Source organism: Spermophilus citellus, assembly GCF_964194105.1.
Source record: "Spermophilus citellus genome assembly, chromosome: 6".
Classification (NCBI taxonomy): Eukaryota; Metazoa; Chordata; class Mammalia; order Rodentia; family Sciuridae; genus Spermophilus; species Spermophilus citellus.
In genome coordinates this window covers 150,280,223-150,568,580 of record NC_138187.1, presented here as the reverse complement: position 1 = coordinate 150,568,580, position 288,358 = coordinate 150,280,223, and the positions used below count along the sequence as shown (strand labels likewise).

Sequence of the window (288,358 nt, the reverse complement as noted above, 5' to 3'; positions counted from 1 at the left end):
TTTAAGTAAAAACAATGACATAGGGCTGGGATTGTGGCTCAGTGGTAGAGTGCTTGCCTAGCATGTGTGAGGCACTGGGTTCAATTCTTAACACCACATAAAAATAAATATGGATTCACCAACAACTAATAATTTGTTTAAAAACAACTACATATACTTTCATTTCTAGCCATGAGGGAGAGTGGGATCCCCACTTAACATCCCACCGAAACTAACAAACCAAACAAACAATCCTTAGAAATAATAAAATAAAATATATGTTTTCAGGCATCAGACAGCAACTAATGTAAGACTTTCATTCCTGAGAAGTGAAACAAGCGATAAGAACCAAACCAGTGATCATCCTGGTCCTTTTTTATTCTCTAAGTAATTTTTAGATGATGGTGCAGGGAGTGGGAACTAAATAGAAAGCTGTGTTGTACTGAGTTGTGAAGACAGAGGTTAGAATTCAGGTGAGCTGTGGCAGCTAGAATTTGGGAGGCAGAGTGGAAGGAGGGTGTTCTTCTAAGAAAGAGCTCCAGGATGGGTCACCATGAGTCTTGGCCAAGTAGAAATCTGCAAAAGTGCAGGGTGAAATTCTTGGTAAAGAAAAGTTATTAGGTATCTGCAAGCTGAACAATTCTCAGAAATCACACAGGGCCAGAAATAATTTGAGTTTTTACCAGCCAGAGAAGAGAGACCTCATTCCACACATGGAACACTCATTAGAAACCTTATAAGACTCAACTGTTAGTGGTGCGGCTAAAATAGCCCTAAGTAAAGGATAATCCAGACATACACTAAAAAGCTTTAAAATAAGCATCAAAAGAATCAAAGTAATCCACAAGAGACTTAATTACCTGTCAGAACAATGGCCAGCATTTTTAAAAGGAATTAAACAAAATCTACCACTTACTGCCAAATTCAAAATGTTTGGTATCTGATAAAAAATTACCAGACATGTAAAAGTCAGGAATATGTGACCCATAGGCAAAAAAAACTCAGTCATTGGCACAAACTCCAAGATGACAGAGGTAATGGGATTAGTAAAGGCATGAAAATAGGTATTATGTATACACTTAATGTGATCAGTTATTGAAAGGAAAATATGAATGTAATGAGAGAAAGGAAAATATAAAGAGAAACTAAAGACCACTTTTATCTGAACTGAAAATTCCTTTGATAAAGAGATTAAATACACAATAGACATGATATAAAAAGATAAATAAACTTGAACAATTAGCAATAGAGCCTATCTAAAATGAAGCTTATGCACAGATATATAAAAGGCTAAATAAATAAAGGTATCTGTGGGACACTAACAAGCTGACTAACATTTGTAAATTTGAGTCTTTAGAGAAAAAAGAAAAAAGAAAACAGAAATGATGTTTGTTTGTAGCAACAAGGAGGAAACTGGAGGTCATTATATTAAGGGAAATAAGCCAGACAAAGAAAGATAAATACCACATGTTCTCATTTATTCGTGGAAACCAATAAGTCACCTTGTAGAAGAATAGAATGGAATGATGGTCACTAGAGACTGGGATGGGCAGTGGGGAGGGAGACAGAAAGAAGTTCATAAGGGACACCAAAACATAGAGTGGAGGAATCACTTTATTACCTCTAGTAAGTCCTTCCTTCCTTCCTTCCTTCCTTCCTTCCTTCCTTCCTTCCTTCCTTCCTTCCTTCCTTCCTTCCTTCCTTCCTTCCTTCCTTCCTTTGTTATTGGAGATAAAATCTGGGGCCTTCTGCATGCTAGGCCAATGCTCTGCCACTGAGCTACATCCCTAGCCCTCTACTTCTTCTTTTATAGCACAGTTGGTTAACTATGGATTAAAACAGCCTATGATGTATTTCAAAATGTGTAGAAAAGAGTATGATGAAATGCCTAACACACATTCTCTCTCTCCCCCCACTTTCTTTCTCTCTCTCACTCACACCCCAAAATATTTTCCTTTTCTTTCTATAAAGTATTTTGTAAGCCCAAGTATGTATTTTTGTAAGACCAAGAATATATAAAGAACTCTTAGATCTGACTCATAGAATGAATTAAAAGGTCAATAAAAGTGAACACATTGAATCTATTCTTTATCAAAGAAGATACACCGATAGACATAATATCCATGAAAAGATGTTCAGTATCATTGTTATGGTTTGGATCTGGAATGTCCCCCAAAGATCATGTTTTGGAGGCTTGGTCCCCACTGCAGAAGTGTTCAGAGGTGGGGGGTTCAGGAAGGTGATTGGATCATAAGGGTTCAGGTCTTATCAGTGGATTACTCTGCTGATGATGAATTTACAATTTGATGGCTTTATTGGAGGAGATGGAAACTGTAGGACGTGGGGCCTAGTTGGAGGAAGTAGGACATTGAGGACATGACCTGGAAGGTAATATCTTGTCCTGGCCTCCTCTTCTCTGTTTTTGCTTCCTGGGTGCCATAAATGAGCAGCTTTGCTTTACCATGCCCTTCCACCATGATGTTTCTGCCTCACCACAGGCCCAAAACAATGGAGTCAGCTGACCATTGACTGAAACCTTTGAAACTATAAGCCCAGACAAATCTCTTCTCCTCTAATTTGATTTTCTCAGGTATTTTGTCATGGCAACAAAAAACTGACTAACATAATCTTCATCATTAGAGGAATGAAAATTAAACCAGTATGATACCCCTATACATTTATTAAAACATTAGAGTGGGTAAATTTAAAAGACTGAAAATACCAACTGTTGATGAAGTTGGGAAGCAACTGAAACTCTATATACTGCTGATAGAGATATAAGATTGTACCATCACTTTAGAAGATAATTGTGGCAGATTCTTATAAAGTCAAATATGTACTTATCACATGATCCAACAATTTCACTCTTAGGTATTTATCCAAGAGAAATGAAAGCATATGTTTACATAGAGTTGTACATAAATGTTCCTTTCACTTTATTTAAAGCAAGCAAAACTGGAAACAGCATAAATGTCTATCAACAGGTAAATGAATAAATAAAATATTTAACAATGGAATATTACTCAAACATTTAACAATGGAATATTAATCCACAATAAAAAGAAACAAACCACTCAATTATGTAACAACATGGATGAATTTCAAAATAAATATTGTAAATGAAAGAAGTCAGACAAAAAAGAGTAGATGTTGTGTGGTGCTTAATAACATGAAACTCTAGGAAAGAAAAACATATTTATAGAAAGGAAGACCGTGATTGCCTGGGGCTAGTGATAGGGTGAGAGTAACTGGGAAGGGCTTAAGGGAATGACCTTTTGAGGTGATGGAAATGTTCTGCATCTATCTTGATTTTAGTGATGGTAACAGGGGAGTTAACATGAAATATGTAACTTAAAATTGGACTTATTTATGGAAGTTCCTCTGTTTTTGTGTGGCAAAGCCTTGGAGTCAGTGATGAGAAACTCTAAAGATGTTGGCAATTTTTCCATTGTGTAAAACCTGTTATATGTTGAACACTGTCAGGAATTCCTATGACTTCAGCATTTATATTTAAGTTGTGATGGAGCATAGTGGGTTGAGGAAACAAAGTAAACAAGGAAGAAGAACAAAATATTTGGGAATCAATTTATTCAAGAATTATTTGTTGAGCACTTTCCATGTGACTAGGTACCCAATATGCAAAGGTGAATATAAATGATCCTTGACCTCTGAGGGCTCATAATCCACTAGGGTGTAAACCAAAGTACAATGTTATAAATGTTGTGATTTAAATTTAAAGAACTGAATGCTTCTCTCAGTACAAAATTTTTTGAGTGTCTTTCAATATGTTCATTTATATTTTATGTACATGAAATATTAGCCTAATATTTATATGCATTATAAAACATATAAAATAGAAAACAACAGATGAGATAAATATATAAATCAGAGTTCTGTATATATGTATACATAAAAATGTATATATATAAAATATTTTTTTCCTTCCCACAAACCACCAATCCATAGTTTCGGGCACCATGTAGGATGTCTGCAACCCACTTCAGACTCACTGGGGTCTGAGAGAATGCTCAGGCCTCCTGCAGCGTTGTGGAGTGGGGAGGTTGGTGGTGACCTTCACCTTGGCAAAAACCCATTGACCCTTCCTTTCTTCCCCCCAGAACTGTTCTTTGTGTATCCCTCTGCCCTGAAATAGGTATCATTTGTGAGACTTTCTTAACTTCTGTGCTTCATTGCCCTAGAAGGTCACTGTAATTCAAAAGAAGCAAGGTTTAACTATTTTGGCACAAACTTTGGCTGGACTACAGAGCATCTTCCCCCTCAAAAACTCACTAAAGCCAAGAGATGGGGTATTCTGAGGGAAGTTCCCACCAAACTAGACCCAGAGGAAGTGCTTACATGGTCTGGTCAGCCCCAGAGGAGTTGATCAAGACCTCTCTTCCCTATAAGGGGAAAGTGAGTGTGTTAGATGCATGGGGGATTCTCAACATTTGAGGTAGATGTCACTGCTAATGTCCTGCCTGACTCTCTTCAAGGACTGCCTTTCTATTTCAATTTCCTTTGAGGCTATGTGAGACCAGCTCTGACAGTCTGTCATACGCAAAAGGCGAGTGTTGCCAGATTTTAATTTGAAGAGTACAGAATATAATTTTGACTAATTGGTCCAGTAGGAACTGGAGTGGAATCTAAACAACTCTGGAGGTCTGTGGCAAGGAAACAGGGACGGGGGAGAGATTTAATCAGCTTTCTCTCAGGCCTCCTATTGGCAGATTTCTAGGCTGACCTCATCAATGCACTTATTTCTCAGGTAAGCTTTCAAAACTATTTGGGCCTGATTCCACTATTCTTCCCCCTGCCCATGATGTTATACTTACAAAATAATGAGCCTGGAATTCCTTTAAGGACACACAAAGGAGTCAAACATAAGCCCCCACACATTTTTGTCCAGGCCAAAGTGGGGAAAGGCAGTGAGTGTGTGGCAGTTGTGACTGGGCCCCTTAAGCTTCATTGCTGTGAGTCGTTTTTCAGTCCACAATGAAGCTATCAATTTAAATCTCTCAAGTATCCAGAATCAATGTCAACCACGGTTGAAACAATGAACTTGAGAAATGAATTCACTTGAGCTGTGAATCATAAGCCTATCACCCTCCAGAGCAGAAGCAAAAGTGAAGAAGTCATTGAATTCCATAATAAGTTCCATATGTTGTTTTAAAGAAAGGCTTAAGAAATGATTAGACTTCAGCTCACCATACTTCTGTAACAGGAATTTACATATGTGAATGCGAAGTGAAAGAACTGACTGTCAAATTTTGCTTCTGTCTTCTTTTTGACAGTGGAACAGTTGTTTATTTAGCTCTGGAAGGGCGGGCAGGGGAGAGGTTGATAGGCACCAGAGAACTTGGAGGAGCTGGTAGAGGAGAAGATGAAGGGAGGTAGAGGCAGCCGGGTCTCGGCGTTGGTAGATAAGGAACCACAAATTTGAGATAACCCTTTTGACCTTTCTCCTGCCACCTTATTGAAGAGAGTTGGAGTCTTTCTTTCTTTCTTTCTTTCTTTCTTTCTTTCTTTCTTTCTTTCTTTCTTTCTCTCTTTCTCTCTTTCTCTCTTTCTCTCTTTCTCTCTTTCTTTCTTTCTCTTTCTAAATACAAAGCCCAAAATTAACATGGCCACAGTTCTGTGGAATTTTTGAAAGGCCATGACAGGAAGATCTGTTTTCAAATTTAGACTCTGCTCTCTGACCCTGGGAAAATCACTTCACTTCTCTAGGCTTCAGCTTCATCTCTGCCTCACTGAGCTCTCAGTGTCATATGCTTGTGTATAACCCTCTTTTGGCACCTATCCTGTCACTTTGAAATGTATCTCTTTTTGAGTGATATGGATTGTGTACTTCTCAGGGATTTAGAGCAGTTAGCAATGCTTTAGACCAGTTAGGGGAGAGCACTCACTTATTTATCTCTGTTTTACTGTGCCCCCTACAAACCTGGCACAATGATTAGGCAACAATTAGGTAAAAAGTCTGTGCCTCTGCTTTGTCCCTGTGCACCACATGGTGCTGGTGAGGTGGAGGCAACCATGTGTCATGTTGCCATCTTGTTGAGTCAGATTGGCCCTGTGACTCCCAGCTAGGGAGTTGGGATGCTAAATCTTTTATTTGCACAATTGCTATTGTGCTAAGAAGTCAGAAGCCAGAACACAGTCTAATTCAGTGTCTCCTTTGGTTTATTGGAACTGGCAAGGTCAATCTGTGGCAATGAAAAAAAGTGGGGAAAAGTGGAAAGTTGTAAAAGTTTTAGGAGAGAAAAATTTAAAAAAAAAATGAAAAGAAACTGTAACCCAGTTGGACTGAAATGGTGACACAAAATGAAATGATCTTCTTTCTCTCAGACACATGCTGGAGTGCATTTCATAGAGACTTAAAAATAAAGCCAATGTACAACCAAGTGCCCAGACCCCACATTCCATTCAGCTCTGATTTGTTGGTATTGAAATGGAGGCATTTAACAAATTTGGCTATTAAAGACTGTGTGTGTATGGAAAAAGGGCAGATAAAATGGGCCAATTAGACCTCAGCACATCTGTCAAAACTCTGACCTTTAACCTTAGTGAAAACATAATCTAGGATCAAACACAGACACCCTACAGATGTATACAAGTCATTTAATGCAGCCTTTGAAAAGACTGTGATGGATAGCTGGTGTTATTCTGAAAATCTGATGAGAAATCCAGGCTTGGCCCTGCTAGGAATATTTGTAATTTTTTTAAAAAAAGTAGGTCCAAATTCAGTAAGTATTTTATATATCCCAGCAAGGTCCTCCCCATAGGCTGAGTGGAAAACACTTCTGACTGTTGCTACGTACAGCAGTTTCCAAGCTTGTTTTGAAAACCTGTTTGAAATTTGAGAACAGAATTTGGTTTTCAGTTACCTTATTTAGCCTTAAAGATTTTTTGGTTTACTCCACAATAATGTGAGGGTTTCATCCTTAATGGACTATAGGTTAAATTTAACAACTGTCCCTCAATATGCATGTGAATGCTGGGTGCATTTATGTGGTGTACACCCTCACAGAGCTTGATGTCTGAGGGAAGAATGTGGAAGAATAAAACATTACAATGTTTTCACAGGGTTCACTGAAGCACAAATGGGGTTCTCATTATAAACAGGGATTGCAACTTCTCCAGTATTCATGGAACATGACCAACGTAGCATTTACTGATGAAAATGTCACCATCCTGTGGCAAGCTCAAGCTTTAGGGAGGGTGTTTTTAGAGATCTTAAGCCAGGGCTTAGTCTTGTGTTTGCACAGGGTGCCCAGGCAACAGGCGATAAGCCTAGTAGACAGACCTGTGCAAGAGGAGTCAGGAAGCAGTGTTGGTAGTGCTTTTCCCTTCTCGGTTTCACTGTCTCTCAGTGTTCCTACATTCATCTGGTCATTGAATTTTTTTTATATATATTTTAGTTTTAGGTGGACACAATATCTTTATTTTACATTTATGTGTGCTGAGGATCGAACCCAGTGCCTCGTGCATGCTAGGCGAGCGCTCTACCACTGAGCCACAACCGCAGCCTTGGTCATTGAATTTTTGATCTCACATGGGATAGGCTTGCCATGTTATATATGCCAGGTTTGTCACTCAGCTCAGCAACTTTCTGCACCCCCCCCCCAGAAAAAAAAAAAACATGAGTTAATCAATTTAAAAGGAGGAAAAGTTTATTTTGTCTCATAGTTGCAGATAATTCAGTCCATTTTTGATTGGCTGGTTTTTTTTTGGGGGGGGGGTATCTGTGGTGAGGCAGAACATCATGGTGGGTAGCACCTCATAATAGCCAGGAAGCAAAAAGGAGACAGGAAGGACCAAGGGGCCCAATCCCCTTTAAGAGCATACTCCCAGTGACCTAGCTTATTTCCAGTAGGCCCCGTGTCCTAAAGGCCCTTCCACCTCCCAGAAGTGCAAGAGCCTTTTGCACTTGGACCTTGGGGGAGGAGGGCACTTAAGATTCAAACCATAGCACCAGGTGCTGATCCAAAAGACTGAAAAGAAAATTAAAATGTGAGTTAGTAGTAGCACTCACTCCAACACAGGGTCACAAATCCCCTACCCTGCTGGAGGACGACTGGCCCTACTCCCTTGGCCTTGACACCACTTACAGAGATCTATTCTTACTCCAGAACTGAAGATCAGGGAAAGGACAACATATTTAGATGGAAATAAGTCTGCCTCTCCGAATAAAAGCTCCTCCCACCTAGTTAGTCTATGAAACAGGTATCTGGGTGTTTAGTAACACTGACTAGATCATTACTATGTGAAACTAATTAAAGAGCCCTCTGTGTGGGGCAAGGCATTATCTGACCAAATGTAAGGGGAATGATATTTGGCAGAATACAATATATGTGAAAATTATGGTGTCCTTAAGAGACTGTGACAGGCTACAGATGGGCCTAGAGCCAGCCTGCTCTACTTGCCTCTCCCAGAAGTGTTTTCTTGAAAGACATTTCCCTGAATGTAGACTTGCCATTTTCCTATGGCCTAGTAAAGTGACTGTAATTAAATAGATTACACTTCTCTTTAGGGTAAATAGAAGAGTGAGAAAAGACCATTCTTTAACCTGAAATGTGGGAAGGCCAGTCTATTCAGAAGTTAGTTAAAATGATATGATTTTTGTGCATTAACTGGTCCATTCAACTCCCTGAGTCTAGCATTTGTAGATTTTTGCATTCCTCCCATGAGAAGCCCACCTCTGAATCCTTTCAAAAGCCCAGATTCCTGGAACATATAATGGTACTATTTTATAAGTGGAACGTTAACACTTGAAGGCTTGCAGTAGATTGGAGTGGTGAGGGAGCTCTGGGGTCAGGCCACTTGAGAGACACCTTGGGGCTTATTCCTTAATCTCTCTTGATCTGAGCTCCTCCTGGGGCTGTTATGTGGGTGGACTGCAGCTTGTGAAATACCAGCCCTGTACCTGGCAAGGCAAATGGTGAATGCACATGGTGGGGGTCACATGTCACTGTTTCTGTTATTGTTGAGACCTAAAGGATGACACAAGGCTGAATCAGCTTAAGTTCCTTCAACTTGAAGATAAAAATTAGCCTGTGCCTGTTGAACTGGACGATGCTCCCCTGATGTTTTTTACTTTTTGCCCTCATTCAGCCAGTTCAAACTGGAGTTTACAGAATTGTGAAACATTTGAGCCTGGGATAGTCATGTGATTTACAGTCATTTTAAGCTTTCAAGCAAATATAATCACTGAGCTTTTGATCATAATAAAAACTCAGGCCAAAAAATTGGGTCCCGTAGAATTCCCCATATCTCTCCTAGAACCCTGAAGGATTCTTAGGCTCTCAGCCTCTGTTTTGTTTAGGTGTCCTCTCCCTCCCCCACATCTGTCTTTGCCGAGTTTTCACCAGACTGCTCACTAGGAAGGAGCCCAGCTGTTTTCCTGGGCTTGGCTCTCTGTGCTGAGCAGGAATTGCTGAGCAAAGAGCAGAATTTCTCCAGGGAGGTTCGCAAGGGTAGCACAGATTCAGTCTGGATTTTTCTTTATTATTAAGACCTTCTGCCAAATACTATCAGGGACAGGGGGAAAGCACACAAAGCCTGAAGCCCAACTGGGCCAGCTTTTAAAAACATACCAACTTGAATAAATCAGGAATGTCTTATACTTCTTTAATTTTCTGCGTTTATCAAGAGACAGTTGCTCTCAGAGTCAGTTTTATTTTTAAAAGAGAGAGTGAGAGAGGAGAGAGAGAGAGAGAGAGAGAGAGAGAGAGAGAGAGAGAGAAAGAAAGAATTTTTAATATTTATTTTTTAGTTCTCGGCGGACACAACATTTTTGTTGGTATGTGGTGCTGAGGATCGAACCCGGGCCGCACGCATGCCAGGCCAGCGCGCTACCACTTGAGCCACATCCCCAGCCCTCAGAGTCAGTTTTAACTCCACAGACTCTGATTTGCAACCTTGCTTGGCATTAAGTGAGACCTTTCAGAATTAACATTCCTTTGACATGGTTGCTCAGTGATTGACATTTATTCCAAAATACATCATGGTGGGAAATGCTTAATCCCTTATTCTAGTGAAGTGTTTTTTAATGAAAAAAAAAGATTGTTTTAAAAGGGTGATAGAGATTTTTTTAAAAATTGAAGTAGAATAACAAATTTATGGGCAGTCTTAAAAAGAGACAGCAGTTTAGCAAGGGAGGTAAGAGTAAGTTTCAGGAAGCAGAGAAAGCATATGAAGAATTAAGTTGCCTTATATATACTAGAAATGCAGTTGAGACTCCAAAGAGGAAGAGAATATGATCTGTTGCTGTCTTACTTTCTGGTAAGTTGACGTATATTGTCACTGCAAACACAACCAACACTTAGTAACGCTATGAAATGATGTTCTTCCTTCCCTGGGACAGGCGCTGCCCAGTTAGGAGTCTCCGGTGCCATGGTTTCCTGGGGTCCTTCCCCTCTGATGTCTGTTGGTGTTCCAGTCTCTATTTTTGTTCAGGAATCTTTGATTCCAGACAGGTGGTTCTTTTTCTGTTTTCAGAGGTGATGAGACTGCTATATTGTATCCCCTACAACCAGAAAACTGTACCTTAAGACCTTCTAGAGTTCTCCAATTTGTAGATGTCCTAATAACAATCACAATTAGAAACTCTAGCACTGAGCCAGGACTTGGAAGCTAAGGATTGGTGAGCATGTCTAAATACAAGCTTCACAACTCATAATTGTTTACAGCATAAACACTTTGCTTCTGTCTGAAGGAATGTTTTTAATATTTCATCATAATTGACTACATATCAGAGAGTTTTGGGATGTCCTTGAATAGTTAAAACTCAGATATTATATTCTTGGATGCCAAGGGGTTATTAAAATACCATACTGCTTGTTTGATTGTTGAATAGTAAATTCATAATATGGGAATAAGTACAGCATATGTTTTATGTACCAAAAAGCATACCCTTTTACTGTTTTGTTTGGTAGTTTAAATCTTTCAGGTCCACTTGAAAAATAATTCAATGCATGTTAATTTTGTTTTTACATTTGGGGGAGGTGAGTGTTGTATTTTTTAACTGTGGGGCATCTCAGTGGCTTGGTAGTTTGTCTATTCAGATTAAAGATGAGAAAACTGAGGCCAAGAAAGGTGAAATGGCTTCTCAGGGGTTACATAGAGAATGAGCTCTAGGCTCATGATTTGAACTCAGGTTTTCTGATTCGAATTCAGTACTTTGTGCACTGATTCTGAACCTTTGAATAAAACTAAAATGCAAAGACTGTTCTTGATAGGAAGAGTTAAAGACAGGAGAGGATAAAGATAAACAACCTGTCTTTCTGGACAGGACCTCAGCTCATTAGGAAGAAGAATGAGTAGGAGAGAAGGTAGGAGGAAAGAAATGGCAGAAAGACAAATAGTCATGGGAAGGAATAGGAACAGAGCAGATGCCAGAAATTTTAATGATTGGAAGAAATCTGAGTTGAGTTTGAAAATTAAAAATATCTTTTCAGGTATAAGCAAAGAGTTTATGTGCATATAGGGCCCCAAAATAGAAATACTGTATTATTAATACATACAGTGGACTCAGCAGGGGCAGAAAGAAGCATGGCTTAAATAAAGACAAGACACACCAAGCATCCCCGTAAGGCTCTGAATATTAAACACCTTTTTCTTCCAAAAATATTTAAAGAGGAGAGAGAGAGTAAAAAAAAGATAATAATTTATGAGGGATGTCTCATGTACTATTTATTATCATAGGAAGGAAAGTCAAACTCAATAAAGTACAGATTGATTGATCAAACAAAGCCCAGCCTGGAATTAATAAAATACAGATTTGAGTGAAGTTGTGCCCTAGCACATATTTTAAAGCCATAATTCAAGAATGTTATCCGTGGGGGGTATGGATAATTTTTATCAAATGGCAAGAACAGACACTAATAATGGCAAATTTGTGTGTTCTTAGATTGCCACTTAACTACTTATGTTTTCAAGATTAGCCTCTGAGAAGCTGCTCATTCACTTTTGGTGCATAGTGACCATTTAGGGGATGAAATCATCAACGGGGTCCTTGTTATGGCCATGGAAAATGTTATGGTCGCCAGTCAATGATTATTTTGAAGGAATGGAAGAAAAGGTTATTAAGACTGTATATTATAGGGAATGTATCATATCATACACCATGAGTATTTAGTAAATATGTTAAAGAGAGTATGCACAAATAAAAAGTACACAAATTTCAAATAAATACCTTTATTTAAGGAAATATGCTTTCTCCTGGTAATATCATATTATAATACTAATTATTTTCACCAATATATAAATTTTGATTAGACTGGTCTTTGGATTTAACTTTAAACAATCTTAATAGAAGCCCCTTAGCATTGGTAGAGATGTTAAGGATCTGGAACTTGAAAGCAAAGTGACCTTTGTGGCTTTTCTAATCTGCAAATCATCTCTCTGTGTCAGATGAACACACCTTTCCTCCATTCTGTCATCTTGTCTTTCCTGTGTTCATTTTACTCCTTTGCTTCATGTAGTAGGGATGGTTTACAATCACAACAGTTTGTTTTTTGGTTTTTTTTGGTACCAGGGATTGAAACCAGGGGCGCTTAACCACTGAGCCATATCCCCAGACCTTTTTAATTAAAAAAAAATAATAACATTTTTAAAATTTTGAGACAGGGTCTCACTAAGTTGCTTAAAATCTTGCTAAACTTGCAGAGGGTGGCTTTGAACTCGCAGTGCTCCTTCCTCAGCCTTCCAAGCTGCTGGGGTGACCAGTGTAGGCCACAGGTGTAGCACCTAACTACACCACTTTTATATATATAAAAAGAGTTCTCAAGAAATTTTGTCTTGAATTTTTGAGAGAAATTTTGCTTCTAGGTACTATAATCAGATATTTGTGTTTACATTTATTCAGCTTCCTTCCCACTCCCACTTGAGGCTGATTTGATCATCCAGTGGTTTTAAAAAACTTCTTTTTTGGTTATCAGGTGTTTTGGATGAAAATCCTTCAAAACTGATTTTCAAAGGATCTTGTAAGACTAATGATATTTTAGAATCATTCTTTAATTAGAGGAGGATTCTGCCTTCTACTTTTACAGTGATTTCATCTTGTCTGATGTACGGTTGCGTGTATTCATATTAGTGGTATTTGCATGGAGGTTGGCTTGTAAGCCTTGAACAAGTGTTTAGGAAAGAAAGTGGAACTCTTAAGATGCGTAGCATGTCAGAGGTTGAAGAAGATTCACATATGCCTTCTATTTTAATTCTAACAAAACCCAGCTTCCCTATATAGGCTTCTAGCTATTTTTAGGAGAATCAGTAGGAGATCTATAATGTAAGAGTTGTTGAAAGAAAGTATGAAATGGAACTTTAGACTTGGAGGGGAAAAGACGGACTGGCTATATAATTTGTGGGACTTAGTGCAAAATGAAAACACAGGGACTCTTGTTAAATAATGAAGAATTTCAGGGCAGGGAAGGGAGAGCTTTCAAGCAAGCATGAGGCTCTTGTGAGCATAGGGCCCTGTCTGACCATACCGGTTGCATACCCATGAAACCTGCCCTGGTCAAAAGTTGAGAGGGTAATAAAAAGGAAAAATCTATTTTCCCTTGATGTTTCCTTCCTTGTATCCCACCCTTACAAACGTACTTATCAGGTGATCATCTCTCAAGAGGGCACTGTTGTGGCAGTTAGCAGAGTTATCTCTAATGCCTGGGGAAGGACACCAAAGGAAGGTTGTATCCCACCTAGCATGGGAGGGTGGATGGAGCCAGGAGCCCTCAGAACTGACCTAAGAGAGAGAGCATGAACTTGGGAACTCTACTTTCTAGCAGTGTAGTACAATTATTTAACTTGTCTGAGTCTCATTTTTCATGGTTGTAAAATGGTGATAGCTACCTTGAAGGGTTATTAGATAGATCAAAGATAATGCAAAAAAAATCTAGTGCAGGGACTGGTATGCAGTGGAAACTCAATATATATGGCACATGGATCATTTTTTGTGAGGACAAATATTGGGGATGAGTGAGAAAGGTTCCAAGTCTCAGGGGTGGAGGATATCCAAATACTCGAAGGGCTGGTTGCGTCTGTGTTCCTCCTCAGTTACTGAGTGCTCTGGAATGGACTACAACTTGGAATTACATCTTCTCCCAAGCAGGGCAAGGAGCAATCTGTGGGAAGTCAGTACACAGAAGAGTTCAGACTCCAGCACTGAAAATTTGCCAACTTTCACCCACATTGCGGAGATGAGAGAGCAGCTGTGGGCAGACAGTAGAGTAAGGGCTGTGGGGTCACTGGGCTGCGTTGTACTTACAGATGTTCCATTGTTTGTTCTGAGATTTTGTCATTTGTCTATTTTATCCACTTATATTTCCATGATATATGATTGATACAGTCAAAACCATTTTATGCAGTTTTCCTACTTTGTTTTGATTTATTATTTGTTGTTTACAGTTTTATCTCCAATAACAACAATGGAATTTCCTTCCCTACTAATCTGGCCTGTTTCCATTTTTGCCTGTTTATTTTAATTTCCTTTTGCTTTTGGCCTGAAACCTCTACATGACTCTGCTTTGTTTATTTCCTTGCACGGATGTGTCAGCATCATTTATTAGCGTGTCCACTCGGAAGAACTTCTAATGGGAGTGTAGTAAGTGCTGTGTCTCTTAAGTACTTCAGGATGGCTTTGGGTACCAGTTTCCTCATCACTGCCCAGATGTGCTGGCCTCCATGACTTGCAGATGGAGCACATGAGGCCCCAGGGCACAGAAGTAACTTCTCTGCAGAAGACTCTTGTCTTAAATCCTTTGCCCTAAAGTCCTGTCCCTCTTATTGATTTTACTTTCCAATTATTTTTATTTAGGGAGTGGGTTATAGGAGCATAAGACCTGCTTTTTGCAAATATATTCAATCCCCTAAGACATTTTCATGAGAACCATTCTGTTGTTGGCTAATAAGCAATTCCATCTTGCAGTATTAGCTGTTTGTGTGTGTGTCGGGGGGAGTACATGATGCGTGTTATTAGACTTGTCTCCTTACGAAGAATTTAGTCCACTAAGTCAATAAAGTTAAGAGGAAGTGATAACTTGACTTTTATACTTGTTATTTGAATATGATAGGTCTGTTATTTCATTTTGCTGGATTCTCATGACTGAGAAAATCATCACATTTTTGTTTGTTTATTTGTGGTTTTGGAAGTTGAGCCCTGGGCTTCACACTTGCTAGACAAGCGTTCTGCCACTGAGCTATAATTGCTAGCCCAATTCATCATATATCTTAGTATTTACTCTGTATATGACACCATCTTTAGTTTGAAGATACTTATAAGACTTAAAGGTAGAAGCAGTTGAAAGTTAATAAATATAAGCAAGTGTTATGGGTGACACAATAGAAGCCCATCCAGAGTCTATGAGCAACAAAGAAAGAGAGACCTTTATTACTTTGGGGTGGGAATTGGAGAGGATGTGTCACAAACAAAAATGGAAGGTTCTAGATGTATTTAGAATGCATAAATACTTTCAAATGGTTGAGGCAGCAGCAATACATGCACAAGGTAGGAGAAGGGAGGCATGAAGGGCCTTAGATGCCATATGTTTGAGTTTCAGATCCTCTTCTCTAGAAAGTTTTAGGTGGGCAGAACATCATTAGCAGATTTGCTTTTTTTAAAAAAATTACCATGAGAAGAATCAATTCATGGAGACTCAAATGGAGGCAAGGGCTCCTTATGACAGTGTGATGCTGAGCCAGCCAAGATATAATGAGATTCTGAGCAAACCAGTGGTCCATGGAAAGATGTCAAAAAAGTTAACTTTGTAAAATTGGTATTGATTTTTAAATATTGTCTTACAGTAATTTCCAATAAGACCAAGAAAGTAACACAGACCATAAATGTCAAAAAGTCAAAGGGAATCTTATTCTGTGCTTTCATTGCAGAGTTGGTTTTCATTGTTGTTTTTGGTGCGGGGTTGAACCCAGGGCCTTGTGCATGCTAGGCAATTGCTGTACCATAGAACCGTCCCCAGCCCTTCATTGCAGTTTGGAAACATGATTACTGTGGCACTTCACATACTGTATTTTAGCATGCCACATTGTCAATTCTTGATCACAGCTTTTCTGTCCTGGGCTCTAAGCTTCTTATGTTTAAGAACCAAAATACTGAATTATTTGTGTGTGCCTAGCATGGAGCCTTGTATAGACAAGGAGATGTTTGAAAAGCAAAACTTCCTACACCACAGCCAGTACTTCTTCCACACGTGCCACATGGCATTTCGGAAGTATGCAAAGATCACTTAGACTTGCTTGCCATCCAATCTTTTCCATTGGCTCCTCGTGAGTGGCCAGATCAAAATGGCAATCAGATGTAATAGGCAGAAGATGCTTTTTATTTGCTTTAAAGTTTGTGTCAATTTGCCCATCATCAAGATGTGTCCCTATACCTCTACAAGTCTATATTAAAATACCAATAATGAAAATTTAGAATATAAGAAGTGTCCATAAGAATTGATGCCTATTGTAAGACTGTCTTTGGTAGTCTCATTATCCACAAGATGATTATTTGCTTCCTGTTTGCATTATTTAAGGTTTTAACTTGGATCACACTTTATTCTTCCACACAGATCCGTAATGCCTCCTGCCTGCCTCTTTCAAGATGGAGGAGAAATCTGTGATAGAGCCTACTCAAGTGGTATCTAAACTCAAACTTTCCACCAAGGTAGAAGGCACAGGACACTGGCTGGTGGAAGATCATGCTCGAATATGGGAAGTTTTAAAGACAGAGGAGGTAAGCCAACTCTAACTGATGCAATTGGTGCAATGATGGATTTGCTCATATCCAGAATTGTAATTCTTAGCACAGCCAGCACCACGGGCCTGCTGGGGCCTCCTCAGGGGCTGCAGGCACAGCCATGACTGGAGAACAAGAGTCTGGGTGTGTCCCATGGGTATTAATGACTACACAGTGATTCAGGCAAAGGAGGTGACACTTCAAGTAGGCTTTAAAAAGAATGATCTGAGTCTTATATTCTTGTAGTCTGCACTTTGGCCTCAGATATACCATGGCATAGCTGGAGGCCACCCTCTTCCTGTCTTCTCTCAAGGCTGCCCTTCTGTTACCCTTTTTCCTCTCTCGAGCCTATTATACCAAAGTTTCATTTTGGCATATCCAATACTGTGTGTGTGTGTGTGTGTGTGTGTGTGTGTGTGTGAGAGAGAGAGAGAGAGAGAGAGAGAGAGAGAGAGAGAGAGCGAGCGAGCGCACATTCAAGGTGGGTGAAGATAATCTTCTTATTCTTTCAGTGGCAATTATAAATTATAACTGTCATCTTATTAGGTGTTTGAGGTAAAATCATAAATACTAGGCATCAAAGAACTTCTTCACTATATACATATTTGAATGAAGGGTTGAAAAAGGTAGATTGGAAAAGAGAATGGGGATGTTCACCTACACATGGGAAAGTTCTAACTTCACTGAGCTTAGGATTTGTCTTATGTGCACTAAAGCTGAAATGAAAGTTATTGGTTTTAATACATAGGAAAGAACACTATAGAGAGAAGTACAAAAACGAGCTTCAAAATAATGACTGTGATGTAGAAATGCAAAAGGCAAAACATAGAATGCTTAGTACATGGTACCAGAAAGAACAACATCTATTTTCTGAGGGGACCTAGGTGGTATTCATTATCTTGGGTGGTTGTCTAGGATCTGGTCTACATATTGCAAACATAGAAAATTGTTTTCTCATATATCTAATAGCAGAATGTTTTTAACACAATCATTATCATCATCATCATCATCAATATCATCAATATCATCATCATCATCATCCTAAGATTAGGAGGAAACTTTGGAAAGTTATGCTGTTAAGAACATACTTAGGGGCTGGGGATGTGGCTCAAGCAGTAGCGCACTCGCCTGGCATGTGTGTGGACCGGGTTCGATCCTCAGCACCACATACAGACAAAGATGTTGTGTCCGCCAAGAACTAAAAAAATAAATAAATAAATATTAAAAAATTCTCTCTCTCTCTCTCTCTCTCTCTCTCTCTCTTTAAAAAAAGGACATACTTACACATGATTGTATGTAAAATTTTTTTCTTGATTGATATTTATTAGGTGGATTTTTTTAGTTAGATACATGAAAATTTTGTTTTCCAAGTTATTGTCAAATAGTTTTCCAAAGTTGTGCCAATGTATGTGCATAAAATTTTCCCTTGTTTCACGCTCTTGGCAACTCTCAAAATTGTCAGATTTCTTAATTTTTCTATCTAGTTGGTCTGAGATAAAATCTCATTCTTTGTCAGTTTTTTTTAAATCTCATATCCACATGAGACCACTTTTCTTTTTTTTTCCTTTAATATTTAATTGTCTAAGGGTCTAACAATAATAAAACTCACCCCCTCTTCACCCCATCTTAAGATGTCTTTATTTTGAGTGTACTCTTAGGAATATAGTTTAGATGGGTATGGAGTTATAGGCTATTTTCATTCAGTACATTGGAAATATTCCACTGTCCTTTGCTTTTCCATTGCTCTGGAGGAGGAGCTAGTTTAATTTTGATTCTTTTGAATATAATATCTTTACCCTTTAATACTTAAACCTTCTTTACATTTTTGCAATTATACAAAACATTAATTCATTCTTCTGTTTTTGGTGTGGATTTCTATTAATTTAATGTTTTGGAATTCATGATGGGTTTCACAAATAATTTCTAGTCTGGAAACATATTTATGATTTTCTCTTCAGATTTGCCTCATTCTTTTGTAACTCCAGTAAGGTTTTATTTTTGCTTTTCTCACTCTTTGTTCATGTCCCTAACCTCTTTCAGGGTTACTATGTTTTTATTCCTCTTGTGTTGCATTCTGGTTTATTTTATATTTATCTTACAATTCACTAATTCTCCCCTCAACAGTATCTAATCTGCTTCTTAACTCAACCATTAATTTTTAAATTTCAATTCTATTTTTGTACTTCTAAAAGTTCATTTTCTTTTAAACCTTATAAGTTTTTCTTTTAGCCTCTTGCTTGCTTTTTGTTCTTATTCATATTTCCTAAGACATGTTTGTCAAGAACTGTGAAGGGTCTGAGGTTTTACTTCACATGCCAATTAACTTGGTACAATTTTGTGGATGCTGAACGATGACATGAGACTCTTGGCTCAGAGCAAAAGACTTTAGTATTCACAATAAAAGCAGTAGTCAGAGTATCATGTGTGTTTTGGTTTCCTATGTCCTGATTCGTATAGGAGTGACATAGGTGAACCTAGATAGATGTCTGCACCAGAGAGGAACACTGAGCTTGAGAATCTTTATAGTAGGCAGTAAGCAGTCTTGCATTTTGATCTACTGGTAGACATTAGCACATCCCTCAAAATTGCCTGTTACATGGTCAGCCTGAAAAATGATGTAGGTAAAAATTAGTTGGGGACTTGAATTTGTGGCATATATAAGAAAACATGCAGGAACAAGAGAGGCCCATGGAGGATTGTTTCCTAACAATTGTAAATCTAATGGTTTTATATTCAGAGTCTAGAGATTCCCAAAACTATGGGTCTTATTCTACTATCTGTTTTTCTTGTTGGACCTTTTATATGATTTTTTTGTTTATTTGTGATTTTTGACTGTGAGTTCATTTGTATTGTAATAAAAAGAATTCTCTTCATGGAGAATTTGCACTTGTTTCTGGAATCAACTGGAAACCACTTCAAAGTAAATTCTTAGCTTGATTTTTTTTAAAAAAACTGTTCAATATGAATACAGAGTAGAAACCTATGCAAGGACATTCTTGTAGTGGTGAATTCTAAGGGGTGTGGATAACTCCCTCTTGCTATCCCTACTCAGCACAATATTTCAAGATAATCAACTTTCCTTATATTGTTATGGAGAAATATTACTAGTTCACTCCAATGCTGAGGGAATAGCATTTTGGGGTCTCAGATTTATGTAGTGGGGTTTCCTATAGATTCTTTCCATTGAACCAGTCCTAGGCTTTATATTATTCTTTTTTTAAATTATTTTATTGTTGGTTGTTCAAAACATTACATAGTTCTTAATATACCATATTTCACAGATTGATTCAAGTGGGTTATGAACTCCCATTTTTACCCCGTATACAGATTGCTGTGTCACATCAGTTACATTTCCATTGATTTACAAATTGCCTTTCTAGATATTATTCTTTCTTGTGTGTTTTTAGGTAATAAAGCCTATGTTAACTAGAATAACATAGAGCTGTAACTAAATACTATCCAAAATTTAAGTAGCTTAACCCAATAAAAGTTTATTTCTCAACCACATACTAATCCAGTTTAGGTGTTTCTAGTGAGGGTGCTTGCTTTTCTCTGTGTGGTAATTCAAGGACCCAGATACTTCCTTCTTGGATCTCTAAAACTCTGTGGCCAGGCAATCTTCTATATCAGCTAGCAATTAAAAAGGTTGACCTAAAACAAAAATCAGAAATACTTTGGAATTAATCTAACCAAGGAGGTGAAAGATCTCTGCTATGAAAACTATAAAACACTGAAGAAAGAAATTGAAGAGGCTCAGAAGATCAAAAGAACTTCCATATTCTTGAATACACAGAATTAATACTGTCAAAATGGTCATACTACCAAAAAATAACATACACATTCCATGCAATCCCCATCAAAATACCAATGACGTTCTTCACAGAACTAGGAAAAAACAGTCCTAAAATTCATTTGGAAGAATAAGAGACCCAGAATAGCCAAGGCAATTCTGACAAGAAAAGTGATTCAGGACACATCACAATACCCATTCTCAAATTATACTGCAGAGCTATAGTGATAAAAACAGTGTGGTATTGGCATTCATAATAGACATGAAGACCAATGGATGAGAACAGAAGCTATAGAAACAAACTCAAATTTTTACAAGCATCTGACACTTGACAAACTGCAAAAAAAATATACATTGTAGGAAAAGCAACTTTTTAAATAAATGATGCTGGAAAAACTAGATATTCATATGTAGAAGAATGAATTTAGGTCCCTATCTTTCACCCTGCAAAAAAGTCAAATCAGAATGTATCTAAGATTTTGGAATTAGACCAGAAACCTTACAACTGTTAGAAGAAAACACAGCATTAATACTCCATTTATATAGGTTGGGTACCAACTTCCTCAACAAGATATCTAAAGGTCAAGAAATAAAATCAAGAATCAATAATAGGATGCCATCAAATTGAAAAGATCCTACAGAGCAAAGGAAATGATAAGAAAGTAAAGAGAGAGCCTATATAATGGGAGAAAATCTTTGCTATCTATTCTTCCGACAGGGGATTAATATTCAGAATATATAAAGAACTCAAAAAACCTCAATGCCAAAAAAGGAAATAGCCCAATCAATAAAGAGGCAAAAGAACTAAACAGGAACTTCTCAAAAGGAAGAAACACAAATGGCCACGATATATATGAAAAGATGTTCACCATCTCTAGTAATTAGGGAAATGCAAATCAAAGTTACACTAAGATTTTTTCTGACTCCAGTCAGAATGGCAGTTGTCAAGAACATCAATAATAATAAATGCTGGTGAGGAGGTGGGAGAAAAGGTATACTCTTATATTGTTGGTGGGACTGCAATTAATGCAGCCAATCTGTAAAAATGTGTGGTGATTCCTTAAAAACTAGGAGTGATTCCACCATATGACCCAGCTATCTTCTTGCTATTTATCCAAAAGATAAATCAGCATATTATAGTGATACAGCCATTTTATAGCAGCAGAATTCACATTAGCCAAACTATGGAATCAACTCAAATGCTAGTCAGTAGATGAATGGATTAAAAATGTGGCATATATTCACAATGGAGTTTCACTGAGTCATAAAGAAGAATGAAATAATGGCATTTTCTGGTGAATGGATGGAAATGGAGAAAATTATGCAAAGTGAAATAAGCCAGACTCAGAAAATCAATGTTTTTTCTCACATGTGGAAACTAGAGCAAAATAAGGGAAAGAAGGCAGTTGGGGAGGATAGGATGTCTTAAAAATCCAGGGAAGATCAGTGGAGTAGAAGAAGGGGAACCAGAGTGAGGGAGGAAGGAAGGGAAAGGGGAAGATAAATGGATGAATCAATAAAATCATGTTAACTTCAGATATAAAGGTACCAAAAGGAATTTCACCTTTATATATGTGTAGAAGAGAGGACGTTTAGTAGAGAGGAGAGAGAATAGGGAGGAAGGAGGGGAAGAAAAGTGGGGAGAGAATGGGGATTGAAATCAAATTCCTTGCATATATGATTCTGTCAAAATTAATCCAAGGACCATGTATAATTATAATACACGAATTTACAAAAAGAGGTTGAAGAAGATACACTCAATTCTTAACCCTCTTGGACTAGAAGTGACATGCATTATATCAGCTCCTACGCTGTGACTGAGATCTAGTCCCACTACCCCACAGAGATGTGAGGGAGGGAGGTTGGAGAAATGTAATGCCCAGTTGGGCAAGTACTTACAGTGCTGGCCCAGTACATGGAAAGGCAAGGCAAGTACAAATTGAATTTTGGTGTACAGTTAATAAATATTACCAAAAAAGAAACAAACAAACAAACAAAAAAAGGCTAAAATGTACCTGGTTTGGCCAGTGATCTCTAAATGAAGCTATCTTTTTTGTTTGTGTGTGTGTGGTTCCCAGGGATTGAACCCAGGAGCACTGAACTACTGAGCCACATCATCCCCAGTCCTTTTATTTTTTATTTTGAGATGGAGTCTGCTAGTTTGCTTAGGTTCTTGCTAAATTGCTGAGGCTGGCTTTGAACTTGGGATCATCCTACCCCAACCTCCTGAGGAGTAGCTGGGATTAAAGCATGTGCCACCTTCCCTGTCTAGAAACTAATGCTCTTCTTTGTGGGTTCTACTTTCTTTTAGGTTTTGATTTTTAGAATTAATTTCTTTCCAGCTTACCAATGTACTGTAAAAGGTATTTTAGTTCTATTTTATGAAGCATTTTTAGTGGGAGAGTCAGTTAGGGTAATTAGTCCACCATACTGCTAGAAATGTGAGTTATCTAAAACTTTAAAATCTAGATTTTAAGAACATGCATCTTTAAAAAAATTATTTCACTGGGTTAGAATCATCTTAGGTAGTACTGAATTTGCATTATTTTTTGGTCATATTTAGTTAAATACTTGTTTACTACTGACTTCTAATCAATTAAAAGTTTTATGTAGGTACAAGTTATTATCAAGTATATTGAAAGTTAAAGTATTATTTTCATTTTCAATGTAGTTATTAATTGTAACTATTCCAAATATGCTCTCTAGATATAAATATTTAATTTTAAGTTATAAATAAAACCTGTATGTAGTAGAAAATATTGAATTGTTAAGGGGGGTCAAATACAAAAACCAAATATCCCAATAAAATATAAGCATTTTTTATTTTTAAAAGTGGGCAAGAGTAGAGGGAGGATAGGACATGTTTTGTGGTGATGAAAATGTTGCTTTTTGATCACTTTAGTAGCTTATGTGGGGGCACATATTTGTCAAAACTCATTGAGCTATATATACACTTAAAATCGACATGTTTCATTACATGTAATGGTACCTCAATAAAGTTGATCTCAAAAAAAGGGCAATGGATGATACATCAGAATTGTATCACTCAATAACAACAGCACAGTGGTGCATGTTAAATGGTGCTATGGATGGTAGATGTGTCTGCAGGTGTTTTGAGAGCCTGGCGGGTATGGTCCAGCCTGGGTCTGAGTGTGCTCATGTACCTGTGGGTTCAGGGAAGGCGAGCTCCCCAGCAAGCTAGTACCTGAGATCACTCTTAAGGGAAAAGGAGGAATCAGACCCGCAAATAGAATTTTAGAAGGGCAATCAGATAAAATATTCATTGAAGAAGGAAATCTGTGTTAAGGGAAGTATCAGAGAGATTGTCCTAGAGTTTGGAGTATCTTAAGCATTCCTCTTATCTTAAATGTAATGATAAGAGATGACACCGAGAGGGACCAAATAATGAAAAGTCTTGCTTCTCACTTAGATTGAAAACTATCCTGTGAGTAGGGGGTCAATGAAGAGTTTTAGGAAGGGGTAGTGACCAGGTCAGATTTATTTTTCAAAAATGCAACTGCCAGTCTTGTGTGGGATGCCCTACAATGCTGCAAAGCCACTCAAGCTCACACTGGTCTCTCTCTTTGTTCACATTGGGTTGGTCAGAGCTAACCTGGGGATTATTTGGGTTGTTCTTTTTTTCTCTCCAGCCAGACTGTCTGTCTTTAAAACCATACCCATTAGTCTTAATTCTGCTTCACTTAAAATCCCAAAGCACTGACACACTATTGGATCCAGATTGAAATAAATGCTTGGTGATTGATTGGTGAGTCATTTTCACTATTTAATGATAATGTCTTATTTCTCTAAATCATGGCATAAACCAAAATGTTGTCCTTTCTGATCTCTGAGTGTAAAAGAGATCCACTCATTTGATGCACTATTGGATAGCATTAAGTCATGGTGATTTTTGTGTATTTATTTTTGGTATTGCTGATTGAATTTGCTTTGGGTCATCCACTAAGCATGGGGCTTATCTGTGTTCATTATTTTACATTCGTAAGAATGCCACCCAAATAAGTGATACTCTCTGTGGTCATGGAACAGAGATGTTCTGTGTGAAGTTAATCCAGTGGATGCCTGTACAGAGACTGGATAGATGACCTCTTCCTCTCTCCAGATCAGGAATGGGGCCCCACATTGAAACATCACATTCTTGGAGGAGGAAATAGTAATGTGATCATCAAGCATGCTTTGGAGATTAAATCATACTCATCTGAGCCACAAGAAGAGGGAGAACTTAAAAAAAGCTGGATGACAATTTGGACAAGCAGTGGGTGTGCTTTGTATTAAATTCTAAAGAGCCAGCTCTTGCTGAACTTGAAGGCTCTGCTTTGAAGATAGAGCTAGGGTTTTCCTTTAGGATTCTAAATTAATTCCTTTTTCTTTCTGTCAAAATTTTCATATGAGGCAAAGGCATAGAAATTTACTTCCTAGGAAGTTATTAATATATAAAAATGCTTTGAAGCATGGGTCTCTAAGATGAGTAAAGTAGACATATCATTAGTAATGAGAAATAAAATAGATTGAATAATATTCAATTGAAGTCTGTAAGGGAGGGAAAATACCATTATGGGTACCTACTTCAGATTAATAACTGTGCTTGGCAATTTCATATTCATCAACACATTTAAGGGTCATAGCCATGGGAATATTTTTCATTTAACTCATAAGAATGGTTTATGTTTATTTTTTATGCATGTTAACCCCTCTGCAAAGGCTGTCCCTGCTGCAAAGGACCAGCTAGCATCACTGCTTTGAGAGCTGTAGAGATATTTAAAAATTATAATTAGTAGTGCCTGTTAATTATTCAGAATAATGGGGTTCTGTGTGAAATTTTTGCACATGCTTTCATATACTCCAACTGTATCCCTTCCCTTTCCTCCTCTCCCTGGCTCCTTTCTCTTCCCTAATATCTCCTCCCTCTGGATTCCATATATGAGATATTGTCTCTCTGATTCTTATTTATTTTACTTAACATGATAACCTCCAGTTTCATTCATTTTCCTGCAAATGACGTGATTTCATTCTTCTTTATGGCCTCATAATACTCTACCGTGTGTGTGTGTGTGTGTGTGTGTGTGTGTGTGTGTCTCACATATTTTTGTCCATTAATTTGCTGATGGGTATCTAGGCTGGTTCCATAACTTGGCTATTGTGAATAGTGCTACAATAAACATAGACATACAGGTGTCTTAATCATATGACTTTGATTCTTCTAGGTATAAACCCAGGATTGGTTTAGCTGGATTATATGATAGTTCTGTTTTTAGATTTTTGAAGAATTTACCTACTGGTTTCCATAGTGGCTCTACTAGTTAGTTTACATTTCAATAGGGTAAAAGAGTTCCTTTTTCCCACATCCTCTCCAGATTTTTTTTTTTTTAAATAATAGCTCTTCTGACTAGGGTGACATGGATTCTCACTGTATTTTTGACTTTCATTTCTCTGATGGCTAAATAATTTGAGCCTTTTCCTTTTATATATTGGCCATGTGTGTTTCTTTTGGAAAATATCTGTTTAGCTCATTTGCCCAGTTACTTGTAAGAATTTTGAAGATTAGAGGTTAAGGTTCATCGCAAAAGATACATAACTGGTACATTGCAGAGTAAGGTTTAAATTCCACTTTGTCGTTCTTCAGTGCTATTGTTTTATTTCCTCATGAGGCCACCACAATTGTTTAAATCAATCTGACTCTACATTTGGTTTCCCTGCTCAGCCCTAACTAGTCTTGGCCCAGGCAATAAACTCAGCTCAATACTTGGTCCTAGTCTTGCTTGCAGAGTGTGGCTTTATAATGTCCAGTGTGATCAAACACCCTGTTGAGTCCTAACCTTTTTCCTTCCTCGCATTGGTGGCTTAGTTTTTGTGACCGAGCCTCCACTTAATTTCCCCTCTCCAGTATCTTTCCTAGCCAGCCTAGGCTGCAATAACAAAGTGCCATGGACTGGGTGAATCATCTCTCACAGTTCTGGAGGCTGGAAGCCCAGGGTGTGAGCATGGTCAGGTTCCAGGGAGGGGTCTCTTCCAGGTGATAGACACCTGTCTTCTTTGTATGTCCTCACATGGCAGAAAAAGCTAGAGTTCCTCTTTTATAACAGCTGTAATTCCATTCATGAGGACTCCCCCGTTGTGACCCAGATATCTTCCCAAAGGCCCCACCTCTTAATACCATCACATCAGAGGTCAGGATTTCAATGTACAGATTTAGGGGAACACAATCACTCGGTCCATGTCAGTATCCCAGTATTCCATGGAGACTGCACCCCTGCCTTTAACTCCATCCTACTTAAATGGATTCTCCCAAAGTCTGCTTAGCTCTTTATAGCTTTGTCTTGTGCATACCGAACTGTGCTCCCCATTCCCTAAGCTATTGATTTAGGTCCTGGATATTTTCACCCATGTCATCCTGAACTCCTGTTGCTTCCTTGGGCATTAATGCTGGCCCACATCAGAGTTTTCCTATGCCCTGCTATTTTTTTTAAATGAGATAGTCATGTGCTGTCACAAGGTGGGATGTAAGGAGGCTGAGGGAAAAGCAGAGTTTGTCATCCTCACAGTTTCTAGAGACAGGTAGCAGGGCATGCCACACAGAGCCACACAGGACAGAAACAACCGTGGTCAGGAGGCAGGGGACAGGAGTGAGGGAAGGGTTAGGGCATCCCTCATTGGCGAGGCAAGGCAGGGGGATCCACCTAGGATTGGCTAGTTTGAATAATTGCAGTGGGCACTAGGCTATGGTGGTCTCTAGTTTTAACCCAGGATGATCAGGCAGAGAAATATTGTCTCCTGAGGTGTACAGGGCATCTCTGGGCCCTTTGTTATTGTTAGGAGTTAGCACTGAGAGTGCGGTCCTCTACAGCAAGAAAGTTTTTGTTGTTGTTGTTGTTGTCGTTTGTTTAAAGATTTTGAAGCATAATAGAGAGAGAGAGAGAGAGAGAGAGAGAGAGAGAGAGAGAGAGAAATTCAATATCTATAATGTGACCCTGAGACACAGCTATCACCATGAGACACAGCCTGGAGTCAGGGAAATCTCTCTAGTTCTAGAGCATCGACTCTGTCTTTTATTCCCCTTCATGGCCCTTGCTGCCCCAGTTTTGCTGTGGTTAAAACTACTTGGGGTTATGTCAGTAAGTTTCATAGTCTAAACTAGAGGGGGATTGTTTAGTCAGCTTCTGTGTCACTGTGACCAAAATACTCAACAAGTACAACTTAGAGGAGGAAAGTCTTATTTTGGGCTCCTGGTTTCAGAGGTCTCAATCCATGGACAGACAACTCCATTGCTCTGGGCCCAAGGTGAGACATCATAAAGGAGCAGAAGGGCCCAGCGGAGGGAAGCTGCTCAGCTCCTGGAGGGGTCAGGAAGCAGAGAGCAAGAAAGACAATGAGAGAGGGCTGGGGTTGTGGCTCAGCGGTGGAGCATTCGCCGAGCACACGTGGGGCCCTGGGTTCAATCCTTCAGCACCACATAAAAATAAATAAATAAATAAATAAATAAATAAACAAACAAATAAATAAATAAATAGAGGTATTGTGTCCAACTACAACTAAAAAATAAATTTTTTTTTTTAAAAAGAACGATAATGAGAGAGGGGCCACAGAGAAGCTGTACCCTTCTATAGCATGTCCCCAGTGACCCATCTCTTCCAGCCATGTCCACCTGCCTACATTTACCACCTAGTCAGTCCATTCACACTAAAATGAACTAATTAAGTTACAGTTCTCATAATCCAATGATTTTTACCTCTGAATATTTTTGCATTAACACAAAAGCTTTTGGGGGATACCTCATATTCAAACCATAACAGGGGATTCAGAATATCTGAGTTTCATAAGGCTAAGTTTCATTGCTAGTGTGAGAAGATACTTGATTATCATCTCTTCACAGGATCCCTCTGAAGAGATTATCATCTCTTCACTTGACCCTTCTGGTCAGGTTAATGACCCCCCTGCATCGTCCCATGACACTTTTGTATCACTATCTAAAGACTCACTACATGTAACAGTACTGGTATGTTTATATATTGCTATTTCCCAAACTAGAATAGGTACTCCTCAGCACCGGTCCTCTGTCATGTTCACCTGTATGTGTCAGACATTAGTCAGTGTCTAACACATAGTAGGTACCTAATAAATACCTACTGAATACAGAAAATGTATAGTATACAAAGAACATGGACTCTGATCTCAACAAATTTATTAATCTGTGCTTCAGTTTCCTCATCTGTGAAGTGGGTATGCAAATAGAGTTTTATGAGAGTTGAGTTATAATATGTAAATTTCTTAGGACAGAGCCTCATCATATAATAAGCAATAGACGCAGACATTTATTATCGAATCAATGGGGGAAGAGTACTGTCTTAGTCCATTTTCTGTTGCTAATAACAAAATATGATAGACTGAGAACAGATTTATTTTGGCTCACAGTTCTGATCCAGGGTTGAGGGGCTGCACCTGGTGATGGCTTTTTGATGGCAGAGTCCCCAGGAGGCGCAGGGCAACACATGGTGAAAGACAGGGAGTGTGGGCACGTGTGTGTCCTCTGCCTCCTCTCTTCTTATAATGCCACTGTTTTCAATCAGGGGGCTCCACCCGATGATCTTATCTAACCCTAGTCACCACCCCAGGGCCCCGCCTCTAAACACCACAGATGGGTTCCATGTCCACCCTCTCAGTACCTCATAGTGGTGATCAGAAGCTGGCAGACTCTGCGGGTTGCTTCCTGGGTCTAGTCATTTCTTCCCTCCCTCTCTTCCCTCCTCCCATTTTTCCTGTTTTTCCCACCCTCCTTTCTTCATGTACATTTATCGCTTGTTTTATATTCTTTTTCAGTACACCATGAGCTCCTAACAAAGAACTTGGTCTGTTTTACTCAAACTTACATCATTACAGTGTTGAGATATTTGTTGAATGAGTGAACAAATGAACTAACTCACGAAGGAATGGCCAGGTAAACAACTCTGTAGGCATGGTTACCCTGAGAAGAGCTTCCAAGTGATAGAATTTCTGAGGATTAAGGGTGCTTCCTCTGATGTCATATGAGAACAGACCCAAGGCTCAGAACCACAGGTTTCACTGTGTGTGGCTTGTACTTGTCAATCATAGGAAACATTACAATTTTACTAGATTTTGGAGATCAGCAACATATGTACATAGTGAAAACAGTAACAACAAAAGCAAATAGCTGGTGAAGAGAGTCCTCAGTAAGCCAAGGAGTCCTCCCACTCTTGTTTACCCTTATGGTGGGCCATGCTTACAAACTAACTCATTGTTGCCACAAAACATTCATCTTAAGTAGGATGAATGCAGTGCAAGAACAAATGTGAATTGTTTCAAAGTAAAAATGTTGACCAAGAAAACTAAAAAGACAAACACAAAGACTTGAAACATTGTGAAGGAAGAGTTCTGCTCCCTCAAGGTGGGAGGAGGAGCTATGTTAAAGGAATAATTGAGGGTGATAGAGTTTGGGGAACACAAGAAGAGCCAGGATTTCCAAAGGGTGTCCAGAAATAGTTTTAATTTTCTACAAGAAGTTCAGGCTGCTGATGATACTGTCATGAAAGGTGATTCCCTAACTCTCAGGACTTACTGGAAGAAGTGTCACTCAGACCCCAAGTACCCCTGAAAGGACAGTTATCCACTTTTGGCAGGGAGCTCAGTATCATGTTGTTTCTGAAGCCAGGCAACACAAGAAAGGAGGTGCAGGGGCTGAATTGTCCCAGGCCTGACTCAGAGCCACACAAGGGTGGGCAGGGAGCAGCAGAAAGAACTTGAACTGAGAAAAGAGCTAAATTATTCAGCCTTACATTCCATACTGTTTATTTTTTGTTTATTGTGAAAACAAAATGTGGGGCACTATAGAAATCATAAAGGATGGCCTACTTTTAAAGTCTAGTATCTGTATAAAGTCTTTTCACAGCACAATCGCAAGATCATAGTCATTGTAGGACCAGGAGAAAAATTTCAGGGGCCATCTAGTCTGAATGCAGCTTGTCATTTGTCATCCTTAACCAATGGGGGTGAGTCAGCCTTTTAATGCTGCTTTTCTCAATTTGCCTTGATGGTCGTGTTTCTTTTGCATTGGAGAAACTTCCATGGCATTTTGTCACCCCTTAATTTCTCATTCTTCAGCTAAATGAACCACAGTGCTTGTGAATGCGTGTCCTGGTTAACTTAATTTTCTGCACATTTATGAGAAAGAGCAACACACAACCCAGAGCAGATACTTAATCAATGTTTGTTAAATGAATGGATGAATAACATATGTGAAAACACATTCTCTGGCTCACAAAGTTCAAGTTCCTTCCAAACATGAATAGAGTTTGAGGATGTGAACAATAAAGAGCAAAGTACTATATATTTCAGACTTGAATAGAATTGGTTTGAAGATGGTTTGATATTAACTGGCTATATTAATTTGGGGTTAATTAGTTAATCCTTTGAGTCCCAGTTTTTTAAAACATCTATAAATTGTATATAATAATATCCTTAGAGAAAGTTGAATATTCAATGTATATTAACCATCCAGCACAACGATTGACACATAACAAGGGCTTAATAATATTGAGTCCCATTTTAACTCTGGTTTCAGATTGACCCCAAAACTATTTGAGTTTTGGGTCTTTGAAAATTGTGTTTAGTAGACTGGAAGTCATATGAAAAACTAACATTTGTCAATTCCAAGTAGTGGTAACATGAATATGATTATATTTATGCTTTTCTGGGTCTTTTATACTTCTAGAAATTAAACTCATAAAAAAGTGTGATAAATAAGATGAAAGTTAATAGAGGAAAACCTCTAAAAGAAATTAATCACTACCTTAGTAAATAAAGAATAGTGAATCAGGTTATTCACTTGAATTCCATTAAGTTACATTTGTTGAGTAACTTCTATGAACTGGACTGATACATCCTCTCCCTTGTGGAACTTAAAGTTCAGTGGGAAATGAAGATTTTTAAAATAAAAGCTTCAGGCATGTTAATGGAGCAAGTAAAAGGGAATATATAAGGTTGTAAAGGAGCACATATGGAGCACATTTTACCTGAATTTGGGAGGTTAGGAAAAATTAGAAGTGATCAATGATGTTTAGAAGTAAGTGATGTATGGGCTGCACTGGAGAATGGACAGGGCAGAGGGGAGTGGTCTATGGCACAGAGACAGGAGGGAGTGGAGAACAGAGGGTAGTTCAACACAACAGAGACTGGTTCGTTGGAAGGAGGTAAAGGAGGATGGGGAGTGAGGTCATGAAAGGACCTGTAAGCTTTGTACTTCCTTAATGTCACCCAAAACATCAAGGCCCCTTTGGCCGCTGTCGGTGAGATCTACCTTTGTCCTGTGTTGTCCTGTGTTGCTGGTGCTCAGGAACCTATTGTTGTCTAGTGTCTGATGGAAGGCTGTGTTTTGTGGGGAGCCTGGAATCGCATTGCTGCTATTTTTAGTGAACAGAAACTAACTTTCACAACTTCAAGTGAAGGAAATTTGCATAGAAGTTCTGTTTTCTACACATTTCCAGTCTATGAACTTTTCCAAGGATCTATTCTGAGCCAAAGCGCATCGGGTTGGACTTCATCAACAACAGATATAAGTAGAGGCTTGTTTAGTGTGTTTCCTGGATTTTCAAAGAAACAGACTGGAAGACAGCTTTTGGGAACTTAACTTGTATATAGACAAGCTTTGTAATAAAAAGTTCACTTTATCATATTTTTCTTAGACTGCTGATGTCCTCTTACATCAGTTGGATCATGTTTGTGCCTTGACTTTGAGGTTAGCCAGAGTTTTTGAAACTATAAGTAACTTTACAATCCAGAAGATTTTTCTTTCAACACAACCAATGGCATTTCTCCATTTTCTGTGGAGTTCGGATGATTTGAGTTTGGTTTGGAGAATCTGGAACACGGTTGCTCTGTAACAGAGACAAAGGATGATTACATTGTAATGACAGTCATGTGCTCTATTTGATCATGTTTAAACACAGGGCCATTACACATGGCTTCATAATGGAAAATAAACGAGTCAGACAATTCAGTATATACAAACCATCTGGTGACCTGGTCTGTGACTCCTCAAGAGAGGGAGTTGATAGAAAAACTGATGATCAGAGATTGTGATTTGCCCAAAGTTGCAGAATAACGTCATTATACTCTAACTCCCAACTGTTGCTCCATATACTTGGTTTTTTTACAAAATTCTCAAAGACATTAGATTTTGTGACCTTTAGTTATATGACAAAGTTTTTGGTCATTCTCTTAATTTGGAAGCATACCTCTGGTTGTCATTTAACTTATTGCTTATGATAGTCTTCCCTTCTTCTACTCTCTGTTCTGGTCTGCCCCTTTCTCTGTCCCCACCAATATAAGAACGTTCATATTTCATTGGTAGTGGGATATTTAAAAGGGCAGGTCATCTTTATAGTAATTTACATTTTGCTTTACACATACATGAAAATCTTTGAGTTACAACTCTGGGTAGGAGTTTTCTTTCCTCTAGTTGTATCCCCCTCGCCCCTTATTTAATGTGCTCAGTAGTTCAGAACAGGATCTGCTTATTTTTTGGGCTCAATTTCCACCCCCCTGGTTGTGACTTTTGAGATGTATATATGTAATCCTGTTCTCCAAGGAAGATCTAAGGAGACCCGGTTCTGAGGCTGGGTTAACCACCATGAGGCACAGCTGGTGCAAATCAGCATGATGCATCAATAGCTCAGGGTTATTGGCAGAGCTTGTGTTTAGAATTATATAGGAAAGAAGAAAAGGGGCTCTGTATTACAGCACAGAGAAGGGAGGAGCTGGGGAGGGAGAAGAGGGGATATCAAAGATCAACAGAAGGGGAAGACATGAACAGAGTAGGGATTTTCCTAGTGACCTCGTAAATAAGTAATAAGGGGAAACTATATACTGTGTAAAGTTTTATTAAGTTAAATAAAATATAATGTTTATATATAATTTTTGATGGTTTGAAAGATTGGAGGCACCTTGTTTTACATAATATGTTCCTGTCCCTTATGGAGGTAAACAAAACTGTGGGGTAGCTTGAGAGCCCCTGGGGAACTGGGAGGTTCTTGAAAGAAATTAAGAAGAATGGAAAATCTAGGATGAAAAATGGGCATGAATTCCATATTCCATATTATCTGTCCTCAGCCTGATTTGATATATGTCATCATGGTTCAATTACATGTCTCAGGTTTTGGTTCAAGATGTATATGGTTAGCATAAGTCTCTCTTAGTAGGGGAACAGACTTTCCCAGATCATTACCAAAATGAGCCCAGGGTTCAGAGGATTAGCTAAATTTCCCGAGGCCTGGATTCATTGCTACTTTTTAGGCAAATGAGCAGTGATAGGTGGAACAATTTCTAAAAGAAACGATTCTATTCTAGTCTTCTGGTAGATTGGTTCACTTGGAAACACTGTTGGGCCCAGGAACTCCCCGAGACTCTTCTCTCAATCCTTCAAGGGACACCCGTGACTGGGAGGAGCAAAGAAGGCAAGCCTCCCTCTTCTCCCAAAGCACAGACCCACATCATAGGGGAGCAGGGGAGCTGCCTGTATTTTTATGACGAGGGATTAAAAATGTTGACTCTTATTTGTAAATTTTTTTTTCTTGTGAGTAAAGAGTTTAGAGATGCAGATGTGCTCAGATTTCAAGGCATATGAGAGGATCCTCAGCCCTAACTCCAGAACATCATGTGAGTTAGCTCCCAAGGTTAATTCCAGGTGAAGACCAACGTGTGAGCTAACCCCTAAGGTTAATGCCAGGCCTCTAGATGCACTTCAGATATTGGTACATGTAGTATTTCAGATATTATTTTTTTTTGTGGGTTGTGTTGGAAACTTTAAATAAGGAGATAGGCACAAATGTGAAGAAAGATGATTTGTATCTTTTATGAATGATAGGAAAACATCTGTGTTGGGGTCTGTAATCTAAATGAAAAAATAAGGTATTTTATGCCTGGTGTGTGGGTGAAGAACATACTCGTGAAGGAAGAACTGGGTTGTATTGAAGAACTGTCCATTTATAAGAGAGAAAATTAGTATCTAATCAGCATGAAAAAATGCACAGATCAAACAGACTAAAAGGTTAATTCAGTTTTTATATGAAGTATTTTATATTTAAAGTTAGGTATCATGGAATCTCATAGAGCTCATTTTGAACCTGTAAAAATGTAGAACATTCTTTTATAAAAAATTTTTTACTGATGCTTTATAATTATACATAATAGTGGTATACATTGTGATATATTTGAACCTGCATATAACATAATTTGGTCAGTTTCATTCCCCACTTCCTCCCCTTTCCCTCAAAGAGAATATTCTTTTTTTTTTTTTTTTTTTTTTAATTCACCTGTGCATGTCTCTGGTGTACTTCAAAGAATACATTAGTTTAAATCAGAAAGTGTCCGTGGATGCCTGTCCTAGAAGTTTCACATGCAGGACCTCTTTGTCTGTGGGAGAGAATGGATGTCTGAAATGGGAACCAATCTTAGAAATAAAGGCATTTGAAGCTGGGCATGGTGGTGCATGCCTGTTATCCCAGTAATTTAGGAGGCTGAGGCAGGAGGATCAAAAGTTCAAGCCAACCTGGGTAACTTGGTGAGACCCTTTAATATATGACAGCGGAATGCATTACAATACATATTACACATACAGAGCACAATTTTTCATATCTCTGGTTGTATACAGAGTATATTCATACCAATTCATGTCTTCATACATGTACTTTGGATAATGATGTCCATCACATTCCACCATCATTTCTAATCCCCTGCCCCCTTCCTTTCCCTCCCACCTCTCTGCCCTATCTAGAGTTTATCTATTCTTCCTTTGCTCCCCCTCCCTACCCCACTATGAATCAGCCTCCTTATATCAGAGAAAACATTCGACATTTGTTTTGGGGGGATTGGCTAACTTCACTTAGCATTATCTTCTCCAACTCCATCCATTTACCTGCAATGGAATATTTGTTAGTTTTTACTCCCAAAGAGAATATTCTTAATGTTCTAAATGGAGTACTTTTCTTCAAGGAATTATTTTACTGGGAAAATGGGCCATAGTGTGACAGCCTTCTTAAACAGAAATGGGTTGTCTCTGAATACGTAACTATCTTCTATCTGGCAACCAGTCTAGTTGTACAGATGTTTGAGATCTGCTTGGTGGTGTTATTCCTCATCCATTTGGAACAAATACCAGGTGGTGTGATTTTAATGTTACTAATATGCTTTGTGTCATTTTCCAAGAGTAGGATAGATTTAAACTAATACATCTATTCTACTTTGGACCAGTTCCTCTTGTCATCAAAGGTATCCATTTTTTAAACAGCTGTTTGGGTTTAGGGATACAGGAAATGGCCCCCAAACAGATCAAAGCTAATTGGCCCCAGAGTAGGCACATTCACGCCCTTGGTGTCATTAGCCCTGTGCTGTGCTGTAACTAGCTGAAGTAGCCTGCCCTGGGGGAAGGTCCACTTCCCTGAAGAAGCTGCAGCATTTAGGAATGATCTAACAAGGTTTATGAGTTTGCTGAGCTACCCTGCTTTTACCTCAGTGATGAATGCTTAAATGATGAGTGAGAAGAAGGGAAGATTCTGTGCTAATCCTGGGATTAGTCGTTCTGGGGCCACTGTCAGGTAAAAAAAAAAAGTTAGAGTTATGCCTGTTTTATAGGATTTACATCCAAGCCAATGCCAGTCGATTTTTTTACTCAGATAAATGTGGATAACTTTGTTCCACCATGAAAGCCATTGAGGTATATTTTGGCCAATAGGAAGCCTCCATATATACCACATATAAAAGTTGTATGATAGGTGACACTTTGAACACAGTGGACCCTTTGAGTCTCAGTTTTGCCTTTCCTCTTCATACTATCTGGATCATTAATTGCATATGACACACAACTAACTCTGACCCTGAAATGGATTCTCGAAGCTGTAGTTCAAGACTGTACACAAGAGCGAAGGCTTCTTTTTCTTTCCCAGGCCCAAGAAAACAAAGGAGTCGTGCTGTTCAGTAGAATGGGAGCCACCAGCAGCTCTGGGAGGCTGTTCTCTGCTGCTGGTTTACATTCCCCACACTTCAGGCCCTTGCTGAGTGGGTTTGTCAACATTCCCTCCCAGCCCCTCTTTCCTGGCCTCCTCACTGCCCATGGGAAGGGGAGGGGAGAAGAGTGTTCCTTCTGATTCTATCTAGATAACTGGGACATTTTGATTCTTCAAATTTTCAGGAAAGGACTAAGTGATTCTTATCAGTCTCTTTTTCCAAAGTAAAATAAGTGGAAAAAGATTAAGTTCAAGTATAACCCAGATTAGGCAATTATTGCTCTTCTTCTTTCTACTTTCTTACTTCCTCCTCCTTCACTCTAACACAGTATACCCCCCACCCCACCCTGACAACTTCTTCCTCTTCGTAGATGGGAAGACTTCCTCTTTAGCTTAGGAGTATTATAGATCTTTTCTGCTGAGAATCTCTTTTTTTTATTCCCTCTTTGGCCACATACCCAATCACTATTGAAGGGACTAACTTAGGAATCCATTAAATAATAATGGAATATTTGTTAGAATTTTTAGTTGCTGGAGAATATAAATAAGAAATGTTGGGGGCTGGAGGTGTGGCTCAAGCAGTAGCGCGCTCGCCTGGCATGCGTGCGGCCCGGGTTCGATCCTCAGCACCACATACCAACAAAGATGTTGTGTCCGCCAAGAACTAAAAAATAAATATTAAAAATTAAAAAAAAAAAGAAATGTAAACTGGGTCCTGATCTCTCTCCAAAATGCCACCTACCCTGTTACGCTGTTCCTCTACCCCATCTCAAGTCCTTTGGAGTTAACTGCTGTTCACCATTTCTTGATATTTATTCTGGAAGAAAAAATCATGCCTATGTTTGAATGTACATATGTACCCACCCCACATATATGTGTGTATATTTTAATATGCAAGGGGCCAATCTCTACATTCTGTTCTGTATTCAGCCTTTTTCCTATAATGATGTGTTTTAGAAAGTTTCATCTGGGCACATACAAATTTATCTCATTTTTTAAACCATTGGATAGTAATCCATTATGTGGATGTGCCATTTATATTTTAACCAGTCCTTGTGCTGAGTTAATTTTTGATGTATTTTAAAAACCATGACAAATAATGCTTCAGTGATCATTCTTACACATATATCTTATTGAAATGTTCTATGAATATCCATAGGGCAAATTCCTGCAATGTAAGTGTGTGTTTTAGATATTGATAGATATTGCCAAATTTCACACTCAAAAGTTTATGGCCATTTTTACTCTCAAGAACATAAATATTCATTTTGAATAGGTAGAGAAATACTGCTTTCCCATATTCATTTAGCTGATTTCTATTTTCATTCTTAAATTGTTGTGTGTGTTAGCCTCTAGCTATTTGATACATAAATAAGTGCTTCTCAAATCATCCCTCTACCTGCTCTTTCCTGAGAATCCATCCATCACTGAAGTCAGTCAGAGTGGCTCCTGTATATACCTTAAAAGTTAAATGTTCAAGGGCTGGGGCTGTAGCTCAGTGACAGAGCACCTGCCTAGCATGCATGAGGCACTGGGTTCCATCCTCAGCACCACATAAAAATAAACAAATAAAACAAAGGCATCTATCCATCTACAACTACAAAAAAAAAAAAAAAGTGTTCAAACTGTGCCAGGCCAGAAAAGAATGTGAGTTCTTATTGTGGGTTTGGTCCACTGATGGCACTTGGTCCCCGGATACCTACCACCAGGACACCAGGGCTCTAATTCCAGGAGACAGAAATAGACCATTCCATTTGAACCCAGACACATAGGTTTTCACTAGTTCTGCTGCCCTTGCCTAGCCTCTTCAAGTCTGTGAGACATGAGAGCATCGTCTTTGATATGTCTGAAGGAAACTCAGCACCTATGGCTTCATCCAAGAAGCTAGGCAATAATGACTAACTGATTGAAAGCACTTTGGAGTATGTTCAATCATAGTTGAATACTTCTTTATAAAGTCTGGCTTTTGATGTCTGTTTGGCATCATGGGCCTTCAGACCTCATGGCCACAGAGTTGGCACTATATGTTTGCTTTTTATAGTTGATCAAGAGTATTACACATGAAAGCAGTTCAGGTGTTTAGGTTACAAAATAATGCAGGTAGAATATTGTGGTGGTGGATTATAATTATTTTATTTTTGCTAATGTGATCCAGCTACCACATAGGGATTTGGGGAAGTTGTAGTCATGTTTTCTAAAGTAACTGGAACTTCTAAGAGAAAAGGTAGAAAATGAGTGCAAAATAATGACACACAATTTGCTTAACTCTGTCCTGTCACACAGTGGCATAGACATGGGCAAAGTAAGAGGGCAGGCAGTGGATATCCTGCCTTGGTCTCATTGCCATATGGGGAACAGGAAGCTGAGCCTTGTACTAGATGCCAGAATCCACTTTGTGCACTTTAATCACAATCAGAAGCGTCAGTCTGGCTTTCCCACCTGTGCCTTTTTGAGCCATTGAATTTCTAAAAGATAGCCAGGGGATGGTAGAGCCGCATCCCCTCTCCTCTTCAGGAATTGTTGATTGAGGGTGCTAAGCAGGCACTTGACAGCACAAGCTTGTTCACTTACAATCCTTGATGGACCAGTACTTAGTTTGGGAAGCTAAGCTGTCTTTTCCTCCCTCCCTCTCTCCCTTTCTTCCTCTTTCCTCCTCTCCCAGATATTTTGTCTTGCTAAGTAAGTCATATCTTGGTATTATTCCCAAGATATTTTTATCCTTGGGGAGATAAGACATGTAAAATAAGAAAGAATGCAATAAAGCCCATAATAGAATCCCAGATAATGAACGATAGAATTCAGAAGGAGATGTAGTTTCCAGTTGTGTGTGTGTGTGTGTGTGGGTGGGGGTGATTATGGACTGTCATCTTTTTTAGATTCATATTTATTATGGGAAGGAATGGGAGGAAGCCCTTTCTAGATTGTGGGGTTGGCAGGACTAACTGAGGTAGGTCTGTGGGCATGGCGGATGATGATGAGATTATTTTGACTGCAATGGAGGGTACACAGGAGTAATGAGGAGGAAGCTTCAGTGGTATAGGGGGGCTCTCATCTTCAGGGCCTCAGATATCTTTTACCATAGCTTAAAATGTCCTTAGAAATGGCCTGGTGCACCGCAAGTTGGAAGGGGCCAGATCTGCCCACAAGGACGGGCGGGAACTGCAACGAAGCCTAGGCTGGCAGACAGGGCATTGGCAAGGATCGCAGAAGAACACGGCAACAGATGACAGGCGGTCACCCAGGCAGACAGAGTTGGCACTGGGAGGTGGGCGACAAGTCTCAGGGAGGGAGGTGCTGGTACTGGGAAGTGGAGGAACAGGTGGCGCTTAGAAACGTAATCTGAAATAAGGGAATAAAAATGTCTGACAGCCATTAGCAGGCTCCAGCCACTTTGCTCAGGTTTGCGGGCAGACCTCCAAGCTCTGGGAGGAAAGAGCAGGATGGAAAGCAAGAAGCTGGGCCCCAGCCCCAGAGGGACCAGGCAGGTTTCCAAGCCAGGAGTCAGACCTGGAGCATGGGCCTGAATAGCAGAAGGATGGTTTGACGCTCCATTCCAGAGCACCGAGCCAAAGTCTTTCCATTCCTTCTGCATAAGGTTTCGCCTGGTCTCAGACTCTGGGTTTACAGGTGGGAACAAAGAGGCCCAGCTGTGCAGACGGAGCACACGCTGCAGAAGCCTCTGCTGGCTGAAGAGTTGGGGGTTGTTTGGTAGGCAAGAGGGCAAAAATGGGAAAACTAGAACAGGAAAGTATCTCAGTTGGAGCTGTATTTTAGGAAGAGGAGTTTGAGAATCGGGTGTAAAGTGAGCTAGAGTTGAGTCCTCATCTGTAACACATTTTTGCCACTTCTCTTCCTAAATACTTCTCCAATATGTTCACTTCCCTCCGTGCCTCCTTAAATACTGTGAGGTAAGTAAGCCACATGGTTGAAATTAACAAAAACTAATAAAATATTAATTCTACCTTAAAAAGAAAAACCTCTTTTAATGGGGTTCTAGAAAAGCTAGAGCGTGGCTCACATTGGACTTCCCTGGGGCAGTGCTGCTCTAATCCTTTCTCCATACTGCAGTCGGATCTTTTTAGCAAGTCTTCTCAGATAACTCTATGGCATAATGATGGTCTCTGCTGCCCCAGGACAGTGTCCGCATTCCTCAGCATGGCTTCCAGCTCGTCATAATCTTGCTGTCACACACATCTCTCATCAAGCCCGTCTGTTCCTTAAGGCACATCAAAACTATTTTCACTTCCAGTGGGAAGCTGTTTGCTCTCTTGGGCACCCATCTTTCACTGATTGCTATTCTTTCACCTGAAGGCTTCCTCTCTTTTTCACCTCCTAATCTCCTGCTTCCTATTAGGGCTCAGCTTTGGACATCCCTGCCTCCTTGATGCCAGGGCCCCAGGCTGTGCCTGCTCCACTACAGCATTTCCCACCCTGTTGCTAAGGGCCTATTGACTTGTCTTGCTCCTCCTCTATCTGGAACATAAGTTCTTTGAAAGCCAGGACTCTGACTAGGTCCCCACAGTGTGTTCAGCACCTAGCTCCGTACCTGGAGCATGATGGCTGCCCACTCGATTGTGTGCATGAAGAGACGGGTAGTGTGCCATGTGGTACAGACTTGAACTGGGATGTCAGCCCTGGGCATAAAAAGGTCAAGGCTCTCAGGAAAGAGTCACTAAGGACATAATTCTTGAGTGCTGGCCACTGTGTGAATGCACCTCCAGTGCCTAAAGGGTATGGAAAATTAATGTACTTCATGAGATGCTGTAAATTCTAAATAATATAAGCAAAAATGCTATTGTTAAAATGTCCTAAGGGGGAAATCATTCTCTGAAAGTAGTGTGATATTTGATGTCAAAAAACTGGGTTTGAGATCTCTGTCTAGCATGTGGGGTGTCTTTATTCTTGACACTTCAGTGTTTTAGGTCATAAATATAGATAAAAATACTTTAACTTTGGGTGGTGGGTCATTGGGACGATTAAGGAAATATATGTAGAAGAACTTTGTAAACTGCAAAGTGACAGAAAAATATTATGGATCACCAATACAAAAGTAATGATACCTGCAAGTAGGTGATGATCATATTGACTAAATTGTAGGGGATTCTGAACCACCCAAATGATATAAATCTCCAATAAACTGTCCTAGCACAGGGAGCATGAGCAGCCTCCCCTGGGAGAAGTGCTGTGTTTATCAGTTTCCACTCTTGTGAATCCTGGATGCCCTGATGGAAGTGCCAGTGGGGGGTGCAATGGTGGCTGTGCGGGAGGCCTCGCTCCCCTTGCCGGATCTGGGATGAGCTTTCTTTGGCTTTCTTCTTCCATCCCACCCTGCTCGCCTAAGCCCCTCACTGCCACCTTGAAACTCCTCAGATGCCTTAATGGGGTGTGATTTCTTCTTTCTCAAAAGGTTCCCAGCACTCAGGCCTTTTAAAGTTGTCTTCTTTCCTCCTTCAAGAGATGCCAATATCTGATTTTCCCTCCCATTGCTGGTAAGGGACAGCACGAACACCTAAGCATTTCCAAGGCAAGAACTGAAAGAGGCCCTTTCTGCATCTGTGTTCTTGTCACCAGATATGTGCTAGACTCTCACCTGGGATGTGCCAGAATGATTGTTCTAAGGGGAACAAACTGCAATATAACATCTAATTTGGAATTTAGAGTCAGAATTCCCTAGGAGCACACATCACCCTCTTCCCTCTTAACTTCTTACACTGTTCATTCTTGTTTGCCTCCTATATCAATCAGGATTCTCCAGAGAAGCACAACCAATATGATAGGGTATATGCAGAATTATGAGAAGTCGGCTCATACAGAGATGGAGGCTGAGAGGTCACATGATCTGTGACTTCAGTGGCTGGGGAGACCCAGGAAAATTGTGATGTAGTTCAGTCTGAGTACAAAGGGCAGGGAGGCCAGGGGAGCCTGTGGTGTCAATTCCAGTGTGAGAGCAGGAGGTGAGGCAAGATGTCTCTTGCAGTTCAAGGAGTGAGGCAGGAGGAAAAGGGCAGATTCTCCTTCCTCTGCATTTTGTTCCCTTCAGGTCCCCAGTGGCCCTGATGATATCCTTCAGCATTGGAGAGGGTAAGTCCACCATTTCAAATGCTCAGTTCTTCCACATGCCCAGCACCCTTACAGACACCCTGATTAATCTGAGTACTCCTTGGCCCAATCAAGTTGACACATAAAATTAACCATCACACCCCTTTACTTAGATCCAGGATCAGCGAGCAAAATTCAGTGTTTACACAGTATGTGCTCTGTTGAGGACATTCAGATGGTTATTTACTTACCTGATCCTTGACAGAGGATTATGGGATTACATGGAATAAAACAAAAGGCATACTTCATGTTTCCAAGGGACATATATTCAGTTAGTGTATTGTACCACGCAATTCCTCCTATCCATGGTTTCACTTTCTGTGGTTTCTGTAACCTGTGGCCAACGGTGGACCGAGAATGTTAATATTTGTCATGACTCTTTTGAGAAAGACCATATTCACATAATGTTTTTATTATAGTATGTTATTATAATTATTCTGTTTTATTATTATTAATTTCGTACTGTGCCTTATTTATAAATTAAACTTTAACATAGGCATATATAGGGAAAAAAACACAGTATCTATAGGGTTGGGTGCATATGGGCTTATAGACCAAATCAAATTAAAGAATTTATCATTGCTTGTCCAATCCCCACTTGACCCATAAAGCTTCTCAGCCTGGGTTGGTCATATACACCAAGAATGCCAGCTGGTGCTCATGATAAGGTCATGAGCCTTTGACCAGGGTGGCATAGTTTCCTGAGCCTCAGGGCAAACTAACCTAACAGAAGAGCATTTGGGCAAGTTATAAAAGAGAAAGTCCTTGGAACAACGTTAAATATGACCTACTTGACTGTAAGAAAAAGCATATTACTTATTTGGCTATAGGTGGCCACAAGATGTACCATTATATTGTCATTTCTTTAGTGTCTTTCTGTTGATAAATCATAATTTTTTTATGACCAAGGTTTGAGATGAGACCCAGTCTACTCTGTCAGTTCTTCCTGCCCACTACACACACAAACACACACACACACACACACACACACACACACACACACACAATCCCTGAAGGAAAGGAGAGAGGAGAGAAGAGGGTAGAAAAGAAGAACCAGGGTAGTACTGAGAGTCACATGCAGCTTTGTGGACCAGAAGCTCTTTGCCCCTCTAGAAGAAGCAGGATCAGCCTTGGTACCTAGTCCTCCTGGCCCCAAAACAAAACACATTTTCATTCTCTAGGCCTCAGATTCAACAAGATCAGCATGGGTCACGATGAGCTGATCTTGCCAGTCTAAAAGGAAAGTAACAAGAGTCAAATATCTGGCTAAATTTGTTCTGGCAAAGGCCATTTAAAAAAGACATTATCTGATTGATGCACAATTCAGTCTACTTTCCAAAGTGATAAAATTATAAAATTCACTTTCTTTTTGCTTTTGTGTATCTCTGTGTGAGTAATGAGTATATTTGTAACATTTGGTTTCCTTTTTGTTAAAGCTGTATTTCCATTCTATATGTTTTTCTTTTTCTTTCCACCTTCTCAAAAGTTCTCCTTTAAGGCAGAAACTTTCCATTCTTGGTTTTATCCAAAAGACAAATATTTCTGGGAAAACACTGTGTTTAAGCTATTCAGCAATTCTGGTGTTATGTAACTGACCACACTAAGACTTTCAATTAACTTTGGTTACATTTTATTGAAGAGTGTCATAGAATAGAATAACTGGTGATAATTTTTCAAAACTTTTATGTTTTTAAACAGAGGAAACATTCTTAAAATACACACAGTATCTCGTACTAATGATAGAATGTAAAGCTCTGTTTGAAATCCTATAAAGTGCATCGACTCTATTCCAAGGCTGATTTTACTGTGTTTGACTTTGAGAATTTTTTAAGTGCAGTGAGTTTTCCTTTTGGCATTAATTTCCATAACTCTGTCTCTCCTTGGTCTTCTTTCCCTCTTGTTCTCTTCTCTGGTCATTTTTGACTTTTCTTTGATGAGTGCATCGTAAAGCTGTTCAGACTTGGCTTCTCTTCCACTAAAGGAGGCAGCGTGTGAATTCATGGTTTCTAGAAACCTTTTTGATGTGTCGTAACTTACTGCTACCCTTCTTCATTTCTAGTCTTCCCCTTTCCTTCCTATGACTTTTCAAATTCTCTATTTTCTTTCTCCCCAGAGATAATATTTTCCCCAAAGCAGAAGCCCTCCCATTTTCTCTATTTTGGGGTTCCTACCATAATCCCAGTGTCCCTTTGCAATGGTCTTTTTTGCATTTTGTTCCCCCTCATTTATTTGTAGCATGCTGACGATCACTGGGTGGGAATGTTTGGTTTTCCCCAAATATCACTCAGATTCATGTCTGTATTCAAAACCCTTATATTGTCTCTCTTAGTGTAGGTGTTAATTATCAGGCACATACCTTTTTTTTTTAAAGTAAATTTTTTAGTTGTAGATAGACACAATATTTATTTATTTTTATGTGGTGCTGAGGATCAAACCCCTTGCCTCACAAGTGCTAGGCAAGTTCTCTATGACTGAACTACAACCCCAGCCCAGACACATACCTTTAGTAGCCTTCCCTTTGTACTTTCTCCACTCAAAGCTAACTTGAGAACAAGTATTAGCATTGTCTCTTGATTCCCTCTTTTATTGTTTTGATTATTTTTAAGAAAAAATAAAAAATCTCCACCAACTGGCTGCTTTCCCTGCTTCTGCTTGTCTGGACTATATGGGCCACTTCTCTAACCCACACAGCATCTCTCTTTCTCTCTTTTTGGTACTCAGGGGCACTTGACCACTAAGCCACATCCCTAGTCCTATTTTGTATTTTATTTGGAGACAATGTCTCACCAAATTGCTTAGTGCCTCACTTTTGCTGAGGCTGGCTTTGAACTCAGAATCCTCCTGTCTCAGCCTCCTGAGCCTCTGCATTACAGGCATGTGCCTTGAGCCCAGAATATGGAATCTCTTTCCATCTCCTTTGAACATGCACCCTCTGTTCTGAAGATCCCTTTCCCTTCCTCCCAGAACTTCTCTTTCTTCAGAGGTAGCATTAACACAGCCTAATAAACTGTGCTTGTCTGATGGTCCTTTAAGAGTGAGCACCAGCTGACTAATTTTCTGTGCCTTTCAGTGCCACATTGCTCCGTTGGCCCTGATCTCTTAATCTGCACTTGCTGATCTTGGCTCTATAAAATCATTTTTTCAGGCATTTCCTTTATGTCCCTTTTCTGCTTTCAAGGCACAAACAACTTTATAGAGACAATATCTAAAGATTTATGTATATCACACAACAATAACTAAGCACCTATTGGTTTTATAGAATGACCTTGCTCTACCTAGTAATTCATTGAGTGTCTACTATGTGCTAGGCACTGTCTGAGGTGCTACAATACAATGGTGAGAAGAAAGTGATATTAGCCCTGCTTTCACAGTTTACAAACATTTATCCAAAAACCACACAGTTATACAACAGTATTCAAGCTAGAAAGCAAGAGGATCATGCCATGAGAGCAGAGACTTGGTGTATTTAACTCAAAACAAGAGAGGAGAAAAGGGAAGGGAGCCTCAGACAGGGAGAACTGTATGTACACAGGCTCTGTGACAGGAGGCAACAAGACATACTCAAGACACTGAAAAAAGACTGGAGCAGCTGGAATGCAGAGAGCATGGTCAGAGTGAGGGGAAGTAGGCTGGAGAGGTGGGTAGGGCCATCCCGGGCAGTGCCCTGTGGGTTGTGGAAGGGACTGAGGCTGTTATCCTCAGCAGTGGGGGCCCCTGGGGGATTAGGAACAGAAGATGCTACTGGCATTTGCAAAGATCACTCGGATAGCTACATGGAAAGTGGAGTAAACTGGAAAAGAAAACCAAGCACACTATTTTTCTGTGCCATGTAGTAATTCAGAAAATGTTGCTCATTGACTGAATAGTTTGTGGGGTTTATGATCCCTGCTGTGATCTCTGCATCATGAAATTCTAGTCTTAAGCTGAAAAAAAAAAAAACCCAAACTTTCTTTTTTCTTGGTTGGTGCCTACTGGGGATTGAACCCAGGGGCACTTTACCACTGAGTTACCTTCCCAGTCCTTTTATTTTTATTTTGAGACAGGTCTCACTAAGTTGTAGCTGGCCTTGAATTTGTGATCTTCCTGCCTCCGCCTCCTGAGTTGTTGGGATTATAGGTGTAAACCACCACACCTGGCTAAACTGGAAAACTTTAAGCTATTAAAGATACGGGTCTGATTTTTAATATTGTCCGTCTCCTGTAGCTTTTGCAATTCTTTGACTTGACTTATAACAACAATTATATCAACAGACAGCATTGCACATTAGCCATGGTGCTGATGCTGTGCTAAAGGCTTGATGTGGATCATCTCTAATAACTACTTACTCTGAGACAGTGAGGATGGTGTTTGCATTCTTATTTTGTGGGGGCTTAGAGGTGTTAAAGACCTTCAGAAAGTGATGGATCTAGTCAGGGTGCCTCTGACTGAGGAACCATCACTCCTAACCACTCTGCTGGAACCACTCTGAATTTTCAATACCATTTCAATACCATTATTATGGAAAAGGGAGGTTCCTTTAGCCTTGAAAACATATATGCCTTGGCTAATTGCCTGGCTGCTCCTTCCAGAATCTTGGTCACAGCCCGCCATGGCCTCAGGTCACTTGCTGGTCTTCCACTTGGCTCTGTTTTATTGTACATCGAAGCAGCCTGGCATTGTGTCTGAGCTGATTGTTGGGTTTTGACCTTTTTGACCACATGAACAATTTTCTGGCTGTGTGTCCTTTCTTCTTTTACAGACATCTATAATTATGTGAGGTAATAATGCTCATTAGCCCAAGTTCCAAATAGCATTCCAGCTCTCAACTTCCCCCTCAAGAGAGCATCACCAACAAGAAAGAATGGGCGCCCATAGTTGGTAAACTATTAGCTGAAAAATGTTTGCCATCATGACCAGAGGAGCCCTGAGCTTCTGACCTGCTTGTTTATATTTACTCTGCCTTCATTTTCTATTCCTCTTCTTTAGTAGGTCTGCTGAAAATTGGGTGTAATGTGCTTGCCTAAGTAGTAGAACCTAATGATCACTGAGAGTTTTAACTCATGCTTTAGACTATCTGTGTGAAGATTAATAAAATCAGTCTGGTCTTTCAGAAAAATGGAAGCAACTGTCTACTTAAGAAATGTTCAAAGGACTATTCATCTTAACCAAGCATGACTGGCTCCTTTCCCTTTGCAAAGCAAGGGTGGGAGGTCAAGTAAAAAGTGGATGGATAGGGCAACCTCAGGTTGTTTTGTTTTGGTTTTGGTGCTGGTGCTTGAACCCAGGACATTGCACATGCTAAAGCACACACTCTATCACTGAGCTTCACCTCCAGCCCAACCTCAGTTTTTGTAGCTCGAAAATAACCATAACAAGATGCCTAAATGACAGTGGGAAGCCGAGCACGGGAAGTTAACTGATGAGCAATACAGGCTGCAAACCTGAAGAACAGGGAGAAGATTTCATTGGGCTGTTCAAAGGATTAAGTAGCTTGTATTTTGACAAGACTTTGGTATTGTTGGAGGAAGGAGTTAAGACATAACACCCATTTGCTTATGTCCGCCTCCAGAAGTTTTAAAGAGGTCTATAGATAGATGAAGATATAGTTTATGAATAAAATATTGCAGAATAATTATTATCAATGTCATTAAAAAATCTGCTACCAGTGCGTGGGAAGGTTTTCAAATTACTCTGTTTAGATAGCAGTTGCAGGCAGGCAGAGCCAGTTTGTACTCAGCAGTCTCAAGGTACAGAAGGAGAATCCTGACCATTCACTTGCTTACCTTTCTTTATGGGTTATTACTATTTCCTCTTAGGACTATTTTCCTCTAAATTTTTGACTGGGTAGAGTTATGTGTAGTGTAGCAATGATTTGGAGGATGACCAAGCCAAGGTCTTCCTATTTCTTGCTGGCTTACATTGATATATTCAAGACAAGATTTTTTTCAGATGGGTTTATTGAGGTACGAGTGACATGGAAAATGTGGAACATGGTATATCCCCATGCAGGACATGTCACCAGACATGTCCATCACCTCTCAGTTTCCTCCTGTCCCTATTACTATCATTATTGTTGTTTGCGGTGTTAAAAATAAAAGAAGAACTTAAATTATCACTATTTGCGGATGACATGATTCTATACCTAGAAGACCCAAAAGGGTCTACAAAAAAACTACTAGAACTAATAAACGAATTCAGCAAAGTGGCAGGATATAAAATCAACACACATAAATCAAAGGCATTTCTGTATATCAGCGACAAAACTTCTGAAACGGAAATGAGGAAACACACTCCATTCACAATATCCTCAAAAAAAATAAAATACTTGGGAATCAACCTAACAAAAGAGGTGAAAGACCTATACAATGAAAACTACAGAACCCTAAAGAGAGAAATAGAAGAGGATCTTAGAAGATCGAAAAATATACCTTGTTCATGGATAGGCAGAACTAACATCATCAAAATGGAGATATTACCAAAAGTTCTATATAGGTTTAATGCAATGCCAATCAAAATCCCAATGGCATTTCTTGTAGAAATAGATAAAGCAATCGTGAAATTCATATGGAAAAATAAAAGACCCAGAATAGCAAAAACAATTCTAAGCAGGAAGTGTGAATCAGGTGGTATAGCGATACCAGATTTCAAACTATATTACAGAGCAATAGTAATAAAAACAGCATGGTACTGGTACCAGAACAGGCTGCTGGACCAATGGTACAGAATAGAGGACACAGAGACTAATCCACAAAGCTACAACTATCTTATATTTGATAAAGGAGCTAAAAACATGCAATGGAGAAAGGATAGCATCTTCAACAAATGGTGTTGGGAAAACTGGAAATCCATATGCAACAAAATGAAACTGAATCCCCTCCTCTTGCCATGCACAAAAGTCAACTCAAAGTGGATCAAGGAGCTAGATATCAAATCAGAGACTCTCCATCTGATAGAAGAAAAAGTTGGCTCCGATCTACATATTGTGGGGTCGGGCTCCAAATTCCTTAATAGGACACCCATAGCACAAGAGTTAATAACAAGAATCAACAAATGGGACTTTCTTAAACTGAAAAGTTTTTTCTCAGCAAGAGAAACAATAAGAGAGGTAAATAGGGAGCCTACATCCTGGGAACAAATTTTTACTCCTCACACTTCAGATAGAGCCCTAATATCCAGAGTATACAAAGAACTCAAAAAATTAGACAAAAAGAAAACAAATAACCCAATCAACAAATGGGCCAAGGACATGAACAAACACTTCACAGAGGAGGATATACAATCAATCAACAAGTACATGAAAAAATGCTCACCATCTCTAGCAGTCAAGGAAATGCAAATCAAAACCACCCTAAGATACCACCTCACCCCAGTAAGATTGGCAGCCATGATGAAGTCAAACAACAACAAGTGCTGGCGAGGATGTGGGGAAAAGGGTACTCTTGTACACTGCTGGTGGGACTGCAAACGGGTGCGGCCAATTTGGAAAGCGGTATGGAGATTCCTGGGAAAGCTGGGAATGGAACCACCATTTGACCCAGCTATTGCCCTTCTCGGACTATTTCCTGAAGACCTTAAAAGAGCACACTACAGGGATACTGCCACATCGATGTTCATAGCAGCACAATTCACAATTGCTAGACTGTGGAATCAACCCAGATGCCCTTCAATAGATGAATGGATAAAAAAATGTGGCATTTATACACCATGGAGTATTACGCAGCACTAAAAAATGACAAAATCACAGAATTTGCAGGGAAATGGATGGCACTAGAGCAGATTATGCTTAGTGAAGCTATCCAATCCCTAAAAAACAAATACCAAATGTCTTCTTTGATATAATGAGAGCAACTAAGAGCAGAACAGGGAGGAAGAGCAGGAAGAAAAGATTAACATTAAACAGAGACATGAGGTGGGAGGGAAAGGGAGAAAAAAAGGGAAATTGCATGGAAATGGAGGGAGACCCTCATTGCTATACAAAACTACATACAAGAGGTTATGAGGGGAATGGGATAACAAACATGGAGGGAAATGAATTACAGTAGATGGGGTAGAGAGAGAAGATGGGAGGGGAGGGGAGGGGGGATAGTAGGGGATAGGAAAGGTAGCAGAATACAACAGTCACTAATATGGCAGTATGTAAAAATGTGATGTGTAACCGATGTGATTCTGCAATCTGTATTTGGGGTAAAAATGGGAGTTAATAACCCACTTGATTCTAATGTATGAAATAAGATATGTCAAGAGCTTTGTAATGTTGTGAACAACCAATAAAAAAAATAAATAAAATAAAAGAAATACACCCATCCCTCTATGCAACATTCAAGTGTATAATACAGTATTGGCAGCTACAGGCACTGTGTATATAGTAGATCGTCTGCACTTACTCATCTTGTGTAGCTGAGAGTTTGTATTTTTGCCCACCAACCCTCAGCCCCATCTTGGGGTTCACATTCTGTCTTCTACTTCAATAAGTTGGACTGTTTTAGATTCCACATGTAAGTGACAGCATTGGTATTTGTCTTTCTGTGTTTGACTTATTTCACTTAACATCTTCCAGGTCCATCCATATAGTCACAAATTGCGGGATTTATATTTTTAGGGCTATTCTATTTTATACACACACCACATTTTCTTTATCCATTTGTTAACAGACTCTTGGTTCTCTCTCTCTCTCTCTCTTTCTCTCTCTCTCTCTCTCTCTCTCTCTCTCTCTCTCTCTCTCCATATATATATATATATATATATATAAACAAGGGGTGTCTAACACTAAGTCATATCCCCATCCCTCTTTTTATTTTTCATTTTGAGACACAGTGTTACTAAGTTCTGAGGGTTGCTGAGGCTGGCTTTGAACTTGGTGATCCTCCCAACCCAGCTTCCTGAGTTGCTGGTATTACCAGCGTGCAGCACCATGCCTGGCTGATTCTATATCTTGGTATCTCTTTGAGATTTTGATATAAATTCTTTTGGACAAATACCCAGAGTTTGTGTTACTGGATCTTTCTTTTTAATATATTTTAGGAACCACCATGCTACTTTTCATACTGGCTGTACCAATTTGCATTTCCAAAAATAGTGTACCAGAGTTCCCCTTTCTCCACATCCTTGTCAACATTTGTTGTCTTTAGTTTTAAATAATAACCATCCTAATCACAGGAGTGGGTTGCTATCTCAGTGTGGTTTCCTTGCATTTCCTTGGTGATTAGTGAAGTGGAGCATCTTCTCATTACCTGTTAGCCATTTTTATGTTTTTTTTTCCCATAAATATCTTTCATAAACATTTTTAGTATTTATTCATATGCATTTCCCATGCTCTTTGGTTATTTAATATTCATAACAGACTTCACAGTCATCTGAGGGAAATTGGTTGTGTAGTCAGTCCTTTGTTTTTACCTATAAAATGGCCAATAAAGGATTTTCATTCTATATGTTTTATTAAAAATATCTTTCTTAGTTGTTGATAGATCTATATTTTATTTACTTATACGTGGTGCTGAGAATCGAACCCAGTACCTCACACATGGCAGGCAAGTGTGCCACCGCTGAGCCCCAGTCCCAACCCCTCATTCTGCATGTTTTTTTTTTTTTTTTAATGTCTATTCAGTTCCTTTGTCCTCTTTTTTCCCCATGTGGAGACATGAACCCAGGGCCTTGCGTATGCTAGCAAGTACTCTGCCACTGAGCTACACCCTCAGGCCTCTTTGCCCACTTTTTATTATTTTATTTTGATTATTTTAATTTTTATCAGAATATTATAATTATACATAACAGTGACATTCATTATGCCATATCTATACATATGCACATAGCATAATTTGATCAAACTTGTTCCCCAGTATAATTTTTCCCATCCCCTCTTCTGTCCCCCGATCCTCTTTCTCTGCTCTGCTAGTCTCCCTCCTATTATTATCTTTTAAAATTATTATAATAAAAATTGCTTGTGAGGATGTGGGGAAGAGGTACACTTGAGTTATGAGCGACATGTAAAGTCAGGTACACATATACACTGTTGGTGGGGGCTGCAAATAGTATAATCTCTATGGAAATCAGTATGGAGATTCCACAAAAGACCAGAAGTGGAGCTACCATATGACACAGCTATTCTATTCCTTAGTATTAATCAAAAACAACAGATAATAGAATAATATGATAGTGTATGCATTCCAATGTTTACAGCATTACAATTGGTTTATAGCCAAATTATGGAACCAGCGTAGGTATCCATTATCCAACAAATGGATAAAGAAAATGTGGCATATATACACAATGGAGTTTTACTTAGGCATAAAGAAGAATGAACTGTGTCATTTGCTGGTAAAAGGATGGAACTGAAGAACATCATGCTAAGGGAAATAAACCAAGCTCTGAAAATCAATGTCAAATATTTGCCCATTTTTAAAATGGGCCAATAGTAGTATTATTTTGCTATTGAGTTGTAGATATTCCTTATCTATTATAGATACCCCTTCTTAGATATGTGGTTTGTCAATATTTTCTCCCATTACATAGGTTGATTTTCACTGTGTTGATTGTTTCCTTTGCTGTGCAGTAGTTTCTTAGTTTGATGTAGTCCCTCTTTCTAGTTTTGCTTTTGTTGGGTGTGCTTTTGGTGTCATATAAAAAATTTTTTTTCAAGTCCAGTCTCATAAAGCTTCCCCCTCTCTTCTAAGTGTTTTTCAGTTTCAGGTTTTAAGTTTTTAATACATTTTGAGTTGAGTGTGTGTGTGTGTGTGGGGGGGGGCGGGGGTGTAAAATAAGGGTCCAGTTTTTTTTTCTTCAATGTGGAAATCCAGACACTATTTGTTGAAAGATTGTCCTCCCCCGACTCTGTTTTGGCTACCTTGTTGAAGATCAGTTGGTCATATATGCTTGGATTTATTTCTGGGCTCTTGTTCTGTTACATTGGTCTATGTGTTTGTCTTTGTCAGTACCTTGCTGTTTTGATTACTGTAGCTTTGTAGTATGTTTTGAAATCAGAAAGTGGGATACCCACAGATTTGTTCTTCTTTTTCAAGCTTGCTTTAGTTATTTGGGGTCCATATGAATGTTTGGATTACTTTTTCTATTTCTGTAAAAAATAGTTTTTTATAGAGAGATTGCACTGAATCTGTAGATAACTTTGGTTCCTATAGGCACTTAACGTATTAAGTCTTCCAGTGCATAAATATGGGCTGTCTGATTATTTGTGTTAACAGAATTACTATTAGAACCTGTGAAGTATGCTCATATGCCTGAGAATGGCTTGAGAAGCAGGGAGGTAGGGCATGCACCTGATTTTCCTCTGGCTTGTAGGGATACTTTATCCTGGGTATCACAGAAGGATTTAGCCCTATGTGTTTTATAGTAGAAACAACCACAGTTTGATAAAAAGAGCATTCTTCTCTCTGTAGTCATTGAGCCTTGTAAGTTCTGGTTGTGTGAAATGAACTTGACTGAGTGACTTGAGGATATTCTCAAGTGTCCAAAGATCCTTTTGGTTTTCTTTGACATGCCTTGCTGTCATTTATTCTGCTGTCTAAGGATCATCAACACACTTGTTCTCCAATTTTCAGTCCATGTGTATTTATTATTGATCAAGGTCCAGCCTCATGCCTGAGCATGGCAACTAGTAGGAGACCTTTTCTTTTCTTTTTTAACTTAAAGGTGATTAAATTCGTTTAGGGGTGGATAATATAAAACACTTGAATCCCTAAAAGGTTTTTGTAATTGACATGAAATTCTGTCGGGTGCCAAGTTTGATTGCATTATTATTCGGTATCCCTGTTGATTTATGAAAATTGGATTAAAACATGTACTCGTCTTTTGTCACAACACAGATCTTTCCTTTATGTAAAGCTCCCAATGGCAGTGGACGATGAAGGGCTCTTCCCTGCCGTTGTGACGGCACTGCGCCCCTACAGTGCACCAACAGAGAACTCCACCCACGAGGGCTGCTCGCAGGCAGACTCGGAGCCCCCAGGACCACTGGTGGCCTGTCTTCTGTACTGTCGGGCCCAGCAAAACCCTTCCCTGCTTTGTGACAGCGGCCAGTTACCCACAATTAAGCTTTATCAGAGTGGCCGTAGGAAGAAGTCCAAGCGATTTCCTATTGGGAGTTTGCCTGTGGGACAGGGTATAGCTCCGAGGCATAGTTTTTAGGTATCCAGGTAGCCTCCGACCTGATCCTTTGTCCTAATGAAAAACTTCCTGGCTCCTAGAACTGCTGCTTTCCTTGGAGTAACTCGGATTTAATGATTCCGAATTCAAAAGCAGGCAGATCCTAGAAATGTTTCAGACCCTCGTCTCCCTTGGTTCTTGGCTACTTCCCCGTCGCACACATGGTTCTATTTTGGCACCTGGTGACCCTCCGGAAAACCTGATAAACTTGAAAGGGTTGTTTCCCGATCCTTCAGAGCGGGAGATCGTTTCCTGCCGGCTCGATCCACGGGATTTAAGAAAGCGAGAGTGCGCTCGCGGGCACAAACAGGAAAGCCTGACATCACGGAGCGGCGCGGGGAGGAGTCTGCTCCTCGCTCGCTCGCTCGCTCGCCTGCTCGCTGCGCTCCCTTTGTGGCCCGAGTCGCGCGCACCGGCGGCGGCGGGGACAGCGAGGCGCGTGCTGTGCGCGGCGGCCGCTCGGGACGGGACCGGGCAGCTGGCGCCGCGGCGGCCTCGGAGCAGGGCGCATCATGCAGCGTACCGGAGAGAGAACTGAGAATGAAATTGCTTTGGCAAGCTAAAATGGTAACGCGAGCTCCCTGCCTTCTCCCGAGGCTTCTCTGGTGGGAATCTTCTGCCGCTTTCTCTGGGCGTGTTTTGGACGCCCTCGCAGCGAACGGAGCAATCCGAGCCCCTACTTGTGAGCTGCCGCTTTCTCACTCTGCTTTGTATTCATTCCTCCCTCCGCGTCCTCTCCCTTTAAACGGTACCTACTTTCCGGCCGTGGCCTTTGGTGTGTCTGGGACAGTTGCGTGTCCGGAGAGAACTTTGAAGGAAAGCTGCTGCTCTGGGCGGACCGCGGAGCGCTCCTGCGTCCCCCTGCGTCCCAAGCAGCTCTTTCACCCAAATCTAAGGTTTAGCTGGCGACAGGGAAATCAGGGGGTCGCTGCATAGATTTTTAGCTCAAGCTGCGTGATGATGTGTGGCTCTTTCTGCGCTTGCCAGATTGTTTTATGGAAATAAAAACTTTCCACCCCCGCTAACTTTGTGGGTTCCAAAACAATAAGAGAAGAAAAAGACACGCAGAGCATTCACTTCCAACGGGGGTGAGGACTCTTGGCATTTTCAACACTTGTTTGTGTCTGAGTTTGCTCAGATGATTGAGCCGCTTCTGAAAGTACAAACTTTTTCTACAAATGAGTTATTTTTCTTTTTACTTAAGGGGCAAACGTTAATTGGGACTAAACCACAGTTTCTCTATGAAGAGGGGAAAAAAGACTTTTAAAAAACTATTTAAGATACGTAAGCGAGTTTAGGAAAAATAACTAAATGGAAAAGTCGGGGGATCCTGATACCACAGGAAAGGGCAAGGAGCCAAGAAAACCTCAGCATTCCCTCTATCGCAGCGTGTCTTGCAGCGCTCTGATTGTAGTATTTATTTTGAACAGCCCATCTTGTGCCTTGAGTGCTGGTGTAAGCAGCACAGCAGCTGGGATAGATTGTGGTTAGCAGAGAGGAAAAAAAATACTCTTTCTTTCTCTTTATCCCATCCCTGGCAGAGCTCGATTCAGGACTGGGGTGAAGAGGTAGAGGAAGGCGCTGTTTACCATGTCACCCTCAAAAGAGTCCAGATTCAACAGGCTGCCAATAAAGGAGCAAGATGGCTAGGGGTGAGTAAAGCTGGAGAGATTGTGAACTTTGGAATTTCGGTGTCTGTTGTTCTGTGAATATCATTATTATTTAGCAGAGGCAGCTTTCCCCTGCCCCCCAGTCCTCTTTTGGACTTAAAAAGGAAACTGCTAATGACCAAGTGTTTGCACTAGCTTTACAGGCCTGTTTTTGTACTTGATGTTTTCCAAAGCATCTCCCCTAGGTTGGTCAATAATTCAGAACCTCTTAGAAACATCTTGATGTATTTGGCAAATAGATTGAATTAGAAAATGACACACAGAGTGACAGGTCCAGAAGGCAACACTGTTAGACAGGAGCCATAAGCACCCTGGCCCACACAGCACCCTTCTGTCTCTCTCTGCCCTCCACCTATTGATGCTGACAACCTCTACTCCCACAATACCCAGAATGCTCAGGGGACAGACCATTCCAAGTCCACTCCCTTTGAGGGGTGGCAGGTTTTATATTGTAAACTCTTTTCTGTAGCCTGGGAAGAGGCAAATGCATGGGTGTGCCCAGGACTTCTCCTGTACAAGAAGGAAAGAGGAGGGGCGGGGGCTTTGGAAAACACTGCTTCTGTAGATAAGACTCCTTTCCACTGAGATTCTAAGTATGGGATAGGGTCATGTCAGTTCGTAGCCTAGTGGTTCTTTCAGCTAGTCCCTAATCAAGGGACTGTGGGAAATGGAGAGCCCTGGAACAGGACTGGTACTTGGGCAAACATGAACCCATGATTGGAGGAATTCTGGATCTGGAGCTAGAAGTCATCTTCAGAGAAACTGGGGAGAGGTGACACCAGAAGCCTTGGGAGAGGAAAGAATGGAGGCTAAGTAGGGATGTCCTGCCCCTGTCTTGGTTCCGGACACACTCAGGGGATGGACTTTGGAGTAATGAATATTATACACTTGCATCTCATCTTTACTGACTTTGAGTTCCAGAAAATTCAGCATGTTGAGAGCAGAAAGGTAGAGTGTGATGGGGACAAGAAGCACCACTGCCCAGGGCCTTGAGGCAGCATGTGGCTTGTAAGTCCTGGAGCGGCAGGCAGGAGGGCCAGCAGCCTGGCCTCCTCTGCTGGGCATGTCGCTCTGGCCTCCCATGGCTGCTTCAGCCCAGGCTTTCCTGCTACTGTACTTGGCTGAGACACCACACACTAGGGCAGTGCACTTAGAGACATCGCAGTTGTGGTTTGGAAAGATAGGAACCTTTCCAGTGGAAATTAGAGGTCTTTACTACCAAGTAGGCACCTTACTCACAAGATGATCTTAGAGCTAATTATGTGCATCACCAGCTGACCTGATAGGAAAAGCAGAACTAGAATTCTGACAAGTCATTACTTTGTTTTTGGTGGTTGTGTATTTGTATTTTATTTTAATGTGGTGTTGAGGTGGTTAGGCCTGTCTGGCTATTTCAGAATGATTCACAAGATCTGAACCAGTTGCTTTCCAAAGGGTCATTACATTTTCTGGTATTGGCTTGTCCCCCTCTTTCTAATGGGACTGATGTTGATTGGGCAACAGCTTTAGTTTTTGGTCAAATATAATAGCAATGGATGTCACAGGGAAATGGAGGGGTCCATTCTGTAGTTCCCCCCTGCCCCAGAATGTCATTCTTCTAGGTGTGCACTCTTCTGTTCTGGACTCCACTGCTCTCTTCTCCCTGCTCTCTTGGTGCTCTCAAATGTCTGGAGTCCCGAGGTGGCTGACCCTGGACTTAGCAGTAGACCTGAAACACTGAGGAGGAGGATAATGGGAAAAGACTGGTTCTGGTTGAAGGAGGACCCTTTCCCCTTCCCCCTGTTTCAACAAAGTGTGACTTACTGCTACCACCCTACTCAAGAGCCTGTTCTTAGAACTTCCCACCCCAGTAACACTTGTTTTCTTCTTTAGGTGTTCTATGGGGAAGCTCTGTTTTGGTCCTTGAAAATTCCAGACTTAATTAAATGTGACTCAACCAATTGAGCCATAGCAATTACAAAATCTTTCTTTTTAGGACAGAGTGGCTTCACCATGTTTGTTTTCCTACATACCAATAACCTTAGAATTCTTCAAAGTACCTAGTTGTAGCAATAACTAAAGATTGAGGTTAGGTGAGGAAATCATTGAAATATGAAAATAATCCTATTTTCAAAGGAAAATGAGGAAGTGGTATTATGATTACCTGTTTTGTTTACACATAAGAAAACTAATGCCTAGAGAGGTTAAATTGCTTGCCAGGGTCACACAGCCAGGAAGGGGTAGAGGCTGGATTTGAATCCAGATGATTGGTTGTTTGCTGTCAAGAGCTACCTGGAACCTTAAGGCTGTTTCCTTATTAGTAGAAGAACTGGCTCAAGAGCAAGGAGGCTCACTGTGGGCTTTTCCCTGAGGATGCACCTGGGGCAGGCTTGAGAGATAAGGCTTTCTGTTCCTCTTTATGCTTTGAATGATAACTTGAGCTGCAAACTGAAAAGAGGTATTGTGAAGGTGTGCTGTGTTGATAAGTTCTCCATTTTGGATGTGTGAAGCACGGTGCCCTGAAGACATTGATGAGAACGTGCGTGTAGGCACTGCCTCCGTGTGTGTCTGTGATGCTGCTCAAAAGCCTAAAAGGTGGAGCGTGATTTTGTATTTTCCAAATCTAAGACCTCTAAACATGGTCAAGGTTCAGTTCTGAAAATTATAGCAAAATTATTAACCATTGTCAGATGTAGAGTCTCATAAAGTCCAAAACGTTTAGATCATTCTTTTAAAATTTGTTTCTTAAATGTTGTGTTTATTGATCTTTTGAAGTAAGACAGTGTATCTTTGGTTGTAAAACATACCAACTAATGGGGTGCAGGCCCTGTTTGTTCACGCAGTGCAGGCTTGTCCATCACACTGGGGTTGTGTTGCCAATTTTGGAAAATGATAAGTATTATTGAAACACTGAATCGTTTTTCCTTTATTATCGCATCTTAGGCTGAGATAATTTTACCCACCGATAACTCTTCTAGAAGAATGGCTCCAGCTATGTCATCTAGCCATACCATCTCAGGGTTGGAAGGGACATTTAAAACATGTTTTTATCCAAACATTCCCTGAGCCTGTGGAGTATGCTGTGAGTTCTGGAAGGGCAAATGGTCAGACTTGTTGTTTGTCCTTGGTCCTAGCATTGTGGTTGTACATTGACTCTGATATGTTGAAATGAGTTAAGAAAATATCCGTAGTCTCTGGAAGCAGGAAATGGCCCATTATAGGGAGAATACTCAAAGGGACAGAAGAAAAGAATCCAGGGAAGGGGCTTTGGTGTCTTAGCATAGGCAAACTCTAGAGTCCAGAAAAATGTGTCAAACCCAAGATAGTTCAACATGGGGGTATTGTTTCACAAGCAGGATTGAGAGTGCAAGGTCAACTCGGCAAGGTTTGTGGGGAGTGGAGGGGTCAGTGGATAGTCATGTGGCTTTCCTCAGTTCTGAGCTTCTGTGGTCATGAGGTCGTTGTGGGGCCCGGTGCCTCCTTCCTTGCGTCCATGTTTATCACACTGTTTCCCACACAGACTCTTGATAAATGTTGGGCTGAGCTGAAACGCTTGATAGCCAGGAGGTTGGTAAAGACAGTAAAATAGTAAAGAAGAACGCAGAATATAGAAATAAAAGGAACTGGAAATCTCACGTAGCACCTCACGTCTGGGTGAATCGTAGCCAGCCTGGGGTCTGGGAGTGCAGTGTAACCCTCTGTAGCATCTGGGCTGAGAAATTGACTTGAGGGGATATGTGATTTGGATCCGCTCTACTTGGTATTTGGGTGGCGTTGCTAGGCATGTTGCCTTAATATGGTGTACAGTTCCTTGAATTCTCAGGTAACTTCGCTTCTGGGAACCCTCTTGGATCCTCCAGGTCTGTGTGGGCTGTCCTTCCTGTATCTCCTGTTAGGCTACCTCACTCTGTTGTATTTGTCTGTGTGTTTGTATCCCCGACTAGACTGGAAAGCTCACAACCATAGCCATTCTATTGGCAGAAACTCATTAAATGTTTGTTGAATGAATGGACCTAGCATCATCCTTCTTTGGACAACTAGTATTGTCTTGATAAATATGAACATGCGGCAGCTTCTCATTTAAAACAAAATTTATAACATGTTAGCTTATAAAGAGAAGGAGAGGAGCACGTGAGTGAGAAAAAAATCAGTCAGGCAATGATTATAGCTGTCTTAACATCCTTCCTGGAACAAAGTGGGCACAAACAAAGGTAGCGATTATTTTAACAAAACTTCCTCAGTGCTTTTTAAAGCCAGGAGATCCAATTGTACTTGTCTTATTACTGAATGCTAAAGAAATAAAGGCAGTGCATGAGTTAAAAAGTGTTTGGCAACATTACAATTGCATGTGGTTGGAAGTGCAGGAGTGGGATTTGAGAATCGTAAGGAGCTAAGCCCTAGAGGAGCCTCTGGTTTACAGTTGGTCCTCCTCGTGTTCATCCTGGAGAACAGGCCCTCGGGTTACGTTGTTCATGTCTGTTGGAATGTTTAATTTAGGCTTTAGAAAGTAAATTTCAAAATTTAGTAACCATTAGTAAATGAGCCAACTGGTATTTTTCATTTTGATCTTGGAAACATGTTTCTAAAAGAATTAATCCAATAATATGGTGGCCTATTCCTATCAAGATAGTAAATTTGAATTGCCTGTGATATTGTTATTGGATCGATGATCTTTACTGCTTTCAAAGTCTGTTGGGATCTATGTCAGAAATATGAGGCATGTAATTAAGAATATCGACTTCAGTTCACCAGTCCAGGGGGTACTGCATGGAGTTTCCAATACGTGTCTACCCCTCACCAACAGCAACAGCATTGACATTCAAGGCACATTCACCCTTTATACTTAAAAGTATGCATTCTTTTAAATTAATATTGTGAACATATTTCATTCTTATTTCTATGAAATCATAAACAAAAAGCCAGTGGAGTTATAAATTAAGACAGACAAGGAGAACAGTAAGATATTGTGCTTTTCTGTTTTAGCACTTAGTTGGAATTTATCACCGCCCTATCCCACTTAGTTCAGTTCCTTTTGTCCATGTCAAATATATCCCTGTAAACTTCCCCTTTCTACATGATCAGAATCTTATAGTGACTATCTTACATATTTTATGTTAAAATATGCAAAAATATACTAAATAACTAAAACATTCGAATTTCTACCATGACATTACTTTTTGCAGGAAAGCATTGATTTCCATAAACAAAGCAAGAAAAATATTGCTAATGGGAGAAGATAATGGAACTGCTTTGTTCCCTCGGAGAGACTCAGCCAGTTCTGTGTCTGGGTTGCCATGGGTGTGGCTAGCTCCACAGAGTTGATCTGGAGTTCTCTGGAGTTTCTGGCAGTTTCTGGGTCATTTGTGGTAAACATCCAAAGGGAACCCCCTCACTACTGTTGCACATCTTGTACGATGATTCTGTCAGCTGCATTTGGCCTGCTGACCCCTCCTTTGATGGCACTTGTCTGTTCATCAAAAACCTAGTCTACTAGGTGCTGTGATAAAGTTAAAGATTGGGGAGATAAAGTAAGATAAAACACTCCTTGCTCTGAAGGAACTTGCAGGTGATGGGGGAGACAGAAAGTTAAACTAGTTGCTCTAGTTTGTAGTTTGTAAGTGTGATCCCGGCTCAGAGAGCCAAGCAAGGGGGCTTTGAAATCAGATGGGAGAAAGGGGTGGATGGTCCAGGATGGTGGCATGGGAGAGAGGGTCCTTCAATGTACAGGTGACCAATGAGTTAGGAGTTAAAAGAGAGTATGTGAGGTGCTGGGGAGGCATTTCAACCTCTGAGTGAGACTCCTATGTGAGGCTTGGCCCAGGGAAGAGGGAAGTGTACCTGGGGGGAAAGTGACAGGAAAGGGGCCAGAAAGAAAGGCCTGAGCCCCTTGCTGAGAGCCGGTGGTTCTCAGCTATGGGACGGCTAGCTGTGGACTTCACCTGGTCCTGAATACTAGGGCAGCCATGGAGGGTTTTAAGCAGAGCAGCACAGCCAGGTTTACATCTTAGAGTGGCAGCTGACAGCTAAAAGGTGGACGCATTGGAAGGGACCCAAGCTGGAGACCTAGGAGGAGGTTTTAGAGGTAATGAGGTGAAGAAAAGGCCAAGACCCGAGGGAAACTGAATGAAGAGCCTTGGGGGTGGGGTGGAGTGCAGGTGTGGGAGGGAGGTGGTGGGTGAGAAGGGGAGCTTCGGTGGGCCTGGGTCTCAGAATCTGGGTTTCCACAAGGAGGTCTGCAGGAGCTGTCTAGATTTCTGAGGTCAGTGCCCTCTTCTCTTTAGGTTGGATATACTGGGCTTCACGTCAGGTTTCCCTGTGGAAGACATTAACAAATGCTTCCTTTCCCATGAGAAGGCCCTGCAGAAAAGCCAGATCTGGGCGTGCCCGACTGTCCTTTCTGGAGGCAAAAATCTCACCAGGAACAGGCGGAAAGCACTGCTTGCCTTCTGAGGTTTTAGGGAACTTTGCAGAGCTGGTGCTTCTTGGCCTTTGCTAGTCTTGTGTTGCCCTACAAACTCAACAAATTGAAGCTGTAGGCCATGGAGAGAGAATAAACATGGAACCCACAGAACAATGATTACAGAGTTGTATTTTAGAGAATGACATTTAAACTATACTTGTGTTATTCTTAGGGACACAAGAAATTAGACGTCCTAGTCTTTTTCTCTTCCCCTTCTCAATACCTTTAAACCCTCTCTAACACCATCCTGGCTGCTGGCAAGACTGTTCCTGAATGCCCACTTTGAAGTAGTTCTGTGTCTTGTATAAGGAGACAATTTTAGTAAGATCTAATGCTTTCTTAGTTAAATGCTGCTGCATTTCAGCATTTCTCTCTCTTAAATGTGTGTGTACACACTCACAGCCTAACAGTTAAAGTGTCTTTTCACATTTTGGTTTTTAAGTCTTGGTACATCTTTTTAATGTCACTCCATGGCCTCTTCTGTATATTGATCAGAGCTGGATTTTGTCATGTACTTGGTTTTCTTCAATTACTTCATTATTGTCATTGCCTGATTGACTTTACTCTGAGAACTGTCCTTAGTTTAAAAAATAATAAAACAGAGGAAGAAAGAATAAAGGTAGAGCAAGCTTACAACATTAAACAGGAGGCTTCACCTTGTAGGAGACTCAGTTTTGTGCACGGAGAGGAACTGTGCACTTACCACTGGCCCTTTCTCTTTGCACAGTGAAAGTGCCTGGCCTTCTTGCTGGTGTGGCTGTGCTGTGCTTCCTGATTTGGCTCTGCCCAGCTGTTTCCTCAAACCCCCTTCTCCAGTGGTGCTGGCTGGGAGTGGCTTGGTGCATCATGGTTGGCTCTAGGTGATTCACACTCACCACCCTGTGTGTTCTGGTGTTTAGCTGCCTGTGCCATCTGTGGCCCATTCACCTGAATTCCTTTCAACACAGCTAATCCCACAAGTTGTCTGCTCTTTTCTGAAAAGTATTGGTTAATTCAACTTTTTTTTTCTTTTTCCTTGTTTCCTCTTGATTTAAATACTCATTTTCATTTTTTGTAGAAGTGAAGCCAAGTCTGAGTCTTTCCAGTTTCATCTTTCCAAAGATCATTTGAAGGTCCTGGCCATGCCTTTTCTACTAAAAGAGGATGCCTTTGGTCAGTCATATCAACCACTGTCTCTGCACCCTCATGCCAGTAACTCTTCCTAGTTATGTGCCATCCTTGTGCCTATAACTTCTGTCACTGTTGATAGAGGTAAAATCATGACCATTTTTATCTCACAAAAGAACATTTATTGGACATAGGTAAAAATAACTGAAACTGGATTGGACCTTGGCCAAAAATAAAATGTTTTTTAATCATGCCCTTTTCTTGTTAAAATTGAAACACTTGAAATTGTTTATTGAGCGAACTGATACTCCTAAATAGCAACCTCAGGAAAACGGAAGCATTTGGTTAGTTTGTGAAGCACCAGGAAAAGATTTGCCACTTCTGTCTGAAGGCTGACACAATGCAGTAAACAAATGGCCAACTATTCACAGGACCCAGAGCCATCAAGGCTGGCTGGACAATCAGTGCGTGCTTCTTTCTCTCTGCTGGGGACTGCAGAGGAGCTGGCCCTTCCCAGCTGCTCTTCCTTTTCGAGGTATTTCCAGCAGGAGCTGGATGTAGGAAGTGACCTAGTGCACAGGCCAAGAACCTGTCTTTGGAGCCAGACAGTATGAATTCAGAGTTTGCCTCTGCCACGTGTGAGCTACAGAGGCTCAAGCTATGGGGTTATTTAACCTCCCTAAGCCGGAGTTCCTCACCTGTGGAATGGGGATACCGGTGCCTTCCTGGTAGAACTGCTCTCAAGCCCAGCTAAGCTACCTGCGTAGGTGCTTATCATGGTGCCAAGGCCCTGGTGAGACTCACTCACTGAGTGGTGGGGCTGAGGTTTGCACCCCACTGTCAGGCTCCATTTTGAACCCTGCCATGGAACTCTGTAGAGCCCTGAGACTTTCTTTGTAGAGCCCTGAGCCTTGGGGTCATATGAACTCCAGTTTGCTTGACTAAGAAACTGTATTAGCAAGGCTTACAGATATGTTCCTGGCACTGTTCTCCCATTGTGCACTTCTAAGAGGAAGGACCAACTGTGACAGGGTCAGTAGTCTTTGTTTATTATAAGTAAATATAGACTACCAAACTTACCATGTTTATTGCTAAATACAACTTATTGTTGTATTTTCTCTATCTGGCTGGCTACATAGTGAAAGATGGAATTATTTCTTGGGCTCCAATTTTTTTTTTAAGATTTCACAGCAGCTTTATTTTTTTATTTTTTGGGGTTTTTTTTGTTTTTGCTTTTTTTAGGGATTTAATTTTTTTAAATTTGTTTTAATTAGTTATACATGACAGTAGAATGCATTTATACACTTTGATATATCATACATAGATGGGATATAATTTCTCATTTTTCTGAATGTACATGTTGCAGAATCATATTGGTCTTGTAGTCAGATATATACATATAGTAATGATATCTGTTTCATTCTACTATCTTTCCTATCCCCATATGCCCTCCCTTCCCCTCCCATCACTTCCCTCTACCTAATCTAAGGTAACGCTATTCTTCCCTAGTGTCTCCCCCAACCCCAGCCTTATTGTGAGTTAGCATCTGCATATTAGAGAAAACATTTGGCCTTTGGTTTTGTGGGATTGGCTTATTTCCCTTTGCAACCAACCATTTACTGGCAAATGCCATAGTTTCACTTTTCTTTAAAGCTGAGTAATATTACATTGAATATATATGCCACATTTTCTTTATCCATTCATTTATTGAGGGACACCTAGGTTGGTTCCATAATCTAGCTATTGTGAATTGGGGCTCCAATATTTTGCATTTCAAATTTCTTCAGGCTTTCCAGAGTTAATTTGTTAGTGTACTTTTTCTTTTCTTTTTTTGTATACCTAAAAAAACTTAACTATTTAACAGCAGATCATATTCTATCTTTATATTTGCTATTTCTGATGGAAAACTGAGATGGTAGGAGACATTTTTTCTACTACCTGCTTAGTAAGCATTATGCTAACATTGGGGATACTTTAGGATGTTAGCAAACTGTGTGTGCATCATAAATTTCAAGTCCTAGATTACACTGCTTGAGATAAAATAAAGATAAAATTTCCTGCTTTGCCACCTGTTCATTAGCCAATATAGCACTGGAGCCCCAAACCAGGAATGAGCTGAATTGCTCCTGAGGTTGTGACTTTCAGATGATTTTGAAGTTGTACATTTCCTTATTTGTGAAATGAGGATAATACATGCTTTTCCCTCTGCCTGTGTGTTTTGTAAGGATCACATTAATTAATATATATGAAAGTATTTTTTAATATACAAGTTGTTAGACAAACATAAGGGTTTTCTTATTATTGTTATTCATCGTAAAGGCTTCTCTCTCTCTCTCTCTCTCTCTCTCTCTCTCTCTCTTTCTTTCCTCATCACCTAAAGGCCTCATGAGCATGTGGTTCTGTTCCATAGTCTTCCTCTTCCCTCATTCCAGAGGGAATATTCTATATTCTTCTCTTCCCACATGCTACTTATCTAATGCTATTTCCATGCTTGACAAGGAGTAGTGTTTCTTCTGTCCCCAGGTGTTTTCCACTGGTATCCAGGCGCATGGAGAATGAGGACAGCTGGGCCTCTCTCAATAGATTGATCGTAGGGAAAAACATTGCATTGTCACAGAATTCTAAAGATAATTTCAGTCCATATCTTGCATATGAAAACTTTCTATTTTCTATTTAATTCTCATTTTCTTTCTGGTACTTTTAATTTGTTGCAGAGAGAGTGGTAAAATTAATGCACCAATGAATGGAAAGCACTTCCAATCTTGTAGATCTACTGGAAAATCAACTCTTAATTTGAGACTCAATCCCAATGTAGAACTTGAACTCATGACCTAATGCCAGAGGCACGAATGTCACCAACTGACCTGCACTGACCCTCATAAGATGTAGAAATTGAAAATGCTTCCTTTGAGTAGTCCTGCTGTTGCTTTCTGTGTTTCTTCTTCTTCCAGTCTTTTCCTGTGGTGTTCCTGGCCTCCCTGTTAGGAACACAGTTCTATAGATCTATTTTTCTCGCTCTTTCCATTTGCTTGATACAGATGCTTCCTTCTTGCTTTCCATTTCTCCCTTGTAAGTTCCTTTTTTTGTTCTTGTTCCTTCCTGTCCTTCTTCTGGATTAAAAATAGTCTCCAGGGTCTTTGAGCTACTTGGCCACAAATCTGACCTTTCTTCTATTCATATGGGGACTCCCCTGAGCATCTTATCATCCTTTCCTATTTACTCAAGATACTTGGATCCAGCATCTATTCCCTGTTAATTCGTGCCTGTTCCCAGCTGACTATGGAGCTAACTAACCCTTGTACTCACAGCTGAAACTGGAAATTAAAGCTCTTATACAAAAGTGCTTAACAAGTGATTTGCTCACATTAAATGTTATGAACACTGAATTCTCTCTCATCTGCTGGCTCTGTGTGTGGTGCTAAAGAAAGGACTCTTTTTATATTCTCTGCCTTGGGATGCATGCGTGACACTTGTCTTTGTGCAGCGTCATGACACTGGTGGCTCAGCCCCAGGTCCAGCTTTCAGACAACATGCCGCTAAGGCTCCTGGAGGGACCTGCGATTGTTTTGCTCCACAAAAGTGTTTCTCAGGGAGCTGAAGTTGACTCGTGTTTCCTCATGAATATTCTTCACTTAGAGTTGGAGGATTATGATATTCTGTACAAAAATGACTTTATCCAGGGTTGATCTAGACAGTCCACAAACGAGTGTCTGCTCAAGAGCAAAGGCTCGTAAAACTTCACATGACCGGGCTGAGAAGAGCTGATGGCAGCAGCTCTGGTTTCAGCCTCAGCCCTCACCTGTGTGCTGAGTCGAGGCAGCAGGGTTGACGCCTCTCTTCTCAGAGGCAGAAGATTTAAAAGGCTCCCTTCTGTGGCCTTCCAGTTCCCTGTGTGGTTATGCGTCCATGTAAAGACCGGGTCCCATTCTTAGTTGAGGGTCGAGTTGTGGATTTCCTCATCCCGAGTGAAGTTGGCTGCAGGAGCAGCGCTCTCTTCCTGCGTCCTGCTTGATGCCGTTGTGTTTTATGTTTGCAGGCGGCTGGCCAGCTCCCGCTGACCTTGAGTCTGAGCTCAAGTGTCGCCCCTACTTTCCTACTTCCCTCACCTCTCTTCTGGACCAGCTGGGTTTCCTTGCACCTTCCCCAGGAGCTCTGTTACATCACTTATCACCTTATTAACTATCTTCAAAATATTGCTCTTGGCCCTGTTCATTTGAGTGCTTTAAGGACGAAGCCATATTTAATTTATTTCCACATTCCTAAAACCTGGGACAGTGTCAGGGACGTTGCACTACTCTGTAAGCATCTTATAAATTGTTCGGCCTTATCTCTATTCCACGTGCCTTACATGTATCTAGAACATGTATCTTAAATGACAGTTTTTTAAATTGTCATTGGTAATATTGTAAATCTCAAGTTTTGAAACAAAAAAACACTGAGTAAATAAATAGAATTTAACTCATGTCATATACTTCAACTAGTGACTCCACAAAAAAGGAAAGTACTGGTTTGCTTCCTCTTTGTCATCATTACTTGACCTACACACTTCATGATCTTAGGAGAAATGACCTAGCAATGATGGCGACCTTTGAGAATTTATCTGTAAACTTCTTGGGGACATATAGGTTGAGTCATGGTCAAGAACAGACCTCTAGAAACCTGATTTCTGCTCTGATTTCCAGAACTATCTTACTTGGTGTTTCCAGGTATCTTTTATCTGAGGCCTATAATTTATTTCAAGTTGGCATAACCCAATATCAAGTCAGTCTGGCTTTGCTTTGTCTGAACACATTTTTGTGACATCTGACCTCCTCCGTGCACATCACAACGAAGCCTCCTATTCTGAGACATAAGTCGTAGGCTTGTTATATGATTCCCGTGGTGTGCTTCTCAGGACTCGCTGGCCAAAAAAAAAAAAAGACTGAAAAATGAGTAACATGAATTATATACTATTGTCTGTATTGCTTCTCAATTTTCATTAATAAGACTCAGCTTCCTTTGCTGTCTTCCCTTTCCATTCTATTCTGTGACCTTAAGTTCTTAGTTCTACCTTAGGCAAAACTTAAAGCCTAAGTCGCAGGTTGTCAGTGCTTTCCTTCAGACTATCCCAGCTGTAATTGGCTCTGTCAACACCAAGCTCTCCACTGCCTCTGGTCCTTCTTGCCTGAGTCCTTACTGTCTTCTCCGTACAGGTGTCCCATCGTGTACCTTGGAAAAGGAGGAAGAATGTTTTAAGCAATGCTGTTCTTAAAAGAGGGCTCCAACAACCTTGCACTCTTGTGTGTGTGAAAGGAAAAATTCACAATCCTTCCATGGGAATATAACTCCTTTCACTTTTGCTTTTTATCTTCCAAGTTCTGTTCACAGGACTCATTTTAACATAGTTGCAGGCATGCTGTCTATTCAGTTTTTGTAATCAGCAGATAATATTTTTCAGAACAAATTCTGTAAAAGTTACTTTCTAGTTTGAATTGTGTGATATTTGTAATGTTTCTGATGTCACAGACAAAAAAATGCATTTGGACTTTGTGTATGAGGAGTATCAAGGTGATAATGCCTATTATTGGTTTATAAGCCTCATTTCTGTTCTTTTACCTTGAAATTTCCCATTCCTTATCAGGGTTGTGGGGCTGCATGTGAGAGGAGGCCTTGTGACTGAATGTGCAGGAGTGGATGGCGCCCCTTCCTTCTGCTTCCAGACAGCATGGAGGGCCCAGCTGCTCTGGGGATGTGGGGCCAGAATGCTCTAGGGCTGCTTGCTCGGTGTGGTGGTTACTGGCCATGCACACTCACACTTGGAATGTGGCTCATCCAAAGTGAAATGTCTGTCCACATAAAAGCCACCTCAGATTTTAAAGACTCAGTACTAAGAAAAGAATGTAAAATATCTCAGTAATTTTTTAGAGTGATCAACATGTTTACATGATGACATATAATAGGTTATATGAATATAATAGGTTAAATTAAATATATTATTAGAATTAACTGTACCTGTTTGTCTTTGCTGTCTTTAATGTGGGAACTAACACATTTAAAATTACCTATGGCTGGCATATTGTTTTTCTTGGACAGTGTTGCTCTTGAATCTTACTTTTCAGTAGTAAGTTGTCATTTATCAGTGGGTTCTGAAGTTAATTTAGTGGGTTAAAAATTAGTACTTTATAGCTGGGGTTGTGGCTCAGTGGTAGAGCACTTGTATAGCATGTGTGAGGCACTGGGTTTGATTCTGAGCACTGCATATAAATAAATTAAAGGTCCATTGAAAACTGAAAAAAATATTTTAAAAAATCAGTATTTTAAAATCAGAATGGAATAGAAAATGTCAGAGTGGCATTATTTTTGTTTTGAACACACACACGTGTGGACCGAGTACCATGTAAAATGTATTTTTTAAAAATAATGAATCATGGTAAAAAGTGTAAAAGTCAGTGTTCTGGGTGGTCTGGTGTAACCTGAAGTATTACCAGGAGGCCTGGTCTGCTCTATAGGAGGGCAGGTTGGTACCAGGAACATCATGTGGATTTCAGGTCTGGTTGGTGGAAGCTCCTCTGGAAATCCTCATCTAAACCAGACCCTGCATGAAAGTAAACCTGGACATTGGTCCTCATTAGCAGTAGCCCCTCAGGAGACTTCCAGGGTGAGGGGTGAATGAAGGATGCCTGCAGTGCTACTGAAGGCTGGACCTGTGTGCTCCGCCCTCAAGTGCCCCTGGAGTCCAGCAGTGACCTTTGTGTTATTGCTTGCTTCTTGAAGACTTCTTCAAAATGATTCAGGGGCAGAGATACTTTCTAAGAAGCAGGGTGGTTTCTTAGTGACCTTGGAGTCAAACTGGATTGAATAGGGTTTCTTGTGACCCTTTGCCCCTCCTCACCACAGTGACTTGTTGAAGTCAGAAGAAGCTGTTTTCTAATCCAAGAACACATCTTCTTCCTGCCTGACAGAAAACATGTCCTTTACAGTACACAGATGTAGGGGCAGTCACCAGGGCTACGCATTTCGTGGGGTTCTAAACAAAGGCCTCTTAAAGCCACAGAGAGGACGGGGGAAAAAAAGGCTCCAAAGATTGAAGTTTATGGAGTTACATGGCCTCGTATTTATTCTGACAGTTGTAAAAATTCTTTTGGGCTGACCCATTTTTCCTTTCTTAATTTGAAAAAAAAAGTTCTGGCAGGCAGGAGTAAGAATGTAAACCACGTGACTAATGCTTCAGCTTTCTCTCCTGGAGCCAGATTTTTACAAATTATATCTTAGACGTGCTTGATTTTTTAAATAACAGTTGCCCACCAAAGCCACCAAACACTTACTTCTGAAACTTGGTAGACTTAGATGGCATTCGTTTTCAGGAAAGAATCCTGAAGCACAGCATTTAGGAGTTATTGATGGAAACTTTCTTTGGGGATCTTGCCCTGGTGAATTAGATTATCCCAGGCACTGACCCAGGGCCAGGCAGCTTCTTCCTCTACTTTGCTTAAGTATTTCCAGTCCTCTTGGTAGCCACCCAGAATTTTCAAGAGAGTTAGACTAAATGTTCCTCAAGGTCCTTTGTAGATGAAAAGTACTGAGTCCAGTGACAGGCGGGATTGGCAGTCAGGAGCCATGTTTATGTCTGCCTCTTCGGTCCCTGCTTATCACACATAGTTCATTTGTTCAGTTACTTATTCACTCAAATTTGAGCACGAGTTATGTCCCAAATGTTGTTCAGGATTTCAGAGCATTTATCACAGTGAATCAAGGGCCCCCAAAGTCAAGTTCCAGTGTTCCTTTCTGTGTGATTTCCTGTGTGTTGCCTGTGCATACACCACACTTCAGCTAAATAGGCCACTTTCCTGTCTTAGGGTTTTTTCCTTTCTCTTTTGCCAATGTCTAAAATGTCCTCCTTCCTCCCAACCTCCTTCTGTTTAAATACTACCCTTCACTCTAATTCCGGCTCTCATGCTACTTCGTCCCTGAATCCTCCGTTTTCCCAAGAGGTAGTAAATGGTCCTGCTCAGCACTCCAGGACACTTTGTACTTCTTTTGTGACACCATGTGTTATCTTCTGTTAGGTTGAACTGTGTGAAATCACCATTTTTGTAAATTTTACGCCATCAAATATTGGTCATTTTATACAGTTTTATCTAATACTAGCTGTGTTCTACATGGAACTTAAAATAGGTCTGTTTGTAAATGTACTGCATTCAGGATTTATATTCAGCAAAGATTCTGGGATCTTTCTTAAAAAATATAAATTATAAATCATTATGTTTATTTTGAGTGTTGATTTTTAAAACTCTAAATATGGAAAATATTTATTTTTATTAAACTTAATTTTGTTAGTCTTATCTAACTTTCCCAGTATTTTTCATAATCTAAAATTCTGATTCAGTAAATCAATGTATCAGCCATAACTTTTAATTTAGGTTAATAAGCATCTGTATTACATTGCTAGAGATATTTCCCATTCCCAGCAAGACCCACCGGTTAACTTTGCTTCACCTCTCCACATTCCTTGACTGACTGATTTGGATTCAGATCTAGCCCACCTTGTAGTTATGCAGCATAGAGAACTCTATCTATTGTGTCTACAGCGATCTCAGGAGGAGTTGGTGGGCTGGTTTCTTGGTCTCTGAACATCATGTCTGTAGCATTTCATGTTCCCCATGTAGGGTCAGGAAAGGATGGAAGGTAAGTTTGATGTGACTTTGTTTCTTCCGGTAATTTCCTGTCAGCTCCTAGTTACCATTGCTTACAAACCAAAGCAAGGATTTGAGCAACAGTTGTTGGCAGGAAGACCAGTCTCTCATTTCCAGTCTACCTTAATTCTTGTCCAAAAATTGGTTCATTTTCTTGTCACCACCCTTAGATGCGTCTTTGATTCTGTGCCTCGTGAAGGTTCCATTCATCAGTATTATGATCACATCTGCTGCTTCTTTCCATGCCCTTTCCAGTTGTCTGTGGAGACACAGAATCACTTAATGGACTCATTGCTTTTCTCCTGTCACTTCTGGGACCTCTGTGATGGTCCTACCCTTTCAGTTCAAAGATAATTTTCCTTGATAGGGAGGATGGAGCTAAAAGTGGGTGAGGTAGTTCTGCTTCTCTGTTATCAGTTGACATTACCCAGCTGATAATAAGTGGGTCACACCCTTCCTTATTCTTGCTCCTAGAATAGCTGAAAAAAGTCATTTTATTTGACCTCCACATTTCCCACAAGACTTAGTTCGCTATGACCATTAGCTATTACCATGTTACTGGGTTTTAAATGTGGACTACTCTACCTGAATAATGGGACCTTTCTGTCTCTCAGCACTCTGGTAGTCAGTTTCATTATGATAATGAAATACATGAGGCAGGCTACCTTAATAAAGAAAAGCATTTTATTTAGCTTACAGTTTTGGAGGCAGAATGGCATGGGCTCTGGCAAGGCACTTCCCCTCCCCCAACCTGGTCTGTGGCAGTGGTAGGAGCACATGCAAGCATGCAAGAGGGAGTCATCACAGCAAGTCAGACAGGGACTGGGTGCCACATTCACTTCTAAGGGCATGCTCCCAGTTGACCTGAGGGCCTCCCTAGGTCTACACCTTGAAGGTCCCCTCTTACAGAATTGCTACATTGAGGACCAGGATCCCAGCATATGAACCTTTAGAGGCAAATGGTGTCCAAACCATCATCACCACCTTGATTTCTTTAGGTGCTTTCTTTCATGTCATATTTGAAATATTTGTCCCACCTTTCTTGAAGCCTCTTTCCTGTTATAGAAGGTTTATACTGTTTTATTTCCTTCTCTCAGCAGAGTAAACATCTAGAAGAAAGCACCAGCAGATATTGGTAACTGCTTATATAGTGAGAGGGAGGAGTCAGGGATGATTCTAACATTTTTGGTGCAGTTGAACTAAGAGAATAATGGTATCATTAACAGAAACCTGGATTCTGGAAGAACAACTTCGTGGTGCTGGTGGAAGGATAATGATATGATTATTTGAATTTTGGAAGTACTGGGCTGAAGGGTTTCCTGATGAGAAGAGATTTGGAGTTAGAGGCGTGCATTTGCGTATCATTTACACATAGGTGGTACTTCGAGCAGCAAGAATGAATAGTATAGAAAAAATGGGAAATGGAAGAGCTGAAACACCCTTGGGTAGCAGCACATCCAGGGGGTAAAAGGGAAGAGCAGTTAGCACGGAAGTCGGAAAGGTGTATATAGTTAGGGAAGGCAGAGCAGAAACAGGCTAGTTCCTGGTGGTAGAGTAAAGGGAGGCCAAAGTTTTCCTGCGTTTAGAGTCTTATGTACTCTAAAAACGAGAAACACCCTCTCACTGTAGACCATTTCAACTTTTTTAAACAGCATATTTAAAAACTAAATATTAATGAAAAAGTTCTCTGAGGAGCCTAATAGCTGGTCTCGCAGGGAAGGCCAGGAGACCGCCATTCAGAAGGCCTGTCACAACAGCTCTTGCTGTATAACAAACCTGGTGACAGATATGGAGTCGTAGGAAAGCTCTTCGTTCACAGTTTAGAAGTAGCAGATTTGAAGAGAGTGGGATGTAGAGGTAGACACAGCAAGGACCGACAATCCCAGTGGAGGCTTTGTTCCAATGTCACCTTCTTGGTGAGGCTTCTGGACCCTTCATTTAAATGGCAGTTCTTTCTCACCTTGAACCTCCCTCCCCCATTTTGGTTCACTTTCCCCTTCATGTCACTGTCTCACATGGCCTTTTGTTCATTCATTTGATTGCTCACTGTGGGTGGCTTGCCTGTGCCTGCATTGGAGTGTGAGTTCCAGGAAACTAGGGGTTTGGTTGTTCCCTCCCCACCTCCTGGAGTCTAGAACAGCACCTAGCAGATGAAGAACACAATAAGTATTTGTTGAATAAATGCATCTAATAAAGAGATCATGATTAAATACTGGGCAAAAGGACAGGTACTGCAGTTCCTTGTAGCAATTGGTAGCCTCCTGAGCTCTGCATGAAAGGTTAAGTCATGCTCATGTAGAAAAATAACATATTTCAGAAACATTTCCATTGAAAGAAATGTGACTTTTAAAATGTTAGTGTTTTAGGAAATTTTCCTAGTTGAACACTAAATTTCCCCATGAAGGATCACTCTCATGTGATTTAAATGTACTGGTTTCTTAAAATTTGATTCTTCCTCAACCTTATTCATGCCCCAGACACCATCCTTCTAGAGCTACTTGAAGCAGTGTTACAGGTGTTACCCCCTTCCTTCCTAGTATCAGAGGCCTTTACCAAAAGGTGTGGAATTAGTTAGACTTGGAGCTATAGAGAAATATATGGCAGCTACACTTAAATATCACTAAACTAGGAATTCTCTGACTGGTTTTCCCCCATACTGACTCTGCTTTATGGTATAACATTAATGGCCTATTTGTGCATCTTGTGTGTTTTTGGCAAAATGAATCAACAAGTGCTTCTCAGTGACTATGAGGTGCTTATCAAATCACATAAGTAGATTTGAAAAATGCTTTATGTTTTCCTCAATGCGAGTGTAGCGATAAATCACAGTCTTCAGTTCAGTAGAGCTAGCCTGGCCTTGAAAAACCATTTTCCCTTTCTTCCCCATTCATTATTTACATATGATATGAGAACTCTGTATTTGATTTTCACAGTTTGATATAATTTGTTTTTTAACCTTACAAGCTATAGGAGTGCCCGAGGCAGGCTTTTGAATGTGCAGGAAGGGTCTCCCACTTTAACTAGAATGACCGAGTGGTATGGAGTTATGTAATAGGCATTCCTGCAGCTCCATTGGTTACATAACAGAATGGTCACTCACAACAGATACTGAAATCCATCTCCCGTCCAGGACCATTGTGTCCACTTGCAGAGACAGTGCTTTCTTTGTTTGCACCAAATCAGCAACTCGTGATTATTAGCTTAGCTATTAAGTTAAATCACATTCCTGGAAAGGGAACTGTTGCAACCTTTTTTTTTTTTTTTTTTTAAATGGGCGAGGAGAATGCCTATTTGAAAATCCAAACATACAATTACTGCTGGTGACATGACCATTACACCTCTTTGACAAGACAAGCTTATGTTTTGTTTGATTTAGACAGTTATAATTTCCCATAGTTCCATGACCTCTGTCATATTAATATGAAAGCTAAATATTTGCCTTCAAATAGTTTGAATAGCGGGGCACAGCCGTATCTTCCTCTGCCTAGTTGGTGCTATGGCTTGGGTGTGGTTTGAGCGTGTCATGTGTTGGGGGTTTGGTCCCAGGGTGGTGGTATTGGAAAGAGGGAACGTTTTAGACGTGGAGCCTCTTCAGAGATCCCTTGGTCACTGGAGGAGCTGCCTCTGGAGGGCTTGAGGTAGCTCTCAGGGAACCCCTGAGTTCTTATGAAAGTGAGTCCTGAGAGCAAGCCTGACTCCCGAATTACTCTCTTGCTTCCTATTTGGAGATGTGATCCTTTCTTCCCACACACGATGTCTCCGTCACCATTTAGCCATGTTCTTGAATCTCCAGAACTGTGAGCTAATTAAGCCTCTCTTTATAGAGTTCATCTACTTCAGGTTTTTTTTTTTTTTAATGGACTAATACAGATGCTATCTCTTCCTTCCCAATACCTGATGGGGGAATTTTGACCTGCTCTTTGGGTATAGGACCCGAGTTTGTGATTCATTCACACTATCTGACACGCAGGAGGCTCTCACTAGACATTTGCCATATGTGAATGAGGGTAGAGGGAGGGTACCACATGGCTAATCTTCTGTGAGCAAATGGTGGCCCTGACCTACTGAGCTGTGTGGCACTTCTTCAGTGTGGCTCTGGAGTCTGAGGAATTGGGGCTTGACTCTTGCTTCTGTCTATTACTAATAATCTGACTGGCTAAATTACTTAGCCCCCTTTGAGTCTCAATGTCCTCATCTGTAAAATGGAATTATTGTGAGGGTAAATGTGATTGTGTATATAAAAGGGCTCTGATATTAGAAAAGGGCACGCAGACAACATATAACATTATTCTCAATCTGGAATTTTTTGGTCAAATGTGAATGTTGACTTATATGTTCATTTCCTTTGGTCTGCTCCAGCCTAGAAGAAGTCAGAGCAAGTGTGTGCTTCTCCTCGAATAAAACCATTATTTATCTGTGGAAATAGAATAACATTCATCTCTTGCTAGGGGTGAGGAGGAAAGGAGGTCTGAGAGAAAACTGGTAACACTAAAGTTTTAGAAAGAGGTGTCATGTCCTGGTAAAGGCAAATTATTGCATCACCTTTATCATGATTTATTCCATTTTCTCATTGCTGGGATTCCATAGTGTTGTGCCTGTGGTTCCTGATCATGCAATGTTGGTTATAATAACTTAGGAATACATCCATACAGACTTGTATATTTAGTGGGTTGGAGGTGGGGCCCACATCTGCTTTTTTTTTTTTTAATAGAAGTAGTATATCTTTATTGTGGGATGTGGCTTTGTGTGTGTGTGTGTGTGTGTGTGTGTGTGTGTGTGTGTGTGGTGCTGGGGATTGAACCCAGGCCTTGTGCATGTGAGGCAAGCCCTCTACTAACTGAGCTATAACCCCAATCCCACAATCTGCTTTTAACAAGAGCCTCCCAATGACTCTGATGCAGGTGGATTTTGGACCACATCGGGAGATAATTTGCTCCTATCATCTTTTCTTTTTCTAATAGTCTTCTGACTAAATCTTTTTTTATTTTCCTGTGGTTAATTCTTCACATACACCCGTTTTATCATGATCTACTCACATTTATACTTACATATGATAATGATCTACTCACTTGCTTAAAGCCCTTTTCTGGTTTCCTGTTGATATTAGGTTAATAATCAGAATTCTCCTGGCTAAGTTCACCTTATGCCACTCACGCCACCTCACTTTTCTCTGGCTACATCGCTTCTCTGTTCTTCCAGAATGCCATGTTACTTCAGAGTATTTGCACACACTATTCCCTTATTTGAAATGTCTTTTCTTTCTCACTAGTTACCTGATGAACAGTCATTTTTTTTTATCTGTTTCCTCAGCAAAACTTTCTCTGATTTCCAATGCAAAACCTGATCCCCTCATCTTAATTTTTTTAAACACTTTTTTAAGGGAAGAAATGAACTCTTACTGTCATTAGATAATTGATTGCTAAATTATCTAATATTTGTCTTCTGTGTTTAAATGTTGGGTTCCTAAGGATAAGGAGTATATTAGCTTTCTGTTACTATTTTGAAATGCCTGAAACTAGGTAATTTATAAAGAAAAGAAGCTCACATTTTGAGCTCACATTTCTAGAGGTTCAAAAGCATGGCATCAGTATCAACTTGGCTTTGATGAGAACTTCATGGCAGATGGCATCACGATGGCAGAATATGTCCAAGAGGAGGACACATGGCAAGACAGGAAGTAGAGTGAGGGCAGGGACCAAACTTGTTCTTTTTTATAACAACTTACTCTCAGGAGGACAACCTGGGTCCCATGAAAATTACCTAAATCTCTTCTGAGGGCATGCCCTCAATGACCTAAGGACCTCCCACTAAGCCCACCTCGTGAAGGTCCCACTGCATCTTAACAGAACCACTCTGAGAATCAAGTTCTCAGCCCATAAAGCCTTGGGGGCAAACCACATCCATACCAAGGGAGCATGTCTGTTATTGTGTGTTTCTGAATCCACAGTGTCCTACACAGTTCTTAAACATAGTGGGAACTCAGTAAATACTCAGTAAAAACTCAATAAACAAATGAGCCAGGTATGGTGGCACAGGCCTGCAATCCCAGTGACTCAGGAGGCTAAGGCATGAGGATCACAAGTTTGAGGCCAGCGTCAGCAACTTGGCAAGGCCCTACGCAATTTAGTGAGACCCTGTCTTAAAATTAAAAAAAAAAAAAAAGATTTTTCCACTCGAATTCCCCATTAGGCTTGCAGAAAGAGGGAAAGAACAACATAAAAGAGAGGAATGTGGAGGGTCAAAGAAAACTTTAGATATAAAACGGATAGGACTTCCTCATCCCACTGATTCCTACTTTTAGGTCCCCTTCTTCCTCCAAGAGAAGACTGTTTTATTCTTTAAATAAAGCCTGGCATGCTTCTCTGGTGTTATACTTCAATATTGGAGAAAATAGGACTCCACACGGGAACTGGCAGTATCATATTTGGAAGTCCCACTGAGATCTACACCAAGGTGGGAAGATGGCGGCGGGAAGTGAGTAAGCCGCTCCGTGCTCTGTGCCGCCGCGCCCACAGCGTATGTTGCCGTGTCTTAAAAGATGAAGTAAAGATCATTAAAGGAGATCTGTCGACAAAGACTCAGCACCGTGTCAAGAAAGGGGCCGGGCTGGGGATGTGACTCAAGCGGTAGCGCGCTCGCCTGGCATGCGTGCGGCCTGGGTTCGATCCTCAGCACCACATACCAACAAAGATGTTGTGTCCGCCGAGAACTAAAAAAAAATAAAATAAATATTAAAAATTCTCTCTCTCTCTCTCTCTCTCTCTCTCTCTCTCTCCCCTCTCTCAAAAAAAAAAAAAAAAAGAAAAAGAAAGGGGCCTAGGTGGAGTGAATCCGCCACGACTCCAGCCAAGGTGGAGTGAGTCCATCACAACTTCAGCGCGAGCAGTAAGGCTACAGCCCCCGAGCTGCCTGGCTCCCTCGGCCCCTTCTCCTCCTCTCCGCCTTTCCGCTTTGCTTCTCCCCCGCTGTCTCTCCTCCCACGCTCAGTCCCTAAATCTAGATCTCAATTTCTTTCCCCCACACCGCCCGCTCTCCCGCGTGTCCAGTACCCGGCCCGCGCGGGCCCCGAGGTGTTGCCTCCCCTCCCCCAGCCCGCACCCCCTCCCCGGGGGTCCCGAAGGCCACAGCTGGGCCGCCACTGCGCCGCGGCCGCCGCTTCCCGCGGAGTACCATAGAGCAGACTCTTCACCGTGTGAGTGAGCTGCCGAGTTAAATGGAACAGCTGATAAGATGAGTGACAATTTAAAATCTAAGTGATCCAACATGGAGGCGGACGCGGAGAGATCAAGTCTCTAACCCCTTCAGCTACGCGAGCATAGGGAGAAGTAAACTGTCAAAATACTGTTTGCTCAGGACCACTAGGCACTGTTGAGCTGAAGGGGATCCCAGGTGAACAGTCTGCCCTTCTCAGAACACACTGAGCCCGGAATGGGCTACATTCTAGCTCCGGTTCACCTGCTTCTCGTGACTCAGCACTAATGATCCCGCTGAAATAACTAGTCGGCCCACCTGAACTCACAGAGGTAAAAGGCCAACTGAGCACGATAGCCAGACCGAGGGTATCCCTCTACTGACAACAGAGGTCCCTTGCACCAGCTACCAGGGGAGTTGCTACCTGAGGGCAAACAAATTCGCTGGGGGTCCTCAGCCGCAAGCCCTACAAACTTAGGGTCTGAGGGAGGCAAACAGAAAGGGTGTGCCCAGGCATCCATGGAAACAGGGCTCCCAGCAGCAGCAGACCCGGCGTGTAGCCAGTATTGTGGTGAGCTTCACAGGTGAGCGGGGCCTGGCTTGAGGAACCACAAGAGAAGGCCCTAGGCACTCAGGATTGGAGACCCGCACAGTCTGGGAAGAAGAGCTGAGGCACAGTGATTGGTTCCCACCCATCAAGAAGAGAAGCCTGGCCCAGTTCCCACCTACTGGAAGAGAAGTTAATTTAGCTCTATGACTGCATTTATTATTATTATTATTTTTTTAATGATTATTATTGGTATTTTTTAAATTTTATTTTCACTTTTTGTTGTTGATGTTGTTGTTCTTCAACCTTCTTATTAATGGTTTCAATTTTTTTTAATTCTTTTAATTCTATTATTATTACTATTATTTTTTAAACTTTAATTTCCATTTGTTTATTATCATTATAATTTTTTTTTGGTTTTAAATTTTTATTTTTTCGTTTTTTCTTTCTTTCTTTTCACTTTTTTCTTTTGTATTTTCATTTCTTTTCAATTTTCTTATTCCCCCTTTCTTGAATTCTACCTGCCTACACTCACTCTCTTTAGTGACTTCTTCCCTTCCCTTCTAATACCTCTCCTCCCAAGCATCAAATAAATTTATAAGAGTAAACAGTAACTCAGCAGTCAAACAGAACAAGAAGTATCATTAGCATAAAAAATCAAGGAAGAAAAGGAGTACAAACAATGAAGGACAGCCTAAATACTCAGGAGGACCTGAAGTCATAATAAAAATGGCCATATAAAGAACTCAAGGAACACCTTAGACAGATGGAAAGGAACCTTAAAGATCACATTGAAAATGAATTACATAAACAGATAAAAGAAGAAGTTAAGCATCTTTATCAGGAGATAGAGATTGTAAAAAAAAATCAAACAATAATTCTAGAAATGAAGGAAATGATAAACCAAATTAAAAACTCAATCGAGAGTATCACTAACAGAGTGGAGCAAGTAGAAGCCAGAACGTCAGATAATGAAGACAAAATATATCATCTTGAAAAGAGTCTAGCCAACTCAGATAGGCTGGTAAAAAATCACGAGAAAAACATCCAAGAGATTTGGGATAACTTAAAAAAACCAAACTTACGAGTCATCGGGATAGAGGAAGGCACAGAGATTCATGCCAAGGGGATGAGTAACTTGCTGAATGAAATAATTACAGAAAACTTTCCAGAAATAAAAAAGGAAACAGATATACAAATTGTAGATGCATACAGGACACCGAGCACACAAAATCACAGTAGACCAATGCCAAGACACATTGTTATGAAGATATCCAATATACAGAACAAAGAGAAAATATTAAAGGCTACAAGAGAAAAGAGGCAGATTACATTTAGGGGTAAATCAATAAGGTTAACAATGGATTTTTCATCACAGACGCTGAAAGCGAGAAGATCCTGGAACAACGTATTTCAAACACTGAAAGACAATGGATGCCAACCAAGAATTCTGTATCCAGCAAAATTAAGCTTCAGATACGACAACGAAATAAAAATCTTTCATGATAAACAAAAGCTAAAAGAATTTGTAGCCAGAAAACCAGCATTGCAAAGCGTCTTGAGCAAAACTCTACACGAGGAAGAAATGAAAAACAATAACCAAAACCATCAGCGGGAAGTGCCTCGGTAAAGACAGAGGACGGGGGGAAAGCTAATCATGGAGAAACAAACTAAATTAGAAAAAAAAGAGATAAATAATCAAACATGGCAGGAAGTACAAACCATATATCAATAGTAACTCTAAACGTTAATGGCTTAAACTCTCCAATAAAGCGACACAGGCTGGTAACATGGATTAAAAAAACAAATCCAACAATATGCTGCCTCCAGGAGACACATCTGATTGGAAAAGACATACACAGGCTCAAGGTAAAAGGTTGGGAAAAAATATACCATGCACAGGGTCCTCGTAAGCAAGCAGGGGTGGCCATTCTCATATCGAATAAAATCGACTTCAAGACTAAGTTAATCAAAAGGGATAAGGAAGGACATTATATACTGTTAAAAGGAACCATTCACCAACAAGACATAACAATTATCAATATTTATGCACCAAATAATGGTGCTGCAACGTTCATAAAACAAACTCTCCTCAAGTTCAAGAATCAAATAGACCACAACACAATAATCATGGGTGACTTCAACACACCTCTCTCACCATTGGACAGATCCTCCAAACAAAATTTGAATAAAGAAACTATTGACCTCAATATCACAATCAATAACCTAGACTTAACTGACATATATAGAATATATCAACCATCATCAAGTGGATATACTTTTTTCTCAGCAGCACATGGATCCTTCTCAAAAATAGACCATATATTATGCCATAGGGCAACCCTCAGTAAATATAAAGGGGTGGAGATAATACCATGCACTTTATCAGATCATAATGGAATGAAACTGGAAATCAATGATAAAAGAAGGAAGGAACAATCCTACATCACATGGACAATGAACAATATGTTACTGAATGATCAATGGGTTACAGAAGACATAAAGGAGGAAATCAAAAAATTCTTAGAGATAAATGAAAACACAGACACAACATATCGGAATCTATGGGACACAATGAAAGCAGTTTTAAGAGGGAAATTCATCGCCTGGAGGTCATTCCTCAAAAAAAGGAAAAACCAACAAATAAATGAGCTCACACTTCATCTCAAAGCCCTAGAAAAGGAAGAGCAAAACAACAGCAAATGTAGCAGAAGGCAAGAATTAATTAAAATCAGAGCAGAAATCAATGAAATTGAAACAAAAGAAACTATTGAAAAAATTAACAAAACAAAAAGTTGGTTCTTTGAAAAAATAAATAAGATTGACAGACCCCTAGCCATACTAATGAAGAGAAGAAGAGAGAGAACTCAAATTACTAACATACGGGATGAAAAAGGCAATATTACAACAGACGCTACAGAAATACAGAAGACAATTAGAAATTATTTTGAAAATCTATATTCCAATAAAATAGAAGATAGTGAAGACATCGATAAATTCCTTACGTCATATGATTTGCCCAGACTGAGTCAGGAGGATACTCACAACTTAAACAGACCAATATCAATAGATGAAATAGAAGAAGCAATTAAAAGACTTCCAACCAAGAAAAGCCCAGGACCAGATGGGTACACAGCGGAGTTTTACAAAACCTTTAAAGAAGAATTAATACCAATACTTTTCAAGTTATTTCAGGAAATAGAAAAAGAGGGAGCTCTTCCAAATTCATTCTATGAGGCCAACATCACCCTGATTCCGAAACCAGACAAAGACACCTCAAAGAAAGAAAACTACAGACCAATATCTCTGATGAAGCTAGATGCAAAAATCCTTAATAAAATTCTGGCGAATCGGATACAAAGGCACATCAAAAAAATTGTGCACCATGATCAAGTAGGATTCATCCCTGGGATGCAAGGATGGTTCAATATACGGAAATCAATAAATGTTATTCACCACATCAATAGACTTAAAGATAAGAACCATATGATCATCTCGATAGACGCAGAAAAAGCATTTGACAAAGTACAGCATCCCTTTATGTTCAAAACATTAGAAAAACTAGGGATAACAGGAACTTACCTCGACATTGTAAAAGCTATCTATGCTAAGCCTCAGGCTAGCATCATTCTGAATGGAGAAAAATTGAAGGCATTCCCTCTAAAATCTGGAACAAGACAGCGATGCCCCCTATCACCACTTCTATTCAATATAGTTCTCGAAACACTGGCTAGAGCAATTGGACAGACGAAAGAAATTAAAGGCATAAAAATAGGAAAAGAAGAACTTAAATTATCACTATTTGCGGATGACATGATTCTATACCTAGAAGACCCAAAAGGGTCTACAAAAAAACTACTAGAACTAATAAACGAATTCAGCAAAGTGGCAGGATATAAAATCAACACACATAAATCAAAGGCATTTCTGTATATCAGCGACAAAACTTCTTAAACGGAAATGAGGAAAAACACTCCATTCACAATATCCTCAAAAACAAATAAAATACTTGGGAATCAACCTAACAAAAGAGGTGAAAGACCTATACAATGAAAACTACAGAACCCTAAAGAGAGAAATAGAAGAGGATCTTAGAAGATGGAAAAATATACCTTGTTCATGGATAGGCAGAACTAACATCATCAAAATGGCGATATTACCACAAGTTCTCTATAGGTTTAATGCAATGCCAATCAAAATCCCAATGGCATTTCTTGTAGAAATAGATAAAGCAATCGTGAAATTCATATGGAAAAATAAAAGACCCAGAATAGCAAAAGCAATTCTAAGCAGGAAGTGTGAATCAGGTGGTATAGCGATACCAGATTTCAAACTATATTACAGAGCAATAGTAATAAAAACAGCATGGAACTGGTACCAGAACAGGCGGGTGGACCAATGGTACAGAATAGAGGACACAGAGACTAATCCACAAAGCTAGAACTATCTTATATTTGATAAAGGAGCTAAAAACATGCAATGGAGAAAGGATAGCATCTTCAACAAATGGTGTTGGGAAAACTGGAAATCCATATGCAACAAAATGAAACTGAATCCCCTCCTCTTGCCATGCACAAAAGTCAACTCAAAGTGGATCAAGGAGCTAGATATCAAATCAGAGACTCTCCGTCTGATAGAAGAAAAAGTTGGCTCCGATCTACATATTGTGGGGTCGGGCTCCAAATTCCTTAATAGGACACCCATAGCACAAGAGTTAATAACAAGAATCAACAAATGGGACTTTCTTAAACTGAAAAGTTTTTTCTCAGCAAGAGAAACAATAAGAGAGGTAAATAGGGAGCCTACATCCTGGGAACAAATTTTTACTCCTCACACTTCAGATAGAGCCCTAATATCCAGAGTATACAAAGAACTCAAAAAATTAGACAATAAGATAACAAATAACCCAATCAACAAATGGGCCAAGGACATGAACAAACACTTCACAGAGGAGGACATACAGTCAATCAACAAGTACATGAAAAAATGCTCACCATTTCTAGCAGTCAAGGAAATGCAAATCAAAACCACCCTAAGATACCACCTCACCCCAGTAAGATTGGCAGCCATGTTGAGGTCAAACAACAATGAGTGCTGGCGAGGATGTGGGGAAAAGGGTACTCTTGTACACTGCTGGTGGGACTGCAAACGGGTGCGGCCAATTTGGAAAGCAGTATGGAGATTCCTGGGAAAGCTGGGAATGGAACCACCATTTGACCCAGCTATTGCCCTTCTCGGACTATTTCCTGAAGACCTTAAAAGAGCACACTACAGGGATACTGCCACATCGATGTTCATAGCAGCACAATTCACAATTGCTAGACTGTGGAATCAACCCAGATGCCCTTCAATAGATGAATGGATAAAAAAAATGTGGCATTTATACACCATGGAGTATTACGCAGCACTAAAAAATGACAAAATCATGGAATTTGCAGGGAAATGGATGGCACTAGAGCAGATTATGCTTAGTGAAGCTAGCCAATCCCTAAAAAACAAATACCAAATGTCTTCTTTGATATAATGAGAGCAACTAAGAACAGAACAGGGAGGAAGAGCAGGAAGAAAAGATTAACATTAAACAGAGACAGGAGATTGGAGGGAAAGGGAGGAAAAAAAGGGAAATTGCATGGAAATGGAGGAGACCCTCATTGTTATACAAAATTACATATAAGAGGTTATGAGGGGAATGGGATAACAAACATGGAGGGAAATGAATTACAGTAGATGGGGTAGAGAGAGAAGATGGGAGGGGAGGGGAGGGGGGATAGTAGAGGGTAGGAAAGATAGCAGAATACAACAGTCACTAATATGGCAGTATGTAAAAATGTGATGTGTAACCGATGTGATTCTGCAATCTGTATTTGGGGTAAAAATGGGAGTTCATAACCCACTTGATTCTAATGTATGAAATATGATATGTCAAGAGCTTTGCAATGTTGTGAACAACCAATACAAAAAAATTTAAAAAAAGGGGGGGGGCTTGGAACTTGGCTAAGTAGTTAAGCACCCTTTGGGTTCAATCCCTAGTATGTAAATAAATAAATGAGTGAAAGTGTGATTCGTTTAAGGAATTGATGCTGTAGACCCTCACTTAGGAATGTTTAATGGCTGATATAGTGACTGGGCCTTGTAAAGTGGAAATGACCATGACTGAGCATTCTAAAATGAGGTGTTGTTTCAGTAATAAAAGCTTATTATAAATTCAGAGGCCTCAAACAGTGTTCTTTGTGTTCAAGACTTAGAACCTGGCATGGGATAAAGGAAGTTACAAGGCTTCAGGAGTGCTGGCTTATTTTGTCTGACATCTTTCATGCTCATGCGTAGAATATTGGAAAATGCTCGGTAGACCAATGCCTTGCAAGTCAATTTCTTGCAATGTATTTATTTACACTTATATCACATAGCTGGTTGGTTAGATTGTGTATTCATTTCCCTGATACTCCCACTTAGAGTTGTAAGGAGTCAAACAAGTGCACATTCCCACTCTCTGTTTTCAAAGCTAGCAGTTGGCCCAATGGTATTTACAGCTGACAGAACAATAAGAGCAATGTCAGCCCCAGAAAGTGAGAGAATGTTGTTATGTGAAGTTTGATTCAGCATCTCAATCTTGATGGGAAAGGAATTCTGGAGGGAAAAAAAAAATCTCATGACTTCAATAATTACAATTGTGACAACCAACTATAGAATTAGTTGATCTTAAAACAAAAAGCTCAGAATAATAGTTTTAATAAATTCACTTAAGTTCTCAATTGCTACAAAGAGATTGGATCAGTTAACCTTTGTTTTACCTAAGATTTTTAGTTCAGAAGGATAGACCTTTTATCTTTCCGAGGATTCACAGATTCTTATATGCCTTTAATTCAGATTTTTAAATAAAATGCAATTTAATTATACTAATTTGTTTTCAGTCATTACCATAAACATTTATTGACTACCCATTGTGTGGTGGGCATCATTCTGTGCATCAGGGCTGGAACCCTGAACGGACAGTGAGAGAACTGCTCCTCTGGAGGTTATGGACAACACTCAGGTAAACAGAAGGATGCTATGAAGGAATTACCCTGATGAGGTGATCCCAGGTGGCAGTGGAGACGGGTCCTATGACCCCAGAGAGATGCTCCTGGGGGCCCATCGAGGAGATATAGGCTGCTCAAAAGAAGTAAATGAGGGACCAACCATGAGAATATGATTAGGACTGGTTGGATGTTAGAAGGAAAAAATGTGAGTCTTAGATATGAACAAGCTTGTTGTGTTTTAGGAAGTGAAAGGAGGCCAGTACGACTGGGCCTTAGAGAGGCAAGGAGATAGTTTTGGTGGTGAGGTCAAGGAGATAGACAGAAAGGGCCTGTGTGCTCTAGCAGAAGGCTGGGGTGGAAGGTTTTAAGCAGAGGAGTGTTTTTTAAAGGTTGTTTTTTTTAGAGAGAGAGAGAGAGAGAATTTTTAACAGTTTTCAGCGGACACAACATCTTTGTTTCGTATGTGGTGCTAAGGATCCAACCCCGGCTGCACGCATGCCATGTGAGCGCGCTACCGCTTGAGCCACATCCCCAGCCCTTTAAAGGTTTTTAAAAGGTCACTATGGGTTGGTTGTGGTGGGGTATGACTGTGATCCCAGCAGCTCAGGAGGCTGAGGCAGGAGGATTTCAAGTTGAAAGCTACCCTCGGGAACTTAGTGAGACCCTGTAGCATGATGAAAATTCAGGTAGTCCCACTTCATCCTTTCTGGGACATGTCCAATGTACCCATGACTATTGTGTCCATATTGTATATGCTACCTACCTGTTAGTCAACTTTCTGTTACTGTGACAAAATGCCAGAAATAATCAACTTCTATGAAGGAAAATTTTGTTTTGGCTCAGTTTTGGAGGTTTTAGTTCATGATTAGTTGCTTGGCCCATTGCTTTTGGCCTTATGGTAAGGCACAGCATAATTGTAGGGAGTGTGTGGTAAAAAAGCTGCTTTCCTCGTGATGCCAGGAAGTAAAGAGAGAGGCAGGAACAGGTCAGGGTCCTCATATCTTTTAAGGGATTGCTCTCAAGTGAACTAACTTCTTTGTGCTAGGCCAGGCTCTACCACCTCCTAATAGCATCATGGACTGGGAACCAAACCTTTAACACATGGGCCTTGGAGAGACATGCAGGATCCAAACTATAACACTCCCCACTAGTCACTTGGTCACCATTTCTCATAGCGTCAAAGTTAGTGAAGGTAAAGGTAATACTATTCTTCCTTTACAGATGAGGAACCTGGGAGAGGTCAGATGACTTTGTCCAAGCTAGTGTTGGTTCTCCTCTAACTGTGTTCACATTGTCAAGCACAGTATTTCTCTGCATTTAGAATTGCCTAGGATGTTGGTTTAAATGCAGATCCCTGGGCTTTATTCACTGATCAGAATTTCTGGAGTCCAAGCTCAGGAGTCCATTTTTTACCTAGACAGCTAGGTGCGTCTCTTGAAAATTATCATGTTCAAGGGAAAAGACAAATAGATCCTCAAATGTGTGTTGTTTCTTAGTGACATTTAAAAAAATTTTTTTCAACATTTTTTCAGTTGTCAATAGACCTTTATTTTTCTTTCTTTCTTTATATGCAGTGCTGAGGATCGAACCCAGGGCCTCACATGTGCTAGGCAAGTGCTTTCCTACTGACATACAACCCAGCCCTTCTTAGTGACATTTTTCACAAAGAATAATGTTAAGACATTTTATATTTAAAAACTCATACTACTATAGCTAAAACTTTAGAACTTCTTTTCTGAACATACTGTGTGTTTTTTTGTGGAGTTGAGTCATGCCTTTGGTTAAAGGTAAAACTGCTTTGACCTACACAAATGAATACTAGACTCTGTAGGTGTCACAGGGCTGGGGCTGTCACAAAAAAGCTATGACTGAAGACTGTAGTTTATACATCCATTTGGTCAGTGGTCCAATCTGTGGCTACCATTTATATAGGATTTATTAGAAAGAGTTGCTCTTCCTATATTCGTATCTTCTAGCTGTGTGCACACAATGATGACATCAGACATGTCTCTGTGGTATTTCAAGCACAGCTGTGTTGAACTCTCAGACTCAGGTACGTTCAAGACACTCTTAAGTGGTAGCATAAATAATCAAGAAAGATCACATGGTGTGCTTGAAAGCATCCTCGAAAGAGTAAATGGTCAGTGATGGGCTTGTGAGTTGGCCTTCGTATTTAATTGCAGAGAGGTGCATTTATCTGAGTGATGTCTTGGCATCTTGTCTGCCTGGTTCTTTGTTGTATCCGTGGCTTCCAGCAGCAACATAATAGAGACCTAGCAAACATTGTTAAATTAATGAATCCACCCAGGTGTCTTTAAGAGCAAGAAAAAACAACCAAATTAAAAAGAGTTGTCCTTGCCCACTGCTGAGATACATAGAATGCTCTAGCAAGAAATCTATGATAATTGAATTGGAACTAGAAACAGAATTAGCTCCTTGTTATTCTTTCTTTCCTGACTGCCATCTTTATCACTGAATGCCAGGTTATAAGAGGCCCTATCCTCATTTATTCTGAAATTACCCTTTTAAGGTTCCTACTAATTTAGTTGGAATTTATTTAATGTCCGTGGCATACCCACCAGTAATATGCTCTGTCTATACTTTTCTTTTCGTGTCATTAAAAGAAAAAAATTGCATTATACAATTATCTGTATTATTAGATTTTTATACAACAGAAATCCTTCATTTCTTTTATAGACTTCCTTAGTGCTTCATTTGGATTCTTTGCACATGGAAGCTTTTTAATACTGTTTTTATGGACTAACATCAAGAGTGCGTCATGAGCCATGGGAATAATAAGCATATTTCTAGGAGGATAAATATTTTTTTTGAACTGACATGCCTGTCTTTTTACATTTTTGACCAGTAACTGGTCAACAAATGGTTGCTTTTTTGATTTCTCTTTGTCTAGAGAAATTTTACCAGCCATCTGTCCTTTCTATACCTTCTTTTTAAAATTTAAAAAAAATTTTTTGAATGTCAGGATTTACAAACTTGATCTTTTTTTCTGTCTGTAGTCCATTAACCAGTTAATTCCTTTGTTATTCAATCTTCATTTCCTTTTCTTTATAAAAATAGAAGGAAACTTTTTTTGACTAGAAAGTAGACTTAGGAACCTACCTGGTGGGAAAATTAATTAATAATCTGGAAAATAAGCCCAGCGCATGACTGCTCCTGTGGATTCCTCCCCTGTGTGATATAGAGGGTCCTCCTGAGCTAATGACATTGTTCTTCTGTCTTTTGAGCTCTTGGGTGAAGTAATTTGTCTTTCTTAGACTTAATTTGTGCACTTAAGAAATTTCAATAAGTAGAGAGATTCTTGTTTTCCTTCAAATAGGGTCTTTAGCACTAGAACTATATTCTTTACCTGTGTCAAGGAGTTCTGTCAGTTTTAGGAAATCAGAAGGATAATATAGAAGAGAAATTGGTGTAATTAGACCTAACTTCTTGGGGTGGAGTACCAGGGATTGAACTCAGGGGCACCTGATCACTGAGCCACATCCCCAGCCCTATTTTGTATTTTATTTAGAGATAGGGTCTCACTGAGTCGCTTTTGCTGAGGCTGGCTTTGAACTCATGGTCCTCCTGTCTCCACTTCCCCAGCCACTGGCATTACAAGTGTGCACCATTGCACTGGGCAGACCTAACTTTTAGTGAAATAATTGAGGTCGAGGAAAGAAGGTTAAAGGGGCAGATTTTAGTAATTTATACTGTATTTTCTTTTATTTTTAGATGCTAAATAGCTTGTATCCTTGCAGTTCACCTTTACATCTATTATCTAAGTTCATTTCTTTCTTACAACAGTCCTATAGGGTATGTAGATTCTGAGCTATTTGAGTTCCAGTCTTGGGTATTCAGATATGGAGATAGAGTACCCAGTAATGTATCACTTGTGTCATTAGATGACACATGGTGATAGAAAAGAGGGCTGGTTTTGACACTCCTTCTAGTGGGACGGGTAACTTTGGGTGAGACCTTTCATTTCTCCAAATCTCAGTTTCCTCAGGTGAAGTGATAACAGTTCATACTGTGGAGGGTGATGTTAGGGCTTAAGCACCCAACCCATCATGAGTACTCAATGACACATGGCAGCCCTCTCTTTTCTTTTTCTTCACTTAGGGCATGAGGATGGTTTTCTCGACTTAGTTTACAGCTTATGAAGAGGAAAACCTAGTAGGAAAAAAAGCCAGTTTACTTCAGTGTGACTTTTGGAGAGATGTACTCCAGATAAACTTAATTGTTCTTCTCCTCTTGCCCTTCATTTGGTTACCTGGTGATGTGCTGGAAGGTACCTGTCTGCTCTATCAGTAGCCAGCCCATGGTCCAGGAATATTACCTGTCCCATCACAATGCAGAGGATGGAGTATTTGCCGGAGACCCTGTTCCAGAGCTTTGTATGAACTGTAAAGCTACATTTCACACTTGAATTTTTAAGTTCGCTTAGACTTTAAAGATTCAGTTTTGGAGACTGGAGTTGTAGCTCAGTGTTAGAGCACTTGCCTAGCATGTGTAAGGCACTGGGTTCAATCCTAAGCATCACATAAAAAATAAATAAACTAAAGGTATTGTGTCCATCTACAACTAAAAAGATTTTTTAAAAAGATTCAGTTTTGGAGGGGAGAAGGGACAGGCTAGATAGTGTCATTTCCTGAATTCTGAAATCTAGGGAGGAAAGATTTATTGGCATTTTGATAATGGGGCTTTGAATTTTATTCTTGATCACTATGACAATAGGAGATAACAAAGTGGAAAATATTTACTTTGCTGAAAACTGAACTAATTCCATAGGAAAATGGGGAGGGTAGAGATAGATTCCTTAACGTGGTACACAGAATAAGAATCAAACTATTGATTTTTTTTCAAGTTTGGAAACATCAGGCCATTGCCACCCCACACCCCTCACCCCCAGGCCTAGGATTGGTGAAGGAGCTCCTATAAATCACACAGAAGGTGAAAGCCCATGGAGCTGTCTGTGGGATTTATAGCTTTCTGGGAAAGCGCTGCTATTGGGAAGCCTTTCCATTCATTGCGGACCTCATTCACCCAGAATATTAGGTCATACAGAAGCTCACCAGCCCCTGTTGACCTTTACAGACAGAGATTGGTTGGGCTGCACCACAAGCAAAATGGATTTCAGAAAGCCAGGGCACCTGTTAACCTGCGGCCTTTGCATATGCTGACCTTAGACATTTGAGGCTCTGAATGAGAGAAAAAGGAGGGAGTTGTGAATTTTGCAAGTTTACTCTGGGTACTAAATTGTATGCGACAATTTGTGATGTTATTTGGCAAATGCTCCAGCACCTATTTTAGTTCATAGTGTCCTCCCTCCATGCAAATATAAATCCTTGAACTTCTCAAAAATAGTATGTGATTTGTTCCAAGTAGATGACCAAGACATTGATGCTTTAAGTTTCTGTCTTAGGTCCCATGCTGAATTGGCCTCAGAAGTGGAAATGGAACCCAGGTTAATTCATAGCACCTTCAGCATTCAGAGTTGCAAACAAAAATGTCTTTCAAAAGAGTGAAGTTGTTATGTTTGAGAAATGTGGTCTGCGAACTTCCTAAACTCTCCTTTTTTTTTTTTTTTTTTCTTGGATGGTGCTGTGGATCAAACTCAGGGCCTTGGTTCATGCTAGGCAAGTGCTCTATCACCTAGCTGCAGCCCCAGTCCCACTAAATTTAAAAATTTCCCTCTTGGAAGACTTTGGAATTCTCAAAAGATGGTCAGAACATCAGAAATTAGGGATTTGTATTGGAGAAGATTGTCTGTTATCGACTAATGTCGAACCAAACCACCAGGAGCACTGCTACATTTTAGGAGCTATTTCCTCTAGGAGGGTTCCTGGACTCTGGGAGTGACCTAGGAAATCCTGCTGAGACAGGATGGCGGAGGGGGATGGGATTTCTGTGTCATAAAACCCTGGCCATTGTTTGTTATTACATCTCCCTTAGCATCTTCCTGTGGATGGAGGGTGTGCATCCTTAAAACTTGGCCATATGACTTCATTCTAATAAGCAGCTTCAAGAAAGGTCAGCTCTTGAGGATCTTGCAAGTTTTTGAGTACATTCGTTTCTCATGCAAATGCCCTCTTCTTCTTCTTCCATATTGCTGCTTTTTTCATAGCGTGGAGGCATAATTTTTCATCTTCTAGGTCAAAGATCAGAATGGCAACAAAAATGCCTTAACAGGAGTGGACAAAGAAAAATGTTTAACCAGTGTGAAAATCTCTTTGAATCTACCATTTACACAATCTGAGAGGGACTCTGGGGCAGTGCTGTGCCCATAAACTGCATCTCCAAAATAAAAGTCCTGATTTGTAGAATTTGCTGATTTCCATATGTAAATAATCTCACCATAGTTGAAACCACACTACCAACATAATCATTGAACTTCTAGTTGAGAAGGAGCATGCATAGTTGGCTCTTACGAGTTGTACAGTCTGGCTCCTGTATACTGCTGGCTGGGCCTTGCTCTGTTTGCATAATTAGATGGAAGGTGCACATGTTGGCATGTATATGAACCTGGCAGTGAACATTTCTTCTGGGTTCTTTGCCCAGAAATGCCACCACAGATCAGACGATGTGTTAATTTGCCGCATGTGTAGCTGCCTCTTCTGATGCTTGCCATCTTTGCTCTTGAAACCCTCTTAATTTTGGTGTTCTGCCATCCTTATACTACTACTTCTACTACTACTACTGTTTTGCATACTCTGCCTGAGAGATTGAATCTATTTTAATTGATGTAAATTCTACAGATTTCCATCATAGACCCTTATCCAAGCTTTTAGAAATTTAGCTGCCCATTGTCCTGTTTCATGGACATGTCCCCAAAGATACCTGAAGTTGTACATTTCTAAACTAGAATTTAATATCTCTGCAGCACAAAAATTTAACTTCCTTTTCCCAATTTAGTTTCACATGGGTTGTTTTAGTCAGCTTTTCATCACTATGACCAAAATACCTGACAGGAACAACTTAGAGAAGGAAAATTTATTTGGGCTCAGAGGTTTCCGAGGCTCAGTCCATGATTGGCCAGCTCCATTGCTCTGGACCTGAGAGGAGACACAATATTATGGCAGAAGGGTACGTGGTAGAGGGAAGTTGCTCAGTTTATGGTAGCCTGGGGTGGGGGGAGAAAGAGCAGGAAAGCCAGAGGCCAGGGACAAAATATAATCCCCAAAGGCTCGCTTCCAGTGACCTACTTTCTCCAGCCACGCCCCACCTACCCACAGTTATTCAAATTATTAGTTTGAATTATTCAAATTATTAATCCATTAAATGGGTTAATCCACTGATCAGGCTATAGCTCTCATAATCTAATCATCTCACCCTGAATATTCTTGCATTGTCCAACAGAAGGTTTTGGAGAGACACCTCATCTCTAAACCATAGCATAGGATAATACCCATATGTTTCCAGTCACCCACACTGGAAATAAGGTAGAGATCCATAATTCTTTCTTTTCCTTTATCTTTTACCTCTATATCCTATAATTAATCACCAAGTCTTGACATTTTTATTTCTGATTATTTCTGATTGTTTCTTAAATTATTTCTTTTTAAAATATTTATTTTTTAGTTGTAGTTGGACTCAATACCTTTATTTTACTTATTTATTTTTATGTGATGCTCAGGATCGAACCCAGGGCCTTGCCTGTGTTAGGCAAGTGGTCTACTGCTGAGCCACAACCCCAGCCCCTAAATTATTTCTTATTATCCCTACAATGAGCCTCTCCTATTTTCCTTGTGCAGTTGCTCATCTGGAGTATCAACAACTCCTTTACTGTTTCCTAACCTTAAGCTGTCCCCATTAAATCTATCCTTTACGCTGATTCTTCTGACCATGCCTAAAACCTCGTCACTGTTTTCCCATGACCTAGAGGCTGTGGAGTCTCAGCTCCTTAGCTTACAGCCTGAGTCCACCAAAATCACTATAATCTACTGACACGCTAGCTATGCCCTTTGTCATGTTGCTCCTGTAATCATGTCTTTCCCTTCACACTTCTTTCTTCTTAATGGCTTTGTTTATGAGGGGCTCTCTGTCTGCTTTGCCCAGGCCAACATTGTTAGTTCCCATTGATAAGGTAAGACACTGTGTGGGCATCACCTACTCGGGCTTTTTCTGAAACCTCCACACTGGGTCCCTCTTGGTGCTTCCATGGTTTCCTGCCTCTCTCTCTCCACCATTTTACTCCCACATTGTATTATGTTGGGGTTCAGAATACCATACCCCAAGTATAGCATTTTGTCATGCTGGGTATTTAGAAATGAAGGAAAGGGGCTGAGAAGCCTTATCTTCCTGACTTTCTCCTGCCTTTCTTCTCCTGTGCCCCTTTATCCTCCCAGGAAGACCACAGAAACCAGAACCCCTCTCCCAAAGAGCTAGCCATAAAACCTAGAAATATTACTCCAGACTTCTCCATCTTTCTGTTTAAGAGTTGGTAATAAAGAAATTCTTGTACCTATGTTGTCTGATAGGTCATGAGACCCTCATTCCAAAAAGGGTTCTGCCCTATACCAGGAAGGAAGGAATGCTACACAGAGGAAACCAGGAAGAAACCGAACAGGCAGGTCTTTCTGGGCTTCGCCCTAGAGAGAGAGATGTTACTTAGGTCACAGCCTTTCTACATGGCTACCATTCTTCATTCAGCCTAAGCGTAAAGAAAAGCAGTTTTCCTGGGTCTTTGGGTCTTCATTTCTGAAGGCTCCTGTGTCATAAAACTCTTTTAAAAACATTATCTACTTTTTAATGGAGGAACTTTGATGGGGCAAAGGGTAGGGAGTTGTGGGGAGGGGGCATGGGGTCAGGAAAGATAGTGGAATGAGATGGACATCAATACCCTAGAGAAATGTTAAATTGTGCTGCAGTTGTGTACAATGAACCAAAATGCATTCTGCTATCATATATTCCTAATTAAAATTTAAAAATATTCTCTACTTTTTACAAGATTTTTAAAATTTTTTATTTTTAGTTGTAGATGGACCAAATACCTACCTACCTTTCTCTCTCTCTCTCTCTCCTCTTTCTTTCTTTCTCTCTCTCCCTTTCTTTCTTTCTTTCTTTCTTTCTTTCTTTCTTTCTTTCTTTCTTTCTTTCTTTCATTTTTATGTGGTGCTGAGGATAGAACCCAGTGCCTCACAGGCACAAGGCTAGTACTCAGTTGCTGAGCTACCACCCAGCCCTGTCATATAAAACTTTGATTAAATAAATTAGTTACACTTTTCTTTTATTAACCTATCTTTAGTTGTAGGAGTGTCGGCCATGCCCCTTATGATGGGTGAGGACAGGTTCTAGTGGTCTCTGAGTTTGTTTCCTCTGTTAAAGTGAACACTGTAGTATCATAGCTACACTCTATCTTTATGTCTTTAGTGCCTTGTACAGTACTTAGCACATAGTATGTCTAGTTCAGGTATGGCTGAATAAGTAGATGGATAGATGAAAGGGACACCTATTCTGTATCTTCCATTTGCAGCTATCATGGTGTTGCCAGATTTACCAAATAAAGATATAGAAAGCACAAATAGTATGGAGGCTCTTCAAAAAACTGAAAATAGAATAATGCTGAGATCAGGCATTCCCACTACTGGATATATAGCCAAAGGACACCAAATCATTATATCTAGGAAATACCTGAACTTTCCTGTTTAATAGCCAAGATATGAAATCAACCAAACTGACCACTTATAGATAAATGGATTTTTATAAATATGGTATATATGCACAAAGTAATATTATTTAAAGGAAAATTTAAAGGAAAAATCCTGTTATTTATGGCAACATGGATGGAATGGGATGATATAATAGTAAATGAAATAAATCAGGCATGGAAAAACAAACACCACATGTTCTCACTCATTTGTGCAAGTTAAAAAAGTTGGTCACTTAGGGGCTGGGGATGTGGCTCAAGCGGTAGCGCGCTCGCCTGGCATGCGTGTGGCCCAGGTTCGATCCTCAGCACCACATACCAACAAAGATGTTGTGTCCGCCGAGAACTAAAAAATAAATATTAAAAAAAAAATGGGCATCACACCCATTTAAAAAAAAAAAAAAGTTGGTCACTTAGAAGTAGAGAGTAGGATAGAGGTTCCTAAGAGGATTGGAAGGGGTAGAGAAAGAGAGTAGTGAGAAGCTGGATAATGTGAATGAAAACACAGTAGGGGGATTGAAGTAGGTTTAATATTATGTAGCACAATAGGGCAACTATAGACAATAACATTTAGTTATACATTTCAAAGTAACTAGAAAAAGCTTTGTTTCCAACACATAGAAGTGGTAATATTTGAGGAGAAGAAAATGTTAATTATTCTAATTTGTTCATTACAAATTGTATACATGTATCAAATTATAATACCATACCCCATAAATAAATGTGTGTATGTAAAGTGTGCAATACACACACACACACACACACACACGACACAAATATGACACACATTTGTATTTGAAATTCAGGTATATTACAAATGGTCTTTTAGTATTAGGAGTAGGTCCCAAATACTGCATGGTAAAAAAATGTAAAAAAATGTTGGTTTTTTAAAAGTATTTTTAATTTATCTGAAATTTAAATTTTACTCAACATTCTTTAATTCACCTGACAAACCTAATTCAGCAAAAAAGTGAATCAGTGCTCAAAGTAGACAGTCAGCGTTGAAGCTTGTGCTGAACTTGACATTACTGGCTGGAATTTTTCACAAACTTTGTCTTAAATCTCTGAAACCCAATATGTAAATAGCTGCATACTCAGATGCACTGACCTTCCCATAACGCTCTGCTGTGTCATGGCATACATGATTTCTACTAGAGAATGAACTTTTTTTCTTTTTTTTTTTTTTGCTTGTCAAGGAGATTTAATCTATGTGTTTGGTTAATGTGGAGAAATGAGCAGAGCTTATCTGTGAGTCAGCTGGTGGATTCCCTATACTATGCTGGTCTGCTGTTGTTGCTGGATAGTGGTTGTAGAGCAGTTGAAAGAGAGTGTAAAATTTACCCTTGGTGTTTGGGATGAATGTAGGAAGTACAATGTGTCCCTTCTTTAAAACCTATAAAACCTTGCTGCTCAGGCCGAGATACTTGGGAACATGTGTACTGGGACTGAGCGGGGCTTGGAGAAGGACTCCATACTGTCTCCAGTATAAATGAGGCTGTTTACTTAGCATGTTCCCTATTAAAATATCTGATGATTCAAGTATTATTTTGATTGGAGAATATTTTCCCCTTGAATTAGAACCCTAATCATTAATAGTTTTTAGAGTGTGAAAGAGTATATTGCTCCATGACTGGAATCAGAATTGAAATGTGGCATATTTCATCTCTTACACTCTTTCTTCTTTCTTCCTTATGCCAACATTGATAATTATAGAAATTCCACAGCTAGGGACATTTAGGCAGAACTGTAGCTGTTTATTCCTTAGGAGTTAGACATGACTTCTTAGAAAAAGCTGAATTCTAATGACAGAAAGATTGACCAAGAAAACCGTCATGAAGCATTTTTGTGGCCTTGGTATCATGATCTTGTCAGTAAAGCGATGGTCTCTGATTAAATCCAGATTGATCTGTTTCCTGTTAGCGTGCTAACCCACAGGGCAGGCTCAGCCCTCCATGTCTCGCTTTCTAAGTCTAAGTTATTAAAAACTTGTCTGCCAAGGGTTCCGCCCCTTTTCTTTTAAACTCCAATTCAGAGTTATTAAGAGAATACAAACAAAAACAGGTCCTGAAGTCTCTTAAAAGGATCATAGACCTATTGAATATTTTGCTGCAAAAACGGAACTTTAACATTTTAGTTTCTCCAGTCTGGCTATAGGACATAGGGTGTGTGTGTGTGTGTGTGTGTGTGTGTGTGAGAGAGAGAGAGAGAGAGAGAGAGAGAGAGAGAGAGAGAGAGAGAGTTATTTCTGTATAGTTTCATTTCAGAATAATTCTAGTAGTAAGCAGATAATTTTAAGTTATTGTTTTATAAAAATATACTCTAAGTGCTGGTAAATTAAAAGTCATCTTGGAAAACCTGGTCTTATAGCAAGTAGACATTAGGGTACCAAGCAAATCTATAGAAAATGACATTAAGCAAATGCTCTGATACCTTAACATGCATTGTTAGTTTTTTGTGAAAATGATTTTAGGCACCAGAGCAATTCTGTATATTATTTTATGGTATTGTCATTGATGCTCATTCATCATACTCAGATAATGATTTTAAAATATAAATATTTAAAGTGTTTTCTTTTGGGTCAAATGTGGCTCTTCCTAATGTACAGATACAAATACTGAGGAACAAAAATCACTAAAGGGAACAAGGGGAATCAGGATTGCATATTCTAAAAAAAAAATTTTCAGAGTTAAAAAGGGCTGAAAGGAAGAGACTGGGTTAATGAGAAACATAATTCCATTCCCAAGGGAGAGCCTTGGCTTCCCGCCAAATCCGCTTTCTGGCAGGAAAAGGGACCCACTTCATCAGGTCCTTTGACAGGCATTTTTCTCTGTGTTTGAGTTTTTGGCCACATCCATTCTTAGTGAAAAATTAGTTCTTTCAAATAGTCATTACTTTCAATAAGATATATTTAGTTTTAAAGAAGAGTTGCATTTTAAGTAAAATAAGAATCATCAAATTACAGAATTGTTTGGTAAAGGAACTCTGCTGTTGTCACAAGGTAAGCTAAAGATAAAAAAATAAAGACATTATAAAATATAATTTTTTTCTTTTTTTTAAATTGAGAAGTGGTAAATATGAATTAGGTTTTAAAGGCATCATTTTCTAAAGTATGTTCATCTCAAAGTTCTGCAAGATGCTCTGAGAATAAAGGGAAATCCATTTGGAAACATCATCTACCAGTCCCTCTCTTGAGTTTAATAACACGTGTCGACATAATAAAGACTTTAAGAAATTCTGCAGTAAAGACATGTCTTTGACTTGATTGAACTCTATCATCTCCAAACTTGACCGCAGGACCTTCTTTTTTGGGAACTAGAGTTTTACAGCACACACTTAAAGCAACACTGCACCAAATAATTAAAAATTTAATTAGAGTTTGAAACCGTATATCTTTTTCACTTATTGCTTCTGGTTTAAGTTTACTGGAGCTTCTGGGGAACAGATGGACACTACTAGGCTTCTTCTAAAACTAGTATAGAGTGATAAAGAACAGTTATTAGTCCTTGATTTAAGTCAGCAGTCCAGGAAGTCTAAAGAAACATTTGGTATTGTCCTGAACCAGATCCCTCTTAGAAAACTTTAAAAAATTAAGTGAAAAAATAAAGCCATCCACCTCATAAGCTAGAGTTTTGGTATTAATGCCTAGTTAGACATGATGACATTAAGCTATTCTAACCCCCTCTGAAAGCAGTTGCCACCAGTTAGATCTTTCTGGAAGCTAACCCTTGGTTTACTTCCTTCCAGTAGTTTAACTTCTGGCAGGTCAGGTAAAGAAAAAGAAAACATGTTCCTTTCTTATCAGAGGTACCATCGTTAGGCATTCATTTCTCTGTTTGCCCTTTCTCTTTAATTTTTACAAAGCAATTCAACTTATGATTCAGATAAGCTTGTCATTGTTCACATCACTTAGGATAATTATTTGCTTTAGAAAAAGATTCACTACTGAACTCCTCTTGGTAAGGCAGAATCCTTAGTGCCTATGAAGGACAAATTAAACTGTAAATTGTGTGTCTATGTAATTTGCTAGATTTATTGTAGAATGCAAAGTGAACCTACATTTATTTCAATTTAATTAGCTTCCTTTATATGCAGTTTTTAAGCTTTCACATTTTATCATCAAACAACATATAATGGTTTATGTGTACCAATCTTATTTATAGATTCATTCCTACATGATAGCTACTTCTCATAGGTAAATGTTTTCAAAAGTTTTCAGAGGGCAAGGCCTATGCATCCCCCTACACTTTCCATCACCCCCGCTTCCCCAAGATGAGCCACAACTTGGCCTACCCTTACTAATTGCCAGTGATGTTGAATCAGAGCATATGTATGTTGCCTTCTATGGACTGAAGAATGTGAGATCATGGTCAGATCTCCATAGATTTCCATGAAAACCTACTCCTACCGTGGCTGATTATTTTTTAAAGCTATCAACATGATGTCAACTGGCTCACACAAATTCTAAAAATTTAACAATCAGCTCTTCAGAACCATTTGTGAGTTGACTCTGGCACACCACTGTAGGAGCTGTCTTTAAGAATGAGTTTGACAGCATGGTACTGGTACCAAAACAGGCGGGTGGACCAATGGTACAGAATAGAGGACACAGTAACCAATCCACAAAACTACAACTATCTTATATTTGATAAAGGGGCTAAAAGCATGCAATGGAGGAAGGATAGCATCTTCAACAAATGGTGCTGGGAAAACTGGAAATCCATTTGCATCAAAATGAAACTGAATCCCTTTCTCTCGCCATGCACAAAAGTTAACTCAAAATGGATCAGGGAGCTTGATATTAAATCAGAGACACGGCGTCTGATAGAAAAAGTTGGCTATGATCTACATACTGTGGGGTCGGGCTCCAAATTCCTCAATAGGACACCCATAGCGCAAGAGTTAACAACTAGAATCAACAAATGGGACTTACTCAAACTAAAAAGTTTTTTCTCAGCAAAAGAAACAATAAGAGAGGTAAACAGGGAGCCTACATCCTGGGAACAAATCTTTACTCCACACACTTCAGATAGAGCCCTAATATCCAGAGTATACAAAGAACTCAAAAAATTAGACAATAAGATAACAAATAACCCAATCAACAAATGGGCCAAGGACCTGAACAGACACTTCTCAGAGGAGGACATACAGTCAATCAATAAGTACATGAAAAAATGCTCACCATCGCTAGCAGTCAGAGAAATGCAAATCAAAACCACCCTAAGATACCATCTCACTCCAGTAAGATTGGCAGCCATTATGAAGTCCAACAACAACAAGTGCTGGAGAGGATGCGGGGAAAAGGGTACACTTGTTCATTGTTGGTGGGACTGCAGATTGGTGCAGCCAATTTGGAAAGCAGTATGGAGATTTCTTGGAAAGCTGGGAATGGAACCACCATTTGACCCAGCTATTCCCCTTCTCGGTCTATTCCCTAAAGACCTAATAGGAGCATGCTACAGGGACACTGCTACATCGATGTTCATAGCAGCACAATTCACGATAGCAAGATTGTGGAACCAACCTAGATGCCCTTCAATAGATGAATGGATAAAAAAAAATGTGGCATTTATACACAATGGAGTATTACTCTGCATTAAAAAATGACAAAATCATAGAATTTGGAGGGAAATGGATGGCATTAGAGCAGATTATGCTAAGTGAAGCTAGCCAATCCTTAAAAAACAAATGCCAAATGACTTCTTTGATATAAGGGGAATAACCAAGGACAGGGTAGGGACGAAGAGCTTGAGAAGAAGATTAACATTAAACAGGGATGAGAGGTGGGAGGGAAAGGGAGTGAGAAGGGAAATCGCATGGAAATGGAAGGTGATCCTCAGGGTTATACAAAATTACATATAAGAGGAAAGGAGGGGTAAGAGAAGAATAATACAAGTGGAAGAAATGATTTACAGTAGAGGGGGTAGAGAGAGAAAAGGGGAGGGGAGGGGAGGGGAGGGGGGATAGTAGAGAATAGGATAGACAGCAGAATACATCAGACACTAGAATGGCAATAAGTAAATCAGTGGAAGTGTAACTGATGTGATACAGCAATCTGTATTCGGGGTAAAAATGGGAGTTCATAACCCACTTGAATCAAACTGTGAAATATGATATATTAAGAACTATGTAATGTTTTGAACGACCAACAATAAAAAAAAAAGAATGAGTTTGAAAACTCACCTTGGATCAATATAAAAGGGAATGATTGATAACATTTGTTAAACTCAATCCTAGGATCATAGAAAGCATCTTTGATAAAATATACCAGAACCTAGTTCTTGATAGGGGAGAAAGTAAAAGCAAACAACCACTATGATGTAATTACCTGTACATCTACAGAAGAAGGGGGCCCAACACACTCACCCTCCACCCTCATCATTACCTGTCCCTGCCCCCATACCACTACCTGAGAGAGTGTCATCTTATGTGACGTATGGAAGCTAAAGAAGAACAAGGAGAAAGGACAAACTGTGGCTTTAACCGTTTCAATGTTTTTGGTTTTACCTTAGGGAGTCATTTCACCTGATGGTAATTTATTTATACAGGTTGAAGGGGACCAGCTGCCTCCAGGACACACAGTCAGTCAGTATGAGACTTGTAAGATCAGGACCATTAAAGCTGGCACCTTGGAGAAGCTTGTGGAGAACCTGCTGACAGCTTTTGGGGACAATGACTTTACCTATATCAGCATCTTCCTGTCAACGTACAGAGGCTTTGCCTCCACGAAAGAAGTGTTGGAACTGCTACTGGACAGGTGAGGACCCATGGGGTGTGGGAGCTGCTGGAGGTATAGGAGCTGCTGGAAGTGTAGGGCTGCAGCAGAGAGGGGGGTGTGAAGAAGGGTCCATTGTGAGGGATGACCTTTGGAGCAAATGGCATGATGATGATTAGGTGCCATTTACATGATCTATTTTCCATAAATCTAGGTTCAGTTGTTTATAGAATCCAGTTACCATTCACCATCCTCAATTTCTAATTTGACAGAAATTAGTTTTTAGTTTTTGTATAATTCTAATAAATAATCAATTGGCCCTGAATCTTATTGCTTTGAGGAATAAATGTGCTTAAATGTATGAAGTATGAAGCTCATTCTGAGACCCACAGGAAGCAGCTGGTGAGTAGTGGCTGTAAGAATGATGATAATAACTCTTCATAGTCACCGTGTACTAGCTGCTTCCTGGGTGTGCGCATAAATATCCTCCACCCGTGCTGTTAAGACACACGTGTGATACAGCAGTGTATGTTGTAACTGACACATGGATAATCTTGATATTCTCCCCATTTTTGTTTTAATTATAACTAAATTTAGTAATTAAAATAAAAACATTAAATTGACTTGATACTGGGAGGAAGAAAACTATCAGCCAAACAATTGTTATAGAATCACGAGATCCTCATTCAGATCTTTATATTCTGGGGTTTCCTGCCCAGGAAGGAAATGAGATAGGGTGTTTTTGTTGGGCTTGTTGAATATTGATATTTGTTAACTAGAATTTTTATTTTAAAATTAACTTGTATTACTATTGAAGATGTTAAAAATTCTTATACTATAGAAGGTTATAAAAAGAAATATTAAAATGTTCTCATATTTCTTCTTTTATCCCAAATAACATTGGTTAGGTTTTAAAAAAAAATTTGCATTAGTAGAAAGAAGAATATTAGAACATAATCTAACTAGGCAGATAATGTACATTAACAGTTTAAAAATAGAAATAATCCATGTATATGATGAAAAGTTCAAACAATTCAGAAAAAACAATAAAAATAAAAGGTAAAAAATTTTCTTTAAGTTTCCTAGTTTCATCTCTCCATAGTAATCACTGTAAACCATTTCTTTTGCATTCTTTGAAGGTTTTTCTGGTGATATATATATATATATATATATATATATATATATTCACTCTCACATACAGTATACTTATATATGATACAGATAGAATCATAGCTGTTCACCCTAAGTAATGGACATGCGCACAGGAACCAGAGTGTTTAGTCTTGACTTGTGGACCCCCAGCCTTTAATTGATGATTTAAAAAATCTTTTCTTTGTTCTCCTCTTACAGTTGATGGACTTTTTTTTTTTAAATTTTTAAAGACTAACTGGGTGACAGTTGTTAAAGAACAGAATCAAGATGAATTCAGAGTGCATTTAATTCAAGCTATCATTTAAGGAATAACGAACTGGACAATTAAGATTTATTTTGTATTATTTGAATGGGCCAAAACTTGGCTTTGAATTTAATCTCATAGTTAAATCCTTTATTTGCTTCTGAAGTGGGTAAAATCAACAATTACCTATGTCTGTGGAATACCCAGCACTCTGCAAGACACCATGTGGAGGGAACTCAGAAATATAAGACATGGTTTTTGCCCTGAGGTAGTTCAGATGTGGACTTACTGTGAAGCTGTGGGTATTTAACTTTCAGGGCCCCTCATTTGTAGTACCCTCTGAATAATTTTCTGTTCTTAATTTTATATTCTTTTTCTTTAAAAGAATCCTTCAAATTATATATGCTAATCCCATAAAAATATGGATCCATCCTTCCTCAGTACCAAATATTTTGCTGTGAGAGATAAGGCTTGAACTCATAGAACAAGTAGTTAACCACTGACCATGGTGTAAAAAAAGCCGTAACATGTTCTACAGATGAAACAAGGTATCGAAATTCAGAGAAATAAATTACATCTATTTTGCTTTCTCTGCAGAAATTTAGATTTGTCCATATATGTCCAAACCTCAACATGAATATTTCTTCCTCACTCCATTTTCCACTCATGCTTAGATCTTGTGGCCAAGCTTCAGTCTTGATTGAATTGATCTAAAATGCATTCTATGAAACACTGTTCCTAAACTTCTTGTGGGACTTTTAATGTCTATAATCAGGAGTAAGTAATTATATTATACAATCTTGCCTATTCTGAAAATAAGCATTTGAAATATTATTTCATGTCAATAGATTGTGGTAGACTTATTTGTGGGTCTTTGACACAATTTTTAAAAGTTCTTTCTTTTGGTTTCCTAATAGTACATTGCTTGCCTTCTGTGAAATTAATACTGAGAAGTTATGACAGCATGTGCTAATCCTGTAATAATCAGTCAACAGTAGATTGAGGACAGGAACTGCAGGATTCATTTCCCACCAGAGAACAACTTATTTGAAGTCAAACTTTAATTTCCCTTAAGACTTCCAATAGTTGCTTTTTTGTATGGAACTGTTTGCTTTCTGGGGTTTCTTTTTTTTATCTTTTTATAGTTTTTCATTTGGCTAATATGAGCCTTTGTGATTGACCAATAGGCAGTGGTTTGAAGTCATGTAGGGCTAATTCTGTATGTTTACTTTGTCCCTTCCTTGAGGTGCTCGGCATTTCACAAGGGTCCTCTCTGCTGTGCTTCTCACCATGGCTCAGAGTTAATTCTAGGTCACATTGGCTTCCTTTTAGCCCAAGAGAAAGTTATTGAATCATAGGTTAGCTGTTTGTATTGGGGCTTGGAGAGTTTATTTTCTCTAACTTCAAACATAAACTCAATTATTCTGTTCTTCCCACTGTGCCATTTAAAAAAGTGAAGGAAGGAGTTAGACACCACTGAAAACACACAGCCTCAAATGTAGGCAGAATCCTACTTCAGCTAGTGATCCTCACTAAGAACCAAGAAGCATCTATGTGGACATCTAGACCTTTCTTCAGGTGGCTGTCTCAATAGCTAACCAAAGTTACCTATTTCTCTAACAGTCTCTCTCTGATACTAAAAGTCAGTAGAAGGCCATCAATCAGAGTAGGGTGGACCAGTTCTCCAGCTACCTTGTCCAAGCTACTTACAGCACTCAGGCTGCAGTGTAGAAAGAACCCAAGTAACAGTCTGAATTACCCCTTTCAAGCAAATTCTCCCCATGGTAGACTCTTGGGACTGTTGAAGGTGGGAGCCAGCTGTAAACCTATGCTTTAATACCATAATCTAAGGTGAATTTGCTCTTCTGTGTCCCAGAAGAGCTAATTCAGTAGGTCTTTGAACCGGCTCTCCTGCCTAGTTTGCTTGTCATGCTTTCACAGGTTTATCTTATTTAGTTCACTCATTACAACCTCATGTTTACTGATGAGAAGTGGTGGACCAGGAACATTCAATCACTAAGTGGCAGAGCTGGAATGAAAACTTGCCCTTTTATGACTCAGAAGCTCTGTCCAAGTGTACCATCTCACCCCATGGTTTGTGAAGGCCATTTTGAATGACTTGGGAACTCCTCGTAGTTATCTTTATCTTTGTTGCTACTTCCTCGATGGTAGCTGTACAAGATATATTGGGTATTTGATGGTGGGTGAGTCTCCACACCCCCTGTCCTCTTTATACCAAGTGTCTGATCAGAGAGAGGGACATGAAAAAAGACAGCATGCAGATAAATATAATTAAAATTGATATAGCCATTGGGATATGAGAGCTGGGTTCTACAACAGATGACTGGAGAGGACATTTTGAAGAGCTTTACCAAACTAAACTGCATGCTGGCCAGTGATATTAGGTGGTTATATAGACCATGGCCACACAGGTCACGGGTTTCTGTGTTTCTGGAGTGATTCTGAAGTGTTTCTTGTATTAACGGGGCTCAGGCTAAAGACCTGATCTCCATGAGCACTCCCTCAGGTGGCTGAACTTGAGAGGTGGGAGAGAGCCCACAAGGAAGCCTGGGTGGCTTTTTGCAAATATGGAGTAGTAACCTTAAATGCCATCGGGGTAGTGACGCTTCCATATGCAAGGGACCACATACCGGCAAGAACACAGCTGCCCTTGCTAGTGAAGCCAGTTCTTCCACAGCATAGAGAGGAGTTGATAAAATATAAAGCTTGGAACAATTTTTTTACTTCCCAGGATTTTGTTATAAGTGCTAAATATGCTTCTCTTCAGAGTTCTAGGATACTTTGTAGGGAAAGCAAGTTTCCTGCCTCTTTGTCGTGAGATTCATGTGTTAGGAATAGAGTGTAATGGTTAAGAGTGGGCAAAGGAGTGAGTAAACGAATTTGACTTTGTTTTCAGTCTGCAGTAGTTTGGATCACAAGGGTTCGTCAAAGATCTCTTTAGTAAAGGTTTGCTCCCTGGTGTGATGCTTTAGGAAGGTGGAACCTTTAACAGGTGGGGCCTACTGGAAGGTCTTTAGGTCATTTTGGGCATTCCATCAAAGAATATAGTGGGCCCCAGTTCCCCACCCTTCTCTCTTTTGCTCCTGGGCCACGAGGTGAGCAGTTTCACTGAGCCCTGCATGCCTTCTATGATGCATGCCTCAACACAGGCCCAAAAGCAGTGAGGCCAACCAGTGATAGACTGGAATGTCCAAAACTGTAAGCCAAAACAAACCTTTTCTCTTTACAAACTGAGTATCTTATGTATTTGTTATAGTGGTGGAAAGCTGACTGGCACTTGCTGTGCAGCATTAACCAAGTTAATTCATCTTATTAGCTTCAGTTTCCTTATGTATAAAATGAGAATATAAAATAGCACCTAATTTAGAGGATTATTGTCAGGTTTAATCTTGAGAATAGAAGTGCAATTCTTACTGTAGGGCTGGAAAATATTAAATGCTTAAGAGATTACCCCTACCTGGTTTTCTTTCTTCATGGTGTTTATTATTGTTTGACATCATCTTATCTATCTTGCTTGTTTCTTGACTGTCTCTCCTACTCCGAGACCATGTCTGTCTTCTTCACTTGTGTCCTCTAAGGGGAATGGTACCTGCAATAGGTGCTTGGCAATTATTTGTCTCAAATAAATAATGCCTGCTGTGCATTCCTGTTATGAGCAGGTGCTTCAGAAGGTACAACAGTAGACATTACCCAACCTCTGCCTGCATTTAATGGGAGAGACAAATACAAAACAGTCTGTAGCCTGTGCTGTCACTGTCAAAGCTGTGAGGACTGCATGTGCATTTGTATTAAAAGCTTTTCTTCCCCTAAGGAGCTATGAGGCAGTAGTAGTGAGCTCTCCGTAAAAAGCATGTAATACAAATCCATTCTGCTCTCAAATGCTTTCTTAGAATCAGAAGCAGGGTAAGCATTTTTGAGATGCATACAATATGTTCCAAATTACTTTTTGTTAAACCCACTTAAAAATAATTAAGTTTTTTTTAGTTAATACTGGAATTAGACTATGTACTTGCCAAATATTCCTAGATTCATGCTGGCATGCTGTGAGGAGATTCTCTTACTTTCTTTTCTTTTAGAAGGAGGGAAGATTTCTATTATCTTCCTCTGTTCTTCCAGGTCCAGGTCCAGGGAGTTATCAGTAGAAACTGAACCCATTTGGAGGATCTCACAACATGCTATTTTGGTGACATTAAGTCACCTCTGAGTGCTGGTCTCCTATGTATTAACACTCATTGAAATGTGATTTTTCTATCCTTTGCTTCTTCTAAGAGTTGTTTACTAATGTTTTACTTGCATTGTTTAAATAGGAAAGTTTTTCAAAGCAGTGCTGTACCATTTTCCATTCATTTTAGTAACTCCCCTCCCTAACTCCCTGCAGGGCCAAATGGAACAAGAAGAGTGGGTTACCATGAGTCTTTTGTCCTACATTGCATGAAAAAATTGAGATTTATTGGTCAGTTGGCTCCAGGATGCTCATTCCATTTATTTAGCAGGAAAACTTTCAGGATATCTTCACATTGCTTTGTTTCCTTTCAGCTTAAAATGCATGCAGACATCCTGGATATCCTGACTAGGGTGAGAATTTCTTACTAAATGAAGGCCGTTTCTTAAGATTTTTGTTATAGTGAATGAGTTCAAATAGATTTTCTCCAAGTCTGGGTGATATTGACCCCCTTGGCCTTGGATATGTCATGTGATTAAAAAAAAAAAAAGCAGATTGTCAAACGATAAGCTGGATTCAGACGTGATGTGAGGAAGATGAAGCTCCAGGCTGCTCTGTGAGAGGAGGAGAGTTTTCACAAGGACTGTGAGAAACACAGGGACTTTAAATGCTTATAAAATAGAAAAGAGCCTTGTAAACTCCTATAGAGCATGAAAAGTCTCATACTCTTGCTGGTTTATGCCTTATCAGATGGAGGAGGACTGTTTAGCTCAGAAACTCTTAGAAGGTAAAACATTCATAGTAATTGATGCATATTTCTATGGCAGGCAGAATAATCGCAACCACCCTCAAGATGTTCACACCCTAATGTTATGAATGTGTTCAGTTATATGGCTAAGGGAGTTAAGGTTGCAGATGAAATTAGAGTGAATCCATTGACTTAAAATGAGGTGATTATCTTATATTATCTAGATAATCACAGTACAATCACAAGGTTCTTAAATTTGGAAGATCGAGGCAGAAGAGAGTCAGGGAATAAGCTGTGAGGATGGAAACTGGATTAGATGCCACTGTGCGGACTTTGAAGATGGAGTGAGGGGGCCATGAGCCAAGGAACACAGGCAGCTTCAAAAAGCTAGAAAGGGTAATAAACGCATTCTTTCTAGAGTTTCTAGAAAGGAGCGCAGCCACGCTGTCAACTTAATTTCAACTCACTGAGACCTGTGTTGGACTTCTGACCTATGTGCCTATAAAATCCACTAAGATTTTGGTAATTTGTTATAGCAGCAACAGATAAGGAACAAGGAATTCTTGTCAGGGAGATGGGCTCATGGGCTCAAAGATGACAAAGATCAATGCTTTCCCTCACCCTTGTTGTTCAGGCCCACGTGCTCAGCTGCAGGAACCATCGCTGGAAACAAAAGGCCCAGCTTCAGTGCAACAAGCATTGTTACTGTTTTCTCCCTGTAACTTTGCCAGTTGCTCTAGGTTAACCAGAAAACTTTAGCCTGGTATTGTTTTAGAATTACATCCAACCATAATCACATGAGGGAAATGGAAATAAGTTCCGTTCCCTGCTGGGTTGGTTGTCTTTGGTGACTCTTTATTTTTCCCAAGTGGACCCGACTCGCAGTCAGCAGCACCATGGGATTTCTGTATGGGAACATGCGGTGCCTGCAGAGCCTGAGCTTCCTGAGGGCGGTGCCTGTTTAGTTACAGTAGATGTTGAAGGGATGATGTCAAAAGTGTCACCCAGACCATACCCAGGCTGTCTTTTCCTGAAATGGGATTTGTAAGACCTAAGAGATAAAAGTGTTTCCACGAAGTGGCACTTGCTTGTTTTTTCACTTTTTAAAGGGAAGTAGGACATGCAATTATCTTTTCTTTGAGAGGACTACTGAATTGCCCAGCAGGTTTTTAAAAAGTATGCGTATGTTTGGAAACTACAAAGTATATGTATAGTCTGAGTGGTAACTGAAAAGTTTTGAATTCAGCTTTGCTAATCTAAAGCAGTGGTTTTGATAGAATGAATTGATTTTAATTCCCTTTAAGAGTCTGCTAAAGCTGGGCATGATAGTGCATGCCTGTAATCCCAGCAACTTGGGAGGCCGAGGCAAGAGAATTGCAAGTTCAAGGCCAGCCTCAACAATTTAGTGAGGCTGTAAGCAACCTAGCAAGACCCTTTCTCAAAATCAAAAATAAAAAGGGCTGGGGATGTTGCTCAGTGTAGAGCCCCTCTGGATTCAATCCCCAGTCTAAAAAAAAATGCCTTCTAAAAATTATAAACCTCTTCTTTAGAAATAAAAAAAATCATAAAAATTTAGGGGATTCCCAGGCTTCTATAAATTTATCCAAGAACCCTGATTTATGATGCTCCAGACAGAGGGTCCCTAGGATGGGTGATAGGGGACATGTAGGTAGCTACTGTGCATCAGAGGAGGGTACTGCACCTAGCTTATAATTGGAGCAAAAATCTTAAATGTAGTTCTGAAAAGTAAATTAATGGATTTCATTAAATTATAGTGCATTTAATGTTTTATTAAAGCAAATTAATGGTTTTAAGAACAATGTCTCTGAATCTTTACAAAGGAAGGGATTCGCTGTTTGAGTTAATTTTATGTTTTTCTTATCACTTTTCTCTTATTTGACTTTTTTTTTAAACAATCATATTTCAGGGTCCCAATCCTGGGAAACACAGTTCTTTTTTCCTTTGACCTCTTCTAAAGTTTCCAGTAAATACCAATTTTGACAAATTGGTGCTGTATTGAGTTTTTGTAAGCATAGGAGAGAGAAGTAGTTTTGAAAATGATGGGATGCCATGGTACCACACTCATTCATTGTTATTTGGTTTTGCAAAACATACTTCATGAGATTGCTGGAGAGTTCTGCGATGCCATCTTTATATGGTTGGGGAGAACCGAGCCACAGGCTTGAATTGATTTGTTAGTAATGTGTTAATTCATCTTAAGCCTGAAGAATCTAAGCTTATTAACAGTGTGTGGTGACCACTTGGTCAATGCTGTTTATTCTGTGTCCTCCTTCATCATAGCTGTCACCATTGTAGCATGCCTATGAGGAGATTTGCAGTTAGTGGCTTAGAACTCTAAAGAGCTAGAAGTGGAAGGAGGGGACACTGATGGTCCACCAAGCTCTGAGTGCAGAAAACAGGACAGAGAAAGAAATAGATGACAGGGACTTGGTGTGGAACTTGAAGAAACCTTAGGTCAAGGGTGTGAGAGCCATCGTACTGAAATAATTAAATGTGGACAAGAAGCAGGTTGCAGCAAGAGATACCTTTTTGTGTTCTTTCAAGATCTTGGGTACATAGTGACTCTAAAATCATTGTTGGTTTTTTTTTTTTGGGGGGGGTGTCTTCTATTTGACAGTTGAGGCTGGGGCTGGGATTAAAGGTCTATTTTTCAGGAAAGTTTTATAGAAGTTCGTGCCTGTCAGGAGTAGAATGTTAAGTATCTTTTGCTGTTAATGTTGCCTTCACTGCTGGGTGTTGGGGGGCCACTGAGATAATGTGGAAGATGGAAGGGCAAGGACAGTGGTGGGGGCAGGCTTCACAGCAAAGGCCTAGAGTGTGTGGGGGAGGGCAGTTTGTTGTGGTCTTCTGACTTTTTCTAATCACGGGAAAACTTTGTCCAGAGACCCAGATCTCAGGAGCAGGAGCGTAGTACAGGGTTCTCTGCTGGATCGCTCAGTCCCTCCTTTCCATGGAGAACGAGGAGGTTTGCCTTCTTTCTTTGACCTTGGTTTTTCTCTTGAGTGGCCAGCTTCAGAATGGGAACCAGACTTCTCTAAGGCTAGGCGTGGCGGTCATGCCCCAGCTCTCAGGTGGGACTTGGGTGGAGAGGGTGCTGCCACAAAGGATGTTATTTCAAGTGCAGATCCATGGGATATGGTCCAGAGTCTTCCCTCCGCCTTCACTTGGTGTTCCAAACACCTGTAGGCTGTTCCACCCAGGTCATTTCCTCTGTCAAGGTCAACTTCAGAACATTTTTCTCATACCTGACCTGTGTTCTTGTGGGTCAGTTAAAGAAAAACGCCTAAGATGTTCCAAGTCTGGGACATAATAGAAAAGCAAAGACTCCCAGAGGGTACCTGAGCTGCCACTTCATGTGGGGTCTCTAGCCCCCTTTCTGTTCTCCCGCCATCCTAAGTCAGCATCTCCTTCCTTTCTTTCCCCTTCCAGCCCTTCTTTCATTTGTGGTAATAGAGAGGAAATTAATTCACTCTGCAGACATTTACTGCCTGCCCGCTCTGGGTTCAGGGGAGTTAGCAGTAAGCTAGATGAGAGTAAGAGCAAAGTCCCTGCCGCGGTCCAGCAGGCCATCTCCATCTGTCGCTGCTACTCTGCTCTGTGCCTCGCTGGCCTGCTTGATGCCCCTTAAAAGCACAGTCCTGCCACTGTTCCCAAGCCCTTGTCCTGGCTCTTCTCAGGTTGAAAGGCTCTTTCCTAGAGATTTGTGTGGCTTGCTCCTTCACCTACTGCAGACTACTTATTTATCACATTCACATTGACCCTTCCCAACACCCATATGAAATAGCAACCTCTGACCTTCTGTCATGCCCAAGCACCTTTTTCTGCTTTCTTTTTCTCCATTTCACTTTTCACTGTCTGACTTAGTGTAGAATAACTGATGATTAGATTATTTGCTTTCTCCTGCCCCACTACAGTGTATGCCCCATGAAAACAAGGACTTTGGTTTGTTTCGCTACTATATTCTTTTATTTATTTGTTTGTTTGTTTGTTGGTGGATTGGTACTGGGTGCCTCATCACTGAGAATCCAGGGGTGCTTTACCACTAAACTACATCTCCAGATCTTTGTATATTTTATTTTGAAACAGGGCCTTGCAAAGTCGCTGAGGCTATCTAAGCGTATGATCCTTGTGCCTCAGCCTCCTGTGCCTCTGGGATTATAAGTGTGTATCACAGTGCCCAGCTACTACTATTTTCTTAATGTCTAGAATAATACCTGGATATAATACTTCATAAATAAACTTGAATGAGGAATAAATGAGCAAAGGAATCAAATAGTGAAAGAATGAACGCCTTAAGATTTCCAACCTTAAAAAGTTTGGTGGAGGGATTAGAGTTAAAATAAGTAATAGGACCTTCTTGCTTGGGTGGGAGGGAAGTGACTTAGAGCTAGGCTCTTGAACTTGACTCAAGATTCTAATTCCCACCTCATTGTCTTCCAGGGTTTATTACTTAAGTTCTCTCTTATTTGTAAGATTGGAATAATAACATCACCTGTATAGGGTTGTCATAAGAATCAAATGAGACAATCCACATGGAGCACTTAGCTGGTGCCTGGTGTATAGTAAGCTCTCAATGTTTGTTAACTGCTACTGTTATTGGTTCATTTGCGGGATTCAAGTAGAGCCTGAGAAGTTCTTCAGGACCACCCCCATGCTGTCTGGTGCTCCTGAGACCTTCCTGTTGGAGAACAAGGGCTAGAATGGCCTCCCACTAGCGAGACTGCCCCTGGAGACAACTTTATCTCAGGGATTCTTTGATCCACAAGTGTTCCTGGTCCTCCCCTTCAAACTCATATTAAACATTTTATCTGCCCACATGGGCTCTAAAGAATACATCACTTTTGGAAATACTCTTTTCCTGTTTAAATATCAGCACACAGTTAAACATTAAGTTGGGCTTTTCTTTTCTTTTATTTTTTTTGGTAATTTTTAGGTGACAGTAAATAATGGTTGAAAGCTGTGTTTTAGGAGGCGTTTGTAAATCTTTCTTTTGCCTTGTTATAACAGAGAAAACCATGTCAAAAGTCATCTGACAGTTTGTATTTTAATTTAAGTTTTATAAGTTACCATTTAAAAAAGGGCAGTTGTTCGTTGGTAAGCCTTCTTAAAAGACTGGGGCTTTGATCTCAAATCCTAGGGAGGCTTTGCAGAAATTGGAGGTGACATTGTTGACAAGTTTGTAGCTTTCTACTGCCATTAATTAAACACACACACATACACACCCCATTTGTACTCCCCTGGTATAAAAGAACTGAACTTGACTTTGATTTTTGATGGGAACCTATAAGCGGGTTCAGGGAAACATCAAAGAAACATTCTTAATCTAGTAAAACTGACTCTCAGATGAACATTAGAGAACTCTGGATTCCAAAACTAGTCTAGTTTCATTTCTGTAAAATGTTAATTCTCCTTAATAATAAGAAAGGTGCCAGGGCAAATAATCGTCCCTGCCCGAGTCTGTTAAGTTCCAGAGGATCACAGGTTCTTTAATTTTATTTTACTGCCAGAAATCTCCTTTGTAATAGTGTATGTAGTTTTGCATTTTCATACTACTTATACCTTCAATATCTCAGCTTTAAAAATCTTAACACTTTTTAGTCTTAATTTCAGATATTTTGAATAATCACAGATCTCTTAAAGCCCTTTTAGAAATGAAAGTACAGACAGGCTAGGGAACTAGTAAAAACATAAAGCCACAAGGTGCTTTTGCAAAGGCCAATCTGTGCTAACAAGGAGCAACCTACTAGCAAGCCTCATTAGTGAGGTAGCATTTGCACCAAGACCTGTGGGCTGAGGGGCCAGCCACTGGCACAGGCGTGGGAAGAGGTATGGCCTGTTGAATTGGGGGCAGTGGGTGGAAGGGGGTGAATACGGGGAATTTGTGAGAGACAGGTTCAGAGCTACTGGGCAGATCATTTAGGGCCTTGTGAGATGGAGACTTTAGCCTTTTTTCAGATGGAAGTCATGGGAGGTTTTGAATGGAGCATTGACATGATCTGATTACAGGGCCGCTGGGCAGAAGCCAGGAGAATAGACTAGTTGCTGTTGCATTGGTCTAAGCTAGTTTGAACCAGGGTGGAAACAGAAATAAAGGCCCAGACAAAAGGGCTTCCTGATGGGTTGCTAGTGAAGAGTCAAGGAAGTATGCAAGATTTGAGCCTGGACAGTTGGACCATCTGCTCTGCTACATGTGCCTTGCTGTTGGTGTCTCTGACAGGTCTCCCAGTTGTTATTGAGTGGTCACTCTGAGCCTGGTTGTGAACCTGCAGACGCTCTGGTAGTCAAGAGACATACTCATGTGATTCTCTGAGTCATTGCAGATGGTTCCAGGTCCATCAGTGAGCAAGAATTTTGCTTACCAGTGTGGTTGCTGAGTCTTTCTTGGTACTATCTGGTCATCCATCCTGGCACTGCAGCCTTGGAGAGGAACTGTGATGGGTGTTGGTGCTATCTAAACCTGCACCTCAGCCCCGAGCTTGAACAGTGCAGAAAAAGAGCAAGAGACAAAGAATAGGAAGATCTGGAAGATTTTAGTACAAACTTATTAGAAAAGAAACTTATCAGGAACAGTAAAATGAGAATCTTTTCCTTATAAGAATTTTCCTTCTTTATTTCTATCTCTCATTGAGCCTTCCAGTTGGAAAATAAAAGTTACTTCCAAAATAACGAGGGTGGGGCGGGGAGAGAGAGAAAGGACTAATTAATGTGACAAAAAAAGAGATTAACTTGCATATTTGGTCATGGAAGGCTGGCAGGAAGAGTTTAGGGTCACTTGAGTCAGATAGATGGGAGGTCCAGTGGCTTTCCAAGATCCCCCAATTCACTGCACCCACCCCAACCTTTCCTACTTTAATAAACCACAAAGCTATTGTGAGAGAACATGAGGACACGGTTTGCTATGATGGTGGCCAAAGACAGAGCCAAAACCCCCACTTTGTTTATTTATTAGGATTCTCATTTCCCATTCTGTCTTGCTCACATGAGTTTGAGTAAATCTTAACCTGACTGAATTTTTTTTATCTCAGGAAGAGCAAAGGGTAGTGTTGGAAATGCTGTAAATGGCAGGTGTAGGGCAGAATGAAGGGGAGCAGGGAAGGCAGAGACCAGTGGAAAATACCTTCAGGAAGCCAAGAAATCCATAAGGCTGATGAACTAGAGAAAGGAGCAGGTGGCGGGGGTGCGTAGTGCTTAAGGGCACATGCTGGAACCTACGGGATGGGTGATGGGGATACCAGATGGACTGGCAGTCGGTCAAACCAGATGGTGGGCTTTTATTTTAAAAAGGATTTGTAAATCCTAGGAAAAAGGAACCATAAGGGTACTGGGGCCTTTAATCTCATTAGTTGAAGACAAAAGTGTGCTCTTTAAAAATGTAAACCCACCAATTATAGAATTTCTGTTGTTAAAACCTAGGGACAGACTACCAGCTTATAAAACTATAGGGACTCCGAATTCTTTATGGATGGAAGGTGAAACTGCAGAAATAGTCTTGGCATTGTATGTTGATAGATTCCTTAAGAATTCAATGTGAATTTACTAAATGTACATTCAGAACCAGGAGAGACATACTTATATGAAATTGGTTTGCTTACATGTTAACTTGGAATAATAACTAATAGTATAATCAGCTTGTTTAATAACATTTGAGTTTGTAATGAGCCAAATTTTAAAATCTAAGCACCTATTACTTTCCAAAAAATTGGATCCCTGGGCCTCCTTCTTCCGTTTCTGTGTCTAGATGGCCTGGCTCATGTCTCCACAGCTGCTCTCCCTGGGCCGCAGCTCGAGAGCTCAGTTCTTTAGCCCTCCTCTGTGTCAGCCTTTACTTGAGGGCCACAGTTATTTCCATGATCCTTCTCCAAACAGACACCTCAAGGAGATCAGCCTCAGACCAAGCTGAGTGGCTAGAACACAGAGTCAGTGCCCGCAGAACCGTGTGTCCCTCAGCAGATATGCACAGGGCAGGGGTGTACGGTGGGCTTGTGACAGATGTCAGGACAAAGCAGCTTGTTTTGTATCACGTAATATTTGATTCTTCTGCTGAGAGGAAAAACCTGCTGTAGTCTGAAAAATCAGAGAAACAGTCAATATTAAGAGAAAGTTTTCCATGGTGCAATTGTTAAATCACTTTTCTGTTTAGAATATACGGAGTATATAATGGGTATCCTGAAGGATCTCTTGATAATACTGCATTGTTTTTGATGCTATTTCATAAATATTTCTTTCCTTAATTGCTCTAACAATGTGATGTTATCATGCTGGCGGAGTTGAATAGAGCAGCTTTCTGATGCTGTTGACCGTTTCTGTTTATTTGTTTTTGTCTCTGAAGGTATGGAAACCTGACAAGCCCAAGCTGTGAAGAAGATGGGAGCCAAAGTTCATCTGAGTCCAGGATGGTGCTCAGGAAGTGAGTGGCTCTCTCCTCTGCATCACTAGCCCTCAGTTAAGAAATGTTTTAAAAGAATGTGGGTTAGTGCAGGTCCTTGTTCCCTTGGAGTGCTGCTGCCATGATTTTTTCCATAATGCATAGGGGCATAGGTTTATTATTTATTTTTGTCTTCTAACAACATGCATTTACTTATCCAGTAGAAGTGTATTGTGCACGCATTGTCCGCCAGGCCCTGCACTAAGGGATATCAAATAAACAAGTGAACACAATGAAAAGGCCTTAGTTCTGTTTAAACTTCAGTAAGGACAGATGAAGAAGAAGCTCAAAAAGTGAAAAGGACAAAGCGAGGGTGGGGTGGGGGCTGTTCCTGATGGGTCTTGATTCCCCATAGGGTGCAGGAAGGGCTCTCTGACCTGGTGACACTGAGCCACCTGAATGAGGTGACTGAGGTGTGGGCTAAGCCTTGTGAAGAGCCAGGAGGATACGTGGAAGAGGCCTGAGGCAGGGACAGTGTTGGAGAAATAACAGGAAGGCAGAGCGAGCAGTGGCTGCTTGCAGGGGTTGAGATGTAAGGTAGTGGGTCCAGATCTCACGAGGACTTGAAGGCCTTGGGAGAGGGTGCTGGATTTGGTTCTGAGGAAGGTAAGAAGCACTTAGAAGGTTTTGAGACAAGTGCCGTGTCCTAACTTACATTTGACAAGGTTTGCTCTGGCTCTGTGTGGAAAGCGGACTGTGACAGTGGGCATGGGTCACAGGAGGGAGCAGGGAACTTGTTTGAGACTCTTGCAAGGGCAGAGGCAAGTGTTAATGGTGGTGTGGATCTGAGCAGTGACCCCGCAGCTGCTGTGTTCCTGCGGAGCGTGGCCGATGGTGCAGGATGTGCTGCAGTGGATGGGCTTCATGGGACAGAAGGAGGAGGCCTGGATGCTCAAGGGTTGTGGTTTCAGCAGCTCATAGAACAGGCAGCTTCAGGAGACAAGACATGCTGGTGAGGAGCAGGATCCGGGGGAGCGTGCGAGGATGAGTTAGCCTTGGACGTGTTAATTGGCTGAGCAGATTCAGGGGAGGTCTGAGTTGAGGTGTGCATTGGGGCTTCACTAGTTTGTAGATGGGTATTTAAAGCCGTGGAACTGACTTCGTGGGGCCTAAGGGCAGAGAGAGAGGAGAAGGTCCAAAGACTGAGCCTGGGGTCCCACAGAGTTTAGAGTTAGGGAAATAGAGGGTCTAGCAGAAGAAACTGGAATAGAGCAGCTGTGGGGCAGTGGGAGGAGAGAGGTAAGAAGGGAAGCTGTGCCCCCATAGCACAGAGTTAACAACTAGAATCAACAAATGGGACTTGCTCAAACTAAAAAGTTTTTTCTCAGCAAAAGAAACAATAAGAGAGGTAAATAGGGAGCCTACGTCCTGGGAACAAATCTTTACTCCTCACACTTCAGATAGAGCCCTAATATCCAGAGTATACAAAGAACTCAAAAAATTAGACAATAAGATAACAAATAACCCAATCAACAAATGGGCCAAGGACCTGAACAGACACTTCTCAGAGGAGGACATACAATCAATCAACAAGTACATGAAAAAATGCTCACCATCGCTAGCAGTCAGAGAAATGCAAATCAAAACCACCCTAAGATACCATCTCACTCCAGTAAGATTGGCAGCCATCAGGAAGTCAAACAACAACAAGTGCTGGCGAGGATGCGGGGAAAAGGGTACACTTGCTCATTGTTGGTGGGACTGAAAATTGGTGCAGCCAATTTGGAAAGCAGTATGGAGATTTCTTGGAAAGCTGGGAATGGAACCACCATTTGACCTAGCTATTCCCCTTCTCGGTCTATTCCCTAAAGACCTAAAAAGAGCATGCTACAGGGACACTGCTACATCGATGTTCATAGCAGCACAATTCACAATAGCAAGACTGTGGAACCAACCTAGATGCCCTTCAATAGATGAATGGATAAAAAAAATGTGGCATCTATACACAATGGAGTATTACTCTGCATTAAAAAATGACAAAATCATAGAATTTGGAGGGAAATGGATGGCATTAGAGCAGATTATGCTAAGTGAAGCTAGCCAATCCTTAAAAAACAAATGCCAAATGTCTTCTTTGATATAAGGAGAGTAACTAAGAACAGAGTAGGGACGAAGAGCTTGAGAAGAAGATTAACATTAAACAGGGATGAGAGGTGGGAGGGAAAGCGAGAGGGAAGGGAAATTGCATGGAAATGGAAGGAGACCCTCATGGTTATACAAAATTACATACAATAGGAAGTGAGGGGAAAGGGAAAAATAATACAAGGGGGAGAAATGAATTACAGTAGAGGGGGTAGAGAGAGAAGAGGGGAGGGGAGGGGAGGGGAGGGGGGATAGTAGAGGATAGGAAAGGCAGCAGAATACAACAGACACTAGTATGGCAATATGTAAATCAAAGGAAGTGTAACTGATGTGATTCTGCAATCTGTATATGGGGTAAAAATGGGAGTTCATAACCCACTTGAATCAAAATGTGAAATATGATATGTCAAGAACTATGTAATGTTTTGAACAACCAACAATAAAAAAAAAAAGAAGTAAGAAGGGAAGCTGTGCCCCAGCAGGCTCCCCGTGCATAGTGCCCCGGCAGATCAGGTGAGAGAGACTTAGGCTCTGTAGAGCTGCGGCTTCCACGGCCCTTGGTGAGTGCAGTTTGGGTGGCTGCAGGTATAGCCAGGAGAGGACAGAGGGGACCTAGTGGGGGCAGCAAGGAGTTGTTTTGCTGTAGAGGAGAATAAAGAAACTGGATGGAGGGTGATGTGGAGAGAAAAGAGTGTTTTTTCACGGTACATGTGTATTTTTAAAGATGGGAGCATGTTTGTGGTGATGAGGATGGTCGGGGAGATGCTAAGGAAACACCCTGATGCAGGGCTGGGGCCCTGGGGCTGGTGTTCTTGGGTAGATGGATGTATGCGCTGGTGCCCCAGACCTCTGGTTCAATATTCCTTTATTTGGGGGCCAAAAGTCGGGGGGTGGGAATTCCATAGAATTTTTAACTCTCAGAGTCTGATGGACTCCTTCCTTCAGGAATCAACCATGTAAGCAAAACTCCTGAGTTAGACGTTGTGTATGTAGTTTTATGATTTTATTGTGAAAAACAGACACAGTGACATATAAATGTGAATGCCAAGTGTACCAGTGTGGCAAGAGGAACAATTTCATTGTTCCTAGAGAGTTGGGGACCCTCTGGAAGGAGGTGACATCGAGCTGGGCCTTGAAGGATGGGCAAGACTTGGGGGTGGAGCCAGCCCAGCAGAGGGAACAGCAGGACCAGGCCAGGGAAACGTGGTGTGTGTGGAATTTGGGGGAACAACACAGAATTGGTGTGGTCGCTTTGTGATGTGCGTGTTGGGTGAGAGAAATTCAGGGAGGTGAAGCCAGGTTGAAATTATGTCATGAAGGGCTTTGATTTCTTGTGAGAGAGTTTGGACTTCCTGGAGGGCAGTGGGAGGTCAGTCTCAGAGAAACAGTACCGTTAGAGGGCTGGCTTTCCAGAAAGGACTCAACTTGGAGCCTTCCTACTCCGTGTGACCACAGACCCGCATCTCCTGGGAGCTCGGTAGAAATGCAGAATCTCTGGCTCCACTCAGACTTTCTGGATTAAAATCTGTGTTTTAGCAAAATGGTGAAGTGATTTCTAAGCACTTTAGAGTTTACAAATCATAGGACTAGATATGTTCAAATTTTTTTTGTTTATCCATGAAAACTAAAAAGATTTTTTAAAGGAGGCCTTTCTTTCTTTCTTTCCTTCTTCCTTCCTTCCTTCCTTCCTTCCTTCCTTCCTTCCTTCCTTCCTTCCTTCCTTCCTTTCTTTCTTTCTTTCTTTCTTCTTCTTCTTCTTCTTTTCTTTCTTTCTTTCCTTTCTTTCTTTCTTTCTTTCTTTCTTTCTTTCTTTCTTTCTTTCTTTCTTGATATGGGAAAGATCAATGGAGTAGAAGAAGGAGATTGCAAAGGAAGGACAAGGGGGTGGAAAAGGGGAGGAAATGTGGAATGAATTAAGAAATTCACATTTATGTTATATATAAATATACTTCGGGGAATTCCATCTTTATGGAGACAGTACCAATCAAAAATAAATAAATAGCAAAAGAAAGATCAGTAGAGGAAGGTGAATAAGAGAACGGGGAGAGAAAGGGATTGAAATCAAATTCCATGCAGGTATAATTTTGTCAAAATGAACACAACTACATAACTATAATGTTAATTTTTTTAAAAAAAGGATCCTTTTTATAATGGGCATTTGAGTGTGTGCAGAAGAAGAGATACTGTTAGAACTGAGTGGCCAAGTTGTCAAGGAACCTAGACCTGGGACAGATCCGACAAAATAAGCATGTGGCTGTCCGCATGTTTGGAACTGAGTCAAATCTGGAGCTACCATTCAATTAGCCACCTGAACACTCCAACAAGAGTGACAGTCTGAACTGTATCCAGAGCTTTCTTGTTTCCCAGGGGATGTTTTGAGATTCAATACATTTAGGGAAGTAGCGGTTAAGAAAATTGGTTTTAACCTGGTGTGAAAAGTCATGTTCATTATTTCAAAGTCCCACTGAAATTCTTTGTACACCAGGAACACTACTGTGAAACTCCAGCTAAGCTGTTTTAAAGGGCTTCGGAGTTTTAAGCACACAAGGTTTCAACAAAGAGCTTCACAGAACTCCCCTGAGGGGTCTGACATCTGGGGACAATGGTCCTTTCCCAGAGCTGCACAGTGACTCGGTGGAAAGTTCTTGACCCTTTTCCTCAGACTGAGCTGCCTTTTTAAAAAATTACGCCTGATAAGAATATGCCACTTTACTTCATAATGGGTTGCTCTGTCCTACAAGTTCTGGAATGTCTAAATCCCATCTTACTGGTGACCTCTTTCTTCGTTCCGTTTTCCTTTCTTTCACTTTTCCTTTAATTGTTTTTTATTCCACTTCACCGTTATCTTTTTGCTCTGTTTTTTCACAAGTTATCCTTGTGGAATTTTCCATTTCTGGGTAGGTTCAGGTCACTCTTTGTCTTTCTGAGAGGAAACCAGGGAAGCAGCTTCTCCTATCTGTATATTCCTCACATTTCTCGGCCACCCCAGGGATGCCTCTGGCATCTGACTGCGGCAGTGCTGGAGGGCTTCTTGGTGGCGGAGGTGTGCAGGAGGAGTGGCGATGGCGTGGGTTCTTAATGGAGTGACTATGTCCCCCAGAGGACATTGGTGATGTTGGGAGACGTTCTGTTTGTCTTAGCTTCATTGGGGAAGCTACTGGCATTTAGTTGGTAGAGGTCAGAAGAGCTGTTAACCACCCTGAATGCACAAAACAACCCCCGCCCTGCAAGAACAAGCTGACCTTCAATATCAGTAGTGCCTTGCTGGTAATAATCATCATCATAGTAATAATAGTGCCTGCTCTATAATGTTGAGGCTGTTGTCTGCAAGTGAAAACTGCCTTTAGGTACATCTAAGCATGTTTATTTGGAAATTCATTCATTCAGCCTCTTTTTGATGAATAGGTAAATGAAATGCTGAGATGGTCTGGAATGAGCCACCTGGAGGGTGGGAATGCCTGGATAAGCTGCCTGGAGAACTCAGATTCCAGCTTCTGTTTGTCACCCTGTCACTTGCCAGCCATGTGGCCTTGGCTTAGTTGCTCTACCCCTCTCAGTTCCAGATTCTTCATCTAAAGAATAAGGCTTAGAGCATAGAATCTTTGAGGTTCTTTCAAGTTCCATGATAAAATTTGGTTAGTTTTTCTTGTCTTTAAAAAAATGAAAATGAACATCAGAAACCTAAACAGAGATAGGGCCCAAATATTTTATTGAACTTTGGAGAGGTACTCTTGACTGCTCTTCTCTGTTGGAAAGGCTGTGTAACCAGACTTAAAAAAACTGAAAGGAAGAAGAATAGACAGGCTTTGGTTTGCTTATTGTTAATTGTGACATCCCGGCTGCTCACCATGGGTATAAATAAAGAGCCGAGCTGAGGCACTGTCTTGTGCGTAAGGCAAGGAATGGCCAAGTGCCTGTCGTTTTCCTTTGCCATGAGTCTGTTCTCTTGTGATTTCAGGTGGGAAGCAGACAGCAGGCATCCAGTGAGGTTCTAAGAAGTAAACATCCTGCTCTGGGGTGGTTGCCTTTGGTTTGCAGCCCTGGTAGAGGTGGAAGCAGGGACAAGGACTCACTGTTTGCTTTGATCATGAACAGAAAAATGCCCAAACATTGTTTGGTTTTTTAGTTTTTGTGGTGAATCATATAGTGACCCTTCCATTTTATATAAACTTCCAAGTTACCAGTCTTTCCTGTGTTTTTAAGTATGGATCTAATCAACCCATGAAAGGATTTTTTTAAAAAAACCTTTAAAGAATTAAAAAGTGTGGAGATACAGTTGAAGTGGTCGAGAAGAAAGATTGGTTTCTGGTGTCTTGGGCCACAACTGACTGTGTTCCTCATGCAGAGCAAACTGTCAGGTTGGGCAGAGTTGACTCCTACATACAAGTGTTTGTGATTCCAGTCCTGAGTCTGCCCAGTTCAGGCTTTGTACAGTACTGGGGGCTTCTAAAACAAGAATGTCTTCAGTTGCAAAGAATGCAGCTTCCAAGGGTTCCAGATGTTGAACTCTTTGCCACCCAGTTACTTCTGTTGTTAGGGTGAGACTGAAGTATATAATAGGTTCTTCCATGTTTTCTCTAGTGCCCCTAACCTGGCCACTATTCAGGAATCAGGAAATCCACTTCCTATGACAGAAGAAAATCTCTCTGCTCATGTCCCTTCCACCTGTGTGTCCTTTTCATCCTCCTGCTGACATTTGCACATGATAAAAATAAAATAATAATATTTATTCTAAGAGGGGCTGGGGCTGGGGCTCAGTGGTAGAGTGCTCGTCTCGCATGTGTGAGGCCCTGGGTTCGATCCTCAGCACCATATAATAAGATAAAGGTATTGTGTCCACCTACAACTAAAAAAAATTCTAAAAAAATTTATTCTAAGAATAATACAAATTGAATGAGATAGACAAAGGAAACTTTTTTTAGAACAAATTTATTAACAGTCATTGAATTCAGAAGTAAAGAGAATGAAAAGAAGGAATAGTAACCACATGGGGCTTTTATATCATTACTCTTCATCCTTAGGAATGTATGAGATCAGCCAGAAGCAGTAGCGCTTGCATGAAATCCCAGTGGCTTGAGAGGCTGAGACAGGAGGATCACAAGTTCAAAGCCAGCCTCAGCAATGGTGAGGCGCTGAGCAACTCAGTGATACCCTGTCTCTAAATAAAATACAAAATAGACTGGGGGTGTGGCTCAGTGATTGAGTGCCCTGGGGTTCAAACCCCAGTATCAAAAGAAAAAAAAAGAAATGTAAGAGATTATAATAGGTGTGTACACATACACTTTCAAACACATACAACTTTTATTTAAAGAAAGCTTTGGAACTCCTCAGGAAATGACGCTTCACTTCTTCCCTTTAATGACTATTATAATGTTGAAATCACTTTGGTTTCCTTTTCTTTAATTGAATCTCATCACTTCCCTTTTGGAATGCCAGATTTTGTTTTCTCAGACTTTTCGCCAGAGCAGTACTTCATATTGTTGGAATTGTTTTTATTCCCATAACTTCACATAACTTTCAGTCTTTTCCCAGAAATTGTAAATAGTGACACCAGGTTTCAGTCACTGGTAAAGGACATGTAAATAGTAGTAATCCAAGACATTGGATACTCTTTAAAGAAAGGGAGATGAGTTAAAGAAGGTGGGCTGCTATTCTTAATGCCTGTAACTTGACAGTGGAAAGTGTTGAAAACTCTTCATGGAGAGTTAGCAATCAATATTCATTCCAGAAAATTCAAATACCCCAAGAAGGCCATTGAGACTAATTGGAGTTTTTTTTTTTTTTTTTTTTTTTTTTTTTTTTTTTTTTAAGAGAGAGTGAGAGAGGAGAGAGAGAGAGAGAGAATTTTTTTTTTTAATATTTATTTTTTAGTTCTCGGCGGACACAACATCTTTGTTGGTATGTGGTGCTGAGGATCGAACCCGGGCCGCACGCATGCCAGGCGAGCGGGCTACCGCTTGAGCCACATCCCCAGCCCAAGACTAATTGGAGTTATTGTGACAAAAATGGGAAAAAGAAGCAGGGACAAAAGAACAGATAAAAAATGAGATTTTAAACTCCAAATCTAAAAGAATTAATGTGTAAGTTTTTTTTTTTTTAAAGTAGAAGTAAATCCAAAGGAGAAATGGAGAAATAATAGGCCATATAAAAGAGTCTGGCATTTTTTCCTAATAGAGCATTATAGTCGGGTTCATTTTGACAAAATCATACATGCATGGAATTTGATTCACTCCATGTCAGACCCTATTTTCCCCTTTCCCTCCCCTCCAGCCTCCTCCTATTCTCCTTCCTTTACTGATCTTCCTTCCTTCCTTCATTTATTTATTTATTGTGCTGGGGATTGAACCCAGAGCTTTGTGCATGCAAAGAAAGCACTCTACCAACTGAGCTATATCCCCAGCCCTGTTTATTTATTTTTGATTAGTGCTTCCTACATATACATAAAGGTGGAATTTCTTGTGGTATATTTAATGCATATAATGTGATTTTATTAAATTTATTCCTCATATTTTAAAAATTTCCGTACAGGGCAAAGAAAATTAAAAACTAGTTTTGAAGTCATTAAAATCGTGCATTTAAGAGGTGTGGGTAGAAAGCTTCTGGGCAGAAATCGATGATCTGATAATTGAGGAAGAGTAAACATCAATAATCAATGGTTCTTAAAAAAAAAAAAGAAAGAAAAATAAGTCACATGAGGGTTTTTCCTCCTTATTAGAGGAAGGTATTCAGACATCATGACCAGGTCTGGCACGCCATTCACCTGCAGCCTTTAGACAATGAAAATGATATCACTGTTCCCTTGCTGTCCGCTGCTGCAGTTTGTGGTGTGCCCGCCTACCCCATGTTCGATGCTCTGCTAGGCACTTTTGATTTTTTTTACCATCACAAATATGCGGAAATATTGCCCTCACTGTTGTGTGATTCCACTTAGATCAAGAAGCTCAGCAAGTGACTGGGCTGGACTCAGGTCTAGCTCACTGCAGGACCTGGGCTTCCCACCCTGGTCTTTTGTTCTTAGATTTTTTATTTAAGAAAGAACATATTGGGGGTCCCCCCACATTTTCCTACATCATGGTAATAAGGCCACAGAGGTTCCGGGAGAATGGATTGTGGTATCACTGTTGTGACTGACATTTTAGATTGTATTCTGAGACCTTTTAACTTAACGGTGTTTCCTTTAATCCAGGCTGTCGTGCCTGATTGGTGCTTTGGATTGGAATGAACACACGAGCAAGGTCCCCCACACAGCTGTTTTGAAATGTGGAAGTTAGACTTGTTTCCTGGGGAAGGAGATGAGTTGAAGGATGTGAGGAAAGAAGAAGGAAGACCAAATCAGTCAGGCCCAATGCAGCTTCCTGTGCTCAGGGCCTTGTAGCATCTGATACTGCAGCGGAAACTCCATTCTGATGCTGAAAACCGTAGAAGGCCTCTGCAGTTTGTTTTTAATAGAGGCCTATTTATAATGTGAAAAATTCCTTGTCAGCCTGTGGGGAATTGGAGAATGAGTTACTGAGGACCCTAAAACATAATTTTGGTGTGTGACAGTGTTTTTTTCCCCTAGTAATAGCTAGAAATTATTGATTGCATATTAAGAATAATGTCTGTGATAAGTGCTGTATATACTTTTTAATTCTCATAATGACCCTATTATTATTTCCATTTTACAGACGAGGAACTTGGGAGGTTAGGAACATGTCCAGGGTCATACAGTGAATAAATGAAAGAATTTAGGTTGAATCCAGTTCTTCACTTCTACACTACAAGCCTCTACTTCTTCCCCTCTGATAAAAATGAAAATATTTCTCTTACATACTTAGTTTGGGAATGAGAGACAGATGTGTAAGTAACTTTGACTTTGGGTAATTAGTTTCAGGCTCATCTCGTCTTACTGTTGGCCCTGTCCACCCACATTTACTCATCTTAGAATTTATGCATCTAAGAATCTTTTTCTCACTCCTCCTTGCTGTGGAGCTTTTTCTCTTCTTTACCTGTCCCAGGGCCACTGCCCTAACCTTACCTTTTAGTGCTTATATCTGACTCTGGCTTTGTTTGCATTTATTGCCTGTGTCCTACCTCCCTCTTTCACTTCCCCTCCCAGTATTCTAATCCCTCCTTACCACTAATGGAGAACCGTGACAATGGAAAGTGTAAGAGGGCATTGCAAGTTGACCTTGATAAGTCCAGATAATAACAATGTTTCTATTATTTCAAAAACAAAAAGCTCTGTATCATCTTTTGTCAGGAAAGCCATCTAGCTGGAGGTCTCAGAGCAGTGTCTACTGGCAACCTTCCCTGAAACAAAAACTGTTCTGTGACTAGGAGAACAAGTGGAGAGTCCAGCTGAGAGTCAGCGTCAAGGCTGAGTTAGCCTCCACCCCTGGAGGGAAAGTACATTGGATCCCACCCTCAGCCTGGCAGAGGCCACGGCCACGGCCACATGCTTGACAGGCACCCTCCACACAGATCTTCTTACCTTTTCATGATCTGCATGAGGAGATGGCGTTTGGGGAGAATGTCCTAAAGTAGAAAAACATTTGCTGCTTTTCTAAAAAGGTTACTCTTTTGCTGCTGGTGAAGTACAAGAAATTATTTTCTCAAATAGATTTTGGGGGAGGAAAAAGAGCTCCAAGTAGACAGAGTTCTTTTTTCATGGTTATTCTATTGCTTCACTTGGAGATGATACTTTATGGGAGAGATGATTTTATACCTTAAAAAAAAAAGTCATTAAACATTTTACCAATTCTAGAGGGTTTTACCACTTGTGGAATTTTTGTGTGATTTAATACATTTGCCCGAAATCTCTGCATTTATTAGAATCTGTGGTTTGAGCATAACCATACTTCAGTGCTCACCCAGGCCCTCTTGCTCTGCGTTGTATGCCTACAGGGCCCCAAGGGCCTGGAAGTTTTATTCTGTCTCCCTGTCCCTCTCAGCCAAGACATCTAGCAGGTGTATGAAGGCTGATTTCTGGTTGGCTACAAATCTACAAGCATAATGCACCTCACTGTGCTGCCTCCTTCCCCTCCCTGTTCTTCAGCTAAACAGGTCTTTAAAGCTCTGTGTTTTGGTCTCTCACCTCTGGACCTTTGCTTGTGTTGTTGTGGGCTCAGTCTTTGCCCCTCTGACTCTTCCTTAGCCTTAAGAATTCAACTTGAACATCATTTCCTCAGGAAGGCCCTCGCAGAAGCCTGGACTAAGTTGGCTCCCTCTGAAGTTAAAAGCTTCCATGGGATCCTGGACTCCCCTACTGTCACATAAATAATAAAGGGCAGCCAATAATTATTGGCCTCATCAGTGAATTAATTCTTCCCAGGAATCTGCTTCCTGGAAGGAAAAGCCTTAGAAGCCACATGAGTGAGTTCCCCTACTGACGTCGGAGCCTGCCTTCCTTTCCCCATGGGACGTGGCAGCAGGTTGGAAAAGTTGCTATGTTGCCAAGACTGCTTGAGGTGGGAAACGTCCTGGTGTCCCCTCGGCTGTCAGGTTTGGGCTGCTGCCCCCGGCCACCTTCCTCATGTGCTTAATCAGATTTACACCTCTTCTCAGGACTGAAGAGTTCGCTCTAACCCACCAAAGTTTACTCTGGAAAAGGAGGTCACATACGGACTTTTCTCCTTACTGAGTTTACGTCACAATCTTCAGCTTTCCGTTTTCTGTCAGAAGTTACTTCTTAGTCTTCGCAAGTCATTCAGAAATCATCTCTGGAATTCAATGCTATAATCTGATGTCTTTGAATTGATCTGTTCCAGAGAGCATCAGTTGGTGTGTGTGTTTGCACCCTTGTGTGTAGTTTTTCACATTAGTTACTTTCCTCCAGCCGGCTTGGAGCCACACGTTTTGTGGCATAGTTTGCACTGTGTCGTTCTTTCTGTGACAGGTGGCAAATGCTTTGAGTTGTTTCTCTTGACTGTTGATTGATTTCACTGAGCCATTTACGGTTCCCAGTCCCTCCCTTCTGTGACTTTTGACAAGTAGTTGTAAGACTGTTAACAATCATGTCTGTCTCAGGTGTCTCAAAATGTCCTTCAGTGACAGTATGTCATTTGAAATCTCAACTGATCAGTGTCAGGTGGATGAAGGCAGGCATTTCCGTGTCCTCTCCACATAGGAGTGGAGCTGACTGACCCACTGGAAGCCGCAGTTCCCAGGAGGCCCTTCCTGGGAGGAGTCAGGCTTCCTTCTCCAGTCTCCTTTCTTGTGCTTCCCAGAGCCAAGTGACTTCTCTGGTCTGACAGTCACACCTGTCCTGAAGATTTGTGACTTCAACATTGTTCTACTCGGTTCTGGTTAGTGTGTGACTTAGCTGTTAGAAGTGGAGCCAGCAGGGTAACAGGGTCCAGTAATTGTGTTGTGACTGTGATGTTTTCCTTTTGGAATCTTAAAAGTTCACATTTGTATCCACTTCTTAGTCTATCAAGAACGGAAAGTTTCTTCCCAGGATTGGCAAACATAAAGCTACTGTGAGCTTTGGGCAGGGGTCCAGGCCTTTCCAGAACGCCTCCCTCCCTGGCATGCTGATAAACACTGCTGGCTCGGAGGGCAGGGGGCTGCCTGGCATTTTATTGTGCAGTTTGCGTCTTTCCCTCACTCTGCTTCTTCTTCCTCCTTCCGTTTATTCCTCTTTTGTGTGAAAATGCTCTTCTGGCAAACTCAGTGTCTGTTTTGCAGTGAACTTTCAGAGTCTTTTAGGCTGAGCTGTGGGAAGGTCACTGCCACAAAGGGCAGAATGAGTCGATTCCCAGAGCTGGTTACAGATTGAGGAGGACAGAATGTGCACCTCAGGACAAGTGTGATCCAGACCACGCCTCCTCTCAGTACGCCCTCAGGCCTCGGGGGCGGCTGCTCTCCATGGGCCCAATTGTGTGGAACCTCTCACACTCGTACCCAGGGAGAAGTAAGGGCAATGTTTTATAACTGTAATCATGAGAAATTGGAAATTACTGAAATAATCTACCTGTCAGTGGAAGAATACTTGAATTAGTTATGGAGCCTCCGTGCAGTGGAATATTGTGTAACCATAAAACATTAAACTCTATCTAGAGGTGGTGAATGGAGAGTTGGTCCACATGGTACTGCTCAGTGGACTTACAGATACATATTACATGTATTTAAATATGTGTACATACTCACAGAAAATTCTAGAAGGATATACTACAAACTTATGGGTCATGGGAATGGGATTGGAATGAAGTGGGAGAATAGATATTTTGCTTTTTTAGTTTATATATATTTGTAAGATTTATTATTTTTGCAATGAATAATGAATTTAGTAATTTTAAAATTAGCCAGTGTGACAGGTAAGGAGCCAATGATATATGAGTATCATTGATCTTGCTATAATTTTGACCTTCTGTATGGAAGTTCTTTTAAGTTGTGAAGTTCTGAGGGGTCACTGGGCTATCTGTCTCATCATTAGACCAATGCCCTTTTTAACTTTTACGTGTGGAGTGAATTACCACCTCTCCTCATCTGTTTCCACCAGTGTCATTGGAAGACACTGAAATAGCATGGGAGTAGTGGCAATTAGATAAATTCATCCTTTTTTTGAGAAGCACAACAGCGTTCTGTAAGGATTGACTTGATGTATTCAAATGTCAAGTTTCCCGGCGTTCTAGTCTGTCACTCCACCTACGTGCCCGTCAGAGTTCCGGGCTCACTGCTTATTAGATAGAAAGGAAAACTATTCCTCATAAAAAGGAAGTATGAGAATGGTGCTTTGTCATTTTTTTCTTTAATTCATGATTCTTGGTTTTTGTGAAGAAAGAAGAAATAATTAATACAATGTAAGGCCTTCAAAATATAAATCCATTGATTTCATTTTACTCATATTTTCAATTAAACCTAGATACCAGATTGCTTTCTTCCAGTTTCCTGGAAGAAAATAAAATTTTTGTTTATACTTTTAGTTAATCTGGACTAAATATTTAGACTGTTAGATTATTTCTGTACCTTTCATTTGATAGTTTTATGCCATCTGTTTTGGATGTAGATAATCTGATATCTTAATTCCAAGTGCCTTATAGTCCACATTAGTGAAACAGGGATGTACACAGTAGGGAAAACAGCACTTTAATTCTCTTCCTACTTGGACTTCAATTCAAAAATTTAAGTGTTCAGTGGACTTTAGTCCTATTTATGCTTTGATTCTAATCTAGTTCTCTAGTCTGAAATTGAGACATGAAAGTTGGATACACCTGTGAAGGCCCAGCCAGCCTGCAGTTTCACACACTTGTAATAATAACCTTCAATCAAGTCAGAGTTTGTTAGTTAAATAAAAAATTTGTGTGAAATTCAGTTTGATGATGATGATGATTTTAAAATTTGCTAAAAAAAATAATTTTCACTGAAAAAGTTCTGTTAGGTCTTTGGCTAAGACCACGTGTTGTATCTCTGTCAATTAAACATGTACAGGTTAATTTATAGTCCCTGACATTTTCTCTAATCCTCACCAATGAATACTCCTTGGCTGTGGGTGGTGGTTGTTAGGCAGTGTCCGTTCTTCTTTGTGGGACACCACACAGCAAATGCCTGAGTTTTTCTTTGAATATGAAGCATAGAAGAATGGCATGCAAAACATTTTATCTTTTTGAGGGGAGGGGCTGAGTTGCATCCTCAGCCCTTTTTATTTTTTGGTACAGGAGATTGAACTCAGGGGTACTTAACCACTGAGACACATCCCCAGCCCTTTCTTTGTATTTTATTTAGAGACAGTATCTCACTGAGTTGCTTAGGGCCTTGCTAAGTTGCCGAGGTTGGCTTTGACCTTGTGATCCTCCTGCCTCAGCCTCCCAAGCTGCTGGGATTACTGGCCTGCACCACCACGCCCACCTCCTTTTTATTTTTTTACTTTGAGAAAGGGTCTTGCTCAGGTGCCCAGGCTGCCTCAAACTTGTGATTCTCCTGCCCTAGTCTTGCAAGTAGCTGAGATTGTAGGTATGTGCCATTGCTCCTGGCTTCCATTTTATCCTTTTTGTCATTCATCTGTCTCTTCCCTAGAGTGAGGGGCTTCCCCAGCCCTAAATACAGCACCCTGGGGTTATCAGCAACATGTCTGTAAGAATCTGCACACACAGTGAGCCTGATTCTTTGCACTCTGGAACCATGTTTTACCCTCAGTGGACCCTGCATATGACCCTTGCCCTGCCCTGAGAGGAAGTCACCTTCACAGTGGTTTTGCTTACCAAGGTTTTCTTCTTTATCTTCCAGAGATCTAACCTCTCTGCCTCACTATTCCTCCCACTTGAAACATCTCTCCTCTGTCATTTGAAGAATATGAGAATAATTTTATGAGGACATTTTTTATCTTTTCCAAGCCTAGACACTTCCTTTCATCAGGATTTCTGGCCTGGTGATAGTGAGTTATCTCCTAAAATATTTAATAGTATATTTTGTGGTCTTTGATTTGAGCAAGTCCAGAACTGGAAACTATATAATGCCATTGTGTGCAGATTGCTTTGAAGTTGCCCTCAGAACTCACTAAATCTGCATGTCCTTTTCTGCCCTGGATGGGTTTTCCCAAAATTTAGGTTTCTGTTTCTTTTTCTCTTTTTTAACCTTTTTGGTCTCCCCTCCTCCTCTCCTTCAGCCACTACTTAAAATAATAAAGAATAGTTAACTTGTTTTCAAATGCTTCAAGTTCACTGATGTTTTTGGAACTTGTGGGCTAGTTACCTGTTGACCACCAGCCCAACTTTCCCTGGGGCACACCAGGAATAGGACTGATGTCCAGGGCTTGCTTAGAGTCCCTACAGGCAAGTGGGTAAGTGTGATTCTCCATTTCTCTTTCTCAGTGCAATCGCTTCCATCCTGAGGGCCTGGCTTGACCAATGTGCTGAAGATTTCCGAGAGCCCCCCCTCTTCCCTTGCTTAAAGAAACTGCTGGATTATCTCAAACGGATGATGCCAGGCTCTGACCCGGAGAGAAGAGCACAAAATCTTCTTGAGCAGTTTCAGAAGCAAGATGTGGAAACTGACAGTGAGTACATGCTGACTGGCCGAGTGGGAAGCCCTGTGACCCTGAAGGACAAGCTGCTGGGAAGTTGGTGGGGGACATCAAATTATTGAAGAGCTCTTACAGAGTCCTTAAGGTCTAGAGCAAAAAAAGGGGGGGGGGATTCTGAATACCACCAAGTCTGGCTCCATATTTCATAGATGAAACTGGCTCAGAGAAATTAATTTCCTAGGGTTTTTCCATGACCAAGAAGAGAGTTTCCTTGAAGATTCTTTGTCTTCCCTTGCCAGTGTGTGCCATGCTGAAATGGAATATGCTTTTTGTTATCTGCCTGCTGGATCCTTCTATCAAACGTAAACTGATCACAGATAACTACTATCCAGCAGGCAAGAGATTAAATCCAGTACCCTCCTGCTGCCACAAAAGCTAGAGAAGGTGTTTCTCCTTCTATTTAAAAAGTGTGTTACCCTATTGTGTCCCCTGATGTGCAGATGACTGTCGCTTAACATCTCTAATGGCTTCATCAGTGGAAGTTTCTGAGGGTGTTTATTCCTATTTGAGGAATTAACCTCCAATTTCCAAGGACAAGGAAGGGCCACTTCTGCAGGTTATGGGGTGCTTAGAACTATTAGGCTTTGAAGAAATTAAGTAAGAGGTTGGAACAGGCTTCAAGGTGATGTTTTATCCCTCCCTCTGGGTGCTGGGTAACGGTTGCTATGGTGGCTGACCCACGTGGAGCTTCTGACAGGCAAATCCCTGAAGCGGAGCCCAGTTTCTTCAGTGAGGGAAAGGAAGTGGGTCCTCATCACAGGTGAGGGAAGCAGCTTCAGCTCCAGGGAAAGTACAGTAACCTTAAATTCCACACGGTACCTGATGAAGTTTTTATGTCCCAGGACCAGCAAGGGGGAATGCAATTGCATCATTAGAAGCCAGCTGCCAAAGGCTTTCTATCTCCGATGACTTCATCTGCCGGGAATGCCTGAATACCAGGGGCTCCTCCAGCTGCAACCTAGCTCCCTTCAGGGCCTCCCCACCCGGCTTTGTGCTGAGTGGAAAATGCTGTGTTGGAGCCCAGCCCCCCATCGGGGCTGCCCCTGGCTCCACGCCTAATTGGGGAACCAGTGGGACCAGTCGTTCCTTGTCTCCAGCCCAGGGACTGGAAGACAGAGCTCATTTGGCAGGCCGAGGCAGGGGAGAGGGAGACTGCAAGCAGTCACAAAAGCTTTCAGGCAATCCCCCAAAATGAATCTTTTTCTAAGTTTGGGAAATTTTAATCAAGAAGGCTCTGAACTCTTTTTATTAAGTAGAGGAGTCATTACCGAAAAGCCGTTTTAGGAGCTTGGCTCCCATATGCGTGATTTATCCACTGTCATGCTGGCAAAAGCTACAAGCTTTCCTGTGCTTTTCAAAAGTAATATTATGTGTTAGTTTTTACACACCTCTGGAAGAGAGAGGGAAGCTGCAACAGTGTAGGATGAACTAGGCCCAGAGAGAAGGAACCATAGAATGGTATGTATGAGGACATTCTAGATGCACCAGATTGTGGCAAGTGTTTGTTGAATGAATGATGAGAAGAAGGTCCAGCCTCAGCACATAGACTTCTTAGCTAATGTGGGCCAGCCTCTGCATTGCTTTACATATATTTGGATATATTTATATAGTAGTTGTCAAGAGGAATGAGATACCTTTTGAACCTTTGATTGAGATCCCAAATTTCTTATTTCTCCACTTAATGAGAGAGTATTAGAGTTGTAGGCAGGAAAAGTGATATATGGAGGTATGTTAGCTCCTCTAGCTTGTACCTTGTTTGTGTCCCAGACTCCAGGGGTAGACAGTGATTCCTGCAACTTTTTCTAGTTATATTTCAACACCATTTCTATCAGGACCTTCAACTCTAGAGTCTGGGACCAATTCTTAAGTCACATCCCTGCCATTAGAGTGGGCAGATACCGTATGGTACCCTGACAAGGAAAGGGCGTAGTCTCAGCACCCCTTTTCTCCTAGAAAACAGAAAAAGCCATACCAGCTTGATCCAAGATGTCTAAAATAGCCATTCATTGTATAAAAAAAGAGAAATGGCTTAAAACATATAATCTGGGAAGAGGAGCAACACTAATTTAAATATCTAAATTTCTGCTAAGATATAACCAAATGCAACTAGATGCAACTAGATTTTCTCTACTCTCCCCCCCACCCAAACAAAACAAAACAAAAGCAGGTTAAACAGAAAGGAGAGTGAAGAGTGTGAAGGGGAATGAGGCTGGGAAACAACCCAGGGACTGGAGAAAGGTCCCAGGGAAGGGAGGCTGGGGTGCAAGTCAAACTGCATCTGGTTCCCATCTTTCCGAGGGAGACTGACGTCCTATTTCAGGTCCTAAGCTCTTCAGTTTATTTGGAGCCTTGGGTAGTGATTTTCTCTCTCTTCTTCAGGCTGTGCCCTATGTAATTTGCTAACTGATGGTCTTATCTATAATAAAGCTCAGGGGAATTTAGGGTAAGTCTGTTGTGTTTCATGTACACTTAGCTTTGGGTGGAAGCTGATAGCAGCTGCGAACATTTTGAGAATACTGAATTCCTCAGGCTTCATGAGCATTTCTGACACCCAACTGGGCCATCCTACTCCCAAAGCCTGGTCTTCCTTCCTGTCCCAGTCCTAACGGGATCTGCTTCTAAGTGTCCTAAGAACCAAGATTTGCATAACTGGTGAAGGAACTTGCTGGATCAGTGCTGGAGTTGATCAAGAAGTTTGTGGAGCCTGAGATGAAGTTTCCCTCTGAATACGGGCCCAGCTTTGCTTCTCCAGATTCTATGTATCCTGGCCTAGGAATGATTTGTTATAGTGACACCATGAGGCCTCTGAACTTGATAAAGAATCAGAGAACAAGCAGAGTTTATTCCATTTTGCTCAGATTTTTTGTGCTAACTCTCCTCTCCCTATGGATTTTCAGAACAGACTTACCCTAAATTTTTTGAAGGCCTAACCCTCTTTTTCCTAAATGAAAGAAGTCCAGTTTGACTCTATAAGCAAAGTCATATCCAGTGGCACCCATTACTGATTTTCCCCCCATATGTGAACAGATGGGCTTCCCAACATCATCTCCTTCAGCTTGGAAGAGGAAGAGGAACTGGAGGGAGGAGGGTCAGCAGAATTCACGAGCTTCTCAGAAGATCTCGTGGCGGAGCAGCTGACCTACATGGATGCAGTACGTCCTCTCTGTGTGTCTCAGATGTGCTTCCACTTAAAATATGGGACAGGGACAGTACTGGTAGCCTGGACAGTCCTTAAGGATAAAGCGGTTGAAGACTTTGAATCCTTGAGAGGCTGTGCCTGTATGTGCAGAGTTAAAATGTGACTTGAATCAATCGTTTGAATAATTCAAACCTGGGCTCTTCTTGCAATCCTGTTTGAGGGTGCATTTTACTTGGAGGTCAAGTCACAGAGGGAAATAAGAATTCTAATCCTAATGAAACATAATCTACCCAATCCATGGGTATTTCTCTCCCTTTAGACTCATAAATATTTCAAGAGCTGAACTGTTTATTTGGAGGATTGTAAAGGGGTCAAAGTACAAGTTAGGATAAAATAAATTCATTGAATCCACATGTGACCATATCTGGCAGCTCATTTCCACGTGTGCTTCCTGTACTTTTGAAGCTTGAATATTTTTGCTACACATTTGCTTACGTCAGTTACATTTCAGAGCTCAGTATTAGCTGGTAAACACCAGTTAAAGAAAAGGGGACTATTAGGAATTATCACAATGGTTTTAGCTCTTCTGTACTTATTTTTGAGAAGATAATATATAAATTGGCAAAAAGTTTCCATTTAATGAACATGCAAATAAGGTATCAGAGGTAAATCAGATAGTCTATAATAAGTAAATTCTGGTGTTTTCTCTCTCTCATGCAAACTTCTAAACATTTTATATTGAATTGTTACACAAATAAGAATCTGATTTGTTCAACAAAATTTTTTTTTTGTTTGCACAACTGATAGCAGGAAAAAATGGAAAACTTCATCATCTTGGTTATTACTTTCAGGAAAAGGCCTGAAAACTAGGCTTTCCATTTCTCTTTCTTCCTTTCACTGTGTAGTGTTAAATAGTTTTCCCTGTTAAAATAGGGAAAATTCTTAGTTTCTTTATTTTAAAGAATTTGAAATGGTGACATTGACAGATGTGGCACATGCTGTACTTCTGTGGATCACTTTTCAGGTTCAGATGTTCAGTGAGCATTGTAGACAGTTCATGATCAGAGTGCCCAGAATACACCATGGTTAGGATTTTGAGGTTAAAATAACCTGAACCACTTTTTTTTTCTTTTCTTTCTTTTTTTCTTTCTTTCTTTTTTTTTTTTTTTTTTTTTGATCAGTAGCATAGATCTTACTTGACTTTCCTTGTAAGACAGATAAGTCAAAATGTTTTTGGTGTTTTAAATTATCTTTTGATCATTTAAATTATCTTTTGGTCATTGTGTTCTATTTGCTCACTTGAGCAGATTTAAAAAGATCATGTAGACTTTTCTGACTCATTACATATATTAATTATTTACTTTTGTCTATTAAAATGGACACCATGAGGCAATTCAAGTAGAAAAATTTTATTTTATTTGTCCGCCCAGGAATACCAATTTACAGATGACTCAGGTGATGTGCTTTGCTGTATGAAATGCCTCTGCTGTCCTTAATGTCAATCCCTCTTTTGTTCCAGCAACTATTCAAGAGAGTAGTGCCTCACCACTGCCTGGGCTGCATTTGGTCTCAAAGGGATAAGAAGGAAAACAAACATTTGGCTCCTACGATCCGTGCTACCATCTCTCAGTTTAATACCCTCACCAAATGTGTTGTCAGCACCATCCTTGGGGGCAAAGAACTCAAAACCCAGCAGAGAGCCAAAATCATCGAGAAGTGGATTAACATTGCTCATGTAATTGTTTTATTAAAAATATTCTTTGTGTGGTAGACACTGGACACTCTTCCATGGCTCTGTCCAGATGGTTTAGCCATGTCACTGCCTGTACGTTTAGGTTCATTGGGTTTCCATTGTTACTGTTGCTATTCCAAAGTAAGAAAATGTTTCTTCTTACTTTGGGGGCTGATCTTATTTTCCCTCTTGAAATAATCAGTTGGTCTCCTACTTTCTTGTTTCTACTCCTGACCCCACAGTGCTGCTTCTCTGGGGCAAGACATTCTGTCTGCTTCTTCCTTTCTATGCACCACAGTCCGAGTATCTCTAGGTCTCTGCACTGTGTTTGGTTGATATAACCCCCTAGTTTCTGTTAAACAGATCAGTCTTCATCCCAGTACCTGAAAGTGTTTCCTGTTCTGTAGATTTGAAGAGCTGTTGCCTCCTCACAATCCTGAATCTCTTTCCTGAAGGACTGAGACCTTTATACACAACTCACAGTCTGGGGCCTACCTGAGGCCCTTTCAACTTCAACCTCAAGTTGGAAGGGAGCAGAACATTCCTAGGCCTGAACTGCATCCTGCTGAGTGTCAGAGTCCAAGCTCTTGGGTCAAATGCTTACGTGCTACGTGACCTTCACTTATTAGCCTCTTGTGTTATGACTGAGAAAACGACTGTATTTAGTTGCCCATATACTTTGTGAGCTCTTAATATGCATATGCTACAATATTATGTACTTTAGGGACACAACAGGATAGAATATAAGTGATTTAGTGCTATGGGGGCGAGGGCTTACTGGAATTAACCTCAGCCTGGGCAGTAGAGGATTCAGCCATCTAAGAGCTGTTAACGTGGAGGAGGAGAAATCCCTCCAGATTAGGGTGTTGAAGGAGGGCTTCATGGATGAGGTATGATGTTTTCAAAATCATTTTTTTGCTTATTTTCTAGACTGAAGAAATCACATAAGCAAAAAAATGATTTTGAAAAATTAATTTTTATGTAGATACCCTAAAGTTTGTATTCTGGACTCTATGGGTCAACCCTCAACCAAAACACATTTTGTTTATATCTCTTTGGATATATTTTTCATTAAGCCCCTGTCTGTGGGGCATAAAGCCTAAGTCTTTAACATTCTTTTTTGTTGTTCTTGATTAAAAAGCAAGGACATAATTGTGCCAGAGACTTGGCCTTGTTTTGAGTCTTTAGGTGGTTTACTATTACAGACTTTTTAGCATATGAAAAAAGTGAATAAAAAACAATATAAGTTGCAACTTAAATTTCTCGTATTCAAAATTGAGCTTATTTCTCAGCAGACAACTACAAAAGATGTTGTTCTGATGGAATATGATATTAGCATGGAATTTCTCTTTCTTCAAATGATAAGGAAATTTTTTTTTGCCTTAAATGCCACAACATTTATAGTGCTCTACATGTCTCAAAAGCCAATGGACAACTGGGTGGGGTAGCATATGCCTGTAATATCCCAGCAGCTCGGGAGGCTGAGGCATGAGGATCCCAAGTTCAAAGTCAGCCTTAGCAATGGCAAGGTGCTAAGCAACTCAGGGGACCCTGTCTCTAAATAAAATACAAAATAGGGCTGGGGATGTGGCTCAATGATTGAGTGCCCCTGGGTTTAATCCCCGGTACAAAAAAAAAAAAAAAAGCCAATGGCATATTTACCCACAACCTTCAACCAATTAGAAAGTCTAGAGCAAAAATGTAGCTTCTATGAGTATGGCATAGTATGGATCAAATAATGCCTTTTGGTCTAAGTTAAATGTAAGTTGTGCATTTGTATGATAATAAGAAATGCAGTTTGAAAATTTGAATTATATCCCAGGTCTCATAGCATAGGAAAAAGAGTCAAGATTCCTTCCTTACCTTTGATGATACATTTTTCTAGCATTGAGTATGTTGTATCTTGAAACTGTGTAGCTTAACTTAATGAAATAATGAAACTCGCAGGCAGTTTCCTGCCAAGATTTATTTTACTTTTCCTGCATTTGTCACAGTTGATTTCTACTGAAAAGATGTTTGAGAAAATGATAATAATTTTACATGCAGAAAATATTTCTGATCTAATCTGAGTATTGTCTTGGACTGGTCTTTAATGCTGCAGTTTTACTTCCATGTCTTGTCTTCTGAAAATGCCTCCTTTTCTAGAAATGGGACCAGATGCCTTTTGTACTACTTTAAACCCTTCATTTTAACCTCTTTGGAAATAATATGTTCCATATGCTTATTACAATTTGCATGATGTTTCTGTGCCTGCGTTCCTTTATTTATTGCAAGTTTCCTGATTTTTAGAACGTAACTTTTGGGTTCTGAACCTTTGTTGAACTGTGCTCTCACTGGATTGGTTTCCATACTGCAATTTAGAGCTGGCTAGCTTGTTTGCTTGCTTGCTGTCTCTCTTTTTCTCTCTTTCTTTCTGTAAGGTGGGAGATATTGAGGCATTTAAAATAGGTGGGCATGACTTTTATAAGACATATTAACATTTACTCTAAAGAAAATGTTTGAGGGCTGTTTGGCATGGTTTCTAGGAGCCAGGTTTTGGCATGATAAATTAGAGAATGCTGTTTATCCTTCATAGTCAGGATGCACAGTCTTTTATGAATTTATCCTTGAAGAGATTTGCATTGTGCTCCCAACCACTCTGGGACCTCTTGTCCCATATGTTCTGCACAAAGCTAAACACACACAACGTGCTCCATAGAAAATGGCAGGCGTCTTGCACTCCCATGTGCCTGTATCTAACGCATCTCCTTTGACATAGGTATGGCCCACTCCCGATGTCACCAGCTTCCCCATGGCAACCAACAACAGGGACCCTGTCCCAGGCTGTTTTTCTGTCCTTGCTGTTCATTCAGCAGGCTTGACTCCAAGTTCACCGGCTGCTGATGTTATCTGCATGGTCCTCATGGCTGCTTAAACAGACAGCCCTTCTCCTTACCCAGAAAATGACATCTAGAATGTTCCCTGTTCTTTTGCTGTTTTGTTTTAAAACACTGCCAAAACGAATCTCATTTTAAAGACCAAGTTATTTTGGAAGCACTGAAGTACCAAGGTGTTTCTAAATGTTTGTGACTGTGGGACAAGCCAATTTGAAACCAAATGAATGTGTATAAAAATATTCCCCCTTGGCTAAGAGCATAAAAGCCAAAGTTCAACTCGTGGTGAATTTTTATTGCCAAGTTATATACACCTCTCAGGACAAGGGTTGCTCATGAGATGTTTGATACCATCTGAACTCCGAGTGGTTGCTGCCAGTTCACTCTATGGGTCCAAAGGCTACAGTGGTGTTTCATATGTGTTTTCAGAGGATGTGTGTGCTTTCAGCAGAAGAAAAAGTTGCTTTCTCTAGCACAGTTCTGTAGGCGCACCACCATTTGTGTTTTTACTGGGAAAGCTGGAAGCTATAAAATTGTAACAACAAGGCAAAAATATATTAAAGGGAGAAAAACAAGCTTACGGTGCCAAAATCTATAAAGTGTTTCGGTGACTGGGGTGGGAGGAAGGAGCCACTTTTTGATGTTCAGTATTTATACAGCTGCCTGTTTAGTGGTAAGAATTCATAGCAGCTGTGATACCTCTAAAACAGGAAACCACCAACTCACTGGAATATTGATATTTAAATGCCTTTATGTCTCCATCACTCCCCATACAGGAATGTAGAATCCTGAAGAATTTTTCCTCCTTGAGGGCCATCGTTTCAGCATTGCAGTCTAATTCCATCTACCGGTTGAAGAAGGCTTGGGCTGCTGTCCCAAAGTAAGTCCCCAAGGCTCTGCTCTTCTTTTCTTTGGCGTGATTAGTTGCTGCAGGAGTGCCACGGGCCTTCACCTTCCAAGCTCATATTATATGAGGAGAGGTTCATATTTGAACTCCTCCGTGTGTTCCAGGCAGCGTGCATTTTACTCATAATTATTAGTGAGTTTTGAGGCAGGGCTGCTGCGGGAATCAAACTCATTCTCAAAGTGTGCCAAAGCCAAGATTCTTGGCTGTGGGGCTGATTTGAAGGATGTGCTTATTATCTGCATTTTTAGGGATCAGGTTGTAGAGTGATGAAGTTACAGCAATTTGCCATGACTTCTGGTTATTTTTCAGCCTCATTCTAAAGCCCTGAGCTATTCCAGGATGTGAGGGATAGCATGTGCAGTTAGGGCATTCATTCTTGATGTTCAGTAGGGAACTATTTACTCCATTTCTGCCTCAGCATATTAAAAACTATCTTAGCAATGTTAAAAAGAACTCTCTTAAGTGTTCCTTCCTGGGTACCTAATGGAAGTTATTAACTGGCCATGTTCTTTGTTGTTTTTCTTTCACATTTCTTTGTGCAGCCTTTGAAACAATTGACAGCGTAATTCCTTTATTATTTTACTCTTACCATCTTCTATTTCCAGAACTTTGCTGGAAGACCAGAGGACTTTATGTAAAGGCGAGAAGGTGGAGGTGGGCCATTCTGGTTTCAGACTTAGAGCCTGGGGGTTCTGTCTTGGGTACCAGCCAGGTCAGCTACACTCAAATCTTCCCAAGTTTGAACTAATCGGCCTGTCACACTATATCAGAGAAGAATGAGTAAATGCTTTATAGTCTAGCCGGATAGTCAGTGTTGGTCAGGAGGGGCAGCCCTGGCTCGGGAGACAGCTGCCCTGGGAGTGTAATAGATTTGTTTCAGAGTGGATGGCCCAGGTCAGTTTCATTAGTTCAGTCAGAGCTGATTAAGCCCTTGGGGACTGACACCGTTCAAACTTGCAAGAGATCCCCATGAGCAAGACAGAATTTTATAAATTTATGCTGGAAAATAGTACCAGGGTACTCACACTTACTGATAAGCTCATGTTTTCATTCAGGGGATAGTCTACTTGGGAAAAGCTGGCATTGTTTATAGTTCTTTGATTGATAAAAGGAGAAAAATAAAATGGATGATCTTAATGCTTCACCCTACCGAGCTGTGGAAGCTATTGCAACTTGGACTCCAAAGCTAGAGTGTTGTTTATAACACCATCATCAGGAGACAGATGGGCAGACAGGCAAGCATTTCAAAGTCCAGTGGAGAGTTCTTGATTACCACTCTTTTCTTGGGTTCTTTCTCTTCTTCATTATTTAATGAAGATGACTCAGTGTGAAAGATTAGTTGACTGATTTTCCTCTGCACGTGTACCTCAGGAAAAGTATGGGTTGTGTGGAATCACTAGCTGGTAGTACCTGGTGAAATAGGACCAGAATCTGAAGCTTACAATGTCCTCATCCTTACACCCGCTGTAATCACTGCCTCCCACCCACCTGTGGCATCAAAAACAAAGGGGTTCTTGGGTGTTAACACACAGCCTTCTCTAATTGCAGTGATAGGTAACCCTGTGCGTTTTTGGTGGTTGACTAATAGGACACTATGGAAAGTCACCTAGTCAGTCTAAGATTCATTCTACAGAAAATTTGAGGTTAATAAACAAGTAAAAACAATAGTGGGCTTGCATCTTAGTCTCCATGGTAGCCAGATGGGAAGGCCCATTCTTCCAGCTGGCTTTTTAAACTACTCTTCAAAAACAAACAATGAAAAATCTTCAAAGCTGAATTCTGTTCTACATGTCTGGTTTGTTTCCTGGTTGGATGGTTGGTGGATGTGGTAGCAGGAATGCTGGAGTGTCAGGCTTCCTTAGAGAAGACCCTTCCACATCAGCTTTGCATGCTGTCCCTTGCTGAATTCATGGAACAGGGTCAAGATTTCTTACTTGGTTATAACTTTGCCTCTAGACCTTCATATTTCTAGCCTTCCGTAGACAGAGGATATTTATTTCTCTTTATTTAGGGCCACATGTAATTAAGTTCTTAACTATTGTCTCAAAATATATATACCTTTTAATAGTTTCCACTATTATAAGAGTAATATTATACTTCTTGTAATAAAAAAATGAGTTCTTAATAATGGCTTTTTCATGATAATGAAAATGTTGCAGGTATAAAATATTTTATAACCATCCCCTGCCTTCAGAATTATCCACTCAGTCCCCCTGGAGGGGTGTGGGAAATGAGCAGGAGGCCTGTGGAGGTGCATGTACAGGGCAGGAGGCAAGGGCAGGCAGGTGCTTTGCTTGCACTTACCTTCACAGCTGCCTATAATGGGTGGGAGTATTTCCATTGTACCCATAAGAAAACTGGAGCTCAGCAACCTGTCCAAGATCACTCAGGAAATAACACCAGAGTTGAGATTTGAAGCTATACCCCCTCCCTACCTGCAGAGCCCATCATGACCCCCAACCCGATTCTATTCTGACTATGAGTAAGAACACTGGCCTATGATTCTGAACATTCAGATTGTGTCCATTTAACTTCCAAGTGACTAGTGGAAACTTGGGCAAACCCCTGGCCATGACATCTTCCTATTTAAAATAAGGGGCTTGGCCAAGATTGTGCCTCAGGTCCCTGTGGACTTACTAAAGTGAATGTGTCTCAGTTGAATAACTTGATACCCCAGTCAAACAATCTTTTTTTTTTTTTTTTTTTTTTTTTTATAATTCTAACCTTATGGTTAGAAAATATCCCTCACTTCACACAGGTAGCCACATTCATCTTAGAATATAAAAGCCACCTTGCATGGAAAAGTCATTGGCTTCATTTGTGTTCACATCACTCACTGATATTGAGATCAAAACAGTCTTCCATAGCTGTAGGTGCTGAGGACAGTTAGGCCAAAGGTGCTGGGTTTTTAACTCTTTTTTCATTGTTAATATTTTCTTAATCTCTCTTCATAGGGACCGAATGCTGATGTTTGAAGAACTTTCAGATATCTTCTCAGACCATAATAACCATTTGACCAGCCGGGAACTACTGATGAAGGTGAGACTTGTGGTGAGGGCTGGGTAGTACTATTGGAAGTTCTGAATCTCTCCAAGGGAAGAGGAGTTTGGGGCACCTTGAGTTCTTTCAGTACAATAAGAAAGTAGAATTTTTGTGTTCTATGCGTAATCTAGGCAACTTGTGGCTGAGAAAATTCAAAGCCCAGTTGAACTCTCTCCTTCTACCTCCTTAGTCTCCTTGTTCTAAACTAGATTGTGAAACTCGAGTTCATATATGTGCCTCTTTATAGATGTGCGGCTGCTCTGCAGCTATCAAATGCTGATGATCAGGTGGGTAAGAAGCCCTGGACTATTTCTTCTCAGTAAAATATTTCCTAAAATGACAGAGGCCAAGCCTGCAATTCTACATCCTTTATTTGGACCAAAGTGCATAGTCTCTCATCAGCAATATTTATTGAACACCAGTGTGTGGTGGCTTCTAAACAGCATGCTAGGCAAAGGTATACTTGGCTCATTTTATTACTTCAGAAATGAGTTCAGTGTCTAACATTTGTGAAGTATTGAACCTTCCTCTAGAAATATGAAGATGACTTACAGACCCTGTTTCCAGAAGTTCACCCAGAATTGATTGCAGTTGACAACTTGTGAATAATCATCAGAGGGCAGTGAACCCAGGCCAGATATTATCTTTATAGTCCTTCTATAAGTAGATTTTGTCATCTTCATTTTAAAGATAGACAAGACTTAGATAAGGAAGTAGCATGTCCTAAGGCACACACCTGCTAGATGATAGAGCTGTTAGCCAGCTGTTTATCACTATGACAAAATACCTGAGAAAATCAAATAAGAGGAAAAAAAGATTTGTTTGGTTTATGGTTTCAGTCTTTGGTTGGCTGGCTTCATTGCTATTGGGTCCATGGTGAGGCAGAGCATCATGGTAGAGAGGGTGTGGTGGAAAAGAGCTGCTCATCCCTTGGCTGCTGGGAGGCAGAGAGAAAAAAAGGTGGGGCAGTCAGGGACAAGATACAGTCCCTAAGGGCATGACCCCAAGAAGTCATTTTGTTCAACTAGGTCCCACCTCCTACCATTTCCTCCACTTCCCAGTTGTCCATTCATCTATGAATCCTTCAATGGATTAATCCATCCATGAGGTTAGAGCCCTCATTGTACAAGCATTTCCCAGAAGCCCCACCTCTGAACATTGCTGCATTGGAAACCAAGCCCCTTTGGGGGACATTCCAGATCCAAACTATAACCAGAAAAAAAGTGAGTGCAATCTGGTGAGACTCTAAAATCTGTGCATTTCTTATTTAGGCATAAAGCTATTTTGTCTGCCCCTTTGAGATCAGAGGACAGTGTAGGTCAGGTTCAGCTTCACAGAGGAGGTAAATCACTAATTCAGCAAGTATTAATGAGCACTCATTATGTGCTATGTATTAAAGATGCAACCATATTGATCTCCAAATCTCTGATCTTAAGAGGATTGCAGTCTCATGGAGAGGTAGGATGGAAACAATTATAAAATTATATCATATGTCCTACTCTAGGGGGAATCCCTGAACTGGGCTACTAGAAGATATGGTAATTGTCTGTAGTCTGCTTTTCTATATTGGAGACAATACTGGTACTGGGTCTGTTGACCTTGCAGAATTGGTTTGAAGATTATTACAATAAAATATGTGGAAGCACTATGCAAATGTATGCCATTTCTAGTGTTTGGTAAGCAGTGTACATTTAAAACCAAAGTGTCCATAACAAGTGAAAGTGCATAAAGTTTAACCCTCAAATTTGAGCTTAGGGAGGTCACTGGAATGAGAATGAAAGTCAGGTAGAGGTGGGGTTACTAAGAAAAGGCATCCAGTTGAATGCCAGCTAAAGCTCATAGGTTAGTCATTCCTGTAAAGGCACATGCCATGGTCTTCATGATTCTTCTCCTGAGTCCTACATCCTGTCTTGGTATGAACTTCTTGACACCCTCAGGTCTGATTAAGTACCCCCTGCCAATGTGTTCTAGAAGAAGTCCATTATTCCTCTGTCCTGGCACTTATAACATGCTCTGTTAGAGATGTCTATGGGTTTACCCTGTCTTTATACTGACCTGTAAGCTCTTCTAGGCAGGGACCAGATCCCTAATGCCTGATGCAGTGCCTGGCACATAGTATGTGTTCAGAAACTATTGTTGGACTGCATGAATTGATGGGTCCTGTCATTCATACGACTTTAACAATGTGTCCACCTTTAGGCCTTCTTGGAGTAGATAACATGAGCAGGGCAGTTTTTGCTGGTGTCTGACCTTGCATTTGAACTACCCGACTAACTGCACATTCAACAATTGCTGAGATTGTATTACTCCCTGCTTCATATCCCTCCGGACTTGCAGACTTTAAATGGAAACCCATCTGTCTGGAAGGAGATGGCTTAGTGGTCTCCCTATCCATAATACAAAGCTAGACTAACTGGAGCCACACATTCAAATCCCAATAGACCTGAGTCGTCCTTCCAAGGTAGATAAATTGGACACTGTGCAGCTCATTACCTAGTGTCAGTCTTCTGGCTGAAACCTTAGAAGCAATGCTATCTCTAGACATTAAAGATCCCATACCTTTCTTTAGTGTAGAAGTTTACCTTAGTACTCTAAGTTAAATTTCTTATGTATGGCTTGAATCCCAAAGAAATGAAAAACTTGGCTATGAATTCATGTGGTCTGTGCATTATCATGTGGTTTATGGAATGCTTTAGGCAGGCTATATATATGTATATGTTATGTAGGTCCCTTTCCTGTCATCTTTGTTGATCATTCTTCATATGAAGTGTGTAATTCTGGGTGTGAATTCTCAACACAATTATAAAAAATGAAATCAAGGTTCTTAGGTTCTCAAAAGAATCAATGTGAAAAACTCCTGGGCTCTGTTTCTGATATGTTACTCCTGGGCTTGTACTGGTTTATAGTTTGGTAACCTTAGTTGTAAATGACCGTCTTCTACTTCTGGGTAAATGTCATATTCAACTTCTATAATATTATGATCCAGGCAACATAAAGAAAAAAATCCTTGGTTTTTCTTTTTAAAATATTAGAGAAAATGCTTCTATTTCTTCTCAATGATTATCTTCAACTTGTAATAGCCATATGATTTCTGAAACTTAGATAATTCTAAGCAGTGAATCTTAGAGGCCACAGATTTCAAAACAACAGGAAAACAAACTATCACCATATCTTCTTGTGATTCTCCCTGGTCAAATTAATGTAACAACTTCTAGAAAGCCCCAGAAATTAGACTCTGGTGGAGATGTATGTTTAGTGAAGCTCCAAAACATGTTACCTTCAAAGCTGGAGCAGGAGACTGTTAGAACTGTGAAGACCTGTATCAATAAAAATCACCAGCAGCTTCTGAACTTTTAATTTAACCAACATTTATTGAAAGGGACCCAGTATTTTGTAGATGAGGTCCTTTTAGACCTATTAAAGAGTCCCTCTGAGGCCCAGAACAATATGGTGAAGGCATTAGTCTCTGCTAAAGAGCTAGAGAAAAGGTCAGAGTCAAGGGAGGAATTTGCACTAGACAAAAGCTAAGAGGACAGAGATGGAAAGAGAAGAGAAAGGAAAGGAGTGGGACTTCGGTGGAAGGAAAGGGAAGGATTTGGAATTCATCCACACACAGGTGGTGATTAGCATCATGGGATTGGATTGCATTTACAAGGATGTGAGTATATCGAAAAGCAAGAAGATGACCTGGGCAGAAGAAGAGTCACTTAAGAGAGGCAGGAGGAAAGAACCAGAGTGACGCCATCACAACAATCCATGAAAAGTTTCAAGAAGGCTCAAGGGATGGCGTTGTGAGGCAGTGCAGAGTAGGAGATTGGGGCCAAGGAAGGAAAGAAACTAGAACCTTTTTGGATGTGGCAGAGAGTGGGTTTTCGTTTGACACCTCATTTGGAAGAACTGGCATTAGTCAGTCTTTTTAAAAGTGCTGCAGCTAAGGATGGAATCTCACTCTCATGAAACGTTGAAGGCATGGAATCAACAAGGCTTCTATTCCCCATTCAGGGCTTTCTGCCCCTACTAATGAGGAGGGAGGTGTGGTCCTCAGTGTTCTCTAAGATCCCTTTCACCTGTGTTGTTCTGTGATTCTTAGGAGCTTTTTAACTTTTCAGAAATCCTTAGAAAGAAGTTTAATATTTCTGCCAAAGTTTCCTCTGCAGGACCATCACATTAGAAAGACACGCACACTCATGTTCATGTCAGACAACATGGATTTTTCATGCAAGCAAGAATTTGAGAGGACTCAGAATCACCTAGCATAGGAAGTGGCACATATTAGGCTATCATCATGCATCCCCAGGGGGATCATTAAATGGTAGCTGTCCTTATTATCATTTGTGATAGGGAAAACTGAAATAGGTAATGAGTCACAGTGGGTTCCAACCCTGGTGGTGTACTGGGGACCTCAGTTAAGACTGGTTAATGATAGACTATGTCTGTGCCTTACCACCATCAGCAAGACCATGTTACTGGAAAATAGCCCTCTTCTAGTTGTACAGTAGTGAGAGTCACATGCTAAGGTAATATAATAAACCCAGGAAAAACTGACTAAGGAGAAACTAATGTAGAGGTTGTGCACTACTAAATTGTGAAATTTGTCTCCCATTCATGCAGTTTCTGGAAAACGAGAACTTAATAAGACCCTGAAACCACAGACCCGAAACACTTTGTGTGCAGTCAGCAAATTCATGATTAATCATGTCGAAGAGTTTGTTGTTACAGTTGACAGGAGGAGAGCAAGGGTAGCTGTCTGTCCTCAGGCGCCCGGAGGAAGGATAGATGGGTAAGAGGTCCAAACCTAGGAGGCAAAATTGATTGGGGAAAGGGGACCAATCTGTGAAGGTCTAGCTTTCATGAATTGGTAATGTGCCAGCATATTGGACTTCCTCAGAAAACTTCCAGTACAGCAGTTTTATTTAGCTAAGAAATACCACAAAATTGGGTCCCTTTTCTTTCACAGAATGCTGGCACATCCATTTCAGGCCAATGTCAAGAAATCATAAAATGTACAGAGGAAGAGATCTTCATTTCAGGGATATAAGATCACTTTGAGTGAAATTTGAGATGTATAAAAATGTCTCCATTCCAGGAATCACCTGCCTTGTAGTGATGATCAATTTCATAAGCCAAACCAGACATTCTTCTCACAGAGCAGGATGATCCAGGACCACGGGGCCTCACACAGAGACCACTCGCCAGCCTCCAGCCAGGCATTTGCTTAACACAGCCTGCCGGCCTGCTGGACGGCTCTTCATTGCACACACTCAAGACCTGTGCAGAGGATGTCAGATGTGTTCCAGAAACTAGGTGCCCCTTCACTTCTCTCTAAGTGGCCTCCTCCGTCACTGGGCTCTCTGTGTGCTCTTTCTTAGGAAGGAACCTCCAAGTTTGCAAATCTGGACAGCAGTGTGAAAGAAAACCAGAAGCGAACTCAGAGGCGGCTCCAGCTCCAGAAGGATATGGTGTGTCCAGCTTTGTTCCTTCCCGAGAGCCCACAGGAGAGCGGCCTGTGGCTGTGGCTGGGCATCAGCGTCTTTCAGTCTGCAGGGCTTCCAGGCTTGACTTCATTTGTTCTTAGCAGCCCTGGGAGTTCTTTAGGAAAGATATTTTTATTCCCATTTGACCCAGTAGGAAATGAACACTGAGAGCTGCAAATCATGTTTTCTGGAAAAGTTCTGTTCTGACAGTGAGGGCAGGTTTGCAGCAGGTGCATCCGCCCCACTCACTCCTGCATTTAGGTGCTGGGGCCCGCTTGGCCTAGCGGCCTCCTGGGCTTCCTGCCTTCCTCAGCTTTTGGCAGATGATGGCCAAGGAAAGGGATTGTCTGCCAGCAGGAGGATATGGTCTTTGTACTCGGAGATCATTTCATTTCTTCCCAAATGCTATAGACATTGCCCAGGTCTTCTTGCTAATCCCAGGGACTAACCAAACCTTTCTAGTTTTTCAATACTCAAAGGAGTATCTAACCTCTCTTCTTAAAATTGAAAGATATTATCATTGTTCACTGTACTTTTAAACTCCTAAGTTTTAGCATAGAGGTGGGGAACCAGAAATAGGAGATTAGAGACTGACAAAATAAATATTCTCATCCCTGCCTTCAAAGGATTTTCTCCTTCTTTGGAAAGCTGGACATAAATCAAAAATATTTTGAATGCTAGGATTCTTCTGTAATATAAAGCCTATAAAACTCACAGTGTTTCAAACTTTCGTGGTTGTTCAAAGGCAAGTTAAAAATAGCTGTTACCAAAGTGGGGGAAAAGATTATTTTAGTTCAGGGTGAGACCTTGTCCATATAATGAGAAGGACAAACTGCAGCTGACAGTGAGTTCCTGAAGGACAAAACCCTTCTTGGTGTGAACTGGCTGGGGAAGTGGCCAGCCTCGTGCCAAGCGGCCTGGCCTTGCCCCGGTTGAGGCTGTTCCTGCCAGCATTTCCACAAGGACCTTAATACATTCAGGATGAGATGTCCTTGGAAGCCTCCTTTAATGTTCCCTGCAGAATGGTTAGTGCCTTGGTGGCCTTGTGAGATGGACACAGATGAACTGCGGTCATGTACTGAAGCACTTCTACCTTTACTCCAGTGGGCAGTTTTGAAAACTGAATTCCATTTGAAATAATTGCAGAGGTACAGAAAAGTTGCAAGAATAATCACACAGAATATTTTAAACCCTAAAGTTTATGTAAACCCTTTACCCAGTCTCTCCCGTTGTCAGCTGCTTCTGTAACCTGGCGTGTCTGTCAATACTCAGAAGTTGACACTGGTGTGGTACTGTTCCCTAAAACTCAGATTTTGGTTGGATTTCACCAGTTTTCCATTAGTCCCAGGACCCCTCCAGCGCAGGACACTGTGATGGCCCTGTCCTCCCAGGCTCTTGTGGTTCATGATGCCTTCTCAGGCTTCTCTTGGTTATCATGACCTTGAAATCCTAAGGGGTGCTGTTCAGGTATCCTGCAGAACGTCCAACAGTCTGGGTTTGTCTTTGCTTTTCTAGTGACTAGACTAAGGTTATAGGTTTTTTTGAAGAATGATAAGAAGAAGTGCCCTATCTTGTCACATCATATCAAGGAGTGAGTGGTTCATCTGGTGTGACTCTGATAGTGCCACTGCTGATGTTGACCTTCATAACTTGATTAAGGCAGAGTTTGCTAGGTTTCTTTCTTTAAGGTTACTGTTTTTCCCTTTTTTGCATTCTTTGAAAATAAGTCACTAAGACTAGTCTGAGGGGCTATTTTAACGTGGCACCCTATATACTCTTGTGATGCACACTTATCCATTGTGTGGTGGCCCACTCTTTACCAGTGGTGAAGCCACCACTGTCCAGGGCCATTCCAAACCATCCCAAGTGTCCATACACTCTGAAAAGTGATCAGACGACCCACTTACCTGAGTTAAAGCAAAATGTGAAACCCACTGTGAACACATTTGAATGTATGCCTGTGATTTCCTGGTTTTGAGGCTCGATTGTCATGACTTGAAAGCTAGACTTTAGATCATGAAGTTCTTTTCCTATTTGTGAAGGGTTTTCAGAATTTCCTGTCATGGAGGTTACCACTCATAGCCCCATAGTCATAGTCCTTGAACAGGTCCATGTCCTCTAGTGTGAAGGTCACTGAAACCCTTAAACTTTTCAATAACAATAAAGACAGCTGTTCTCTGATTATTCCTAGGGTGTGATGCAGGGCACTGTACCCTACTTGGGCACCTTCCTGACTGACCTGACCATGCTGGACACTGCTCTCCAGGACCACATCGAGGTGCGCTCCATGCCGGCAACACGATTGGGCCTGTAGCTTTCTTCTTAGATTTCTAGAGAGAAATTTGCTTCTGTTACTCTCTACTGGGAGCCTGTAATGTGTGTGGTATTGTGCTGGGTGCTACAAGAAATACAAAGAACAACACCAAAAGATAATACCAGCTGAGTCTCAAAAGCTAGTGGAAGGAAGGGCATATCAAAGTAGACAGCAATCAATAGAAATAGAGAGTTTTACAAAATTGCAGGTAGTTGTGATTAGTAACATGAGAGGCTGTGGTGAGAAGGCCTTGCTCAGACATGGCCTGGAGCAAGATCTGGGTGTGGGGGCTTACGCTGCAGGCAGAGCTGAAGGAGCAGAGGGCCCTGGCACAAGAGTAAGTCAGAAGTGAGGCAGCTTTGTGAATTTTCAATTCCCATTTTTTGGTATTTTGTATTGCCGTCTGTTCTGGGGTGTACCCTTCCACTCCTTCCCTCTTTTTCTTCTGGAACATGAAAAGAGGTGAAAGCCAGTCCAACAAGCCAACTTTGTTAATAACTAATAAGATGTAAGTGGGAAAGACATTAGATATTTGAACCGATATTTAAGGCTTGCTGTGCATTTAAGTGAATTCTGCTTTGTGGGTTGTCATAGCTTCATTGTATCCTAACTAAAAAGAATTGTATGTCACTTCCATGCTTGTCCTCAGTGTTGGGGACATGTCCATTTATTTTGTGTTTCCTGGAGCTCTGGTCTCTTCCCACCCTCTGCCTTAGCTTATCTCAGGAAATACCCCTCAGCGTTGGGGAATTTTGGGGAGTGACCAAAGATTGAGAAGTTAAATTGAGTTGAGCCTACTGAGAATAGGAGTTGGCTGGGGAGGATGAAGAATTGAAACTTAACTTTTCATGATGCTGTGCACAAGTGACTTCCCTTTTGATAAACCATTGACAATTTGGTTTCCAGCATGAGTCAGTGACCATCTGTTTTTGTTGCTTTTGATCAAGGAAACAAGTGTAATGGAATATTTACTCATGCGTTTGTCTTCACTGGTTCTGCAAATATACTTGGATTCTGACTTGTGATATTTCATCATTACTGTTTTAGTTGATTTCAGGCATTTTAAAAGAAAGCATAACCTGCCCATTATAAATGAAAAGAATGTTTTTGCTCTTTTCTTTCTTTTTTAAACTAGGGATTGAACCTGGGGCCTCATGTTTACTATGCAAATGTTCTACTACTGGGCTACATCCCTGGCCCTTTTTGAAAAAATTTGAAAAGAGTCTTGCCAAGTTACCCATGCTGGCCTTGAATTTGTGATCCTTGCCTCAACCTCTTGAATACCTGAAATTGCAGGCATGTGCCACCGCGCCCAGCTAAAAGAATGTTGTTGTTGTTGTTGTTGTTGTTTTAAGCAAAAGATGGTTGTCTTCCTCATAATAGCCATAATTATAGGATCATTAATAATTAGGCTTGGGCCGGGGTTATAGCTGTTTGGTAGAGCACTTGCCTAGCACATATGAGGCACCGGGTTCTATCCTCAGCACCACATAAAAATAAAATGCATTGTGTTTATCTACTAAAAAATTAGGCTTTATCGTTCCTTTCATCTATTTTAATGTGATCTAGCACAACATTAGGCTGTGTTTCAAAAGTAACTTGGTTGGTTACCTTGTTGAAAATTTCTTTCAGGGTGGACTGATAAACTTTGAAAAAAGGAGAAGGGTAAGTAGAGGTATTCACGGTGGCTTTTCATTTTACTGCATCTGGGCATAAAAAAAATAAAAGAAGCAGAAACTTAAGGGTTTTTCTGTAGAGACAGAAAAAAAAGAATAAACACTTACTGAACATTGATCATATAGCACTGTGCTTGGCCCATTCCTATCCATTAGCCTCCAAGAGCCCTGTGAGGTAGGTCTTATGACCCTCAGTTCAAAGGTGAGGAAACCAGGACTCAAGGGATTACATGACTGGACCAGAGTCACCTGGGAACAGAGCCAGGTGTAGAAATATTTTCCTGTGGCGCCAAAGCCCATTATGAAATGAGGGCTAATTCCCCCGCCCCTCATCCTTTTTTACACCTAGCTTCAGCAAAAACAGATTCACCTAGTTAATAACAATGTACTGTGTACTTCAGAACTGCTAAGTGTTCTTCCAGATAAGAGTGCGGGAGTAGTTCATAGGTCGACGGCCTGGTTTAGTCATTCCACAGTGTATACATATTTCAAAACATCATGTTGAATATACGATTTTTTATTTGTCAATTGAAAAATAAATTCATCCTAGGAAGAAGAGAGGTCTCCTAAAAGTAAATGACATAGAAGAGTTCACAAAGAAGGTGACCTCTGGAAGGTCTGCTTGGGAGAGGAAAAGAGATATCCTTTGCTGTTAAGTGCAAGCAGTTATTCTTTTCCTTTCCTCTCACCATAGCAAGGCATGTTCACTTCAATTTGAATCTTTCTCTGGATAGAATAGTTATGAACTGTGCTAAAAAAAAGATAAATCAGCTTTGGAGGTTTGCTATAGTTTTTGTCTCAAATGTTATATTTAAGAAGACATTTAAATGATTCGAGGGAAAATGAGTGAGCAAAATAATTCACCCCATGGTGCTCTCATTTCTTTGTTTTGCTTTATATTGTTTGCAAAATTGAAACTAGGATTGAACCCAGGGATGCTCCACCACTGAGCTACATCCCCAGCCATTTTTATTTTTCATTTTGAGACAGAGTCTCATTAAGTTGCTGAGGCTGGCCTTAAACTTGCAATCTTCCTGCCTCTGCCTCCCAAGTCACTGGGGTTACAGGCATACACTACAGTGCCCTGCTCTCTATTTTTTTTTTTACTCATTCATTCATTCTCTCATTCCACAAATATACTACCTAACATGGGGGCTTGGGGGTTGCAGCATAGAAAACCCAGAGCTCCTACCCTCATAAAGTGTATAGTCCAGGATGGAGTTAGGCAAATCTATAGGTGGTTATAAAGCCTGATAAAGGCTGTGGACAGAAGTAGTGGATCTTGAAGAAGCACATAGGAAGGACATCTGTCCCTGACCTATAGGGTCCAAGAAGCATGCAGGAGAAAATGACATTGGAGTCAAAACCAAAAGAGCATAGGCATGATAACCAGGCTGAGTTCATCCTTAACAAGACACTAACACGGACACTGGAAACTTTCTGACACTCACAGAGTATACTTTATTCTCTAACATGACAATAAATATTCCTTAACAATATTGAGACCAAGAGCTGGGGTCACTGGATGGAAAGTTGAGACCCAGAGGATCTGCCAGTCCTCGTATTACTTCTCGTGGCCTATAATGATGTGTTTTTGGTGTTTTTTTTTTTTGTTTTTTTTAGAAAAATTCTGTTATGCCTTCCCAGTAAACCATCTTTGTCCTTTAAATTCAAAATAAGCCTGTATGATAATCATTTTTCTTTTAAGACTTAAGATGTTAAACATTTGGAAAGTCTGAATATAAAACCTAAAGCTAAAGCTTATACCCATTGCTGACTTAAAAAATGAATAATTGAAGCATATAATGAAGTATAAATAAGTTTGGACATAATAATATACTCGCTTCTCTTGTGAGCTTTAGAAGACATAGTTAAATGATTTACTGGGGTAGTAAAAACCTAAGGATTCAGGAAATCTAAACAGTCAACTTTATGAGACCTTGGACTGTTTAGACATTCAACCCTACCAGAACTTATTTATTGAGGGTAAGTAAGGGTTGAAGAAGCTGGGGATGGGGAACAAATACTGGAGTTCAAGAATTTGTTTTCTTTTAAGAAATAGAAAAATTTCACATAATTTACAAAGAAAATGGAAAAGAGAGAAAAGACGCCATTATGACTGGGTGGTGACTAGTTTGGTTGACCTTGGTTCTTGTTTTATTCATATGAACTAATTTTTCAAGAAGAAAAGAGAGTGGAAAATTAAAGCAGACATGAACTTCAGAGATTCAGAGATAGATTATTTTCTTATTTTTTCTGCACTGGGGATTGAACCCAGGGTCTCCTGCTTGCTAGACAAGCCCTGTACCTCTGAGCTACACCCCTACACTCCAAGTTAGCAGTATTTCAGAGTCTGCTTAGAGGGTTTTCTGCATATATTATCCCAAGGTGTTATATTTTCATGTTTGAAAGGTCTGACTTGGTTGGCCTTCTTGTTCACTTCTTTTGGTTGTTTTGTCTGCTTTAGGAATTTGAAGTGATTGCCCAAATAAAGCTCCTACAGTCAGCTTGCAACAGCTATTGCATGACCCCAGACCAGAAGTTCATCCAGTGGTTCCAGAGGCAGCAGCTCTTAACAGAGGAGGAGAGGTAGGCTGGCTGGTGGTCTGCCCGGGACTGAGGTGTCAGCCTGAGGAGCACGGCCTCCAGTGCCTTCCTGGGTGGCCGCAGCTGGGATCTAGGTCCTTGGTCTTCAAAGGAGCATGGCATAGCAGGAAAAGCAGGACTGACATTGTGGGAGAGCGCGCCTTCAGAGTCTTGCTCTGCCACTTTCCTACCCTGTGGCCTCGAACACATCTTTATTTTTCCTCATCTTCTGGATGCTCATCTGTAAAGTGTTCCTTCTGAGGCTTAAATGAGCATATTTGGGAAAGCACTGTCAGACTATGAATTATCACTACTACCACTAGCGAGGTCACTGTGTTTGTCACAAGTGTTAATTGGGGAGCTTGCAATCCAGGGAGAGAAAGTGATGCATGAACATTTGAAATATGGTGCAAAGCTCAGTGCTACAGAGCCCACGGGCAGGAGCATGTTCTGTAGCCAAGGAGGGAGGAGGATGGAAGGTACGCGGGCATCACACGTAGGCTGGCTGGAATGGGGGAGACCTCACCAGGAGAAGTTGGGGAGGATGCTGCAGATAGAACTGAACGAGGTGGGGCTGGGCTGGGGCTCAGTGGGTGGAGCGCTTGCCTGGCATGTGTGAGGCACTGGGTTTGAGTCTCAGCACCACATATAAATAAATGAGTAAAATAAAGGTCCATCAACATCTAAAAATACATATTAAAAAAAAAAAAAAAGAACCAAGCAAAGGCCTGGCAGCTGACAGGCGTGGCATTTGGAGTAGTGGTGAGGACTCGGTGTGGGCGGGGCAGTGCTTGCTGAGCATGGAAAGGCACCAGTACCCCTAGTGCTCTGGCTGTTGGCCCAGCACGGGATCAGACCTTACCTGTAGTCTGGTGGTTACACCACTTGTTTTTGCATTTTTAGTAGTTGTGGGAAAAATAAAAACAAGAGACTAGTAATATGACATGGGGCAGTTTTTTGAAATTCAAATTCCAGGATCCATAAATAAAGTTGTGTTGGCACACAGCCCATTCATTTACATCTTATCTATGGTTCCTGTCTGGCTTTACAGACAGTTGAGTAGCTGCACAAAGACCACATGGACCACAGGCCTAAAATACTTACTATCTGGTCTTTCCAGAAAAAAGTTTGCTTATCATACTATAGACTGGGGAATTTCTTTGGAAGTTTATTGTAGGGGAGAGTGAAAGTTAGTCTTTGCCAATGAGGAGTTGAGAGTTAGAGGAGTATTAGAACTATTGGTGACAGTGTTTGGATTCAAACTCAGGGCTCTTTGATTTGTGGTGTCAGGCCACCATTTCCATGTGCTTTGTAACCAAATACTTCTGCTAACTAGACCTACAAGCTTTTGTGAGACAAGCATTTCAAATCAGATATAAACTCCTCTTGTCCTATGGCCTGTCATATAGATGTCTAAATCTGGAGTATTTTTAATTTGGGATGTTTTGATGATTCAGAATTGCATTTATAGTCATGTGTATATATCTTTACAGATAATGTAGTTGCCTATGTATAATCAATGAAGGTAGATATTTTACAAAAGTCTTTTTCATTTCCTGGAGAGAAGAACAGTCCTACATGCATGTATACAAATACACAAAGTAATTAGACGGAGGTGGTAGAGAAGAAACAGGAGGGAAGTGATGGAGGCCGACTCTTCCCCTGGCTTAGCAGTGGGAGAACAATGATCAGAAAATAGAGTGGAGTCAGCTTTTGTTGCTGTCACATGTATGATCCTGGTATGTGAAGCTTGCAGAACCAAATGGCTGAATCCAGGTGCCAGTGGGTGGAATGAGGGGATAAGCCTCACAGTGTAAAATTTTAAAATCTGGCCAGTAAGTAAGTACCCTCTGACAGTCAGAGGTTTCCTCTAAAATAAAAACCAATAAATCATGTGAATTTAAACCTGTTCTTCAGTTCTCCAACTTCGACCTCATCAGCACCCCTCTCTTTCCCAGCTATGCCCTCTCCTGTGAGATTGAAGCAGCTGCTGAGGCCAGCACCACCTCTCCCAAGCCTCGGAAGAGCATGGTGAAGAGGCTCAGCCTGTGAGTACCACCCAGGGCTCCTGCGGCCCAGGGAAGGTCTCAGCAGAGTGGGGGAGAGGAAATGTATCCAGCCAGGTCTCCATGAGTCAGGGTAGAAGTGAAGGACACTCAAATAGTTGATCTTTCTGTCATGAGCTCAGAACATTTGTTACATGCATTCATTCCTCTCTGCTCCTTCCTCTGGTGTGAACCTCCGTCATCTCCTGTGTAGACCACCCTGCCAACGTCTTTGTTGTCTCCGGGCTGTCCCCTGGCTCTGGCTTGCATTCTCCACTAATAGCCTGGTGATCTTTTGAACATAGATGATGTTGCTTCCTTACATAGAAACCTCTGAAGGTATTCTGAATAAAACCTGAACTCCTATTTTTGTCTTTTAAGCTCTGATACCTTGTCTTTATCTTTGATGCTGATGACTGAGGATCTTTATTTAGATCCATTCATAATTTTTCATGAATCTAGCAGTGAGTTTTCTCTTCCACAGTTATTTAACCCTTCTACTGAGTTTTTAATTTCAGTTATATTTTTCACTTGGAAACAAAATTTTTCAAATTATTCTCTTGTTTTTTTTTTGTCAGTGGCTTGCTCTAAATTCTTGTTTTTATTTTCTTCTCTTTATGTTTTAATATTTTAAATCATACTTATTTTATAGCTTTGTCTTTGGTAGACATGCAAACCTTTGTTGAATGAATGAATAAATTACAAGTTTTTTCTGACAGTTCTCATATCTGAAGTTTTCAGGAGTCTAAACCTGTTGTTTGAGCCAGGTGTGGTGGCTCATACCTATAATCCCAGTGGCTTGAGAGGCTGAGCCAGGAGGATTGTGAGTTCAAAGCCAGCCTTAGCAACTTAGCTAGACCCTGTCTCAAAATAAAGACACAAAAATGGCTGGAGATGTGACTCAATGCTTAAGTACCCCTGGGTTCAATCCCTAATACCAAAAAATAAAAAAGTAAAAATAAACCTGTTGTTTGTTATGCCCATTGACTTTCCCTTTGAGTGGAATACTTCTTTGTATGTATTTTTATAATTTTTATTGTGGGGGCTGGAGATGTGGCTCAAGAGGTAGCATGCTCACCTGGCATGCGCGGGGCACTGGGTTCGATCCTCAGCACCACATAAAAATAAAAAATAAAGATGTTGTGTCCACTGAAAACTAAAAAATAAATATATTAAAAATTCTCTCTCTCTCTCTCAAAAAATTTTTTTATTGTGAGCTCATTTTTATCAGGGAATTCTCCATAGTCTGGTTGTAGGTATATCCCTCTAGAAAAATTTCTTTTTTCTTTTTCCTCCTCTCCTCTCCTCTCCTCTCCTCTCCTCAACTCTGCATTCCTCTCATCTCCTCTCCATACCTCTTCTTTCATTTTTTTCCCTTCCTTTACGTTCTCCCAGGGATGTCTTGGCCTGAGAATTCCTAACTTCTAGACCACATAGGTAGCGAATCCGGGTGAGGTACAGGCCAGGCTCATACATGATTTCCAGGAGACATTTTTCTTCCATCCAAGACAGACAGGCTTCCCTGCTATCTTCCTGTGTCAGTAGGAAGACATTTTTCTAGGCATTCTCTTTACTGAGAGTACAGACTTTTGAGGACCCTGGCTTTATATAAGGGGTTTTGGTTTTAACTCTCCACCTTTTATAAAGCGAATCCCTCATCTCTGAGTCCTCTGTCTGTGTTAAAACCCATGATCAATGCATGTTATATGCATATGTGGCAAATCACACTGAACTCCATTCATATGTATAATTAATATGTGTTTAATACGTTTTTATAAAATATGCCACTCTTTTGCCGTAATTCGTGCTTCCCATTTAGCAGAGCAGCTGGAGAAATAGCTCACATGCTTCCAGTTTTCAGTTCCTTTTCATTTATGTCCTGTAGGGATGTCCCTTACTATCTTGCAAACTCAACTGAAAGGAGTTTTAAACACTGTTTTATAGGGGAAGGGTTTGGGTTATTGTAGGTCACCAGATAGTTGGAAGCTGAAGTCTTCCTCCTTGGTTTCTTATTCAAAGCATGACAACCTTCTTCAGTCTCATGAAGTTCCTTTTAGGGTAGGGGGTGATAGGGTATGGTGATGATGTTTTGATCCTGCTAAAGTGGTCCATAGACTGTTAAAAGATGAAGGGCCATTGACCTAGAAAGACCCCAGTTTACTCAGCTAAGCAGTCTATGTGTACTTTGAAGCTGGAAATAACTTATTGGGACAAAATGTTTACTGCTAGTCATTAGAAACCTATTTATAGCAAACATTCTTCTAAAATACTAATTGCCTGTCAAGATTACAAGATTGAGAAACATCAGAAACTTAATCAGCACAAAATATTTGCTCCGTCATGGATCCAGATTGATAATGGCCCAAACGCTTGGCCTCTTGTTTTTTTGCAGACTGTTTCTGGGGTCAGACATCATCACCAGTAGCACTCCCACCAAAGAGCAGCCCAAGTCCACAGCCAGTGGGAGCTCTGGGGAAAGCATGGACTCCGTGAGCGTGTCATCCTGCGAGTCGAACCACTCCGAGGCCGAGGAGGGCTCTATTACTCCCATGGACACACCCGACGAGCCTCAGAAGAAGGTATCTGCTCAGCCCTCTTCTTCATTCCCGCTGCGGGCGCCTGACGTAATGTTTGCCACACAAGGAATGTTTGCTTTTAAGTTTATCGCTCTGCAATATTTTCAAAGTCAAGTTTTAAAAGAGGTATCAAAAGCAGAGTTCAATCCAGAACCCATTCCTTATAGAGATAGGTAGAAAAGCAGGAAGAAGGTTGTTTTCTTCATTTGGGCTTTGAATTACTATCCCATAACCACATCTAAAGGTTCTGGAGGGTTGTGACCTGTAACATAAACTAGACTTTATTCAGGAGAAGCAGGATTGCTTAGAAGGAGTGCAAAAGCCAGAGACAGAGATGTGTCAACTTGTTTGTTCCGTACCTTGCCTTGGCCAAGTTTTTACCATAATAATATTGCATAACAAACCACGCTAAAACTCAGCAACTTGAGACAGCAGCCATTTATTCTTTCAAATACATCTAAGGGGTTGGCTTGTTTGTGTCAGGCTTGGCTCTAGGCCACAGTTTGGTCCAAGTCTGCTTCACCTCCTGCCCCTCTTTGGACTAATAGGCTACCCAGCATATGCATTAGCATGCTAAGACAGCTGAGGAAGGGGCGAGACCAGCCCTGCAAGCACACAGCAAGCCTTTAATTACACTGGCTAAAGCAATCACATGGCTAAGTCTTACAGGGAAACATGCTCCCTGTGACAAAGAGTAGCAAAGAGCATGGGCGCAGAGTGCAGGAGAGGGTGAAGAGTTGTAGTGGTCAGACAGCCCCTGGTGTCTGAAACAGATGGACAGTAATGAGAAGAGATACAGGAATTCTCGTGGAGTTTCCAATTTTCATGGCTGCATAAGTACATGAAGAGAATGTGCACTCTTGTGTACACATCTGCTTCTGGGCAAGGAGTTTGCGTCAGAGATGGGCTTTGCTATGATTGGAACTTACACCATTTGATGGGGATTTTGGGCCACCAAACTTGCTGTGTGGTGGCCTCTGGCTTCTTAGCTTGAGTTTGGGCTGATGAGGTGCAGTGTTGCTTACGGTTCCTCCACTTCGTTTGTATTTGGCTCTGCAAGGGGACCTGTATTTCTTCACATGGTGTCATCAGCAGTAACGTGTTGTCTGGGATCCCTGAAGTGACTTTGTCGAGCAGTGGCATCAGGCTCAGGAGTCATAGAAAGAGATACTCAAATGCTGCCCCAGTGGGATTCTCCCCTTTCTGCTCTGAGTCCAGGAGATTCAGTCCTTCATGCTCCCAATGTTGAAGGAAAAGCCCCGTCATTGTATATCCTCTCAGGAGTCATGTCTCCTAAACCAGGAATGTGACCATTCTCCATGGTCTGACTGACACACAGCGTTGGATTTGTCCAAATCTAGCATGAAGTGTCATTCACTTTTTGATGGGTTCTTATGTGGTCAGGCCCCATAACTGATGGTGGATTATGTAGAAAAGGGGCTTCTGAGGCATTGCCTGCATCTGCGAGGGATTCCTCCCTCTCTGGAAAGGAGATGGAATCACTTTCTTGCATGGAGGTGCAGAGGAAGCGTGTCTAAGTATAGGCCATTCCTTCTGAAACCATGCAGAAGCCCGCGTGCTGTCGTTCACACCTCCCTGGCTTTCTTTCGCCTCATCTCTTACCACACTGTCTCTCTGATTTCTTGTACGAGTCGTGGCTTTGTATTCTTTGGATGAACCTTCCTCACAGTTGGGAGTTTCTGCACAGTGAAAGGTGGATGCTTGCCTTGGGTGCAGGGAGCTCCTGGGCTGCAGAGTCCCGGCATGTCACTGGGAAAGGCCCTTGGTTCTCTGCTCAGTGCGTGGCAAGGCCTGGGGACTTTCAGAGTCCAGTACTACTCTGTAGTCCCGTGAGGACACCAGCAGCCCTCAGGCTGGCCACCCTCCTTTTCCACAGGCTAGCTGTGAGGTGGCGCTCCTAAGAGCCGGGTGGAGGCGTAACTGGGGCCTCTCTGGCTTCCTCCTCCTGATCTGATTCCTGAACATTTATTTTTACACTTGCTCCTCACCGCTCCAATTCTCAGTAAGAATTTGAGGGTTCATTAGGTAGAACCGCTCACCATTAGAACTCCTATAACCCAGTCATCCTCAAGGCTTTGCCTTAATTATAAATGTTGTTAGAATCATGGAAAGTCTAACAAAAAAGTTTGCATGGAGGAAAATGAAGGTGAAAAAATGAAGGTGGACCTTTCTTGGCTAATACAAGAAAAGTTATGCTGTAAAATGATCCACCCTCAACCCTCACAGCGATTCCCTTGGGAATATAAGCAAAAAAAAAAAAAAAAAAAAAAAAGTTAATGTAATGAAACCACATTATGATAGAGCTACAGTTAGACTCTCTACCAAAATTATCATATGAGCTTCCTGGCTGTCATTAAACAAACCACGCAGTAGAGTTTAATGTGTAGTTATGCCTCAGGAAGGAGAAGCCCCCAGGAAATATGACAAAGGAGACTCCATTTCCTTAGAAGCAAGATTATCAGAAAGCTAAAATTCTATAGTCCGTTTCCACAGAAGGGCACACAAAGATGGAAGAAATTACTCTTGTTTCTAAATGGTTTTCAGAATATTTTATAAGACTAATATGGTATAATTTAACTTCACTAATTCTTAGAAATTACTCATAATTTTCTACAATAATAACTGATCTCTAAAATGTTTGGCCTTAATGATTTTTGTGGGGGGGGGGGATAACTCCTATTGAATTTTTAGCTTCCTCTCTATTTGCATGTCTTCAGTATGTCATTGATATTGCATGTATGATAAATAAATGGCTGATCACAAAAGCCACATTAACAGTAGCACCCCATTCCCCAACTGTTCTTGATAGAACATGAACATATACATGGTTGGCTGTAGCAGCCAGTGTAGAAAGTGGCAGAGCTGCTCAAAGGCTGTGTCCTCCTGGACAAGTCACTTTATTCTCTGAATCTTATTCTCCTAAACTTTATAATGCTCTGCTTTTTGTTCACAAGAAAGTTGCAAGATCCAAATAAGGTAAGATATGAAAGCTTATCACCAACTCACAGGGCTGAACGTAGCAAGGATGCTGGGTTAATTCCTCATGTAAACTTCGCGCTTGCTCTGTGAACACGACGGTGGGGGTCAAGGAACTGGGTGCTTGTCGTGGTAGTATTGTCAGCTAGCTGGGTGAACCTGGAGCCAGTGTTCTCTCTGGGTCTCAGGCTCCTTGGCCTTAGAAAGGGAATGGGCCCAGGTGACCTCCAGGGGCCTTTCCAACAGGAATGTTCTACTCAGAGCTCTGTCATCTGTGGTCCTCATCCTGGAAATATCTAACAACACAGACTTTTCCTCCTACAACAAAACCAATTATGAAGTGAAATCAGGTTAGAATGATCTTCGTGGCCACGTTGAGAACTTTGGGGCTCAAGGCCATGAGACTGAATCAAGTGTTGTAAGGCTTTCCTCCGGCCCTTTAAGCCTCCTTCCTTCCGGAGCCCATATTGCCTCTGGTTTCTGGTATCTGCTGCCATCTGCTGGTTAGCTTCTGTAAGAACAGTTAAAAACTAGGGAAGTGAGAGAACACCTGGATACAGTGATTAGGTCACCCTGAGTCACAGGTAAACCTGTGCCATGGGGGTGGGAGGCGCTCACACCAGAGGCAAGTTGCTGTGGGGAAAATATTTGAAGTTTATTGCTCTCTATTGCTACCTCTGATTTGAAAATTGCAAAGTGCACTGTTGGCCAAGTTCTGATAGTTTCCTTCTGGGATGTTTGCTCTTCCAGCTCTCTGAGTCCTCCTCCTCTTGTTCCTCCATCCATTCCATGGACACAAATTCCTCAGGGATGTCATCCTTAATCAACCCCCTCTCCTCTCCTCCATCCTGCAACAACAACCCTAAAATCCACAAGCGCTCTGTCTCCGTGACATCCATTACCTCCACAGTGCTGCCTCCTGTTTACAACCAACAGAACGAAGACACCTGCATAATCCGCATCAGTATAGAAGACAACAATGGCAACATGTACAAGAGCATCATGGTAAGGAGATGGGGTTTCTGTCTGTGCGGTCCCCCCAGAGGACACCCCTAAATGAGTGTGATATTCCCACATCTGTACGTTCACACAGAATGATTGTGTCCAAATGCCAACTTCTCCCTGGGTGTGGATGAGTGGTATATTTCCATCAAGTATGTATACCAACAGTGCACACAGGATAAAGTTTTTACATCTAAAAATTATTCATCCAGTTCAGTGTCATCCTTTTCAAAATTTTCAGTTTGGGTGACTGTATGGCTATATTCCAGGGAAGATGCCCTGGGCTCCTACCTTCTTGGAAGTTGTCTTGCATCAGAGTTTATAATTGAGTCAATGTGCATTCTTAGTCCTGTGCTTCCTGGTGAACTTTTTCTTCCTTTAATCATCAGGATCAAACCTGATGTTACTAAAGTAGATGATCAAGCTGGAGATACAGTTTTAAGTTTCTTATAAAAACTGCCTTTTCCTTAGGATAGTTAAAAAATGCTTTTAATAATGCCCATCTTTTTGGAGTACACACAGAGCTTCCCATGGTGGGTGCGTGAAGTCTACTATGTTATTACAGAAACAGACTCCTTGCTGATAGGGCCTCTCGGGTCTTGAAAGTCAGATTCTCCTTTGCAGCAGAATCCCATAGCTAATTCACACCTCCCTCCCCACTCACCTCTGTGAGGACCCGGTGAGCAAATGCAAGCTGAGGTCTGCCTGTGACACAGTGGTGTGGAGGCACTGTCCTTTAACATTCCAGAGAAAATCTTTGCTAAGACATTCCTCAAATCAACAAAGTAGTTACTGAACATTTGCTGAGTATATTAGTCATGGGACCAGGCTTTGAGATAGGAACAAGAATGAGATATTTCTGTCTTTGAGGATAATAAAAAAGGTTATCATAAAAAAAGGGGAGATCATGAAACATTATTCAGAATATGCTAAATGCTCTAGCAGAGGCCAGATTAGATTGGACAGGGTCTTGTGGCCCACACAAAGGAGTTTGTATTCATCCTACAGGTGGTGGGCTCTCATTGAAGGCTTTTCAGTAGTCAGACTTGTTCATCAGCAAAGCAGCTGCCCTTGGGGGACCTGTTGCTAGAGAGTGGGGGAGACTAGGAAAGGAGCGGGTAGGAGGTGAGATGGGCTTGGATGACAGTCATATGGCGGATACATAGGGAAGGCTTCTTAGGAGATGTTATGTAGCTTCTAGTTACTCTGGGGGAATGTGGGACGGGCGGATGAGAGTCTGGCCAGGCATCTTGGTGTAGTGCGGCTCTGTCAAGTGAGATGCAGACTACTGGAGAAGCAGGCTTGGGAGGGCATCTGAGTCAGAGCACCAGGAGGACCAGGTATTGCCTGATGGACAGTCAGAGGCAGGGGTAGTAGGAGGCCGGTGCTGAGATGAGTACTAGGAGTGGTCCAGCCACCAGGGTGGACATAGTCATGTGGGAGTGAGCGAGTGTAGGATGGGGCACAGCTTGACTGGGAGTGAGGGAAGGGCTTGTAAAAGAGCCTCAGAAGGCCAGAGAACCTCCGGGAAGCAAGGTCCTTTGTTAGGTTGCATTTTCAGCATGGCCTGCTCATATGGCTTCTCTTACTCGTGCCGTCCAGAGAGAAGTCATTTCCCCCTCTAATTCTACAGTGTCTCTAAATTATAGCATGGATTTGTACACCCAGGAGTTACACTTGGGACATGCCCATGAGTGTGTACACTGCCCTGTCTGGGGACATCTGTGAGCAGCTGAGATTTTTCTAGTTCTTCTGCTAGGAGTCTTGAACTGCTGGGCTGAGTTTGGGGAGATGATTCATGGATCATCCAGATTGCTCTTCTCAACACAGGTGCTGCCTTTGGAATTTTGCACCTCTGTCACCCGCCCTATGGCTGTTTATGTGACACAAGGTGGTGCCCCTCATCTTCATAAGCTTGCCACCTGCCTCTCAGGCCCATTCTGGACAGGTGGCATGACATGTCACACTAGTGGTCTCCTTCTCACAGTTAGCCTGAAGAGAGTCTTTGCTCCATGGGAATTCCCTTTATCAATATGTTATACTTGAACAGAAGGTAGAAATAATTTAATCCAGGTTTGGCCTAGAGTAGCAAGTCTCAAACTTTTTGGTCCCAGGACCTGTTTAGAACCTAAAAAATGATTAAATATTCCAAAGAGCTTCAGGCTAATACAGGTTGTATGTATTGATATTTACCATATTAAATATTAAAACAAAATTTTAAAATATTTTCATTTATTTAAAATAACAACAAACACATTTCACATTCATGCAAATTATATTTTTAATGAGCAATATCTATTTTTTCCAAAAATGGTTGAGTAAAAGAGAAACATTGTTTTACTTACAATCTTCTTCTGGAAAGTTTGCTGAGATGTATTGTTTGGTTAGTAGTATATGATGAAAATCCAGCTACACAGGTATGGATTTGGAACAGGGAGGAGCATTTTAATGCTTTTTCAGATAATTATAGACATGCCTCTTCATGAGTCAAGAGTTAATAAACTTAGTAATTTTTACTGTTCTATCAAGGACATTTATAAATGAAACAGCTTTCTTTTGCTTTTGTTTTTTTGCTCCTAATATGTGGTGTTGAGAACACAGTGGCTGCTGGTCTGCTCAGGTAGCCCTCTCTGCTGATCTGTGCTAAGGTGCCAACATTTCATCCCCGTCATTGCTCTACAATAACAATACAAATTGTCAACCTGAGTGAAAAGACAAACAGTATCTTAGTATTATTATGAAAATGATTTCATGAATTCCCTCCAGGATCTCAGGGACTCTGGGGCCATAGAGTCCCCACTGAGAACTGCTGGCCTATAAAGAAGGTAGGAGAAGCCATAGTTTAACCCTCAGTTAAACTGTTAATGCTCAGGGACCATGGAGAAGTGTCTTCTTCTTTTAAAAAAAAAATATATTTATTTTTTAGTTGTAGTTGGGCACAATACCTTTATTTTATTTATTTTTATGTGGTGCTGAGGATCTCGGACGTGCTAAGTGAGCAGTCTACACCTGAGCCACAACCCCAGGCCAAGAAGTGTCTTCTACCACCAGAACGCTCTCAGTGACATTTCTGTCCACTTGGTAATCTCAGAGATTTCCCGAGATCTCTTAATGCAGTGTTTATGGTTTCAAGAATGTGCATGAAAGTGATACTGAAGCCTCATGCACTAACTGAGCCACCAGCCACATGTGGCAATTGAGCATTCGAAATGGGCTAAGTCCAAACTGAGATGAGCTGTGAGTATAAAATACATCCCAGGGTTTGAGGACTTGGTACAAAAAAAAAAAAAAGAATTATAATATCTCATTAATAATTTTTCTATTGATTTTATATTGACAATAACAGTTTGAATGCATTGGGTTAAATAAAATATATTAAAATTAATTTTGTGGGCTGGCATTGTAGTTCAATGGTAGAACACTTGCCTAGCACGTATAAGGCCCTGGGTTTTATCCCCAGTGCTATAAAAGCAATATTTTAGAGAAAAAAAATTATTTGTTTTAATTAGTTATACATGACAGTAGACTGCATTTATGTACTTTGATATATATAAATGGGATACAATTTCTCATTTTTCTGACATACATGTTGTAGAATCATATTGGTCATGCAGTCACATGTATACATAAACCAATAATGTCTGTTTCGTTCTACTACCCTTCCTATCCCACATTCCCTCTCTCCCCTCCCTTCACTTCCCTCCACCTAATCTAAGGTAACTCTATTCTTCTCTAGTGCCCTACCCTCCTTATTGTGAATTAGCATTCAGCCTTTGATTTTTTGGGATTGGCTTATTTCACTTAGCATTATATCCTCCAACTGATGAAGGAGCAGAGATGTAATTTTTAAAATTTTATTTTTCAAAAACTTTTTAGATGTGTCTGCTAAACATTTAATGGACACATGGCTCACATCATATATCTGTTGGCAGGGTTGGTTCAATATAACAGTATATGGCCGCATGACTGAGCTAATAGTTACTGTAACCATTAGTTCTCCTCAGGAGCTTCTAGGTACAAAGTACTAAAATCCCAAGGACAGCCTTTGGCCTCCTTCAATTTGTAGCCTGGCTTTATGCTTAAATAGAAGTCTGGAGCCTAATATTCACCCCCAGGTGGTGTCCTTAAGCTTCATGCTGTTAGTTCGGTTTGACCCAGTTTGGAAAGAATTTCCTTCGAACTATTGAAAAATTATTTTCCTTCTGAAGAATTTCCTGTGCACCTATTTTCCTTTTGCAAATGGATTATACCAGACATTTTGGTAATAGACAAGTGAACAAGATCTTTATTGCTTACAAGGACCCATTGTAATGCATGTTGTTTATTGAATCACAAACACCAGCTGCTGCCCTGAGTAGAGGGAGGCATCTAGGCACGCCATCCTCGGGTCACACTGGCAGAGTGTCTTGGAGGAGATTAAACTGTGTGTGTGTTTCTCTGCAGTCCTCTTACCTCCTGGTGAGAACAGCTTTTTGTTTTAAGCAAGAATAACTGAGTTTTCCTTACTGTCACGTTTAAAGAAATCACTTGAGGTATGGAGCATAAGTCAGCCCTCCAGTGTGGCCCTGCAATGGCTAACTGGGGCAGAGATGAAGAGAAAATCAGACTTGTGCTTTTAAGACAGTTAGAAGCTGATTTTTATTGAAACATAATTTACATATAATTTTACATACAGATCATAAGAGTTCAGTTCTTTGAGTTTTAATAACTGTATATGTTTGCATAACCACCACTCCAAATCTAAATTGAGAACATTGCCATCCCCCTAAAATTCCCTATGCCTCTTCGAACCGGGCCTCCTTAAACCTTGAGGTTAGTTTCTAATACCACCAACACAGGAGTTTTCATTCCTTTTGTTTTTGAAAGAATAGATTCCAGTAATGTGTCATCTTCTGGGCCTGGCTTCTGAGATTCATCCACATTTTTGCACAAGCCACTTCTTGGTTCCTTCTGTTGTGAATATGCTACAGTTTCTTCATGCTATCTCCTGTTCTCTGTTGATGCAGATTCAGGTTGATTCTAGTTTGGGACTAGTCTAAATAAATCTGCTATGAATATTTGTGTATGTGTCCTTTTTTGGACATTTGCTTTCATTCCTCTTGGTAAATACGTAGGAGTAGGATTACATAGGGTCACTTGTGCTTTCTGGAATGTGGCAGAACTGTAGCCATCTTGTTGTAACTGGTCCCACAGCAGCAGCTCAACACCCAAGGCTCATCTTGGTGCAGCACTGATAGTGCGTTACATTTTCACGACCCCTTCATGGATATACTCTTTCATTGTAACCTTGACTGGTGCAGGGGCAACAGGCAGTGCAGGTGTTCTCCCATTTTAATGTTCTTATATCACTGTTCTCATGCCAAGAGTCCCTTCTTCCCAGAGAGGACTGTACAACACAAGACAGCAAGAATGAGAGTGTGAGGAGAGTGCTCCCAGGAAGCTTGGAGCTGCTTTACAAAAATTCCTTGTCTTTGCAGTTGACAAGCCAAGATAAAACCCCCGCTGTGATCCAGAGAGCAATGCTGAAGCACAACCTGGACTCAGACCCAGCCGAGGAGTATGAGCTGGTGCAGGTCATCTCAGAGGACAAAGGTGGGCACATGCTCCTTCTTGTAGCAGCATATCATATTGGTCTCCAGTTGGTGGAGGCAGAAGGAGATCTTTTTTTTTTTTTTTTAATTGGAACCTAGGGGTGTTTTGTATATCGTGCAGGGGTGAACAGCAGGGTGAACATCATGCTGTCATCTCCCTTGGAGAATTGAGCATCTCAAGCAGCTTTGCCCAACCCCCACCCCCAACTCTTGTTTATCCTTTATATATGTATACATATACACATGTATATACACACACATGTATATATGCATATACATATATACATATATATTTTATAAGTTGTTGATGGACCTTTATTTTATTTATTTGTTTATATGCAATGCTGAGGATTGAACCCAGTGCCTCACACATGCTAGGCAAGTGCTCTACCACTAAGTCACAGCCCCAACCCTATCCTGCACTCCTGCTGAGAATTCCTCCTGCCCATTCTTTGTATATTTCTTATGAGCATTTTTCTCAGGAAAGCTCTCTCATGTGTCAGGAAGTGGGGAGTAGGTAGAGGTAGTCTGTTGGGTTTTTGCAGATGGTCACATGCCTCCTTTACCCAGTAATGTGTTTCTCAGTAGTGTGTGAACCTGAAAGTTAGCGGTTTGTATAAGAATTTCTCATTATTTCACTCAGTCGCCTCTGGATGTATCTATTTGCTAATTTGAATTGGGATAGTTTCTTGAGAAAAGGGGACAGGCTGGTTAATAACTCCTCTGTCAAGGCACGGGGAGTGACTCGGCCAGAACAAGTCTCTTTCAGTGTAGGGCAGCCGCACACATAGTCAGTGAGGCCAGCTCTGTCTGCTGACACAGCCAACAGTGCTGCTGTGTCTTAATGGAGGGCTCTGTTCATCCGCAAGGAAGGCTCTCCCCAGAAAGGAAGAGCAGAATCGTACAAGTGGGGGGTGAGCAGAGGGAACAGCTGTTCACACCATTTTGACCAGCAAATCACCCAGGGCTCTCTCTCTGGCTCAGAGGGGAAGGGCTAAAACTAAACTAGTGGCTTTTCCAGGAGATGAAAAGCAACAGTCTCTGAGAAACTCCTTCAACTACCTCTTGGAGGTTTTGTCATTCCTTCAGTTGAGCCTCAGTGTGGGGACAAAACTTCCTTAGTTATAACTTTTTAGTGCAGTTGCAGTTAAGATTCTAAGCCCAGAATTTGTCTCTGGGATTTTGCCATATGTCCCACAGCAACGCCTGGTGAGAGTAGTGGTTCTGAAGACCCAGGAGCCCTGAGGTGCAGCCAGGACCCAGCTGCGACCACCAGCTATGTGGTCTCAGACAAGCCCTTGACCTCCACAGGCCATTGGCTATAACCAGTTAAATGTATATAATACCCTCTGATTCCTCATGCATTGTGGGCGATACTGAAGATTATAGAAAATAATGTTCCTGAAGGTGTGCTGAGGAAATGCTAAGGGTGGGCAGGAGCCCAGGAATACTTTGGGGGGGTTTGCTTTATGGCACAACTGTGCACATAATGTACCATGGTCACCTAGAGGCTGTTGGCATCAATCTTGCTGGGGGGTCTCAGCTAGAGAGTTTTCTTGAGGCTCCTTCAGTCCTGTTCTGTGGGTCACCTCCCCACTCCACTGCCACAAAGCTAAATGTGCACATTTTCCGTTTTTATTCTGTTTGAAGTTTTTTTTTTTTTAAAGAAACCTGTTACGCCTGAGTGCTAAAATACTACAAATCATCTCTTAAAAATAAAAATGAAAATAACTTTGCTTTGATAATTTAATATCACACTCAGAGCAATCCTTGTTCAGAAATTGCAGATAACTGGTTGAGATTTGCTGAAGTCAGAAATGGTTTAGATGTTAGCAGATAGGCACTGCTTCACATGGGTGTTTATTTAATATGAAAATGCAGACTCTGGACAAAGCAGTGATGCAAGTAGAATAACTGGGCCAATGTGGGGTTACTTTAAAAAGATGTTTTGTATTCCAAGTGAAGCATTTTGGAAAATGCTATAGATTTTCTGTTTGTTCCCATGTCATTGGGTTCCTTTAGTCTTAGTGAAAATCTGCTTTCCTGTTTGGAAAATGGACCGCCAGAAGAAGGACGGCCGAGTTCTGGTTCCAGTCCTGCTGCCCCCTAGCTGTGGTCTTGGGAATCACAACTTCTCTTGGCTTCTGCTTCTGTTAATTTAATTTAACCTTAAATTCATGGTAGCGGGTATCTTAAACCTTAGTTGCTCTTAGTTTTTTGGAAGGGGATTGAGATGTTGTTGGGACCAATTTTGTGGGTAGTGGTCACATTCCAAGAACTAACAGCCCTCATCCCATTCCTGTGTCTGGGCAAGATTTATCCCTGCCGCTGTCATGGCCTGTTATGGGCCCCTACGTAAGCTGACTGCCTTCACTTTCCTTTTGTTTTTCAGAACTTGTGATCCCAGACTCAGCAAATGTCTTCTATGCCATGAACAGCCAAGTGAACTTTGACTTCATTTTACGCAAAAAGAACCCCATAGAAGAACAGGTGAAACTGCGCAGCCGGACGAGCCTGACATTGCCTAGGACAGCTAAACGGGGCTGCTGGAGCAACAGACACAGCAAGATCACCCTCTGAAAGAGGCACACGTGGCCCTTTGCTTGCCACAGGCCGAGCAGGGCTGAGGAAGGCTGTGGTGATTGCAATGACCATCCAGTGTTAGAGGATCATTGGTGACATCAGCAGATATATATTGAGTACTTAAGGTGTGCAGAGCACTATGTGGGGAGATTGGACATGACTTGACAAGAAAAGGATGAACGAGTCACTGATTTTCTTCAACCTATTTGAAGCTGAAATACAAAATTATCCACATGTGTAAATATATATATACACATATATTTAGTGTGTATGTGTGTATATATATGTAGATATATAAGAGGGACTTTATGGGATATTCTGGACTATGGAAAACAAATTTGCACAATGACCTAAGAAATTGAGGTCACTTTTTACAGGGAAATAGAAGAAACCGAGAACCGAAACTCCTACCTTCTGAGTTACCAGGGTCAACCCTAGGAATGCAGATTGTCCTTTGTGCCAGTATTACCTGAAGTCTGGGCTTAATTTTGGTAAAGGGAGAGGATTTCTTTCTCAATCAAGTGCCACCAGATAAAACAGTTGCAGGGGGCCGGAACTGCCACAGGCTAAATGAAATGCCACTTTGGGAAGGGTTTGGATGAGTCAGTGGCCTCCTACCTCTGCCTGCATCTGCCACTTTCTGCTCCCCAGGAGGGCAAGGAGGGACTCCAGAGGCCCCTGTGCCCCACTGGTCGCCATCACAACACCTCTAGAGTCAACATGAGCCCGGTTCGATTTCTGGAAACCCTGTTGTGTTTGTTTTCTCTCCTAAAGAACATATCATAGTCATTGTTGCACAGATAGCCATGTTCTTCAGTAACTTATCAGCCAGGAAAGAAAGCGCAAAAGAATGATGACCTGTTTGGATGGACCCTTACCTGTTTTGGAATGCCACTACTTCCTTGCCTTTTCTGATCACCGTTTGCATGTAAAATTGTCTGGAGTCCTTTGCCATCTGGATCCTAGTACCTCTATTATGTGCAATTTGTTCCTCAGGTGTAGACATTTCTACTGCGATTAACTTCATTTAATCATTTTGAACCTGTGAAAGATTCCTGAACAGCAATTACCCTGTTAATAGCCCCTTGAAGATGATCCCTGCTGATAAGAGCATCTATTTTGCTTATTAACTTTTATAGCATTCCTGTGCCTAGTCATGGGGAAAGAAATGGGACTGCATATATTATCTCAGTCCTTTCTCAAAGAGGTACATTTGTCCAGATGGAATTGATAATGTTGTTTTTTCAGGCCCCATACTGGCTACAACAGTGTCACATTAAAGTGACATTTTTGTCTCTAGTAACACCATCATGGTCTCCCTTCCAAATCTGAGCTATGCTGGGGTTTGAACTAAAAAGCCATATGTGGGAAGTTGATATGTGTAAGAAGCACTTTCAGATTATCTTTTTTTAAGAAAAAAATTTCCCAAAATACCAGTTTTTATTCCAAAAATAAAAAGAATGAGCCCAGAATATGAAGTGCAGATTGTAACATGGATCTTTTTTAAAAATTTCTAATCCTGTTACAGCTCCCAAAGGTTGTGTGGGATTGATGTTATGTAAATAGACATGAATTCTACAAGAAACACTCGAACAAGTTCAGAGATTTGTGGTGACGGACCAAAGAATGAGCCAGAAAGTCCTCAGATTTCCTTGGTCTTTCTAGGAGATTGGACTGTGCATTGTAAAGATCGGCTGGGTTTCAACTAGTCGAGAAAGCACTTTCTTCTGTTTGTGAGCCTCCAATTTACGCTTTTGTGAGGGGAGGGGAGAGGGTCGGGGTCTCAGCCATCACGGAGACTGAAGTAAATGTAGCCCCAGCCTGGTGCAAAGGCCAAAAAGAAAATGTAGAACCATTGGCCTGGTCTAGGGTGTGGCTACCAAGACATACATGTTGTGTCCATGTGCTCGCCCTGTGTGTTTATACTGTACATGTAGAGCCTAGATTTATATACTGCAATGTAAAAAAAAAAGTATATATATATATATATATATATATATATATATATATATATATATATATATTTACCTTTTTTAAAAGATAATGGAAATTCCAAAGTAGATAAAACATGGCCTCATTTATTTAATGCTACTTTAACTGTCTTAGTTTGCTTCCTGGTGGACAGCCGGGCAATGCTTTCAGCGGCTCGCATGCTTGTCTCTCTGCACTTCCATCATCATCTGTTTACCTTTTGGTTAAACTAATAAACTGGTTTGGGACTTGGTTGGCATATGCTGCCAGACCCGAAGGGATTGTATCTGGAGTGTTAATCAGGAGGGTTCTGGGTTCCAGATAAGTCAATAAGCCTTTGGAAGCCCACTCAGACTCAGGTGAAAAGCTGAGGGAAAGCCAGTTAGAGGGGGTCCTCTCCACCAGCATGTGTCATGAGCATTTGGGGGCAAGAATGATGTCCTTAGGAAACTTCCTTCAGAGAGGGTGCTTTGCCAGATTGTTAGTCACTCAGTGGGGACCCCTTTTATAAAATCCAACTTGGATGTAGATCTGAGGTAGTACTTTGTGTTCCTCCTGACAGCCTTTCCCAGCTCCACAATGGCTACCATCTAGATGATCTTGAAATCTTCCACACTCGTCCAAAAGCCAGGAGGCCCTCTAGAAGGAGGAAAGTTCTTCCCAAAGGGCATGTAGTCTAAGTCCAGTCAGCAAGCCACATGATATCATAATTTATCTCATTATTTCCAAATGTTTCTCAGCATTATTATTTTCCAATGGATTACTAAATGGACCCAAGTTATATATTTAGGGGACCCTTAACAGATTTTTGGAACAGCCCAAGTAAGTTTCTTAAAATAGGAAATTCATTCTAGAAAACTAATTTCCTAGTTTTGTTCTTATCTAGAAACTTGACTTGGTGACTTTTTGCCTGAGTGATACTGTCTTTAGATTTCTTCTTTTGGAACATTTTCACATTCTTCATGCCACATAGGCATTCAGGAGGCATACAGTGTTGCTCATGTGCCCTGACTTTGGTAGCATTGAGGCATTCCCTGACACCAAATCTTTTTCTACAGATGCCTAAAATTCCACCATGAAAAGTTATTTGCACTGTGTTTTTTCATTGCTTTTTCCCCTAGAATCTTTCCTAGAATGAAATACCTCAGGGAAGGATATATTAGTCTAGGCTAGACAAGATGGAAGCAAGCAACCAAGAAAACTCAGTAACTTAAACCAGTTTTATTTTTTTCATCTGTGTGACAGTATAATGCAAATCACACAAGTCTCTCTAATGGCTTTCCTCTAGTCGCCCAGGGATCTAGCCAGCTTCTGCCTTGCCACTCTACCATCTTGTTTTTTTTCCTTCATGTGTTACTGATGGTAAAAAGAAGAGTGTGAACTTGAAAGTGTTCTGACTGCCTTAGATCAAAACGATGCATGTCACCCCCAGTCACAATCCATTGGCCAACCTGCAGGCCTTGGTCTAAGTGCAGGGAAGCTGGGAAAGGTAGACCATGTGGAGCAGCTGCTGAGCACTGCTGTCTCGACCACAGAGAGGCCACCCATCAGAAACAGTGTTTGGAGAGATGGCAGTAAGGACTTGAGATGGGACTGTATGGAGCAAAGGCAGAGTTAAAGAAGAAAGATGTTCTAGAAGCCTGGAAAGTTCAATAAGAGTCAATCAAATTTAGATTTGATTTTAGACTTTAGATTCAGAATTTGGAAACTATTGTTGGGTCTGGTTTCTCAACATCTCTACTGAGGAGCCTGTGTCAAAGCAATTCATTCATTCAACAGATTGAGGACTCCAATGTATGCAATTCTTCCTTAAACCTTAAAATCATGTAGTCACTACCCACATGTGACATATATGAAGCTGAGGCCCAGAACACTTATATTGTCCAGAGTTAGGGCAGGATCTCTGCATTGTCAAAACCCACTCCGAGCTTGTCACACTGGGCTGGGCACTGAGTGAAACAAGCTTTCTGACAGATGCTCCCCCATGGCCTCATGGAGCTGGAGGGAATGCCAGGATCCCTGGGCCCCATCCCCAGCCTTCCAGTCATGTGAGCTCATACAGCTGACCTTAGTTAGACGGGCATTTTTATGGTTCTTAAAGTCTCTAGAGAACATTCGCTGTGAGCCAGAGCACTGCTGCCTGCTTTCCTAAGCACTATCCATTGCACAGTTGAGAAATCCATTAAGGTTGGGATTACTGAGTTACCTCCCCAGCTAGCATCTGAATCCATTTCTGAGCCATGGACTCTGCTGTCTCATGGCGGTTGGGACAGGTGGTGAGCTGGGAAAAATCATCAGCTGAATGAAGAGTTTTCCAGGAGAGCCAGCTCTAGGACCCCCACCCAGCTGCTGTCAACTGGGGACCCCAGAAGGACTTCCCAGGACCCATGTCATCCCCTCACTGTTTATACCCAAGCTCCATGTACTATCTAGGTCCAGAATGAAAGGGGTGTGAGTACCTCAAAGTTAAAAGAAACAGGACAATGAACAGTGAGTGATACTCAAACTGTTTCTGATTTGCTCCTGCTGTTAAAAATAAAGAAGAAAAAAGAAAAAATCAAGGAGCCCATTTTGAAATGGGAGAAACATTCCAAATGAGATGCGAGCTTTTCACAGACATCTCTTTTGGATCCTTGAGTATGCAATAACCAGCAGCTAAACCTCCCCAAAATGTCAATTGAGAATGTGCAATATGATCTGCTGAATAAGAAATATATGGTATTTCATAGGTGGGAAGCACATAGAGGTGGAGCTACCAACTCCTCTATGTATCAGGCTCTGGGTGTGTGTGTGTGTGTGTGTGTGTGTGTGCGCGCGTGCGCGTGCGTGTAAAGAGAGAGGGGTGGGGGGATTGTGAGTGAAACATTAGCTGTTAAAAAACAAAACTGACTATCCACCAGAAACTTTGAGGTGGCTGCACTGTGGCGTGGTCGGATCTGACTGCCTAGAGATTCAGATAGTGGGCCACTGACTACCTTAGGCAAGTTACATTAGCCATTTCCTTATCTGAAAACTATCAATAATAGCTTCTACCCTTGAGGCTCATATAGTATTAAATGACAGTGCCCAAAGACAAAGCAATTTTCACTTTGGCTCATGATGCAAGAGTTAGATGCTGTTGTTCCTGTGAATGTGCTGGCTTCCAAGAAGCTGTGTCCTCAAGCCCTGGGCCCCCTGCCTGGATGAGCAGCCAGGCCCATCCAGATGCGATGTGAAAGTCTTGGAGATGGGCTTCAGTGTGGAACAGCACCCTGGGAAACTCTCAGCCTGCTGCTGCTTTGGGGAAAGACTGACTCATAGAATTGGACAATGTCCAGGGCTCCTGCCAGAGAGGCTTGAAAGAGAGGCGTGTGGGTCCAGAGGCTTCACAGAGTGGGTACAGAGAGGGAGGTTGATGGGAGGAGGCCCTGAGCGGGTGCCTCTGGGAACCAGAGGTACGTGTCGTGCTCAGAGCCAATGGGGACTCTTATCAGGAATCCACCTTCAGGGATGCTCTTTGCAGTCAGGGAGGGATATTTCTCTCAACAGAAGTGGCACTCCTGGGTCTTTCTTCTGTCAGTCCAGCCCCCCTCAACTTTCCTGCAGGAAGGAGCTCTAGGCTCCAAAGCCCCCATCCAAGGTGGCTCAGACTAAACTGTGAAGAGGCGCAGCCATGGGCATGGGGCACTGGACACCCCATGCCTTTGTGAATGGTTCAGCTCAACTCCACCTCAGTCTTTCTCACTGTTCGAGTTTAAAGGGATAAAGTAGTCATTTTAAGGACTAGGCTGTCACCACTTCCTTTTAGTCCCCTCCTATCACTCCTTTCCCCTTTCGTTCTTCTTTTTTGGCCTGTGGGCCAGATCAAGGCCTCCAGCGACTGGCCTGAATTTCTCTCTCACCCCCTGTCCTTGAACTTGTCTCCTGGACTACGCTCTGGGCAGCGGAACTTTACTGTGTATGTGCTGCTCTGGAAGCTGCCTCTTCCTCCTCCTGCCACCCTGTCCCTTGCACTCAGCTCTGGGCGGGTTCCTCTGCTGTCCCCCGTCCCCACAGTGCATGCTGGTGTTTCACAGCAGCTCTTAAAACCCTTCAGCTCACGCCATCATCGCTGGGGCCACTCAGCCCCCATCTGGGGGTCTCCTTCAAACTTTTAAGTCCCTCTTGGGAAGGGACATGTTGTCACTGACTCTTAGATTCTGTCTACAAAACAGAGGGAGGGCTGCCCACTCCACCCTGAAAATCAAGTTCTCCCAAGAGCAAGAATCTGGCTGCCCCTATGACAGGGAAGGCCCAGAGGAGCCCCTGGATCCATGAGGGCTCCAAAGCAGGTGCTCCACAGGCCAGAGCTGCTCAGATGTGGAATTTTATTAAAATTCCCATCACCAAGGAAGCAAGCAGAAGAAACTACCGGAAGGGTCTTAAAAATAAACTCAGGAAAGGCTGGGGATATAGCTCAGTTGGTAGAGTGTTTGCCTCGCACCACAAAAATAAAACCAAAAACCAGCAAATGAAAAATAAAGAGAATCCGATCCACAGAGATGGCTCTTTATCTTTCCACCCCTCTACAGGGTAGATGAGAGGATGGCTTTGGGCTGGGAAGCAGCACAGCTGGTGTGGCAGGAACAACTCAAGCAAAGACGCATCCTTGAGAGGAAGCAAAAAAGAAAAGAAGCAAATGCCAAGGGCACGGGTGGCCATTCTCCTGGCCCACAACAAATTTTAACAAGCTGTCCATCCACCCCTTGCCCTGAATCCCATTCAATGTCTAAATCCTATGAATGTCATCTAAATTCCTCTTGTTCTGTGCTTGTCCTATGAGATGCCATTTTCAAGGTAATCTTCTGTAACATATAGTACTAAACCATCGCCTCTTCCCTTCTCCAAGTGGGCAACAAAAAGCCCAGGCTGACTTCTCATGCTCGCCTCAGCTGCCCCACATCAGCGGCTTGCAGGGGGCCCTCGCGCCCCTCTCCTCCCACCCCCACCCCACCATACTGATCAGAAACATGTCTGGGGGCAGCAGGTTCTTGTTTAGTTAATAAACATCACCAGACACCATAATATGGGCATGCCGATGATTTCTAAGGCCGCCTACTCCTGATTATCTGACTCTGTCACCCCGTGAAGGAAGCCACCTTCATGTTACCAGAACTGGTTGGAGGGATTCCTTCCAACCAGAAATGAAAAACCATGAGACTCCCTAGTTTGCATTCAAATGAGAACATTTCTTATTTTAGGTACCAACAGTTTCCTAGAAAATTCTGCATTTTTTGTCAAGAAAGTAACCAAACCTAGAATTCCCAAGAAACAACAGCTTCTGTAATTAGGATCAAAGAGCCCACAAGGGGAGGGAGCCACCTGACCTCACCCTTGCTCCCATCTGTCACGAATCCTCACACATCCCTAAGTCCTCTGTCCTTTTGAGTCTCCCGTCACCCCCAGAGGGTTCTTTTCACAGTCTTGCCTTTGCTGTGCCTAGAAAGCACCCCATCTCCACACCCACTCTATCCTCAGGCCCACCCCATGACCACACCCACCCTATCCCCAGGCCCAGTCCTCCTTCCTCTTCTGAACTTCCATTTGTTCTTCAAAACCAGTGCAAATCTCACCCCCTAGCAGAGCAGCCCTGGCTGAACTCCTCAGCAGAACCAGGTTCCCCTCAGGATCACAGTGCCCAGCACAGTCCTGAAAAAAAGACAAGGCTCACACATGGTTTTTGAAACTGTAGGAAGCTGGATTTGAACTCCAAGGACTCACCCATCAGACCAACTGACAGTGGGGGAAATGTTCCCTATTAAAACAACACAGAACTCAAGCTAACATGGAGTCTCCTTTTTTTTTTTTGTTTTTGGTTTTGGTTTTGTGTCTCAGGAAAAAGTTCCTTGGCCTGTACAAGCATCTCAGTAGCTTTCTGTGATCGGATAGACTGCCTATTAGGACACAGATACATGAAGGGCACTTCCCTCAACACCCTCTACAGGGGGCTTCTGTTTCTCTATTCCCTAGAATTCTCTTCAGTGTGCACACCAGACCCACCAGCCCACGACAACACCCACTTCACAGGAGGGCAGTAGCCACCCTTTCTCAGTTGCCATGGGGATCACACAGCAGCGATGGTCTCTGGCCTCCGTTGTCCATGGTCTAGTGCAGACCCAGTGCTCCCAGCAGTGTTGGCCAATGACCAGTGTTTGAGGAACCAATGAACCATTATAACTTTAAGCTAAGTTTTTTGTTTTTAATTTTTCACAAAGAGTTCCAGAAGGCAAATAGTTCATCACTCCCCCACCCTGAAATAGCACAGCAAGACAGACAAAAGCAGGGTGCTGGGATGTCAGCTCCTTCTTTAGGATTCCTAAAGCAGACCCAAGTGGCCCCAAAGCAAGGCCATGTGTGGGTCCTCTGCAAAGTGTAGGTGCTCAGACCACAGACAGCAGCAGCAACACTGCTCAGGTGGGACTTGTCCATCCAGAAGACCCCACCTTGGATCCAAGAGGAACCCAGACAGGGTTTATCTAAACTCCAGAGGGAGAGAGCAGGTGCCAGGGGCAGAAGCAAAGGCCTCTGTACTGAGGTCTCACATGAAAGCCAACAGCAAATGCCTTGGTTTGTGACTAGAAAGGAGAGGGAGGACACACACTGAGGTCAAAGCACCTCTGGACTGCTGAAGAGAGGATTTTCCCCCCAGAAATGCTAGATCTGCAGTTTACAATGTGGACAAGAAAAGAAGGTTGCTTGGGATTCAGACCTGAGCAGAGAGAAGCAAAGACTGGGCTTACCGGGCCAGAACTTTATTCACAGTACAACAGTCTTAGACAAAAATTCTAAAATTTAAATCCAACATCTTTGAAAAATGAGAATTCTTAAGCCCATCAGACCAGCTGATGGGGGGAAATGTTCCCTATTAAACAGAACAACACAGAACTCAATCTTCTCCCACTCCCCATGCCCCAGCCGCCCACCCCAGAAAAGAAAATCATTAAAGCCAGACACACTCGCACACACTCGTCTATGCAAACAAAACACCAAAGGCCCATGGAAGCCTTAGGAATCGCCTAAGGATTTGTCACTAGCTCCCTGGATGCTCTTCCTACTTTTCTAGAAAAGAAGAGCCAAGCCCTGATAGCTGTCCGAGCAGGAGAAACTGGAGTGGGGACAAGACTCCTCTTCTCAGCCCCGTGGCTTCTTATTCAGTGGAGGACAATATCAAGAGTAAGGCAGGAGGGAAGGTGATGGTGGAGGATGTCCTAGGTGTCCTAGGATGACAGACGGTACAGCTGGACGGTCTTGAGTCCAACTCTGAATGTCACATACCATCAGTCTATGGAGGCAGCAGAATGGAGTTTCAGGGACATCTTTTGAGAAAGGTTGTCTACCTGGAATTTTGGCTCTGAGAGCTTCCCTGGTCGTTGGCCTAAATCTGCTGTCCAGTTCATCATTTCTAATCAACGTCTCTCTCTGTATGTGGAGAATAATTTGCTTCTCAATGGTTAGAATACCTTAGCATCAGGCCTCCCGGCAAGAGACAGACTGCTCAGGAGACTCAGATGGTTGAGCCAATGTGTCTACGCTGGCCACTCCCAGGGGTGCCATGAAAGCTCGAAACATCTGTTTCTCTGCCTCATCCTACAGTGTTTTCCCCACATTTTGTAAAATAAATAATTCAAAACATAATGAAAAATCCAGGCAAGGACAATTGCTGGCCTGAAAATGTGCTCTGTCTCTCAACAGTGATTCATGAAACTCACCACCTGCAGCTCGTTCCCAAGCTAAGGGGTGGAGCTCAGGGTGTAAGGTGCTAGCTACAGCCACACGGGAAACCCGGGACAGGGCAGGAACACCCCAGCTCTCCCCACATATATTACATTTATCTTTATAAATATAGCTTTCTTGACCTAAGTGGCCGCAACAGCAAAGGCCAAAGGTTGAGGTTTACCTTCCTCAAATGTCTACCAAATTATAACCACATGGCAAACTGGGAATTCCAGTCCCCATAGATGGTCAAGGACCATGTCCCAGACAGACCCACTTACCCATCGCTACTGGATAATGAGGATGAGAATGTTAAAAATTCACTTTGTAATAAAGCTCATGACAGAATTTCTTTAAATAAAAGCCAGATTAATATGATTTTAAATGGTTTGATTTCCTCACTCAAAGGAAAAAAAAACTTATTACGTACACAAATTTTCAAAGTCATTTCAAAGAATATGGATGAACTTACACTAATAAATGTAGTTTAGTTGACTTTGAGTTTTCAAGGTCACATCTATTACATAAAATGGACAGTCCAGACCATGAATGAGGTCTAGCTGGTTTGGCTGTTTTGACTGCCCATTTAATGATGTGACAACTTGGTGATCCATCCCTTGGACAAGACTCTGAGCCACCCCTGTTGCCTCCCTGTCATGGGCAGCAGTATCATATGACTGACTACTGAGCAGAACTGGGCATCTGAACTGAAGTGTAACTTGGCAGTTCCCATAAAACCTATCTTGGAGCCATCCTAGGGAATTTGGATTTAATTTCCTTATTCCTCTCCACTTTCAGAAATAAATTCATTTTGATCAATTACATGGGATGACTTTGGTTAGATGAACTGTGATCACTAAAAAAAATAAAAATAAAAAAAAATTGGATAGCACTTTAGAAAAACCAAACAGTGATGGACCCACGGGTGTCACACTCCCCGGGAGATTTCATAGCTCGTCCCTCGAAGGCACATTGTCCACAGAAGTTGGTGATGGCAGAGCCTCTGTGTTTTTGGCATTGCTGTGGATATGACCCTGCTTCCGGGACTTCCAGGAATGTGTCCTGTCCCAGTCGGTGGCCACAGTCTCGTTGTCCCAGATGGTCGAGGTCTCTGTGTCACTCAGATACCCCGGCTGGCCTGTGTAGTGTGTGGGGTAGATAAGCAAGGGTTCTGCGGAGAAGGCTTTCAGGTCTCTGGATTCATAATACTCCTTGTACTCAGCTCTGAAAACAAGAGATACACAGGTACATGAGGGGGTAGAAAACTTAGGGAACAGGGGGAAAGAATAGGGGGCCCTTGCTAGTCATCTCTGAAACTACTAGGATTCATTTCATTATTTTTTTAAGTTGTGTTATTGTGGAAAACCTTGGGCTCCAAACACAATCCAGATTTCTTGAAAGCTTTCAGAAAATCTACACAAGCAAGCAAAAGGGTCAGGATATTTCTGTTGGAGTAATTTAAAGGAAGAGTTTCAGATCTTATTCTGAAAGTTAAAAATTAGGCTCTGTTGAACTTTAATGATAAATAAACATGACCATTTTACAAAAAATGCCCAGTTCCAGGGTTAAGACACCTGAGATCCAGACAGCAGCGATAGGTAAGTGACGTGGTGAAGGCTTGGGTACATGCCAGCTAGGCTTTGCATTTGAGCTTCTTACAGCTGCTGTTACAGCTGCCTTCAAGTCTAAAGTAGAGGGACAACTTGACCCCCTCCCAGGGCTCCTGTGCAGGTTACATGAGTTGACATCTGAACAGCTCCTTGGTCTGCAGTGCAGTGTTAATTGAATAAGGATTGATGTCCCTTCTGTTTCTGCCAGGGGACACAGGTCAAGTCAGTCTCATATGCTAGATAAAAGAGTGAGGGGCTCCATTCTTTAGTGGATGAGAGACAAAGTGAACAGGATGCAGTCTGGGAAATTTCAACAGCTAAAATGAAGCCATCTAGTTGGAGATCACCCAGCAGCAGAGAAAGAGCCAAAGTCAGAGACTGGTCTCCTGCTCCGTTCCTCAATTTAATAACCATCCATGGAGCCAGTTTTATGTGTAGTATTTAGGCTAAGCTCTAAAGATGCAGATGTGAGTGTTCTCATCCTCAAAGGATTCACCGCTTATTTAGGAGACGACAGGTAAACCACTATCTGCCACATTTTCTGATCAGTGCTAGGTCAGAGTAAGCGCCTGGGCTGTGGGAATTCTGAGCATCACACCACCTTCTTCCATGGACACCCTACTCAGATGCCACCTCCACACCCCTGGACTTCTCACACACCTCTGTGACTTCAGAAATTACTATATATCAACAGGGATTTGCTTATGAGTCCAACCAGATTGTGTACTCTGAAAGGATGGGTACCATTGCCCAGCCAATTGTGCAGACACGAAGTCAGCTGAAAAAACTGAAAAAAATGGGGTGCTTCAAAGGGTGAGACCTTCATCTTAAGGTGTGTGAGGTTATGGAAGTAAGAAGGATAAAGACAAGTAAAATCTGAGCAGGCTATGATTCTACACACTGGACCACAGGGCAAAACACTCACCTTCTCTGTCTCATCTTACCCATCTATTAAAGGGGGGTAGTGGCTTGAGTCAGTGTCTCCTGGTTATGGTTATAACCATAACCATAAGATCATTTAGGAAGCCAGAAAGATCATTGAGGAAAGCAGTACCACTTTAGAAAGCATCAAGTTCTACCCAGAAAGTGTAATTTGTAAACAGGCTGTGCCCAAGGACGGGCAGGTAGTAGAAGGGACTCACACAGGATGCTTGTTGTACATGATTGGCAGAAATTCATCCACTGGCAGCATCTTCCCAAAAGGATTAGCTCCAACCAGCTTCTGTGCTCCTTCCAAAGAGATGACATAGCCCAGCGTCCAGTAGGAATAGTCTGCTTCGACCAGATTCCCCACGTTGGGCACCGCTTTCTCTGGCTCTTTTACTTGCATTCTCTTCCTACCAATGTAACTAAAAGGAAAGGAGAGGAGGAGAAAATTTCAACGTGAACACTAATAAAAATGAGCACCACTGTTAATGACATGCTAAAATAATAATATTTGGATATATTAGGTTAAATAAAATGTATTTTAAAAACTAATTTCACCTAATTTATTTTTACCTTTTAATGTGATTACTAGAAAATTTAAAACACCATATGGGGCTCACATTATATTTTTATTGAAGAGAGCTCACTCCCTAGATGATTCCAACAACTTGGTCTATTATCTCATTCATCATTTCCTTTTTCTGTAAAAATTTAATGTAGCAACCATGGATAGATTAGTAGCATTTGTGTTTGGGCTTAACTGACATTTGTTTCTTCTTCATTTTAGAAAGTGAGAAGTAAAACTTGAAACTGTCGCAGGGTTTTTAAGACTATACAATATATTTTAATGAAACATTTTTACTGGATCCATCTGTGGATTTAGAATACTTTAAAATACTTCTTCCCCGTGTCTTATCAGGACAGCCATCACTCCCTGGTTGTGTTGGTACTTTGTTCGGAGAAATGTGCCAACCAAAGTACCCGTGGAGAGGGATGGACTCCAAGGATAAGCCTTAGATCTCCTGAGCTGAGTCTTCTGTGATTACGAGGCTTAAGTGGAAGCCACCTTCAGACATGTCACATGGCTCTGCACCCGAGAGTCCTCCACCCCAGGTGGCAGGCGCAGGTTCAAAAAGGGCTGAAGTGCAGAGACTTCTAGAGGATGGGGGAAGAACAGTGATCTCCAGGGACTGTGCAGCATGCCAAATTGAGTCACATGACAGACATCTGCCTGGGAGCCGGTGTCTTTATTGCATAGTGCCGATTTAGGGTCTATTTCCCATGAGTTAGTTGGGCCATTGCTGGGCTCCTTTTGAGCTCAGACTGGCCCATTTTCTGAGAGAACAGATATGGCACCTGGGTCTACGGTTAAGCGTCCCCCAGGCAGTTTGGGGGAACAGGGTCAGCTGGGCTGCTGCAGCTGCTCCCAAGGATCAGGCTCTGACCTGACAAATTGCCGTGGCACGCAGCTGGGGAGCAAACTAAATGCTCGGGAACTTTCTGCCTCATTGGAGGGAAGTAGTAAGAGCTGTTTTGCTTTAAAAGAAAATGAGAGAAGAAAAAGAAAAGAAAGAGAAAGGAAGGAAGGAAAGAGGGAGGGACGAGGAGGAGGAACAAAGGAAGGAAAAGAGGGAGGGAAGGAGAGAGAGAGAGAAACTCAGTTGCTAAGGGCTGTCCACAGAGAGCATGAACTCAGCCTCAGCTGGCAGCTGCCCTCCCTGGAGAGCCTGTTTCTCCTGCATTGACCTCAGAACCTCCCCAGCCCAGCGGTCATTGTTGTCTTATTGGACAACCTCCCCTGCTGAGCCTCCTCCTCGCACCCCATGGGGCTGCAGAGGGCTCACCCTCCCTGGAGCTGAGGTCTGACAATGCCATGCCTCTCCCCTCCAATGCCTGCCTCCTCTCCCTCTCCACACCCATTCACGAGCCCCTGGACTTCATGGGTGAGATGTCCACTGTGTTCCCAAGTGGTGCTTGGTGCCACTCACAGCTGCTCTGTCAGAAGGATCTGCGGGCAGATTCCCATCTCATAGAGCATCTCCCATAATGTCTCGTCCTGAAGGAGATGGGTGCAAAACCCAGGGGCTAACCTCCACCCACTTGTTGTATCTGCAAACATTTATGATGAGAAAACCAGGCACACTGAAGCTTGACTGTCTCTCCCACCAGCTGGGGAGGCAGGACGTTCTGTCCCCTGGAAAGGACTGAGTGCCCTGCACGTTCTCTAATAAGCTTGTGTTGTCACTCACATCAGTTCCCAGTCCAGCTGAGCCTGGTCAATGTCATCCATCAGCTTCATCAGCTTCTTCTTAAACTGATGCTCAAAGCGCACATCATCCTCGATCACGAGAGTCTTCTCCAGTTCCCGGTCAATTACCTACAAAGGTCATCAGCGAGGAGACACCCTGTGAAAAGTTTGACACTCACTTTTTATTAGATAAATAAGTATTGGAATAAGTATTGGAAAGTCAAGGGTATAGTAGCTCATAACTGGACTCTTAAGTAAATGTCCTTCCACAGAATAAAGGGTAAACTATGGTATATTCACAGCAGTGAGGAGGTCTGATCTGTAACTGAGTGCAATGCTACAGGCGAATCTCCCCAATACAATGTTGAGAGGCTTCACGGACTGTGAGATTTCATTCATATAAAAGAAAGTACAAAAAGAAGCAAAGCTGTGTCTTGCTCTTGGAAGTCAGGATGGTGATTACCCTTGGGGAGGGGGGCCGAGACGAAGTACAGAGAGGGGGCACTTCTGGATAGCTGGTAACCTGTCTCTTGATCCAGATGTTGATTAATACAGGTGTGGTGTTCCGTTTGTGAGATTTATTCGAGCTGTATCTCTCTCTCTCTCTCTCTCTCTCTCTCTCTCTCTCGACCATCAAATGAGAGAAGGTACTTTACTTTAAGATTCTTTATTTGGGGACTCCTTCTTTTCTTGCAGGAGCTGACCCTTATTTGCGAACCCCACACTCCAATCAAGAACTTGATCTATAAGACCTGGGGTCAAGTTTCAGCTCTGCTCTTCTTACCCAGTTGAGTTATTTAATAACTTCCTCTTGGGTAAAAGGTCTGTCTTCCTAACCCACCCATGAGACTTCTGTGTGACTTCCTGTCACACAATCACTGCTAACATGACAGATGGGTACAGGCAATCCTGTTGGTAAAGAGAATGAACTAACAGGAGTAAGACTCCTGGGATGTGGCTCTCTTCCCCTGTCAGTGTCCCAGGGGGCACCAGGGCTACTGGCCTTGGGCCAGAGGGAGTCATAGGCAGATCAACCCACTGCCTTCCAGAAAAGTCACGGGCTCACTTGCCCTCTGGTCCTAATTCCCCTCAAAGTCCCATTCTTCTTTCTCCTCATTACAAAGCTGCACCTCTAAATCAAGCATCATTTACCTCTTTCCAGACAGAGTAGTGACTAAGAAAGCAGCCGATCTCACCCCTGGTTAAAGGCCTGGAGGAGTAGGGGTCTCGGTAACCTGGCAGCATTTCGATATTCAAGGCCTTCAGCTGGCTTGTGTTGAGAGCCCTGCAGGACAGAGAGCAGGGCTGAAAACACAGGTCGGGGCATCCTCACCCCGTGGCCCCCACAGAGAATCCCAGGGGTTTCCCAGAGCTGCTACACACAGAGAGAAGGACTTCTCGGTTTCCTGTTATTCTGTACGAGTTACTCAAGGTTAAAGCGTCACAGTGGCATTGTGAGGTGTGTGGAGACAAGATGGTGTCTCTCACTGTCAAACACCTCCTGTGGCGCCCAGCATGCTTCTGAGTATCTGAGGTTGTCTGAAAACTTTCCAAAAGTGCTCTCTTAATACAGGAAAAGTGGTTCCTAGGAGCATTCAGTTCGGCCAGGAATGAGGAGAGGAAGGATGCGGTTAGGAAGCATGTGCCTCTGTGGGTCTTTCCTTTGGACCTAAAATTAAAACAATGTTGATGATAAAAATAAATAGGAATCAATTTCCAAAATGGTAGTGTGCAGGACTCTGAAAACCCGCTCATCCATGAAAGTAATGAGGACACTGGTGAAAATTGTCACAGTCAGCTTTTCTAGAACTCTGAAAATTAGCTAAACAATTGCAACAATCCAAGGAATAGTTATTTAAAAACAAACGAACAAAAACCCCAGCGGGGTCTCTGTAAAGCACAGTGAGCTGCGTGGAGCTAACTCCAGCCCTAAACCTCATCCCAGCCTTACAGAAGTCTCGAAAACCAGCGCCTCGCAACTATTTTGTAGCTGTGAAAACAGCCACCTCCTAGCCACTGGAAGTGACAGGGTGGATTAGGACTCTCCTGAAGACCTGTCCCTGCAAAACAGTCCCTACTCAACCTCTCTGGCAGTCCCTGAAAAGCTCCTTTCTCAGAGATTGTCTGGATTTGACCTGACTCAGGTTCATTCTCTGTGAACAGTCCTCTCCGCAGAGTATGTCGAAAAAACACCAGTAGCAACCACTTCCCATCACAACGACCCAGGCAGCCTGACCAGTGAAGGCTAAGGGAACACCTAAAGGAAACACTTTAAAAGAAAAACTGAGGAATAAGGTGTCCATAGGGAGCTTTGAAAAGTTCCAGCACATTCTTTTTTCTTTTTTTTAAATATTCTTTTTAGTTGTCAATAGACCTTTATTTTATCTATCTATATACGGTGCTGAGAATCGAACCCAGGGCCTCACACATGCTAGGTAAGAGCTCTACCACTGAGCCCCAGCCCCAGCTCTCCAGCATATTCTTTTTTTTTTTATTGATTGTTCAAAACATTACATAGCTCATGATATATCATCTTTCATACATTAGACTCAATTGGGTTTTGAACTCCCATTTTTACCCCAAATACAGATTGCAGAATCACAACTGTTACATACTCACATTATTACATAATGGCATATTAGTGACTGTTGTATTCTGCTACCTTTCCTATCCCCTACTATCCCCCTCCCCTCCCCTCCCCTCCCATCTTCCCTCTCTACCTCCTCTGCTGTTGTTCAATTCTCTCCCCCTTTTTCCCCCCTCCCCCTTGCCCCTCATAACCTCTTATAATTTTGTGTATCATTGAAGGTCTCCTACCATTTCCATATGCTTTCCCTTCTCTCTCCCTTTCTCTCCCCCCATTCGTCTTTGTTTACTGTTAGTCTTTTCCTCATGCTATTCCTTCCTGTTCTGTTCTTAGTTGCTCTCTTTATATCAAAGAAGACATTTGGCATTTGTTTTTTAGGGCTTGGCTAGCTTCACTTAGCATAATCTGCTCTAATGCCATCCATTTCCCTGCAAATTCTATGATTTTGTCATTTCTTAGTGCTGCATAATACTCCATTGTGTATAGATGTCACATTTTTTTTATCCATTCATCTATTGAAGGGCATCTAGGTTGGTTCCACAGTCTAGCTATTGTGAATTGTGTCGCTATAATCATTGATGTGGCTGTATCCCTATAGTGCGCTCTTTTAAGGTCCTCAGGGAATAGTCCGAGAAGGGCGATGGCTGGGTCAAATGGTGGATCCATTCCCAGCTTTCCCAGGAATCTCCATACTGCTTTCCAAATTGGCCTCACCATTTTGCAGTCCCACCAGCAGTGTACAAGTGTACCCTTTTCCCCACATCCTCGCCAACACTTATTGTTGTTTGACTTCATAATGGCTGCCAATCTTACTGGAGTGAGATGGTATCTTAGGGTGGTTTTGATTTGCATTTCTCTGATTGCTAGAGATGGTGAGCATTTTTTCATGTACTTGTTGATTGATTGTATGTCCTCCTCTGAGAAGTGTCTGTTCAGGTCCTTGGCCCATTTGTTGATTGGGTTATTTGCTATCTTATTGTTTAATATTTTGAGTTCTTTGTACATTCTGGATATTAGGGCTCTATCTGAGGTGTGAGGGGTAAAAATTTGTTCCCAGGATGTAGGCTCCCTATTTACCTCTTTTATTGTTTCCCTTGCTGAGAAAAAACTTTTTAGTTTAAGTAAGTCCCATTTGTTTATTCTTGTTATTAACTCTTGGCCTATGGGCGTCCTATTAAGGAATTTGGAGCCCGACCCCACTATATGTAGATCGGAGCCAACTTTTTCTTCTATCAGACGCAGCGTCTCTGATTTGATATCTAGCTCCTTGATCCATTTTGAGTTAACTTTTGTGGATGGCGAGAGAAAGGGATTCAATTTCATTTTGTTGCATATGGATTTCCAATTTTCCCAGCACCATTTGTTGAAGATGCTATCCTTCCTCCATTGCATGTTTTTAGCTCCTTTATCAAATATAAGATAGTTGTAACTTTGTGGATTAGTCTCTGTGTCTTCTATTCTGTACCATTGGTCCACCTGCCTGTTTTGGTACCAGTACCATGCTGTTTTTGTTACTATTGCTTTGTAATACAGTTTGAACTCTGGTATCGCTATACCTCCAGATTCACATTTCCTTCTTAGAATTGCTTTTGCTATTCTGGGTCTTTTGTTTTTCCATATGAATTTCATGATTGCTTTATCTATTTCTACAAGAAATGCCATTGGGATTTTGATTGGCATCGCATTAAACCTGTAGAGAACTTTGGGTAATATCGCCATTTTGATGATGTTAGTTCTGCCTATCCATGAACAGGGTACATTTTTCCATCTTCTGAGATCTTCTTCTATCTCTCTCTTTAGGGTTCTGTAGTTTTCATTGTATAAATCTTTCACCTCTTTTGTTAGGTTGATTCCCAAGTATCCTATTTTCTTTGAGGATATTGTGAATGGAGTGGTTTTCCTTATTTCCATTTCAGAGGTTTTGTTGCTGATATACAGGAATGCCTTTGATTTATGCGTGTTGATTTTATAACCTGCCACTTTGCTGAATTCATTTATTAACTCTAGCAGCTTCTTTGTAGACCCTTTTGGGTCTGTTAAGTATATTATCATGTCATACGCAAATAGCGATAATTTAATTTCTTCTTTTCCTATTTTTATGCCTTTAATTTCTTTTGTCTGTCTAATTGCTCTGGCTAGTACTTCGAGAACTAAATTGAATAGAAGTGGTGATAGAGGGCATCCCTGTCTTGTTCCAGATTTTAGAGGGAATGCCTTCAGTTTTTCTCCGTTTAGGATGATGCTAGCCTGAGGTTTAGCATATATAGCTTTCACAATGTTGAGGTAAGTTCCTGTTATCCCTAGTTTTTCTAGTGTTTTGAACATAAAGGGATGCTATACTTTGTCAAATGCTTTTTCTGCATCTATCGAGATGATCATATGGTTCTTGTCTTTAAGTCTATTGATGTGGTGAATAGCATTTATTGATTTCCGTATACTGAACCAGCCTTGCATCCCAGGGATGAATCCTACTTGATCATGGTGCACAAGTTTTTTGATATGTTTTTGTATTCGATTCGCCAGAATTTTATTGAGAATTTTTGCATCCAAGTTCATTAGAGATATTGGTCTGTAGTTTTCTTTCTTTGAAGTGTCTTTGTCTGGTTTTGGGATCAGAGTGATGTTGGCCTCATAGAATGAATTTGGAAGAGCTCCTTCTTTTTCTATTTCTTCAAATAGCTTGAAAAGTATTGGTATTAATTCTTCTTTGAAGGTTTTGTAGAACTCCGCTGTATACCCATCCGGTCCAGGGCTTTTCTTGGTTGGTAGTCTTTTGATGGCTTCTTCTATTTCTTCCTTTGTTATTGGTCTGTTTAAATTGTGTGTGTCTTCCTTTCTCAATCTGGGCAGATCATATGCCTTAAGAAATTTATCGATATCTTCACTATCTTCTATTTTATTGGAATATAGGGTTTCAAAATACTTTCTAATTATCTTCTGTATTTCTGTAGTATCTGTTGTGATATTGCCTTTTTCATTCCGTATGTTAGTAATTTGAGTTCTCTCTCTTCTTCTCTTCGTTAGCATGGCTAAGGGCCTGTCTATCTTATTTATTTTTTCAAAGAACCAACTTTTAGTTTTATCAATTTTTTTCAATGGTTTTTTTCATTTCAATTTCGTTGATTTCTGCTCTAATTTTAATTATTTCTTGTCTTCTACTACATTTGCTGTTGTTTTGCTCTTCCTTTTCTAGGTTTTTGAGGTATAGTGTGAGTTCATTTATTTGTTGGTTTTTTCTTTTTTGGGGGAAAGAACTCCAAGAAATGAATTTCCCTTTTAAAACTGCTTTCATTGTGTCCCATAGATTCCAGTATGTTGTGTCTGTATTATCATTTGTCTCTAAGAATTTTTTCATCTCCTCCTTTATGTCTTCTGTAACCCATTGATCATTCAGTAACATATTGTTCATTTTCCATGTGATGTAGGATTTTTCCTTCCTTCTTTTATCATTGATTTCCAATTTCATTCCATTGTGATCAGATATGGTGCATGGTATTATCTCCATGCCTTTATACTTACTAAGAGTTGCCTTGTGGCATAATATATGGTCTATCTTTGAGTAGGATCCATGTGCTGCTGAGAAGAACGTGTATCCACTTGATGATGGTTGATATATTCTATATATGTCGGTTAAGTCTAGGTTATTGATTGTGCTGTTGAGTTCTATAGTTTCTTTATTCAGTTTTTGTCTAGAGGATCTCTCTAATGGCGAGAGCGGTGTGTTGAAGTCACCCATAATTATTGTGTTGTGGTCTATTTGACTCTTGAACTTGAGGAGAGTTTGTTTTATGAATGTTGCAGCTCCATTGTTTGGTGCATACAAATTGATAATTGTTATGTCTTGTTGGTGGATGGTTCCTTTTAACAGTATATAGTGTCCTTCTTTATCCTTCATGATTAACTTAGGTTTAAAGTTGATTTTATTCGATATGAGTATGGCCACTCCTGCTTGCTTCCGAGGGCCATGTGAGTGGTATGATTTTTCCCAACCTTTTACCTTCAGCCTGTGTATGTCTTTTCCTATCATATGAGTCTCTTGAAGGCAGCATATTGTTGGATTTGTTTTTTTGATCCAGGTTACTAGCCTATGTCTCTTGATTGGTGAGTTTAGGCCATTAACATTTAAGGTTACAATTGAGATATGATTTGTACTTCCAGTCATGCTTCTTTCTTTCTTTATTTATTTTTAGTTTGGCTGGTTTTACTTTTTGGTTATTTTCCTCCCCCTTTACTGAGATACCTCCTGCTGTTAGTTTTGGGCACTATTTTTCAATTCCTCTTCTTGTAGTATTTTGCTCAAAATGCTTTGCAGTGCTGGTTTTCTTGCTGCAAATTCTTTTAGCTTTTGTTTATCGTGAAAGATTTTAATTTCATTGTCAAATCTGAAGCTTAATTTTGCTGGATACAGTATTCTTGGTTGGAGTCCATTATTTTTCAGCGTTTGAAATACATTGTTCCAGGATCTTCTCGCTTTCAAAGTCTGTGATGAGAAATCAAGTCGTTAACCTAATTGGTTTACCCCTGAATGTAATCTGCCTCCTTTCTCTCGTAGCTTTTAATATTCTCTCCTTGTTCTGTACGTTGGCTATCTTCATAATTATATGTCTTGGAGTTGGTCTATTATGGTTTTGAATGTTTGGGGTCCTGTAGGCTTCCAGGATTTGGCAATCCATTCCATCTTTCATCTCTGGGAAGTTTTCTAGAATTATTTCATTTAATATGCTGTCCATTCCTTTGGTTTGAGTCTCTGTGCCTTCTTCTATCCCGATGACCCTCAAATTTGGTTTTTTTATGACATCCCATATCTCTTGAATAGATTGCTCGTGGGATTTAAGCATCTTTTCTGTGTTGACTATATTCTTTTCAAGTTGATAAACCTTGTCTTCATTATCTGATCTTCTGACTTCTACTTGATCAAGTCTGTTTATAATATTCTCGTTTGAGTTTTTAATTTGGTTTATATTTTCCTGCAATTCTAGGATTATTGTTTGATTTTTTTTAAGATCTCTATCTCCTGGTAGAGCTCGTTCTTTGCCATTTGAATTTGTTTGTTTAATTCATTTTCAAAATATACTTTTATTGCTTGGACTTGCTGTCTCATGTCTTCCCTAATATTCCTTTCCATTCGAGTTAGGTATGCCTTGAGTTCTTTCCCTATCCCTGCTTCTGATGTTTCTATGTCCTCCTGTAGAATTAAGTTGTCCTGCATTGTTTGTACTCCTTTTTTCCCTTGTTTTCTCATGTTGTCCACGTTACTTTCCAGCTCTATTTGATTGCTGTGTTTCTGCTCTCTTCTATAGATTTGTTTTGGTTCTGTATTACTCTGTTGTTTCTTCTTTGTGTTGTTAAACTGTGCCTGCTAACGTGGATTCTGCTGGGAAGGAATTCCGACGGCCGAGCTCCAGTGATGTCACTACTCTGCTATGACGGGCCCCAGGCTCCCTGCTGGGGTGTCCTAATGGGGCTGTGTGACTGGACTGTCTCTTGGTTTCAGCTCCCCGTCAAGGCAGGCGGGCAGTCTCCAGCCACCCAGTATCTCAGGCAGCGGGCGGGTGATCGTTCGCGGGCGGGGGAGTGGACTCCAGCCGCCTAGTCGCGCGGGCAGCGGGCCGGCTGTCGCCGGTGGGTGGGCGATCTCTAGGCACCCAGTCCTGCGGTAGGTAGCCGGCGGGCGGGCGTTCTACCGCCCAGTTACGCGGGCAGTGGGCGAACTGTCGCCGGCGGGCCTGCGGTTTCCAGCCGCCCAGTCGCGAGGGCCTGGCCTCTAGTCCCCTAGTTTCTCCTGCTAGTCTTGGTTTCTCCTGCTAGACCAGATTTCCCCTGAGTGATGGCTCTCAGCAGTTCAAACTGTACTCTGGACCTGCCCTTTGTTGAGTGTGGAGGGTGTCTATTGGGGACCCCAGCACTCTATTGTTTTGTTTCCGTTGTGGAGGATAGAACTGTACCGCTTCCTTCCCCCTCTGAAATCCCGCACTCAGCCCGGGAGTCAGTGCGGGCTCATCTGGCAGGATTCCACAGAATTGCAGCCACTTTTCTCCCTGCTTGCTAATTAATCACTTCTCTTCGGCGCCCCGCCTTCTGTAGCCGCGGGGAAGGCCAGGCGAATCAGTCAGCCCGGGCGAATCAGTCAGCCCGGATCCCCAGGGTCGCACAATTGCCTACCCAGCATATTCTTGAGAACTAGAAGATTCTAGATGTATTCAAGGGTGTGTACCTCCCCCCAAAAGACCTGAGAGGAACCTGATAAGGCCTCTGGCTGACCTTGAGGACCTGGGGGAACAGGTGGTAAAGGCAAACGGGCTGAACACCACATTCAGAGACAGATTGAGTTTAAAAACTTCCAACTATGTACTCTCTACAAGAGACATAATTTAGTTAAAAAAAAAAACTTCAAATAGATTGAAAGTAAAAGGAGGAAAAAGACTGTATCTTATTATTTCACAATACCAAATAGTAACCACAAGAGAGCTGGAGGAGATATAAAATAAGGCTCTAGGGAAAACTTCTACTAGACACAAAAGCAGATGATAAAATCCATCAGGAAGTTAAAACAATTATAAATACATATGTACTTAATGCAGATCTCCAAACACAAAGTGGAATCTAGCAGAATTGAAAGGAGAAATGGACGATGCAACATTCATAGTGGGAGACTGTAATATCCTGCCTTCAACACTGGACAGAAGAACTAGGTTGGAGAACAAAGAAATAGGAGACTTGAATAGCATATGAAGCAACTGGACCTGAGAGACATCTGTAGAACACTCTGTTCACAAGAGCAAAATACCATTGTTTCAAGTGCACTTGGAACATTCTTTAAGAGAGATCATATGTTAGACCACAGGGATCATATAGACATACATCAAGCCTTGGAATACTTAAAAAGGACTGAAATCATACTAGGTATGTTCTCCAATTACAATGGAATGAAGTTAAAAATCACTAACAAAGGAAATTTGGGGAATTCACAAATCTGTGAAATTAACACACTCCTAAACAACAACTCCAGTAACTTAATGGAGAAAGCATAATGAAAACTAGAAAATATTTTGAAATAGAAAAAACATAGTATACCCAAACTGACCATGTATGACTTCCGTCTATTAATATGCTACATCACTTTGACAGACTTTCACATATTAAACCAAGCATGCAATTCAGGAATAAATTTCATTTGGTTGTGATGTATAATCCCTTTTGTATGTTGCTGGGTTCTATCTGTCATTTTCTTGAAGGTTTTTGCATCTGTATTAATAAGAGATAGTGGTCTGTAGTTTTCTTATAATGTCTTTGGTTTTGTATTAGAACAATACTGGCTTCATAGAATCAGCTGGGGTACAATCCCTTCAGCTCTGTTTTTTTTTTTTTTTTTGGAAGGGTCTGTTAAACATCAGTATTAATTCTTCTTTAAATATTTGGCAGAATTTTCCAGTGAAGCCATCTGGTTCTGGACTTTTCTTTGTGGGAATTTTTTGATTACTAACTTGCCTTCTTTACTTGCTATATATTTATTCAGAATTTCTACTTTTTCCTTGGGTCGATTTCAGTAGTGTACATCTTTCTATCAATTCATCCATTTCATGGAAGTTATCTAATTTTAGCTGATGATTGTTCATAGTATAATCCTTTTTACTTTTGTAGGATCTGTAGGAATGTCCCCTCTTCTGTTTTTTATTTTAATCATTTGATTCTAGTCATTTTTTAAATTCATCAGCCTATGTAAAGTATTTTTTTGATCTTATCCAATAACCATTCTTGGACATTCTCTATTATTTTTCTGTTCTTTCATTCATTTATTTCAATTGTAGTCTTCATTATGTTCTTCTTCCTACTTGCTTTGAGGTTAGTTTGCTTTTATTCTTGTAGTTTCTTAAAGCAGTTGGTTAGATTATCTATGTGAGATCATCTGTTTTTAACATAGGCATTCATAACTGCAACTCCCCCTGGAAGTCCTGTTAGATGTTTTGGCACACTGTGTGTCATCTCAACAGCACAGAAAAAAAGCATTTGACAAAATCCAACATACTTTCATGATAAAAATACTTCACAAAATAGGAATAAAAGGAAACTTCCCCAACTCCAGGCCTTCTGTGAAAAACCCACAGCAAACATCATACTTAATGGGGAAAGTCTAGATGCTTTCTTTTGAACACAAGGATGCTTAAACACTGAACCACATCCCCAGCTCCCCACCTTTTATACACATTTTATTTAGAGACAGGGTCTTGCTGAGTTGCAAATGACCTCACTAAGTTGCTGAGGCTAGCTTTGAACTCAATCCTCCTGTCTCAGCCTCCCAAGTCACTGGAATTACAGGTGCATGCCATTGCACCCAGCATAGATGCTTTTCTTAAGATCTGGAACTAGATAAGAATGTCTTCTTTCACTTTATTCAGTATTGTACCTGAGGATCTAGCCAGGGTCATAAGGTGAGACAAAGAAATAAATGTCAGATTGGAAAAGATAAAGTAACACTATTTCTAATTGCAAATGACACTATCTTGCACACACAAAAAAATCCTAAGAAATGTGTGCCTGTACACACTATTCAGCAAGGTTGCAGGATACATGATCAATGTACATAAATCAATCATGTTTCTATATATCTAACTCTGAAAATGAAATTACAGAAACAATTCTCTTACCATAATATAAAAGATATTATTTAAGAATAACTTTAGGGGCTGGGGATGTGGCTCAAGCGGTAGCGTGCTCGTCTGGCATGCGTGCGGCCCGGGTTCAATCCTCAGCACCACATACCAACAAAGATGTTGTGTCCGCCGAGAACTAAAAAATAAATATTAAAAAAAATTCTCTCTCTCTCTCTCTCTCTCTCTCTCTCTCTCTCTCTCTCTCCTCTCTAAAAAAAAACAGCAACATAAGGATTTCAATTTAAAAAAAAAAGAATAACTTTAACAAAATAAATGCAAGACTTATAAAGTAAAAGTAATGAAACATCATTCAAGGAATTACAGAAGATCTACAAAAATGAAAAGACATGCTGTGATTATGAATCATAAGACTTCATGTTGTTAAGGTAGCAATACTCCCCAAACTGAGCTACAGATTCGATGTGATTCCTATCAAAATCCAAGCTGCCTGACTCCGTGTGTATGCAAGTTGACAAGATAGTCCTGAAATTCATAGGGAAATGCAAGGGACCCAGAATAGCTAAAACAATCTTAAAAACGAATGCAAAGTTGAGGGACATATATTTTCTTACATACATTGCCACAGTCAACAAGCCAATATGGCACAGGCATAAGGACAGATCTATCAATTAATTGGATGGAATTAAGAGTTCAGAAATAGACCTTTACATATATGGTCAATTAATCTTTAACAAGGGTGCCAGAAAATCCAGTGAGGGAAATAATAGTCTTTTTACAAATGATACAAGGACTCCTAGATATCCATATACAAAAGAATCAATTTGGACCCCTACTTCACAGCATATATAAAAATTATATCTCAATAGATCAAAGACCTAAATGTAAGAGGTAAAACTACAGAAATCTTAGTAGAAAACAAAATATTAAGTCTTCATGGCTTTCGGTTTGAATTTGAATTCTTAGATATGATACCCAAAGCACAAGCAGCAAGAACAACAAGAACAAATTGGATTTAATCAAAATAAAAAAAAAAACCTTATTTTTCTGCTTTAATGATGCCATCATGAAACTGTGACAATTCACAAACTGGGAGAAAATATTTGCAAATTATAGATCTGGTAAGGGACTTGTATTCAAAACACATAAAGAATTCTCATGGCTCAACTAGTTTCCCTGGTCCCTAAAGGGGTCAGGGGTTTGGGGAGATGTTTAAAAACAGTGGTTTCCAAACTCACCCAAGAATAGAGCTACTGGATTTAGCAAGCAAAAGCACAGAAATAGCCAATCAAATTTAAATTGCAAATAAACAATGAAAATTTGTTTTTGGTATGGCTAAGTCCCATGTAATGTTTGGGACAAAATTCAACCAAATATCCAGTATTTCATATGGCAACTCTCCCCAAGAATTATTTTGAGGCTTCTTACAGGCAGTTCCTGGGTCCACCCCTCGAGATCACGATTTAACAAGTCTGAAAAGAAAAGCAGTGTGGTATCCTGGTAACCATCTCTGGGACTCTATGGGGGAGTCACCTTGAGAAACTCTGATGAGATTCTCTACGGGAGTCATAAGAACTTGAGCAGCTGCTAGCCACACCCGTTAGTTGGCACTACGTAAAGAGAGAACAATGCCACTCATATTCTTAACCAGCATCTAACAGGGAAACTCATGTTTTGCAAAAATCTGTGCCTTGAAAGAGTTTGGGGTGGCAAAAAAAAAAAAGGAGCAAAGCAAAGCAAAACAGCAACAAAAGAATCCAACTGGGTTTCTCTGTGTGATTTTCCTGCCGTATTCCCAGGAAATATGGCCACTGTGGTCATTGCAGGTGGGCTGTGGCATGTACCTCACACTACAGGACATGGAGACCTTTATGTGGTTTTCTGCTTACTTTCTTCTAGTCTAGTCACCTCAAGTTGACATTCCTTCTTCTGTCACAACACAGAAAGCTGGGAACCACCACGGCTATTGCAAGAATGGTCAGAGACAGGGGACAATCAAGTCCAATGTGAGTCTTCAGGGTCATGCAGACCAAAGGTCACCGGTTGGGAAGTGGACCTCAGGCCTGTCCTAATGGTGAAACTAACTTCAGTGCTACTAATGGCATCAGTGCCATGTGTCCATCCCTAAGGACCAGGACACTTGGAGCCTCAGACAGGACTAACTCTGTCAGAGAAGACACCTCCCCTCTCCAACCACATCTGCGCAGGGAGTCAAGCCCCACTCACTTCCCATCCACCGCTTCAACTATCTTGACCGCGATCTCCTGTTCATAGAGCGTTCGCAGCATCCGGTCCCGCCTGTCCTTTCTGCGTTTGAGGTTGATCATGAAAATCTAATGCAGGAAGCAAAAGGGGGGAAATAAAAACAACCATAAATTACCCCATCTTATTTCAAGCTGTTTGAAAAGTTTAGCAAATGTTAGGATCAAAGTTTAAGGTAGGACAAGGAAAGGATAGGAAAACTACTGTGAAGATTTGCTTTTTAAAAACATTTTATAGGGCTGGGGTAGTGGCTTAGTGGCAGAGTGCTTGCCTAGCATGTGTGAGATACTGGGTTCAATTCTCAGAATCACACAAAAAATAAATGAATAAAATAAAGATCCATCAACAGCTAAAAATAAATTTAAAAAACAAAAATATTTTATAGAGGAAAAAAATGAGCTACTTTCAAAATATAAGCATTGGTAGTGACTTAACTCTTTGTTCCTCTGATATTCACTGATAAACATGTTTCCTCTACTGTTGAGAAAGCTCAAAAAGTTATTCTTCATGAGGCCAAAGACGAATTAAACCCAATACAGCCCTGAGGGGTAGAAAGCAACGTGCCAGGTGGTTAAATTGATAGGCAGTCTCAGTGTAGGTCTTGTTACTTGCTGAGGGTTTGCCTTGGGTCAGTTTCTGTGTCACTATCCTCATTTGTGAAATGGGATAATAATGGTCCCACCTCACCCATAATACATAGACAAATCTACTGAATAAATTTAACATTATTCAAAAAATAAGAAAAATCTAAAGTCTTCCTATGTTGCTTTTATTTCCAAAGGTTCAAAAATGAATCATCGAAGCCTCTATTTTAGTAGCTTCCCTGACAGAATTCTCCAACTCCCATAGAAACTAAGGTAGAAACTAAAGAAAAGAGGCCCTGTCCTTGGGGGTGGTTCTTGGAAAAAGGAGGGAAGGAAAGACCCAATTTTGACACTAAGTGGAAATGCTATTGTTCCAGAAAATATGGGAGAAAATACAGGAAAAAATATGGAAAATTATGGCAATGGAAAGAGACAAACGGCCCTTGGAGGTGCAGAAGAGCAAGGCTTATTCACACACATGTACATATGTGTACATGTATAGTGCAGGTTCAGCAGAGCCTTCTCCAAAGGCTGAGCACAGCCCTTTGTTCTCAGTGTCTTTTCTACAGTACAGACTTGCAGGTTCCAAGATGGTTCCACGCAAGTAGCCTTCATCCCTTCCCTTTTCTCCAGGCAGCTCTGGTTCCTGCCCCAGCTGCTGAGCAAGTGTGATTACAGAAGCAGAAACTAGCAGGTTGCAGCTATTAACAGAGACAAAACGAAGCATCTTGGGCAGGAGCTGCAGTTTCACTGTGGAAAGGACACCTTTGGGTCTGTGACGTAAGGAAGAACGGAGTACAGATCTTCCCCCACGAGGGCTGTGTCCTTCTCCTCTCCTTGGCCTGGGAATCCCCAAGGGCTGCATGACTACATACACAAAAGGCTGCTCTAAGGAATCACAGGCAATGAGGCTCTCCCGGCCATTCCAGATTTAAGGAACCACAGAAAAACCTAAAGCCTTGTGACTGTGATCACAGGCAAGTAGCATTTTAATAAGATCTTCTTGCTATAAGCAGTAAAAATTGATTTTCAATGTTCAATTAGTCCTCCAAAGTGGGAAGACTTTAGCAGTCAGCAAGAAATGATCTTGACACAAAACACAGTGAGGGAGAAACCTACAGGAATAAGTCAGAGGATGCTGACTTCATCCCAATGAAACACCCGTATGACTTCTATAACATCTGTATGCCCCTATGAAAAGAGGGAGCTGAGGGGCTGGAGTTGTGGCTCAGCGGTAGAGCACTTGCCTCGCATGTGTGAGACCCTGTGTTTGATCCTCAGCACCACATAAAAATAAATAAGTGAAATAAAGGTACTGTGTCCAACTACAACTAAAAAATAAATATTAAAAAAAAAGGGAGTTGAGTAAACTCATCTCTCAAAAAATCTCATATGAGTGAAAACTTCTATTTGGGGCTTATAATAAATTTTGCTTTTTTTACTGTGACCAAAAGAAACTATGTCTTATAACCAAGATTAAGTTTAGAATAAACTGCATTAAGCTTTGGTTCAATGATCATTCTGAATTAATCATAAATATATTATATATTTTACTAGGATCAAAAGCTACATTGAATAAAATTTTAACCTTCCCCTGCAACATATTCTCACTTGTATTTGTTTACAAATCCCTGGGCAAAGAAACTAAGGAGAGCAACATGTTCTCTTAGAAAATCATCCATCCAATGCAGGGCAAAGCAGATTGAGTGCATCATGATTTTTTATTACCTCCTTTGTTTACTTAGCTGGATAATTATTTTTTATAAAAAATAATTTCTGTGTCACCTCTATTTGCCTTATTACTTGGGACTTTATAACCTCATGAGTTGTGTTCTTTAATGTTTCATTTTCAACCTGGTGAGAATCGTGGTCATGAGCCGTGCTCCATCCCCCAGTTTTACAGACATGGAAAGGAAAGGGCATTTCCTCTTGTACAAGCATGGGGCCACCTGGGCTCGCTCCAGGAAAACAGAAACAGGACAAAACAGGGGAAAAATGCATTTAAATAGTCCCCTCAAACCAGAGACCTTCAGTCTGGAGGCCTTTAGTCAATAACAGTCCAAATGCAATAAAGATGTGTCCCTACCGGGACAAGTGCAATAAAAATGGTGGCCATGAAGGAAAAACAGACTGCTCGCTCGTACTTAGTAAAGAATAAACAGAGAAAAGGGCCGGGCAGCCAAATGGAGCCCAGACACCACTGATGAGGTCACAGGACCAGGATTGAAAAGGCTCTGAAAATACCTTCCCACCCTCCATGCCTGTTCCAGACAGAGACGAGGTCCCAGGCTCAGGAAAGTAGAGCCTCTGAGTGTGTCACTTCCTGGAGCTAGCATTTTCCAGAGGGACCCTAAGAGGGACCCAGTTCTAACACCTTGTCCTGCCAAAAGAGAACCAGAGTGAGATCTTGTTTTGGCCCATTTTATTTGTCCTTATAGAAGGACAGTTTTGGTCCTTACAGAAATGTGATTTTAGGAGGAAAAATGAATTATGTAAAGACACTGGTAAGGGCCACAGGAAAGGAAGGCTCCAGTACCACGCAGAAGCAGGGCCAGTGTGTGAGGTGAAACAAGTTATTCTGCAGCCCCGGTCCTTTTTGAAAACTATCTACAACTGGGTCTAGCTCTGTTTCACTACACTTAAATCCATCTCTTCTCATTCTGTCCTCCGTGGAAGTAGCAGAAGGTTGCTTCCTCTTTGCATTTGGTATTCATGAAGCATTCATTCCCATTCCTGAAGACTAGCTCTGAATCAATTTTATGGAAGAAATCCCAATTCTCAGTTCTAGCAGCTCTTCAAGGAGGACCTATTTTGGGAACACACATGTATGTCACATGTATGTGCACATGTGTACATATGTGTACATGTTATAGTGCAGTATGACATTTCCCTCCGTTGAGCAGCACAGAGCATGATGTTTGACCAATAAGCATATCCAGAATTCATGGAAAAATCTGTCTCAGTTCGTGGATTTTTGAGAAGCTGTCCCAGCTCTAGACTCCTCCTGAATGACAGAAGCCATGCAAGAGAAGGAGTCAGTGACATGGAGTCACAGTTCTGGCCTTGTCAAGCGTCTTTTGTGCATATTGCCAATAGAGGCGCCTCTGTATCCTCTCTTTCTCTCGCTCTCTGTCTCTCTCTCCTTCTCTGTCTCTCTCTCTGTTCTTGTGGTGCTGGGTATTGAACCCAGAGCCTCACTGCTGTACCACTGAGCTGCACACACCCCTAGTCCTAACTTATTCTTTTCACAGAATGTTGTTTTGAAGTTCTTGCCTGTGGAAAGGCAGAATTTTAGAACAAGTTTCCTCTCTCCTTCTCTGCCCTCTCAACTCTGTCCTCCAACCTTTTTCCATGGAAGGAGGACAGACGGAAAATAAACTGTTCCAGAATAGTTTCCACTCACTCATCTATGGCAGGGTGAAGTGAATGTCCTCCTATGTCTAAACCATATGTCCTCTTCACCCTACCCTTGAACCTTGGTAAGACGGTCGATAAAACATGGTGAACTCACTTTCACTACTAGTTACTTCTTTCTGACTGAACGATCAACTCACTTTTACCACAGTCCTCCTTTTTGAGGAAGACTGGGGCATAACAAAAACTCAGTACTTCCCCAAGCCCTCAGTCCCTTTTCAGCAGCCAAGCCCAGCCTTCTGGCTCTCAGACACACGCTCAGCTGTGTTCCAGCATACAAACATTTGCACCCATGCACACACACAGAGACACTTTCCTACCTCATCAAATCCCATCTTGTCTGGATATTTAGGGACAACTGACACAAACTGGGAGGGTTCCATGGGAGGACGGTCAACTGGAAGACACAAGAAACACACAGAGTGCTTTGTTAGGGAAAGGGTCAGAAAACAGAATTCCATCTGCACACCTGATCACCAGGGCTGGAATCACCCTGGACACCCAGGGCAGGGGACAACCACTCAGCAGTTCTCCAGGAAGCCTGAGGGTCAGGCACTGGTTGTGAAAGCACTTGTGCATATGCAAATTGCAGTATCTGCTTCACATCCCTGAAGACTTACTTTAATTGGGTTTGGAGGCAGGTTAGCATAATGGCCAAGAGAGAGGGTTCTGGAGTCAGATGATCCAGTCAGTGAGGGCCTAGGAGAGTTATGAGACCTCTCGAAGCCTGTTTCTTCGCATGCAAAATTGGGATAATAAATGTATTTTTTTCTGGATTGTAAAATTTAAATGAGATCTGCATGCAAAGCATGACCACAATAATGTAATAAATTCTCTTAACTATTTTACCTACTGTGGCCCATGGCGAAAGAGCTCAGAAATAGGTTAATTTTATCCTCCCTGAAGAATGTTCTTTTTCTGTACATTTTTTAAAATTGTCAAAGCCTCGGACTACTTTTATCCCAACCAGGCAGGGGCAGCTACAGGTGTACCGAAGGGCTTTTGTTTTAACTCCATCTCGCCTCAAAGGGCTGGCTCACCTCTCAGGCTGGGTACAGAGATGATGGAAGATTATTGACCCTCAGAAAAGCCTTCTTATATGCTATATGCTTTAATGGTTCAGAGGAAATGGTTGAGAGGGTCTTAAAGATTTTTTTGGTCTTGTACAAATTCAAAGCACTAATCTGATTTTCCTTAAACAGATAAAGAAAATTTGAAATGAGAGCTGATCACCGGGTTGTTTAAAGATCTGTGAGTGATGTCCATTCCTACTCTCATCAGCACCCTCTCTCCTCTCTTCTGGGCACAAGAAATGAATACACTTTCTTGCCCAAGAAGTTAGTCAGGGCCATGTGACTCTCTGAGGAGGTTTGGATGACAGCTGCTTGGCTTGGCTCTCCAAGTCCTCCTCCCTATCCCATCCCAGGGTCCCCAGGGATGGCAGCAGCACGTGTTAAGACAGAGAAGGCAGAGATCTGCAGAGCCTGGAATGTTCCATACCTGGACAGCAGCTTCCCAGAAAGACAGGAGGACTGTGACTCTGATGAGCAGAAAATGAGCCACCATTGCTTGAAGTCAAAGAGATTTGGGCACAGTTTGGCAGCCCAGCACAAGTCCGCCCTTCTTGAGATACTGTGCAAAGGGTCTGATCTGTTTAACCTACTCTTCACTGAGGTACTAAGAGAAAACATGGCCAGTTTCACTTAGGATCAAATCATGTGAAATTCTAGAAGGTAGTGAGACAGCTTTCCTTGGCCAAACAACACAGGAGTTGGTCTCATCACTTCAAACCTGACCCTGACAGTCACATTTCTGGGGGTCCATGGCATGTGTATTATTCTTTCCAACAGCAGCTCAGAATAGCTTGATCCTTTCTGCTCCACTACTACTTATTAGTTTCCTTCAAAATCAACATACAGGGTCCACCATGTGCAGGGTTAGGTTTTGAAGAGAAAGAAACTTAATGTTACAACCCCTTCCTATTGGTCATGCTCTGGAAATGGTCTGTCTTCCTCCTTGGCCTTAGACCTGAGTTATACTTTATATTACCCTTTCTAGGCTACTAGTCTCCGGTTTCTTACCATCAAATATGGGCATCAAATATGGACATTCACAGGACAAGTATTCCACAAAAGTTGTAAATGGCTGTTGGGAAAAAAAAAAAAAAAGGAGTGTGCCTGGATTTCATCAATGATGGCGGCACTAAACCATAGGGAGAGACAGGACTTGATCCAAAGAATCAGACCTAAGAAACTTACTAAAGGGAGAGCAGGATGTGTCTTTGCTGACATCACACTTGAAGGTTAGTAGGTCCCAGCTTTTGTTGTGGTCATTTCTGACTCCATCATTGACAGCTTATTCAACTTGACATTGAATTCCTTCCTGGAAGTAGTGCCTCCTATACCACCACTTAGGACAATGGACTTCACTGGCTTTCAGATAGTTTCAAGATCTAGGACTAAATAATTAGAGCTACCATTATGGAGATCGTATGGCTCTCTGGGATCTGGGATGCCCTCTTGACATATATGGTAATCACATTCAGCTAATCTTCACATGTCCTATGTGACAGGTACGAGTCTCTATTTTTACAGATAAGGAAACAAAAGCTTAAATAACTTGCTCAAGGTCACAGGGCTCATAGAGTTGGTATCTGAACACAGAAATGACTCTTGCACTTGAGCTCTTAACCCCCACTCCACACTAATCCTTGGTGGCCACAGTTCTGTGCTTATAGCTGTTCATTTAGACCAGTCTTGCCTGGAAAAGTACCTGAGAGATCACACTGGATCAAATCCTAACACTTCTTTCTAGTTTCTCCTGAACTTCATGCACTCTGTGGTCCTCCAAGCTCCTTGACCATCTGTCTGGACTGTCTTCATATTTTTCAAACATACTCTCAGGCCTGCCTATCCTAACTCATTATGCACACAGTTGTCAAAATAATCTTCCTAGAGTACAAATTTTGTTCTTGGCCTTAACAATTACTTAAGTGCTTTATGGTTTAAGTGTTTTCATAGCTACCATGTAATTTTATCTATACTCTTTGGTGGTGGTTGTTTGTTTGTATAGGTAAACAAAGGGAGACCAATACAGATATGGACTTGCCCAAGGTTAGATAGTGAGTGATTAGCAGAACTGGAACTCAATTTTAGACCATCCAACTTCAAATCCAATAATCTTAGTAAGTTTAATGTGATGATCTGTTGTCTCAAGATTTTGGTACTGAGAATGGGTACCTGAGATTACTTATTATTTCATGCTGTGATTTGCAGGAACAGTCTCTGTGCCTAATAATCCATTCACATCTATCTCCTCTACAAGATCTAGCCTCCTGCCAGTCTTCTCCCAAATTCTCTGAACAACTCCTAATGTACTAATTAGGAGCTAGTTACATGTACTAGTTAGTACAAGCAGAGTGGTAGGCACTGTGTTTTAAACAGGTGTTAGTTGTTGTTAACCCTTTAGATCTGATCTCTGAGACTGTAGTCTATAAAACTCCCTGAGCATTTCCTTGTACAGACCCTGAATTCCCTTCCACTGATCTCGCCTGGCAAGACCCTGGGCCCAAGTGAGGCAGCACCTCAGGAGGGGAGGTTCCAGCTGGGGAAGTGCTGGGTCCTTGTGAAACCCCATCACCACATACTCAGGATACACTGTACTGACCAGGTCACTTCAAAGTTACAATGACAGATGCTGAATTGGCAAATGATGCAAATATACTTCTACAGTAAATTTACTCTCCCAGTCTCTGAGAGATCTATTTTATACCTTGAACCTCCTCAAATCTCCAAAAGCTCTCTAGCTCATGACTGCACAAATGCCAAGAGAATTCAGAGTCAATAATATCTGCCTTTTCGTTCTACCTCAAGTCCACACATGAAATTGCGAGTGCACCTGTGCATTTCACCTTCCCATTTGTGGCAGGGGATGAGGCATCCCTGTGTCGACTTGTGCTGTCTCGAGTTACAGCTCCTTGCTTTCTCAGGCACTTCCACCTTGCGATGATCTACTCTTCGGCACCATCAAGCTTTCCTTCTATCTTGGACCCTTCTCATTAACATGCAAACATGCTGTGCTATCCCCACATAACACAACAAATAACACAAAGAAACCAAACCAAAAAGCAAAGCAAAACAAACAACAACGATATACTCTCACCTCCTAGCAGCCCCAACCCATTTCTCTATTCTTATCCGTTATGGTTTGGATATGAGGCATCCCCCAAAAGTTCCTGGATTGATGCAAGAATATTCAGAGGGTTAAAATGATTGGATTGTGAGAGCTGTAACACACTCAGCCTATCCTAGTTTGAATGAACCGAGTGGGTGGTAACTGTATGCATAGGGGGCATGACCAGAAGGGGAGGGTCAATGGGGACTTCCCTGGGAGGGCTCAGGTTCCCTATTCTCCCACCTCCTGACCCCACCATGAGCTGAGCAGCGCTCCTCGACTGGAACCTTCCCTCCTAATGCGCAATGGAGGGAAGCAATGGAGTGGGCTGTCTATGGACTGAGACCTCGGAAACCCTGAGCCCCCAATAAACCTTCCCTCCTCTGCATTGTTCTTGTATTTAGGTGTTTAGGTCACAGCAATGCAAAAGCTGACTAACATGCCACCCCAGCAAGATCCCTGCTTCTCACCTTTCTGTCTTCTCTTCGGCCGGCTCCAGTGGGCTCTCATCTCCATCAGTGCCCTGGAGAGGCTCCTGTCAAGCTCCACACAACTCTCTACCTTGACAGAACCCATGATCCATTCTTTGCCCTTTTCCTTGACTGCTCAGCAGCATTTGGCTCTGGCTTGATCACTCCTGAGTTCCTTCCTAGCTTTCTGGCTGTTTGTCTTTTCCACTCTCCCGGGATCTGTCCTTCTTCTATGTTCTTTTACTATAGGAGTGTGCACTGTTTCATGGCTTCAAGTTCCTTCCTGTGTTGATGATTCTCTGATGTCTACCTCTAGATGAAACCTCTTCCCTCAGTCCCAGAGTCACATAGCCAACGACCTTCTGACTTCCCTAGATGGGTACCTAGTACATATCTTAAGCTCACATGACCAACACTTCCCTCCCCAAGTCTTTCCCATCTCAGGCCCAAATCCTGGAGTCATTCTTCACTCTTTATTTCCTACCTAGACTGCACCCAGGCCTCTAAGTCCGAAGGGCTCTACCATCAAAATATCTTAAATCTGTCTTTTCTCATCATGCAGCTCAGATCTCAGCCAGGATCATCTCCCTCTACCCAGCTCCTCGTTCTCAACCATGCTGGTCTTTTGTCCCTGGAACCCACCAGCTTTCCTCTTAACGGCCTTTAGAGGTGCTGTGCTTTCTGCTTGGAACACTGTTCCCCCAAATACTCATGTGGCTGCTTCTTTAATGCCTTGTCTATCTCTCCCAGTTAGAAGATAAGTTCCTCAGTAGCGAGACTTCTGCCTGATTTGTTCACTGCTGTATATACCCCAGAATCTTGGGCAATTAGGGACTGAAGTATGTGTCAAATAGATACTTACAGCTTTTTAAAAATTATTATTTTTTTTTAGTTGTTGATAAACCTTTATTTTATTTATATGTGGTGCTGAGAACCGAACCCAGTGCCTCACACATGCCAGACAAGTGCGCTGCCGCTGAGCCCCAGCCACAGCAGATACTTAATAGTTTGACCCTGTCTTCCAAATTAAGACACGGCAACTCTTCAAGCTTTATTTCCTTCTACTGTTTTAAGCCAACTTTTCCAGAGGAAATGCTTTGGCTGATCACTGTTCCCTTTGCCCTGAGGGTCCTCACCGTATTCCTCGTTCTCAACCATATTCCTGTTTAAATGCCACGCTCCTATCCAAGCTCAGCTTAAGAACCACCAGGAGCCAGTGTAATGGTTCACACCTGTAATCCCAGTGGCTGGGTTATGCATTACAGGTATGGATTCCATATTTGTTCACAAAAAATGCACGTTCTAATGCTCCAGTGAGTGTAGTCCAATAACACTGCCAGCAGCCGTTTTCGCTGCCCATTTGGTTCCAAACACTGTGCAAAGTGCTTTCAATGTTTAGTTCATCTTTCCTTAGAGGAGAACACTTGATAGATATGATTTCATCATTACCAACATTTTATTCACCACCTTGGGTCTTTGGCCCATATTTCTGCATGATAACCCTCAAAGCTTTGTTTCCCAATCATCTTATTATTCCAATTATGTTCTATATTTTAAAATTCAGAATGTGAAATTTTAACAAAAGCAAAACCAGAGAGTGTAAACTACAAGAATTAAATAAAATGGCCAGGTGTGGTGGCACATGCCTTTAATTACAATGACTTGGTAGGCTGAGGCAGGAAGATCGAAAGTTCAAAGCTAGCCTCAGCAACTTAACAAGGCCCTAAGCAACTTAGCAAGGCCCTAAGCAACTTAGCAAGACCCTTTATCAAAATAAAAAATAAAAAGGGCTGAGGATGTTGCTCAGTGGTTAAGTGCCCCTAGGTTAAATCCCTGGTACTGAAAAAAAAATGAAATAAAATGTCACATATAAAATGCTTAGCATTAGAGTTGGCACATGTAGGGAGAGCAATAACAAAAGCTATATTTTATAGGTTCTTCTTAAATAAATTCTACCTGGCGAGAAAAGGAATTCTGTGTCATTAAAATTCCTGTTGGCAAAGTTCCTATTTCTGTGTACTGAAATTTCTCAGCTCAGTCATGTGGGTGAGAACAGGAGAACGTGAGGTCTGGCCAGTCCCTCTCTGAGCTGACATCTCGGGAGTCAAGGCTGGCAGCCATGAAACAGGATGACCAGGGGCAGCACTTTACCAAGTGCTAAGTGAAGCTACACTTCATTATTTCATTGGGTTGAAACATACCATTTTATTTGCTCCTCTCAACCCTGCGTGGTGTTATTATCCTCCCTTCATAGACAAGGGAACTAAAGCTCTGAGAAATGGATTCTCCCCGAGTAAGTGACAGAGTCTGGGTTCAACAGTTTGATTCCTCTGGCTTCAGGGTCAGTGCACTGACTACTTAGTCTTCATTCATTTGCTCATTCATACGTTCACTTGTCTGATTGTACATTCAGCAAATATTTGTTTGGTACCAAGTGTGTACCATGCACTGTGCTAGATGCTTTGGATATAAGACAATGAGATTTCCACCCTTGTGCTCTAGGACTTGAAACACAGGGAAAGAGGCAGAAACAGTACGTAATAGAGAAATTCACAAACCAGATTCCTAAAGACATACCGTCACAGTGAACCAATCCTTGTTCTACCATTCATTCAGTAATCCTTTAAGTATTCAACAAAATACTTACTCATGTCTACGAGGGATGGGCGATATGCCAGGTCCTAAAATATGATAAAAAGGAATTTGTCCTATGAGAGCAGGGGAGTAGGAAACAGATTCTCACTAGCAATTCAATGGACCTAAAAATAAACTCGTGGGTTTTTCCTTTTAAAATTCTCTTATTCTAAATGCCTTATTCCACTTAAAATTCCTAAAAATCATCCCACTCAGGCCTTGGAAGTTTTCTTTTTGCTCATCCACCTACACTCAGCTCTTGGCTAAGTCCTTTCACATCTATGTCCTAATTTGTCCTTCTCTGTTCCTTCCTCTCCATTGCCCACTGCCACGGCTCCAGATCAGATCCTCACCATCTTCTGCCCAGTTTTCCATTCAATGTACAAAGTGGTCTTTTTGCCTCTGGTCTGAGAGTAGCACTCATTGCCACCCATGCTCCATTCATAACTTCTCTTACACTAGAGGGACCTTCCTAAATCCAGATTTTAACCTGAAATTTCTAAGCTCCAATCCCTTTGAAAGCTTCCCTCCTTTCAGGAAAAGTCCAAACACCTTCTAAATCATCAGAGGCCCTCCGGTGGAGCTCCCTCCCATTTTCCAGCCTCACTTCCCAGTGTGACTCCCAACCTCCACCACAGCCACCATGTCCACGTTCTAAGGTCCAGTGACGAATAACAGAAGATGGTTTTGGGAAGCCATTCCCAGCATCCTCCCTGGGACTTGGGGCACCAGCTACTTTCTCCTTTGGCCACCACTGTACATTACACAGTAAATCTGACTACTGATTTTTGAGCTTACCAATTCCAACATCTTGCTAGACCCAGAGACAATGATAATATGTGTTTAAAGAAAACATATTTGGAGACAGCAGGACCAATTTAATGCTCAATCTGTCATCTGTTTAGTAGAATGATTTAGGGCAACTTACTTTAGGCCTCTATCCTTCAATTTCTTCATTTTTATTATGGGGATAATAAAATCCCTTCATTGAATTGTGAGGATCAATGAGACAACGTACAAAAAAATGTTTTGCATGGCATCTGTTAAATCATAAGTTATTATTAAGTTGAAGTCATGATTGTTATTATATTAGACATAGCCTAATATATAATGATGAATCTTCCTCCGAACCCTGGGAACTCTCCTTGTCTCCACTTGATAACTAAGACGATTACTTGCCTAAAGTCATACAATTGGAAAACAGCAAAGTTAGGATTTAAACTCATTCCACAAAACACTATGATAGTGCTTACTATGTGTGAAAAGTATTTACTTGGATACGTGGCTCCCTCGTTCCATCAGGACAGGAAGCTCCTGAGGACAAAGACCTTGTCACATTTGTATTTCACATAGGAAAAGTTCAAGAATGAATGAAATGATGGCTATCCATGTTTCAGCCAAGGCAGACTGATGACCACGAAACTCCAGGCCTGAAAGACATTTGGTCACTGTGGCAATGAAACAAAGGCCATTGGCCCGGCTTCTGCGTCACTTACTCATGGCTTCTATCTGCACGTGGATGAGGTTCTCGATGTCCTCCTGCAGGGTCTGGTGGGGCTTCAAGGGGATGGGCAGGTAGCCATAGTGCTCTCTGTTGCAGAGGTACATCTGGATACCTGAGGGTCCAAGAGAAGGACAAAGTCAGCTGGTAAGAAAACACACGTCTTAGCGACAGCTGTGGAAAAGGAGACCGGATTGGGCTGACACTGAGTTTGACACTGAAACTGACCAAGGGGTTGTTTCGGGTACTGCCTGTAGACCTCAAAAATGTTCTTTTATTAAAAAAGCAAAACACAGCATTGGGGGCTCATAAAAAAACCCTGGGCCTTTCTTCAGCTCAGAGGAAATTGATTTTTCTCTCTGAGAAAAAGCATACTCATGGTCTGAAATGAACACTGAAGGCATGAAGGGATCAAAAGGGAGGCAAAGAATTCCCATTCCAGAAAGCAGAGTGGAACACTGTAATCCATCGACAGGAAATAACAAGAAAATGAGGAATGAAATCCATATTTGATATGAAAGCAAACAGGAAAATCCTGTAAGGCAGGCAGATTATTAAAGCTAAATCTATGCATACAAAAAGTGAAAAAATAGAAAATAAATTTAAAATTCTCCATGATTCTCCTTGGTTCTATTTCCTCCCTTAGCAGGCATGGATTTGGAGTCAACCGATAGGCATGAAACTTCCAAAAGAAGTTCATAAGGGACAAAAGAGTTCCTGCACTTCAAGTCCTTTTTAAAACGTGCAATGTGACAATCCAGCAATAAGTCAGATCCCTTTCCTCTTCAACACTGGTCTTCACAGTCCTAGCTGGTGAATTCTAAGAGCATAAAGCATCTGTGTTCAACCAGACAGACAGGAATCCAGGAATCAAGATGATCCAGCAGTGGATACTCCTGGCTAATTAAAAGATTGTTTAGTTAAAAGGATGAGTCTGCCAAGCTCTGGTCCATGAGCCTAAACTTCTGATTTGTTAATTGCTACAATCATCAATGTTTTCCTAAGAATTATCTGCATAGTGACTTCTCTATTTTGTGTTAATAAAATTTCTACCAGTCAGCTGTATCACCTGCCAAGTCAGATGAAGCTGCCTCATGGCATTAACAGAGAAGAACTGAAAAGAACAGGGCCTTTCTCCTTCACCTTTACTGAATCTGGTTCCAGTCAGGGCTGGTCCACCAAGAACTGTCACTTCTCTTGCTTTCTCCAAGGGAACTCACTAGCTCTGCTGTTTGCCCACATGAATGCTTCTGGGGAACATCAAACCAAAAGGCACCTTCTGTAAATCCTGATCAATTCAGGAAGCAGAAGAAAAAGGATTTAATATTTAGGTTGCTTTTCTACCTTAATTAGGCAAACCATTTTCCCATCGAACTTTCCAAAGCTTCCATCAAAAGGGGCTATGATACCTTGCCAAGCTATCCACCAAGTGTGAATGTTCAAGAAAAGCATTTCATACATGTGAGGTCCTATCTCAATTTCTCAGAAAGTTACTGGATGATGTGGAAAGAGGAAGAGAGGTAAGTAGAGGAGAAAGAGGAGGAAGACAAGAAGAAGGAGGAGGACTTCAACCCATAAGAAAGAAGTCTTCAGATAACAACCAGGGGAATCAGTGTACAAGAGAAATGGGTCCCACAGAGATGACTGTGACACCTCTCAGGTTACAGTGTATCGGAGGACTCCAGGAAAGACACATCTAGACAGACATGCAAAAGGGCAACAGCTGATGAATCTGAACATTCTGAGTTTGAGAAAATGAGTGATTGATTTTTTATTGTATTAGTAATAATAAAACTAAGGAGAGAGAAAGAGAGAGGCAATTATTCATTTAGATAAAGGACAACTAGTCATAGTCTGCAAATGCCTGAGCTTGAAGTTATGCTCCTGTGATTACAACAACAGAAACACTGGCCAACTAGAATCACATTGAGAGGACAGGAAATGAGAAGGATGTGTTTGCATGTGGAGGGCACAGGACAGCAAAGAGCCAACTCCCTTATCTTCTATAATAGAATCAATAGAAAATAGCTACAGTCAAAAAATAAAGAAGGAGCAACACAAACACATTATTTAGCAACTGGAATAAAGATATTATACTATCATGTAAAAAGAGCTAAAAGTAGTTATCTTTAGGAAGAAGATAATGGTGCAAGGGACTGGGCAGTTTTAAATAAACTGTAGGTAACGATCTGAACTCTTTTAATTGTGTGCATGGATGATTTGATAAAATTATAATTTTCCCCCCAAAGTAAAAAGGAAGCTTGTTGATAATCAGATAACGTCTATGAAGGAATCTGGTACTCTCAGTGAAAGCTGCCTCTGGGGAAGACAATTTTCCCTTTGAAGATGAAAGGCAAATCATATTGGAGTCGAAGGACTTTGCTCTCCTTACAAAGATATTGAACCTTTTCTTGTACACAGATAGGACCTTAATAATGCAGAGTGCTATAATTATCTCTATCTTTGGTGATGAAAAATCAGACTCAGGGACTTGACTTGTACAAGGCTATACAGTAAGTCATTTGTGCCAAATTTTCATTCCCAAGGGCCAAAGCCAAGTGCTTTCTACCCACCCAGGATTCACAAGCTCCGTGTTGGAGTTGTTAATCAGGAAGGACTGCCATCCCTACATAAGGAGGCTCTTTTGGTCACCACCAGTGATGTTCTAGAAACAGATCTGCTTGCCCGTCACCCATGCCATTCTCCTCTTGACCCACAGTAGACATTTGGAAGATGTCTGGCTGGCGCCAGGGATGGCTCCTGTGGCCATGAGACAGAGTCTAGATTGCTGGCCACATGGGAGGTAAACTCTTGACCCTGGCCTCACTGCAGCCACACAGGCTTGCCAATGACCTTGCACTGTCTCCTTAGGCAGGACAGGCAGCCAAGCCCAGCTCACCAAAGCTCTTGGATTGTGGCTCTCACTCATCACCCACAAGTGACAATGGCTATAATCTGAGGTGAATGATGTAGGACCAGGGTTTCTGGCTGAACTGTCCTGCCTGGCACAGAAAGACCATTTGCTCCCTTTTGCATATACAATAAATCCCCAATGCATGGCACGCCAGCAAGGGAGCTTCAGGAGAGTAAGAATGAAAGAGCGCCAATCTCTCACCGGGACTCTTTTGAGGGAGAGGGGAAGTGCCTTGCTTTGGACCCAAGAAAGGAAAAGTCTAGAGACATATTGTGGGTAGCATGTGACTCCCAGGCTCAGTCATGTTGCTCCTGAAAATACTTTAAGATCAGTGAAATATTGCCTCGGAACCACACGATTGTCAGGAATATCTTTCATTTTCCCCAAATGACTGATTTTTTCTGGCCTCAACTTCTACCCCGTTTGCCTCTGCACCACCAGTCTGACCCTCAGCATTCACCACCATCATATCTATTAGTTATACTGTCACATGTAAAGATCTCAACTGGCCAACTCAAACAGTCGAATACAATTCTAGGCACCAACGTAAAATCTGGTGGGTTGCTCCCCTCTCCTTCCTTCACCATCTCTCTTCTCCCCAGTCACTAAACAATTTTGAGTTTCCATACTTCCTTTTGATGTCCTGGAAAGGCCTTTGGGATCTTGGACCAATAAAGCATAAACAAGTCCTAGTGAATAGGTCAAGAAAAGAGCAGAATAAAAAATTCCTATCTAACCTGTGTCACTCTTCTAGCCCAACCATCCGGGAATCAGTGGAAGAAAATATATCATGATAATTTAGTGCACATGTCACAATAATGCCCTGTGATGTGGCTATAAAGGAGATCTCTGTTAGGCAGTGACCATTATGGTAACTGTCAACAGCTCACTTTCTTGGAACATCCCTGCTTCAAGTTCTGGAGCAAAGGAACAGGAAGGCCCTGACTCTGCCTTCTGTCCTGGAGAAGTCAAAGCAAATCACAGACCAAGATGAAAGGAGTTTCCATTAACATGGACACCAGAACCTTCAAGACAACTTCCAGTCCACCCAAGGATTGCTTTTTCCTGACTGAAGGGCTAAAAAATGCATACACTTGGCCAAAGTATCTTAATTGCTCTAGCAATCGGTGGGGAAAATCAGCCTTACACATTTTTGCCAAATAGTTTTATTCCTACCAAAGTAGGGAACCAATGAATGGAACACCTGTGGCGTGAGTGTGAATTATAGCTTAAACTTGTATCAACATTTTCCTCTTCCAGCAACTTCCTCAACTACCCAGGTCTTTGCAAAATCTCTTTCATCCTAATTTATATGGCTGCGGTGGATTTATTTCACCATCTTCTTAGTTTCTAAATCCATTTTTGCCAAAAAATAAAAAGGTTCAGTGGCACATTCCTGGCACATTAATAATGGGCCCTGCCTTCTTTCAGGAAGGACTGAATTGTTGTAATAAAGCTTTGCTTCAGTAATGCCAGGTATCTTCCTGTTGAACTGTTTTTGTGAATCATGTCCTCCCAGACTGCAATGTGAAGGTCAAACAAGAAAAATACCTTTCCTTCCCATTGACTTGTCTTCCTCAAAAAGCATACGGATTTTATTCTCTTTTAATACTGAATAATATGCCTTTGTCTATATATACCACATTTTCTTTATCCATTCATCTACTAAAGGGCATCTAGGTTGGTTCCACACTTTAGCTATTATGAATTGTGCTGCTATAAACATTGATGAGGCTGTGTCCCTGCAGTATGCTGTTTTTAAGTCCTCTGGTTATAGACCGAAGAGTGGGATATCTGGGTCAAATGGTGGTTCCATTCTCCGTTTTCCAAGGATTCTCTATACTGCTTTCCATATTGGCTGCACCAATTTGCAGTCCCACCAGCAGTGTATGAGTGTGCCTTTTCCCCACATCCTCGCCAACCCTAAGTACATGTATGAAGACACGAATGGTGTGACTCTACTTTGTGTACAACCAGAGATATGAAAAATTGTGCTCTCTGTGTAATATGAATTGTAATGCATTCTGCTGTCATATATAACAAGTGAAATTTTAAAAAATTAAAAAGAAAATAAAGAGCATACAGACTCTCTTGGAAATGCTTTTCCAGTGATTCACAAAATGCTTGTTTAGCTTTGCCTCTCCATTGCCTCCAATATCTGTTCTGTCCTTTTCCTAGAGTGACAGAACTGGGGCTCATGACTGCATAGAATACAGATGACATTCTGTGCCTCCCTCACAGCTGGGTGCTGTCCTCCTAAGTTCTGGCTGAGGAGATGTACATGGAAGGCTCTGTTCAGCTCTGGACTGTGCCCTTGGAGAGATGGAGCTTGTCCTTCCTCTCAGTTTCCACGGTGATGGCTGGGGCCTCCACAGTGGTGAGTCATCCTGGATCTTACAAGTCAGGGCGATGCCTCGTGCAGGGTGGAAAGGCAGTATCAAAGGAGCCTGAGGCCCTGCAAACTTCATGGAACAGAACCACAATAGCGGCTCAGACTTTTTTGAGAAGAAATAAAATTCCATTCTTAGAGTCTGGGATCTCTGCCTGTGTTGTTTAGAGCTTCTGCCACAACTTCCCAGTTAATAGAGGAACTTCTGTAATTAGCAGTTAGCACCAGAGAGCGCCAGTCATCTTTCCCTGACTCCCAAGGCCTTGAGCACTGCCTTCCCCTCAACTCAGCAACCAAGAGTGGGCTCCTGGGTGGAGGCCATTCCTGGCTCTTAGTCCTTCATGCTCAGAGGGACAGCAGCATAAGGTTACTGCATGCAATTCGCTGCCTCTAACAGTTCCTGAAAAGGACATTTTTATTTATTTTAATTGAAATAGGAGGATTTTTAACATGATGCACAAGATAAGGGAGCTGGGCATTTGCAGAGTTTAGTAAAACCAAACACAAACAGTACCTGCTTGTCTGCTGGAGAAGGCAAAGACGATGATGTCATCAAAGGTCCAGGTGTAGTCCTGGTGCGGGGGGTAGAAGGTCAGCCTGTCAGAGGCCTCCTTCCTGAGGTCAATTAGGAAGGTGGAGTGCACCATGGGGACAGGGAAGCAGCCCGTCCTCTTCCATTCTCTAATCTGAAGGTAGTCTGGAGTGCGTTTATAGAAGCCCTGCAAAAAAGCAAATAGGCGGGCTGTGTTCTTTGATCCCAGGACTTCGTCTTTCCCATCATCTGCTAGCATCAAAGAAATCCCCAAAGTTGTCAGAGTCTTCTTATCTTGGCCTAAGAGTTTTCAAATGAGCTCAAGAAATGCAGTCTATATGTAAAACAATACTTGAAGGGCCTCCATGTCAGAAATTATTTTTATTCCTGTGTATCTCTTGATTTAATAACTTTGTGAAGGTGTATCGTAAGCTGTCTAATGATTGAACACGAAGTGTGGGAATTAAGAGGTGGCAGGGCACAGTCGTGAAGCACACAGCCTCTCGTGTCAGACTTCTGAGTTCAAATCCATCTCAGCTGCTATGTCTACGGGTGTGGGTCAAGTGACTCAAACGTGCTAGGCCTATATCCCCATGTCTGAAATAGGGAGACAATCTTATCTACTCCATGTGGTTTTCTGTAACAATCAAGTAAGATAGAACTGGAAAGGGTTTAGAATAATTCCCTGCATCAAGAAAGCATCAACAAACATTTTCTAGTATTAAAATGAGCTCATCACCTTGCGGCTAATATTTTCACTTAAATATTCATTACTTAGACATACAAAGGTGGGTCTTCTCTCAATGCAGTTATTTTTTTGAAATTCTGGCAAGGTTTAGTCGGCTCCACATTTTTGGGGATCCACCATTGGAAATTCCCTCCTGTGCAAGTCCACAGGGCAAACAATCTTCTCGCTTTGTGGTTTTGAACACACTGAGGTGGAGAAATGTTCGCCTCACACAGCTTGCTTGCCCTCCAAACGCAACTGTTCATTCATCAGCCACTGAGCACCTGCTCTAATGCAGACGCTGTGGGAAATGGTGAAGACTTGATAAATAAATAAGACAGCCCCAGACTTGGCCTTTTTGGAGTGCAGACTCGAGGCAAGGAGCCTACAAGCCAATGGCACTGACTGTAACTTGACTACCACTAAAGCTCACGTCTACTCCAGGGAAGACGAAGATGCATGTCAATGAAACGTACTTAAAAGTAAGTGGAAGCTTTGAAAGGCACTTTTAAATATGTTCTAGGTGATGGCAGGCTCAGAAGAATGTGTGTCAAGTTCCACAAGGCCAGCACTCTTAGGAGCACAATACTTGTGGAATACACAAGTTCCTATGCATTAAATAGAATCTTTCTTCCTTTTGTGGTGCTGGGGATCAAAGCCAGGGCTTGGGGTCATCTGAACCATCTCCTAGCTGTTTGACTATGGCCCGTGCTTTTGCTCTTTGGGCTTTCCTAACCCTGCCACCTACAAGCCTTCTTCCACAGGATGAAAGGAACAATGGTTCTTCAAAGGGTTAAGGACTAGTGTCAACTATAAAGTTCTAGATTTCTTAGGAACAATATTCTCAGAGTGAAAGCTTGGAAAATTCATGACAGTGATGAATCACTGAATGTCCCGGGAGTGAGGACGGTGGGGAAGGAAGCAGAGACAGAAGGAGGATTAATATGCCTCCCACAGAGAGCCAGGGGCAATGGCTGTGTCTCTTTTTCCACATAAATTGAATTTTATTGGTAATAATCCTTGTTCATTGGCCAGACAACACCAGAGTCATTTGGTTTTGGATGTTTAAAGGCTCTGGAGACCAGGACCTGCCTTGAGCTTATGAAGTCACTGGCCATTTCTGTTCCTACCCTAGTAGAAGCCTGAGTAGTTACAGAAAGCCAAAAATAGATTGAGGAAAGCTATAATTGCCCTAAGTGGCACGAAATTGGATTTTACTATGCAAAATGAGTGAGCATGTTTCTCCTATTTGCTTTTAATAATTGAAGGAAATAATAGACTGTGGCCACTGGGATAACCTCCTCCCCATCCCCCTAGGAGCTGATGACAAAGCATAACTCATTAAAAACCACCCTGAAGTGATTCTGCCACATGAAACAGTGCAGATTCTTAACTGAGTTGAAGCTAATATTACATTTTCTCCCAAGAAATTAAATTGAACTTCCTGCCTCCCTAAAAGACATATGGATAATAAAAATCACTCAAAATCTCTTAGAACTAGAAGAAATAATTGCAACAAAAAATGACTGCCTCATCTAGTGGTGCACTGGAGATACCAATTGGTAAATATCCAGGAATTCTGCAAACCAGATGATGTGCTGGTAGCTTGAAATTTGCAAAAACAAAAACAAAAACAAAAACAAAAGCATGTTAATCCTCACCTCTCTGTAACACCTCAGAGAGCAAGCAGCTTTACATATTTTAATAACTGTATCTTTATGACTCTATTTTTATTAATTATGCCATCAAGTGGTTGTACTACAGTTTCATTAACCCTTTCTTTAATAAAACAACATTTAAGGGGCTGGGGATATAGCTCAGTTGGTAGAGTGCTTGCCTCACATGCACAAGGCCCTGGGTTCAATCCCCAGTACCAGAAAAAAAAATTAAGTCATATGTATGGAAGGGGGAGTATTTAAATCATAAAAATTGGCAAATGTCACCAACTAGAATTTTCTCCCTGGAAAGCCAGTTATTAAACACTTATCAACATACTGATGGCCTCTTTCCTCCTCCAAAAGAAAACAAACATAAAAGAAAGACAAAATTTAGCCTTCTAGCCAGGAGGACACATTCAACATAACATTTTTCCCATCAGCACTTCTTTATTCTACATTGACATATATTTGCTTAGATCATCTATATCTCTAATTTATTAACTAAAGAATAAAAAGTATAACACCCATCATTAACCACACCAGAACTCTAGCCTTTGAAGATTTTACTACGGGAAAAAAAAAAAAAGCAATGATGGAGACTCAGTTTGTCTTTTTAACTTGAATTATAGAAAAACAAGGTACCGTACTAGTTTTCATCCTTAGATCTCTATAGAAAAAAATTGGACAACATATATAGAAGGTCAACAAAATGTTTACACTCTTTGACTCAGTAACTTTGCTTCTAAGAAGCTATTCTAAGAAAATAATCTTAACCACAGAAAAATTTCTATCCCTCATGATGTTCACTGGAACAGCTAAAAGTTGCCAACAACTTAAACATTGCTCAAACTAAGGGAAAGGAGGAGTAAATTGTAGTACAGCCACTTGATGAGAATAGAGTTATTAAAAACAGACAAGCTTCCATCTCTGTGATATTGTAGTGGTGGGATGAATATTTATTGTTTCTATGTTTCTGATTGTTGTTTTACTTTTTTCCATTTCTAAGTTTTTCTATTGTGTTCTTATGTTAGTTTTGCAATGGGAAAAATTAATTTAAAAAAATCCCTGAATTAGGGGAGAGAGAGTGCAAATCCCTTCATGCTCCACTGGTTAATTTGGAGTTTCCGAGGCTAAGCTCTTTGGAATATTTTCTTGATGATTATTTAGCACAGAAGAGCCCACTGGGTTGCTGCATTAGATCTGGATTTCCCCTCCTTTCCCGAAATCTCTTGCTCTAGTCGCACGATGGTAGCCGTGTTTCAAGGGAGGATACAAGAGGCAGACGAAGGGGCTGCTACCACCACTGCTGCCTTGGTAAAGCCCACAGCTTTAACCCATTAACCAAAACACTTGCCTGAGGGGTGATTCCACACCAGAAGTTAGAGTACAGGCCCCGGGACTCCAGCATGGGGGCCACGATGGTTTTGTTTTCTGCAATCATCAGGCTGAGGGTCTGTGGGTTTGTCAGGAAATTGTCGACATCTATGAACTAGGGAAAGAGAAGGATCACATCAGGTGAAAAGGTACTTTTCAGTAATGGTTCTAGAATAACCCGGCTCATCCGGGCATCATGAGATATGGAATGGGCAGTGAGCCATATGCTCCTCAGTGAAACCCATGGTGGCTGGGTGACTTTCACTCAGTCAACATACGTGTAGTCTAATTTCCATGTGTTCAGCTCTGTGTAAACTGCCGAGCAATGAACTGAAGTTGCCAGACTGGGCCCAGACCCAACTTATACCCAGTTTAGTGGTTTAAGCACAAGATACTAACAGCTCCCAGGTCCTTAAAGAGTCATTCAAAAACTCTTTTAAGTTTTTCTATAGTGTTCTTATGTTGGTTTCACAATGGGAAAAATTAATTTAAAAAATCCCCAAGTCGGGGTAGGGAGAGTGCCTATCCCAGCATGCCTCTGGGCCACTCTTGGTACAGAGGGGCAGACCTATTCAAATTTTCTACAGTCATGCCAGAATGGCCCCAAACAAATCTACCAATGCTATTTTGATGCTATCAGAGGACTCTTCATTCTAAGTACATCGCATCAACCCGTATATGGGCTAACCAAATAGCCCAGGCTGCTTAGCACAGGTCGGTGCTCACACTGATTCGCATTCTTAGCTAAAGTTCATGTTCACACTCATTCACTTACAGAGGCAGTGTAGCAGATTCTACCATAAAATAGAAATGATCACACTGAATTGTACACTTAAAAATGGCTAAAAGGATAGGCTTTGTGTTGTGGATATTTCACCACAATTAAAAAATAAACAGTCAGAAGCATTTATTCTTGTGACAGTCTATTTACCAAAAATTCTACAGTTTGGCATTTGTGTATTTCAATGATGTTTAAACAGGTATATAAGAAATATGGCTGGCGCAACTGGAAAATTCCTGTGAAAATTTCTACTTTTGTGCTAAAAGTGTATGTAACAAATTCCTAGGCTGATTTTTGGAGTGATTGAGGGCCTGGGGAGGACATGGGTCAAAAGTATTCATCCCCTTTAAGACTCACAGTCTAGTGAAAGAAGATGTTCATACATGTAATAAAACAATATTGGCTTTGCTTTATTAGTATAATTCCTAATGTTATTCTGGAAAACAGTTGCCTAAAGAACTTGTGGAGAAAAAAAGGCTGTTGTCAGGGAGAAGGGCTGCAGCTTGAGAGGTTCCCTGAAGAGTGATTCCTAATCATCAAGTCCAGCATTTGGACACTTCTCTAAGCCCTAAGGCAAGGGAGGTGACCACCTCTTCCCGGAGAGAAGTTCTCCATGAAAGGCCAACAAAATTGGGAGCAACCAGGAAGGAGAACAAAGAAGAGACTCCATTCCCCAATCACTCAGGAACAAAAGGGAATGATTTGGGAGGTGTTTATTCAAATCTCCTTTATATGATTATTTTCTCATATTCTGAGAATTCTTCCCAAAAGTTAAGATGATTTCTATTGCTTTGCCTATAGCATTCCTCATGAACTAAAAGATTCAGAGTTTCTTAAGCCTGTTACATGAAAGACTAAATAGTTCAGGAGTCTTCTTGCTCACTCATTCCCTGGCTGTGCATATCAGGAGAGGGTCTGCGATGAAATCTAGGTATTACAATATTCAGTTACCAGAATTTCCCTTTCAACTTTTAGTGGGGGATGCGGTGTCCCCTAAAAAAGACTGTTTTGATTGTTCCAATGGTCCTAGTTTTTGGACAACTGATTTGAACACATTTTAGATAACAGTTGTCAAGAAATCAGGCATCTGCTTTTACCAGAATGTAGTCTGACCATTTTTCCCTCGCAGTTCGAAGAGCTGCCTGTCGCAATTTCATGACATGAGCAAACCGGGAGCTTGGCCAATGCTTTGGTCCAATTTCATCAGGATAAGACCTAAAAGAATTATAATAATAGCTTATAATTACTGAGTGCTGAAAACCAGGTTTTATCCTAAATCTTTATATCTACTAACTTGTTTAATCCTCCACCCACCCTAGAAGTGAGATATTTTTATAGTTATCATCTCAATATCACAAAGAAACAGGAGCAAAGAGTGTGAAACTAACTGCTTACACAACATCAGAGTTTTTGTATGAAATATTTCAGGGAGCTCTAATAAGAGCCATAGAAGGTAAGTCCTGATATTCTCCCCATTTCACAGATGAGGGTACCGGTATAGGTAAGTCACTTGCCCACTGTTACAGTTAATAAGGGCACAATAAGAATTCAAACCCAGGCAGCTGAACCCCCAAGTTCATGTTCTTGGGTACTTTTTTCAACCTCCTGCCACCACATAAATTTGGATGTGCTGCAGTGTAGACATGAGTTTGCCAGGAAAACCAAAGGTTGAGTTTATTTGGTGGAATCTCAGTAAATGAGGCTGGCACATCAGTTTGTCCCAGGTAAAGTGAGGTCATGGGGCAGACATGTCATGCCCCAGGGATTTCTACTAGCATGCACAGAACAGCCAGGCCAAGACTTCCCGCTGGCCACAGGGCAAGTAAGTGGGTCAGTACCCCGTTGGAATCCTTCAGAAAGCTCTCAACTGCTATGGACATGGATGCTGAAAAGTCACAAAGAGTCTGGAACTATACAAATAAATTTAATAAAACTATGTCTAGCACAGGTGTTCTCCCGAAAGTCTTCCCCAATTACTGCTTCTATGAAAATCAGTGGAATTCCTGTTTTTCTGAATACATTACCAAGAATAAGGCCTTCACTAATATAATTCACTCTGATATTGGCATACAATGTGTATAGTCAAAATCCAGCTACAGAGAACATTACCAGAATGCAAGATGAGCACACAAAGTCTTTCTGTGCAATTTTTAAAAATTAGGCCAAATGCCATTGTAAGAAACCTTAAATGGGTGTTTAAGAATTTTTATAGTGTTCAATCTTCACTTTTAAATTTTGTTTAATATACAAACCACACACTTGGGAGATCTATATTAAATATTGGAGTGACTAGGAGAACAAAGAAGAAATTTGTTCTGGAATGACATTTATTATAGTTGCTATACAAATTTGACTTTCAATAAATAGCATCTTGGGTAGAAATTCAGGCAACTCATTCAGTTCTATTTGTGCAGTTTCTTAAGGTGGAATTGTAGTGGGTCTTAGGAGCATTTACAACAGTAGGTTTTAAATACATTTATTATTGGTCTTATTGACTCACTTATTCATCCAAAAAGTATTAATTTAGTGCCTGACAAGAATATAGCATTGGCATGGGATAGGGGGCTTTAAAATGTTTAGCAGGGGATCTAGCCCCTGCCAAAGACCTTATAATTTTTTTGAAAAAAAATATAAAAGTTGCATAATTAATTAACAATGCTACTTGCATTGTGTCAAAAAGAATGATGTACAAAATAAGCAATCCATTTGTTGAAGGAAAGCTAGATCTTACTAACTGGAAAGATTAGGAATAGCTTTCTGTAGTAGATGTAATTTAGCATAAGAGCCAATTACAAAGAAGAATAGACACTTCTAAGACCGATGTCAGCAAGAGTTTGGGAGTTGAAAATAAAAGGAACATTCTGGATAAAGTAGAATTTCTTTTGGGAAGAAGCAGAAAACATACTAACTTTATGGACTTTTAAATAGAAAACTCAGCTGTTTGAACTTTGTTCTATAGGCACTTGAGATCCACTGAAATCCCCCAAATAGAGAATGAGACAACTCTGTTGTGTTTTAGGAACTTGGTCTGACAGTCTGAATGACTTGGAGACAGAAGCAATTAATCAATTGCTATGGTTAAGATTGGAAATTTTAAAAAAAGGATTAAAAATAATCTAAATGTCAATCAGTAGGGTATTAGCTTAACAATTACGGTATCTCCATACAATGGATACTATGCAACTAAAAAATGAAGAAGCTCCTTAATTATTATAGTGTAATAATTGCCAAGACATGCTAAGTGAAAAAACTAAGATGTGCTCGAGTATAAGAAGTATATACTCAAAATATCAATAAATAACATCAATATTTAAAAATACATGCCAATGCAGTAATTTATTTATGAACTAACAAAAACCTGAACTTGGCTGGCAGCTGTGGGGATAAAAAGGAAGAGGGAGTTATGAAGATCTGTCCAAAGAAGAAATGGCAGGTGTTTGTAATTAGGACACAGAGATGAAAGACAATGAAAAATCACATGTGTCCTTAAGATTGGAAACACCAATGGCTGGAGAACTTGCCCAGGAGGAAGGGCGATGAGTTTGCGAGGTTTGCTTTCATTACTCACTGGGGTTCATCCATCGGCCTCCACTCCACGTAGTGATAGAGTCTCTGTACGTTTTTCAACCACTCCCTGAACATTTCGGTGGTATTGTCCACATTGTGATCGGTGGCTGCCCTGCATGAGAAAAGCACAATTTAGTTTAGTTATGTCATCCAAAGAAAGGGGGAAATCAAAAAGACCCCAGACTAACTAAAAGGAGAAAAGCCAGTTCTGGGGGAAAATTAATTATGTATATGAAAATAAATCCCTCATGGTCCAAATTAGACAATGAATTTCTGAAGTGAAAGGTAATGATAAATAGCATCTTTGTGTCATTAGGTCTTTGAACAGGGCTCAGTCAATTACAGAATGACCCTAAGTGGTTGTATTAATAAATAATCACTTATTTATAATAGAAGCATTTACAATAGAAGCATGTACTACCCTAGAGCTGTTTAATGAGTCTTCTTAGAAACTTTTCTATTTGTTTTACTTTTCAGTTATCCAAGATGTAAATTCTACCTTTTAACTTCACTAACAATTACCCTCAATGTAAGCAATAATTCAGTTTTGTTTTCATTCCAAGTCAATTTTCAAGTCACATCAAAATATCTCATCTGTACGGTTTTCATGATATAAATATCAGGATAAAATCAAAATAGTATTTCCCAATAAAAAGCTCAAAGTCTAAGGTATCTTCTTCTGTCTGTTTTGGATTAAATTTACCATCATGTATACAAAATAATCTTTCAAAAGCCTTTGAATAATGTATACTAGACTTGTTACTATTCTACCTTAAAATTTAACAAACAGATCACTGGTAAAGGGGTTTAACTCATTTATTAAAACAAAAAAAAATTTTCAAATTATATCACAAAATTCAAATCCATGCTAGAAGTTCAGCATTAAATAAAACTGGGGTGGGGGGGAGGCAGGAATGGAGGAAGGGAGGGAGGGAAACAGAAAAGGAAGAGTCCTGGGAAGAAAGAGGTCACTGAGACCTTTAGAAGGCAGAGAAAATGATCAGATCTTATTGGTAATTCAGGTTCCTTGAGGGAGGGACAGATATTAGGATTAGCACCTGCCCTGATAAGGGCAAGAAGATATGGGAACAGCGAGGACTTATCCATATATGGCAATGTCAGGAACAGGATTTTGCAAAACCCAGTCTGCAATAGCGTTTCTGCTTTTTCTCCCTTGAGTTTGTACTCCAAAAGTAATTAAAATCCTTAAGAAAATGAGTGTCCAGGAATGTTCAAAAGAAAAAAAAAATATTAAGCAAAGCACAGAACTCCAAGTATAGGGGTACATTTTTGTAAAATACCAAGTAACTTGAAACTGTAACTTGAGTAGAAAGGACAGAAAAATGGTAGCTAGAGATGTGTGACTAATATTTGAAAATCTTACCTAGTAAAGTAGATTTTTAAATTAAAGCTAGTCATGTTAGCAACACTCACTAAGAGGTGACTTAGTTGGCCAACTTTGATCTGCATTGAAGTCTCTTCTTGAAATGGGATTAGAACCAGCTGCTCTCATTACAAGGCCCAGGAGGGAGGGAGTCTTACAGAGACCCAGAGCATGGTGCTGTGGATGCTGATGGTGTGGTGGGATACCAGGTGAGCACCTTTGGACAAAGACAGGGTAGGGAGGAGTACTGAGCAACTGAAAAGGTAGAAAAAGTCCAGAAAGCAATGTGGAGGGACTTGTGATTGGACCAGGAAGCACAGCTTGTCAACAAGAATCTCATCCACAGCAACGAGCTGCCAATGTCCAGTGTCACAGGCAGCCACGCAGAGCGCCGTGAGCATCAAACCCCAGGTCTCACGACTTGAAGCAGGTAGAGCAATTCAGGAAACGGAGAATTAGCCCAAAGGCATGTTATTCTTCACTCAAAATATTAGGAGTAAGAGTAAATAAAAACAAAACAAAACCTTGACTACCGTGTTAGCCAAAATCTATCAGAATTCTACATTTGTCCTAAATTATTTATAAGCAGCGTGTGAAATTTATTTATTGTTCTTGGCAGCTGTTTCTTCATTACAAAGGACTTAAATTCTCTCTGCCTTCCCTACATGTTGGTGCATTTCCTAATCCGTCTAAAAACGTTGGTCTTGTTAGATGAAATATATTTTCCTGAGCACAGATTAAACAACTCCAAAACCTGCAAAGTATCCACTGTCAACAAACATCCTTGGAAATTAGCTGCTTGGAATATGCATGTGTCTCATTAAAAATAGGAACACAGATTGAAAACACTCCCTTGATTGAGTTAGAAAATGTCTTCTATGTTTACTTCCCTGAATTGTTAAGATTCTCTTTGTTCTCAAACTTCCGTGGGCATGAGCAGTTCCTCCAGGTGCGGTGGGCAGAAGGGATCCCTACTGGTCTTTGATGTGCAGTATCCAACTCGAGGTCCCAGAGGGGGAAAGGCAGTGTTGGACCACCCCAGACATGAGGAAGACTTGCAGCCTTCACTAAGACTGCTTGACTCCCCTGGCAAAAGGCAACTATGTAGAAATCCAGGCAGATGCTTCTGACTGCTGCCTTTTAATCCCTCTGGAAAAAAAAAAAATGTGTTTCCGCTGGAATACATAATGATGGAAACATGCAGGCTCTGGGCTGTTCAGAGGGTTGGAGAGAGAATCACCCAAGGCCCAGATTCGAGCTCCCTGGGGGAAACAGCAGGATCACATTAAGGGCTTGATATTCAGAGCCTTCCAGAAAGCACAACAATGAGGTGCCTGTCTTGCCACAGACTCTACAAGCAGCTGCTCACAAAAGCTTCTGTGGCTGAGGTAGATTCTTCTACTGAGATAGCAAGCTGGGCACCCACGTGTGTGGACCCCCTGGGAGAAGCTGAGGCACTCTGGCTCCTCCCTCAGCCTGAAAGCTCCATCCAGGGCCCATGAAGAATGGGCCGTCTCGGGTCTGCCATTCTTCTCTGTCAGACCAGGAAAGAGATCCAGAAAGTGAACAGACGTCGCCAATGACTCCTTGAAGTAAATCAATGAAGTGACCATCTGGAGGGATGATCTGCAATTGATTTACAGTCACTAGTCAAGCTGGAAAGCCACTGTCTGTGAAAACACAAACATGCCGCTGTGGTCTAAGCGTGTCCTCCCAAACTTCGTGTCGAAACTGAATCACCAGTTTGATAGTGTTAAGTGCTGGGGCCTTTAGGAGATCATGAGGTCAACCTCAAGGGCAATGCGACCGCTTCGGCTCCTGCCACAAGATGCCATTTATAAGCGTAAGATCAAGTCCTCGCCAGATACCAAACCTGCCAGCACCTTGGTCTTGCACTTCTCCACCTCCAAACTGTGGGAAATATTTTCTCCTGAGAGGCTAAGATTGCTCAACCATTGCCTCAAATCTCCCAAGCTGGACGGGTTCACACTCCACTCCCCTCTCTCTTCCCTGGGTCTCTCTGACTTGGGTTGGGGGCAAGGAGAGCTCAGTTCTTGAACTGTGTTTAGTTTTCTTTGAATCATGTTGGGTTGATATCCTTCAGGGAGAGCCAGGACTGCCCAGCCACTGAACAGTTTCCCTGTTCTAATTTTAGGGGAACTCTGACCTTGATATGGTCTATCCATCAGCCCCTGCTTGGCTTCTTTGGAGTAGGATCTGGAATGGAAGATCTGCTCCAAACAGGTACAACATCTGTTCCAAATAGGTACATGGTGCCAGAGGGAACTGTGGGCCACCTCTCCCCCTGAGGCTGCTCATCTGCTTCCTCTCTGACCCTCTTCTAGTTCCTGTTTCCCCTTCTTTCTCATCTCTAACTGTGTAAGTTAGCAAGGGCCCATGAGCCCTGGCTCCAAAATTCAATTAGGACAATGGTAAACCCATACTAGGAATGTGATCGGTAGCATGTGTGGGTGGCAGATGAAGATCCCAGGCTAACAGGTGCTTTGTCACTTGGCGGGTGGAAGAAAGTGCACAGACACCAGTGAAGAAGCTCATCTGCAGGATGGCACAGTTTTATGGATGACTCTGAGCCAAAGAAATTTGAGATTTTATCTGGCAAAGCCTAAAATCACTGACATTTCTCCTTGTTCCAAAAAGTCAGTTTTCATTCCTACGTCTTGGCTCTTAAACTGATAGCCAACTTTAAATAATTAGAACTGACTCGTTTATTTTTGCCACAAGTCCAGCTGAGGTTGTTAGTGTTAAACTCACATTGGAAAGTGTGGGGAACCCAGAGACTGAGGACAGGGTGCTCCGGATCGCTTCCATCTACACGGAGCCCCAGGGAATGTTCTCAGTTGCCCTGGCTCCCCAGAAAGTCTAGACCTCTGGTGTTACGGAAAAAGAGGACTGTGGTTGATGGGAGGTTGGTAACACCAGACAGCAGTTGGTCTTTGCTACCTGAGAACCTGGTTCCCCAGAGGCTCAAGGGAATGGCGATGGAATGAACAACAAAGTTAGTCACCCCCTGGACAATTCCCCCCATGACAAGCAAATTGGCTTATGTGAATTTTCCAACTTAAGTCTTCAAACCCTCTTAAAGTTCTCTTGTTTTCATCCAGCAAGAAGATTCATCAGTGTAGAAAAGAAAGAACTTCACCTAAACCTATTCCACATATGTAAACAGTTAGTGAAATGCATTTTCAAGAAAATTCACACCATCTACTCTCATCCTGTGTCTGATCACACACACACACACACACACACACACACACACACACACACACACATACACACACACACACACACACACACCTGCCCAGAAGCAGATGTGACAGGGGACAGGTGTGTTCCACCACTGGACCGAATACACCGATTAATTCTTGCTCCCTGGTGCCAGGGTAGAGCTCTAGAGATCCAGAACCCATCAGCTGGGTGGAAACTAGACATGGATATGGTTAAAGATGTGAATATGAATTAAGGGGCTGGGATTTCCATTTGTTCTAAATTATTTATAAGCATCCTGTGATAATTTATTTATTCTTCTTGGCGGCTGAAAGGTAAAAACCTTTTCCTTGATCCCACCAAGTGGATCAATTACAATTCTTCCTAATGAATGAAAAAAATCAGAAAAACTCACTTCTCAAAAAAACCTCCTCACCAATAAGTTAAATGTTTTCACTCTGGCAATGTCTTTCCTCATGGTGCCTCTTTCATCCCGGAAATGATCACAGACATATCACCTGAATTCTGGGTGAGCATGATGTAAAAAGAGCTATTTGATACTAGATTTGCATGGAGGGAATTTTTCCTAATGATAACATTGCTGCTCGTCCAGTTACCAAGCAATTCATAAACCCAATATCATTTTAATAAAATCAGGATGAACTTGAACTTAATGCAAGCAAACCATGTCATGATACTTTTGATTCTGAGCTATCTTTTTCTTCTCTTTGTGTTAAGAACTTCTCTGTGTCGTGTACTACCCCCCTTTCAAGTCCTATGATCAGCTAAGTTAGGTATTATTTTTATTTCCTCTACTCTGGGTTTTTCCTTCAGGACTGTGCAGTGGAGAGAAGATGCCCAGGAACCACCCGTCAGATTCTCTACCCAATCAAGGACATTAATCAACATGACCAATATGATCATCTCAGAGCAAAAGATAGAAAAATCCCAGCAGAAAACCAAACGAGAAAAACGGAAGGACTCGTCAACTCCCCACAAGTTTGGCTTAGGTTGACCTCAGCAAGATTTCCCTCGGAGTTGAAACCCTTAGAATTCTGCAGAAGTATCTGGAGCAGTGCTGAGACAAGACCAATCTGTTCCTCGTTTGTCTAAGTGTCTCTTTTTCCTGTTTTTCTTCTCCTCTGTCCCTTGTTTATTCTTTTTCCCACCTGTTTTCACCCACTCTTCATTTCCCCTTCTCTCCTCCTTGGTGGATTTCCCAATTATGTTACCTTCCCTCTGCAGATGTGGAGTTCCTCAGGAAATCTTCCTCCCTGGTTAAGAACTGAAGTGCTGGTGCTAAGTAAGGCCCCAATGGGACCCAGGAACACTCTCTCCAGGAGAAGTGCTCTCCGCTCCAGATCACTTGGGCTAGGCTGAATGCCCCGTATCTGTAATCACATGTATCCAGCCTTGAACTTGCTGATGTACTATGATTAACTGGTTCTATTTCTTTATCACCAGACTCTCTTCCCGGAGGAGATGAACTGTGCCAGGACCTAACAGAGTTTACTGTACAGAACAGGCTCACTGCTTATGAGTTTGACTAATGAATAAATGAATATTTTCAGGGGGAGTTTTCTCCATTCCCGTCAAATGCCCACAAAGGCCGAGCATAGCTAACATAAAGCAGCGGAATGGATCATGCATGAGCTAATGTGTGCGAGGTAGGCTCTTACGGGCCCCATCTGATTGTTGCCATGTGAGAATATGTGCCCAGAAATGCTAGATTTTCCAGTTGTCTCAGGAGAGACCAGCTATCCAGGTTTTAGAGATAAAAGTCTATTTATAACCTACAAGAACTTTTAGGTTGAAATGCTATGAAAATATTCCAGCCTGGCAGGGCCTCTCTGGAAACCATAGACCCAACACAAAGACCACATTATCTCGGCTCTTAGCAGTCAAGGCCCATCCATCTGCACATGCCCAGGGTGCATAGTTCAGTAATTAAATATTCCAAGTGTGGCTGGGAGGATAGCAAAAATATCACTTCTTTGTTTTCATAAACACAGATTCCATCTTCCGTTAAAAAAGAAAGGCAAACACTCAGGATGAGCAAAGTCTAAATAAGTCTCTTGACCACCAATAAAAACAGAATCGGGGGGAACGATGCAGGCACCATGGAGCCATCGATCATAAGCACACACCTCCCCCACACACCATTTGTATCTTGTTCCATTGTATAAAAACTAAGGCACAGACATTTTTAATTTTGAGATGGGGTCTTGCTGGTCGCCCAGGCTGACCTTGGACTCCTGGGCTTGAGCAGTTCTCCTGCCTCAGTCTCCTGAGTAGATGAGACTACAGGTGTGCACTACTGTGTCCCGTACAAAAATAAAATAAAATAACAGATTTTTAAAGATGTGATACACATTTCATATTCACTTTTTAATTTTTCAAATTCAGTGGTTTTAAGGATATTAGATTTGTGCGACCATCACTGGTTATCTAGTTCCAGAATACTTTCATCACCTCGGAAGGAAACCCCGAGCCTAGCGAGGTGTGCACACCTGTAATCCTTGTGGCTCAGGAGATTGAAGCAGGAGGATGGCAAGTTCAAAACCAGCCTTAGCAACTTAGTGAGGCTCTGAGCAACTTAGTGAGGTCCTAAGCAACCTAGTGCCAGACCCTGACTCTAAATAAAATATAAAAAGGGGATGGAGATGTAGCTCAGTGGTTAATGCACCTGGGTTCAATCCCTGGTACAAAAAAAAAAAAAAAAAATTAAAAAAAAAGAAAGAAAGAAAACAAAAGAAACCCTATACCCATCAGCCTCATTCCTTTCCTAATACATAGTTCTACTTTATGTCTATGGGTTTGCCCATTCAGAGTTTTTCACATAAATGGATTCAGTGTCTGATTTCTTCCGCTTTGAATAATGTTTTCAAGATTCATCCATGTTATAAGATGTATCTGTACTTTGCTTCTTTTTATGGCTAAATAATGTTCCATTGTATGGACACAACTACAAATTGTTTATCTACTCATCAGTTAGTAGACATTTGGATGTTTTTGTTTTTCAATTATTAAGAACAATGCTGCTGTGAGCATCTATGGGCAAGTTTTTATGTGGTTATATTTTCATTTTCCTTGAGGAGTGCTGCCCAAAGTTTAAATGTTGTAGAAAAAGAAGAAAATATATTGTTTTAATTTGTTTGTCACTTATGGAAAACCTATTCTAGCACGCAACTGAACATTTTACAGATGGAACTAGTCCTCGTAGTGATTTTCAAGCAGCTATTATTATCCCCATTTTACACCTGTGGAACCTGAGGCTTGGAAACTCTCCCAAAGCTTATTTTCTTTTCACTTATGATTCATCTCTTGATTTCTGAAATTCTCCACTTTCTATTCCAGTGCAGCAGAGAATTCCTGCTTCCTACATGTCTTGACCGTGTGTGACGTGAACAGAGGCAAGGACTCAGGAACTCGAGGGCAATTGTCCACCCACAGAAGCGAGGGCTCTAGGGAGGGGCTGGGTGGAGAAGCTGGAACAGGACAGGATGATGAAGCCCCAAGAGGAAGCCCAGCTCTGCCTAATGGTGCAGCTGGGTCGATGCCACCGATGTAAACAGTCAGCCTAGAGCCTGGCAGGGCAATGCTACGGCAAAACACGGAACCTATGAAACATGAGGTCATGGTGAACTGCAGCCAGAGTAACCACAGAGAAAGCCACAGCCCGGGGACTGGCCTTGCTGAATGAAGCAATCCTACAGGAGGGCCTCACCACCCCAGGATCTATGAGTGGACGGTAGTGACAATGGAAATTCAATGTGGCCCCCTGCATCCAGGACCAGAAGAAAGGTGAAACAGTGTTCAGGCTCTATTCAGGAAGTTCGGCTTTGATTCACTGCTTCTGGAATCAACTGCAGCTAAAAATAGCAGTAAATATTTTGGTCTTGAGTTACTTTGTTACTATTTAACAAAGCACATCCTTTCATCAGATAAAAAATACAAGGTCAGGAGTCACGCCTCTTCTAAGAGTGAGCTCTATGATCTTAATGAATTTGCTTGAACTCTCTGCGCCTGTTTTTCCATCTGTAAAATGGGGAGTGACATCTACTGTATCTACCTAGCTCTGTGGCTTATCATGTGAAGGAGCTTTCAAGAATGCGTTCTTTAAAAGTTGGCCTTTCCCTGTCTCCAATACATGCGTGCATGTGCACACAAACACACACACACACACACACACACACACACACACACACACACAAATGAGGCAGCTTGTTAAATAACCTCAGAAAACACATGCAACAAAGTTGAACACATGCATTTCAAGCAAACAACCCAGAATTACTAGAGTCTACCATTTTTGAAAGAGAAAAAGTACACATTCCCATTTAAACTCAGAAAAAAAAAAGCCAGAATACTATGATAAAGACTGCTAAATATCTCGACGTGGGTTCTCCTCTTCTTCCCAGCAGTGGACTCTTCAGCTGAGTCCATGGCCACCAAGCTTCAAGGACAGACTGCAGTCTCCGTGACCCCAGGCTGTTCATTGTTTCAACCCCAGTACTTAAAAGGGTCCCTGGCACATAGGATGTGCTCAACGAATATTGGTTGGTTTTTCCTTTTCTCATTAAATCCTTCACTTTACAAGAACCATAAAATACCTGCATGGTTCGTTCAGTTCGACAGACTCCAGCTATGCATCTCCTTGGTGCTGGGGTCATGGCACCTGATGGAAAACATCACTTTGTTGAGGACATTGAGGCACATGCAGTTTTTCATGGTTTAATAGGAAATAAAAGTGCATACACAAAGAACTGTAGTTCTATGTAGTTCAATGGTGTGTTTGTATGGCAAGGTCTCCAAGTGCCAGAGAGAAGGGAATGGCTGGATAGGGTCCTAGGGAGGCTTCTTGAAGGATAAGAATCCTGAACTGAGACTTGAAGAAGGAGCAGATATCTAGGGGGCAGGAAAGGTAGGAAGAAGACTATTCCAGAAGGAGGGACAACATGTGTGGAGGCAGAGAGGTATGGGACAGTGTGACTTTTTTGTGGAACTACATTTAAATTTGCTGGCCTAAGGCTCATAAGTCCAGGGGGTAAGGTGGCTGTGGAAGGTCAGGATGACACAACTGTTGGGGACACAACAAGTATAGGGAGCGGTGGTCAGGCCCATATTCCTGGGTCCTTAGTATCCAGCCCTGCATAGAAAAATAAAGCAGTGAATGGGGTCTACTATGAAATAGTCTACTGTTCCAGATTGTGACTGATTTGCCCTTAGCATGAAATTCATTCTCTGAATTCCTCAAAGGAAATGCTCAAAAACACATATGCTTACTTTATTCCATTATAGCTGGCATTCTGTATCTGCAGTTTCCACACGTGGAGATTTCATAAACTGCAGATCAAAACTATGAAAAAAGAATTATGTCTCTACTGAGTATGTGCAGATATCTTTCTTGTCATTATTTCCTAAACAGTACTGTATAAGATGAACGTATATAACCTATCTGCATAGCCTTTACAAGGTGTTAGACATTATAGGCAACCTAGAGATGCTTTAAAGCATATAGAGGATGTGCATGGTCTATACAAAACTACAGCATTAGTATAAGAACCTTGAGCTTCCATGCATGTTGGTATCTGCAGGGATCCTGGAATCAATCTCTTCCAGATACTGAGGGATTTTGGTGTCTGCAGGGAACCCGAGGGAATGACTGTATTCCCTTTTCATACACAGGTCTAGCTGTCCCATAGGCTGAGTTTTCTGGGAAAGGTGTGGTTTCTAGCACTCTGAGCCATTTTCTCCATAACTTCACTTGCATGTACTTGCCAGACTGCATGTCCAAATTTTTCATTCAAAAATTGTGTCTGGAACATAGTAAACACTCTGCATGAACTTGTGGGATGACTAAGTGAATAAATAAATGCTCACATAAATCAAAGACAAAAGAAAAATATGGTGGTCATACCTAGTAAGGGTCTACACTTAATCATATGAAGCTGTAAATCTATGAAAAAAAAAACAATACTAGTCCTGTACAAAACACTTTGATTTATTTTAATAATTATGGTATTTTTCCCCCATTGAAAAAGTTGGACTAGGAACAGGAACAAGGAGAAAAAGCATCCACTTTGAAAACTGAATTTAAGGCTGTTTTCCCACAGAATCACCCAGAATGAGAGCTTGGCTTCAGCTGGCCAACATTTCCATGCCGCTACCCAATACCTGTTGTCTTGGTGACAGTATCAACATGCCCAGCCCACTCAGGAGAGAGACAGAAATGTTTGCCTTGAATTTACCTGCCTTGAAAAGTTTTAAGTCTGGCTTTCCCGTGCACTTCATTAGTGGTTTCTTGACATGGAGTAGGGGATGGCTGTTGGTAGGTGTTAGGGACACGTTCATCTTCTAAGCTCATACCCACATGCAAATTGAAAAGTCCCAAGAAATATTTTTGAGGAGTTTTAAGTCCTTTTACTCATCGTTGTGTGTCTGGGCAAACAGGAGCCTGCTTCGGGTGGTATTTTCTCCCATTCTATTATGGAAAACTACTGTCAGAGGGCAGAGAACACTCTGTTCCTAAAGTGTCTCTGTGACATACTCCTGGGGAGCAGGGCATGTAAACACACTGTTCAGAGCCATCTCCTACTATCTTTTGGACTCACTACCCTTCTGTAGAGAGGAAGGAGTGACCGCGAACCTCAGTGCCCTCCCTCCCTGATGGGCACTGAGCTAGAACTCTCGTAACCTCAGGTCTATGACGCTGTGTTCTATGACCCCCATTATACACAGGAGGAAAGTCAGGGCCAAAGAGGCCCGCACTCTCGGAGTTAGTAAGTGAGGCAGACTTGAGTCAGAGCTGGACTCAGAGGAGGGCACCACCAACCACTCCTCTAGGTCTTATTTTGAAATTGTACTTTGGAGTGAAGTTGAAAACAGAAGGAAAGACTTTTAAAGACACAGAGGGCAAATGGCGATTTTGTCTTCAGAATGCCGGGCACATCAGCGAACTTCATGTTGTCGGTAAAACTGCTGCAGCTACAGGGCATTTGGGTTATTTTAGAGCCTCTTGGCTCACTAGCCCTCTTCATGCCTCAGGAACAAACACATTCAACGGAGGGCTCATCATTTTGAATAATGCCTGGGCCAGTCGAGGACACTGAACAGTGACTGACTGCTCTCCTTCATGTTTCTCAAAATTTTCCATTAACTTGGAACTCTCTAATGGGTAGTTTTAAGGATCTTTGCCCTTGCTATGAGCGGAGAAATGGGCGTTTGGAGAAGGAAGCCCGAGAAACTAGCTTTTTAAAAGCCTGCTCTAGATTTTTAAAACTTGTTCTAATTAGTTATACATGACAACAGAATGTATTTTGACACATCATACACAAATGGAGTACAACTTCTCACTCTTCTAGCTGTATATGATGTAGAATCACACTGATGATTATTACCCTATGTGCACATAGGGTAATAATGTCTGATTCATTCTAGATCCTTCTTACCTACATACTCCTCCCCTCCCCTCCATTCACTCCCTTCTGTCTAACTCAAAGTACCTCTATTCTTCCCTAGCCCCCACCCCTTTATCATGAATTAGCATCCTCATATCAGAGAGAACATTCAAACTTTGGCTTTTTGGAATTGACTTATTTTGCTTAGCATAATATTCTCCAGCTCCCTCTCTTTACCTACAAATGCCATAATTTCATTCTTTTTCAAAGTTGAGTAATATTCCATTATATTTCCACATTTCCTTTATCTATTCATCTGTTGAAGGGCACCTAGGTTGGTTCCATAGTTTGGCTGTTGTGAATTGCCTGCTCTAGATTTCATGTGGTGACTTTGGAAGGTAAGACAAAAATCCAGGGTCCCAGCATTCCAAGGTGTGGAACCCTGCCTGACTTCCCCAAGTGGGTCATATCCCCTGGTTAATACTTTTTCAATACCACGTGCCTCTTATTTCTGGTACTTACTGGAGTTGCATTTCTACATTTATTTCTATGGTACTGAATAATTTATCTTCCCCCTGTTGGTCTAGAAGATCCACAGGGTAGGGATACGTTTGTCTTGGCTAATCACTGTATCCTCAAGCCCAGGATAGCACTCGGCATCAGCACTGAGTAAAGTGTTGCTAAATGAGTTATGAGTTACTGCCTCACAAGAATGCTGGCCCCGAACCCTCGTTTATCTTTTTGCTAATATAATATAATATAATATAATATAATATAATATAATATAATATAATATAATATAATATTATATATATATATATATATATATATATATATATATATATATATATATATTCTTCACCAGTAAAAGACACACCATCAGGTAATTAGATAAGGGTGATGAAATGTCTTTTAGGGCACTTCCTTACTGTTTCATAATTCATATCTGAAAAATTTGACTTTTATGGGTTCTGGAAAAAGGCTGGGGTCAGATGCTCTTTGGTAACGAGCTGTTGAAAGGCCCTGAGGGAGCCCAATAACCCAACTAGGAGGAAGTGGGGGCCATGATCAGTAGCTTTGAAGACAGCACTAGGGAGACACTGGGCAAAGGCAGAGTTCAAGCAAGTGTAAGTTTGGAGGCCAGTAAATAGGGCAACAGGTGAGTCACTCTTCTTCCCGGCTTTCAGTAGGGTGTGTCCTTTGAGCCAAAGTAGAAATCCAGCAAGAAGATCTGGCACTCATCGTAACAGTGTCCAGACCCCCTCCATGCCCCACACAGCAACTTTCCCTAAGAGGTCCCCGTGGCTTTCCTAGGACCAAGCAGGCCAAGGGAACTCCCACGTGCCCTTCCCCAGCCCAGCCCAGCCCAGGCCATGTCTAAGAGCTACCACCCTGCTCTTCTGGAGGCACCACCAAAAGGAGGCCACCGATGTCCAACATTCAAAGTTCACTTTCCCGAAATTTCCCAACTAATTTTTCAATTGACTCTGTAAACTATAACATGACACTATGAAATTCTTATTTTCATTCCCACATGCTAATGGTTAGAAGAGGAATTAGGCACTCCCAAGAGTCAGAATCAAACTCACTGACCTAAGTTTCTCCAGCAGAGGATCCAAGAGGAATCCAAATTTTTAACTCTTTAACTCTCAAGAGGAGGATTTGGTAAAATCAATCATCTAATCCTTATAAATCTTAGGAAGGAGATATTATCACTATTTCATGATGAGAAAACAGTTAATCGTCACAAAACTAGTACAGATGAGCATCCCTAATCTAAAAATTCAAAGTCCAAAAATGCTCTAAAATCCAAAAGTTTTTGAAAAATTCTGAGCATTTTGGGTTTGGAATTTTAGGATTAGATATGTGGAGTTGATAAACTGTGTGCAAATATTCCAAAATCCAAAAAACTCTGAAATATGAAACACTTCTGATACTCAACCTATAAGTGACAGACCCAATAAAGCCTGATTTACCTGAAAATTAAAGATGAATTTTCAAAAGCAAGGGAGGAAGCCATTACCTTGTGGTAAAGTCTCAGGGTAGTAAACATGAAATTCTTGGCATAAAATCAGGGACCTCGTATTTAGTCAGAGTTTTAAAACCTAGGAAATAAAGTCAAGAGTATCTAATTTTATCCTGTCTATAGACAGATTCTCGTCCATCCAGGAGGCAAAGTGATTTCTGGAATTCCTCAGCTAATTAATCCTGGCTAAATTACTTCACATCTTTAAGCCTTAGTTTTTATCATTTGTACCTAACTATATTAGAAAGAAACAAAATGGAGGAAAACAATAACCTGCATATTAATAGTTATTTTTTAATGTATAAATTTCTAAACCTATAGAGCAAGAAACCATGAACTAGAGTTACTAATAAAAGAAATCTGTATTATAATCCAATAAAAGATATTTGGCTCTGATTCAATGGGGGAAAAAAATCTTCCAAACAACTGAAGAATTTAAGAAATCTTATTTGCAAAAAAAAAAAAAGAATTTCAAATCCTAAATTGATAATGAATAATTCCAAATATATACATGCCTGAATAGAGATGAACAAAAATTTTAAATAAAGGCTTAGTAAAGTAGAATAGAACAAACATGTTAGATGAAGTAAAAGAAGTATCCTCTTGAACTAGCTGTGGGTGGAAGTGAATCCCCAGCCATCTTCATGGACCTCTCTCAAGCAAGACATTTTGCAAGAGCCACCTCAGGCCAGCGAGAGCTCAAGGGCTTCTTTGACTCCTGTTCTGCATGTTTGCTTCCAGCCAGTGTGTGTATTTTCTTTTTTGGGTTTGACTATTTGTTTTTCTAAGGAAACCTGAATTTTTCTTCATGATTTTTTCATTTAATAACCCAATTACTTAAAATATCCCAATTACTTTAATACATATAAATATATTTTGTCTTGATACTTCTAAAATATTTTAATTTTAATGGACACATAGTAATTGTGCATATTTCTGGGGGACAGTGTGACATTTCAATGCATGCATAATATGTGTAATGATCACACACATCAATTATTGGTGTAACCATGACTCGAAATGCTTGTCCTTTCTTTGTGCGGGGAGTATTCAAAATCCCCTCTATTGGCTGTTTTGAAATATATAATTAGTTATCAATCATAATGATCCCACTGTGCTGTAGAACACCCACCTATCCAGATGCATTGCTATACCTGCTAACCATTCTCTCCTCATCTTCCCCACCCACACTCTTTATTTATACTCCTTTAATTGTACATTCATGAGTAATTCTAATTTATCATCTTGCCCTATTCTCTTTATGAATCTTATGTTTTTCTTTAAAAAGTGCAACCATTTTTATTATGATTTTTTTTGTCCTAACTTTTTACTTCCTATTACTGGTCCTTAATATTAAACCCTCTTATTGCCAGCTGTTTCACTGCTGTGACCAAAAGACCTGATAAGAATAATACAGAAGAGGAAAAGTTTATTTGGCTCATGGTTTCCGCGGTCTCAGTCCACAGATAGCCTACCCCATAGCTCTCAGCCTCAGATGAGGTAGAACAACATGGCATAAGGGCATGGAAGAGGAAAGCAACTCAGGACATAGCAATTAGGAAGCAGAGAGAGCTCTGTTCACCAGGGACAAAATATAAACCCCAAAGGCATGCCCCCAGTGACCCACCTCCTCCAGCCACATCCTACCTGCCTACAGTTACCACCCAGGTAATCCATATCAGTGACTTAATCCAATGATTATGTTAAACCTCTCATAACCCAATCATTTCACCTCTGATAATTCTTGCATTGTCTCACACATGAGCTTTTGTGGGACTCTACAAATCTGAACCATAACAAACCCCAAATATAATATGCATATATTTTAAACTTTTCAAATTTACTGGGTGTCATTCTCTTTAACTTTTGAGTTATGTGATGAAATAGATCTTATTTTTCTTTTATTTTAAATCTTACAGTATCCTTTTTTAGGTCTATTTTAACTGGTTTGACCTCCAATGTCTATTACTCCCATTCTCTTGAGAGACAGATGATACATGATAGGAAATTAACATCTCCGCTTGGGATCACAGCGACCTTAAGACGATCAGTGCAGACCCCATGCTGGGCAGGAGAGACCTGGGCTCCCACTTACTCTGTGCACTCTGATATGTCCTCAGGGAAGTGACTTGCTCTGCATCCTGGGCCTATGACCCTTTCAAGAAACCAAAGCAAACATATAGGAGAAAAGGAATGCAGAAAACTGAACTTGGTAATACATAGCAGCCACTAGAAGCTGATGTTTGTTATCTAATGACAGGTGATTTAAAGGCATGGGCAATGATTGAGTTTCAGTAAAGAGACCCACCTATCAGGACTGATGAGACAAGATGCAGAGAAAACTCTGTGAAGATTCAACAAAGAGACCTAACTCTAAACACTGGACACTACAGCTCTCAACAGGGAAGGGCCTTTCCTGACAAATCACCTCTCCTTAGACAAAATTAATGTTTTGACATTCCTGCAGGCTCTGTGAGTAAAGGCCGGCTGCCTGGAGGGGGGATCCCAGCTGACAAGCTGTTGCCTATGTATCTGCCTTAAAACCTCTGAGGCTGCCTTCTCTAAACATGGCCATGGTGTTAATGGAAGGCTGCAGTTCTCTCTCAGATGAGAATTTCATACTGAGAGAAACTGAAAGTTTGGACATAAAGCAAATGTCTGAGAGCCTAAGAAAGTAAATACTACATGGGCTGAAGGAGATGATCTACTTACTGTAAATAGGACGAGCACATTCCCAGAGGGCACTGCCACCCAGACAATCAATATATTAACCACTTAGGCTTTTTTACCTTCTTGACATTTATCCTTGAAAGAATTTCAGTAGAATAGTGCCTGAGTCAAGTCAAGGGTCACAGTCCATATTAGGTGAATAAATAAATGAACAAGTGAATAAATAAATAAAGTCACTGCATGGCCACTGGCAAGCAGCCGAAGGATCTCTAGAACAAGAGGCCTGGGGTCTGGCCCAGGCCCACCATTAACCTAGTGTGGATGTGCTATAGGGTGAATGCATTAAATGCATATTTTTATTGGAATAAAATTATTTGTAATATTCTTACATTCGTAGTATTAGTTGCATCAATATATTCTCCTTTCATCTCTTACATTGTACAATCAGCACTGTATAATCAGTCTTAACAGGATTTTGTTGATTTTACTACATTTTTTTAGAGAATCATATATTGGGTGGTTGATCCTTTGTAATATCTTCAGTTTTAATTTCCTTAACTTTTATCTTTTTCATATGGAATTTGCTTCCTTCTTTTATTGAGTTTTGGGGTTTTCTTTGGCCATTTCCCCCCTATATCTTTGTTGTTATTGTTCTTATAATTGACAGTAGAATGATATATGGAGTATAATATTCCTTCTTGTGGTTGCACATGATGTGGAATTACATTGGTCATGCATTCACATATGCACTTAGAAAAGTAATGTCCAATTCATTCTACTACCTTTCTTTTTCCCATTCTCCCTCCCTTCCCTTCACCTCCCTTTGTCTAATCTGAAGTACTTCTATTCTTTCCTACCCACCCCCTGTTATTGTTAGTTAGCATCCACATATCAGAGAGAACATTTGGCCTCTGGTTTTTTGGGATTGGTTTATTTCACTTAACATGATAGTCTGCAGTTCCATCCATTTACTGGCAAATGCCATAATTTCATTTCTCTTCATGGTCAAATAGTATCCCATTGTGTGTAGATACCACATTTCTTCATCCATTCATCTGTTGAAGGGCACCTCGGCTAATTCCATAGTATAGCTATTGTGAATTGAGCTTTTATAAATGCTAATGTGGATGTATCACTGTAGTATGTTGATTTAGAGCAAGAAGTAAAATCAAGAATCAACAAATGGGAGGGAATCAGACTAAAAAGTTCTTTATAGCAAATGAAACAATCAAGAATGTGAAGAGAGAGCCTACAGAATGGGAGAAAATCTTTGCCATCTGTACCTCAGAGTATTAATATAAAGAACTCAAAAAATTTAATATCAAAAATAACAAATAACCTAATTAGTAAATGAGCAAAGGAACTGAATAGATACTTCACATAAGAAGAAATACAATCACTCAACAATTATATGAAAAAATGTTCAACAACTTCCCCCAATCTTAAGTTCACTACTGATCTTATTTAGTAGTAGTCAGTCCTTCATATATTCTAGATTTCCATTATTATTTCTTCCTTGATCTTTGAGTCATTTACAATTGTTACTTCTATTTTCCAAATATATGGCCGGCCATTTTTGAGTTAACTTTTTGTTGTTGATTTCTGTCTAGCTGTATTGCATCTTGGGAATGAGCTATTATACCAATTCTTTTCAATTTATTGAGTCTTTTTGTTTTTGCCTTAAATGTGTTTAATTTTTTGTAAATGTGTGTCTCCAAAGAATGTGCTTTCTACAGCTATGGCACTTTTTTTCTTTCATTTTTTTTCCTTTCTTGACTTACTTAGATTCATTGAGGTAATTCTCTTTCATTTCATATTTCCCCCTTTGGTAATTAATGATTATCATAAATATTAGAATGTGTGTGTTTAACATTATAGAGTTAAATAAACATTTTCATCTTCTCCTGATCAACAGAAGGACCTTGGAATGATTTAACTCTGATCACCTACATACCAAATGAAACATTATTGTTATATCATATTTTACTTCTATCTTAATTTTTAAATTCCTTAAGTTTAACACTATTATCATTTTACAATGTCAATCAGCTAAGACTTACATGCTTATTGATTTCCTTGCTCACTATTGCTTTTTGCATCTCAAATCTTTCTGATATAATTTTTCCTCTTTCAGAAGCACATGCATTTAGGTGCTTCTTTATTAAGAGCTATGATTTAAATATGTCCCCCAAAGTGTATGAGATAGAAACTTGATCTCCAGTATGGACAAGTTAGGAGGTGACACCTAGTGGGAGATGTTAGGGTCAAGGGAAAAACCCTCATGAGTGGAGTAAGGTTGTTATCATGGGAGTGGCTTCCTTACAAAAGGTCAAAATTGGCTTCTTCTTACTCACCAGCATTCTCTCCCTCTCTCTGTCTTCCCTCTCTCCTTCTCTCTTTACTCTCTCCCTCTCTTTGCTCTTCTGCCATGGAATGATGTAGTGAGAAGGTCTTTATCAAATGCCAGCAACTGGCACTTCCCAGCCTCCAGACTATGAGAGATACGTTTTTGTTCAATATAATTCACACAGGTTCAAGTACAGATGGTCCCTGACTAATGATGACTCTACTTAACAACTATTTTGTCTTATAGTATGCATTATTCAAAAGTGACATGCATTCAGTAGAAACCATACTTCAGATTTTGACCTTTACCCAGATTAGCAATATGTAGAAAGATACACTCTCAAGATCCTGGGTGGTAACAGTGAGCAACTGCTCCCAACCAACCACATGATCACCACAGTAAATAACCAATACTCTACAGTGCATAGTGTTGCTAAGTTATTATGCTCTGTAGGGAAGGTGTATTAAGTGCATTTTCAACATACAATATTTTCATCAAGCTGTAACCCCACTGTAAGGCAAGGAGCATCTACATTCTGTTCCAGTGACATAAAATAGACTAAATGTCTACTGAGAATAAATTCTTTCCATTTTTGTTTGTCCGAAAGTGTCTCCAGTTGACTTTCCTTGTTGAAAGGAAGTTTTGCTAGGTAAAAAAAAATTCCAGAAAGACTTCAACACTTTAAAGATGTTATTCTGGCTTTGGTTTTTATTCTTGAAAAGTTAATTTACTGATTTCCTTGTTTACTATTGATTTTTGCATCATAAATCTTTCTGATATACTTTTCCTCTTTTGGAGGCACATGCATTTAGGTGCTTTTTTATTAAGAGCTATGATTCAAATATGTCCCCCATGTATGATATACAACATTGGTCTTTTTTAGTAATCTATCCTTTCTCTCTGCTGTTTAAAAGATTTCCAAATTTTAAAATATATATTTTGCTGTATGTAATCTATCAAGTTTTGGATTTCTTTTTATTTATCATCCTGCAATCTGGATTTGAAGATTGTCATCTTTTACAGATTCTGGCAAATTCTCAGCCATATTCTATTCATATAATGCTTCTCCCTTACTTTCTTTAAAATATGCTTTTGGAATTCCAATAAGCATATAGTAAGTCTTCTCATCCTTCCTTCATGCCTAAACCTCTCATATTTTCCATCTCTCTGACTTTCCATATAACATTCAGGATAATTCTTCAGTGCTATTTTCAAGTTTATTAATTTTATCACTTAATGCATATTTTTAATTTCTAGAAATGATTAATACATCCCTACTTCATGTTTTCATGTAGGCAATCATGTTTTTCCCCAGCACTTTCACTACAGATTAATTCAATGTATATATTTATTGGACTATCCTTAAACTTCAGCCTCTGAGTCTTTGTTATAGGAAAATCAGCTCACATAGAAATATTTTGTGTCATTTATAACATCCCACGGAATGCCTTGCTCCATGCTTCTTACCCTTGAATCTCAAAGCGATAAAATCTGTAATTTAAATCAGAACACCAAACCTTCAGTTATTGTGGGAGAAACCTCACAGGTCCAAGGGTATGGACCTTATGCTTCTCTGGCGGAAAAATTTTACTTCTTAAAAAAGTTCTTCCAAGTAAGACAAAGCTTAAACTCACTAGCTGTGCTATTCCATGCTCCTTTTTGAGCCTCCCTGTCCTATTTTGAAGACTAGGATTTTCTAATTTCACTACTGCAGAAAGTAAACACTAGACTACTGGGAGTTTGGAATGGGAGTCAGGCCAGTGCTCCGTTATGTCCATCTGGATTCCTAACTGGGCCTGTCCCACAGGCTGTGCATCTAGAATCTAAAGGGTTTAAGGTCCTGAACCCACCAGGGAATGAGGTCCATTTGACCTGGAGTGGACTATTGTCAGGTGACAGCTGCCCCAGGCTGCAAGAAGAAACCTGGTTGGACTCCAGTCCTGCAAATAAACTTGTGGCCATCTGCATTCCCTTTCATGACTCAGCCATCTTTATGAAAGGATTCACTGTGTGAGAAGGAGGCTAGACGATCTGAAATAAGAAACAGCAGAGGAGATTGTTGGGCCATTCAAGTCAAGGTGCAAAGCAGCTGATCCTAGGCTGCGGCTGCTTTATAACAGCAGGAAGAGACTTTTCCACTTAAAGAATAATTACCATGGAGGAAATTAATCTTCATGTGCACCATGTACACACTACTAAAACAAAACAGGACCAAGTGACCTCACTGGGAACTCAGAGAAAAGCAATCACAGGTGAGGATGAGTCAAGGAGAGGCTGCGATTGTAACCTGAAGTCCTATTCTGTTCAGGAGAGTGGGACCAGGACTCAGGTTTGAATCCTTATTCCAACCTTTCTCTCTTTGGGAATTTGGGCCAGTTTCTTCCCATTCTGACTTCAGTTCCCCTTTTGAGAACTAGAGATGACACATATGCAGGAATGATACAGAAACTGCTGGTGGCCTACTGGTGCCCATTCTCCTCTTCTCCCTTAGTAATAAGAGCCATGGTTTTATATGGGTTCATCACCAAGCAAAATAAAGAAGAGGCTTCCCCAAGTTCCACATCTGTATATGTATAAGTTGGGGCTAATGATAGATTTAAAAAAAAAAACATTGTACATGATTTCCAGGAATTCTCTTAAAGGCAGGGGAGTGGGTGGTCTTTCCTCCTCCTTTATTCCATTTTGTTACTTGACTAAGTCACTGAGCTGACGTTTAGGACTAGGAACACAAAGGCCATGCCTGAGAGATTCAGAATGAAAAGCTGGAAGAATACTGTCTGTCTGTTTGTTTGTTTTTAATTAGAGCTTCATAGTGATATATGGTAGTTGGTTTCATCCAAACTCATACATGCATGGAATTCAATTTTAGTCATATGCTTTTTATCTCCAAATCCCTTCATATGGAAAAAATAAGTTCCCATGCATTTAAATCATTGTTATTTTGAATTCTTGATCACACTTAGCCCAGATAATCTTAATACAAAGAACCAGGCTTACTATCCACCAAAATTTGAATTTTAAAAAATATTTTTTCAACCCAGCAATCCCACTTATAAGGTTATATCCTATAAATAGTATACTGAGTGTGTGTGTGTGTATATATATATATATATATATATATATATATATATATAAAGGTATAAATAAATATACTTATTTTATCATTGTTTGTGATGTCAAAGGGCTGGAAACAAACTAAGTGTTCCATAGAGGTGACTCATTAAGGAAATGATGGTTGTCTGCTGAGGGCCATTGCCAAGTAGGAATGACAAATCGAAATTTTCTTGTCAGCCTACCCCCTGTTGCTTAGAGGAAGGACTCTCCATTGTGGAAATGGGCTTGTCTTAGACTTAGGTCATTTGCAGTGACATTGCATGTAAAGTGACCTTGCTCAAGGACCAGGGCAGATCCAGGTTTAGGGTGTATCCTGCTGGGATTAGGGAGTATCCCGCTCCTTAGGTTTAGGGCGGTTCCAGGTTTAAGGTGTACCCTGCTGGGAATAGGGTGTATCCTGCTGCCTCAGGCGCCTTGAGTTCCCGTGGGATTCAGAGAGTATTTGGAATTCAGAGCCTGGTGGAATATGTGAATTTTGCCCAGAACGTGGATTTCCCCAGAACGTGTGTAGAGTGCCGGTGTGAGTTCGGGAATAAAGAATTGCTGTTTGAATCTACAAGGTGTGTGGTGGCTTGTGATTTTGTGCCCAGCCAGACTGCGGCAGTTGTCAAGCTGTACATCCTTATGCAGCTGTCAACAGTCTGGGAGATCTGTATGGAATCTCCAAGAGGAGAAAATTCCCATTTGTTGGGAAAATATACATTTTTCCAAATTTAGCTGCAACCCTATCTCTCCCCTCTCATGATGTGACCTTGATAATCTTCCCATTAAGAGGTAGGGTCTAGGTGGCCTCCTCTTAAATCTGGATATCAAAAGTGACTGCATGACTTTCAAGGCTAAGACAAAAAAGACAAGACAGCTTTCTCTTTCTTGGCCAGAGGTCTTGTGCCTGGAGCCTGACATCTCCATATGAGAAGCCGCCATACTGTGAGGAAGCCAAGCCTTGTGAGGTGGCCCTGTGTAAGTTCCCTGCTCAGGGGTCTAAGTTTTCAAGTCTGCCCAGTCCAGGGCCTACACATGGGGGCAAATGAACTTTAAGATGACTCCAGCTTCCCGACCTTCCAGTTTTTATGAGCTAAGGATCCAAAAATTATGCAGCAAGATTGCCCCTGCTCTGCCCTTGATGAATTTCTGAATCACAGAATGAATGATAATAATAAAATGGTTGTTTCTTTACCACACTAAATTTGGGGTGGTTTGTCATACAGAGCAAGTTCAGTTTTACATTTTTCCTGTATGCTTTTTCACACTCTTTCTGTTTTTCTCCCACCATGTTCATGTGTCATTATACTAAGCAGCTGTGAGAGTTGAGTGGCTCTCCTAGCTGTAGTGCTTCTTTGCTGGTGGCAGTAGGATGGGCACACAGGACCCTCCTGGTTAGTGGGGCTCCAGAGTTTCCACTAACATGAAGCTCCTTAGACGTGTCTCGAAGGCCCAGATGACTTTCTGGAACCCGGGCTAGCTACAGATTTGAAAAGAGTTACCTGGTTGTAGTCAGAATCCTCACTCCCTTCCCCTCTGGCCTGAAACTTGGCTTATGGGTGGCTTTTCTCCCAGAGGCTCTCTCAGCACCCTGCACAGTCTACCCACACTCTGCCTCTCAATTCCTGCTCCACTGGATCAACAGACATGGGTGCGAATATAATCTGGGTTATTTCCTAAGAGACTCCTCCTTCCTGATGTGAATCCTGGGACCTCTCCTCTACCAGGCTGATCTCACAAGCTCACCATGAGCCAGCAGGTGAAGACATGTCTCATGCCACCATGAGATGGGAGGCTGTGGCTCAAGTGCAGCTCCACATGAAAGCATGTTTGAGGGAGAAATAGCAAGTCATCGCATAGATGAGAAAATCCATAAGAGAAAGTCACAACTTTTAATATGTGTCTCTATCATAGAAACTCAGGAGGGGTTTTAGGCTCAAGAGAAAGGAAAATGCCTTCCCTTTCTGTTTGAGGAGGGGTGCTAAAAAGAAACCATCTAGGGACCAGTTTTATTCCCCATCCTTCTGTTTTCTCTCTCCCTTCTAATATGTGGTTAAACAAAATTGGGAGCATACATTGCACACAGCTTGTATGCTCTAGGGAGTGTTGGCTCATATTTTTAAACATTCTTTTATTCACTCCCATATGTTGAACATTGTGCTTGTTTCCAATTTTTCATTTTTATAAATAATGCTGGGGTGAATAATTGGTTCATAAAACTTTAACTGCCTATTTGGTTATTTTTGTTTTTTAGAAAAGAGACCAAAAAATTAGATTAATAGGGTAAAGGATACTAACACAATGAAGACTATTTACATTATAAAACCATCTCCCCCAAGAATCACAATGTTTTTTGCTTTGTTTTGTTGGTACCAGGGGTGCTTAACCACTGAGCCACATCCCCAGCCCTGTTTTATATTTTATTTAGAGACAGGACCTCACTAAGTTCCTAAGGCTGGTTTTGAATTTGCAATTCCCTTGCCTCAGCCTCCTGAGCCACTGGGATTTCAGGCATGCAACAGGACACCCAGCCAAGAGTCACAATTTATAGTGCTGGGAGTGCGTGTGATTTATTCCACATCCTCACCAACCTTGCTTAATACCACTACTTTAATATTGGTAGTTACTCTTTAACTACCATATCCAGGTTATACTTTGTTAATTCTCAAGAACCATTGCTCCCTGCATTTTAACCTCTCTGAATGCATATGTACCATAAAATAGCTGGCATCCCTTCATTCACAACTTGGTAGCCATTTCGACTCTGTTATCTGTGATGAGTGAACATGATTGTTCCTTCTGGTTTGACCATTGGACAACTACTATCATGTAAAACATGTCAGTCAGAAAGCACTCAGGGACCATCTGAGGAGAGAATGTACTTAGGGACCATCTGAGGAATGACCGTAAGTCATGGTTGTTGACTTATTCTGGTGAGATTAGGACAGAAGCAGCATTACAATGTGCAGTGCAGGCATCAGTGACCCAGAAAAGAATCTTGACACCCAAAGTAGAGTACATGCTTTAGCAAGCTGTGACCCCAAGCTCACGATGGCACAGGGAACAATGGCATGCATAAAACACAGACCCTGATAACTCTAGGGGGGAAAAGCAACTCTGGAAAGTTGGACTCTGCCTGTGAAGTTTTAGGCATATCTCAGTTCGTGTAGTTCTCTTTTTTCTTCTTTTTATGTGTTAAATGTTCAAAAGAGATAAATATCTCTGTTTCAAAACTCAAAAGAGCTCTTTTGATAAACATAAAATAAATAAGTGACAAGAATTATGTTACAGTCAAAATTGTAGCTTTTCTTTCTTTCTCTGTAACATAAAAAATTTGACCTGATGAAATACCATATCTTACAATATGACAGTAGTCTATAAAAATGGAAACTGAAGCAATGTTTAAATATTTAATACTTATAACAAGTCACTTGGTTTTTACTTTAATCTGCTTTTAGGTCTTGCCCTCCTAACCTGTTGTCACTTTGAAAAAGAATTAGTAGAACCGGGCACCTTCCTGGGGACTTTGTAGCCACTCTAAGAATCAAGATCAAAGCTTCATTTGGTGTTGATTCCTGGGAAACTGGTTCATAGCTCCAAGGTCCTCAAGCCAAAAATATTTTGAAAAGAATCCCCTCTACTCTTCTTCTTTCATCTTTCTTCTACCAAAGGGACCTCATCTTTCTCTTTAACAATCTCTGAAAACTATTAAAGTATTATCTACACCCAGATCCTTTTTATTCAACAAATGTTTCGTGCCCACTATTGGGAGTTCCCATGCTTGGCACTGCAGATAGCCTGGGGAACACAGAATGCTTCCTGCTAACTAGGAATTGAACATCTAATGAGACAAATTGCTTACTAGTTACAAAAGAAGATATTACTATACAATGGAGAAATTAGAAATGCATGAATTAAGTGATTAAAATTAACATCACCAGAAAGGGGCTAACAGACATCAGCCTTCAGATATGATATGGAAGACGTCTGACTTATACAGTATTCCACCCTCAAGAGGATAACAAATGTGAATCACAAGGAAACATTAGACAAACTAAACTGAAGAACATTTTATAAAGACAGGCCTGTAGTTTTTTTTAAAAAATATCAATGGTATGAAAGAGAAAAATTGCTGAACTCAAATATTAATTCAAGTTAAAGATGACTAAAGAGAGAGAACAACAAAGCAAAAAATGGAATCTGATTGCATTTGTTAAAAAAAAGAAAATTCTATTAATGACAGAAAAATCCATGAATCAGAAATGTAGATTGAATTGTATTGCAATATTGTGTCAGTGTTCAACTTCCTGATATAACAGAATTTCAAAACTGTAAGGAAATATTCTCTCTCTTAGGAAACATATCCTGGAGTATTTGGAGGTAAAGAGGTATTATGTATGTGAACCATTTCAAATGGTTCAAAAATAATAAGTCTAAACACACACATATACAGAAAGAAAAAAGTAACAAAGCAGATATAACAAAATGTTGGTAGGAGAAATTTCTTTGGTGTTATTTTTGCAATTTTTCTGCAATCTTTGAAATTATGTCAAAATTAAAATTAAAAATAGATAATTCACATGAAAGTCTATTGTGTATACTTGTACAGTTGTGATATATAACTAAGAACAACTCCATTCTTAAGCTGAAAAATAAAATTTAGTAGATGAGGATTCTGGATGAATAAACCTGCAAACCTCAGTGTTAGGAGTTCCGCCACATTAATTACCAGACCTTCAGAAATGAACCTGAGTGAGGTCAAGGTCAAAGAGGAAGTTGCCAGCATTAAATGTGATTTGTTAAATGCAAATTAAGAGAAACAAAACCTTCCATCTGTCTCAGCATTCCTGAAATTGCATTTTATTAAGAGATTGACATTTTTATAATCAACATAATTCCTTCTAATCCTTTGGAAATAGGTGAGGTGTAAGTAAATTAACAGATGTATGATTCTTATTTTGGTCTCTTTCTCAACCACATGCATTACATTGGATCATTTTTTCCAGGAAGCTCATAAGTCTAAATTGTAAATGGCAATTCTTCAAATTATGTCCACTTTGTTTGCGCTCTGCCCGCCTCGCTTTCTCTAAACATCTGTTGCTGTGCTTCTTTCATAGTTTAAATTACAGGTCATCTTGGGGATTCTTTTTAATTTTCCCCCTTGGTAAAGGGATTGAACCCAGGGCCTTGTGCATGCTAGACATGTGCTATGTCACTGCTTGACATCAAAGTCCACATCTTGGAGATTTTATTCATATTGTCAACAGAAAACAGGGCTACTTTTTTATTTTCCAAATCACTGAATACCCAAACACGGGTAGTGATAGTCCAAGAAGTTAACAGAGAAAGTTAAAAAAAAAATTCATCTGAAATTCAAAACTTGGGATTATTATGTGATTTTAAAATATAACTTCTCTCACTGCTTCTTGGGCATAATCTATGCTTGTTCTTCTCTTGCTTGTGTTCTATGGTCACCATAGAGCTGAGGCCACAGCTTTACCCAGGGGAGGGAGCAATACCACACACACCATCAGACAGCCAAAGACAAGGCTGGTTTTCATAAACAATGTCCATTTCCAGATTTCTGCAGGTGCCAGGGGAGATGCCAACTTCTGTGGCTTCATCAACAGGGGCTCCTGCAGTGTCTTGTCACAGCATAGAGAGGTTCCAGACAGCCTGAATCTAGGGTCCATCTAGGTTTTATGCCTACACATCTTCATGGAGCAGCCGGTCAAGTCAATGAATGAGGTGAATGAGGGATTGCATGCTTAGGGCATGGCCACTATGCAGCCATTTGGAAATTCAGACTTAGTGAAACCTCCAATTCTTAAAGAGGAGATGAAAATCCAGGTTTTAATAGGAAATCCTTAAATATTGCAATTTTAAAGGAACAGGTAATGCAAACCAAATTAACATTTGTAGACTCAATATGACTCATGGGCATCCAGTTTGGGATCTTTGCTAAGGGTATTCACCAACTGTCTTCCCACTGAAGATGTTGACAGTCAGGGACAGCTCTGCTACATAACCACCAAATATCCCCAAACTTCTCCAAGACCTTAAAAGACACCAAGTTTAACTGAACTCCAAAGCCATCATGGTGACTTAGAGGCAAAGACCACATTTTTTTCAGAAACAAAGAGATATTTCCCACCTTCCCTCCTACCAGTCTCCCTCTCTCTCTTCTTAAAGGACAAGGCACACAGGCCTGAGAAAAAAAAGACCCTAGAATTGTGGCCGAAAGAACAGTGGTTATTGTGGAGACCGAGGGGAAAATGGCAGAGCATCTAACATTCTTAGCCAAGAGCTGCCAGATGCCCTGCTTTTGACCAGAGGAAAGGACTTCAAACTTTCTTTGGTTTCAGTCTACCTTTGCTCCACAAGTATTAGCCACCTCTCAAGCAGCATCTACAGAATCTCCTGTCCAGAATTAGGAACTGAAACAAGTGACCATCAGCTCCCAGGAGATGGGTGACAACCGCTGGGCAGGAAGCTGGCAGTGCCCTACGGCCTAGGAAGCAAAAACAGCCGGTCAGCAGGGAGGAAGATCTGTTTTAAATTCTCAGTGGCACCATGCTGTGGTTCAGTAAGGGACAAATTAGGAGAAGGCCATTGCCTGACATATAATTACCAACGGCAGCAGTCTACTAAAGAAGCTAGTGGAGATCCCGGGCTTTTCAAAAGCAGATTCAAAACTATGTCAGGACAATGAAATCCACATTTCCTCCCTCTCCCTAGTGCACGCCCCCACCTCGAGTGGAACGCACAGGACACCGTGCAGAGTTCTCAGTGGACGTGAGCTAGGCAGGCTCACGTGGTTTTTTGGAGAGCCTATTTAATGAAAGCTGGAATCTGGACCAGTACAGCTTTCATTTTGGCACCTATTCTCCAAAATAGTTCTCTGATGACTTAAATGATAAAGAAAAAATGTCTTATCCCAAGGGAGACAGCTACTGGAATCCATCTGCTATTCGCAATCTCCTGTCTCTTTCCAACTCACTCCTAAGTAAACCAACCTTCACTTACCTGCAAAGTTCTCTGCTGAAACCCTCTCGCTACTTTGCTGCTGCCATCTGCTATACAAGAAACCCAGACTGCCTCCATCTCTAGTACCAACTCTGATGTCAGCCAGTGTGTGCAAAACTGATGAACTCGTTCCAATCAGCTGTCGTGCTTCTCATCACTTTAATCACAGGGTCAGGGAGCACCCTCTCTGAAATGCAAAGGGTCACAATTTTCAACTCCCCTTGTTCTAATTATGTAGTTACTATCAGCATGCAATTCTCCTGTCTTGTGTCACTTTCAGGGTGTGCAACTCCTACATGTGAGTGCAACAGCTGAGGTGCAAGTGGGCAGCAGTCTAGGTTCTTGGTTAATATGTTCCCAGACTGTTTATGTAAACCAGTGTGCACTGGAAGGAAATGCAACTCCTACAAATTCTCGGCATTTACAATAGCTTTTACTGTAGAGTACTGTATTCTAATTCATAATTTTGTGATCTCTAGGGAGAATATGAAAAGAAGGAAAGGGGCAAAAAATGAAGGATTATTTTTGACCTTTGTCATGCTTGCTGTGGATGCATTTGTCATACTCCCCCCCCCAAAAAAAAAAGGAAGAAAAATAGAACAACAAACAAAAAAAAAAAATAGAGAGCCTCTACGATCTCTCCTGAATCTAGCCCTCCACGTACCAGTCCTTCTGTTTTTGCTGCCTCCTTCTCTGAGATGGAGAGTGCAAGTTATTTTTTTTGGAATCCACTATTCTTCTAAGTATTTTATGCAAAAGTTCTTTGCAAGTATTTTAGAACACTGTACAAAATTGCATCTCTAATACAAACACCAAAAAGAAACTACTCGATCAGAGATTTCAATAGTCACTAAATCTAAATCCAGCCCTGAGTGTGGTGGAATCCTCCAGCATCTAAGATCATTAAAGGAGAAATACACTTTCTTCTAAACCAAACGAAAACACAAGGATGGGTCATATTTCAAAATCCTTTTTCTCAAGAGAGAGAGAAAAAAATATTGAATCTAATTTTCATGGTGAAATATGGATATCTCTTTGAAACAATGATTCACAGTTTGTTTTTTATTAAACTTAGTATCAGAATATATGAACTGTATATTTTCAGTGAGGATGTGGAAGTTCTAATAAACATAAAATTCTTTCTCACTGCTGTGCACTTTGAAATGCATTTATTCCCTATCATCAAATAAGCAAAATTTTAAAAATGGCCCCAAAATTAAAATAGAGAAATTAAAGAAGAAGAAATTAAATAAGAGAAATTAAAATAAATAGAGAAATTAAAGAAGAGAAATTAGAATAGCTATTGAAAGCAGTTAAAGGAATGTTATGGGGAGAAGCATGAGAGCACACCAAGGGTCTCACGGCAGATTTCAGTGCCTGACATGATTGAATGATGAGGCTACCAGGAGAAGGTAGGGTCTGTTACAAGTTTGGGAAAATACATAAGTTAATGATAGAGGGAGAGATCAGGATCTGGCAAAGAGCATCCACGAAGGCCTAGAAGTCAGAGAGAATTGTGTCTCCAGAAGGCATTTCCATATAATTGCTGCATGAGAAACAAGGGCAGGATGGGGAAGGATGGGCAGGGGAACTGGTAGAATCTGATAGTGTGTAGGGCCTTTCCAAGACAAATGGATTTTACCCCCAAAGGTCATTGACGGTTTGGGAGTGACGTGGCCAGTTTCACCTAAAGGAACTATACGTACTAGCTGTGTGGACAGTGGGTGGATTGGTAGGGGTTAAAACCAAGGGCAGAGCAAACTAGGTGGGAGATGATGGTGACGTGAACGAAGGATGTGACAGATAGGGAAAAGTGAGAACACTCTAGAGCATTAAGTAGGTAAAGCTGGCAGAATTTGTTACAGAGAGAAGTCCCATGTGGATGTAACGTGAATATGCATGGGATCTTGTCCTGGGGACGGCCAACTTCGCCAGCCTGGCTCCGTGCCCCTCGGGGCTCTCAGGCAGGGCCTGGTCCTGCACCACCATGCTCTGTGGGGCAGGGCTTCCAAGGGGAGGGAGGCGGCAGTTCACTCATTCCTCAAAGTCCTGTCAGTGACAAGTGTTTAGTGAATGAGTAAATAAAAGAATGTGGCCTTGCCCTTGCACATCTGCTAATTTGATAAAATGGAGCCTGTTGGGCTGGGAATGTGGCTCAGGAGGTAGCGCGCTCGCCTGGCATGCGTGCGGCCCGGGTTCGATCCTCAGCGCCACATACCAACAAAGATGTTGTGTCCAACGAGAACTAAAAAATAAAATATTAAAAATTCTCTCTCTCTCTCTCTCTCTCTCTCCTCTCTCACTCTCTCTTTAAAAAAAAAAAAAAAATGGAGCCTGTTGTGCTCACTTCCCTGCACGGGGACCTACAGAACATTCTTAGTTGTAAGTTCCACACAGCAGGTCCCTGGGCCTGCCATGAAGTCATTCTGTTGAAAGTCAGGAAAGAAGCTACAGAGGGAACAATAGGAGCAGGTGACAAGCCAGAGAGTTCTCAGGATGCCTCCTGAGCAGTGCAGGAGATGTATTAAAGGAAACAAAAAGTTCTATATGTAAAACTAGGAAGAGATGCTAAGCCCCAACAGTGGATGTGATAGACAAGTACAGAATTCAAACATGTTAGAAACTCTAACTCATTACGATTTATTGACAGTCACTACCAACCTTAGTGTATATGCTGAAGGACTTAAAATGTCAAAGGTAATGCTATAAAAAATGAATTCTTGCACCAAGCCTCAGATTGTCATGGGTGGTTTTATTTATAGGCACATGGTAGTTTCTGAGGCCATACACAGTTAATAAATGTGACAAAATGATTTTTTATGCACAAAATGACCCTTAATTATTAAAATTATCTCCATATCAAAATGATTTACAATTTTCCACTTAGATTGTAAATTATCAGCCACTAAAATTGTTGTCATTCACTGAATTATGCCAAAGATCCAGGAGGGAATGACGAAGCCAGTCGGAAGTGGAACTCCTTGGGCTAAGAATTGTGCAAATTCATGGTGGCAAAAGCAGCCATATGGAATGTCTGAAAAGCATTTTTATTGTGGGAAATGAGTGTGAATGAGTGTGAGTGTTAAAATACTATTCTTTAATTTGGGGATGCTGTTTTTCAGTAGTGAGATTCAGTGTTGAATAAAGCTTAATTTCATTAATCCAAAAAATAGTGACATGAGCTTTAATGGAAAGATCAGCTGGTTTGGGAGATAACCAAAAAGTGAATGCAGGATTTTAAAAGGAGTCTTTGTACCATTCAAGTGGCACTGTGCAGCAATATGACAGGTGCTGGGTTTAAATCCAAGGACCTGGATAGGGTCGAATCCAGCTTTTAGGGGGTTTTAGGACCCACAAAAATTTTGTACTCATTTAAGAAAAATATAAAAAATTCTATGTATATGAATATAAAAGTAACTATTTTAATATCATGTAAAAGTATATAAAGTGAGTATTTATTTTGAATGAGAAAATAAATTACAACATTTTAAAAGCTGAGAAATACCACAAACATCTAAAATCCACAAAAAAATTCATGAATTAACTGCCTGACATTCTTCTATAAATTTACTTTCTCATATTTTCATTTATATACTCTCAACTTCTTCCCAAACAGATATATATGATATCTTTTTGTATACAGAGAATATAAATTTGCTCTTTCCTCCTTCAAAGTTGATCAAAATTTCCTTTTTGTTATTCACAGTTTAGAAATTTGTAAGCCACTGCTGCATTGATGACAGTCCTAGTGCCATTTCAAATGGAACTGCCAAGCTTTGCCAGGGCAAGATGCCTCCAGTCTGCCAGAGTACAACCTGAGGGTTACTATGTAGAAGATACTTGTGAATTGGGACCTGCAGTCTGGTGTACGCACTGTTCATAGTACAGTCATAAGCTTGAGTTCTCTAAAAAACAAAAGTAGTTCTGAAACCTTCTACTCCACATGGTGCCCATAGGAAAAAAGAAGTGTGTCTGGTATTTTTATAATTATATTCAACTGTGTCTGCTGTATTACTAAGTATATTTCTGATATTAGTTTTGTTTTGAGCAGACATTAATGAGACCCACATCATTCACTTAAAACTGTCCATGCCTGATGAAGTTATGTTAGTTAGTTTTTTGTTTCTGTGCTCATAATACCTGACAAAAATACCTTCACGGAGGAAAAGTTTATTTTGGCTCACAGTTTCAGAGGTTCGGTCCATGGTCTGCTGACTCCATGGCTCTGGACCCAGGTTGGGCTCACAGTGCAGCAGAACATCATGGCGGAAAGGCATGGCAGAGGACAGCCAGCCCCCTCATAGTAGCCAGGAAGCAGAGAGAGGAGTTAAGGGGCTGCAGGGAAGATGACCTGGGCATGCTCCCAGTGACCCACCTCCTACCCACCTGCCTACAGTTAACACCCAGTTAGACGGTTTAAACTAGATGGACTGATTAGACCACACCTCTCATAATCTAATCATTCACCACTGAATATTCCTGAATGAATATAGGAACTTGGTGGAGGACACTTCATAACCAAACCATAATGAAAGTATTTTCCAGAGACAAGGTTCAATTGTTATTTCTTTTCTACACCCCACTTACTTCTCATACCGGTCCTTCATCTGTGTGCCAAGTGGACCTTAAGAGCAAAGCACTGCATGTGGAAAGAACTGTGAGTCACATGATCCCACCAACCCCAAATCACATGCATCCTGAGTCAACGTCCCCTGAACCAGATCACAGATATGCCATTGCTGCTCCAGGACCACCCAAAACAAGAAGTGTGATGGAAGGGTCTTAGCCAATCGATGATTAAATATTTCCTTTTGCTGATTTTATAAAAACAAATGTGAATATATTGTGATGGGTCCTCAGCAAGGGGACAGAGCTCACCCTTAACTTGCCTCTGGTCTTGGGTTAGGTCACCACTACTAGTAATTATGTGTGTTTCATGGGATTATTGTGAGTTCACTCATGGAAATTTATCATAATCCTTGGCACACAGGATTCAATAAACATTAGCTGTCATTATTAAGTGAAAGGCATTATAAAATTCAGGGTGTTACGTCATATAGCAAACTGTTCAGAAGAATAATTGCTATGCTAGCAATATATATACACTAAACAGACACAATTAGTATATATTAATTAAAATATATTATCTACGAGTATCAACAAACAACAAAACTACTTTTAAAAATTATATCTGAGAGATCTAGCTCATATAGAGGACACCCTCCCTCTCTCCCTCTTCCTGCCTCACTACATTTGAACTGGGATAGGTGATCTGCTGTACAAGAGTGGAAGGATGCTTCTTTTCTAGTATTAATTATCTAACTGATGTGTTATATTTCCTTTCCTAGGAAGCATAGACAGAATTCCACTCCCATAAATCAAGCTTTCAAAACATCTTCAGAAGCAAAGCAAACAAGATGGGAAACAAATTTTTTCATTCATAGGAAAATTTTTTTTGATTGCTAATAAAGTCAAGGAGCACTAGAAACCTTTTTTTCAGGCTATCCACACATTCTTCACTCTACCTTGAAAATCTAAATATTTGATAAGATATAAAGAGTAATGCTGCACAACATATCTAAATGGAAAGGTGTGAGATATTTTGGAGCCAATTTTTGGCGCAGAGACCTGTACAGAAATGAATATGCAATCTCTGAAGGTCATAAATTAATATGCTGGAAGATTCTCCAGACAGCAGGGATCAGAATAAATTGAGAAGGAAGAAATAGTTTCTGCCAGTAGCAAGCAGTAAGAATGCCAAATGCAGGGGAGCAGGGGAAGCCTCTTGAAAAACAAATCGAATTTATTGTGGAATCATACATCTGCTTAAAGCAAACCAGATTGCAATTATGATTTTATTAGAGATTAGACTTCGAAACATCTTGAATTTGAAAACGCGCATTTGAACAGCTGGGGTCTTTCCCTCAGTCACTGTCCATGTGCCCCTCCCTTTCAAAATAAATGAATTATTGCTCTCTGCCTTGATATTTGGCTCCTCTGTATCAACACACTTCTTGGTGGCACTATATGAAGAACAGAGAAAATGCCATGGTGACCTACAGAATCTCAGTCTTGCGGGGTCTCCAGTAGCATTTGTGAAGGCTCAGGTATGAGACAGAAAAAGTCCTGGCAGCTATTTTTTTCATGAAGAAGCCAAAGCTGAGCTTTGCCAAGCAGACACGATGAGCTCACTGGTCTGAAATAATTACTCATTGAGACTTTTCCCCAGGACAGGGCTAAGGGATTTAAGCAGGAAACATAACTTGAATATTGATTTAAAGGGGTTTTGTTTTTAAATCAGTAATCGGTACCCTTTGCTTATACTCTTGGGCCTGACAAACTTTTCTGTTATATTAATTGATAAACTAGAAAATGAAGATAGTTTTTCATTCACATTCTGCATTTGGTCATCTGATTCCTGGTTTAGAAGATAACAAAACCAAAGCCTCAAACAATTGAAACTGACAGAAGAATTTTAAGGGGTAAAATACTCTGTAGTTGAGACAGAATACATTCACAAACTCACAGATGCCCATAACAAATTGTTGTGTGTAGCCCAGAGCCAATCTGAGAAATCTCCTTAATCAAGAAGACATGTCCTGTCACAGCAACCAAGGGATCAGGGACAGCAAAGGTTGACATGTGCAGATGATTTCTGGGGAAAGATAAGGAGGATTCAAGACGCAGATCTACATTTTTGCAAATTTTTGCTCCATGCTTAAGGAAAACAAATAAAATTACAGGAGAACAACAAATTATCACCTAAAACCCAGTAATCTCTGCCGTAAGACTAGGAGTCCTTTCAAACACTCCTAACCTGAGCTTTAAATGAGAGAGAAATGCTGATCTGATGATGCTCAGCACACATCTGTTTTTAGACTCATTGGATGGTTTGAAGAATGTCTCCATGTATTGTTGAAATGGTATGTTTAATTTAATTTTATTTTATTCTCAAATAAAGCACTTTGACTTTTCATGAGCACCCCCCCCCTTGATCCTGTTAATAATGAATGGCATTGCCACTGGTGACAGTAGAGCCAAAAAAGTCTTATCAGAATATTCCTCTGTGAAATCAGTATGCAGAGGATCTTAAAGTAGGGAATTTGCTGACATAATAAATAAACTTTAATACACAAAGCCTTGAACAAGCAGATGTTAAATTGTAAAGGTAAATGGATTGGTAAGAATTAAAAATATGCAGCTATTGATATTGAAAACTGATCATATTTCTCCCAAGAACAAGCTCGAAGAATGGAATGTCATTCAGAAGGCACATAACATTCAAGAACAAAACAGCCTTAGCCATCTTGCTTCCATGTGAGCCCATTCCCTGACTTTCTCCACCCTTCCCCATCCTGCCACCTACCACCTTGACAAGGCAGCTCCTTCTCTTCATTCAGGCCTCGGCATCAATATCAACTTTTTGAAAAGCCTTTCAGCTGGGGCTGCAATCATCTGAAAGCTCAACTGGACTGGAAGATACACTTCCTAGGGAGCTCATTCACATGGTGACAAGTTGATTCTGGATGTTGGCTGCCAGCCTTCTTCTCTTCATGAAGGTCACTCCTTGGAGAGCTTGGCTGTCCTGTGGCATGGAGGTTGGCATCCCCCAGAGCAAGCAACCATGAGACCACAATGGAAACTGTAGTGCCTCCTACCATCTGGCTTTAGAAGTCACATGCCCTCACTGCCACCTTGGCTATTTGGTCACATGACTCAGCATGGGCAGAGACCACAGAAGGAGTCAACTCCAGGATCCGAGATTAGTGGCCACCATATTGGAGGACGGTTCCCACACTGATGATTACAGTTTGGTATTTTAAAAAGTAGACTTTTGAGGTATGGAAAGAAAGTATCCATGCAACCTCATATTTTTACACTTTATTTCAACAAATAAAGGTCTTTTGTAGAGATTATCAAAGCTTTCTACCTTTCTAAGAAGCCTGAAAAAAATGTATTAATTTCTTCTGGGTGAAAGAATGACTGAAAAGAAACATAAAATGACTATTGTTGTCAATTGTACTTTTTATTTCACAATATGTCACTGGTATGCCTTACTGTCTACTTCCTTGGAGTTGTGCAGCACTCAGAGTGTCTGAAATGTCAAAGTGGGATTAAAGCCAAGTTCAGACAAAGCTGGGAGGAGTCTGAGCTAGTGTTTGGAAGCAGGTTGCTAGACAGAATCTGCAGCCCATTTCTCTTTTGAGACAATGACATATGCAATTCTTCTATCCAAAATGATCTCATTTGTTAACAGTAGATTGTTCAGGGATCTGGAATTGATAGCATATTATTTTACCACCCAGAGTGAAATTAATTACAGACTGTGGCCATCTGTAACCTTTATCTTCCCAAGGATCAAAGGCTAAGGAAGGCAAATACTTTTTTTTAAGTTGTCCCAAACAAGATATTTTAAAGTCCTAATCGTTTTCTACAAGATGAAAGGAAGAACAGCTTCTCCTCATAATTTCAGACAAGACAATTGATTTCTACTAAAACTAATTACATGGATAAAGAAATGTATTGATAAATCTGTTAACCAAGGCCAACCCAGAAAAATGCCTCTTTGGAAACTTGAATAAGGAAGAATTGGAAAAGAGAAAACGATGCAAAATCTATCATGTTAGTAAGAGCAGGGAGTGAGATTTAATTAAAATGAGAACTCCAAAAATTCACTAGGAAGAAATTATTTCAGGAGGTAAAAATATGGCTTATGTACTCTCTGTTCCTTTGGACTCAAATGATGGTGTTCCTTTTGAAGAAATGATGTGCTCTCTAGTTCAAAGCTACAGAATATCAAGTCAATTTATTATATAAAATTTGACAACCGATATATTGATCAGAGAAGCAACACTAAATTTCAGGTATTTTGTTACATGGGAGAGAAGAGGGGACTTCAAAATCCATCTTATTTTGGGGCGGAAATGGTTCCAACCTTGGTCCACTGAATCCCATGTACTATGATAGCAAGGTACAAATTCATTAGGGCATCTTCTGTGACCATGCCTGAGTCCCAGTATTACCAAGCCAGCCTAGAATAATCTAGCTTCAGTCACTCAAAACAGCTGGCACTGGATTTTTGGGACCTGATGCAGCCAGCTTACAGCTGGAGACTGTCAGCAGAACAGCCAAGACCAGAGAGGACTGAAGGGGGCAGCCAGAGAACTGTGCTTCCTCAAGATAATCCTCATCCAGCGGAAGGATTTATTTTTTAATTTGTTGGTTGTATCTCAGAAAGAGAATATATGATTTTGGAGACCATGCCCCAGGAATACGTCAGAGAGTTACCAACAAGCACACTCTTTGTAAAAGAAAAGTTTCACCTTCTTGATTTTATTTTTCTGTAGCATTAAAAAAAATTGAAATCAGGAGACAAGGGATTTGGGGTCAGCCATAGTTCCATTTCCCTGACTGTCCTTCTGCTCCTACGTTCAAGCTTCTGCAGGGAAAGAGATGGCCCTGTCCAGCCTTCACTCCAAGGACCTGTCATGGCCCTTGTGCTTCTGGCCCCTGAAGGCTTTAGCTCCAGACCAATTTTTCAGCATCTCCTGGACAGAATGGCACCACTGTGAAGTAAAGGCTTTCCCTGGGGAGTAGCTATCACTGCAGTGTAACAATCCATTAGCCTGGTGCGATGTGACTTCTGGTGGCCAGGTTGTCCTAGCCTGCAAATACACAAGCAAACCTTTCCCCCGTGCAGCAGATTGAGCAAGATACGACGGCCACAGGCTGGCTAGTGGCTTTGGCAAACACAGCACATATATTGTTTTTCATCACAATGGCAAAGTGATGAAACTTCTATTTTTTACCTTTTCCTAAAAAAGGAGGGGGGAACCTTCTAGGGAAGACTTGTGTTTACCTATTTTATATCCATGAAAATGCATAAAATCTAACCAAACATTTGCAATATGCCCACTCATTCCACAAATATTCTATCTCTGGCATTAACGGCAGTGGCATTCCCAGTTTTTAGATCTGAAATGCTCTCTTTTAACTTAATTCTCTAGGTTCTTGTTCTCATAGCTGCTGTTGTTCACGAAAGTGGCAATTTCATTCCTGTTAAAGAGCCAAAAAATCCTGTTTAGGTTTTTGCAGATATGAATCATCAACCTAATTATCAAGGATGTGTAACACTGGTAAGTCAAAACTATGCACCTGTAAGTACCAACAAAGTACCAAGTACCAACAAAGAAAGCAAACTCAAAATGCCATCTTAAATCACATGGAGTAATTTAAGTCATTGTTTCCATGGTATAGATGGTGGAACTGCCAATACAGAGCACACTTGTGGCTAGAGAAATCTTTAAAGACCCACCATCCAACACTCAGTGAATAGATGTGAAGACCAAGGCAAAGCCAAGAATTCAAGAATTCAGGAAAATCTGATAATATACCAGTGTATGGCAGAGACAATGTAAAAAAGCAACCAGTTAAGAAATCAGGTGTATGGAACATCGATGATCTGAGATGAAAATTAGGCTCCACTGTCTAAATGCACAACTATTGGGCAACAGGGAGATGGGAACGAAGATCAAGGGTGTGCTTCATGGTTGGGCCAAACCTATTATCAAACTCGCCTCTGTCTATACAGACCACGACAACTCTGGGTAACTGAGAGTTCAATGACTGCCTTTGTTTTGATAGGACACATGGGAAAATGAGGATTTGGTTCACAGAGATGGCATCAGCAGCAAAGTCCCACCAATGGGCCTGGAACTTCCATGCTTCCCAAAGTGACTCTTAAAAATCTGCCTCTCACAGGGTGGGGGCAATTCAGCAAGCATTAATGAGTTACTGTCTTTCCCTCTTCAAACACCAGTGTTCCCTTTGGGTTCACCAGTATTTACACAAGAAAAGCTAAAATTCAGAACCAATATCAAAGAGGCTGGGCAGAATTCTTCTTTGAGAAACAGAAAATTGTCCCCAAAGTGGGACTGTAACCTCCAGTCACCTGCTGGCATTGCTGCAATCCAATGCCTAAGCAATGAGGATCCAGGGTGTCTTTGATGCCCTGTCCAAGCTTTGAAGCTGTGTCAAGACCACAGGACAAAGGCAGTACTGTTTATGCAAATCTAGAAACAAAAGAAGCCAAACTCCAAAGCCATTCAAAGTAACATCAGAAATTCAATACCCAGACGTGATCGGAGATCCTCCATCAGTCCGAAATAGAAAACCGAAAAGCAAAACTGGGCAACACACCAAAGCACACACTGCAGGGAGGGCTCCCGAGCTGGCCAGAGCCTGGCTAGGTGCCTTCGAAGCCTGGAGATATGCAACTCCCTCAGCCAGGGGCAGCCGCCTGTGCCAAAGGAAGGAAGCCCGGGGCTGCCGCTGCCCCTACACCTGGTGCCCAGAGCCCTTCCTAAGAAGTTCCAGTAAGTGTGACTGTGAGGCTGGTTCTCACACTGCTGGGTAGGCGGTCACCTTCCACACTGCCTTCCCCAGAGACACTCATCAGGCACTCTTCATGTGGGTAGTATACAACAAGAAAGGCCATGAGCTTCCGAGAAAAATTAGATTAACAAACACAAAAAGATCTAAAGTGGGGCTGAAGGTCCAGGAAGCAGAATTATGATTTTTGAAAGTTCTTCAGGTATGGAACCCCCAGGAAAAGGTAAATGATGTCAGATCAGGAAAGGGACCCCAAAGGCTTTCAAGCCTGGCTACACATTGCAACTCCCTGTGAAATTTTCAAAACATGTCAGTTGCCCTGGCTCCACCCCAGAGAATCAGACTATTGATCTGGGGGAGGCCCAGGCATTGGTCTTTTTAAAAGACCTCATCAAATGATTCTAATCAGCAGTACATTTGAAAACCACAATACTAGCTCATCTCCTTATGTTATAGGAGAGGAAACGGAGCCCAGAGAGACCAAGTGACTTGTTCAAAGTGACCCAGCATGAGCAATGCACCCCAGTCCTTTTACAAGTCACACACACACACACACACACACACACACACACACACACACAAACACAAATGATGAGCCCTGTGTCTGGGGGAAATGAACAAGGCTGCTTTTGGCAAAAGGCAATTGTCCTGGGGCAACTCCGGCTGCACCAGGCTCCCTCCCTCTCCAATCCCCCAATAATTACTGTCTTCTTGGTGGTGCATGCTAAGCTGTAGAATGCAGCTCACATTCTTAAGAGGGAAAAAGGAATAAAAAGAAAATAAACCCATAAGTTTGGGAATCTTTGTTGTGGGATTCTTTTCCCTTCTTTCCTCCTTCCTTCTCCCTCTCTCTCTCCTCCCTTCCCTTCCTCCACCCCGCCCCCTTTTCCTTTTTTCTTCTGGGTATTGAATCCTGGGCCTCATGCTTACTAGGAATTTGCTCAACACTGAGCAACATCCCCAGACCTACTGTGGAACTTTTTTTTTTTTTTTTTTTTGATACAAGGGATTGAACTCAGGGGCACTCAACCACTGAGCCTCTTCCCCAGACCTAATTTGTATTTTATTTAGAGACAGGGTCTCACTTAGCACCTCATTTTTTGCTGAGGCTGGCTTTGATCCTCCTGCCTCAGCCTCCCAAGCTGCTGGGATTCCGGGCATGCAACACCGCACCCAACCACTGTGGGACTTTTGACAGCTAAAAGAACCCAAGACGGCAGGATGAACAACTGAGCTGTGATCTCCCCACAGGAGGCTGCTGTACTTGCAATTGTAGTAATGCCATTATGCTAACTCCTCAGGACATATTTTGTGTACCAACAACAAGCTCAGAACCATCCTTTTCACAGCAGAACAGTGTGGATTTCCAAAACAATTTTAGTTCAGAACCAGTGAAGACACCAGGCTTAGGGACTTAGTAATATTATGTAATCATAATAAATAATAATCTAAACTGTCAGCTACTAATAAAAGGCTAATTTAATAGACTTCAAATTTGTCACCGATGAGTGGAGGAGTTTTTATTGGTATGAAAAAAGGTAAGAAAATTAAATTTAAGCAACCAAGAAATGAAGAATAGGGAAGACAGGAACTGAGGTGGCTCAGGTGAAATCTATCAGAATGAAGGATGTGCACTGATTGGATTTCCATCCACTGCATAAATGATATGTGTCAACACATATTTTTTCTTCTATAAACTAAATGCTTAATCACCTCCATATGCAAGATATACTGAGAAAAGAAAAGGGTTTGAGAGAGTGCCATTTTATACTGAGCCCCAGTATATGGAGGTTTATACAAAGGGCAATCAGTTTGGGGCACTGCCTTTAAAAAAAAAAAACAAGACTAGAAAAAAACTAAATCACCACTCTTGAACAGAGAAAGAATGTAAGGTCTTAACCTAATAAAAACCACAACGATGTACGCCCAGCTGAGCTTCTCCTATAGAATCCAGTACCTCACTACTTTTCTTAATAAGAAGACCCCTGAGCCTCTTTGATGGCTTGAGCATCTGGAATCTGGAAAGTATGCCAACTTTCCAAACTCTGAAAATCCCAAACCCTAGACCTAGACTTCAGATGCATTCGCAGCGTTTGGCCATTCCATGATGGTCCTCACTGGGGCCTTCTGAGAGCTTCTCTTTTGCAGCACCCAAACCCAGAGGGGCATTCAAATCACTTGGGTACATGCTAAGGATACAGATTCCCAGGCCCCACCCATCTGATTGGATGTGGCTAAAACAGACATAAATCTATGTACCTAACAAATGTGCCAGGCCAGGCGCTGTGGTATAAGCTGGCCTCTGAAACAGTATTTGGGGAACACTGTGCAAAGCCTGAAAAGTTCAAACCCAAAAGTCAGCGGAAGAGTGAGGCCCACTCCTGGCCATGAACTAGACAAGGGGAGATGAATTACTTTTAGGCCACCTCAACTACTAATTTCAGCATGATCACCTGGATTTATCCACATAGACCATCTGTGTTGGCAAAGAAAAAGAAGGAGGAGGAGGCCGAGGTGGGGGAGAAAGGATGCATATAACATTTTTTCGTCTCGTGTTTTACCTTTACATTTACGTCACCTGATAAATAAAAACATAAAATTGTACATAACAATGAAGCATCATGTTATGTTTTGATATATTTATATATTGTGTATTGTTTAAATTAGGTAAAAATATTTATTATCTTAAACGCTTATTATTTCTTTATGGTGAAAACTTTCTAAATTCTTCCTTCCAGCTTTCAAAAGTTTACAGTACATTATTGTTATCTATGGTCACCCCTGCCCATGCCTTACTCCTGTCTAATGTAACTCAGTGCTTACTCATTGATGAACATTTTCCCATACCATCCCCCAGCCCACTACTCTTCCCACCTCTGGTAACCACCATTCTACTCTCAACTTCTAGAAGATCAGCTTCTTCAGATTCTATATGAGTGAGATTATGCTGTATGTCTTTCTGTGCCTGGCTTATTTCACTCAACAATGATTTCCAGTTCTATTCATCTTATCACAAATGACAGAACTACATTATCTTTATGGCTGAATAGTATTGCATTGTTCATAATAAGTACCACACTTTCTTCACCCATCCATTAATCAATGGACACATAGGTTGTTTTGGGGGCTATAGTGCTACAATAAAAATGAAATTCTGAGGTATGTTTGACACATTAATTTCATTTCCTTTGAATATATAACCAGTGGTGGAATTGCTGGATCACATGTTACTTCTATTTTTAACCTTTGAGAAACCTCCACACTGTTTTCCAGAATGGCTGTACTGATTTACATTCCCATTAACAGTGTATGAGGGTTCCCTTTTCTCCACATCCTCTCCAGTAGTTTAGTCTTTTTTGATAATAGCCATTATTACTGGAGTAAGATGATATTTCATTATGGTTTTGATTTGCATTTCCCTAATGAATAGTGATGTTGAACATTTTTTCATGCACCTATTGGCCATGTGTTTGTGAGTGTGTGTGTGTGTGTGTGTGTGTGTGTGTGTGTGTGTGTATTACAGGGGATTGAACCCAAGGCCTTGTGCACTTTACCAACTGAGCTATATCCTCAGCCCCCTGTATATATTTTTTGAGAAGTGTCTAATTAGATCTATTGCCCAGTTTAAAATCAGATTATTTGGGGTTTTTTTTTTTTGTTGTTGTTGTTTGTTTCTTTTGTTTTTCTTATTATTGAGTTTTTGGCATTCCTTATATATCTGGACATCAACCCCTTGCCAGATGTATAGTTTACAAATATTTTCCCCCCATTTTGCAGGTTATCTTTCTGGTCAGATGATGTTTCCTTTGCTGTGCAGAAGGTTTTCAGTTTGATGTAATCCCATTTGTCTATTTTGCTTTTGTTTCCTATAATTTTAGGATCTTTTCCAAAAACTTCTTTCCCATTCTAACATTCTGAAGGAAGCATTTCCTACTTATTTTTTTTCCCAGTAGTTTCATAGTTCCAGATTGATCATTTAAGTCTTTAACAGATTTGAGCTGATTTTTGCAGCTGGTGAGAGATAGGATCTCTTTTCTTTGTTCTGCAGTTGATATCCAATTTTCCCAGCACCATTTATTGAAAAGATTGTCCTTTCTTCAATGCAAGCACCTTCATTGAAAATCAGTTGACTATAGATGTGTAGGTTTACTTCTAGCCTCTCTGTTCTGTTATATTGTTCTGTGTGCTGTTTTGATTGCTATGACTTTGTAGTAGGTTTTGAAGTCAAGTAATGTAATGCCTCCTGCTTTTTTTTTTTTTTTCTTAAGAGAACTTTGGCTATTTGGGGTTTTTCATGATTCTATATAAATTTCAGAATTACTTTTTCTACTTCTGTGAAAAGTGTCACTGTTATTTTGATAGGGATTGCCTGAAGCTGTGAATAACTTTGGGTTGTGTGGATCATGAGGGCTCTCAACCTCATCAGTCAATTAATCCATTTAGGAATAATTGACTTGATTACATTAGTGGGAAGTGGTCTCTACCACTTTAGGAGTTAGAGGGAGTAGGTCACTAGAGTCAAGAATTAATGAATTAAGAAGCTTTTTCACAACAAAGGAATCAATGAAGAATGTGAATGGACAGCTTTACCCTAAGTACATGGATGAAGACACAAATGGTGTGACTCTACTTTGTGTACAGAGATATGAAAAATTGTGCTCTATATGTGTAATATGAATTGTAATGCATTCTGCTGTCATATATAACAAAGTAAAATTTAAAATTTTTTTAAAAAAAGAATGTGCGAGAACCTACAGAATGGGAGAAAATCTTTGCCTTATACTCTTCTGACAGAGGATTAATATCCAGAATATATAAAGAACTCAAAAAAACTTAGCACCACAAAAACAACCCAATTAATAAATGGGAAAATGAAATAAATAGACATTTAACAAAAGAAGAAATACAAATGGCCAACAAATATATGAAAAAAAATCATCCAACATTGTTAGCAATTAGGGAAATGCCAATCAAAGCTACCCAGACCAAACTTTCCTGTGTGTAAATATGGATATAACATAATGAATCTCACCTTTATATATGTCTGTAAGTCGCCAATTACAAAAAAAAAACTATAAATAAATAGAAGAAAGAGGAGAATTGATATTAATTCTTCAATTTTCTTTTAAGAATTCAATAGTGAAACCATCTTGTCCTGGGCTTTTCTTTGATAGAAGGGTTTTTTATTATTATTACTGATTCATTCAGTTTTGTTACTCATTATTGATCTGTTCAGGTTTTCTATTCATGATTCAGTGTTGGGAAAGTGTATGTGTCTAGGAATTTGCCCATTTCTTCTAGGCTATCACATTTGTTGGCATATAGTTTCTCATAATAATAGCTAATGCCCTTTTGTATTTCTAGGTGTCAGTGGTAATCTCTCCCTTTTAATCTCTGATTTTATTTGCTAGAATTTCTTTCTATTTCTCTTAGTCTAGTTAAGTGTTAATCTATTTTGTTTACCATTTTGAAGAATGAACTTTTTGTTTTGTTTTTTAATGTTGTTTTTAGTCTGAATTTCATTTATTTCTGCTTTGATTTTTTTATTGTTTCCTTCCTTCTACTAATTTTGTATTTGGTTTGTGCTTGTTTTTCTATTTCCTTGATGTTTATTACATTTATTTTTTAGTTGTAGATGGAAACAATATCTTTTTTATTTATTTATTTTTATGTGGTGCTGAGGATTGAACACAGGACCTCATTGTTAATGTCACTGAGCTAAAACCCCGGCCCCTACTTTATTACATTTTTAATTCATCTGTTTAGAAGTCTATAGTTTACTTCACTACATAGAAAATTCTAGAAAAAAATATAAATATGCCTATTAAATTTTAAAGTCTAATGAGATTGAGGAAGGGCAGAGAGGAGACCTGGAATTTACTAAAATATGCTAGTAAGCTGGCTGCTTCAAGACCTCCATGCAGAGTCCACAAAACCCATCTGCAACACAAGACATGGCCTGACTGACTGAACACTCTCCTTCCCAACCTGCGTCTCGCAGCGGGAAGGAGCTGCAGAGGAGCTAGCGGTTCAATGGTGCGGTGATGACATGAAAAACCCTGACTCCACTTGGCAGCAACTTTCCACTATCTTGGCAGGTCCAAACCATAATCACTGCGGTGTGTGTGCAGCTTGGACAGGATTACGAGGCTGGATGGCAACCAAGAAAACTGAAAAGCTGTCTAGGAGTCCAGCAAGGGACTCCGTGTAAGGAATGCCAGGGCCCCAAATGTCCACAAACGCTTCTTTTATTTTTTCACAGATATCCCAGGAATTTAAGTTTCATTGTTAATGTCTAGAAAATTCTGCCTTTCCCAAGACCCTGAAAAGCAGCCATGTCTCACTGGACGTTGCTCTCAGGGAGGACATCAACCAATGCACATCCATTGACTCTCCTTTCTTAGAGTCACATCGGTCACCTGTGAAAATAAGCAGTTCGCTGTCATTCACTGCCCTCCCTCCTTCAAAACACATACAATCACTCTCAGAAAGGAAAGATGTTAGAAAGAGCCCTTTTACTTTACTGTATACACTCTGAGCTACCCTCATGGCTTTCTTGAGCTGGCAGCCAAAATTGGGAAAGCTCCACTTAAGACACCTCCTCTTCGTAGCCCAGTGTACATCCCTTAATAGATCTTGAAGTGATTCAGCCTGAATGGAAGTGAACTATTCTAATACTGCCAATATGCCACTAAAACCAGGCACTTATGAAAATGCTCACCAGGAAAAGCCTGTCCCCAGACTCAGTCTTCTAGAATATTCTTGGGGTTGTACAGCCCAGTATCATTACTAATGTTTTTATTCAGGTTTGTGAAATGCACCTCTTCTTAAAGATCTTCAAACTTCAGTCAGAAAACACTGGAGGGAAGGGGTTTGTGTTAGGCAGTTTTTCATTGCTGTGACTAAAATATCTCATATGAACAATTTAGAGGGGAAAAACGTTTAGTTTCAGCTGTCCGTTTCAGAGGTTCAGTCCATGGTCTACTGACTCCATTGCTCTGGGCATGAGGGGAGGTGGAGCATCATGGCGGAAGGGTGTGACAAAAGAAAGATGCTCAGCTCAAGGTGGCCGAGGAGCAGAGAGAGGAGCCTCCATTCAAGTTATTTATCTGTCAAATACATTAACCCACTGATGAGGTTACAGCTCTCATAATGTACTCATTTCATCTCTGAACATTCCTGCACTAATACGTGAGCTTTTAGGGGGGCACCTAGAGTCTGAACCATAACAGGGTTATTTTGCATTATTTTTGCAGTAGGGGAAAGTCTCAACAAGGCAGGGTCTAGACCTCAGCTTGCTGAATTTGTGAAACAAACTAAAATCACAATAATTATTGCTTCAATTAAATAAAAACTTCTTACAAAACCATAAATTCAGCCTTAATAAGATGTCACGAAGCTATTATTCAAAGTCTTAGTCTGAAAGGATTTCTGTACATATGGTGCTCCTGAGAAGAAAAAGAAATGCCCTCCCTCTGAATCTAAAGTTGAATTCATGCAACAGACTCAGCTGCCAACTTAGTCACCAATCACAAATGCTGTGTTTTCACACACCTCAGTGGATTATTGATAACCACTCTGTGTACACTCTGCATGGCTTTTCAATTATTATCTATAACAAGCCTTATAACATAGTATCCTTTTTAAACTTTTATGAACATTAGCATGTAGCTCTCCTATCATAGAAATGGAGAGCAGAGGGAAAGTGATATAATCCTGATCCTTTTACCCCTTAGGTCACTAGAGGGCAGTTTGCTAAGTCGGCTGGTTTTAAATGCGGTAACTACTTAGGTCCTATGGCTTCTTGAGCCACCCAAGGAAGAAGCAGGAACAGTGACTACTCAGCCCCAACAACATTGCCATGTATGAAAGCAGGCCTGGCAAGGTAAGGTAGTGGTTTCACAGGCCCATTTTGTTTGTGAAAAGTTATCAAGTTATACATTTTTGATATATGCACTTTCTGAATGCATCTTATACCTTATCAAAAAGGAACTTCAAAATAGGAGCTATGGTCACGTTTTTCTAAAGGCCAGAGAGATAAGGACAATAGAGCAGCCTGGGTGTCATCAGAGAGGCCTTTAGAGTAACTATCTACAGCAAGGGTTATATGACGCTGGCTCTCACTAGCACCTGGGGTGTGAGTGTAGAGGGCTGGCAGCAACCAAAGGTCTGGTACAGAGAGATGGATTTTAAAATATCACTCTGTGCAGAAAAGGATACATCAAACATCATATCTGGGTCAAAATGAAAAGGACACATGTACACACATAGACAGTTTCTAGAATACACAAGTCACTGTTATAACTGGTCACCTCTGGCAGGTGGCATGGAGTTGAAGGAGATTTACTTTTATCATATTCCCATCATGCTGTTTTAGGGTTTTTGTTGTTGTTGTTGTTGTTTGTTTGGGGGCATGTGTTATAATGGGAAGTTGCTTTTCAACTTAAAAAGTGAAGTCAGGAGAGAAAATTATTAAACTACTTTCTAAAAAATCTACATGGGCTTTAAGGGGCTTAATTTTTAAAAAATTCAACAACTTCTGAGATGTTAGCAACATAAGAGTAATTGAATGAACAAGTCACTGTTTTGAGAATAAAAATGTCAAGACATATACAATGCACACATTTTTAAACCCCTGATGAATAATAACTATGATTAAACACATACAGTGAAATGTGTTCATAAGGCAGTTAGTTACTAGGGAATAGTCTAACAACCACATACAGATTAACAGTTTTCCTTCAGATTTTATTGTGTATTGTTATGTTTTGTTAAGACATATGTAGAAACAAGCCTTATAATTGTCCTACTATAGTTCCTACATAAGCCTTATAATGGCCCTACTATACTGTGCCCCAGACTCGGAGACAGTGCCACACAGTGATACAACCCATATGCGCATTTAAGTGTTGAAAAAATGACCAAGGCACAAGCAGCAGCATTCCTAGTTACAAAGCTTCCGTTGTTCATTCCTACAACCACCAGAGACAGCCCAGCAAGAGTACCACAAGAAACACGTTTATGAACCTGGAGTCACAAAGAAATTTAATGGTAGAATCACTTGGATACAGGACCTCAAGTCAAATCTGTAAAACCAAACTCAGCTTAGAATAACTTCCATGGTCTTTAAACCGGGAGGCATATTTGTTATAAAAATAGGCAACATTAAAACAGCCGCAAAGGATTTAAAATCCAGAAATCGTTATTTATGCGAACATTATGTAGGGGAAATCCTTTAACTTCCCCATGCTTTGGATTCCCCGTCCATGGAACTCCATGAAATAGAACAAGGGCAATTTAAGTGCCCTTTCTAATTCTGAAGGCAATTTATCATAATGGAAGCAATAGGAGCAGTGGCATTTATTAGTTGCTTCAGTTTTTACCCAAAGTAAATTTATCATTCTGAATTCCAACTGAAATTAGAGGTTGGAAAAACAGTGATGGTTTTCTCCAATCATTGTGAAAAAAAAAATTAACTTCAGGCACAAGCAAATCCAAGGCCACTAACTTAAAAAGCTGAAAAACTGACTAATGCGAACCCATAAGGTAGCTGATATAGTTATGAAAAGTGCTTTTTTTTTTAAAGAGAGAGTGAGAGAGGAGAGAGAGAGAGAGAATTTTTAATATTTATTTTTTAGTTCTCAGCGGACACAACATCTTTGTTTGTATGTGGTGCTGAGGATCGAACCCGGGCCGCACGCATGCCAGGCGAGCGCGCTACCGCTTGAGCCACATCCCCAGCCCCTGAAAAATGCTTTAATCATTTGCCTCTAACAAGACTTGAGAAATTTCTTTCTGTTGCTTTATAGCAGTGACCACAGCCAGTGACCCAATTTATGTCAACCCCTATACTTATGCGTTCCTATGAAATCTACTAAAATAGAGCAGAGTTCAGTAACTAGAAAGTGCCTGAGCTAAGTGACAAAATGATCAAGACAGCAGAAAGGAACCAGGGAGTCCCTCCCGTCATTCAAGCAGAACTGACAGTTCTCATTCGAAAGAACACTGCCGCTCTTATCTTTCCAAGTTGGGTCAACGGACAGAAGCAAAAACTAGGACTAATTAATCCTTTCTTGATCTTAAACAGACCATCTGTATTTCGTCTATGGCATTAGCTGCCTGGGTCACAACCTGGTTCCCCCATGCACTCGCCTTGTGACCTTGGGCAAGTTATTTACATTCTTTGTGCCTCAGTTTCCTCTTGTGTAAAGGGAGAGAGAATGGCTTTCCGACCTAGTGTTAGGAGTGAATAATTTACCATAACAATAGGGCCTCCATAAATGTTACCTTTCATTATGCTGAGAATTATTTGTTGGAAGGAAGAAAATAGATGGACTTCCTTTTCAATGTTCTTTATATTTTATATTATCTTTTATTAACGTACAAATTGTACATATTAATGCAGTTCAGATAGCTTTTTAAAAAAAACTTCATTTTGAAATAGAAAGGTAAAGGAGATGAAACAAAACAGAAAAGATAGATAGGAAATAGCAACCCTCATTTTATTTAGTAACAATGATATAAAAGACAGGGTACAGGGCTGGGGTTGTAGCTCAGTGGTACAGCACTTGCCTCTCATGCGTGAGGTCCTAGGTTCAATCCTCAGCACCACATAAAAATAAATAAATAAAAATTTAAAAAATGAAAAAAAAAAGACAGGGTACACTCATAATCTCATTCACTTGTTACCATAACTCTTTGGGGTACTTGTTATTAGGAGCCATGTTTGGGTGACGAAGCTGCTTCTTAGAGGTTCACCACTGTGCTCTGATAGCACATCACATTTGAGCCCTGGTGACTCTAGGTGTACAGATCCCCTCCTCCATTCTAAGCTATCAGGTGCGGGAAAAGGAACGAGTCATTGTACTTTTTCAGCCATAAACTGAAACTTGTCTCCATAGGGATAATGTACGACATTTAATGTCAAGATTATGATGATAAAACATGACATCATTCTTAACCTCTGGTGCTAAAACCCATTATTAATAGTAGTCTGGAGCATTTTATAAACATGCTTGCTTCTATGAGTGTGCCTAGTTCAACATTCACCAGACTGCTATTGTTTGGGCATTCAAAGGTGGAGGTAAATTCAAGATAATCCTTAAACAATGCAGACAGTGTGTGCAAAATGTCAGGACCGGTGAACCAGAACAAGTAGAAGCTCATCATTGTTTATGTTCATGTCAACAGAATCTCATCACTTGACTTAAAAATCCATAAGATGGTTCCCAATTTAGTACAATGCTTTTCAAAACTTGACCAAGTGAAATGCAAATCATTCTGTGATTATGTGGCAGTTACTGCTTTGTGACAGCTCTCTCTGTGAATCGACTGTCTCCCCTCAGCAAGAGCTGCCTCTCTGAATGACAAGACTGGTGTCTCCTTTGGGCCAACTTTTTCTTTGTGCTTTGCTCCATTTTGCACTGTTATGATACGTGGCCTTGCTCCCCTAAATCATAGCTTTGGGAAGATGGATGAGGTCAGCCTTTCCTCTAAGGCCACTTCTTCATGGCTCCACTGAATTAAAGAGAAGCCACTGAAGTACACTGCCATATGTCATAGTGACTTGCTGTTCTCTTTATCTCAGCACAGTGGTGAGTCCCCTGAACTCAGTGTATGTTTTAATTAGCGCACAAGGAACACCTTCCTTAGTTTCTCATCACAGGATTGTCATCTTTGAAATTTCCTTCAAAGAGTTTGGTGGGTTTTGAGATTGACAGGTCAATGTAAAAAATTATTTTTTGCTGATACAAAGTATCTATAAAAAATATAAACTGTTCTTTATTCAACCTAATCCCCCAAAACAGTGCTGAGACAGCTGCATTCACTCTCCAACAGCAGAATCTTTCAGATCCATTTCTAGGTGCTCATCTCACTTGTATGTACAATGCATATGTGATCTAGTTTAGATAAGGGAAAAAATAATCTCAGGGAAGTCTGAACATGATCCATGAGCCAGGCCCCCCTCAATGACACTTCTATGAAGAAGTATTGACTCTCAATGATCTAGGGAAGGAGTCTTATCAGATGTTGCTACAGCCCCTGGTAGGGGTAAGGAGATGAATGAGAAGAGTGATCTGGACAGAGTGAGTTGCCAGGATAAGATGCAGGGGAAGCGGGCACCCAGTCTCTGTGCTCAGCAGTGTTTTGTTTGTAAAGTTCTCTGTAGCTCACAGCTATTTTTGACATTGGCATGTGCTGGCTTTGCAGAATGGATAGTCAGCTTGGCATCTCAAAACACTGAATAGATCTTGGTTTTAAGAAAGTCGGTTTGGCATCTCAGAATGTTGAATAGATCTTGGGTTTAAGAAACTAGAGGCAGGCATCTGGTAGAAGCCCCTTAAAGCTGTAGCATCTTATATGGAGGCATTATCTGCCCTTATGTTGGAATACATGGAATTAACCTTGCCAGCCAAATATTCTTCTAGTGCAGTCTAGACATCAGCATTTCAGAGACAGCCTATGGTGGAATACAATGAGTTTGGAGACTCACAGTAATTAGACCTGCCACCAGCTTCAATTCCCCAGTGGAAGCTCTGGTTAATGGCCAGGTGCCGATTTGCATCTTGTTCCCTCTTTCTGGAATGTTCCTTCTTTTCCATGTCTTAGCTGATTCCTATTCATTCTTTAAAAACTTAATTCAAACTAAGCATCAATTCCTCTCAAGGGCCTCCATGACAACACAAGTGCTCTAGTTTGATTTAAAAACCCTTGGTTCTCCCAAAATGCTTAAATATCATTTAGATCACCTTACATTGCCTGGTAGAAGGAGCCATATTTGTTTGTAAGGAGCCACATTTTGTTCAACTTTTTTTTTTCAGACATAGTTGATGAAAGTACTTTAAGGTCTGGGAGGGACTATTTATAAACTGATACTTTTGTTGCCAAATTATAAAGGGTTTCTAAGAACCAAGAGTTTTCAAAGAAGTCTTTGGTGACTAATGCAGGGATTGCATTACCCAGGCCTCGGGCTTCTTCCTCAACTTTTGAACACTGGCTACAATGACAGGCACCATTAATGAGGGTAAGGGAAAATAAATCCCCAAAGCTTTTCTACATGGAATAGGAATAACACCCATGTAAATAGAACCAATGTCATACAGCCTGGACCACCCAGGGAATTTAGGATATACATTCACCCCTAGTTGATTCCAATCACATTATAAAATCTATGGAATGCAAGAGCCAGATAGAATTTTTGAAGTCGTTTGTTCATATTTCCTCATTTCACTGATGTGAAGACCGATGCCTATGGATTCTATACACCCTGCCCCCAAGTACATATGAAGCTAGTGACAAACAACCTAGGCCTCCTCCTTTGTAATTCATAGGTTTGTGTAAGTTTTGCTTGCATCATCTCCCCTCCACTCCTACTTCTTTAGGGCAGTCGTTAGAGATAAACTCAGAGTCAAATTTCATTTCTGGTATTTATTAATTTATTAATTAATTTATTTATTAATTCAATAAAGTGAATTATTGAACTAATGCAAGTCCTAGTTTCTTCTTTTATACAGTAAAGATCACAGTATTCTTCTTTAAATTTTGCTGTGTGATAAAAGAGGAAACATCTGTAAATTGGGTGGCACACCTGTGTCTGGTACCCACCTTTCTACTAACTGTAGTAAATACTGTAAAGCATCTCTTTTGTAAAACAAAAACAAAAACAAAACAAACAAACAAACAAAAAACCCCAAAAGCAGTAAAAGAACTGACATTTTAAAATTCTTTTGGTGTGGAGATGGTTAAAAAAAAATCCTTCTGCTTTAAAGCCTGGCTGGACCAGCGCTCCCACTTTCCACATAAGGTACCCTTCTCCGTGGAGGCGGTCACGTATAGCAGGCATATAGTAACGCAGTGTGCAGCACAATGCTGTACTGTGGCACTTGTTTGCTTTCGCACCTCTGCACCTCTCCTACCAGGTACCTACCATCAGGTTGCCAATTTCAGCTGCTGCCTGCCTTTCTCCTCCTTTCCTGCCCACTGCTGCTTTAGGCATATGTCTTTTCTGAGGTCAGATCCTTTTAGGTACACAGAATTAAAACCTCACCAGAGTGACCTAGGCTCTGGCAACCTCAGGGACCTGAGTCTTGTCTGCATATCTGACCGCAGGTCTGCTCTTGCCAGGGTCCACTTCCTTCTCCACCGGCCCCTTAGAGCTTGCCTGGCTAACTTCTTGCTGTCTGATAATGGGGTTTATAAAAGGCTCGAAACCCGACTGAGTTCTACAGGTGGATTAGGCAGCTACTCCTACTGATCCCCTGTCGATCTCCCCGCAACAAACGCAAGGACCAGGGGTGTTTCATATGGAGACAAAATTTGTTTGTTTCTCTTCCCGAAGGCGGCTCCGTTGCGTTCCAGGAGGCAGTACCCCGAGGGTACTCTGCGCGGTTTGCATCTACTGCGGTGGGTACTGCGCCCCAGGTACAGCCTGGAGCGCTTGAAGAAGACCCGGACCCACGCGGTGTGGTTGGGAAGACTTCGCAGGGCACTCCTAATCATCATCCCTGAGTCAGGTCCCCAACCCACCCCGATCCCAGAGGAGAACCAGAAGTTACTTTCCTAGCCTCTTAAGTAGCAGCAGGAGCCCTGCATCAAGAAGTGAGAGCGGCGCACTGTACGCACTGTACGCCACCCCAGCCAGTGCGGAACCTCCTTGTCAGCTGAAGTTATGTTCCATAGCTCCTGTCTGGAGGGACCGCGAGGAGCATTCTATCCCCTCATCCAGGGTTAGGGGTATAAAGAAAACTTCTGAGAACTGAAAGGTAGGGAGTTGAAAGTCTTCCTGAGGGGTCTCCCCAAATTCCCCTGTGCCGGAAGGAGTGATGGGGACGAGGCCACCCTGATGGTACATCACCCATATTCTCTCCAGCAAGCCGGTTATCCCTAGATCCCTAGCACCCCCAGAGCACACAGACCTGCGCGCCTTTTCTCAGCGCCACCTCGCGATCCCAAGGACCCGCACAGACAGCGAAGGGTGTGCACGCCAGGCGTCCCGCGTGCCCTCGCCCGAGCGTGGGGCGCTGTCCCTGCTCAACAGCCGCTCCCGCCTCCCGCCGCGACAGCCCGTGGCCCTTGCCGCTCACCATATGGCCATCCTGCTCTTGGGGTAATCCAGCCGCTCCAGGCAGCCTAGGAAGTGAGGCAGCGTGTGCGCAGCGTTGCGGGCGAGGATGGCCACGAGCACCGTGGGTTTCTGCAGGGGCGACTCTGGGAAAACCAGCGGCTCTTCTTCATCATCCGCCGAGTCCGGCTCCGCAGCAAAGCGCGCCCGGCAGCCGCCGCGGAGCAGGGCCAAGGACAGGAGCAGCAGCGACCAAGCGAGGGTGGCGGCGGGGCGCGCAGCCATGTTTCGGACTGGGGCCGGCGGCGGGCAGGTCCTGCCGCGAGCGCGGAGCCCGGCTGCCCGAGGGCGCCAGAGGCCGCCGGGAGGGGCGGCGGCGGCTCTCGCGGACCGAGGAGGCTGCCAGCGGCGGCCGGGGGATGCGGCTGGCCCAGGACAGCCGGCGCGCGCGCGCTGGCACCGACTGCTGCAGCTCCCAGGACCTCCCGCCGCCGCTGCCGCCACCCAGGCCCTGACGCCGGTGCGCACCGCGTACCTGCCCGCCAGCGGTCGCCTGTGGCTTAGCTCGCAGACAGTCGTGGCCGTGAGTCTGTTTGTCCGGAGTCCTGCGGAAACTTCCTCTAGTCCAGGCTCAGTCGGTACAGAAGAGGTCTGTGCCTTTCCCCAAGCTGTGAGGTGTGGCCGTGTCTGCCAATGGGCGTGTGTGTGTGTGTGTGTGTGTGTGTGTGTGTGTGTACACATAACGGTACAACCCCAAGAAAATTTATTCTGCTTCTGCAAACCGCAGTCTGAAGTCCTTCACAGTGATGCAATGTATCCAGTTTTTCATAATGCACCTATTGACAAATGAGTCGAATTCTGAAATGGAAAGTCACCCCAACTTTTCACGACTATGATGAACAATTTTTAAACTACCGCAAAGGCAGAATGTTTGCATTTCCTTAAGACACTCGACTTCTTCTGAAATTTATTCTTGACTGAGTAAACACCCAATAACACCAGGGAGACCCCTGGAAATAAAAGTAAACTCTTTACAGGACATTGTTCTGAAGCCCCGCTCCAAGTGAGGATGGGTGTGAAAGATGCGAATAATTTAGTTGTTTCCTTCCTTCCTTCCTTCCTTCCTTCCTTCCTTCCTTCCTTCCTTCCTTCCTTCCTTCCTTTTTTCTTCCTTTCTCTCTCCCTCCTTCCTTCCCCCCCCCCATTTCTTTCTTTCTTTTTTCATAATGACCCAAACTAACCCAGAGTAACAGGAAAAATCCAATCAGCACATCAAATGAAATTGCTTGGATACACTCAGGAAAGATATTTACTCTTGAAGGTAGCTCAGGGAAGTGAGTATGGAATGTGAAATTCCTTCTTTTTGTTTGAACTCCTTTAACCAAATGTGGAGGATCCCACTCGTCCTTGGCTCTGTCCCTTGGCCTATGTATTTTGTGTCAACCTTCTTAGCTCTTAAGCCTTGGTCACTCTCCTTTGACCTGCTCAGTTCCTTGGAAGACCATGGCTTCCTCCATCCAACTCCCTTAACACTCTCCCTTAACCAGCATTCTTGGTGCACTCCTTACTTGCAGGTTCCTATTCTCTCCAGGGTCATCTATAACCTCTGTTCCCTTTTTACCATGATTTTTCGCCTTCATTTATCTCCACTGTCCACTGAATCCTCAACTGGTGCCTTTCCACCAATTCTTTTCTCTCAACCTAAAACCCTGAGTCAGTGCTCTCTCTTATTTAAAAAACAAAACCCAAAAAAACCCTTTGGCCATCTCCTTGAAAGAGAGGTTTGCCATCCTTTCCAACTTCCTCTTCTCTCAGCTCTCTTGCCACAGGCAATGTGGCTCCAGCTCTCTCTACTGAGACTGTTCTGGCAGAGCCCACAGATGACTTCAGTGTTGGCAAATTCAGTGACTTCTCTTTGATTTTCACTTTCTCTGACCTCTCTTACATAATCTCTTCTTCATGATTTCTTCTGATCCTAGTTGTCCGCAAGCCCCTTCCCTGTGTACCGTTTTCCCATGTGCTGATCCTCTGTTCCTTGGGTTCTCCTGCAGTGATTTCATTTTCCAAATCTATGCCTCCTGCCCTTCCCTCATGTCTAATATTCCTACTCTTACATCTAACAGCCTAAAGACATTGCTTGCCTCCACCATCCTACGGGAACTGTGCTGTTCTTAAGGGACTCACAGTCTTGTAGATAAACTTGAGTTAAACATTTCTTGGAATTGTCACAACAGAACTTTGTACCAGTTACATCAGAGGGAGAGAGGAAGGCCTGGTCACTTCTACAGCGGGGGGTAATGGTGGACTAGAAGAAGTGTTTCACAGAGATAATTTCCATTTTGTTGTATCTTCTTTCTTTTCTCTTTTTAGCATATGTCATGAGATGTTCAAGACTAGGATACCCATGCCTTAGAGACACTTGGTTTAATATTCATCATCTGTTCACTGTACTGCTAACAGAGGGAGATTAAAGCCAGGAGATCACATTTCTCTCTTATTTTCCTTCAGCCACCTGAAGTCCACAGCTTATCTGAGCTCATTGTTTCAATGGATGAAACACCTAAAGTCCTACTTGTGCTGGGCCCTATGGCCATTTCTGATATTTTAATGAAATCAACTCCACAGAGTTCTCCTGGAGGAATCATAATCTGGTCTGTAGATGAAATCAAACTTTTCCTAGTTATATAAATTGCAAAACAACTATTTAAAACTTTTAGCTAACTTAGTGTGCTAATGTAGTCACTGAGAATATTAAGGGCACAGCAGGGTGTGTTAAAAGTAGAAGATCATTTTAAATATAGGAGCGGGGTGGGGTGGGAAAGGAGGAGGAAAAGCTTAGGAAAAGTTGGGTCCCCAATTTGCTCACAGAGTTGTTCCATAAATTCTTTAGAAACCAGTCATGTGGATCTTGG

At 41.0% G+C, this 288,358-nt stretch overlaps 2 protein-coding genes across 2 annotated transcripts; one reads left to right on the top strand and one right to left on the bottom strand.

Annotated features, from left to right (window-relative positions):
- Window positions 1–55,124: 55,124 nt before the first annotated feature.
- Window positions 55,125–176,632, top strand: RGL1 (ral guanine nucleotide dissociation stimulator like 1). Its single transcript, XM_081300246.1, has 18 exons — window positions 55,125–55,327; window positions 56,302–56,412; window positions 103,597–103,805; window positions 118,441–118,518; window positions 134,409–134,593; window positions 137,648–137,772; window positions 139,279–139,494; window positions 143,141–143,244; window positions 146,226–146,310; window positions 151,683–151,772; window positions 153,979–154,065; window positions 155,734–155,766; window positions 158,245–158,366; window positions 160,322–160,411; window positions 162,801–162,987; window positions 166,732–166,986; window positions 172,461–172,575; window positions 174,967–176,632. The coding sequence occupies exons 1-18, from the start codon at window positions 55,301–55,303 to the stop codon at window positions 175,152–175,154; spliced, it is 2,307 nt and encodes a 768-aa protein (XP_081156372.1). The 5' UTR covers window positions 55,125–55,300; the 3' UTR covers window positions 175,155–176,632.
- A 492-nt stretch (window positions 176,633–177,124) lies between these two features.
- COLGALT2 (collagen beta(1-O)galactosyltransferase 2) lies at window positions 177,125–286,288 on the bottom strand. The gene is made up of 13 exons (XM_081300244.1): window positions 285,469–286,288; window positions 229,822–229,932; window positions 227,351–227,468; window positions 225,453–225,587; window positions 221,696–221,900; window positions 215,874–215,993; window positions 207,421–207,497; window positions 203,067–203,173; window positions 190,797–190,929; window positions 189,646–189,773; window positions 187,612–187,818; window positions 183,701–186,083; window positions 177,125–183,669 (listed from the first exon to the last, which is right to left on the bottom strand). The coding sequence occupies exons 1-12, from the start codon at window positions 286,185–286,187 to the stop codon at window positions 185,807–185,809; spliced, it is 2,337 nt and encodes a 778-aa protein (XP_081156370.1). The 5' UTR covers window positions 286,188–286,288; the 3' UTR covers window positions 177,125–183,669; window positions 183,701–185,806.
- Between the last annotated feature and the right edge of the window lie 2,070 nt (window positions 286,289–288,358).

Bases quoted from the DNA above. Each gene is read 5' to 3' on its own strand.
- RGL1 (XM_081300246.1), top strand. From the start codon at position 55,301: ATGAAATTGCTTTGGCAAGCTAAAATG. The intron at 55,328-56,301 runs GTAACGCGAGCT...CATCCCTGGCAG, and splicing joins TGCTTTGGCAAGCTAAAATG to AGCTCGATTCAGGACTGGGG. The intron at 118,519-134,408 runs GTGAGTGGCTCT...TCTCTTTCTCAG, and splicing joins TCCAGGATGGTGCTCAGGAA to TGCAATCGCTTCCATCCTGA.
- COLGALT2 (XM_081300244.1), bottom strand. From the start codon at position 286,187: ATGTGTACACACACACACACACACACACACACACACACACACGCCCAT. The intron at 227,469-229,821 runs GTGAGTAATGAA...TAATTCTTTTAG, and splicing joins AGGCCGATGGATGAACCCCA to GTCTTATCCTGATGAAATTG. The intron at 190,930-203,066 runs GTGAGTGGGGCT...TCTGTCCTGCAG, and splicing joins GTTGAAGCGGTGGATGGGAA to GGCTCTCAACACAAGCCAGC.